This window comes from Tenrec ecaudatus, chromosome 11, assembly GCF_050624435.1.
Source record: "Tenrec ecaudatus isolate mTenEca1 chromosome 11, mTenEca1.hap1, whole genome shotgun sequence".
Taxonomy (NCBI): Eukaryota; Metazoa; Chordata; class Mammalia; order Afrosoricida; family Tenrecidae; genus Tenrec; species Tenrec ecaudatus.
In genome coordinates, this window is record NC_134540.1 from 314,314 (window position 1) to 588,041 (window position 273,728).

General features: G+C 43.9%; 2 protein-coding genes, 2 long non-coding RNA genes and 2 pseudogenes across 8 annotated transcripts; 3 read left to right on the plus strand and 3 right to left on the minus strand.

Moving 5' to 3' along the window:
* Window positions 1-4,895: 4,895 nt before the first annotated feature.
* LOC142461574 (uncharacterized) lies at window positions 4,896-46,883 on the minus strand. The gene is given in 12 exon segments (XM_075563553.1): window positions 4,896-6,364; window positions 6,367-7,583; window positions 8,618-8,774; window positions 9,746-9,872; window positions 14,408-14,434; window positions 18,180-18,671; window positions 22,223-22,230; window positions 33,669-35,059; window positions 37,154-37,304; window positions 38,456-38,582; window positions 43,900-44,143; window positions 46,401-46,883. Coding segments are annotated over 11 exon segments (3,792 nt in total). The 5' UTR covers window positions 43,903-44,143; window positions 46,401-46,883; the 3' UTR covers window positions 4,896-6,272.
* A 14,978-nt stretch (window positions 46,884-61,861) lies between these two features.
* Window positions 61,862-73,183, minus strand: LOC142461129 (uncharacterized). Its single transcript, XR_012786852.1, has 3 exons — window positions 73,052-73,183; window positions 70,845-70,971; window positions 61,862-62,008 (listed from the first exon to the last, which is right to left on the minus strand). It is a non-coding gene; the product is annotated as an uncharacterized LOC142461129 (long non-coding RNA).
* Window positions 73,184-90,802: 17,619 nt separating this feature from the next.
* On the minus strand, window positions 90,803-98,459 carry LOC142461128 (uncharacterized). The gene is made up of 3 exons (XR_012786851.1): window positions 98,200-98,459; window positions 95,661-95,745; window positions 90,803-92,476 (listed from the first exon to the last, which is right to left on the minus strand). It is a non-coding gene; the product is annotated as an uncharacterized LOC142461128 (long non-coding RNA).
* An 82-nt stretch (window positions 98,460-98,541) lies between these two features.
* LOC142461117 (uncharacterized) lies at window positions 98,542-220,295 on the plus strand. Of its 5 annotated transcripts, XM_075562725.1 has the most exons (8): window positions 98,613-98,817; window positions 101,470-101,700; window positions 107,768-107,894; window positions 108,869-109,019; window positions 110,916-112,318; window positions 158,597-158,619; window positions 165,289-165,641; window positions 218,780-220,240. In XM_075562725.1, exons 2-8 carry the CDS (start codon window positions 101,698-101,700, stop codon window positions 219,885-219,887), a joined length of 3,168 nt encoding a protein of 1,055 aa, XP_075418840.1. In that variant the 5' UTR covers window positions 98,613-98,817; window positions 101,470-101,697; the 3' UTR covers window positions 219,888-220,240. The 5 variants fall into 5 exon arrangements, with proteins under 5 accessions (XP_075418836.1, XP_075418840.1, XP_075418837.1 ...); XM_075562722.1 differs by lacking the exons at window positions 98,613-98,817; window positions 101,470-101,700; window positions 107,768-107,894; ... (2 more) ...; window positions 158,597-158,619; window positions 165,289-165,641 and adding exons at window positions 185,346-185,482; window positions 186,062-186,172; window positions 195,190-195,430; window positions 216,281-216,448; window positions 217,903-218,044 and having other exon boundaries at window positions 218,510-220,295; XM_075562723.1 differs by lacking the exons at window positions 98,613-98,817; window positions 101,470-101,700; window positions 107,768-107,894; ... (2 more) ...; window positions 158,597-158,619; window positions 165,289-165,641 and adding exons at window positions 185,346-185,482; window positions 186,062-186,172; window positions 195,190-195,430; window positions 216,322-216,448; window positions 217,903-218,044 and having other exon boundaries at window positions 218,510-220,291.
* On the plus strand, window positions 139,745-140,177 carry LOC142461125 (dolichyl-diphosphooligosaccharide--protein glycosyltransferase subunit TMEM258 pseudogene; annotated as a pseudogene).
* On the plus strand, window positions 193,032-193,464 carry LOC142461126 (dolichyl-diphosphooligosaccharide--protein glycosyltransferase subunit TMEM258 pseudogene; annotated as a pseudogene).
* Window positions 220,296-273,728: the final 53,433 nt, after the last annotated feature.

A 273,728-nucleotide genomic window follows, 5' to 3' on the forward strand; every position in this document is an offset into this window, starting at 1 on the left:
ATGCACTTGAATCATGGTGTTGAAGAATATTGAAAGTATCAGACTGCCAGAAGAACAGGTCTGTCTTCGAAGAAACACAGCAATTGTACTCCTTAGAAAGGAGGCTAGAGAGATTTTATTTCACATTAGGCATTTTTCTCGGAGATACCAGTCCCTAGAGAAGGCCATACTGCTTGGTAGTGAGTATGAGGAAGGCCCTCAACGTGATGCATTGACGGTCAGTGACTGCAACAGGCTTAAGCATAACAGTGGTGAGGAAGTTGCAGGACTGGCAGTGTTTCCGTCTGTTATCCATCAGTTTACTGTGAGTCTGAACTGATTTATCAGCAGAGAGACAGAAATACTCAACCTCAAAACCTCACTGCCACTCAGTTGATTCCAATTCATAGTGACGACATATGGCAGGGTAGAACTGCCCTTGTGGGTTTCTAGCCTCATCTCTCCTGCGAAGGTGGGTGGCTTCAAACCCTTGACCTTACAGTTATCAGTTACACTACACCACCAGACGCGTGGGCAGATCATTATACATACATACATACATACATACATACATACATACATACATACATACATACATACATACATACATAGAGAAAGCTGCTACTGTCCTCTCAAGCCTGTGCTGCTACACTTCAAGTGTGGGCTGCGCCAGCAGGCAGACTGCTTTGTGCATGTGGGTGAGGTCAGCATGTATTATGCCTACAACTGCCATGTGATTGTTGTAACAGCTGGAGCATCAGCTTTGGCTTTGGCAGGAGTCGGGCACAGGTTCTAGCTGGCTTTAAAAAGAAATATTTACCTCTGGAATCTAGGTGGCCTTGCCTGCGCTCTCAGTCTGAACAGATACCAAACTTTGAGCAGAGAAAGTCTGTCCCAAGTCTTAAGAAATTCATGAGGAGGTGGGGGAACCAGAGCATATGCCCCCGAGGCAGCCTCCCTGTTGGCTGGCCCCCTGCATATTGAGAATCTCTCTCCTTTGGCTAGTCCCCTGCAGATAGAGAATCTCCTTGCTGACTTGTGGGATGTTGGATGTTCTGTTCTGAGCCACCTGGGTGCTGATTGGGGGTTGTTCCAGAACCCTGTTGTTTATGCAAACGCATCTTTATGGCAGCTCTTTCTGTTTCTCCTGGTGTACATCTGGGTGGACTAGAGAAACAAATCCAGGGACATGCATATGTGTGTAAGAAAAAGAGCTTTATATATATCAAAGAGTAATTGGATATTAAGAAAACACCTCAGCCTAGTCCAGATCAAGTCCATAAGTCTGATATTAGTCCATATGTCTGATATCAGTCTATAAATTTCTCTTCAGACTTATGCAACACATACAATGATGCCAAATGCAGGAAAATCACAGGCCAGTAGGTGAAAAGTCTTCTGGATCCAGTGGTGGTGGAAGCATCTCCAGGGCTCAGCATGGCTCTATGTGGCTTGTCAGCAGTAAGATGAAGCAGAGAGAGTGTGTCCCACCTTAGGTTATATGTAACGACTGGAGAAAAATAGTTTTCATACCATCAATGTGTAAAAGCCTGTTTCTATGTCTCTTTGAGAAATCTGAAAGTTCACACAGAGGAAAAACCATCAGGGAACTAAACCTGGTAAGCACTTAGAGGCCTCTTCCTGAAGGGGCAGCATAGGGACGTGTGAAGGTGCCTCCAGTCGTAGCACGCTTAGCAAGCAAGATTCCAGGAGACATGTCTCTGAAGGTAGTGACCACAGGGAAAGGGGTCTTCTGTTTCCTTGACCCCAGGCCCACCCCCTCCAGATAACTGCACGTTCTGGTACTCAGGTCAAACACTCGCTCCTCAGCAGGTATAGAGCAGACAAACGAGTTTGCGAGGTAAATCAGAAAGGTAGAATCTGTGTTCACTAATGTGAGGAAGTAGGGAAGGCCAGGACTTGGTATCCAGGTGCATGCCCTCAATGGATGCCAGCCAGCGGCTACCTTGCGCCAGCTCTGCTGAAATTCCCATTGGCAGCAGTTTGTGAAACATCTGTGTCACATTAATACAGCAATGTCACTCATCCAAAAGCCCTAGAAGCAAGATGCTGTGTCACATTTCCTCACTTATCTACTAGTGGTGTGACACTACACTTAACAAACTGTAGGGGTGATGAAGAAAATTGGCGGGGTGGGGTGGGGTGGGGCAGAATCCAGAGAAACAGCAACCTTCTTTGTTTGAACCTGACAGATAATGCTTAAGCTGCATGGGACTTGGTTCTTAACAGGCTCAAATGAAGTACTCAAGCTAACTAATTTAATGTGATGGACATAAACATGAAATTAAATAAAACTAGCACAAATTAATGTCTTTTAGACTCTTCATTCTGAGGGCCAATTAGAAGGTGAGTTTTCCTGGGGCCAAATGTCATAGGCCCCGCCCCACCCAATGTTTTCCAAATGGAGCATTCCCTTATGAAGGGCTGTGCCTGTGTCTTGATGGTTCATTACAGTCAAGAGGCCTGCATCCTGGTGTGCCTGAGGGATCTGAAGAAGAAAACACTGATGGAAGCAACGGAGAGAAACGGTTAGTCCTGTGCAAGGGAACAGCTGAGAAGGGTCACCAACTTCTACCAGGGGAGCCAGGATTCCAAGAATGTGGAATGGGAAAGAAACGGGGATGAAATCCTGAGATGCTCAAGCTACCTGGTCAAGGTGTGAAAGGCACCAGCTGTTTTCCAATCAGTCAATGTGGACGTTTGTAAAACAGGTAGGAACATCAACCAGCTACTTCTGACTTCACATAGGGGAAGGGGAAATCACAAGGTCTGGGCCTACACAATCAACAGAGATTCATGTCACTTTCAGCCTCTGTCTAGCAGTTGAAACATGAAACCTCTCCCCAGGTCATTGGAAGTGAGTCTGCTTAAAATATGTTTCAGCCCCATCTTCCCTGCAATAGAGTTCTTTATTTTTTTAATCATTTTATTAAGGGCTCATACAACTCTTATCACAATCCATACCTACATCAATCAGTCGTGTAAAGCACTTTTGTACATTCATTTCCCTGATCATTCTCAAAACACTTGCTCTCCACCTAAGCCCCTGGCATCAGCTCCTCATTTCCCCCCTCCCTCCCTCCCCGGCCCCCCTCGCTGTAAAAAAGGGAACCTCTGGACTGTCCTTCAAAAGTCAGCAGTGAGGGGTTTCCATTAGTGAATGCTGCCCAGCAGGGAAACGGGGTTCAAATGTGCTTCGAGCCACACCCAATGGCCCTGGAGAGCCCACTTCCAGTCCAACTGGACTGTCTTACCAGTCTACTCACTCAGACCCACCACCAGAAGGAACACAGCGCTAAAGCTAACCAACCGAGAAGTTGTTCAGCTGGTCCCAGGGAGACCCTCAGCAACCATTAAGCCCAGTGTCTGGGGACCCCTACCAGAGGGAACAGTAGGACTGTTAGAAAGAGCAAACGTAAGTTCTCAAGGTGTTCAAATTGCTACTAGCGTTACCGATCAAAATTATGAAGAAGTTAGTCAGGAAAAGTATGGCAGAGTGGAAAAATCCTACCCTGTATAGAGAGCCTAAAGAACAGTGCAGTTTAATTACGGATGTAGCCACACTTAACCGTATAAACATGTGGGAAAGAGATCTGCTACATAACTCAATTCAGAAAAAGCCCCAAAATGGTCACATTAAAATGACTCTCAATCTTTGGATTTAGCCTGTGTGTGTGTGTCATGATGGCTGAACTATGCCATTTGGTATCAGCCATTTCTCCGAGAGCAGAGCTTCTGAATTTGTATAACGATGTAAACTGTCTAAGAGTTTCAACTGGTTTTACATCAAACTGTTGGTAATTACTGACAGCATTTTAAAATATCAATTACTAAAACATAAGGTAGAGATGAAATGGAGGTCTACAGGAAATCTATGAGTAACAAAATTCATTCAGCTTTATTGACCCTGTTTTTTCTAACAAAAACTTTTAAAGTATCTAGAGCAAAAGTATGCTTTTCCACCACTACAGACAAAGCCAACCATGAAAAGATTTGGTGGAGGGAAGAAAATCTTTTGGGACCCATGTTTGCTAACAGCCCAAAAGGGCGGGCTGTTTGGTAGAAATGCACCACAATTAACCCTGCTGTAACCATGATGTAGCAGTCAATTTACATGTAGTCATCTTTGTAATGACTTACTGGTTGGGTATAGACAGGCTTAACTCAGTCTATGACCTTTAGTCACCTTTCCAGCCTGAGACTGAACTTACTGTCAAGTCAAAATAATCAATCATTTAAGACCAAAGGGTATGATTTACCCAAGGAAAAAGTTCAGAGGACTAGGAAAGGAGGGATAATGGCAAGAATAGGTGGTGGTACCTTGAGGAGACTGAATAGCATGAGCTCAAACAAAGCGTTTAGGAGTTGAATATAAGACTGATGATCTGCTCTGTAAATCCTCACCTAATTCAAAACAGAAAGCTAAAGAAAGTGAACCGTTCAAAATCAAAAGCCTTGGCATCTCTTTTGTTGTATGCTCAGTGTATTTTGTCAACCGACTTTCTGGGCGGACAAAGAGCGATAACATCTGCTTATTTTGAGTGTTCAGAAAGGTTACTAAAGTTTTGGCAGAAAATTTGAAGGTAAGGTTCACCATAGCCTTCTACCCCACCAAGACATTGCTCTTATTCATTCCTCTTGTCAAACGGGGAACTTTATGAGTTCCAAAGGGAAATGATTAGGTATCTACTTGATTTAGCTCTGACTTTTGTTTCTTAAATCTAAAAATAAAGAATATTAAAGGGTACCTATTTTAATTCAACTAATAATATTAAAAAGACACGACTGACAAGGTTAAATTCCCAGGACCCTCAGTTCCTTAGGGATGAATTAAATGGTGGCATCATTTACAAAAGTTTTGTGAACTCAACAGAAACTCACGACGACAAAAGAGGTTATATTTTTATTTTTATCTTTTCCACAAAAGGTTGACAAAATTGACTCAATAGCAGCAGGTTTTGCTTAGCCCTGAGGACATGTATTGCACAGACCTTGGTTTTTAAAAGGAACCAGGGATATAGAAGGAAATGGTTTATTCCATGTCTTAATGAATAGTACAAAGTGATCTAAGAACTTCTTTTGTACACACATGTGAATTGGTTAGTGCATGTGGTTAGTGCAATTATGATATGGGACTGCCTTTAATTCTAATTAACTTTTAAAAATGAATCAATCATTGCAAAAATGAGTTACAGTAATCTGGGATTGTGAATCTATTTTTTAACAAGAGTAAAGTTTATAAGATGCTGCTGTCTCTGGGTTCTGGAAGACTGAGAACACAAAGACATAACTTTAAGAAGTCCCATAACTAAATTTATACTGATTATTAACTTCATTTACATTTTTACATCAACAGTAAATAAGCATATTGGAATAAATAAGATATTTCACTGCAAATTTCCAATTTTACTTTTACTATTATTATAGTAAATTATTACTTTTACTATTATTACAAACATTTAATAACCTGTTTGATTTGCATTTATATTAGCCTGAACAGTGTACACCCAAAGTGCATCTTTTTAAAATTTCAAAAGATGAACTAAACAAAGTCATGATGAAATACATAGAGTGAAACCTGTGAGAGGGGGATTATGATGGGACTGCATATTTTTTCTTGGCCTAACACACGTTTCACTTTTGATAGGGTGCTTGTCAAGTTTAACACTCTCTTTTAAGAACCTTTCCTCATAAATACCAACTGATTTATCTTTTCTGACAAGTCTCTGACTTTATTATATTCCATCATTCACAGGTTTCACTGTTTCAAGTTGCAGAATATTTTAACGTTTTACATGAGATTAAACAGATGTAAAAATTAAAAGGCACTAAAGAAATCCTGTTTGGATGCTGCTTCAAAAACAACTATCATAGACACTTCATGGAGAATTGTTGAGCATTTATTTGTTGCACGGGACAACAAAACTATGGTTTTGCTAGAATTAACCTTAGATGTAGAAGAAACATGCTTGAAGGGTGAAGTAATAGTTCTGTAAGTAACCAGTTGTTTTGTCATAATTAACATACAGGGAAAAAACCCTTGTCCATAAAGCTCCAATCTACAGTGAATTTTCATGTTTTATGAGATCTGAGGATTCACAAAAGAATTTCCCACATCGCCTATTTGCTTCTCTCCAGGTAATTTTTAATGTACTCAGTAAATGATGAGGAATAACTCAATTCTTTGCACATTCCTTACATTCATAACATCACCCCCAGTGTGAAATTATATTCAAGAAGCACTGAACTCTAAGGTATCCCACATTACTTACCTAAAGATTTTCTCCATAGTAAATTCTTATATAAGCAGTGAGGTATGAGAAATCACGAAAGTGTTGTCAGCTATGTTTCATACATTGCGGTTCTCCACATTGTGAATTTTCATATGTATAGCAAGATGTGAGGATTGACGAAAGGCTTTCCCACATTCCTTACATTCATAAGATCTCTCGCCACTATGAGTTATCATGTGTCTAGTGAGGTCTGAGGACTGACTAAAGGCTTTGCCACATTCTTTACATTCAAAAGGTCTCTCTCCACTGTGAGTTCTTATATGTTTACTAAGGTGTGAGGAATGGCGAAAGGCTTTTCCACATTCCTTACATTCATAAGGCCTCTCTCCACTGTGAGTCCTTAAATGTGAAGTGAGGTGTGAGGGCCAACTAAAAGCTTTCCCACATTCTTTACATTTGTAAGGTCTCTCCCCACTGTGGATTCTCATATGTGTAAGGAGGTGTGAGGAATTACGAAAAGCATTACCACACTCTTGGCATTCATAAGACCTCTCTCCACTGTGAGTTCTCATATGATTAGTGAGGTGTGAGGAATGACGAAAGGCTTTGCCACACTCTTTACATTCAAAAAGTCTCTCTGCACTATGAATTTTCATATGTATAATGAGGTTTGAGAAATGAGAAAAGTCTTTACCACATTCATTACATTCATAAGATTTCTCTCCAGTATGCGTTCTCATATGTCTGGTGAGGTCTGAGGACTGGCTGAAGGCTTTCCCACATTCCTTACATTCATACGGCCGTTCCCCACTGTGAGTTCTCATGTGTATAATGAGGTGTGAGGAATGACGAAAGGCTTTCCCACACTCCTTACATTCATAAGGTCTCTCTCCACTGTGGATTCTCATATGTGTAGTGAGGTGTGAGGAATGACGAAAGGTTTTTCTGCATTCCTTACATTCATAAGGCCTCTCACCACTGTGGCTTCTTACATGAGAAGTGAGTTGGGATGGCCAAGTAAAGGATTTCCCACATTCACTGCATTCATAGGGTTTCTCTCCAGGAATAGTTCCAACAGGAGTGCAGAGGTAAGAGAAACAACTGCAGGCTTCTCCACATTCCCTATACTGGTAGGCATTGCATTCAGAATATCTGACATGATACTTAAGTGATGATTGATCCATCAAGGATTCTTTACACTTAAGGAACTCAGAAGGACATGCTTCCAGAGCTGTTCTTTTGAGCACAGAAAGATTAGGGATCCAGTTGAAGTTTTGTCCACACTGATAGTCTTCATTACTTTCACAGAGACCCTCTACTGTGTTTCTTCTCTCAAAAATAGGCAGCATGCTGTTGGATAAAAGTTTACTCTGATTACCATAAAAATTTGTTTCATAGATTAAATCACCAGGCATAGATGCTATTAAGTATGAAGAATGACATTTTTCAGTGTGCTTTCAAAAGATGAGGCTTTCTAAAGTCTACTCACACTTATGAAAATATTATTTTTGTGAAAACAATGTGAACAAATTCTTGTTCTATTACATACATATAGACATAAAAGATGGCTTCAAAAAGTTCACATAGAACTCTAATTAAAACAATGGAATTTTACATGAACTTTTTGAAGCCACCTCATAAATATACATACATACTTATAAAATACACACATACATAAACAGGGTGCTACAAAAATGTGAGAAAAAATTCCTTTACCTTTTAGCTTTTTCAAAAATATAAACACACGCACAAACACACACACACACATATATATACATACATCGATATTAAGATGTCACTTTGAAGACTAAGGTGTACCTGAGACAGACATGGTAACTTCAAACAACTCAAAGGCACGAAAAACATAGACAACAAATAAAGAAGACCAAAGAAGAGCTTATGCTTTTGAATATGGGATTGGCAAAGAATACTCAATATACCACACACTGTCAAACAATAAATAAATTTGTTTAGAAAGAAATACAGCCAGAATGGTCCTTACAAGTGAAGCTAGCAAAATGTTTTCTTTTGTACTACGAACATTTTATGAGGACAGACCACTTTCATCCTGTTCACTTTAAGTCAAAAACGGATTAAGTCAAATCAGCAACTAGCAACACCTTGTTGTTGTCAGGTGTTCCCCAGGTGGATGCAGCCCATATGGCCACTGAGTAAGACTACCTCAAGGATGCTGCCTGGTGTAGTTATTATGGAAGCATGCCCCAGAGAAGCAATAAATAGTTATGAATTGCTAATATTTTAGTTAACAGCCGAGTACTTAAACATTTGTGCCACCTAGGCACTCTCTCTGTATATAAATGTTTTAATATCATGATACCTCATGACCTAAAGCACTGCTGTCTCTTTGAGTGAATGATACTCACCTCACAACTGTTTTTTGGCTGTTATCCTGCCCTTCGATGCATTTCAACTCACAGATTTCTTCTACAATGGAGGGCCAGGTGTCATTCTTCATGATTAGAACCATTATATTTTCAGTGGACAGATTTTTTCCATCATTAAGGTTTTGAGAATCTGACCCTATTTTTGTCGAGTTTCACAATATGGAACAAAAATCCAAAAATTAATTAGCAAGTAAAGGTAGCTCTAAGTAAAAAGAATACTTGATACACTTTATTATTTCACTAGTTTGGAAATTAACAAAAAGCAATTTATTAGGAAACATTTCCATGAAGACTACGAATTAACTTGTCATAAACAGAATGCATAAGAAGAGCCCAGGTGAAAGTCACTGGGTACAATGCGCATGGAACATTGAGAGAAAGAAAGGGGGGAGTCTTCCTCCATGAACACAAGTGTGTTAGGATGGGTAGAAGTAAGGAAAAAGAATGTTCCGGTAACTGTGAAGCACCTACTACTCAACTTACAAGAAAATGTTTCTACATGACTTATGCATATAATACTCCCTCCAGGCGGGATTGGTCCTTCAAAGGATTGCTTTCTCCTGGTGCCCCCTGACATAGTCCTGGGTGAATGGTATCTGCATTCTTACCCTTTCTATTCTGGGAGAACAAATGGTGCAGCTGACATGATGATCACGGAGAGAGGACTATCATATGGGAAGATCAGAAAGAACAACGAATCCTTCCCTGACACTGAGCCAATACTGTCATGTACAAGGCATCTGGAGATGGCAGATATGAATTTAATTGCAGAAAAGTAATTATGTCAAGTATGCAATGAACACAGTAAGACTCCCATTCAAGGTCCCAGGACACAAAGTATCTCTGCATCAGAGAAACCTCGGAAGTCTACCCTCATATTTACAGTATATAAAGCATCAAAAAGCTTTTAACCAAAATTAACATTTATTATACAGCAATTTGCATTGATGAGGATACTGGAATATGTTTGTTCCAAACAGCAAATTACCATACTTGTCTTATTTTTAAAAATATATCAGTACTCATATAAAATACTAGAGTAACATCCATGAGTATAATATATTTGGTCACTAAATAATAAGCCTTACAAGATGAAGCCATCCATACCTACGGAGGCCAGGTTTCTGAAAGTTTCCATCATCACGTCTCTGTACAGTTTCCTCTGGGAAAGATCCAGCAAAGCCCACTCTTCCTGGGAAAAGTCCACAGCCACATCCTCATAGGCCAGCGAGTCCTGAAACATCCACATCTTCTGGTTCAGCAGCCACCATGTACTCAAGTATGTAAAAGGAAGGGTGAGGCTGACAGCTCTGGGAAACACAGATTTCACACAGGGTTCTGTGTTCTCTTAAGGGCTATGCTAGGCTTCAGTCATCCGCCTCATCCCTTCACTGTCTACATTCACTTCCTCACTGATTACAACTTCTCATACGTTAAACAGTTTTAACAATGAATTTATCTCTCCAGTTTGACTCAGACCAATTCCAGTCTTATTCCACCTTTTCTTTATGGTCTAGAATAATCAGAACACATAGGATAAGTTAGAGAAATGCTCTACAGATGCAGATCATACCATCCTTTGGAAAGGCAGGTAAGGGGGAGTTCTCCTGCTTGTACTGGACCCACCAGAACATTTAAGAAAGTGTGAGAACAGTATGGGATTAACAAGTGGTAAATACCACAGGGCCAGCAGTTTTCTTTTTGCCCCTCACCAGCCACGTAGGGTCAGTGCTGTTCGGTGTTTGGGAAAAGAGTGAAAAGAAAGACAACAGTGGTGTCCAGAAGAGCAGACGTTACCCTTGAGATCCTGTAGGCTTACACTGAGTGGGTACATTCTGGATCATTCCTACAAGGGGCGCATGTATACCTAGAACATGAGTATGCCAGAGCTACAAACACTATGTATGAAACGCAAAACAGATGATGGGAGAACTCAGACACAGTTAAAACTAAAGTCGCCACCACCACCGCTACTGCGTCAGTTCTGATTCACAGCAACCCTACAGGGCAGAACAGAATCGCTCCTGAGGCTGCACTGCAGACAGCCCCACAATGTGGGGTTCACACTGAACACACTGCACCACGCACGTTCTTTAATTTACAGATGCTCAAAAGAGGCAAAACGAAACAACACAGAGAATACAGACTGAGACTTGGATGTTCCATTTATGGACGCTTCTTGGTTGTAACCAAATACTCTGCAGGATTGGCTTCCTGGGTTTAAAGGGGTTAGGACCATACTGCTATTCAATGCTAGGTCAAGCAACGTACTCTGAATTCCAAACTCACTGCCATCGAGTCAGTGTTGGCTCATAGCAACCCCCCATGGATTCCTGAGGCTGTAACTGGGTGTAGAAAGCCCACTCTTTCTCCCTCAGAGCTGATCATGGACTGCAGTCCCAGGTGTTGAGCAGCTTAAGGCAGCTCGTAACGCTTGTTTTCTGCCTCCCCGAGTTATGTTTGGTGAGTAAAGGAGCCCGGTGGCATGGTGGCTTACACACTTAGCTGGCAGCCACAGAGTCAGCTTATTGAAGCCTGCCAGCTGCCCTGCAGGAGAAAATTGAGACTTTCTATACACTTAAGAAGTTACAATGTTGGAAACCCAAGGGGCAGGTGCTGCCCTGTCCTACAGGGTCGATCGCACTCGATGGCAGTGAGTGCATTTGGTGAGTTTGGTCATCTAAGACATAACTACTGTTTACTTACCTGGAGCAAAGGAGAAAGAAGAAAACCAAAGATTCAAAGGAAAAAGTAGTCTAAAGTCTGTAGGGACATTTACACAAATCAAGCCCTATCTACCCTGAGATCAGAAATAAATGAGATGATGCCTGGCTATCAATATGCCCCATTCTAATCAGGCCCACATAGATGGACCTGGTAGAATGGGAGAAAAATGTGAAGCAGAATCTTGAATTCCTTAAAAACACACAAAAAATGTATTACGGGACCAGTTGAGACTAGAGGACTCCTCAATATTGCTACCCTGAGAAACTCTTTAAAACTTGAATGGAAATTAGCCACTGAAGTCACATTTTAGCTAATAACAAACTGGTTCACAAAATAAAACTATGACGTGTGAGTACTATGCTTCATTACCATGCTTCATGGTATATAAGACCAAACGGTCAATAAATACCTTAAAGAACAGGATGCAATGGAGCAGTAAAACTAGATTGGTGGGAGCAGCCACAAAGAAATATTAAGAATTTTCACAAATTGTGAAGAATGTTACCCATGTTACCGAACAATGTGTGTAGACATTATTGAATGGGAAACTATAGGGTTAAGTATACCATCACTGAAAAATGGACCCATTCAAATCCATTACCACTGAGTCAATGCTGACTGACAGCCTCTCTACCGGACAGAGCAGAACTGCCTCTACAAGGCAGGGTTTCAAGACTGAATATGTTACAGGGCAGAGAGCTTCATTTTTCTTCCTAGGAGCAACTGGTGGGTCTGAACTGCTACTTGGCAGTTAGTAGCCCAACATATAACTCACTACACCACCAACCCCTCCCCAAAAACACTCAGGCCCACTGCCATCAAGTGGATTCTGACTCATAGCAACCATATATGGTGTTTCCAAAGCTGTATATCTTTACAGGAGCAGACAGCCTTTCTCCATTGGAGTAGCTGCTGGTGGTGACCAGTCCCACATTTACCCAACACCTTTGAAAACTGACTAGGTCTCCTTGTTACTGGGGACTTAGAGTCCTGCTTTGTTGAGTAAACATAATCAATCCACATACTCTTTGCTTATGATTAAAATTGATAATAAAAGCTTAAAGTAATGACTTAAAAGAGGAAATAAATTACTTTTTGCATAATAATTTTTTAAGGTCTAGTGTAAAAATACTTCATTTTGAATGAACTTGTCTTTGATCAAAAGGCTTATAAGTCTAAAGTTTTAATATCTGAACTTAAACATTTATATTGACTACAGCAGCGGTTCACAACCTGAGGGCCGCGACCCTTTTGGGAGTCAAACGGCTTTTCACAGGGGTCACTCTATTAATAACAGTAGCAAAATGACAGTGATGAAGTAGCAACAAAAATAATGTTATGGTTCGGGGGGGTGGTCACCACCACATGAGGAATTATATTAAAGGGTTGCGGCGTGAGGAAGGTTGAGAGCCGCTAGAGCAAGGTTTGTAAGACGAGAACACTGGGCACAATCCAAGTGTCCAGTGGTGATGATATGGTAACAGCAAACTGATCAGCCATTTACAATACTAAGGAGTCTTATCTTTCAGCTCTCTGGACTGTTAGGAGGGAGGCTGGAGGGACAGCGGGCTAAGCGCTGGGCTGCTAACTGAATGGCCGGTTGCTCCCCTGGAGAAAGAGACCTTCAGCTTCTGTAAAGATTCACAAACTCTGAAACACTATTGGGCAGTTCGACTCAGTCCTACAGAGTGACTATGAGTTGGAATTGACTCAACAGAAGTGGGTACTGAGTTACTTGTGCATGTATATTGCTATTTAAAACTCCAGGACATTTGTTCATTAAAAAGTATAAACTCCAAGGTACAATTTGCATAACAAAATATAAATGTTTTAGTTTTGATAAGCATATCAGTTAAAATAGGCATTTCTCTGCTTGAAAAGTTGATAGCCATTACACTAAACGTTCTTGGCAGAAACAATACTTGATCTGAAAACTTTCTGCCAATGGAAACACAAAACTCCAGAAATACACCATCTCCTATGTTGTATTTATCTAGCAGAAAAGACTACTTTTATTTTAGATTATATGAGATTAGATTAGTCATCCCAGACTGTGGAGAACAGTTGAAAATGACAGAAAGTTACTACAACCTCTATTCAGAGTTGGGTGGGAAGACTAATACTAGCATGGGGGGAGATATGCTTGCCACACATGTGAAAGCCTTTTAGAAAAAAGTGTCCCATCAAACCAGATGGATCTGTAGGTTGCCAGAGTGGGACAGGCAGGGGAGAGAAAATAAAGAAATGGGCTAGACTGTTGCTAGGTATTAACTTGAGAAACAGAAGACAGTAATCCACAGAAGAGAAAAGAAATCACACGATGGAGAAAGATAAAACTATTGAGAGGGTTGATTAGTAGTTTAAAATGTTGAATAAGAAGTTGATGGCCTGAAAATGTATCCCTCAACCTGCTTTACAATAAAAAAAATTGCTTAAAAACGAAACAAAAAAGCCAGATGACCCTACTCCCTTTGCATCAATTTCACACATGAATTTGTAAAAGGAACACAGCCCAACTGGGACCCCATTAACAGTCAGTCATCTGTTAATTTTCTCCCCATTTCTACCACATTACACAGTGGGAGAGGTGGAGCTGCAGTTTTAGAACTGCTGTACAGCCACGCCTGCAATGTCGAAGGGAAGCCAAGGAAACTCACTGCAAAAAACGGGACAAGAATGGCTCTGGAGGACTTGGGCATGGCCTCCTCAATTGGCGTAAATCCATCATCAGACCCTGGTAAGGAGGTTCCATGTTATGAGAACCAAGGCTCAGGATGGGGATGTCAAGACTTCAATACGCCAGCCCTGAGGGTCACATAAGGAAGGGTGACCTCCGGCATGAAATCCACGTGTGTCTTCAGTAGACACCTGGTAACAGTGGGACTGGGCCACAGGAGCCTCTTAGAGCCCAGACTCAGGACCTCCACAGCCATCTTCTGACCTCACTGAAGAACCTCAGGACTTCATGTACGTGATCCCCAAACAATGCTAGCTAGCCTTGCCTCTTAGAGTTACAATGCTCACGTCATTTGCAGCACTCACCATTTCCTGGGCCCAGCTTCTGGAAACCTAGGAGAACGTGTTCGCACACCTAAGAAGCACTTCAGGAAGAGTGCTGGGAGTGAAGTGGAGGCACAGTCACGAGGCACTTCGGAAGCAGGTGAATGATGTGTGGTCCACAGCCAAGCAGAGCAGTTAAAAATCACTGAGCTCTCATGGACGTGCAAGATGGTCTCGTTGGCCTGCAAGTGCCTAGACTGGACTAGCTCTCTGTTCACACCTGGGACCTGAAATGGAAGGATATGACGTTGAGCAAGGAAGGGGTGCCAGATTCTTGGCCTTCAGTCCTTTCCCTGGTCAGAGCCTCCCCCACTCCCAGGAAATGCTACCTCCCAGGCTAGTTGTAATTGAGGCAGATCCTGCCTACAGGTGTCACCGGTTTTTCCCTCTGGCAACAATGTCTCAGGTAGAGGGTTTCCTCATTCCATGGCATGAAGGGTCAAAGGTCAAGGCAAGGGTGGAGGCCAAGAGGTACCAAGGAAGGATTCAAGAAGCTGGGGCAAGATTAGCTGCTCCCCCACCTTACAAGAAGCCTGGGTAGAAGCCTCACAGAGGTGCTGACAGGTGGCAAACGGCCTACACAATGCTGGGGGTGGGGAAGAGGAAGGAGGGCTGGCATGAGCTCTGAAATGCCTGTCATGGCCTCCCTTTCTTAGAGTTAGGGGCAAAAGAACAGTTCCCAGCACTCATGCCCAGAAGGGAGACTTCCCCGCCTCACCTGCCCCACCCAGAGCCTGGAAATATGGGGGGACAAAGGGAATGTGGTGGGGAAAGATTGTGCTGGAGGACAGGAAGGAGGCACTGGACAGGGAAGGCTAGTTGGAGATCCTTGGCAGTGAAAGGGAGCTACAGAAGCTGGGAGGCTTGACAGAGAAGGGTGGGGAGGGGTGGACGAAGGCCCATGGAAAATTAATCTGCCAAGACCATGCTAGTACAGTGAACAACCTGTATCAGACCCTGCTCCACACATCACTATAATGTGCTTTCACCTTGTGAAGCTCGCCATGTCCCCATGCCAAGGCCCAGCTGTCAGTCCCAGGTCACTAAGGCATGCAAGGTCCAGAGGGAGTAAGACTTCCAGACTTAGCGTGTTGGCACTCTTCCTCTGAGGGCTAACTCAGTTTTAAATCCTTCCAGAAAAATGTTTAAGGAAAACTCCAGAGCAACAAAAAACTGGTAAAAGCCTTGGAGTCCACCTTTGATTCCTCAAGACATGTACAAAAGGCCACGCATGCCAGCATGCCAGCTGTATTTACAGAAATGCTGCCCAGGGTCACTGCATGGTCAACCTCTTCAGTGACATTGGCTGGAATTTAAATACAGTTCTATGAAAAAGAATGACTTTCTGTTGACTGCACTTGCAGCGCTTGTTTATTAACAAGGGGATTTCCACAGCACCAAGGAGCTCAACTCAAGAATTGCTACCACTTTCTTTGAGAAGAAGTGGAGAAAATTCTGCAGTCAGGCCATCACCCAATGTGGCAGCCCCTCTCCCAAAGTTAAACCTTGTCTGAGGGCAGTGACTTGGTATAGGGGTGAGAGACCCTCTGCCCAGTAGGAGAACAGATAGGGCAGGGCTCTGATCTACATGACACAGACTGAGGGAGAGGGCTCACGAACTGGGCGGGTACCTGGTTGCTTAGGAAGGCCCAAACCAATTGAATCATAGGTAGACTACATGGGGGACTTCCAGCAAACTAATACTAAAGGTCATAAAGTTTGATTGTGACTTGTGGTGAACCTTTAAATAGTTTCTGAGATTTAGATCTTAATGGGAGTGTATAGCCTCATCTTTCAAACATGGTGCCACTGGTGGGTTTACATCATTGACCCAGTAGTTAGCAGTCCAATGACTAACCCATAGAGCCACCAGCCTCCCCGAACAAATCATCACACAGCCTGAAGATGAACACTTCAGCAGCTGGAGAAGTCAAGTAATAAAAGTTCAGGTCAAGGGTTCAAATACAGCAATGACTGAGGGCACACTGACTCTTTGTTGAAGGCCAACACCACCATGATGCCACAAATCCCACAGAAGAGGATGGACCAATATCTCTTATGAAACTAGATGCAAAATTCCTGAAAACATACCAGTAAAGGGAGTCTAGGAGCCTGTTAAAAGGATTGTACACCATGATGAAGTATGATTTATCCCAGGAAACTCAGTCAAAAGTAAGAAAATAAAATAGGTGGATCCACAATTGCCTCAGTGTAATTCAGGTCTGGAAATGCATAGATCAGTGTGGTTATTCAGGACCTGGACTACTTTGCAGTAATTCCCTAGTGGCACTGACAGGTAAGAGTTTGACTGGTCACCACAAATCTGGAGGTTCAAACCCACCAGCCACTCCCTGAGAGGATGCTGAGGCGATCTACCCTTTAGGACTTCCTGCTGGGGGGTCGCTATGAGTGGGAAGTCAATGGCAGTAGGTGGGTCTAAGTATGAACCCAACGGCTAAGCCTCTACCCATTAAAGCCCTGTCTAAAAAGACAGGCTGTGGAATGTGCTTCCTTCCCTTCGGTTAGAAGAATGTCTCAGCAGCTGCAGTGTGCTAGGCCCCAGGGAACAAGGAGCAAACACACATCTGGATGCAAACGGTGGCAAGGATCAAAGCGGGCATTCCCTGGGACCTTTGCTGCAGCCAAACCTGTGCGTTCCAGCTGCACTGGCCCAGGAGGCAGTGTGCGCAGAGGCCTGCCCAACAACCTTCAGTGGCTCCCTTTAGCCCAGATTAAGGTCCACGCTCCCCTCAAGTCATCACTCTCTGGGCGCCAGCCCTAACCATCCAACCACCGCTAGATGCTTCCCTTGGCCTGTTGGTAGTGCGCATCCATTTTCAAGTTACAGCCAACCACGGTGAGTCAGTCCGTTCCCACTCATGGCAGCCCCACAGAAGCTTCCAAGGCTGCAGATCTTTACAGATGTGCAAAGCCTCGTTTTACTCGGAGCTACGGGTAGGTCTGAAGCACAGACTCTGCAGTTAGAAGTGGAATGCCACCTGGGTTCTTAATTTATCCTGAAAACCAAATCAAACTCGCCGCCATCGACTGATGCCCATTCATAGCGAGCGTATAGGGCCGGGTAGTACTGCCGCTGTGGGTTTCCAAGAGTGTGACTCTTTTATTATGATTAAATACTATTTGGGGCTTTTACATCTTTTACCACAACCTATACACTCATCCAGTGTGTCAAGCACATTTGCACATCATCAATTTCAAAGCATTCTCTTCCCTCTTGAGCCCTGATATCAGCTCCCCATTTCTTCCCCCTCCTCCCCTCGCCATCCCTCCCTCCCTCCCTCACGAACCCTTGATAAGTTAGAGATTTTTAAGAGTGTAACTCTTCATGGGAGTAGAAAGCCTCGTCTTTCTCGCGCAGAGCGGCGGGTGGTTTAGAACTGCTGCCCTTGTGGTGAGCTGTCAACGTGTGGCCACTGCGACACCAGGGTTCCTCCGCTGCAGTCCACCTGGATGCTCGCTCCTCTCCAAACACTGCACCTCTCACTCCGCACCTGGCCCCGCACCTGGCTGGGAGGGGAGGATCCCGGCTCCCCCACCCCTCCTGGCTGCTTCCAACCGGTCACCTCCGGCCTCGGGGAGGGGCCACTTCCTGGCCAGGGTTCTTCCCCGCAGGTCACTCCGGGACTCGGGCTCTGTTGGCACACTGGCCAAGCGCTCAACATCTGGGTGACCTCCGGACTCCAGGAGGCCTCTGGACACCCAGGGTTGGCTCCGCGCCCGCCGCTGGCCAGACCACACAGTCCCCACGCCCCGGGTCCCCTCCGGACCGCCGCCGATGAACAGCGGGGCAGACGGCGGGGGCGGGGGCCGCACTTACTAACCGGGGACGGCGTCCTGCCCGCTGGTCGCCGAGAGCCCGGGCCAGCCACGTTCGCCTCGTCCCAGCCGGGGAAGGCCGCGCGCCTCGGCACCGACGCGCGCCTGGACGCCGCAGCGGCCCAGCCGCCCAACGCCCGAACCCGGAAGCGCGGCGCGGAGGGGACACGCCCAGCCCTGCTGGGCCGCGCCCGTGCGCGTGCGCGTGCGCGCGCCCTCGGGCCCGCCCCGGAAGTGACGCATCCAGGACACCGCCCCCGGCCACGGGAGAGGCGGGGCGAATGGCGCTGGGCGGCTGCGGGGACTTCCAAGCGGCGTAGGGTTTGGGGCCCCCCTGGGAAGGCAGGGAGGGCCGAGCCGACTGCTCTTGGAGGAAGGGTACGTTTTGCAGGCCGCGGAAAGAGCGTGGCTGTGGGCCCAGACCGGACAGTTGTGTGCTGGCCCTGTGCCTTCCCGGCAGGGTCGGTATGAATGGGGAGACTTGCTGAGCTTGAGCCAGCTAGCCTTCCCGTGGACTTGCGGTGCAAGGCTGACTTGGCGTGCAAACCCAAGAAGATGGCTCTTTCAGGCATGTTTCCTTAAGGCGTGGTCCAACCACGGTGCGTGCCCGTCCACGGGATAGCTATTCAGACTGCCGTCGAGTAGATAGCAATTCATAGCAGCCCCGCAGAACACCAGCCGGGCTGCCTGGGGCGTTCCCGGACGAAAGATGTATGGGAGTAGAAAGCCTCCTCTTCCTCAGGAGGAACAGCCGGTGGTCTCAATCCACCTACCTTGAGGTTAGCAGCCCGATGTGTAACCCACTCTGCATGGGGGTCCCTAAGTCCCTGATCAAAACGTCCTTTTAGAAAACTAGGAAGCTACTAAATGAAGAGTGGAAGAGGGCGTGTGTGTGTGTGTGTGTGTGTGTGTGTGTGTGTGTGAGAGAGAGAGAGAGAGAGACAAAAAGACATTTTGCAAAAGAGAAAACAGCTAAATTCTTGACAAATTGTTCCAAGGAGCTGCAGAATTAGAGTTTGGTGCAGGCAAAATTGGTAACTCAGATGGTCCACTTAGAGTACGTCTGATTGGCTGACATGAACAAACATGCAGGTAGCAGGATTTTGATTATTCTTGCATTACTTGACATCCTTTACAAAAAGGGGGTGAGGCTTTAGATGACAAAAAATAACTATGTTTCCTGGGTCATTTTAAAATTTAGTTATTTCCAATTATAGACTAAAATAGCTTCTAACTATGTTTACTTAAGAGGCTATCAGCTTATAGCTTGTCCATTAAGGCCATGTGCCTAACAGCATGTGTAACAAACACCTGTATAGGATGAGTCTTTTTAACACCGTCCATTTCTCTTTTTGAGATTCTGATTGCTTATGTTTTATTCATCTTACACAAACAAATTAGAAGGAGTTATGTAGAATTAAACTGTCAAAATAGTTAATTAATAGAACATGTACACCCTCCTTTGTCCTCCCCCCCAACACATAAAAGGAAGACAGGTGTATGTACAATGAAGAAATTCATATAAAATTAGTAGGATAAGCTACTTTCTACAGAAATTAATTTTGACTAATGCAACATTTCTGTCCTTCATTGGCTGCTCTGGAAGTGTTGGTCAGAGACATGAGTCTGACCCTTCTTTGCATTTTAGTTTGGTCAGCTGAAAATTTACAATGAAAACTATTAAGAAAAAAAGCCTAAATCTACTCTTTTGGAAGTCTTCTACTGACAGGGCTCTTGGAATTTTTGAGTCTAAGTGGGAGGGAACCAAACACTCTACCTCTATCAGAAAGGATGATCATTTCCAACATATTGCTAAGGGAGAAACCAACATATATTGGGGTGTAGAATTAACTTCATTTCATCCCGTGGATTCTTCCTCCAGGGTAAATTAACAGAATCAGGAATGAGTCTTAAATTGGTATCTTCATCAGAGGTGCCAAAATTGGTCTGTGGATTTGTGAAGCCAGCCATTTATTAGAAGCAGACATCAGAACTAACTCCTGTCAGAGGATGAACTTGTATTCAGCTCCACAAAGGCTGAATTGCACAATTATCAAAAGTCACTGATAACTAATGGGGCTAAAGGGCAAAGTTCACCAACATATGTTAAAGGAGATTGTCCCAAATAAGAATTCAATTAAAAAAAAGATTACATGCAAAAAAAATTCAATTCCGATGGGTGAGAAAAATAAAAACAAGTCAGTATGCCAATGAGTTGTCCATTTTAGGTCAACCAATGAGAAACCACTCAGCTCCACCGGACAAGAAAAACACTATGCACAAAGCCTTGCTGGCCACTCTTGGATGTCTAAACTAAGGGCAGAATGAGGGAGCCCGTGAAGAGCTATTTGAGTAACATCTTAGTTGTCAGCACAGGAGAAACTGTTCCCAGGGACCACAGCATAGCATGCCATTAAGCACACTGAAGAAAGCATATGCATTATTCATTCTTCTTGTTTGAGAAACTTGCTTATCTTCTGTTGGGGTGCGGGGGGGGGGGTCCCAACACACAGGAGTGACCTTGTGGTTGTGGAAAATATTAGACAGACAGACAGTGAGGCACAGGGGCTCCTCGTCCCATGTCAGGACTGGGAGAGTGAATGCATTTTACAATGGGTGTATATATAATAGGGCTTAGAGATCTTTCAAAAGGTATGCATGCCATACAAGGGTTGTGGTAGTTACATCATCTGTTGTCAACTTGAGACTATTAAGAGTGAGGGTGGAGTTTAGCCTGTCAACCAGCTCACAGTTTGATGACCTCACTTGGAGGTGCTAAGGAGATAAAAGCTCACTGGAGGCAGGACACAGTCACTTCCTGTGAGATATTCCTGCTGACAAGGCACATGGAGCTCCATTAGAGCCCTGGAGCAGGAGGAGTCACTTGGAGACCCCTTTCAGCGCTGAGATGTTTCCACTACCACTGGATCCACCTACTGGCCTGTGACCTTTTTGCATTCGACGTCATTGTATGTGTGGCATGAGTGTGAAGAAGAATTTATACATTGGTATTGGACAGATAGGATAATATCGGATTTAGGAACTTGATCTGGACTCGGCTGGGATGTTTTTTCAAAATACAATTACTCTTTGATATAAAGTTCTCTATTACACATACATGAGTGTCTCTGGATTTGTTTCTCTGGTCTACCTAGATTAACCCAAGGGTATACCACCCCACAAAACTGAATGTTTTTTCAAAGCTATGTATTTATGTTTTTTACAAGTCAACCTTTTCACCCTCAAAGTATTCTCCATTACACATTTGTCAAATCTGCGATTCTATTCTTGGAAACATGTTTCAAACTCATCTGTTGGGATAGCTCACAGCACCTCCCTCATTTTGTTCTTAACCTCTTCTATGTCATCAAATCACTGCCCTTTCATGTCCCCCTTAATTTGCAGAAACCAAAAGAGGTCACACAGAGGAGGTCAGATGAGTCAGTTGATTGGGGGCAAGAAAGGCATGCTGTTTATTGTCCAAAAGTGTTGCACTGAGATGGCTTCATGTGCAGGTGCATTGTCATGGTGGCAAAACTAGTCTCCTACCTGCCACAAATCAGGCCTTTTTGGTCACACGTTGTTACACTCTTTTCAGAACCTCTAAATGGACAGCTTGGAGGGATCAGACTTCAACGTGGTACATTAAGCCTTGAGGGTAACATACAGACATGAAGCAGTGAACTAACAGGTCTGTGGGTCCAGCTCCTATCCCAGCTACATCAACCCTCCCTCCCCAGAAGAATGTACTACAGAGGGCAGCACTGAGGATACAGCCCGGGGAGAGGGGCAGGTATCTCCAGACCACACGGGAACAAACTTAGAGGGAAAATGAGAGAGAGAAATAGTGAACAGCATCCTGGCACGCCACACGTTGAGGACAACATTCCCACTTGGAGCATCCAAAGCACACAGAGGCCCATAGAGTAGGCCTCACCAGGAGACACGATGTCTCCTTACCCACAGCGCTATGGAGGCACAGGGGGAGTAGCATCAGAGACACAGTGTGGGAATTGTGCACGGTCTGACCCCCACCCACCCACCAGGATGTAACAGAAAGGGAGCTCAACAGAGCAGCAAAGCAACAAGGTCCTGAGGAATTCTGAAAATTGATTTCGGACTCAGGGGACAGGGCTTGACACTACATCAGATCCAATAGGAAAACATTTGTAAGGGTCAGCATAGAGACCATAAACTATTCATAGGCTTTTAAAATGTTTCATGTCTATTTATATAAGATAGGCAGGATAAACAGTCCCGAGGAGAAAACAATGGGACCAATAGTTATGCGGGAACGGGAGAGGAAGAGATGGGGGACAGGGAGCGGGGAGCCAACTAACCCAGAGACGTGGAGGCAACAAGAGATCTAAAATCGATGGCGAGGAGGGCATAGAATGCCTGGTAGGGTCTGATCAAGTGCAATGTAGCTGAGAGGAAGTCCAGAGTCAAATGAAGGCCGAATGTAATAGACTGGAGGAGAGTAAAAGGAGATAGAGGAAAGAACTAGGAGGCAAAAGACATTTGTAGAGGCATACACAGGCATGTGGATATGTAAATATATTAATATACAACAAAAGGGATATAAGCCTATGTACATGTTTATAGATTATTAAGGTAGCAGGCAAACATTGGGGCTCTATTCAAGTTCCCACTCAATGGAAGAACACTTTGTTCCAATAACCTGGCATTCTGTGGTGTTCGCTTTCCCAACATGATCACTGAAGACAAAATGAGTGTATAAGCAAATGTGAAGAAAGTGTATGGTGCCCGGCTATTAAAAGATATATCATCTGGGGTCTTAAAGGCTTGAAGATAAACAGCCATCTAGCTGGAAAGCAACAAAGCCCACATGGAAGAAGCACACCAGCCTGTGTGATCATGAGGTGTTGATGGGATCAGGTATCCGGCATCAAAAGAACCAAAACAAATATCAATATGAAGGGGGGATGGGGTGGGGAGGGTGGAGTGGAGACCCAAAGCCCAGCTGTAGACAATTGGCCATCCCCTCAAAGAAGGGTCACAAGGAAGGGACAAGCCAGCCAGGGTGCAGTACAGCACCAGTGAAACACACATTCCTTTTGTTCTTTAATGCTTCTCCACCCTGTACTATCATTATCCAAGTTCTACCTTACAAATCCAACTAGACCAGAGCATGTACACTGGTACAGGTCAGAGCTTTGGACAGATGGAATCCAGGACAGGTAAACCCCTCAGGACAAATAATCAGAGTAGTGATACTATGAGGGTAGGGGGAAGAGGGTGGAGGAGGAAGAGAAAGGGGAAATTGATCACAATGTTTGATGTATAACCAACAACCCCCCCACCACCACCACCACCAGGGGGATGAAGAACAGAAACATGGGCGAAGGGAGACAGCAGATGGTGTAAAATATGAAAATAAAAATAATTTATAAAATATCCAGTGTTCACAGGGTGGGAAGGTGGGGGAGGGAGGGGGAAAAAGGAGCTGATATCAAAGGCTCAAGTAGAAAGCAAATTTTGGAAATGATGATGGCAACATATGTACAAATGTGCTTGACACAATTGATGTATGGATTGTTATAAGAGCTGTAAAATCCCCTAATAAAATGATTTAATTTTTAAAATTTAAATTAATAGAAAGCTTGATTAACAGTCTGGCCCGGTGAAACAAATTCAAAATACACTACGAGTTGACATTTTCATTCGTTCAAGAAGTTGATTCATCCAAAATGAGGTTTGTCATCAATCGACATTTCACCTGTTTTAATACAAGAAAGCCACTCATAAACTTAAATTTTTTCGCTCAGAGCATCCAATCCAGAGAAGACCACATGGCTGGCCCCTCTATGAGACACAATGTCTCTCACTGACCCATAGCCCTACAGGGCACAACACTGGAGACACAGAGTGGGATTGCGACCAATCTGATCCCACCACACCGAGGCAAAACATTAAGGGCGTGCAACAGAACAGCAAGAGAAGAGAACAACAAAGTCCTCAGGGAATAGCAAAAATAGACTTTGGGGTAGGGCTTGGAACCCCATCAGACTTGACAGGAAAACACTCCTAAAGGGCAGCAAACAGTCCTTGAACTACAGGCTTTTGGTTGTTGTTTTGTTTTGCTCTGTCTTGTTTTTGTGCATGTTATTATCTCCACAGGTCTGTCTAAATAAAATAGGCTAGATGAACAATCTGGAGGAGAAAACAATGGGACCGACGGTTCTGAGGGGACATGGGAGAGGGATGGGGGTTGGGGGAAAGAAGTGGTATTAACAAACCCAGGGACAAGAGAACAAGTGATCCAAATCAGTGGTGAGGAGGGTGTAGGAGGCCTGGTAGGGCATGATCGAGGGTAATGTAACCAAGAGGAATTACTGAAACCCAAATGAAGGCTGAGCATGAGAGTGGGACAGGAGGAAAGTAAAAGAAAGGAAAGAAATAGGAGGCAAAGGGAATTTGTACAAGTCTAAATAAAGATATTGTGTTAGACAGGGTTCTCTAGAGAAACAAAACCACAATGCTAATATATATATATAATTATATAATTAATACAATTAATAGAATATATTATTAATATATATAATATATAATATATATTAGTATATATTCTTATGTATCTTATATAGCTATCTATATATACAGATAGATAGCTATATAAGATACATAAGAAATAAATAGTTAATTAAATTATAAAGCAGTACAAATTGCTCAGTGCAACTCACTCCTGTGAGATAGTTGTGAGACACTGGCAGTCCTTCAAGTCTTGAGGGCCACCAGTTAGTCCTCTGTAGAGCAATTCAGGCTATCCAGGCACAGGCAGCAAACAGCAAGGCCGCTCACCAACAGTTAGCCAGATGACAGGGTCCGACAGTTCCCAGCTCAAGAGATATAAATTCCAATGGTGTGGCGAAGCAGGTCTTGAAGGAATCTCAAATTACAGCGACACAGTCCACGGGTTAGGTGTCCCACAGGCAGTGTAGCTTGCAAATTAAGACAAAGAACAAGCAAGGCAGCCGCACACTGGTCCAATCAAAGAGCAAGAGACAAGAAAGGCGAGGCTTGCCGAGCCATTTATCTCTCTGCCCTTCAATTAATCCCAAATGTGTTTATCGGCCATTTGGCACAATAAACTAACTACGTCAGGCATGTACATATGTAAATATATTTATATATGAGGATAGGGAAATAGAGTTATGTGAATTTATTTATAGGTTTAGTATTAAGGTAGTAGATGGACATTGGGCCTCCACTCAAGTACTCCCTCAATGGAAGAATATTTTGTTCTATTAAACTGACATTGAATGATGCTCACTTTCCCAACAAAATTGCTGAAGACAAAGCGGGTGCATAAGCAAATGTGGTGAAGAAAGCTGATGGAGCCCAGCTATGAAAAGATACAGCATCTGGGGTCCTAAAGACTTGAAGGTCAACACGTGTACATCTAGCTCAGAAGCAACAAAGACCACATGGAAGAAGCACACCAGCCTGTGTGATCACAAGGTGTCAAAGGGATCAGGTATAAAGCATCAAAGAACAAAAAATCATATTGTGAATGGGGGGTAGTGCAGAGTGGGGACTCAAGGCCTATCTGTAGGGAACTGGAAATCCCCTTACAGAAGTGTCGCGGGGAGGAGATGAGCCAGTCAGGGTGAAGTGCAGCAATGACGAAACACACAACTTCTCCTCTAATTCCTAAATGCTTCCTCCTCCCCTCCCCCACTATCATTATCCCAATTCTACCTTACAAATCTGACTAAACCATTAGATGTACACTGGTACAGACAGGAACAGAAAACACAGGGAATCCAGGACAGATGATCCCTTCAGGACCAGTGAGGAGAGTGGTGATATCAGCACTAGTAGGATGGAAAGGGGGAACCGATTACAGGGATCTACATATAACCTCCTCCCTGGGGGACAGACAACAGAAAAGTGGGTGAAGGGAGACATCAAGCAGTGTAAGATATGATAAAATAATAATAATCTATAAATTATGAGGGAGAGGGGAGCGGGGAGGGAGGGGGTAAATGAGGCGCTGATACCAAGAGCTCAAGCAAATGTTTTGAGAATGATGAGGGCAACAAATGTGCTTTACCCAAGGGATGTATGTATGGATTGTGATAAGAGTTGTAGGAGCCCTAATAAAATAAATAAAACAAACCAAATGAGTTTTTCTCATAGTACTGTCCTTGTAAGCTGTGTTCAATCTCACAACAGTTTCTGCAGCATTTTCCCTGAGCAGGAAACAAAATTTCACTGCCACACGCTGTTCTCTTAAATCGGCCATCACAAAAAATGAGGTTTGAGAATGATGATGGCAACAAGTGTACAAATGTGCTTGGCACAATGAATGTATGTATGGCTTGTGATAAGAGTTGTAGGAGCCTCCAATAAAATAATTTAAAAAGAATGCAAGTTCACAGAGGGGGGAAAATGAGATTTGTGCAAAACTGCTTTTAAGAAAAAATTCAATGTGACCAGAGAGAACCTTTCCAGGCAATGCCACTGGGGGCACTAAGTAACAACGAGTTTTTTAACGATCACCTAGCAGGGAAATGCACACTGCAAAAGCTCTGATCTACCCAGCACAATTCCAGTGTTCTGGGGGTAACCCCTCGTATATTACCAAGTCAATAGGAACTATCCTAAGCAAGTAACATAGTAAACAAATGATAAGTTGAGTGCAATCATTGATGTTTTATGAAGTTTGGGGAAAGGAAATGATGCCACAAAGAAATCAGTTTAAAAGTGGTCAACTCATTTTTAGAACAGATACTATTAAAGATGAATCCCTTATCAGTTTATTTTTAAAAAAGTCAATTTTCTTGCCCTATTTGAAGAGGACCAAGATTAAGAGTAGATCCAGGAGCCAACATGATATACATCTCAATTGGTTCAGCTTACAACGTTTTCTGAAAAATTATAGTTGAGAACAAGTCCACTGAATGGATGCCAAAGCTATTGTGTCAGGATCAGCTTCAGACAAGAGAACAGCTTACAACAGAAATATTAACTATGCACGGGAGCAGATGAAGGGGCAGGAGGAGAGAGTGGAACACAGCCTGGCCCACCAGGCCATGAGGATGATGTTCCTGAGTAGAGCAGCCAGTCCACAGAGAGAACAACATGGCTGGCCCCACTATGAGAAATGATGCCCCTCAGTGACTAAGGGCGATACAGGGGACAGCACCAGAGACACAGTGTGGGAATTGACTAAGGGCGATACAGGGGACAGCACCAGAGACACAGTGTGGGAATTGCACCTGACCTGATCCAACCACACCGAGGCAAAGCACTGGGGGAGTGCAGCGGAACAGCAAGGGAATGGAGTGGCAAGGTCCCCAGGGAATGCTGAAAGTGGACTTTGGGGCCAGGGCATGGTGCCCCAACAGACTGGACTGGAAAACGCTCCTAAGGGCCAGCAAACGATCCTTGAACGAACTACAAGCTTTTCTTTTGTGAAGTGTTTAGTTTTGTTCTTTGTCAGTGGTTTGTTTTTGTTGTTTTGTTGTCTGGTTGTACACTGTTGCTTTGTTTTCCTCTCTTATTTTTGTGCATGTTAGTGTCTCCACAGGTCTGTCTGAATAGGACAGGCTGGATGAACTATCTGGAGGAAAAACAATGGGACCGACAGTTCCTGGGGGGACTTGGGGTGGGGGTGGGGTAAGGAAGTGGTGTTAACAAACACAGGGACAAGGGAACAACATGGGACCCAAAATGGTAGTGAGGGGGGAGTGGCAGGCCTGGTGGGGAATGATCAAGGGTAAGGTTGCGTAGAAAAGAGGTATAGCTGTAGACCAGGTGGGGACGGAGCATGGTAGTGGGGCAGGAGGAAAGTCAAGGGAGATGGAGGAAGGAGCTGGGAGTCAAGGGGCATTTATGGAGGTCTAGACAAAGACATGTACATGCAACTATATATATGAGGATGAGAAAATAGATCTATGTGTCTATATTTATAGCTTTAGTATTAAGGTGGCGGAAGGACCTTGGGCCTCTACTCAAGCACTCCCTCAATGCATGAATACTTTCTTTTATTAAATTGGAACTCTATGATTCTCACTCTCCCGACACAACTGCTGAAGTCAAAGCGGGTAAACAAGTAAATGTGGTGAAGAAAGCTGATGGTGCCCGGCTATCAAAAGAGATAGTGACTGGGGTCTTTAAGGCTTGAAGATAAACAAGTGGCCATCTAGCTCAGAAGCAACAAAGCCCACATGGAAGAACACACCAACCTGTGTGATTGCGTGGTCCCAAAGGGATCAGTTATCAGGCATCAAAGAACAAAAAAATCATATCATTGACTGCACACCCCCATGATAGGATCGCTGAAGACAAATGGGTGCATAAGCAAATGTGGTGAAGAAAGCTGATGGTGCCCGGCTATCGAAAGAGATAGTGTCTGGTGTCTTAAAGGCTTGAAGGTGAACAAGCGGCCATCTAGCTCAGAAGCAATAAAGCCCACATGGAAGAAGCACACTAGCCGGTGCGATCACGAGGTGCCAAAGGGACCAGGTATAAGGCATCATGCAAAAAAAAAAGAATATATATATATATATATGCGTGTGCGTGTGTGTATGTATATATATATATATATATATATATATATATATATATATATATATATATATATATATATACCATAGTGAATGAAGGGGGAACTGCAGAGTGGAGACCCGAGGCCCAAGTGTTGACCACTGGAGATCACCTCATAGAGGGGTTTAGGAGAGGAGACGGGTCAGTCAGGGGGCGATGTAGTACTGATGAAGAACACAGCTTTCCCCCAGATCCTGGATGCTTCCTCCCCCCAACTACCATGATCCGAATTCTACCTAGCAGGACTGGATAGGGCAGAGGTTGTACACTGGTGCATATGGGAGCTGGAGGCACAGGGAATCCAGGGTGGACAATACCTTCAGGACCAGGGGTGTGAGGGGCGAGGCTGGGAGAGTGGAGAGTGAGTGGGTTGGAAAGGGGGAACTGATTAAAAGGATCCACATGTGACCTCCTCCCTGGGAGATGGAAGGCAGAGAAGGAGGAGAAGGGAGACTCCGGATAGGGCAAGATATGACAAAATAACAATCTGTGGATTTTCAAGGGCTCATGAGGGAGGGGAAACGGGGAGGGAGGGGGAAAAAAAGAGGACCTGATGCAGAGGGTTTAAGTGGAAAGCAAATGCTTTGAGAGTGATTAGGGCAAAGAATGTACAGATGTGCTTTATACAAGTGATGTATGTATATGCATGGATTGTGATAAGAGTTGTATGAGTCCCTAATAAAATGTTAAAAAAAAAAAAGAAGAAATGTTAACTATGTGACGTCAAGATTGATCCTGAAGGATTTCTTGGAAGAATTGCAACAGGGTAAGAGCTGTAAATGGTTAAAAAAAGAAAGAAAGAAACCCAACCAAACAAAGAAACAAATAATTCAAAGAAGGTATATAGTGCCTTTGTGGGGGATGGGACCATGCAAATAAGGGGTGTGGGAGGAAAAAAAGGAGAATTGCAACAGGAGATCAAATATGGATTCCACGGTCTGATCCTGAAGAAGCACCACCAAAGCATTGGCCTGGGTGGGAAGCAGACAGGCCAAGTGCCAAGGGCCTGGCTTAAGACTTTGGGGATACTCAAGACATTCTGCTCAATAGCTGTCTAGAGGGCCAAAGAAAAACAATGTTTAATTAATATGAAAATTAGCCAAGGCTTTAGCATAAAAACACCCCAGAAAACTTGACTAGAGCCCTTCTCCACCAAGGCAATGCTTCTGATGCCCCTTATAAAACAAGGCCAATTTTTATGAGTTTCTGTGAGGAATCTCCACTTCACAGTCCTGACTTACAGGACTTATTTACTTTTGTTTCTTAGTCTTAAAAAAATCTTTAAAGGGCATTCATTATTCTTCAGCTAATTATGTATGTGTGTGTATATATATATAAAGATTGAATTGACAGTGATTAATACCCAGTGTGGTAGGCGGTGTTTCTGGAGAAACAAAGCCAGTGACACTCATATATATGTAAGAGCAAACTTTATATCAAGAATTAATTTTATATCAAGAAGGCATGCCAATCCAGTCTAACTCTAGTCCATGGGTCCAGTGCTAGCCAGAGTCTACTCAGACTCATGTAGCCAAAAACTGATGATGCTGAAAGGAGAAGCAACATGTAGGGAGACTACAGGCTGGTACTGTGCAGCCATGTGGATCCTAGGTAGATGGGAAAATGGTAGGGCAGTGCACACATGGGGCCACCCTTGTAGGCAGACAAATTCCTAGCAAGCAGGAAAGCCAAGGGCCAGAGAGGGGTGGGAGATGTCCCTCACTATCTTTCGTATAAAAAAGGCCATGTCCCCAAAGCATCACCAGGCTGTGACCTGATGATAGATTAGACTCCACCCCGATACTTCATATAGCCTCATATTGACAAAAATGTCATACCCAGGATCCTCTTACTTCAGAGATGGGCTCAATGGCTCATATCATCACTTACAAAAGTGTCTTCTATTTGATGGAGGTTATGTTGAGAAAGTTTATTTCTTCAATTTTTAAAATTTCAATTATACTTTCCCACTAATGACTGGGATAAAATTAACTCAATGACAACAGGTTTTGGATTACCAAAGAGGCCATGTATTAAATAGATATTTTAAAATGAGCCATATATTTGGGGGAGAAATGGTTGATTCCAGGTCTGGAACAGAAAAGCAAATGTGATCTAGGAAATTTTTCTGCATGCGAACACTAACCACGTTCTCTCATCAACTTGTAATGACTAGTAACACTAAGAAACAACCTTAATTAACTTAAACAATAAACTTGATTCCACAACTGGAAAAGTATCTTTTTGGCAATCTGGTTATAAAAATTTACTTAAAAAAATAAATCATTTTATTGGGGCTCATACAACTCTTATCGCAATCCATACATACATCAATTGAGTAAAGCACCCTTATACATTCGTTGCCCTCGTCATTCTGAAAATTCGCCTTCCATTTGGGTTCCTGGAATCAGCTCATTTTCCTTCTCTCCCTCCCCGCTGAACCCTTAATAGTTTATAAATTATTATTTTATCTTATCTTACATTGCCCAGCATCTCCCCTCACCCACCTTCCTGCTGCCCATCCCCCAGAGAGGAGGTTACACATAGATCCCCGAGATAGGTTCTCCCTTTCTATACCCCCTTCCCTCCCCGGTGTCGCCACTCTCACCACTGGTCCTGAGGGGTTAATTCATCCTAGATTCCCTGTGTTTCCAGACCCCTACTGCACCACTGTGCATCCTCTGGTCTAACCAGGTCTGAAAGACAGAATTAGGATCATGATAAGGTGGGGGGATGGGGGGGGGGAGGAAGCATTCAAGAACTAGAGGAAGGTTTTGAGTTTCATTGTTGCTACACTGAACCCTGAGTGAACCATCTCCTTCCCACTACCTCTCTGCAAGGGATGTCCAGCTGTTTACAGATGGGCACTGGGTCCCCATCACACACACCCCTCATTCACGGTGATGTGATCCCCCCCCCCGCCGCCTTTGTTGTTTAAAACCTGGTCCCCTCTGCCCTTCATGATTACACATGTTGGTGTGTTGCTTCCATGTGGCTTTGTTGCTTCTGGCCTAGATGGCCGCTTGTTTACTTTCAAGCCTTTAAGTCCCCAGACGCTATATATCTCAATAGCCGGGCACCATCAGCCTTCTTCACCACACTTACTTATGCACACTTTCGTCTTCAGGGTTTATGTGAAGAAGGTGATCACACAATGATGGTTTTTGTTCCTTGGTGTCTGCTACCTGGTCCGTTCAACACCTTATATTCACTTGGGCTGTGTGCTTCTTCTCTGTGGGCTTTGTTGCTTCTGAGCTAGATGGCTGTTTGTTTGCCTTCAGGCCTTTAAGACCCTAGATGCTATATCTTTTTGATAGCTGGGCACCATCAGCTTTCTTCACCACGTTTGCTTATGCACACATCTGTCTTCAGTGATCATGTCGGGAAGGTGGGTATCATGGAATGACTGTTTAGCTGGGCAAGGTGCTATTGTATTGAGGGAGTGTGCGTGAGGAGGCCCAATGTCCACCTGCTACCCCACTACTGAACCTATAAATAGATGCACATAGGTCTATTTCCCCCATAATCATAAATATATTTACATATGTACATGTTTGTATTTAAGCTTCTTTATCCTTTTTAATACAACATTTACTATAGTTGCTACCTTTGAATTATGCAAAACTTATGAAAGAAAAAAATGCCTCATACATAAATTTCTATTGACTAGTTTTTAATTTCATATACAATTTTTGTTAACAACTAAATATTTGGGTTTAAAGATTGATCATTTAAAATTTTCTATATAACCATTAAAACATTTAAAATCACATCTTGAACTTGCATTATGTTTGCATTACACAGCTGTGCTAGACACAATGTTAACCATAAAAATTTCATAAGAAAAACTACATAAAATTATGATGAAAAACATATAGGAAATCTGTAAGATCAAGAACATGATGGTTCCCATTTTGTTTTCCAAGGTCTTGCATATTTTCCATCTTTAATGGCATGCTTAATACATCTCTCAACTGTAAATCTCATAAGTAACAAGGAATTTTCCTTCTCTGAGAATTTTTTTGACTTTCAAAAGTTCTAATGTTCAATTGTACTGGAACTGAATGCTAAACATTTAAACTTTGCATAAGACAAGAATGAAAATGTTCTATGTATTACATATTAAACACATATAAAAAGAAAAGGGTAATGCAGAAACTCTATTTGGATCCTAGCTTTTAAAAGTGTAATATAAAGGATAATTTATGGAAAACTGTAAAAATATTAATTTTTTTATATGGGGAAAAAGATCTGAGTTTGCTTGCCACCCCACCTCCCCGGAATTGACTTTATATCTAGAAGGTATCTACTTAAAGGGTGAACTGGATGCATAAAATTGACCATTGTCTTTTTTTCCACCACAATAATTCCTTACATTTATAAAGCCTATCTCCACTTTACATTTTTACACGAGAGTTGAGGATTCACAAAAGAAATTCCCACATTCTGTATAATCAAATTGCTAATCTCCAGGGTGATGTTTCATATATTCAGTGCATTATAAGGAATAATTAAGAGCTTACCCACATTCCTTTCATTAAAAGTCTCTGCTACGGTGAGGGTATTTATGTTCAGATACTGGCAGTACAGTAGGTTATGTGTTGCACTGACAATGGTAAACTCAACAATTGGAACCCACTAACCACTTTATGAAACAGAAAGGAGAGTTTCTGCTCCCCTAAAGATTCATAGCCTCAGAATCCCAGAGAGGTTCTACTCTCCTATGGGATCACTGAGTCAGAATTGACTCCAAGCAGTGAGTTTTGTTTTCAGTTTTAAATACTGAACATGGAAAAAAGGTTTCCCATGTTCTTTTATTTCATTCTTTCACATTTTTCTCAACTGTGAGTTCTTATATGTGCATTAAGGTGCGAGGACTGATGAAAGGTTTTACCACACTCCGTACATTTATAAGACTTATCTCCAATGTGAGTTCTCACATGTCTAGTGAGATTTGAGGACTGATGAAAGGCTTTGCCACATTGCTTACATTCATATGGCCTCTCACCACTGTGTGTTCTCATGTGCTCAGTGAGGTGTGAGGACTGGCTGAAGGCTTTCCCACATTCCTTGCATCCATAAGGCCTCTCTCCACTGTGAGTTCTCATGTGTATAAGGAGGTATGAAGAATGACGAAAGGCTTTCCCACACTCCTTACATTCATAAGACCTAACTCCACTGTGGATTTTCATATGACTTGTGAGATGTGAAGAGTGACAAAAGGGTTTTCCACATTCCTTACATATGTGAGGTCTGTCTGTACTGTGAATTTTCATATGTATAGTGAGGTGCGAGGAATGACGAAAGGCTTTCCCACATTCTTTACATTCATAAGACCTATCTCGACTGTGAGTTATCATATGTCTGGTGAGGTCTGAGGACTGACTAAAGGCTTTCCCACATTCCTTACATTCATATGGCCTTTCTCCACTGTGGATCCTCATATGGATGATGAGATGTGAGGAATGACGAAATGCTTTTCCACATTCCTTACATTCATAAGGCCTCTCTGTACTGTGAGTTCTTAAATGTGAAGTGAGATGTGATGACCAGCTAAAGGTTTTCCCACATTCTTTACATTCGTAAGGCCTCTCTCCACTGTGGGTCCTCATATGTATAATGAGTTGTGAGGAGTTACGAAAACCTTTGCCACACTCTTTACATTCATAAGACCTCTCTCCACTGTGGGTTCGTATATGATTTGTGAGGTGTGAGGAATGACGAAAGGCTTTGCCACACTCCTTACATTCATAAGGCTTCTCTCCACTGTGGATTCTCATATGTGGAGTGAGTTGTGAGGAATGACGAAATGTTTTTCCACACTCCTTACATTCATAAGGCCGATCTCCACTGTGAATTCTTAAATGAGAAATGAGTTGTGATGGCCAAGTAAAGGCTTTCCCACATTCATTACATTCGTATGGTTTTTCTCCATTAGGGGTTCTTACAGGACGGCCAATAGAAGAAGGAGAACTATAGGCTTCTCCACATTCCTTACACTGACACGCATTGCATGTAGAGTCAGATGAGATATGCTTACGTGAAGAATTATCCATCAAGGATTTTTTACACTTAAGGCATTCACAAGGATATGCTTCCCCTTGAGTTCTTCTAAGGATACAAAGATTTGAAAACCAGCTGAAAGTCTGTCCATACTGAGTGTCTTCACTGTTTTCACAGAGGTTCTCTATTTTATGTCTTTGGTCGAAAACAGACAGCATGCTGTTGAATAAAAAGTTGTTAACATTTCACCAGTGTCATATACAGAAAATCTGTTTCATACAGTAAGTCACCTGGTAGAGATGCTTCCATTATTTTCAATATGGGACTTCCTGAAAATTGTATGTAAGGGAAGTATGCCTGACTCATATTTATGAAAACAGTATACTATGAAAGCTCTGTGAGCTCATATTAAAGTTGATCATACACAGATATAAGATACTTGGTTGGATAAAAAGATTTACACTTATCTACAACATAAATACTGGGGTATGACTAAATCTAGTGGCGCTGCATGAGTAGGAAAAGAATAGAGAGGTTTGACATGTGTGTGTGTGTGTGTGTGTGTGTGTGTGTGTGTGTGCTTTCCCCCTTATCAGAAAATAGAGCATTTCAGTGAAACCTTTTATACTAGAAATAGTATAAGAGGAATCTTCTGGACTAAACTACATCCTCCCAGAAAATATGCATATACTGGGTTGAGTCATGATACTCAGTTTTACAGAATTACCTTCCATTTTGTGATCTGTTGTAATTATTCTATATGTTGTAAAAATTCACCACTATGATGTTTATGGAGCAAGATTAGTTATGTGAATGAGGCAGAATGTAGGTGTAGGTAATATCTTGAATTCATCTTTTGACATATAAAGGGATTACACAATTGAGCAGAGGTCAGAGGGACCTGCTAGCACCAAGAAAGAAGAATCAGGTAGGAGCTGAGCATATTCTTTAAACCCATGGTGCCTGTATAGGGCACATCTCTTAGGCCCAGGGGAAGGTTGTTGTCAAGAGACATGGAGATTTTCAAGGAATACCAGACCCACAGATGAAGAAAGGGGTCAAGGTCCTTTCCCTAAATTGTGAGTAAATAGATAGAAAATCTCCCCACCAAGCTAGCACCCTAAATTTCAATTTCTAGCATCCTAAACTGTGATAGGATACATTTATGCTTGTTAAAGATATATGTGTCTCTTACTTCTGTTAGAGATTCATTAGGTAAACAAATGTAGCAAAGAAGCAATTGCCAATAAGTGATATAGAAAAATCTGTGAATGCTCTCCAAATCAGAAAATAACATACCAAATCACACTAACACATAAACTGCTAATATGAATACAGAGTAAAAGGGGGCATGGTAGGATAAATACAACTTCATTAACGGAAAAGTAATGTATGTACAGTGTAGTTCCCAGGGAATGAGATTGGTAACATCACTCTCACTATTCAGGGTGTTACAGTTCCCTGTATGACAAACACTGAGTTTTAGCTGTGCTTTTGCCTCTTTTTATGGAGTGGAAAACCTCTCCCAGATTTCAATTAATGAGGGAAATCAGCTATGGATATAATCCTTCTTAAAAGCCAAGTACTATAAATCACTATTTCAAAAAGTGGGGTGTACCTCCAGATGTACTGCACTGGCACTATTGGTTTCCATGCCCTGGTGCCAACCAAAAGCATGTTTGAACAAACCATGAGTTTCCATAAGATGGAACAAGTCTATCTTGGAGAAGTGCAGCTATCAGCTCCTTAGAAGGAAGGATGGTAAAAGTGCTCACATATTTTGGACATGTCAACCAATGGAACCAATTTCTGGAAATGGAGACCATGGGCGGTTATGTAAGTCATCAGAAAAAAGGGGGGAAGACTCCCAATGAGATGGACTGACATAGTGGCTGCCAACAATGGGCATAAACATAGCAACAATTAAGAAAATGGCATAGGACTGGGTGTCTTTTGTAGGATCGTTATGAGTGTGAATTGACTCAATGGCAACTAATAGCATATGTTATTGTCAAGTGCTGTTGAATCAATGCCAGCAAACAGTGACCCTATGTGATGGAGTGTAACTGCCCCATAGGGCTTTATGGCCATATTTATTATGGAAGCCGATTGCCAAGAAGTTCTCTGGAGAGTCATTAAGTAGGTTTAAAGTGTCAATCTCTTAATTAGAAGATGAGTGAATAACACTTTGTGCCACATGGACTCTCTCTGAGGGAAGGTACAACTTAGCATCATGAGACCTTTTTTTCCCTTCATGGTACCTTCCTAAGACTCCCCTGATGCACTGCTGTCTCTCAAATGAATGACACTCACCTGATATGTCCTTTCTGGTTGTTATCTGGATCTTCAATCCCATGCAGAGCACAGATTTCTTCTACCCTGGAGGACCAAGTGTCATTTTTCATGAATTGTATCATCGGGTTTTCAGTGGATAACCTTTGTCCATCATTAAGGTTTTGAGAAACTGACCCAGTAATTTTTGTTGAGGTTCCCAAATATGAAACAAAAAGGAAAGAAATTAACTGAGAAAAAAATGGGAGCTATGAGAAAATATTTGACACATTTTTCTTTTCCAGTCCTTCAAAAATGATCCACAATCAATTTAAATAAGTTTTAAAGGAAATATTTCTATGAAAACAGAGACTGGTGGTCTCAAACAGCACCTAGTAATCCGAGTAAAGCAGGAAGTTACTGGACACAATGTTCATGGGACATTAAAAGAGGAAAATGGCATGGCTGCTCATGAACACAGGTGTATTAAGATGGATGAAAGTCAAAAAAGCAAGCTCAGGCACACGTGAGGTACATACTCCCCAACTGAAACTTTTTAAACTGATTCGAATCTCATTCCCTGCAAAAACGCCTGGCCCTTCAGAGATTTAGTGTCTCCCAGTGTCTCCTGACACTGCTCCTGGATGAAAGCTGTATGTATTCTTGTTCTTGCTATTCCGGGGAAAAACAAAACAAAAAGAACAAAGAGGGGCAGGGAAGAGGAGGGAGGGGATAAAAGGGATTTGATATCAAGGAGTTCAAGAAGAAAGAAAATGTTTTGAAACTGATGGCAGCAGCAATTATACAATTACGCTTGATCTAACTGAATTATGAATAGTTACAACATCTGTAAGAGCTCCTAATTAAAAACATCCACTACCACCGAGTGTCAGTGACATGACGACCATTAAGAGAGGAATATCAAATATCATGAGGGAGAAAGGGAAGAGAACGGACATGTCCCCGACACTAAGTCAGTGCACGTGGGCGGAGATTCTGGAGATGTGCAGGTATCATGTATTGGCAGGAAAATGACATCAAATGTGTGATGAACATTTTCTAGGTCCCAGACCACAAAGGTGCTGTTTGCATCAGAGAAATCTGGGAAGGCTGTTAAACACATTTAAATGAAAAGTAAGTTAAAAATGTAGCCTTGCATTCATGGGAGCGTTAAGATATGCCTGCTCCAGAAAGGACAGGACATCCATTTCTAGTTAATATATTTTCATCTATCATTTCTTGTCTCACATACTGGTATGAGATCCCACAGGATGGCATGTTTGGTGACTGAAAAATACACACAACACACACACACACACACACACACAGTGAAGCCATCCATACCTACAGAGGCCAGGTTACTGAAGGTTTCCATCATCACGTCTCTGTAGAGTTTCCTCTGCGAAAGATCCAGCAAAGCCCACTCTTCCTGGGAGAAGTCCACAGCCACATCCTCAAGGGCCACCGAGTCCTGAAACACCCACATCTTCTGGTTCAGCAAGTTTCCAGGTACCCCCATGGTGTAAAGGAAGGGTGAGGTTGATAGTCCCCGAAACATAAGATTTCATTGGAATTTGACACAATGCTGTGTTCTTCAAAGGTTTACTCTCAAACTTAGGCATCAGCCCATCTCTTCACCGTCTACATTAACTGACTCCATATAGTCGTATAGACATGAAAACACTTCCCACACAATGAACTTGACTTCCCATACTTTGTGTGACCAACTCCATTTTCATTGCTATTTTATGATCTAGAAGAGTCCAAAGAATTATATAGCACAAATTAGCGACCCTTTCTACGCTGAATGCATTACTTTCACATTCAGATCATCTCTTACTTAGGAGGGCAGAGGGGGTAAGGGTGGAGCTCTCTTCTGTGAGCAGAACCCACCAGAATAGTTAACAAAACATGAAGCACAAGTTGAAAGCAGAGTGGGGTATTTACAAACGGGAAGCATGGCAGGAATGAGTTTTTCCTTGTTCCTCCTTCAGCAGCCTGGGGAGAGTCAGTGGTACACACTAACAAATCGCCAACCCAAGGCCCTACAGAAATGGTCAGAAGCTGACATGATCACCTGTTGAAAAGAGTATTATGTGGAACAATTATGAATAGTTATCTGTCTGTCATTACTTTTCTTTTTTGTCTATTTTAAAACTTTCTATTGTGACTTAGGTGAAAGTTTATAGAGCAGATCTGTGTTTCACAGTAAACTGTTTATACACATTTTATTTCAACTTAGCCAAGTCAGTCTCCTCAATGTAACATTGCTTATCCTGCATCCTCCCAGTATTTTTCCCTCCATTTTTCTTTCTTTCTTTCTTTTTTTACATTTAACTTTTTAATTTTTTAAAGATCATTTCATTAGGAACTCTTAACAACTCTTATAACAATCCATACATCAATTGTATCAACCATAATTGTACATATTTGACATTATTTTATAAACATTTACATTCTATTTGAGCCCTTTTTATCAGATCATTTTTTTCTCTCCGTTTCCCCTCACACTCTCATGACCCCTTGATAAATTACAAATTATTATTTTCCTATCTTACACTGACCGCTGTCTCTTTTCACCCCACGGTTTCTGTTGTTCATCCCCCTGGGGGTGAGGCGGGGCTTATGCATACTTAACTGCAATCTGTTTGCCTTTCCTCCCCTCCCGTGCCCACCTACTTCCTACCCTCCTGGTATTGCTAATCCCATTTTCTGTTCCTGAGGGGTTTATCTGACCTTGGTTCCATGTGTTGTGAACTCTGAGCTGTACCTGTGCACATGCTCCAATATAGCCTGCAGTGAAAGGCAGGACTCGGGTCATGATGGTTGGAAGTGAGGAAGCCTCAAGGAACCAGAGGAATATTGTGTGTTTCATTGGTGCTATACTGTGTCCTGGTTGACTCATCCCTTCCTTGTGACCCTTCTGTGAGGGGATGTCCCACTGTCTATAATATTCTCAACAATATTGTTGGTTTGTTTGTGGTCTTCTGATGCCTGTTGTCTGATCTTGCTGACAACTCATGATGACACAGGCTGGTGTGCTTCTTCCATTTGGCCTTGTTACTTCTCTGCCTTTTAGACCCCAGACACAATATCTTTTGGTAGCTGGGCACCATTCCTCACCACATTTGCTTGTGCACCCATTTGTCTTCAACTGTTGTGCTGGGAGGGTAAGCATCACGGAATGGCAGGTTGTTAAGACAAAGTGTTCTTGCAATGAGGGAGGGCTTGACCAGAGGCCAAAGTTTATCCACTTCCTCAATGTATTGCTATATAAATATATGTACATAGGCCAATAACTCTATTTTTAGGAATTAATGTATTTACATATGTACACACCTGTTTATACCTGTATCCATAGCTTTGCTTCCTAGATCTTTCCTGTTTCCTTTCACCTTCCTCCTGTCCCACCATCTCTGCCTCTTAGTAATTCCTCTCAGCTAGATTGCTGTTGCTCCAGCACCTCAGAATCTCTCTATCCTCCTCGTTGTTGATTTTAATTCCCTAGTTGTTCCCCTATCAATGGTGGTGTTTGCTCACTGCTCCTTCCCTTGTTTCCTCCTCCTCCCAAGACCCTGTGGAAAGGTCGGTCCCAATGCTTTCTCCTCGGGCTTGCCTCCCATGCCTATCTCTTAATTTTCTGGTCTAACCACAGGAGCGCCGAGTGGGTGGTCCACCTGGATGCCATCTTGATTCCTGACATTTGTAGTTCTTTACTACCCTTTCTCCTGGGTGTAGACTGCCCTTTTGATTGGAAATGACTGGCTATTCTAACATCCAGGTGAGTTCAGTTCCAGACATGAAGTGGGGCTAAGGGTTAAAGTTTTAGGGTCCCAATAGTCTCTGTCTGCCCAATGAAACTGGTCTCTTTTTAGAATTTTTGTCCCATTCCAGTCTTCTTCCATGCTATCTAGGACCTTTAGTGGGATCTTTGTCATAGCAATTGTGAGCGGTATCCGGGTACCCTCTAGTTCTTCTGGTTGCATCTACTTTTTGGTAGCGCTACAGTTGCACTGTCATGTGCGCTCCCCATTCATGGAGAGAGACAAGGGTATTAAAAGAAAAACAAACAGGTCAGATTAGATAAGGTCCATGTATTATCAAACTTTTCTAGTTTTGACACTTCTACCCTCAATAAATAGAAACACACACACACACACACACACACGCACACACACACACACACGCTCACACACAAGTCCAGTGTCTGGAGAAACAGAATAGCATGCTAATGTGTTGGCTGTGAAGAACAGACTAGAATTATGTTTCCTATTAAGGGCATTGATGAGCTAATACCTTAGCTGTTAAAGAGACTTACACACCCTCTAGAGCAGTAGTTCTCAACTTTCCTAAAGTTGCGAGCCTTTCATACAGTTCCTCATGTAGTGGTGACTCCCCAACCATAACATTATTTTCATTGCTACTTCATATCTGTCATTTTGCTACTATTATGAATTGGGCGACCCCTGTGAAAGGGTCGTGCAACCCCCAAAGGGGTTGTGACCCACAGGTTGAGAACCGCTGCTCTAGAGGTACCTCTATCAAAACTCCTCACATCTGCTGTCCTCAGAAGGCACGTAGGCCTGATTACATGAATCCTCACCACTGGCATCCTGTGGGCTGTAGAGCTGGTCTTTGTAAAATATCATCAACCCTTTGACTCGCACAAACAGTGAGGACTCAGAAGGTCAGCACACCGCACTCCTGGGTTAGAACTTCACTGTGCAGCCCTGCAGCTGCAGTGCGGACAGGCCAGGGATGAAGGAGCCCAAGTGTCACCCATAACGAGTCCTGGTCTCACAGTCACTGTAATCTCTGAGCTAGTGCCACATTCCAAAGGCTGTTACACAGATTTTAAAGCCATCAAAAAGCCTACCTTCCATTCCAACATTATATTCATGATAAAGTATTACAATATTTTTAGCAACTGTGATAATGGATTTGAAAAGAGCTGTCATGTCAGCACACTGGCTCATTTATTCCTCATGGCTCTCTGCAGTAGGTCACGCTGCAGACTGGCCATCAGTGTGGATAGCTAGTCATGTACATGCATGCACAATATTGCTAAAACAGGATGGTATTGGGTCAAAATATAGGTTAGCATGCCCAAGACTAAATTCTGACAACCAAGTTCTGTTCACATGCCTACAGTTTCCTGGTCATTCTGCTGTCTGTCCTCAACAACAGGGATGACACAGAGTCCTACTGTGTGCTATGGGAGGAGACAGAGGAAACTTACTGCGTTCAAACAGCCTGGACCTCCTTCTGATGGGGCCCTCGGACTCATGTGAAAGTGCTTCCTTTTAGGGTCCTACATCTGGATCTTTCATTTATTAAAATTGATTTTCCAGATGTGACACAAAGCTTACATCATATGGATAAAACAGAAATATCTGGATCCACATGAATCACAGTGTCTGATAGATAAGTAAGATAAAATGGTAAATTCTGTGAGACCCACACGTGAAGCTCTTGACTGTGACCTCAAGCACTGGCAACTCAAGGTGACCCTGCGGGATCTGATAACACTGCCTGGTGAGCTGCTCTGAGCAGTCACAGCTCTGAAAACCCTAGAGAGCAGTCCTGCTGCACATACAGCAGGGGGCTGGGGGGAGGGGGGGCGGTGTCAGAACTGACTCCACAGCATTAAACGGGGACAAAAATAGGGTGACACTTGGCATCAATTATCAGCAAGCAAGGCTGTGTCATCTATATATCACAGGTTAACAAGCCTTCCTGCAACCTCCAGGCCACATCATTCTTCATACAACCCAACTTCTCACTGCATCGGCTCTGCATGCAGACCGCATGTGGTGCGAGGATGCAACCCCGCCACACTTTCCTGATTGAGGTCCCTCAGCGTTCCCTTGCTCCACTTGAAGGACTGCCTCGTGGTCTATGTACAGGCTCCACGTGAGAGCAGTGAAGTGTTCTAGAATTCCTATTCTTCCCAAGTGTATAGCCACTACATTGAAAAAGTCTCAGAGAAACACAACCTGATCTAGAAAGTTTCTTCTAGTGGGAAAACGGGGGGAAAAAACCCACAAAAAAAACAAGAAGTTGACCACATCAGAGTAGGCTCTTTAATGAAAAAGTCCACTTTTATTACCTAAATCAACCCAAAACTGTGTGTAGCAGGTGAAAGGACAGATACTTTACACTAGCTGTAGGGAGACAGGAGGCCTGAAACTTTACTGGGAGACAAGTCTCTCACACACCTGAACGCCCCAAGAAAGGCATCTCTGCAGAACAGATGGATCTGGGAACCCCACGCATGAGTCATCTGGGCTCACTGTCCCGCAACTCATTTGACTGCTGAATTCAGTAAAGGACCAAGCCTCGTCCAGGATTCCATGAACAGCCAGTCCCTTGTACTGAGTCTCTGTTCCCTCCATTTTCTACTTATTTTAGACTGGCACAGAAATGGCTCCATTGTCTGGGGGAGCCAAGAGAACTTTGTAGGGATCTGGACTGGTCTCCTCAAACACAGCCATCCATCTTTAGACTTATCAAAAGGTCATGTCATTCGACACAGAGAACCAAGGCTCAGCGTGGGGATGAGAACACCTCGTGACGTCAGCCCTGAGGATCCTATAAGGAAGGTGATCCTGGCATCCAACCTCGAAAACCCTCACAACGGAGGGGAACAGCCAAGGGACAGTGGGACAGGGACGTAGGATGTGTCCCAGGTCATTGAGTAACCTCAGGGAGCGAAGCATATAGTCCCCAATAGTCCTTACCTAATTTACCCCTTATAGTTTCAGTACCCAAGTCTCGATAGTACTCACCATTTCCTGCCCCAGCCTCTGGTATTGTAAGAGAATGTGCTCTGTATGCCCAAGAGGTCCTTCAAGGAGACAGGTGGGTATGGAGTTGGAATCTCGAGGCAGTGTGGAAGCAGGTGAGTGTGTGGTCCAGAGCGAGCCAGAGCAATTAAAATCACCACATATAATGTCACGGATGCCCAAGAGGGTCACCCTTGTTTCCCAGCTGCCGACACTGGATCAGCTCTCTGGGCCTCACATCTGGGGTCTGAAATGGAAGAAGACAGTGCTGAGTAACGGGGGAATGCCAGGATCCTGGCCTGCCCAGAGCTCTGTCCTCCCCATCAGACACACGGCCAGGCTCCATGCTGAGGGTATCTGCAGTTATGGGAAATCCTATGAAAGATATCCCCAGTGCACTCTCAAAGTTTCCATGCAGCTTCAGGCAGCAAAAGGAGTAAACTTCTCATTCCAAAGCAGGAGAGGCATCCAGGTTGACCATGGCAGAAAACTTGCTCCAGAGATCCTGAGGCTTAAGGCTTAGGCTGAGTATTTACCTGGGAGGTTAAGGATTTACCTTTGTACAACACCCATGCTTTTATTTTTTATCAACATGGACACATTTTCCAAGTACCAGTCAACAAACTCATCCAGCATCTCTGGTTCTTACTTAGGTCCATTCACAGGTCTTCAGTTGTACTGTTTTTGAAAAACTTTTTTTTTTCATTTTTAGCATGGTAACATGATTCATATTTTTTTCTGTCAATTTTACAACTAATATTCCATTCCTTCTTTTGAATATTTCAGTTTCACTTAGTTTTTGTTTGTTTCGCTTTGCTTACTTTTCAATATCTAGTCACATCATCACCAGTCCCCAAGCTTTTTAGACATCTGGAAGGGTTCTTGAGAACATTCCTTTCCATCTCAGAACCATCAATCAACCAAATGAATCAGAGAATCGTCCAGAGCTTTCTCCGGAGATCAGCTCTCATCTATGCCCCTTTCTCTCTCCCTCTCTGCCCCACTCAGTGGAATCCCTTCTTTATTTGTTGGGCTAAGGGCAAAAAGCTCTCCTTTCTCCTTAGCTCCCCAACCTCCGACTTGTTCTGTGCTCATCACAGAAGGTAGGTGCCACCGCAGCACCCTACACAGATGGCTGGTGGGTGTAGAGAAAGGTCTGGAGTGGTGGCCCACGTGTCAACACACGGGCATCTCCTAGGTAGAGTGTGGCTTACTGACAAACTCCTCAGAGGGGCACCCTCAGACCCTGAGGAACAGGAAGTGAGTAGCCCCGTAATGGCCTTCGTCAGGGGAGGGCTCCCCTTTTCCTGCTCCTCCTAGATCATCCTATGAGGGCGTGGGGGGTGGGCGGTATGACAGGCTTCCTGAAAGGCCTGGTAGTTGCCCTCTGCATGACTAGCGATAGCCAGGGCCAGGTCACGAGTGAGTTCAAATGCCAAAGGAGGGCACAGGCGGTGAGGTAACTGGAAAGGATCTGGAAAAAGGACACTCAGCTGAGGTTGGAATTCAGAGAAGCTGTTAGGTTGCACATGGCACACTCTGGGGGACCCCTATCTTGGCTCCCCTGTCTGAGAGGGAGGGGAAGAGACCAGTGCCCTGTTCTCATGCCCAAGTTGGAGGCTGCAGACCGCACCCCACCAAAGGTCTGAAGAAAGGGGGCCAGCAAACAGAGTGTTTAGGAACACTGTGCCTGAGGACAGGAGGGGGCCACAGGGCCGGGAAGGTGGGTCGCAGATCCTGCTTTGCTGCAGAAGCTGGAAGGTGCCAGTGGCAGGAAGGGACGGGGAGGGAGGAGAGGGTGGGGCAAAGGCCCCCTAACAAGTAACCCGCAGAGGCGGGGTTACAACACAACTGCACAACCTACTCTCCCCTGCCCCCCATGCATGCATCCCATCACGCAGGTTCACTTCAGGATGCTCACTGCTCCCCACCAAGGCAAGCCTTCAGCATCAGTGCTGGGAGAGGAAGCCCCGCCTCCCCTCAGTTGGTCCTCTTGCTCTGAATTCCTCCCAGGAAAGTGTTAAGGGACAGAAGAGCCCAGAGCAATACAATGTAGTAGTGGTCATGAGGCCCCCTCTCATGACCTAAGGCATGCACCAAAAGACAGAAATGATACCCAGGTCCATCAGACAGCAAGCCTCTGGTGACATTTGCTGGAACTTAAGTAAAGCCTTTAAAAAGAAGAAATGGCTTCTGTGGTTTGTAAACTTGGAAGAAGCAAGGCAACTTCACAGCACCCAAAGAGCCCATGTCCTATGGGTTTCTACTGCTCCCCTGCTGGAGGGTGAGTGTGTGTGCGCGCAGATTCTGCAATATCACTGTGTTAGTCAAGGTAGACTAGAGAAACAAATCCAGGGAGACTCATATGTGTATAAAAAGGAGCATTACACACAGAGCAATTGAACATTGAGAAAAGATCCCAGCCCAGATCAAATCCATAAGTCCAGTATTAGCCTATATGTCCGATATCAATCTAGAAATTCATTTTCAGACTAACAAAATACCTGCAATGAGGCTGAGTGCAGGAAGATCACAGGCCGGTGAGTGGAAGGTCTTGTGGATCCAGTGGCAGTAGAGGCATCTCAGTGCTGGTGGGGGGGCTCCACGTGGCTTCTCCAGCTTCAGGGCTCTAATGTAGGTCCATGTGTCTTGTCAGCAAGCATGTCTCCCAGGGAGTGAGCATGTGTCTCCTGCCTCCAAGGAGCCTTTTATCTCCTTAGCACCTCCAAATCAAGCTGTGACCAGATGACCAACCTAAACTCCATCCCTTCCTCTCAAGTCTCAAATTGACAACAGATTATGTAACTACCAGAGACCACCCTTATTATGGCAGGAGTGGGGTACTATAGAAACAAATAAAGATGGAGACTGGATGAGTGTTTGACCTCTTCATCATGGTAGTTTTTCTTCTTTGGCTATTTGGAGGTCAGAGATGGCCATGCAGTTTACTGGACTGTTTTCTGGAAAGATATGGGAAGATAAAGTTTTGATTATTTCGTTTGGTTGTATTCTTTGGTTATTGCTGTGTGAAATATCAAAAATGAGTGTGATTAATGTATATTTTAAGCTCAGGGGACAAAATCGCCCTTGAATTTCTCTGAGCTGCTTAGCAAAAATGGCTGACAGGTCAAAATGGCTGGCCCTGGCTTGATGCTGTCAGAAACCTAATTCCATATTTTATATCAATAGAATAGTTTAGATAAGGATTAAGATAAATAAGGATTGATCCTCACTGGTTTAAGAATTGAGATTAGTATCTGATTCAACTTGCCTTGAACCATTAAAATTTGATCTTTAAATGGGTTTAGGACATGCCTACTAAGAAGGCTCTGAAAAGATAAGCCCCACCCAGTGCTTTGGAGTACTTGGGATATTTGCATCAAAGAGACTTGCTTGGGGGCAGTAGACAGATTGAAGAAAAAAGAACTCTGGCCTTTTGAATTTTGAATTAGTGGTTTGTGCCTGAGGATGGAAAAATCTAGAATCACAAAGAACACTCTTCTCTAGGACTGAACTTAAGGAAGCCCATGGGCAGGCTGAAATGTTTGCTAGGTGACCACCTGGATCCACTGGTTGAGTGGAAGTGGGAGAACTGCAGCAATAAAAAGACGGGTTGAGTCTGGACACTGATACTAGTGGATTTGGTTCACAGGGACTAGAGAAGACGAGAGCGGGGTGACTGGTTTGAAGTTCATGACCTACCACAAGAGGCTAGGGTTGTTGAGAATGTGTGATGGGCCTTGGTCTAAAGGCAAGGCAGCCAATGGGCACCCTGATGAGGCGGAAGCAGCTTACACTGAATTGACCAGAACTTGACCAGATAAAGAGAAGATTTTTAGCCTGTGAACTGGTGCATATTGCAGTTGACTTTATGGATGGCCTGTCCTGATTTGACTTTGCTGATGGATGCAGACTCACAAGGTTCTAACTGGAAAGAAGATTCTCCTCAGAACAATGTGTTGATGTCAGTGGGCAGAATAGATATTGGATACCCAAAATTTGGGGGATAAAGGCATGAAGTGGTTGGCTTACAAACTTCTATAGGTAGGGGAATATATTCATAGTTACAGGTCTGGTGTAGGTATTACTTAACTGCAATTGCTAGAGATATTTGTTTTGTCACTTATAGAATATTATTTTTAAATGGGGTGGCACATATTGAATTGTATGCATCTTAGTTTTACCCTGTTAAGTACAGATATGATTTTATTATTGTTTGTTTGAAAATTATATATGGCTAAAGAGTTATGTGAAAGCTTCAAATTGACAATGGTGGTCTAAGGTAGTTACATAATCTGTTGTCAATTTGAGACTTAAGAGTGAAAGGGAGGGTTACAGCTTGGTGAGCTAATTTGGAGGCGCTAAGGAGATAAATAGCTCGCTGACACATGCTCACTCCCTGGGAGACATGCTTGCTGAAAAGACAATGGAGTTACACTAGAACCCTGGAGCTGAAGGAGCCACGTGGAGACCCCTGCCAGCGCTGAGATGACTCTACAGCCACTGGATCCACAAGACCTTCCACCCACTGGCCTGTGATCTTCCTACATTCAGCTTCATTGCATGTGTTTTGTGTGTCTGAAGAGGAATTTCTAGATTGCTATTGGACACATGAGTTACTATAGGACTTATGGACTTGATCTGGACTGGGCTGGTATATTTTCCTCAATATTCAATTGCTCTTGTATATAAAGCTCTTTTTTATACACATGAGTCTCCCTGGATTTGTTTCTCTAGTCCAACTGGACTGACACAATCGCCCTACTTTCCCTGTGGTAGACCTTCTCCTAAGTTTGTGTCCTGGTCTGAAGGCAGTAGCTCATTTGGTAATAAAAGACTGCCTGGCATACTTCAAGTTCCTATGAAAAAAATAACTGGTGATCAACTCCCCAAATAATTATAGCTTGAAAAATCATATCAAGGATCGAGTCTGTCCTATAGCTTGACTTAATTTGTAATTGACTTAATGACAAATACAACGTGTGCAGTTAAAAAAAAAAAGACTGCCTGGCAGGAGGGTGGCAACAGGGCAGAACTCTGAGGGGATGGTCATTTCCATGAGACAGGCTAAGGGAGGAGGGGAAATGAGGGTGGCACACAGGGAGGAAGTTAATTGGGGGGTGGCAGCCTTCTCTGTGATTCAGTTTAAAGGAGAAGGAGAGTCCTGGAGCCAAAAGGACTGCATGCCCAAGATTATATAAGACTGACAGAATAGAAAAGAGAGAGAAAAAATAAAGGAGTCAGACACATTTCATGGTACCAAGCTCACCTCTGGGATGGCCATGATCTCAGCAGCCAGGTCTGCGTAGAGAGAGTCTTTACTGTCTTGGGATATTTGTAGGTAGCCATAAAACATGCATATTCAGTAGTTACATACATCACAAAATGGGTGGTAACCACAGTAAAGTCCCTGAGCTCACAGGTAAGGAAACCTAATACCTGCATTGGGAGAAGGCATGAGGGGATATAGGTGCTGCAGGAGGAAGAGATAAATGAGGGAGACAGAATCAACCATGTGCTCACTTTAAGGCAGCATAGCTGTTGGAGGAGAATCTGTGGGAATGATATTTAAAGCAGAATAATGTACTTAGACTTTATCTCTAACTTACCAAAGTGGTGGCTTTCCTGCCATGGAATACTAGCTTTCCCGATTCCCTCTGCTATAAGTTAGGGAATATAGTCCTAGTCATATTACCCTCAGTGCTAGTTTCCCACAGAGGCTGGTCCCCCACATTACTTAAGAGGGTACATTTAAATGATTCTTATGACTCAACAAAAAGAAGATAAGTCACCAAATTTTAAAGATGTGCAAAGCACATGAATCGACATTTCTCTGAAAAAGACATACAAATGGTCAATAAGCACATGAGATGATGTTCAAAGTCATTTGAAATAATGTGGAACCAGTAAAATATAGAAAGGAACTCAAATCTAAAAGAAACCAGCTAACTGCTTGTGGCAGTTACATAATCTCGTCACCTTGTGAAGGGGTGGAGTCTAGCCTGTCAATCAGGTTACAGCTTGATGACCTCATGGGGAGGCACCACAGAGATAAATAGCTCACTGGAGGCCAGATGCACGCACACTCTCTGCTTCATATTCCTATGACATGACACATGGAGCTACGCTAGAGCCCTGGAGCTAGAGGAACCATGTGGAGACCCACACCAGCACTAAGATACTTACACTACCACTGGATCCACAAGACTTTCCACCCACTGGCCTGTGATCTTCCTGCATTCGGCATCATTGCATGTGTTTTCTGGGTCGAAAGAAGAATTTCTAGATTGGTATTGAACATATGGGCTACTATCGGACTTATGGACTTGATCTGGACTGGGATGTTTTCTCAATATTCAATTGCTCTTGTATATAAAGCTCTTTCTTATACACATGAGTGTCTATGAATTTGTTTCTCTAATCCACCCAGACAACACACTAGTCTAACAGATGGGAGGAGCCCCCAGAATCTGATCCTCCATCGGCATGCTGTCCAGAACTGCACTCATTTTTCCTTTAGGACTGTCAGCCACTTCAGATCCAAAGCGCAGTGTTTGTCCAAGGACAGAGGCCAGCGGGTTAGGAAAGAGGAGATATGGGAAGAAGAGGAAGGAAGTAGGACAAGCAATGTAACATTGATACAATGATGATAAACTGTTAAACGTAGAACTATGATCTGCTCTGTAAACCTTCACCTAATCCAAAGAAAAAATTAAAAACCCCAAACCCAAAGTCATTAGTAATTAGGAAAATGCAATTCAAACAAAAATGAGATACCACTTCCCACCAAGAATGATGGCTTACTCTAATGGCAGTAATTTAAAATGGTACTGCCCTATGGCATATGTTGTGAAAACACCTCAAAGGGCTAGATGGCAGTGGGGGTCCAGGTAGACTCCCAGCTCCCAGACAAGACACTTCATGTAGTGTCACCACTTGTTTGTCACTGGGGGGGTTGGGTGGGTGATACAATGAATCAGAACAGGCCTCAATGGAGCTTCCAGATCAAGACGGACTGCGAAGAAAGGCATGGTGGCCTGTTTCTCAAAATCAGACCACAGAATTCTAAGAATCGCAACGGTCATTTCATTTCACAGTGTGAGGGGTACTGGTCACAATGAACTCAAAAACAGCTGGAAACTACCATAAAACACAGAGAAAAGTACCTTATTACTAATCTCATGGCTTTAGATTAATGGATTAATTTTTTAATGTTAAGTGAGATAATTATGCATTTATTCCTATACAACAAAAAGTATTAAACAGTGTTCAACAGTATGACAAATTGTTGAGAATGACAGGCATGCCAATCTTAGGTGTGAGTCTTGAGCGTCAACACCAGGATATTGTTGTCGGGCAATTACTGTAGAAAAATCTACAGAGTAAGGAGAAGATGAAGGGTGGGTGATCAATTCAAAATTCAATTATGAAGGGAAGGTTAGTTGGAGTACCTGACTCTCTGTGTCTCTCATCACCAATGGAAGTAATTTACCATGGTAATTCTCTAATGCACACAATTACAATAAATATCCAGATACTCTCAATACAGAATTACAATCTCATTTGTCAGGTAAGAATGTTTTTGTTTGTGAGTGACAAAACACCTGGAAAATGGAAAGAATTGTATTAGTTTATCCTCTCATATAACAGAAAGTCCAAAGGTCACACTTCAGAATGGGCCAGATGTTCTGTGCAATAAGCAGTGCCCTAGGTGTGGCTTTTCTTCCCACTCTACCTCCATTACCACACCCCCCACATCCTCATTGTGCTAAGTTGGCTGCTATATGACAAAGGAGAAGACAGGAGGATTTTCTTAGGCCTTGCATCATTTACACAGAAAGGATAACCCTCGATGACATTTCTATGCTATGAGGAAGCCCGTTGTCAGAGCATTACAATGAGAAATGGGCACTGATGTTCAATGGTAGAAGTCCAGCACTGGAGGGTCCCAGTCTTGGCCAGGGCACCACACACACACACACACACACACACACACACACCATCCATTAGTGGACCCTGCATGCTGTTATGCTGCTTTGCAGGTGTCGGTGGAGCTTCCTGATGAAGACAAGCTTAGCCACCTACTTCCAAATAGAAAAACTGGCCGAGAAACTTCAATAGCCAGTTCTCCAAAAAGATAACCAAATGTCCAATAAGCACATAAAATGATCCTCAATGTCACCTAGTCTGTGTGTGTGTGTGTTGTTCTATCTCTCAATGAGTAGAAAGCTGCATCTCTCTCCCAGGGAGCAGCTGGTGATTTTGAACTGCTGACCTTGTGATTTTCAGCTCAAGCCACTACACTACCAAGGCTTCCCATCAAGTCACTCACTCCCACGGAGTCCATGCTGACTCACAGCGAGCCTATAGGGCAGGGTAGAACTGCCCCCTGTGAGTTTCTGAGACTAACTGCTTATGAGAGGTGAAAATCCAGTCTTTCTGCCTCGTAGCTGCTGGTGATTTTGAACTGCTGACCCTGTGGATCGAAATCTAAATGTGTAACCACCAGGGCGCCTATCTAGTCACTAGGGAATTGTAAATCAAAATGGCATGAGATACTATTTCACAGCCCTGAAGATGGCTTTGTTTTAAAATGGAAAAGAACAATGTTGGTGAATACTTAGAGAAATTGGGATTCTCGTGTATATGTATATATATACCACAGTGAATGAAGGGGGAACTGCAGAGTGGAGACCCGAGGCCCAAGTGTCGACCACTGGAGATCCCCTCACAGAGGGGTTTAGGAGAGGAGACGGGTCAGTCAGGGGGCGATGTAGTACCGATGAAGAACACAGCTTTCCCCCAGATCCTGGATGCTTCCTCCCCCCCAACTACCATGATCCGAATTCTACCTAGCAGGACTGGATAGGGCAGAGATTGTATACTGGTGCATATGGGAGCTGGAGGCACAGGGAATCCAGGGTGGACGATACCTTCAGGACCAGTGGTGTAAGGGGCGAGGCTGGGAGAGTGGAGGGTGAGTGGGTTGGAAAGGGGGAACTGATTAAAAGGATCCACATGTGACCTCCTCCCTGGGAGATGGACGGCAGAGAAGGGGGGGAAGGGAGACTCCGGATAGGGCAAGATATGACAAAATAACAATCTGTGGATTTTCAAGGACTCATGAGGGAGGGGGGAGCGGAGAGGGAGGGGGAAAAAAAAGAGGACCTGATGCAGAGGGTTTAAGTGGAGAGCAAATGCTTTGAGAGTGATTAGGGCAAAGAATATACGGATGTGCTTTATACAATTGATGTATGTATATGTGTGGATTGTGGTAAGAGTTGTATGAGCCCCTAATAAAATGTAAAAAAAGAAAAGAAAAAAAAAGAAAATGATTAGGGCAAAGAATGTACAGATGTGTTTTATACAATTGATATGCATGGATTGTGATAAGAGTTGTATGAGCCCCTAATAAAATGTAAAAAAAAAAAAAAAAGAAATTGGGATTCTCTCACAGTATGGGTGAGAGTATAAAATAAGACAGAACTGAAACCCACACCAAACTCACCACCCTCGAGTCGATGCCGACTCAGAGCGACCCTCCATGGCATCACCACTGTGCAAATCATTGTACAGTTCTTCCACAAGTCAAACACTGAATTACCATATGGCCTACACATTCACTCCTAAGTTGTCAATGAGAACCCATGACCCACTCCTGTTAAACTGCTGTGTTACATGACTGAGTCAGTTCAGACTCACAGAGACCTGATGGACAACAGAACGCAGCACTGCGTGGCCCTGCCCCATCCTCACCATTGTCCTTATGTCTGAGCCCACTGTTGCTGCCACTGTGCCCACCTATCTTGTGGTGGGCCTTCCCCTTTCGGTGCCCCTCGACTTTCCCATGAAGATTACAGCCCAGAAAACTCTGGGGAGCCCTTCTCCCCATCGAATGGTGTCACCATCAGTCTGACCCAATTAGAGGGCACAGGTACAAACTGGACCTCTACTAAAAGGTTCATCAAATATGATTGTATAATGCGCCAGAAAGAACACGTCTGCTATTTTCAAATAGGGACATACCCGACCATAGGTACCCATTCTTCTACTGGATACCATGCTATCTGTGAGTAGAAATAAAATCGTGATCTAATTGCAAAACAGAGGGAGATTAAGGAAACAATAGAACTTTTGCAGTGAAATAAAAAACAAAATCAGAGAGTGGAACAAAAGTAAGCAAATTCAAAACCAAAAGATAGTTTATATGCTTACCACCCCATTCCAGGAAAAGTTTTCTATAATCATTATGACTGTTGGTAACAGCAAGTTAAATCATCATCTTCTTAACCTCCCTGGTGGTAATCCCAAGTGTGGCTTGGGGTAAATGTTGACTGTCAGAAGCCGTAACCCCGAGCCACACTCGGGATTTACACTGCAGAGAAGTCCCTTAACTGCTGGGGAAGGGGGGGACGGGGGGGGGGCAGGGGGAGCTGGGCCGGGAAATTCAAAACTGCAAGTCTAAAAGACACACACACACAAACAGTGATACAGAGAACCCTGTGAGGATTACATTGTACCAAAGCAAATCACCTCAGATTTGTCCTTAGATCAGTCTCCAGTGCCTGCCTACCCTTTTACTGTCATGTGGAAAAATTTTTGCCTGGAAATTTTTGTCCATGGCATCAAAAAAGTGTCACTTTAGCACAAAAGGAACTTTAGACTAGATAAATGACAGCAACAGTGACTTAGAATTACTCACAGAATTGAGCGATAGCGGTTCATGGGGAAATTCATCATCCGACACTGACACTGATCAGATAGTGTGTGGTTCATCTATTCTTGCAAATAATTCAAAATTAGCTGCTCTGTGGGAGGCTGTGCAGGGGGGATGAAAAGCAGACAAGCAGACGCATATTCCAAGGCAAGTGATGGCCTTCCCTGGAAGGTTTCCGCAGTCTAACTTGTGGACTCAGGGTGCACTGGCTGGTGTGGCAGCGTTCGACAACCTTCAAAGGCTCCTTGTCACCCAGAACAGGGCCCAGACCCCCAAGTCATCACCCTGAGAGGCCACCCCTACCTAACCAACCCTGCTGTAGTACAAAGTCGGCTAGGAATCCCGGAGGGTGTCAGAACGTTTGTGGAGAAATCCACGAGCTCACATTCCATTCTTCCAGCAGCACTCTCTCCTTCCCCGCTCAAGAGCCCTCCGGGGCTAGCCGCCTCCACGGCTCAAGCCCCCAGCGGAGCCCCGACTTCCTTCCAAGTCTGCCCACCACTCTCTCCTGGCCTGGCCCTTGCGCAGTGGGGAGGAGAAAGGCTCGGACCTCAGGCCGGCTCAGGGCCTCAGGGACCCGGCTCCGACCCCGGACTGGAAGGCGCCGCAGGGAACCCCGGAGGATCGGCCCACCTAGTTGCACCTTCCTGCACACGGCCCCGCCTCCAGGCTGACGCCCCTGACAGGCAACCCGCAGCGGACAGCAGACCCGAGTCCACACTTACTGAACCCCGCCGGACAGTGACCTCGCCCGCTGGTCAGTTTGGGCTGTGCCTGACTCGAACTCTGCAACTCGGGCCCTGGACCCTCACCTGGGCGCCCGCCGGACGCCCCTCCACCCCAATGCCCCAGCCCGGAACAGCTAGGAGGGCTTGCCGCGTCTGAGCGTGCGCCTCCTCCAGAATGACGTCCCGGAGGCCCCACCTCCAGAATGACGTCTCTGCGCCCCCACCTCAGAATGACGTCTCCGCGGCCCCACCCCCAGAATGACGTCTCCAGAATGCATTCTCCGCGGCCACACTCCCAGAATGACATCTCCGGAGGCCCCACCCCCAGAATGACATCTCCGCCACTCAGCCTGACGTAGGTGAACAGGCAGCACCAAACCCCACGTGAAAGGAGCACACCAGCCTGTGTGAACGGAAACAGGCTTCAAAAGTTCAAACAATCTCATCAAGGTGATGGAACGGGGTCAAAGTAGAGACCCAGAGCTATCCAGGGATAACTGGACATTCCCGCACAGACCGCTGCACAGAAAAGATACATCCCGGGGCAGTTTAACACTGAGGAAACACACAACACACCTCTAGTTCTTTCATTCTCCCCCCCCCCACGCTATTATGAGCGCAGTCCGACCTACCCAATCCCATCAGAACAATGTACATACAGCGGCATTCAGGATAGAATTCAAGATAGAGTGGCAAACCCCTCAGAAACAGTAAAGGGCGCAATGCTTCAGGGGTAGAGGAAGGGGGTGAGGGGGAACAGACAGCAATGATGGTGGGGTGACTCCCCTTGAGGGGAGCAAACACCAAGATAGTAGGTGAAGGGATAGAATGGGCAGTGTAAGATATGTATAAATAATACTACACAATATATTAAGGGTTTGTATGGGTGGAGAGAGGAGAGGAAAAGACAAGGAGCTGATATCAAAGGGCTCAAGAAGAAAGATAATGTTTAGAAATTGTTGATAACAATTGTACATGTCTGCTTGATATAATGGATGTACGGATTGCTATAATATATGTAAGAGCACCCAATAAAATGATTTATTTTTAATTTTTAAAAGATACTTTTATTGGGGACTCAACATCTCTTATCACAATCAATACATTCATCCAGTGTGCCAAGTACATTTGCACATATAAAATGATTTTTTTTTCCCGCTGCGAGTCCGGCACCCACTCATTCATGATTTATTTTTTAAATAAAATTGTTTTCAAATTTAAAGCTGGAAAGTCCCTGGAATTTAGAAACAAATTTTATCTACATGCCATTTTAGGATTTGGTATGCGCATTCAGAATTGTGGTACCAAAAGAACTCTGTACAGATTGTTCGTAATATCTCTGTACTGACTTCAAAAGAACCAATAAAGTGCCACTTACAAAAAAGAAAGTACCATGGACTGCCAAAAGAGCAAACAAATCTGTCTTGGAAGAAGTACAGCCAGAATGCTCCGTAGAAACAAGCATGGCTTGACTTCTTCTTACGTACTTTGGACACTGCAGGAAAGACAAGTCCCTAGAGAAGAACATTGTGATTAGTAAAGTGGAGGGACCGCAAAAAAGAGACCCTTAAGGAGACAGATTGACACTGTGGCTACAAAGGGTTCATGCATTGGAACAATTGTGAGGGTAGTGCAGGACCGTGCATTGTCCAAAATGAAGCCCTTATGAGGAAAGGTCTCCATTACAAAGTCGTCTATATGAGACTAAGCAGTGAACTCTTACTGAAAAACAGAGAGGGGATGTAAGGGTTCAAATTCTAAGCCTCTTGCCTTACCACTCTAATCATAATCATCTAAACTTCACTAAAACCTGAACCAATAAACCCTAACATGAATCCCTTCACCCAAATCCTTTAAGCCTCATTCTAACCCTAATCTGGAACTTAACCCTAACATTTGAACTATAACCATAACCAGAACCCAAATGCTAACCCTCAACCCCAATCATAACTCCTAAATCCTAACCTTCAAACTATAACCCTCTATGCATAGTCCTCTCACCCTAACCCTAGCCCTTTCATCCTAACCTCGTAATCCTAACCCTAACCCACAGGGGAAAACACTGCTTAACATTATTTATATAGAACCCAAGGGGAGCATGTACCCAGAACTATGCGTATAATAAGGTTTTTTTAAAAATCCATCCTTGGTGACCCAGGCCTTGTGCTAGAGACTCCTGGGACTGTAGACTCTGACCTTGAGGCACACATTCTTCATCTGACACACTTGAAGGCTTTGATGTGGAAATCCCATGCTAGCTGGGCGCTACCTGTCTCACTTGTAGATTTAAGGAACTGACAATATTCCCTTGGATTTCAGGCTGAAATGTCTTAGTGTGAGGAGCAGATGACTACCATCCCAAGTTTACGGAGCTGATGGTCATTGGACTTTGGTTCAAATCTCTTGCTTTGAGGGTGCCCAATGAATGGTGGCCTGGGATTATTAAGTATTTACTATTGTAATGCTCTCCTTGCTGTCTGACACTGAGTCTGGAAGACACAGTTCTCCCACTAACCTCCACTGTTCATGTAAATAGCGTCCAACTACTTCAGGGTTTAATCTATACAAGTCAAAAATTCATATTTTGGTACGAAAAGCCAATCTATACACGCATCATTTCCTTTTCACATCATTTTCTTTTAAAATCTATACTACTGGCTAAATTAATGACACTCTCAATAGGTTTATGTCCCAGAGAAATGATTTATGTTATAAAGTTCTCTATCAGAATTATGTTCTCTATCATAAAATGATAATGTCTCTAAAGGAAACCAGAGACATATATAAACCATAGATATGTAAATGGTTTTGGACACACTTAATTACAACCCCAGTCAAAAAAACAATTATTTTGACATGGCACTACTTAATACTCACCTTCAGGAAGGAATCACTGAAGATACGGGTAAAGTCTGTGCTGAAGAAACCAGACGGTGCCTGGTTACCAGAAAGAACACAGTCCGGAGTCTTAAAAAAAGGATTGTCCTTTTTTTATTTAACAGTTTTATTGGGGCAAAATCCACATTTCATACAATTCAATTGTTCAATCATATCAAGAAGAGTTGTACAATCATCACCACAATCAATTTTAGTTTCTTCTTTTTTGTACTCGTTACTGGCTCTCCATTTCCTCCCGATCTCCCCACCATATTCCACAAAGCTGCTAACCCAGTTACTGTCTCTTTAGAGCCAACCACCCTGCATTTCATTTGTCGAAGGCTAACAACACCAGGGTGTCAAACATGTCAAAGGAATACGGACCAAAATCTCTTACTAAGCTAGCTCTAAATACTCAAAACATACCGGTCAACTGAGTCCAGCAGCACATTCAAAGGAGTGGACACCATGATGAAGGGTAGTTTACCCCAGGAAATTCAGTTCAAAGTAAGAAAATTAAACAAGGAGAGCCACACTTTTCTGGGAGCAGGTTCGGATCTGGTTGCTTTCAGGACCTGGACTACTTTGCAGTAATTTGTGTTTGACCTTTGGTCACCAGTGAACAAAGAGATCCCACGATTATAGTAAATGCACAGGTGCTCCTACAGCAGTCCCAGATCTAATTAATCCTCTGCTGCTTTCAAGAATCAGAAGGGCAGACAGTTGTCATTTGGGATCCTTGATTCGGTTCTGATGTACAGTGACCCTGGTACAATGACAGTAAACACCACCTAATTCTGCACCACCCTCATAATCTTGGCTACCGCACTGCCAGGGGATCACTCCATCTCCTTTGACTGGTCACCACAAATCTGCAGGTTCAAACCCACCAGCCACTCCCTGAGAGGATGCTGAGGCGATCTACCCTTTAGGACTTCCTGCTGTGGGGTCGCTATGAGTGGGAAGTCAATGGCAGTAGGTGGGTCTAAGTATGAACCCAATGGCTAAGCCTCTACCCATTAAAGCCCTGTCTAAAAAGACAGGCTGTGGAATGTGCTTCCTTCCCTTCAGTCAGAAGAATGTCTCAGCAGCTGCAGTGTGCTAGGCCCCAGGGAACAAGGAGCAAACACACATCTGGATGCAAACGGTGGCAAGGATCAAAGCGGGCACTCCCTGGGACCTTTGCTGCAGCCAAACCTGTGCGTTCCAGCTGCACTGGCCCAGGAGGCAGTGTGCGCAGAGGCCTGCCCAACAACCTTCAGTGGCTCCCTTTAGCCCAGATTAAGGTCCACGCTCCCCTCAAGTCATCACTCTCTGGGCGCCAGCCCTAACCATCCAACCACCGCTAGATGCTTCCCTTGGCCTGTTGGTAGTGCGCATCCATTTTCAAGTTACAGCCAACCACGGTGAGTCAGTCCGTTCCCACTCATGGCAGCCCCACAGAAGCTTCCAAGGCTGCAGATCTTTACAGATGTGCAAAGCCTCGTTTTACTCGGAGCTACGGGTAGGTCTGAAGCACAGACTCTGCAGTTAGAAGTGGAATGCCACCTGGGTTCTTAATTTATCCTGAAAACCAAATCAAACTCGCCGCCATCGACTGATGCCCATTCATAGCGAGCGTATAGGGCCGGGTAGTACTGCCGCTGTGGGTTTCCAAGAGTGTGACTCTTTTATTATGATTAAATACTATTTGGGGCTTTTACATCTTTTACCACAACCTATACACTCATCCAGTGTGTCAAGCACATTTGCACATCATCAATTTCAAAGCATTCTCTTCCCTCTTGAGCCCTGATATCAGCTCCCCATTTCTTCCCCCTCCTCCCCTCGCCATCCCTCCCTCCCTCCCTCACGAACCCTTGATAAGTTAGAGATTTTTAAGAGTGTAACTCTTCATGGGAGTAGAAAGCCTCGTCTTTCTCGCGCAGAGCGGCGGGTGGTTTAGAACTGCTGCCCTTGTGGTGAGCTGTCAACGTGTGGCCACTGCGACACCAGGGTTCCTCCGCTGCAGTCCACCTGGATGCTCGCTCCTCTCCAAACACTGCACCTCTCACTCCGCACCTGGCCCCGCACCTGGCTGGGAGGGGAGGATCCCGGCTCCCCCACCCCTCCTGGCTGCTTCCAACCGGTCACCTCCGGCCTCGGGGAGGGGCCACTTCCTGGCCAGGGTTCTTCCCCGCAGGTCACTCCGGGACTCGGGCTCTGTTGGCACACTGGCCAAGCGCTCAACATCTGGGTGACCTCCGGACTCCAGGAGGCCTCTGGACACCCAGGGTTGGCTCCGCGCCCGCCGCTGGCCAGACCACACAGTCCCCACGCCCCGGGTCCCCTCCGGACCGCCGCCGATGAACAGCGGGGCAGACGGCGGGGGCGGGGGCCGCACTTACTAACCGGGGACGGCGTCCTGCCCGCTGGTCGCCGAGAGCCCGGGCCAGCCACGTTCGCCTCGTCCCAGCCGGGGAAGGCCGCGCGCCTCGGCACCGACGCGCGCCTGGACGCCGCAGCGGCCCAGCCGCCCAACGCCCGAACCCGGAAGCGCGGCGCGGAGGGGACACGCCCAGCCCTGCTGGGCCGCGCCCGTGCGCGTGCGCGTGCGCGCGCCCTCGGGCCCGCCCCGGAAGTGACGCATCCAGGACACCGCCCCCGGCCACGGGAGAGGCGGGGCGAATGGCGCTGGGCGGCTGCGGGGACTTCCAAGCGGCGTAGGGTTTGGGGCCCCCCTGGGAAGGCAGGGAGGGCCGAGCCGACTGCTCTTGGAGGAAGGGTACGTTTTGCAGGCCGCGGAAAGAGCGTGGCTGTGGGCCCAGACCGGACAGTTGTGTGCTGGCCCTGTGCCTTCCCGGCAGGGTCGGTATGAATGGGGAGACTTGCTGAGCTTGAGCCAGCTAGCCTTCCCGTGGACTTGCGGTGCAAGGCTGACTTGGCGTGCAAACCCAAGAAGATGGCTCTTTCAGGCATGTTTCCTTAAGGCGTGGTCCAACCACGGTGCGTGCCCGTCCACGGGATAGCTATTCAGACTGCCGTCGAGTAGATAGCAATTCATAGCAGCCCCGCAGAACACCAGCCGGGCTGCCTGGGGCGTTCCCGGACGAAAGATGTATGGGAGTAGAAAGCCTCCTCTTCCTCAGGAGGAACAGCCGGTGGTCTCAATCCACCTACCTTGAGGTTAGCAGCCCGATGTGTAACCCACTCTGCATGGGGGTCCCTAAGTCCCTGATCAAAACGTCCTTTTAGAAAACTAGGAAGCTACTAAATGAAGAGTGGAAGAGGGCGTGTGTGTGTGTGTGTGTGTGAGAGAGAGAGAGAGAGAGAGAGACAAAAAGACATTTTGCAAAAGAGAAAACAGCTAAATTCTTGACAAATTGTTCCAAGGAGCTGCAGAATTAGAGTTTGGTGTAGGCAAAACTGGTAACTTGGATGGTCCACTTAACGTGCGCACGTGTGATTGGCTGACATGAAGAAGTTTACAAGTAGCTGGATTTTGACCATTCTTGCATTACTTGACATCCTTTACAAAAAGGGGGCTTTAAAAAAAGGGGGGGCTTTAGGTGAAAAAATATAAATGCCGCTAAATTTCCTGGGCCATTTAAAAATATTCTTATTTTTAACTACAGAGTAAAATAGCTTTTAACTGTTTATTTAAGGGGCTACCAGCGTATAGCTTGTCCATTAAGGCCATGTGCCTAACAGCATGTGTAACACCTGTATAAGAGGAATAATCTTCTGAACATTGTGCATTTCTTTTTCATTCTTCTTTTTTTTGAGATTCCAACTGTTTGTTTTATTCCTCCTACACAAAAGAAAGTAGGAGTAATACAGAATTAAACTGTCAAAGTAGTTCATCAATAGAACATGTTCACCTTTCCTTGCTCTCTCCCAACCTCCCCCCGCCACAAAAGGATGACAAGTATATTTACAATGAGGTAACTCATGGAAAACTAAAGTAATTTTCTATGAAATAAAAAAAACTACACGGTTAAAAAACACTACACGGGCACTGCTGTCTGCAGTAAAATAGAAGGGACAGATATACTACAAAGTCCAAGTTTTACAGTATCAGTGCAATAAATTTACAGAACTCTATGACACCTATTTAACCAGAATTTTAAGAGTTGTTGCCAAATATGTCAACATTTTTAGCCCTCAGAGAATCACTATTACAGATTTCAACTGCTCTATAAATTTCTAGCTACTGACAACTAAGAGATTGATTCCATGAAGCTTTCTATGAAGTTAAAAAATCTATTTAGGCCAGAGGACAATAATCATTGTCATGAGCCAGCTCTTACGCATAGTTCTTGTGTTCTTCAGAGAAGGAACTGGGCAGGAGCGGGGGTGGGTGGGAGGTTGCGGCATCAGCTAGGCATGACAACCAAACTTGAGGAGAAAGCAATGGGACAGATGGTCCCAGAGGGACTTTGGGGGAGAAGGATGCCGGGAAGGGAGATGTGAGCAAACAATGCCATAAACAGGGGAATGACTAGGGGATTAAAATCAACAACGAAGAAGATCTTGGGGGTTTGGGAGCAACAGCAATCTAGTTGAGAGAATAACTGAGCAGAAGAAGGGCGAGCATGATGTGATGGTGGGGCAGGAGGAAGGTAAAAGGAAACAAAGGAACGATCTAGGAAGCAAAGCTATGGATACAGGTATAAACATAGGTGTGAATATATGTATATATATCAATTCCTAAAAATAGAGGTATTAGCCTATGTAGTTATTTATAAGGCAATACACTGAGGTAGTGGGTGGACTGTGGCCTCTGCTCATGCCCTCCCTCAATGCAAGAACTCTCTGTTCTAACAACCTGGTATTATGGGATGCTCACCTTCCAAGCACAACCGCTGAAGACAAAATGGGTGCATAAGCAAATGTGGTGAAAAAAAAGCTATGGGTGGCCAGTTATCAAAAGATACAATGTCTAGCATCTTAAAAGCTTGATGTTAAACAAGCCTCCATCCAGCAGAAAAGTAACAAGCCCACATGGAGGAAGCATACCAGCCTGTGTGATCATGAGGTGTCAACTGGATTGGGTAACAGGCACCAGAAGACCCCAAACAAACAACAGCAAAAAACATTGTTAAGAATGAGGGGAGTTGGAGCAGAGCTCAAAACCTATCTGTAGACAATAGGACATTCCCTCACAGAAGGGTCACAAGGACGGGATGAGTCCACTAGGGTGCAGTATAGAACCAATGAAATACTCAATATTCCTCTGGTTCTTTGGCTTCCTCACCCCCCACTATCATGACCCAAGTCCTGTCTTCCACTGGAAACATGTACACAGGTACAGATAAGAAATAAGAGCTTAGGACACACAGAATCCAGGAACAGGCATGGGAGTACAGGAGGGTAGGGGGAAGGAGGGGAGAGGAGAAATAGGGGACGGATTGCAATGATCAACATATAACCACCTACCCCTTCCCAGGGGGACAAACAACAGAAACCATGGGGGAAGGGAGACAGTGGTAATTGTGAGATATGAAAATTATAATTTATAATTTATGAAGGTCATGGGGGAGGGGGCGACAAGCTGATACTAAGGACTTAATAGAGAGTAAATGTTTAAAAAATGATGATGGCAACATATGTACAAATATTCTTGATACAATTGATGTATGGATTGTTATAAGAGCTGTAAGTGACCCCAATAAAATGATCTTTCAATTAAAAAGAGCGAGAGAACAGATGTATTATTCATTATTTTTGTTTGAGAAACTTGCTTATCTCCTGTTAGGGTGAGGGGCATCCCCAACACTCGAATGGGTTCTCAAGAGCGATTTTGCGATTGTGGAAAATATTAAAGATAGATTGACAGTGGGGCACAGTGGCTCCTCGTCCCATGTCAGGACTGAGAGTGAATGTATTTTCCAATGGGTATATATAACAGGGCTTACAGATCTTTCAAAAGGTATCCATGTCATACAGCTAACATATTACAAAGTCAATGGGTAATATCATATGGGGGAAACATAATAAGCGATGAGGTGAGCCATCGTTACGACCTAGTGCTAGCTGACCTCTAATGTTCCCAAGCCCTCCCCAAGGGTTTGCTCTGTTTTACAGTGGGATGGCTGTAGAACCTGATTGCGCTCACCTACAGACAACCTTCAGGCAAAGTGAAGTCGCCATACACAGAAATGGTTCATCCCTTATGGTAGTTCCTCTGACAGTTCCTTTATGGGGGTTATTGGCGGGACTGTTCAGTCATGAGAATGTATAGCAAGAACTATTTATATCTTATAACCATGAGGGTCTTCCCCCACTGGCGTCAGCTCTTCAGACCTGTAATAATGAGTATGGCAGACTTAGCTGCATTACATTCTCATCCAGCCCAATTCACCACAGTCTCCCTGTGCCCAGTCCAGGGTACTTTGAATATTCCATGTTGATTTCGTCCAGGAAGCAACAGTGCAAAGCACTGATCAGGTAGGTGAGGACAAGGTTGTGGATTTGCTGTCCTGCCTCAGCAACCTCAGCAGAGCAACGACCATGGCCATCACGTACATTGAGGCTTGCCGTCCTTTAACCTGAAGAGGTGTTAAGTACGCACAAAAACATAACAAAGTGGAACACACTGGACAGAACTGACTGATTTAGCGAGCAGACCGTCAGGAGTACCAGAGGCACCGTGACTCAGGCCGGTGGAAACCAGGCTCTCTCCCGCGGGGGACTTTGTCTGCCCTCAGCACCACTCCTCCCCATGCTCGCAGCTGTCCTTCCAGATTGCAGTGGCTGCAGTTAGCAGGCGGTGCTGCATGGTCACCCTGACGCTGCCTCTACAGGCTTAGGTCACCCTGGGAGCTAACCTCCCTGCCTCGAGTCCCGAGGCCACCCTGGCTGCATAGTCCATTTCTAACCACTAACCAGCGATAACCAGATCGAGGCGGACAAAACTGCCTTTATCTCTAGGAATTATTTGTTTCTAGATCAAAGTTGTCATGGAAGAAATTTAAACTTCTATTACCTGATGCTAATTTTTTTCATTTAAGAATTTATCAACCTTCCCGATAGCTTGCCTGTCCCTGCCCTGCCATTCCCTTCTCTCTCTTACAGTATGTTATCTTCACCTTCGCCAAGTCAACATCTGTCTTCTCCCAACTACTTGTACCTTCCCTTCCTGCGTAAGTAACCTTCAAAGCCTGCGTCTTTTGGGATGAACATCTTTATCTTAAATCTCTTTGTAACAGTGGTCTCCAGTCTTTGGCGTGGGCTGCGGAGGGGCGAGGCGGCACACAGGCAGCAGGAGCCCTGGCACCTCTTCCAGAATTGCTCTGCCCAGACCGAGTGTCGGCACCAGGACTTTCTCTCCGCATTCTCTTCCACCGGCCACCAACCTCGGTGCCAAGGAAGCGTGGAGACCTATCAGCAGGGTTTTGATATTGGCATTCAGATTGGCTATCAGCAACGCAATCAGGATGTGTTGGGACGGGTTAAAAACCGCAGAAGAACTCTCTGCAGGGAAGATTTGATAGCTTCTTGCACAGGAAAGTTCTCCACACGGAACTCTAGCGCTCCCCCAAGACTGACTGCAGTGTCCCCTAACGGAGCAACGCCAACGGACGCGAGCTCGTCCGTACAGACCGACTGGCAACCCTTCCTGGAAGCTATAGCTCTGCGTGGTAAAGCTGTGTACACCCACTTCTTTGGAAAATGGTTAAGAGTGTGCCGGTGGGCCCATTTTTCACAGGTAGGCTTAGGACCAGACATAATATTGTCCGTGTTGTTTTGGTTCTTGTCAATTAGACACTCAAGCTAGAAATGTTTAAATGGCATGTAAGGTAAGAATGTGACATGGACTCTGGCCTATCAGCCAACCCATCCTAACTGCTGATGTCTTTAGGAAGTGAGTTTGAGCTTCTCGGTATTGCAAATAACAATTTTTCTGCAATAGCTATCGGAATTTACTGCTTTGAATTTTGTACATTGCACATTTTCTCACTCATTGCTGAGTTAAAAGGGACATTGCATCAGAAGAATTTGGTTACAGCTGTAATTGCCTGGCCTTTCAGGCAGGCAAGTCAACCTTGAGCTAGTTCCCATGAGAGCGCCTTTTTCACCCTGTTAGCCGCTGTACATTGGTGACCCACAGAAGAGCAGGTAGTGGCAGCTGGTGATTTTCTTTAGACTTTTTATCCCTTAGGTTCTTCTAGTTTTGATTGTCATTGATCAGGTCGGGCCTGTCCTCAAAAGGTATTGTAGGTTAAACAAGACATGGCCATTGAAGTCCGTGATAAGGCTGTGGTCACTTGTTGCTGCCCGTCACAGACTGAGGGCAGTGGGGGGAGAGTCGTCCCTTCTCTTTGGGGGCTGCATTGAGTATGCATTGTCTGGCCACAGACCAAAGAAGACAACACAGTTCTGAGGGATGCAGCAGACAAGGACCTCTCATACCAAAAAGCCTGATAATTAAAGTTGTGGGAAACTTTAAAAAACAAAACAAAACAGTGGTCTCACCTGATATTAGTCCTTTTGTGATCGACTAACTTGACCCAGCATAATGTCTTCTAAATCCATTCTTGTTATGAGGAATCTCACAGCTTCATCATCGTTATACTTTAGCACTGCATAATATTCCATCGTGTGCATGTGCAAGAGTTTATTTATCCATTCCCTCACTGGTGGCCATTTAGCTGTTTCCACCCTCAGGCGGTTGTGAATAGTGGTCCTGCTTTCCTCCTTATTTCTTCAGGATGTATTTGGAGTAGGCAGGCTGTGGAGTTGGATGGTGCTTCTATTCCCGGTTGTTTACGAAGCTCCACATCACTTTCCACAGGGGTTGTCAGTCTCACCGCCAGGTCTCTGCTTGCCCGCCCACATGTGCTGTTTTCTTTTTCAAACATTGGTATCAGTGCTTGTTTGGGTAGTATCTCAGTGTCATTTTCATTTGCATCTCTCAAAAAGCAAGTCATTATGAGAATTTCTTCATGTTTGTTAACCACCTTGATGTTTCTACATATCCTCTGCCCATTTTAGTTTATTTGTCTTGTTGAAATGTTGCTGTTTTCTATAGATTTTAGACATTAGTACCTTGTCCAATATATTACTGCCAAACTAGACTCTCTTTTCACTCTTTAAAATTTTTTTAATTAAAAATTTAAATACTTTTCATTTAAATAAAATTTATTTTTATTTAATTAAAATTTAAGTTTAATCATTTTATTGGGGGCTCGTACAACTCTTATCACAATCCATACAGACATCCATTGTGTCAAGTATATTTGTACATTTGTTGCCATTATCATTCTCAAAACATTCTACTTGAGCTCTTGGTATCAGTTCCTCATTTTCCCCTACCTCCCCCCTCTCCCACCCTAGTGATCCTTTGATAATTTATAAATTATTTTTATTTTCATATTTTACACTATCCGCTGCCTCCCTTGACCCACGTTTCTGCTTGTCTTTTTACTCTTTTGATGAAGTCTTTTTAAATACATCAATGTCTTATTTTAAAGCACTCTCCATCATGAGATTGGAGCATGGCCCTGCACAGGCTCTTGGTCTCTTGGTCCCTGGGGATTCTCCAGTTTTGAACATGTGGGTGTTATTTTCCATGTGGTATTTCATGCCCAGTTGTGAACCCTGCATGGCTTCTGGGTGGTTTGGCACACTTTCCAGAGCTAGTATATACCCTTTTGAGACGGTAAAACCTGAAACGTTTCCATTCCTTCATAAAAACTCACTTGGATTACAAAAGTGCTTCTGCGATGTGAATTCTTTCAGCGCCATGTAGCAAGACTCGAGGTATATCCCACTCCAGAAGCCTAACATATTTGGTACCGTGACTCAGGTAAAGACCTTTGGACTCCAACTTTAAGGTAAGCCCAGCCCGGGACAGCCTTCTGTCCCTGGCACAGGCACAGCTCTCTGCCTAGCTGACTCACTTTCAGTGCACTCTTTGTTTTGAACTTCACCTCACCGAGAAGCTTGGTGGCACAGAACATTCTAAGTGTCGGACTGAAACTGCCAGGCTCGCAGTCTAGAACCTCCATCCTCTGTGAGAGAGAGGGGGTGCCTCCTCGCATACTCATCTTCGGACCTTACTGGACCCAACCCTACCATTTGAAGCTGCTGCCAGCAAAAGCTGACCTGCAGCCCAGGTCACTGAGGACACATGTAATTGTCAGTAAACATGCTCTGATAAGATGGCTGTGGGAACTCCTTACCCCATTCCCCTGCATGTCTGCCTTTCTGCTATCCTGTGCCATTTCTGCCTCCATGCTTCCTTAAGCCTCCCTGCCAGTGATGCCGCCAGGACAAGGGAGTTGTCATCTGGCCAGACATAGTACAACCCTCTTGAAGTAGCACTCAGCTAAGACAGTAGCTTGGCACATCAGTGCTGGCAGTGAGGAAGGTGGGATCCTTCCTTGTTTCCCAAACCCTCCTGGTGACCTGTCCCCATCCTCACCCACCCAACATTCAGCACAGTCTCTGCTTTGCCTCAGGTTGGAGGCAAGCCCTCCTGGATCCATCTCGGTGCCTCACTGCCATGGTGGGAAGCATGTGGACTCTGTCTTATCAGACCTGCAGAACACACTGTGCTGGGTCTCTGGCCAATACCACTCCTCTTCAACATACTACTGGCTTTTTAGTGCACTGTAAAGCAAGAAAGGCAAATTAAATGCATCCAAATGGGCAAAGAAGAAGTAAAACTCTATTTTCAGATGATACGATCCTATACATAGAAAATACCAAAGACGGTATGAAAATCATTGGAACTAAAAAGATTCAGGAAAGTGCCAGGGAGCAAAATCTGGATACAAAAAATCACTCATATTTCTTTATACAAACAAAGAGAAAAGGAAACCAGAAAAATACCACTTACAGTAGTCACCCAAAAGATGAAGTACTTAGGAATAAATGTAGCAAGAGAAACAAAAGATGGTTACAAGAAACGGAATTATTAATAACACCAGGGACAAAGAAAGGAAGAGACCACTGCTTCCAGAAATCAAGAGATCCACAATAATGTAATTCTGAACTACATTCCAGCATCATTCTTTAAATAGATGAAAAATAATCACCTATTTTATATGGAAAGGTAGGGACCCTAGATAAACAAAGCAATACTTCTGAAAAACAAATAGGAGGCCTCTCACTTCCCAATCTCAAAACCTGCTACACTGCCAAGGTTGTCAAAACAGCCTGGTACTGGTACATTATTGAATGCACACACCAATGGAATACAGTTGAGAACCCAGAAGAAAATCCATTCACCTACAGAAAATGAATTTTTGATAAAGGCATTAAATGGCAAGTGAATTAAATAGCAAAACTCGACATCCATTTGCATATGGAAAGGGCTCATATCTTATACATTAAAAGGAACTCAAGATGGATCAACTACGTACATGTGAAACCTAGAGTTAAAAAACATTATCAATGAAGAAAAGAGGGGCAAGCAGGAATTGTCCTACATGCCATACATACACCATCAAACATAATGTATACAATGTATGCATTGTGTATACAGAGTATACAAATAACAACAAACGGAAAGCCAGATGAGGAGCCCTCTGAAAAATGAGAATGGACTGTGTAAGAAGATGGCATTTCAGTCACGATTTCAGTGCGAAACTGAACTCCCTCTCCCACTATTTGAGATTATTCAGCCATTTAAGATGAAAAAGGACAAAGTCCAGAGGGGGAGGAAAGCAGGCGTGTTGAAAACAGGAAGCCAGGAGGAGGTGGGGTACGTGATGATACAATGAGGGGATGGCCATGGATAATTTGAGACAAAATGTGTATGGATTATTGAATGTAAACTGATGATCTACTCATTAAACCTCCACTGGATTCACAACAAGATGGTTTTTTAAATAAAAAAAGGAAAACAAACAATTCTGGGTGGTACTGGCAGAGTCAGAACAAGGGAGATAGATGCACAGGTTGCCCTCAAAGGAGTCAGAGGGCATGCCAGCGTTCCTTGTGGTGTGTCTGTTTGCTTGTCTTTTAGTGGCTTCATTCCACTTATGGTTTGTTGCCTTGGCCTATTAAATTGCAGGTGCAATAAAGAAATTGTGGGGGAAAGTCCAAGAACGAGCAAGACCTGTCTGTGTGAACCATACAGAGATGAGGCTTCAACTACTTGCTATGACCTGGGTATGAGGATTTGCATATTCACAGGGAGTAACATGCTCAAGCAAAGCACTCAATGGAATTAAATGTAACACGAGGGAGATAGAATTAAACAAACTAGCAAAAATGTGTCTCTTCTTTTAGCCTTCATTCTTAGGGCTGCTAAGAAGAAAGTGGTTCTGCTTCTCTTGGGGCTGAACACCATAAAGCATGCCCAATTCATTCTCCCCCAGCCCCAAAGGAGCATTCATTTAAGCAGGCCTTGGTTTTGATGTGGCAGCGCATTGAAGTCTGTGAGCTTACCAGCCTCCCGTTTCAATCAGTGGAAGAGTCCCTCTTGTGACTGAGGGATCTGCGGATAATAGCACAGAGAGAAGCTAAAGAGGAAATAATGCGCTCTGTGCATGGGAAGAGATCAAAGAGACACAATTCTGGGAGCCTTGGTGATTTCAAGACCCTTGAGCAACGTGAGCAAAAGGACACCAGCTGCTCTTCCAATCAATGGCTTTGGAAGTGTCTCCTTGTGCCCACACCGATTCATCCCTCACCTTCGGGATGCCAGGTGTCTGAGTCATCACTGTGCTGAGTCCGCACATTGGAAGTCGGTGGCTTTCCGAAGTAGGTGCCAACGCCAAGTGTGTCCTTGGGGCAATATGGGAACTTGACCTGGGAATTCTGATGGACAGAACATGACTTTAAAACTTGAGTATCCAGCATTACATACCGAGATAAGATCCTGCAGAGGATGGTGGGAACCGTGTCATTGGGCAAGTGATGGAATTCAAACAATTTAATAACTGGTCTATTGCCCAAATTACCATTTTAAGTATAAATTACCATCTATACTTAAATTATACATGTTAAGTATAAAAAGTATGATATACCAAAAGGTAGGCATTGTTTCATACACTCATACTTAACCAATGTAAAAGAGGTACACAAAACCAGATGCTTTTCTCAGAGTTTTAAAATATTAAGGAAAAATATTCAGCAAAACCTGAAAATAACCCAGTAAAATTGTTATTTAAGATATTTCCATTTTCCTTCTAGATTGGCATCCTCGTGTGCAGTATTCTTCGTGTTGATCTGAGGAGAATTATTGGCTGTGTGATTTATCCTTGACCATCCTTGCCCTGTAGGAGTAGGACCCTAGGTAACCATTTGGACAATCGTCATTGTGTTTGATATACTAGAAGCAGGCGCCTTCTCTTCTCTGTACATGTTATGTTCATCTTTGAAAAACCCTTTCCATTTCTGTGGAACTTACAGCAATTTTTCATTCTTTGAACACTTTCAAGTATTACATAATTCACTCAATATCGTGCAGGGATTGGGGGCATAAAACAAAGCGGAGACGAATCACAGCGTGTCACCTTCTTATTGGACACCTTTTCTCTTTACCTTATGTTTGTTATGTGAAGTAACAAATGAAAGGGAATAAAAATGTAGTATTTCATCAGAAGCATAAAGAGTTTGATGAAATGCATAGTTGTATAATTCCTATACCGAGGGACGGAGTGAACATTGCTAAAAGCACTCAGGATATGTTGTTGCACAGATGAAAGTTAACAGAGAGTAAGGATGGAACTTAGTGATTTCCACATAGGCGACTGCCCAGGCACCCACCACAGAGGGAATGCTAAGGACAAGTGCTCGTATAACAACTGGTTTGCCCAAACCAAGAGTTCTGCCAACCCAGCATGCCTCAGCCAAATCCTGCCACGGGCCGCACAGCCAGGGAAAGGAGCTGCTATAGGAATAGAACTGTGAGTGCACATAGGTGGTGTTTGCCTGATCGGGACCATTTCGGGTCTGGTTTGCTCAGTCTGAGAATTTCCACGTTTCCCCTGAAAAGGAATGGAATTCTGGCAGTACCTATATTTGAAATACCTTGGTATTCACAGTACTTCGTGGAAAATGAAGGGTAAGTCCTGTTTGGGTATTTTAAATTTCCCACTTGCAATATACATTTAAAAACTGTAACCCTGGGCAACAGAAAGTTCAATGTCCAGACCCCTGAGAAGAGGATAAAGCTATTTTACGCTGGTGGTCCCCACGCCATGCATTCTGCCCCAGTGACACTGCCCAGGCAGTCATCTCTGGCCTTCTGCAAAACCCTGTGGAGAGTGGTCTGGTGTATAGGTCAGGCTGCAAATCTTGAAGGAGTTCCAGGACTCACTTTGAATAGAAGTCATAGAGGTAAGAACTTCTTGGGATTTTTGTGGTTCAACTTTATGTTCTCCACCACTTGTCTGTCAGTTTGTCTTACTGTGGTGGCTTCTGGGTTGCTGTCATGCTGATGACTATGTCACTAGTATTTCAAATACAGCAAGGTCATCCAAAGTGATCAGGTTTCAGCAGAGTTTACAGACTATGAAGAAGGAACAGCCTGCCCTCTTCTGAGGAATTAGTCACTAAAAACCCTCTGGATAGCATCAAAACATTGCCAGATCCTGCACATCTTAGTAATATAAGCAAAACATTGCTAAAGACAGTGCCAGAAGATGAGCCTCTTGTGAAAGCCACTCAAAATATGACTGAGGAGGAACTGCCACCTTGAAGTAGAGCCTCTGTATTAGCTGCGGCAGACTAGGGAGATGCATCCCGAGACACTTATATATGTGTACGAGAGAGCTTTATAGCAAAGAGTAATTGTATATTAAGAAAAAATCCCAACCTAGTCCAGATCACGTCCTTGAGTACCATACTAGGCCATATGTCTGATACCAGTCAATCAATTTCTCGTCAGACTCACCTAACACAATGCAATGGAAGATCACAGGCCAGTGGGTGGAAAGTCTTGTGGATCCAGTGGTGGTGGAAGCATCTCAGTGCTGGGTTTCCACGTGTCTCCTCCAGCTCTCCATCAGCATAGCTCCATGTGGTCTGTCAGCAAGAAGATGAAGCAGAGAGAGGGTGTGTGTCCTGCCTTCAGGGAGGAAGACAGAAGTTCCCAGAATCCTCAGGAGAAGGCCATGCCCATGCAGAGGCCTCATTGGCTATGACCTGATTGACAGGCTAGACTCCACCCCTTCCTCAAGTTGACAGTAGATTAGGTCACTGCCACAGCCACCATAATGAGTTGGACGGAGCAACGCCTATGGGACCTTCATTTGCTGATGGGGCTTGTTTCTTCCTTCTCAAAATGAGAAGAAACAGCTGCAAGCATAGGAAAGTTGGAAGTGGTCAAACATTAAATGGAATGTATGAATATTGACCTTTGAAGTATTAGTGAACTGAACTGGGTTGGTATTGGCCATTTTCAACCAAATTCATATGGATTTCCATGCCACATGTGGCAGATTTGAGAGGCAGGCGGGTACTTTCATGTCCAAAGAGACAATTCAAGATCTGTCTTGAAGTACAATGCTGTCTATGATAGGATAATATCTATCTGAATAGAATGAAACCTAGTCAAACAACTATTACTTAAATGTTTACACCAACCACTTAAGTTGGTGATACAGACATTGAAGAATTCTACCAGTGTCTTCAGTCTGAAATTTATCAAATATGAAATGAAGATGGATTGAAATTATTAGTGATTGGAATGCAAAAGTTGGACACAAAGAGAAAATCACTATAGTTGGAAACTATGTTCTTGGTGACAGAAATGAAGGTGGGGATCAACTGAAGGAATTTAGCAAGAGCAACAATATCTTCATTGCAAATATCCTTTTTTCCAACAACACAAATGACAACAATATGCAAGGACTCCTCCAGATAGAATACACAGCAATCAAGTTGAGTATATCTGTAGGAAGACACAATAGAGAATGTTGATATCAACAGCTAAAACTAGACTGAAAGCCAACTGTGAAACACCATCAATTGTTCATATGTAACTTCAGAATGAGCTATGGGAGGACATCAAGACCATCGTTCATGAAGAAAGCAACAGGTCATTAAAAAAGACAAGAAAAAAGAGATCAAAGTAGACATCCCAAGAGTCTCTGAATCTTGCCATTAATTAAAGAGTACCTAAAGCAAGTTGTAGAAAGATGAAATCAAGGAGCTGAAAAGAAAATTTCCAAGTATAGCTTAAGAAGAGAAATTCAGATGTTATAACGAAATGGGCAAGGATATAAAATTAGAAAATCAAAAGGGAAGAACATGCCCAGCATATCTGAAACTAAGAGAACTCAAAAAATAAAAATCATGCTTCAAATTTCAATTTTGCAACATTCTCTAGGCAAAATATTGAATGATGGAGGGAGTATCTAGAGAAGTGGAAGAGTGCAGTCACTGTACGAAAACGAACTAGTCTATAGTCACCATGTCAGGAGGGAAGACATGAGCAAGAACAAATGGCACTGAAGAAAGTTATTCAAGTTTCACTGAAAGCATTCACCACAAACAAGGCTCCAGGAATTGAGGGCATACCCGTTGAAATGTTTCAGAAAGCTGAGGTAGCATTGAAAACACTGACTCATCTATGTCAGGACATTTGGAAGACAGTTACCTGGCCAATTGCCTAGAAGAGATCCATATTTGTGCCCATTCCAGACAAAGGTGACTCAACAGAATGCTCAAACTATATAATGATAGACTTGACATAACACATTCAACAATGTTTCATCCAACAACGGGTGTAGCAGTCTATTGACAGGGAGCTGCCAGACTTTCAGGCAGGATTCAGAAGAGGAGATAGAATCAAGGATATCATTGCTGATGTCAGATGGATCTTGGCTCACAGCAGAAAGATGTTTACTTGTGTTTCGTTGACTATGCCAAGGCAATCGACTGTGTGGATCACAACAAACTATGGATAGAATTGAAAAGAATGGGAATTCTGGAACATTTCTTTGTGCTCATTCAGACCTTGTACATGGATCAAGAAGCAGTAGTGGGAACTGAACGAGGGAATACTACATGGTTTAAAATCAGGAAAGGTGTGTGTCAGGGTTGTATCCTATCGCTATACTTGTTCAATCCATATGCTGAGTAAAACCATCAGAGAAGCTGACTTATATGAAGATGAGTATGGCATGAGGATTTCAAGAAGGCTTGTTAACAACTTGCAGTACGCACATGCCACAACCTTGCTTGTGAAAGTGGGGAAGAATTGAAGAACTTGCTGATGAAGAGCAAGGATCTTAGCCTTCAGTATGGATTACAACTCAAGGTAAGGAAGACAAAAATTCTCACAATTGAACCAATGGATTACATCATGACAAATAGAGAAAAGCTGAAGCTGTCAAGGATTTTGTCTTGTTTGCATCCACAATCAATTCTCATGGAAGCAACCATCCAAAGATCAAAAATCCTATTGCATTAGGTAAATCCACTGCGCAATACTCTCTAGAGTACTGAATCACAAGGATGTTTCTTTGAGGACTAAGGTGCTTGACCCAAGCCATGGTGCTGCCCATGGCATCATATGCATGTGAGAGTTGGATATTGAATAAGGAAGACTGAAGGAGAAGCGATGCATTTGAATTGTGGTGCTGGAGAGGAATATTGAAAGCATCATGGATGGCTAACAGGACCAACCAATCGGTATTGGAATAAGTAAGGCCAAAGTGCTCATTAGAAGCAAGGACAGCAAGACTTCATCTTACATACTTTGGGCGTATTGTCAGGAGCGATCAGTTGCTGGAGACAGACATCATGTTTGGTAAAGTGGAGGGGCGGTGTGGGGTCCAGCCCCACAGTTGAACAAGGTCCTGAGGAGCAAAGTGCACAAACATGGAAGGAAAAGGGAGACAGAAAAGCAGAGTATGGGAGGAGGGATCTCCAATGTCGGAAGAGGAGTCTAGAGTTTATTGAACAATTGGTCTTATAGCAATGAGGCCTACAAGTGTCTTGTTAATACCTACACAATAGAATGGGCAATGTGTTAATCTTGGATATCCTGAGCACCCCAAGGGAACACTTCAGGGAAGTGTTCAGGGAAGTACCAGGTATTCAGGAAACAAAATATGTAAATAGCTCCTTAAAAATAAGGGGCAAAGGAAGTGTGTGTTCTTAAAGATAAGTAAACATCCTTCAACAGTTAAAGTTTAACTGCCTTCATGAGAAGCCAGGTGCTTGTGGGAGACAGCTTTATATTAGCATTTTAATATATGGTGAGAACACCCTTCCTGGAGAATATGTGTATTTTGGGCGCTATGGAATGTCTTGGGACTTGGAGGTGTGCCTCATCCCAAGTGCTGATATGCCAAGCCCTGTGGCCAGATTATAAGGAACAAGCCACACATGCTTTCCTTCATGCCCCCAGTTTACCCGTTTCCTCCTTTTGTTTTATGTTTTAAATTCAAAAGTGTTCCCTACGTGACATGGCTGCTCTCTGTATCCTGAATCCTTCTGCAAAAACACCAGGAGATAAAAACAATGACAGTAAGTAATACAGCTAAACCACAACCTTGTGGCTTGTGACTCAACCTAGGCCTGGGGCTCACGCCCCTCTAGCCCATCCACCATTTGTTTAATTATGAAAGTGCAAGGAGATGTATTTAACCCATCCCTAAACACGTGGAAAGCTTCCTTCTTTAGCTGTTGAATATCTAATGAGATGTTCCCCTTAAGTCCCTGCAGATGGTGTCTAATTAAGGCCACTCATATGTCATTAAACAGAATAGAGGTGACACAAAAATCTTTAATATTCGAGTCACATCAATCAGTGCTGTGATTCCATGATCTGGCCTCCCAACCACTGAACAGTCTGCAGTAGCTCCGTCACTTTCCCTTCTACTTATCGACTACTTTTCCCTGAGGGGTCCAGAGCTGGTGGGCGTTGGCTTGCCAATTCTGCACAAAATGCTCAGCGTCGATGGGTTCCTGGAGTGTCATCCAGCAACAGCAGTGGTGGTAGCAATGGCTGTAAGTTCCCAGGATGGCAACCAGTACCGTCCCTACAAACTGGAGAGGTCTCTTGAACACTTCTGATACTATCTGCAACACAGAAGGTGTTTCTGGGCTGTCCATGGCACCAGAACCCACATCCCCAGTCGACTTTTCAAATGAGAATGCTGTCTTTAGAAAGTTAACTTGCAAAGAAAGCGTAAGACATGCTTAAGATGTCTTAAACAGGTGGCACTAAAGGCAGTTTCATTTATCGTGATGTTTCTGACAGCAAATACATAAGGCAATTTTACACAAGAAACTGCACACCACATCTCCTTTCTAGAATAAGCATATGTGGAACTAGACTGGCTGGTACCTGTATAATTCCCTATATATCCTGGCATAGGTTTTGTGGCTAGAAGTATTTTCCATAAATCCCATTGTTCAGGTCCTATTCTTGGTTTTAATGACCAGGGACAAGGTGGCATTAGGCCTCCCTCTTGCTGTGCCATTGGTTAGGGCCATTAGTGGTTTTATACCACTTACTATTACTAACATAGTCACATGAGGAAGAATTGAATTCTTCAGAACATTTGGTTAAAAACTTTCCCCGGGGCCCCCAGTAAAAATGACATTTCTCAACACCTTCTCATGTGGTCCCTGACGCCTGAGCCTGGCGGCTTAAATACATAGGTAGCTCATAACCACAGAGGTATCTACTTCTCCCCTGCCCTCCATGGTGATGGAATTTTCATATTCTGCAATTGTTTCTCCCACTATTATTTAAACACATGTCAGTGAATAACTTTCAGCCAGATATTCCAAGCTTGTAATTTGGTAGTTAAATAGTTGGAGCTGGCACCCACACATAATGGTAGTACCTCAAAACCTCGGGTGATATTAAAACTCCTTCTTCCATTGGGTGCCTAGATAACGCATTTCCCCAAGAACCTGCTGTACATCCAGACTCATGTACAAGTATGACAGACTCCACAACTTCTAATGGGAGATGAGGGACTGTCAGAGTAATCACCCTGATAATATGGGGGGTGGGGGGGTTTTGGTGTGATTGTACCGTGATGATAATATATAAAGACCATAGTAAATTCACAGAAAATAGGAGAGGTGGGAGAGAAAATAAAATGAAGGACTCAGACACATTTTATGGTAGCATGCTCACCTCAGCCCCTCTTGGTGGCCCACGTGGAGGTGGGAGAATATATTTCTAACCAAGGCTTATATATACTTAGGGGCATGCTAGTCCCCCTGATTACAAGTCACCACATATGTCACAGGAAGGGGTTGTACTATAGGCAGTACAGCAATGTGATGGATCGATCTAGGGGTGTACATGCAATAGGAAGAGGAGAGATTAGGGGTTCACATGTGATAAGATGGGTGGATCCTAGATTCAAGATGGCAGCCTAACCTTGGTCCTCCTGGAGTGGACTTGACCTTTTTTCTCTGGGGTCCCCAGGGAAACATCACTATCCTTATCAGTAGGGTGTAAGCCTATTGATACATAGTCTGATTGCTCTATATGGCTGAATGCCTATATAGGGAGAATCCCTAGCAAGCAGGTGACAACCCTGGTGGAAAATCTTTTTTTGTCCCATAGGGAACATAAGCCCAACATGTATGGTTGTCATCTACCGCAGAGACTGCAGAAATAACAAATAAATTCTCTGGGGTTATATGCTTGCTAGTGTTTGTTAACAGCTGTCTGTCTGCTGTGTCATCCGTATCACCTGTCCCCAAGTAGTGGGGGACAGCTTATGAACATCTGACATTTTTTTCCTCTTGGTGGGCTCTCTTTTATGAATAGGGTTGCTATTTCCATGGTGGGGACGGAATCACGGTCAAAAGAACTGGGCGGTTTCTTTGCCTCCTTCTTTTCCATCTCTTTTCCACATGGGGCGCCACTGAGGATCAGCTTTCTCTGTGGGGGTGAAAAAGTGGCATTCTTCTCTGTATACATCAGAGGCTTTAGGTAGAGAGGGAAAAAAGAATTAAGGCTAAATGAAGTTTGTCATATACAGAGCTACTCATCATATCCTCCTTCTGTGCTAATAATTGAGATTTTAGAGTGGCATGTGCTTGTTCAAAGAGAGCTTGACCTTGGGGATTATAAGAAATGTCAGGGATGTGATGAATGTTCTCTTGACAAAAATTGCGAAACTGCTTGCTAGTGTGAGTGGGGCTGTTGTCTGTTTTCAAATGTGCAGGAGTACCCATCACAGGGAAGCAGGACAGCAAATGGTTAATAGCAAGTTTGTAGATTCACCAGCCATGGCTGACACACACAAGAAGCCTGAGAATGTATCTATAGTAATGTCACTTGTCAGAGTGCATTGGATTGATCCTCGAGTGGATAGGCCCCATGGGTGTCCTCTTTTAGAGTCAGTTGCTGACAAGGTATGCAATCTGGGATGATTTGTCTGACCTTAATAGAAATTAGGGACTGCAACGGAAAGCCAGTATTCATTAGAGACGCCACCAGCAAGGCCTTTCCGGAACAAAAGGAAGATCGGGGTGAAAGGTTAGAGTAGCCAAGTGAAAGGAGCAGGAGGGGGCGAGGCAAGCAGGAGTGGACCTGAGGGAGAGAGAAGCAAATGAGCCGGCCAGAGAGTAGGAGCCAGCGAAAGAAACCATGCATGCGTGTACCCTCTGGGGGCCGTGGCTAGTAATTGTGTTTGGGAGAGCACCGTGTATATTCCTGGCTGGCAAACGTGAAAGTGGGGCGGGGAGGTGAAGTAAACTCTGACACACAGCGGGAAGGTGGAGGCGGATAGAGTCCGTGAGCAAAATCATGGAAGGGAGATGTAATAACCCAGTGCTGTTTCACACTCCCTGGACGAATCAGGCCTGAGACCAGGTCAGATGGTGTCTATGCCTCACACTGGCTGCACTAATAAGCTCGCCTTTCGCTCGCAGGTGGGGGGGGGGGGGAGACAGGGGAAACTGCCCGCTGAGTTAGCTTATCAGCATTTGCATTTCCCTTGCTAGGCAACAGGCCCAGGCAGCACACACTGTGCGCTGTGGGTGTCTGAAAAGAACGGATTGCTGAGGCAATCTTATTTGAACCTGTACGGTGAGAAATGACTTACCAATATCTCAGCATCGGTCTGTCTTCATCTTTGCATGAAATTCAGCTTCAATGAAAGAGCATATTTGCACCGCATTTGCAGAATCACTAATTAAATGGATGGGTGGCTTCACATTTTTTAGCAATAAAATGAGATAAAATATTTCTGTTTTCTGAGCAGAAGCATACCAAGCTTGAATGGGTTGAGAGGAGAGGTCCTAGTAGCCACCCAGCTGTTGCTAGAACTGTCTGTAAAACACATAGGAGACCCGTCGAGTGGAGTGACTGAGGTGAGGAGATTGGGTTAATGTCCCATGAGTTTCAGGAACTCCCAGTTCCCCAGAGGGTAATGACAACCTATTTCCCATGTAAATCAGCTGACACTATTTTAAATCTGCAGAAAATTCCAGAAGAGTTTTTTTTTTTTTTACCTTAGCTGGGGCCTAAGGTCAAATGATGATTGATGGATCACACCCACTCAGTTGTGGACTGTGATGCTGGCCCTGAGCAATCAGGGGAGCTATTTGTTCCCACAAGAAGGACAAATGACTTTAGGGCCTGTACTGCCAGAGGCTTTTCCTCTTTGCCAGTAATAGGCATGTGAAGAATAACAGGGAGAATGTTTTGAGCTGCATCCCAGGCGGTAAATCTTACCCTGACTGATGTATTCTTCCACAAACTGTAATCAGGGTTTAGCTCCCTAGGACTATTCAGCTGGGGCCCACCTTTAAATGTGTTAAACAGATGCTAGAGTCAACATGTGTGAATGCCTAACAAAGACTGCATCCAATTAATGTCCTCTAATAATTTTAGAAAACCATCTAATGTGTTTAGATGATCTTTAGAATTTGAAGTTTCTGTGGCCTAATTAATGGTGATCCTGACCACTGTTCCCACGTATGTATAAGGGCTGGCTGTATGGATCTTATCAGGAGCAGTTACTAATCCTGCTGGAGAGATAGCTTCACTGATGTCAGGTGCTGCTGTTAGGATATCATCCATTTGGTGGACAATAGAAGCTCTGGGGAAAAGCTTTGATTCTAAAACTTTTCCCATGAAAAACTGACACATGTGGCAGTTGTTGACCATACCCTGAACCAACATTCTCATCTGGTGCCTTTAGTTGGGGCTTGATTGTTAAAACGGGGACTGTGAAACCAAATGGTCACAGCTGGCAGGATCCAAGGGGATAGTATCCAATTTTTGAGATCAAGGACCACCAAGGGACATTCCTTTGAAACCATCCCTTGGGAGGGGAGGCCTGGCTGAAGGGCCCCATGGGCTGTCTGAGTGAATTAACTGCCCCTGAATCTATGCGCCTATGTAATTTTCCAGATTTCTTTTTAATTACAAACACAGGGGAATTCCAAGGACTGAGAGTCTTCTCAATATGGCCTTCTTTTGGCTGTTCCTAAAATAAATCATGTAATGCCTGCAATTTTTCTGTATTAAGGAACCATTTTTTATACCCAATCTATTGGGTTGGTGGACTTCCAAGATAGTCAACAGAAGCAGGCTTACAAGAGCTGCCTCCACTAAAAAGGCAAATCCCCTAAACCATGCCAGGTGATTTAGGAGAGGCCTCAATTGGAAAAGGGTTCCTTGTTCCCTCAAGGCCTCCCCCTTTATAGCCCATATTCCTCATGTTTTGAGCGGTAGAATTTTGGGGAGATTTATATAGCTAGGTACCCAGTTGTTGTAACAGATTTCTTCCCCAGAGATTTATAGGGGTGATGGTGACAACAGATTTAATTAAGCTGGACTGCCCTTCTGGCCCTGTACAATGTAGGATTTACCACTTTGCCATACACTTTCCTGACTACTCCTTGTGATAGTTAGGGGTGGTTCTTTTTGTGTGTGCCAACATGGCTTGAATAGGAATGTGTGGGTGGGGTTTAGCCCATCAGTCAGGTTGCAGTTTGATTAGAGGGCAATTGAGATAAATGGCTCTTCAAGGCTGGCCTCCGATACCTGAGTTAGCTGCTCTGCCTAAACCATGTGCTGTGCCACCCGTGTGCCAAGCCAGCCTGTGGATGCTGGTGATCTGTGCCCTGTGCTGTGTATTGCTACGCCTTGAGACTTCATCACAACAAACTTTGCTTCTCTGCTGCACTACCGGCCTCTGCTCCGCCTCAACATCTCATCTTCCTGCTGTCACTGCCCCACCTTGTCCTGTCTGCTATCTGCGGGCAGACTGCACCTCTGCCAGCCACTTTGCTCCCTGCTTCCTTGGCCATGGTCCAGTGGCTGGTATGAGTTGCGCTGAGCTCTCTATACTGCTGTGTGGACTAATTAACTGTTGTATTCTTTCTTACTACATAAACCCCTTCACATATATATAATCATAAGTAGATTGGTTTTGTTTCTTTAGAGAACCCTGCCAAACACAATTGGTACCAGGAGAGGTTCTGAGAAATAACCTCATAAACATGGGTTTCCTGAATTGGCTCTCCAGCCTGATTACCCTAGCGGTACTGAGAATGCTGCTTCTACCCCTGAAAGCATGGACAAGTCCGCCATTATTACTAGAGAGGATGGTGTTAATCCAGGGTGTTAAGTGGCAAAGCTAATATCCATGATATCACCACCAATAGATGCAGTGCTGGTGAGAGGAGAGGCTCTGGGTGATTGTGTTTCATATTTCCCAGCAGTTTTGTCAGGATGAGAAGTATAGGGAAGCTGGGTGGCTGGTCCTTCTTACAACAGAAAATGTGATCAAGGAAAGGGATCATCTCAGAACCATGTCTCCAGTACCAAATAAAAGACCTAAAAGCGTCTGCATGTGCTACAAAGGAGAGCTTTCTCTCCTCTAGTGTGGCAATTACATAACCTCCTGTCAACTTGCACAAAGGGGTGGAGTCTAGCCTGTCAATCAGATCATAGCCAATTGAGGTAGTTTATTGTGCCAACCTGGCCGATAAACACATGTGGGGTTAATTGAAGGGCGGAGGGATAAATAGCTCAGTGAACCTCACCTTTCTAGTTCTTGGATCTCTTGCTTTGTGATGGTCGGACCAGGGTGCAGCTGCCTTACCCAGTTCCCTGCTTCATTTGGCAAGGCTCACTTCCTACAAGACATTACTGAGGAGAAGCCACATGGACTTATCCCAATGCAGCCCTGGGTACTGGAGCACCTGTGTGGAGACCCCTGCCAGCGCTGAGATGCTTACACACACATTCACTGATTGGGCTTTCCTCCTGCAGTCGGCATCATTGCGTGTGTTTTGTCAGGTGCTGGAGGACTTTGTGGATTGGGGTTGGACATATGGGCTAATGTTGGACTTGTGGGCTTGGGCAGCACTGGGTTTGGATGTTTTTCTTGATGTGCACTTAACCTTTATGTAAAACTCTTAGTTTCTGTGGATTTGTTTCTCTAAAGCACCCAGACTATCACCAGTGGTGCCTCTGTGTGGGCTTGGTCTTCTCCCGAAGATTCTGGGAATTCCTGTCTTCTTCCCTGGAGGTGGGACCCATACTCTCCCTGGGAGACATTCCTATTGACAAGCCATGTGGAGCTATGGTGATGGAGCCAGAGCCCTGGAGCTGGAGGATGCACGTGGAGACTCACACCCGTGCTGAGATGCTTCCATGGCCACTGGATCCACAAGACTTTCCACCCACTGGCCTATGATCTTCCTGTATTCATTGTCATTGTATGTGTTGTGTACGTCTGAAGAGGACTGTATAGACTTTTATTGGACATATGGGCTGATATCGGACTCATGGACTTCATATAGATTGTGCTGGGATGTTTTCTCAAGATACAATTGCTCTTTTATATAAAGCTCTTTCTTATACATATGAAGTGTCTATGAACTTGTTTATCTAGTCTACCCTGACTAACATATCTAGTAATCAAGCTGACATTAGTGAAATCAAATCCAGAGTTTCATCATATAAGTAGCTGAATTATAGACCTACAACAGTGACTGATGTTAAAGGGCATTAATCGGGTTGAAATGGGACCCTGAAAAATGGGATCAGATCATATGGACTGATGATCCAGAAGAGGATATTGAGCTCCTAGAGCAGTGGTTCTCAACCTTCCTAATGCCGCAACCCTTTAATACAGTTCCTCATATTGTGGTGACCAGCCCCCAACCATAAAAATATTTTCGTGGCTACTTCTTAACTTTAATTTTGCTATTGTTATGAATTGGGTAACCCCTGTGAAAGGGTTGTTTGACTCCCAAAGGGGTCGCAACCCACGGTTGAGAACCGATGCCCTAGCATCTATTGAACAACCCCAGTCAATAGCTCTCCCCCTCACACCTACAGGGATTAATCCACTATCAGTAAAACTACTCACACTGGAGCAAACTAACCAAACTCTGCATGCTGGAATGCCACATTGAGCTGCATCTGGAGCATTGTCTGGGGGAGATGCCTTATCAGATATTGCTAGAATCCCCAGGAAACACCCTACCACCCGTTATTTCCTCTAGACCTGTAACTAGAATTAAGTCTCAGAAAGTTCCTAAAGGTGAAGCTCAGATGATAACTTAGGAAGAAGTGTGATATATTCATAAATACCTGTTTGTGTTTTCTAGTAAGTACAAAACAGAAGCCTGGGGAAGATGCATGGGGATGGTTACTAAGGGTGTGGGACACTGGGACAAGGAATATAAGATTAGACCAGTCTGAGTTTCTTGATATGGCCCCTAAACATAGATACTTCTTTCAGTGTCTAAGGTTAAGAGAGGATCCAATAGTTTATTTGGTTGGTTCACTGAAGCATGGTCTACCAAATGGCCTAGATTAGACCAAAGATTTATGATGTTAGTCTTTCTTCTAGCCTTCCCCAAGGGGATCTGTCACTTAGTACAAGAGTCACTGGTTCCCTGGGGTAAAGGAAATAAACTTTGGGGGGGGGGGATTACTGGATACTGGCTCTAAACTGACACTAATTCCAGGAGACCCAAAATATTTTGAAGCCCCACCAAAGTGGGAGCATATGGAGGTCAAGGTATTAATGGAGTTTGATCTCATGGTGGAACCAGTGGACTCCGCAAACCATTCTGTTGCTATTTCCCCAGTTCCAGAATACATCATTGGAAAAGACACATCTTGAAATGGGCAGAACCCTCATAATGGATCCCTTGTGATAGTTAGGTTTACTGTGCCAACTAGGCCAAAAGAAACATGTGGGTGGAGATTAATCATATGACCACTTGATTGGAGGGCAATGAGATAAATGGCTCTGCAAGGCCTGTCCTCTCTCTCATGCTCCTGGTGATTGGACCAGCATGCTGCCACTTTGGCTAGTTCTCTGCCTCAACCTGTATGCTACACTACCTGTGGTTGAAGCCAACCCATGGATCGTGTCACCAGAGCTTGAGGCTCCTTTGAGACTTGCTTCACCATGCTGCTGGTGCATACATTGCTTGAGCTTGAGGCTGGTCAATCATGTCACTGTGCTTGAGTTCGAGATTCCATCAGGGCCTGCTTTGCTAAGCTCCTGAACTATGGACTGTTGCTGACCTGCCCTGCTGTCTACTGTCTGCAGGCAGACTCTGCCTGCCTTACCTGAGAGAAGACACTGCTGTCTCCCTTCCTTGACCTTGGACTCAGCAGCCCATGTGCGTTGAAGGACTTCTAGTATATTAACGGTTCCATAAAAATGAAGTGAACTGAGCCCTCTGTACTACTGTGTGGATTGTTATATTCCTTCTGGTTGTATAAACCTATTTCTCTCTCTCTCTCTCTCTCATCAAAGACTTGAAAGACGCAGGGGTGGTGACTCCTACCTTATCCCTGTTTAACTTACCAATTTGGCCTGTGCAAAAAAACCCAGCTGTATCTTGGAGAATGACAGTGGGTTAACATAAACTTAACCAGGTGTTGACTCCAACTGCAGCTGCTGTTCCAGATATGGTTTCATTGCTTGAGCAAATTAATACTTCTGAAACCTGGTATGCAACTAATGATCTGGCCAATGATGCCTTCTCAATTGCAGTTTTGAAAAACCATCAGAAGCAGTTTTCCTTCAGCTGGCAGGAGCAACAATACACTTTCATAAGTCCCTCAGGGGTACATCAATTCTTCCATCCTGTGCATAATTTAGTCTGAAGGGAACTTGATTGCTATCTCTTCCACAGACTGTCACACTGGTCCATTATATTGATGACATTATGCTGATTGGAACCCCTAAGGAAGATGTTCAAAGACTTTAGGTTCATTGGTACAACATCTGTGTGCAAGAGGGTGGTAAGCCAACTCAATGAAGGTTCAGGAAACCCCCACCTCAGTGGAGGGTCCAGTGGTGTGGGGCATATTGATATATTCCTAATTAAGGATAAGGTATTGCATTTCCAGTCTGGGGGGCCAGCCCCAATCCCAACTCTAAAGTGGACACCTGCCCCACCCCCCCCATGAAGAATTTATTTCAAAAGACAGCATTGAATCTGCAGCTCCAGGAGAGGGACATATCTGATCGGAGAATACGGGAGCAGATGAAGGGGGAGGAGGAGAGAGTGGAGCACATCCTGGCCCACCAGACCTTGAGGACAATAATCTCAATTAGAGCAGCCAGTTCACAGAGAGGACCACACGGCCAGCCCCATTATGAGACATGACGTCCCTCACTGATCCATAGCCCTACAGGGGACAACACTGGAGACAGTGTGGAAATCTAATCCCACCACACTGAGGCAAAAGACTAAGGGGTGCAACAGAACAACAAGGGGATGGAACAGTGAGGTCCCCAGGGAATGCTGAAGGTGGACTTTGGGGATAGGGCATGGTGCCCCAACAGACTGGACTGGAAAACATTCCTAAAGGCCAACAAACAGTCCTTGAACTAACTACAAGCTTTTCTTTCTTGTTGTGTTTTGTTTTGTCATTGGTTTCTTGTTGTTTTGTTGTCTATTGTTGCTTGGTTTTGCTCTGTCTTGTTTTTGTGCATGTTATTTCTCTGCAGGTCTGTCTAAATAAGATAGGCTGAACGAACAATCTGGAGGAGAAAACAACGGCACAGTTCTGGGGGTACATGGGAGAGAGGAAGGGTGCGGGGAAGGAAGTGGTGTTAACAAACCCAGGGACAAGGGAACAAGTGATCCAAATTGGTGGTGAGGAGGGTGTGATGCCTGGTAGGGCATGATCAAGGGTAACGTAACTGAGAGGAATTGCTGAAATCCTGGTGGGGACTAAGCATGATAGTGGGACAGGAGGAAGGTCAAGGGAACTAGAGGAAAGAGGTGAGAGGCAAAGGGCATTTACAGAGTTCTAGCTAAAGACAGGTACATAAGCAAATATATTTATGTATGAGGATGAGGAAATAGATCTATGCGCCTATATTTATAGGTTTAATATTAAGGTAGCAGAAGGACATTGGGCCTCGACTCAAGTATTCCCTCAATGCAAGAATGCTTTCTTCTATTAATTTGGCATTCTATGATGCTCACCTTCCCGACACAACTGCTGAAGACAAAGAGGGTGAATAAGCAAATGTGGTGAAGAAAGCTGATGGTGCCTGGCTAGTAAAATATATAGCATCTGGGGTTTTAAAGGCTTGAAGGTAAACAAGAAGCAACAAAGCCCACATGGAAGAAGCACATCAGCCTGTGTGATCATGAGGTGCCAAAAGGATCAGTTATCAGGCATCAAAGAAAGAAAAATAATATGATTATGTGCGTACCTCTAAGATACGATTGCTGAAGACAAATGGGTGCATAAGCAAATGTGGCGAAGAAAGCTGATGGTACCCAGCTATCAAAAGAAATAGCATCTGGTGTCTTAAAGGTTTGAAGGTAAACAAGCAGCCATCTAGCTCAGAAGCAACAAAGCCCACATGGAAGAAGCACACCAGCCTGTGTGATCACGAGGTATCAAAGGGATCAGGCATCAACATCATCAGAACACAAAATCTTACCATAGTGAATGAGCGGGGGAGTGCGGAGTAGAGACCCAAAGCCCATTTGTCGGCCACTGGAGATCCCTTGGCAGAGGGGTCTCATGGAGGAGATGAGCCAGTCAGGGTGTGATGTGGCAACGATGAAAAATACAACTTTCCTCTACTTCATAAATGCTTCTCCCCCCTCCCCCCATCATGATCCGAATTCTCCCTTGCAAGTCTGGCTAGACCAGAGGATGTACACTGGTACAGTTAGGAACTGGAAACACAGGGAATCCATGGTGGATGATCCCTTCAGGACCAGTGGTGTAGGTGGCAATACTGGGAGGGTAGAGGGTGAGTGGGTTGGAAAGGGAGAACGGATCACAAGGATCTACATGTGACCTCTTCCCTGGGGGACAACAGAAAAGTGGGTGAAGGGAGACGTCGGACAGGGCATGACAGAATAATAATTTATAAATTATCAAGGGTTCATGAGGAAGGGGGGAGCAGGGAGGGAGGGGGGAAAAATGAGAAGCTGACGCCAAGGGCTTAGGTGGAGAGCAAATGTTTTGAGATTGATGAGGGCAATCAATGTACAAATGTGCTTTACACAATTGATGTATGGATTGTGATAAGAGTTGTATGAGCCCCTAATAAAACGATTTAAAAAAAAGGGGAAAAAGACATTGTATTTCCTCCTCCCAAGCCCCGCAACACACACCAAAAACTAAACAGGAGGCATAATGCTTAGTGGGTCTCTTTGGAATTTGGAGGCAACATATCCCTCACTTGCGTGTTCTAATTTGACCTATTTATCAAGGAAAGGCCTCCAATTTTGAGTGGGGCCCAGAACAAGAAAGACTCTGCAACAGGTTCAGGCTGCTGCGCAAGCTGCTTTGCCACTGGGATCGTATAACCCAGCTGACCCCATGGTGCTAGAGGTGTCAGTTGTAGACAAAGATGCAGTGTGGAGTCTTTGTCAGGCCCCTATTTGTGAATCAAACAGAGCCTTGGAATTTGGGAGCAAAGTTCTGCAACCCTCTGCAGACAACTACTGCCCTTCTGAGAAACAACATTGGGCCTGTTAGTGGAGACTGAATGACTCACCATGGGCCACCAAGTCACCATGAGGTCTTGCTGCCCATTATGATCTGGGTATTGTCTGACTCACAGTCATAAAGTTTGACATGCACAACACTCCATTGTTAAATGGACGTTGTATATATATATATACAAGTTGGGGCTAGCACAGGACCTGAAAGTACATGAAGTGGCCCAAATGCCTAGTCTCCACTCCTGTCACAGTATCTTCCTTCTCCAGGTCTGGTATGGCTTCCTGGGGAGTTCCTTAGGCTAAGTTGGCTGAGGAACAGAACAGCCCTTCTTGGTTTATGGATGGCTCTGTCCTACATGCAGGTGCCCCTCATAAGCAGACAGCAGCAGCACTCCAGCTTCTTTCTGGGATTTCCCTGAAGGGCAATGAGGAAAGGAAATGCTCCCAAAAGAAAGAACTTCAATCGGTGAACCTGATTGTTTAGTTTGCTTGGAAGGAGGAATGGCCAAGTGTGCAACTTATATCAATTCATGAGCTGTGGCCAATGTTTTGGCTGGATGGTCAGGAAATTGGAAGGAACATTGGAAAATTCGAGTATGGGGGGAGGTCAGATACTTGCAGACATCCTCCCTGAGGGCAATCAGTTGCCAGACTGCAGAGGGCCCCTGCTCCCTGCTGTTAAGGACAATGGACAGGCCTGCAGTCATTGATTTGGTTCCTGTAGGTGTTTACACCCTACTGATAAGGAGTCTTATGGAGATCCAGAGAACAGTTAGGCTGCCATCCTGAATCCAGGATCCGCCCATCTTGTCATATGTATACCCCCCAACCGCTCCTCTTCCTATTATATGTCCCTAGATTGTCCCCCAGTCATTGCTGTTTAACCTGTAGTGCAACCCCTTCTTGTGACATATGTCTTTATCTGTAATCACTGGGCTTGCACACCTCCAAAGGTATATAGGCCTGGGTTATCAAGAGGTATCTTTCTCTCGGATCCTCCCTTGGCCCCTTGTTGGCTTCCTCTCCTCCCGTTCCCTTCCCCTTGTCCTCCTTCCCTTTTCTCTCTCCACGTGGACCACCAAGTGGGGCTGAAGGTGAATGTATCTGACTCCATTATTTTAATCTCTCTTTCTTCTATCTCTCATGCTATGGCTTTACTATAATCTTTACTTATTATCGCTGTACAATTGCGCCTACCAAACCCATGATGTGCTAGAGGCAGGTACCCTGGCATTGGAGGTGTGGGGAAGAGGTATGTAGGTAGACCTCTGTGAATAGGCCAAGAAAGTAACAATAATTGTGTCTCATGTGAATGCTCACCAAAGTGTTACTTACCTCTGAAGAGAAGGAATTCAACAATCAAGTGGATAAGACAACATGCACTACGGAGACTAGTCCTACTCTTTCCTCCACCACTCCTGTCATTGCCCAGTGGGCACAAGAACAAAGTGGACATGACAGGGATGGAGGTTATGCATGGGCTTCCAGTCACCAAGGCTGACTTGGCCACTGCCACTGCTGAGTACCCCTCTGTGGGAAAAAGGCCAGCCCCACAACTAATTGCAGGTTCGATAGGTGCAATTGTACAGTTATATATATATCTTAACTGTACAATTGCACCTATTTTTTATATAAAGATTATAATATTTATATAAAGATTATAATAAAGTCAGAGAAATGGGAGAGTCAAATAAATAAATCAGACACATTTCATGGTAGCATGCTCACCTCCTGTACTGCCATGATCTGATCAGCTAGGTCTATGCACAGCGTGGGCCGAGGGCAGGAGAGCGAAGCGAGGTGGGTGGGAGAGAGCTGGCAGGAGGGACCTTTATTGCTAACCAAGGCTTACATCAACTTAGGGGGCGTGATTACAGGTAACCACACGTCACAGGAAGGGGCTTCACAATAGGCAATACAAGCAATAGGAGGGGGATATACAATGGGCATAAGCGTACCAGGAAGGGGATGCGCTAGGGGTGTACACGATAGGAAGGGGAGGGACTAAGGGACTACACGTGACAAGAAGGGCAGACCCTAGATTCATGAGGACGGCATAACTTTGGTCACTCTTGAGTGGACTTGACCTCCCTGGGCTCTCCTTCAGGGAAATAATCTACTACTATCCTTATTAGAAAGGGCTGTGGGATAAAACAGTGGTGTCTGCTTGCTCTAGATGGCTGATAACCCTTAGGGAGAATAACCCCTGACAAACTTTGGTTGACCTCCAAGTGTAGTCATTTACCACGTGTAGCAAGCAGCTAAGTTTGGCATATATTTGGGGGAGACAACTTGGGAGAAATCTTTGTTTCCCACCCCATCTGCCAACAGCAAAAGCCAGTAAGTCCAAGTGTAACAGTTACCTAATCTCTTATCAACATGTGAAGTTCAGCTTGTCAATCAGGTCGCTTGATGACCTCATTTGGAGGTGCTAAAGAGATAAGTAGCTCACTGGAGGCAGGACACAGATACTCTCCCTACGAGACATTCTTGTTGACAAGTCACAGAGTCACGCTGATGGAGCCAGAGCTCTGGAGATGGAGGAGTCACATGGAGACCCACACCAGCACTGAGATGCTTCTGTTGCCACTGGATCCACAAGACTTTCCACCCTCTGGCCTGTGATCTTCCTGCATTTGGCATCATTGCATGTGTTGTCTGAGTCTGAAGATGAACTTATAGATTGATATCAGACATATGGGCTAATATCCGACTTATGGACTTAGTTGGGCTGTTTTCTCAATATATAATTGCTCTTTTAGATAAAGTTCTTTCTTATACACATGAATATCTATGAATTTGTTTCTCTAGTTAACCCTGACTAACACACCAAGATATGGAAGCATTTATCAGGGACATGAATCAGAAACCTGGTGGCAGGTTGATTACAAAGAACCACTTGGAGGTGGCAGCATTTTGTTCTTAAACCTACTCTGGATATGGATTTGCCTTTCCTATATGTAATGCTTCTGCCAAAACTGCCATTCGTGGACTTACAGAATGCCTCATCCATCGGCATGGCATCCCACACAGCATTGCCTCAGATCAAGGAATTCATTTCACAGCAAATGCAGTACGGCAATGGGCCCATGCCCATGGAATCCACTGGTGATATCAAGTTCCACCTCATCCTGGAGCAGCTGGCTTGATAGAACGATGGACTGGCCTCCTAAAGACACAATTATGGCACCAACTAGGTGGCAAAACCTTGCAGGGATTGGGCAATGTTCTCGAGAAGGCTGTGTACGCTCTACACCAGCAGCCAATATATGGTGCTGTGTCTCCAATAGCCAGGATTCATGGGCCCGAGAACAAAAGGATGGAAGCCAGAGGAGCACCACTCACTATTACTGCTAGTGATCCACTTGCAGCATTTTTGCTTCTTGTCCCAGCAACTCTATGCTCTTCAGCTGTAGAGGTCCTAGTTCCGAGGAAGAAACATTCCCATCAGGGACACAGCATTGAGTATATTGAACTGGCAGCTAAAAATGCACCCCCCCCCCGGCCATTTGGGGCTCCTCATGCCTTTGGATCAACAGGCAAAGAAGGGTGTCACTATACTGAGTGGTGTGACTGATCCTGATTACAGAGGGGAAGTTGGACTGGTGTTACATAATGGAGGTAAAGAATATATCTGAAATCCAGGAGATTCCTTAAGTCATCTTATTATTAAATAAATGCTCTCTCATTAAATAAATGGTAAATGACAACAATCCAATCCTGACAGTACTGCTAATGACCCAGACCCGTCAGGAATGATGGTCTGGGTCACCCTCCAGGCTAAGAACCACGCCCAGCTGAGGTGCTTGCTGAGGGCAAAGGGAATATAGAATGGGTAGTGGAGAAATGCAGTTCTTCCTATCAGTTACAACTATGTGATCAATTCAAAAGGTGAGGTTTGTGACTGTATTTCTTCATCTCTGCTTACCTAATATCTGTCCCTTGTTCATGTACAATATACCACATACAAATAGGGTCACTGTTTTTCATTTATATGTATTCTAGCTAAATGATGTTATGTGTATGATTTCATCGATATCTGGAAATTATATACGGCTAAAGAATTGTGGACAAGTGCCAAGTTGGCAAGGGGTGGACTGTGATAGGCAGGGTTTTTTGCTGTGTGTGCCAACAGAGCTCCCATACAAACATGTGAGCAGAGCTTAGCCTATCAGGTCACAGCTTGTTTCGAGGGCCACCAAAATAAATAGGTATTTGAGACTGGCCTCTTTATCTTCCTCCGTGGTGATTTGACTAGTGCACTGCTGCCTGAATGAGCTGCTCTGCATTGTACGTGTGGGCTGAGCAAACCCATGGACCATGGTGGACCATGTCACTGTGCTGTGCATTGCTATATTAACCATATATATATATAAACTTGGAACAAGCAAGGTGACTTCACAGCACCAAAAGTTCCCATGTCCTATGGGTTTCTACTGCTCTTCTACAAAGGGGGGAGGGGAGGGAAAGGAATTCTGCAATATCCCCTAGCTTTCCCTGTGGTAGACCTTCTCCTAACATGTCCTGATCTGAAGGCAGTGGTTCATTTAGGAATAAAAGACTGTCTAGCAGGAGGATGGCAACAGGGCAGGACTCTGAGAGGACGGTCTTTTCTATGAGATAGGCTACAGGAGTAGGGAGGAGGGTGGCAGGCAGGGAGGAAGCTAATTGCAGGGGGCCGGCCTTCTCTGTGAGGCAGCCTAAGGGAGGGGGGTTCTGGAGCCAGAAGGATTTCTAGTAGCTCAGGGGCCCTAAAATGATGACATCAAAATTAGGCTTCAGGGGGATTTCCAGTCAAACTGCAAGACTGCTTAGAGCTGAAGACCTGGAGAAGGCAGGTGGTAGAAACACATTTCCCCGTAGCTGTTCTTTTAAATTCCATTCAATGGGCTTAACCACAGGAATGTCTGAGGGAACACTAACTTGTGTCGTCATAAGGGCAGTGATGCCCTGATCCTGAAGGCAAAGAAAGATATCACAGGACGAGGTTGGGAAAATATTCCCTTGTGAATTTAGATGCCAAAATCCTCAACTAAATAAATACTCACTGAGTGTAGTAGCACATCAAAAGGATTACACACCACAGGATCATTCAGAATAAGAAAATGACACAGTGTAATATAGCTCATTAATGAGACAGAGAAAAAGAAAAAACAGTATTTTCCAAACAACACAGAAAAGGCATTTGACAAAATCTAACACCCTTTCACGATTAAAACACTCAACAAACTAGACAGAAAACTAATTTCTTTAATGTGCTAAAAGAAATGTCTGAACACCCCAAAGCTACGGTCATATTCATTAAACAGCTACTGAAGGAACCCTCCCTAAGGACTGGAAGCAGCAGCCAAGATAGGAAACATCTTGCATCGGGGAAATCTGCTTCAAAGGCCTCTCTAAAGTGGGTGAAAACAAAGACGTGCATTCGAGGACTTAGGTGTGCCTCATCCAAGGCTGGGCGTTTTCAGTCACCTCATACGCATGCCACAGCTGGAAAAGGACTAAGAACGGCCATACAGACCTTACATAATTTGAACCACGGTGCTGCCTTACAGTGTTAAATACACCACCAGTGCCAGAGTAAGGGAGTACAGGGGCAAAGTGAGGGGATGGTGCGTCCCTTTCACTCTGGACATGGCTCAGGAGGCAGGAGGCCCTGCAGGACCTCGTGCTTGGTAGAGGGTCATTGAAAAAATGGAAGGCCCTGAACTGGATAGACTGACACGGTGGTTCCAACAATGGGATTGTGCGGATGTTACAGCACTAGGCAGTGTTTCCGTCCGTCATACATAAAAGCACACGGAGTCCCCACCCAGTTGATGGCACCTAACATCAGCCACACAAGAGGGCAGCCCAGCGTTTCCATTTTCACCACTGCTCAAAATCCAAGCACACCAACCAACATCCTCACTGCCATCAATTGGATTTCAACGATAGCAACCCTACAGGACTGAGAAGAATGGCCCAGATAGGGGCTGATGAGTTTGAACCTTGTGGTTAGCAGCCTTACAAGTAACCCAGGGCAATGAGGTAAGAAAAAGAAATAGAAACTACACAAATGGAAGAGAAAGAAGTAGAATTATCTCTAGTCATGGATGATAAAATTCTCCGCATGTGGGTATAAGGAAAGAAATACTGCTATGTCAAACAGTGAAGTATTGTTTCCTGATACAATCTCCTTCTAGCTCAATAGCTTCTGAATGCAGAGTCTCCATCTCTCTCACTCTTCCGCAGAGAACTCCCAACTCTTCATTACACCAAAGCAGCAGTGTCAGCATCCTCAGAAACCCCAAACCATATTCCTTTGAGATATTCTTTAAGTTTGGGGACACAAAGAAGCCTGAGGGGAAAAATCAAGGCTTCAGGGTAGAAGGGAAAGGTTTTTCCAATCACATTCTCAGCCGGCCCTGGCTACCCTCCTAGAATGAACTGGTGCAATGTTGTCGTGGAGAAAATTTCCTCAGCACAACTTTCCTGGCCTGGTCCTCACCAATGTGGTTTATAGTTTTCTTAAGACCTCCTCATGCAAAGCACCTATGATGATCCTGTGCCTGCTGGTTAGTGACTCCCTGGGATCCCAAAAGTCATCATCGTGTCCTCCTGACCTGATCACTTTGTCTTCAGTTTAACAGCGCAGCAGGTCCCCTTGGCAACCACGGGTCTCACTGGCCCATTTTGGGTAAAGGCATCCTAATGAGATTAAGACAACAGTGTTAGAGAGAACTTATTGACAGCCATCCACCAATGCAGAGGCATGTTCGGACATGTTTTGTTTGAATCAATTCTTGCAAGTATGAACTGGCGGCCTGTGGCAAAGCGAGAACCGGGAAGAGAGTGTCTGTGGACACATTCTCTACGCTCACACCGAAGGAGTCTGGGAGGCTGAGACGCTGGTGGAGGGAGGCCTTTGCTCTCGTGAGTTGGAGGAATTCCAGTCACTCTCTCCTAACTACAAATGATTCCTCAATGTCCCCCTGTATAATGCCAACTTTAATAGTGCCACCAAATGGAGCTGCTACACGTTTGAAGCAAACTGAGGTCAAAGGACTTTAAAATTTCAATTATTAAAATAGGGGGAGGCAAAAGGCAATCCTGCATATAAAAACTTCATTTAACTCGAAATGTTTTCTTTCTCCTAAAAACTTCTAACATCAGGGTAGAAAAACACACTTCTACCCTTACAGAGACTTGATTGATCCAGAGAAGACCAGGTGGAAGGGTGACAGTGGCGAGTGGGATCCCAGTGTGCTCACTGCTCTTGGGCCATTTGCTTTGTAGTTTTTCAGGTGAAGGAGAGAATACGTGGATTCCTCCTTGGTGGGCAAGTTCAGCCCAGGTCCAGGAAAGAAGTTACAGCTGAAGGCATGACATGGAGGATGCAAAGAAAACCGAGACCTCGCTTCCTGTGCTGGCGGTACCCAGACCATCAAGCAGACCTCGCAAACTCATGAGAATGGCAACAGTTGCCTTCCTGATACTTAAATCATTTCGGCCATTACTGACATTACCAAAGAGTCACTCTAGGAATCTAACTGAACATTTTTATGAAAAAATGATTGTACTACTACAACAGACTGTTCATTTTCTAGAAAATCAGATCATGGACTTCCAATATCATGTGATGCTAAATGGATTAGAATGTTGCAGGTTTTGTGTAACCCCTACCCATATAATGTAACCTTAAGGGACTGAGCTTTAATTAGAAGCCATTGGCAGGGATTTGTGGGAAACATCTATTTAGATGTCAAACATATATAAAAAAAGGAAATTTTCAGAGTCTTTTGCAAAGCTTAGGTAAGGGAAACATCCCATTAAATATCAGACAGTTAAAATGGAGATTTTTGATACATTCAGATTTTCAATCTTCCCCTAGTGTTGGCACAATCACGCAATTGGTAGAGGGGCTGAAGGAGCTTAGCTCCTTGCGCCTGGATTCAAAGTGTTGATCCTGCCATCGGAAGAGGTGAACACTTGCATGTCTTGTTTGAAGTTTCTTTAATGTACCTTCAATTACACAACTGCCACTTAGGACCCATTGGGCTGTGGAGACTGGTCCCCGCCAGAGGCCTCGTAGCAATGCTTTTTAATTTACCCTCGGTGAGAAGATGCCAAAGTATCCTCAATTACTGCCAAGGAAACTCAATGCAGATTCAAAGTGATTCTATAGGGCAGGTTAGAACTGCCCCATGAGTTTCTGAGGCTCTAAGTGCTTATGGGAGTCGAAAGGCCCAGATATTCTCCAGAAGCAGTTGGTGGTTTTGAACGGCTGCCTTCCAGACTGTGCCTGACTCATGAGCACTAGGCCAGCAGGCTCCACAGTGCCTAGAGATTAAGAAAAGGACTCAGTAATGTTGTAGATACAGTTCAACACGGAAGTATCAGCTGTGAGCCTATAAATCAGCAATAAACAACTTAAAAAGGAAATGAAGAAAAGTCCCATAGATAAGACAATCTTTTTTAAAAAGCACCTGGGGATAAATTTAACCAGGGAGGTAAAATATTTATGTAAAACATGTAGAAAGACATTAAAAAGACTTAAGGAAACAGAATTCACCACAAAAGAAGGCCCGGAGCACTACTTCCCCAAAGCCCCTGGGTAAGGCCAGCCCTAGAGCGTGCAGGCCTGCTCGGGAACAGAGGTCACCATCAGTCAGAACCAACTCGGAGACAAGTGTTGTGTTTCAGATGAAAGGATGGGGATTTAACTGGGAGGCTATAGCACCCAAAGCCATCTACAGATTCATTGCAATTCCTATCAGAAGTCTAACAGCCACTTTTTGACAAATGAAAAAGCACATCTTGAAATTCCTATGAAATTGCAAGAGACAGCAATCTCAAAGAGGAAGAAGTAAGGCAACTCACGTGTCAGTAGTGCAAAGCTACAATGACCCAGTCTGGGTCTGATGTAAGGATCGTATTGATAACTCAGAACAAACGGCGTTAACTCCGAGCAGCCACCTAGCCCTCAGGCTCCACGCCTTGCCTGGGGGGGAAAACGTTGAAATCACCACCACCTCCCTTTTTCTGATTCTCGCCACGAGCTTAATACCAATCAGCACCTGTTCCCAGTCTCCTTTCACTGTAGCGTACGAGCCCTCTGTAAAATAGCACGCGGGGGTCCGAGGGGGCTAGGCTATAACTGACCCCCCGGCCTGAGAAGTCTCCTGTTCGCGCCGAACACCACAGCCAGCCTCAGGTCTGCAAACCTAACCAGCAGGGCAAACTCCCGCGCAGAGTCCGCGGGAAGGCCAGTCGTTCGCTTGGCAACTCCCGCCGGCAACTCAGGGCCTCCCGCAAGCGGAGGCAGGCAGCTCCGGCACCCTTCACGCCTTAGGCGCCCCCAGACGAAGGGCACCCGCAGGCGCACACCTCGCTTCCTTCGCACTTCGAGCGGCGACCCGCCCACTCCGGGGGCGCAGGTGCCGCCCCCGTCCCCCACCGCCCGACCGGAAGGCCGCGGCCGCGCAGGTGACGTAACTTCCGGGGCGGGCTCTCGGCTGGGACCTTCAGCGGCGAGGACGGCCACGACCGCGCCTGGTTGCTCGGCTTGGGTGAGTGCCCGGCTGGCCGCGGTTCGGGTTCGGGGCGCCGGCAGGCCGCGGCTGCGCGCTAGCAGGGTCCGCCCCCGGTGCACGCAGGCCCGCGCGCCGCCCCCGGCCGCCCCTCCCAGTCCCGGATGCGGCCAGTCTGAGTGGCCCCCTCGGATGGTGCGGGGCTCCCGGCGAGCGCGGCGGCGACCTGCGGGCCTGGACACCGTCTGGGGTCAGTAAGTGCGGCCTCGCGCCTCGCCGCCCGCCTCGCTGTGCGCGGCCCTCTAGGCCAGCGGCGCGGACTCGGCTCTCGGGGCCCAGCGGCGTCCTCGAGTCCGGGTCGCCCGAGGTTGGGCGCCGGGCCACTCCCAGCGGAGCCCGGGGCCGGGGGGCAGGAGGTAGGGGCGTTCTGACCGGAACGTGGACCGGGCATCGCACTCCTTAGGAGCGGCCGGCGCTCTCGATGGCGCCCCGGGGCGACCGGCAGAAACGTCTCTGCGTTGTACTGCGTTTGCGTGTCTGCAGCACGACGTTTGCCCCGTCGCCCGGGTGGAGCGGGGCGTGTGTGCGCAGCCTTCCGCAGAGACCTTTGCCCCCGTGCGTGTCGACTCCGGGATCCGTAAGATAAAGAGTCGCAGTGCCTCAGAGGCTCTCTAAGGCTCTGAGTATCTCATCACCGTTAACTCGTAGCCACCTTGTGAATCCGAATCGACCCCGTGGCAGTGCATTTGGTTCGGAACCGTTCCAACTTCTTCAGCGGAGAGAGGCTGATGGGTTTGAACCGCACACTTCTGGGTTAGCAGTCGCTCGAGCCCTTACCGGCAGAGCTCCTTAGCCACCAATTTGCAAGCCACGGTTTTCTTTATACCCACGGAGAGCTTGTCATGCTGTGGACAGCCAGGGGCGTGTGTGCATTCCCCCGCCCCCCATCCTGGTCTGCGGCGCCAGGTGAACTTCTGTTTTCTCCCTGTCCCCGCCCGGGCACTTTGAGAACAAATCTACCAATGAATGGCCCAGTGAGGGAGCTGAGGACACAGCAGCCATCTAGTGACTTGACCTTCAGAGGTGGCCTCCTAATAAGTGTACACCGGAAAGATCTGCCACTTGGGGAGGACAAGGTTCCAGACCGAGGGTGCCTGCTCAGAGTCCTGCGAGACTGCAGAGGGCAAAATTAGGGGCCGGAGATTGCTTGGGAGGGACATGGGTGGGACCAAGACCATGGGTCTGCAGGTGGTGGGGATGTCAGGCAGTCTTGTGACAAGCCACTGGCAGCATGAAAGGTATCTGAAAGTAATAGGTGTATTTAATTGTCTACATCTAGTTTGTGACCCCATGATAATACCCTTGCAGGGGGCTTCGTCTGTGGTTAAATTTAGTCGAGGGTACTGGAGCACATGGACTGGCCCCCTGTCTATGCCTTTCTATGCATATACTGGCTAGCCTGCTCAAGCTAAGGGGCTTTGAGAGGGCTCAGGTGGCACCCACCTTCTGTGATGAGCCCAGTAGGTGCTGAAGGCTAGGAGGTGAACAAGGCCCAGCTGGATCCCTGAAGCCAGCTGGGTACTGTGGAGCTTGCACTTAGTTGGTTAGCTGGCCAGGACAGGACATTGGAGACAATGTTTCTTCTTTTACCTTATAGAGCACCAAGTGGGTGCATGTGGATACACCAAGGGATTTGTGAAAATTGGGGGTTTTGTCCCAAGTGGGACTTGAGATTCACTGTATATCCTAAATCCCGGCTTATGCGGAAAATAGCAGTTCTGGAAGAGGATGGGAAGTAAAAGTAGAGAATACTATTCATTATTTACACAAAGACCAAGAAGGTTTCCATGTAGGAACTGACTGTGTGGCCTAGTGGGGGGGGCAGAAATGAGAAACACGTGGATGAGATGGCTCCTTCGAGGTAAATGATTGGCTTACTTACTCCTTGCTGATGATGTGTTTGACTGTGTTCAGGAATTCTCCCTGATTTCTGGAGAGCTTGAGGACTGAGCAGGTGTCATGGACAGAGAGTAAAGAAAAGGGCCGGAAGGAAGAAGGGAAAAAACTAAAGAGCTTAAATGAAAGCAAGAAAAGCAACAGCCTTCGCTTGTCTTGGGTCCCTTGCTGTGAAGAGGGTGCCAGGTACACCGTGGCGGCCTGGGCAGGCCTGCCTGCCTCATGATCTGAGCCGTGGCGGCCAGAGCAGGGGGGCCATGGAGCTGGTGTGCTGGCAGCTGGAGCCCGTCTTGCCTCAAATGCCAGTGCCATCCTAGTGTGTGCAAAGCAGGACCAGGAAGACCATGTATGTAGACAACTATTTTCATTTTAAGACCCATAGGAGGTTAGGTTTCTGGGTGGAGGGAGGCTTAGAGATTAGTCCCAATCACAGTCTCCTAATTAAGATTAATCCCCACAGTGTGATTGCTGTTCGGCCGGCAGCTTTATCTACAGGAGCAGACCTGTTGCAATTGCTCTCCCTGCTCGGGCGTTCATGCCCCCTTAGCTGCCCCCAGCACTGGCATTAGTTTACTCCTCCAGTGAGCTCAGGGACCTTAGGGTTGAGGTACAGCTCACTTTGTTACAGAGGTGGTTACTTGTAATTAAGGGGGCTTGCATGCCCCAAGACTATATAAGCCAATATAAGAATATATTTTCTCTCTCTCCTGGACCTGGTTCCTGATGACATGGAGGAGGTGAGCACCCTAGAACTTGGTCTGTCTCTAAATTTCTTCCCTTCAATTGCACAACCATCCCTTAGGACCCATCTGAGTGTGGGCTGGAACCCACACTAGTAGGGCCTGACCTTGGGTCTGGAGGAAATTCTGCCCAGGGCCAGGGCTGAAGGCTGCAACCTGTCACTCCCTCCTTACTCAACAGTGTTTCCTTCCATTTCTGGTCCCAGGTGTGGTGGATGGAGAGCTAGTCTAGTCTGGGCAGATGGAGACCAAGAGTGAGCATCTTACACTTCCCTGACTTCACTGGTAAGAGTTTTAAACTGCTCTGCCTGCCTGCGGACCGCACACATCATACACCTGCCTGCAAACTGCCTCCTCTCCCAGCTCTCTTCCTGAAGTGCTTCTTGGACTTAGAGAACACATTCTCCTAGACTTCCAGAAGCCGGAGTCAGGAAATGGTGAGTACTCCAGAGAACAGGGCATTGTAACTGGGGGTGCTGGATGGCATTGTTGGGGGTCTGTGTACTCTGGGTCTTCAGGCTCCTGCATGAGGTTAAAAAAGCACTGAGAAGTGTGCTCTCAGTGGATCATGAGGCCCTGTCCCATTGTCACTGACCCTTCCTGTACACATCTGTGTGTTTTCAAGCCTTGGATGTCTGTGATCACCTTCCTAAGGTGACTCCCAGGGCTGGCATCATCCAGGTGTTCACGTCCCCATCCAGGCCTTGGTTCTCTGTTGGCTGGCAGAGCTCTGTGACCAGAGTCTGCAAATGGCTTAGCTGTATTTCAGGAGGCTGTGTCCTGGATTCTTCATTGCTCTCTTTGTTTCATGTATGCTAACTAGTCTCTTGGTGAGGCAGTTACATAATTTCATGTCAACTTGAAGATATATAAAACTCTGTAGGGGTGGAGTTCGTCTGTCAAATCAGGCCTGACACTTGGCACTTCAGCCTTTGTATGCAGTCCTAAAACCACAGTTCATCTTCTCCACTGTGTGATGAGGAGGAACTGTGAGATGGTTGCCACAGACAGTAGTGGGGTCCTGGGTGAGGCTTAGTTTTTCCTAAGTCCTCCAATGAGGACTGCTGGGGTACAGTGAGTCCAGCTGGGGCAGGAGTGGGATCCCCAAACCCATCTGTCTGTGAGCCTTGCTTTTTGCCGGAGAATTTCAAGCATGTGGGAATGTAAGTATCTCTGCTGACAGGTCCCGTGTTTTCAACTGCTCAGAGTCTAGAATGAGAATATAAAATAATAGTTTAGTTTTCTGATAGATGAACTCAACATAGGAGATGGTGTATTTTTCTTGGGCTTACAGTTTCTGGTGGAAAAACATTTCCAGATCAGTTTGTGTTTCTACTGAGACAATCTCCACCAATGGCTATACATTTCTCAAACACAGAGGAATGCTTATTTGAACAGACTAAAAGGATAAAGACAAGCACACCGGTGTCATCTGCATGTGGCAGGTTGTTGATAAGCCTTCCTCCAATCCTGATGCCACATTCTTCCTAGAAGCCAGCTCCCCTGATGATTTGCTCAGCACACAGATGGAACAAGGACACAGCCCTGTCACACACCTTTCACACACCTGTCACACACCTTTCCTGATTTTAAGCCATGCAGTATTCCCTAGTGCTCTTCAAACAACTGCCTTTTGATCCAAGTCCAGGTTCTGCCTGAGCACAATGAAGTGTTCTGAATTCCCGTTCTTCTCAAGACTGTGCGAAGTCCGTGCCTTTGGTCAGGTTAAAATGGAATGCCTCCGTGATGGTAGTTGTTTGTCAGGGCTGCTCATTAAAACGTCTTGTTCTGTGATGGAAGAATTCAGTCCCATTCCTTCCACAACTTGTGAAATCTCTTCTTTTTAGTATTATCTGCTACTTCCACAGCAAGTAGAGACAAGTTCATTCTATCACAGGGTAAACATCCATCTCACAGTTTATCTTGTTTGCATCGTGCTTTACTTCAAGTATGTCCTGTGATGTGGGACACAGGCCATCTTCTCCCACGCCGTTCCTGTTGTCAGGAAGATCTGAAGGCAAAGTCTTAACATGTTCTTCTTTGGTACACTGGGACTCAGAATGTTCCAGTGTTGTAGTTTGTCTTGGAAGGTTCTTAGCCCTGCTTTGAGACACCGCTTTGCCGACAGACTCAGGTGTTCTAAGTCTTTGAGAACGACGTTCAGCAGACTCAATTCTGAAAGACCCAGCATCACACATGATCTGATCAACTTCCTTTGGTGTCACAGAGTGCTGCCGCTGCACGCACACACGCACGCAGACTCTCAGTCTTGCGCCATTCCCTCTCGCATCGCATTCCTTACGGCAGCTAAGCAGAGTCTAGTGGCAATTCCTGACAAACAACTACCATCACAGAGTAACATCTCACAGGAAGAAGAAACTCGAATTCCTTTAGGTCAGTCAGTATAATTGATAATAAAGGTATCACGGTGGAATGCCCTCTTCTTGATTCAGCTTAAATGGCAGGAAACTTTTGACTCCGAGGGAGAGAGAGACCGAGACATCTCCTTCTGTGGCACCCTGGTTGCCTTTTCACCGCTGCCGCCCCTCTGTGGAGAACAGCCAGAGGAATTTAAAAGTAAATCCAACACTTTTTCTTCATATTAGCAATGGCTGTGACATAGTCTTAAAAATACTGAACTTTTGGAGCATATAGATTTGTATTCACTTCTTTTCATTTATATATTCTCATGTAATGTTTGGGGAATATTATGTGTGGATTAAAATGTGCTAAGTCTAATACTGTTTCTTATGGGAGCCTGGGATGTTTTGTACATTATTAACCCCTCTGCGTTCTTCAGAGCTGTCTCTGGTCAGAGATGTAAACTTGCTCTGCCTTTCTCCAAGAAAAGCTGGAGTCTTTTCAGAAGCCACCATGTTCCCCGGGACACGTGTCCTTCTTGCCCGACTGTGACTCTTCAGGCTTCTAATGTCATGCTGTGGTTCGGTGCTCCCACTGCTGCCCGTGTTCTGGTGTCTCCTCCTGGAACAGACTTTTCTCCGCTGTCCTTTGGTTAATTCCCTCACATCCTTCAAATATTAGCTTTGGCCATTCTTTTCCACATTTTATTGTGAATTAGGTGGAGGGTTGCCTTTCAGAAAATTATTTTGGCAATGAACAACTTAAACAACTCAAACCTCCCAATTGCGGGCCCTGTCCACTCGCCTCCTTGTTTTGTCCCCATCCTTCCCCTCTAATAGGATATTCTGTATCCAAATTGTCACCTATGAATCTTCTAGCCTAGTGTCTGGTGTCACTCCCCTCTGCTCCCCTCCCCTCCCCTCGCTATTAACCATCAAAGTCTTTTTCTTTAAAAAAAAATCATTTTATTAGGGGTTCTTTTTTTTTTTTTTTTTAAGCAAAAGGAAAGAAATTTATTGGAGCCCATACGGGAAACCCTAGGGGGGGCCAGCATACCCTACTGTGTAGGCATGCCCAGCAAAGAGTCATACCATTCACTGTACCCCCATGTCCCAGAAGGACTCGCCTTGAGCCAAGCCCCAGGACTGGCTGGGGGTGGGGACGTTTATTAGGGGTTCTTACAACTCTTATCACAATCCGTCCATGCATCCATTGTGTCAAGCACATTTGTATATTTGTTGCTATCATCATTTTCAAAACATTTTCTTTCTATTTGAGCTCTAGGCATCAGCTCCTCATTTTTTTCCCCTCCCTCCCTCATGAACCCTTGATAACTTGTAAATTACTATTTTTTTACATGTCTTAACACTGCTGTCTCCCTTCATCCACTTTTCTGTTCATCCCCCTGGCTGGTAGTGGTGATGGTGGTGGTTATATGTCCATCATGGTGATCGGTTCCCCCCTTTTTCCCCCACCAAAGTCTTTTTCTTTTGGTATAAAACTCTTTTTCTTTTATAACTGGTCTCATAAAATATTTATACTTTCGTGATTGACAAACTTAGCAGAATGTGCTCCAAATGCATCCATGTCATGAGCTGTTTCTGGGTTTCATCAGTATTCTTTAGGGATACATAGTCAGATATTGTGTGAAGGTACCAGGTTGTCCATTTTTCACTACAGGGGATTCCGCTGTTTGCATCCTGGTGCTGCACCTAGCATGGCCGTGGGCGGGTGTTTATCTGCTTGCACTTTTCTTCTTTTTCTAAGTTACGGGGTTTATTAGGGCAGGTACCAGGTTACAAGTCTGGATCAAAAGACATTAAGGATACTGCCTGAATCTCCACTTCTCCATCATGCCAATAGTCACATCTCTGCCTGGTCCTCAGCCTCTCTGCCACTTGGTCTCTTGGTCTCTCCATGCTCTTTCTTTCTTTTTTTTTTTTTCCATGTTCTTTATTTCTTTAGCATACCTACTGAGTAGCTAGATTGCTGGGTCATATTGTATTTCTATTCTCAGTTGTTTGAAGAAGTGCCAGTCCGATTTTCCACAATAAACACACCGTTTCACCATCCCATCACCAGTATATGAGGGATTCACTCTCAGCAGCTTTTGTTATTTTCTGTTTGTTTGTTTAAGTAGATACTTTGCTGTTAATGCTGGGATGAGTTGGTATTTCTTCATTGTTTTGATTAGTATTTCAAATGATTAATGATCTTCAGCATTTCTTCATGAGCTTGTTGGCTGCCTGAATATCTTCATTGGTCAAATGACTGTTGATGTCCTTTGCCCGTGTTATTTTTTTTCCCAATTGAAATACGTGTGTTGTTGAGGTGTTTCACTTTTCTGTAGATTTTAACCAGTCCCTTATCCAATGTATAATTGTCACAAACGCTTTCCTGCTCGGGGGTTCCTTTCTTACTCTTTGGATGAAGTCTTTTGATGAATACAAATGTCTTATTTTTAGAAGGCCCCAATCATCTATTTTGTCTTCTGTTTATATTTTTTCTTTCACTTTTTGACAGTGCATTTATGCCATATCTTAGGACCCTTACGTTTGGCCTCATTTCTGCCTTGATGATCTAGGAAATTTTTCCCACGTCACTTTTTATTCTCCTTTGTCAAACGTCCCCACTTCCTTTCCAACTTCTGTGCCAAACCAGGGCCCCTCAGATTGCCCCGGAAGGAAGCCTCACCTAATTAGGTGAGCCTGTCCTCCCACCACTGTGGGAGGGGCCACCTGGAGGCGGACCCACTGGAGGAGCAGCCCTACCCATGCTGCCCTCCCCCCGACAGCCCAGCCCAGGGAGGGCGATGACCTAGGATTTATATTAGGTCTTTTATCCATCCGAGTTAACTTTTGTGCAGAGTGAGATGTGAGCCTGTATTCATGCTTTTGTAAATAGACATCCAATTTTTACAGCACCATTTTTCAATTTTTCCAGTACTTTCTTTCAGACTTTCTGTCAGTGTTCAACTTACATATTTATTTCCTCAGAGTTTCAGGGTTTTCTTCTATACCTCTTGAGTTCATATATTTGTTGCAGAGGTTTGGTATGGCGGATCTGTCTAGACCGCCATCTTTTTCCAGAAGTCTCTCAGGTAATTCTTTTCCATTAATTTATATAATTAGACTAGTGAGGTCACTGGGCAAATGACTGCCCCAGAACTGAGGGGACATATAGGCAGAGATACAGAATCATTTCAGAGTAGAAAGCAAAGGCCAAAGTGGCTATGTACTCTTCCAATTTTGGGGTTGGCATTTGTCCGGTCACCTCAGTAGCCTAATTCATTGAATGCAGTATAAAGAAGACCCTTGTTATTGTTAGGTGCCATTGGAACGAAATACTGCCCATTCCTGTGTCATCCTCAGACTTGTTACGTTTGATCCCAGTGTCACAGCCACTGTTGTCAGTCCACTCACCAAGGGTCAAACCACTCCCCAATCCTCTACTTTACCAGACTGGCCTCTTGTGAAAACATACCCTTAGTTCCAAGAAGCATTCTGACAGTACTTCCTCCATGAAAGATTTCTTGGTTCTTTTGGAAGGCCACCGCACATTCAGTATTCTTTGCCAACACCGTAATTCAGAGACATCCATTCTTCTCCGTCCTCCCTCACTTATGGTCCAGCTTTCCCATGCATAGGAAGCGTAACTGAAAATGGCACGGCTTTAGTCAGGCGCTCTGTTGCCCTTTGTGTAAGCTTAAACATATTCATTGCCCCGTTACCTCCGAATATCCTAATGAATACCACCATTTGCTTCATCAGCACTGTCAGTACACTCCAATAATCATGTGGCAATAATCTTTTAGTGATGAGTTCAGGGCCTTGGAGATCCACATTATTTGTACAAAGCACGGGTCCTCCCACGACTGGTGAGTGCTGTGACATTTGCTCCTTGTTCTCACCCTGCGCGTCACACTTGGGCATTCTGGTTGGTCTGTGCATGTAGACCAGGGGGAAATGAATCTAGACGGTGAAGCGATGAGACTGATGGCTAACCCTTAGGGTAGATGTTAGGAAAACACAGACTACCCTGTAAAATCTGCATGAAAACTGTTCCAAGGACTCACCCTCACCTCCACTTTCACACTCTGTACCAGCGATACCTTTCTGAACCAGAGTATGTGATTTGTTTCAGGACTCGATGGCTATTGAAGATTTGACTGTGGACTTCTCCCAGGAAGAGTGGGCGCTGCTGGATCTTTCTCAGAGGGAACTCTACAGAGACGTGATGACGGAAACCTTTAAAAACCTGACCTCAGTAGGTATGGATGGCTTCTTTTTTAAAAAAATGTGTTCTATAGTGACTGAATATGTCACCTTAATTAATGCTACTCTAGTATGTGGACCAAGTAATGGGGATACATTGTTAAATAAGACAAGTGTTGTCATTTACTCTCTGGAGTATGCACATCATCAATTTCTCATGAATATAAAGTTATTTGTATTGAGTGGATTTCTTTTTCAATTGTGTCTAAAAGCCTTAAGCTTCTTAAGATATTGTAAACATAAGCATAGATTTTCTTTGGTGCACAGATAAAACATTAGTGCTCTAGTCCATATAAAGATTTTTACTGTATTTATGACAAGTTTGATATGACAATTTTGCGACAAGTAAATTACACTTTACCATACTCCAGAGACCTTGAACCTTTAAGTACTGGCTCAGTGTCAAGGATGTGTTCATTGTCCTTTCCCGTCTCTGCTCTTGTCGTGCTTTTCTCTGTGCGCTGCATATCAGCTACTCCCATCTGTTCTCCCGGAGTAATGAGAGCAAGACCTGAGGAGAGTGCAGGCTGGAACTCACTCATGAGGCAAACCTCCTTTGGAAAACTGGGCCCACATGTAGTGAAGGGGATTTGAATAAATCTGAAGGTGTCTCTTTTGTTGAGGCAGCTGTAATTCACAGATACCTGTGAAGCTTGCTTTTCTGACTTGTTCAATCCTAACACAGTTGTGTTCGTGGACAAATAGTGCTCTCTGTCCCTCCTGTGATGTTTGCATGTGTATTGTGCGCAGCACCTATCTGATTCATTCTTCTCAGGAAGCCCTAGAGGTGTCACGGTCACTGTCAATCATGCTAGTTTTTCCTAGTAAATTGCTTGCAGATTATTGCCAGATTATTTAAATAGAAAAATGTATACAAATTCTTTTCTCATAGACAACTTTGCTTCCAGAGTAATGCCTTTTCTCTTTTTACTTTCTACTCTGTGAACTGCTACAAAAATGATGTGATCAGTTTCACGAAATCTTGATGATGGAGAAAAGCTATCCACTGAAGACTCCATGGTACAGTTTATGAAAAATGACATCTGGTGCTCCATGGTTGGCCAGATCTGTGAACTGAATGTCATTGAGGACGTGGAGAACAATCAGGACACATGTGTGAGGTGAGTGTCATTCATTTGAGCGAGAGCAGTGCTGCAGGAGAGAATCTGAAGACCGTGTCATGGCATAAAATTTTTAGCCAAGGACCTTTCAGAAAGCTAGTGGAAAATGAAATTAAAGGATAACATAATTTTGCATTAACTTCTTAAAGCCCCTAATTATACGTGTGTACATAAACTCAAACTGTACCATTGTGTTAATTCTGAATCATTGAGATGGTATAACACAAATTAGACCTGGCCCTTTGGATTTCTGAAGCTGTAAATCTTTAAAAAAAAATTACAATTTTATTGACATATAATCCACACATTGACCATATTAAAAAAGTTATACAAAGATCACCATAATTGATTTTAGAACATTTTTTTCTTTCTTGTATTCATTATTAATAGTTTCCTATCCCCCACCCCAACTTCCCCTGCCAAAATTCAAAGACACCATTAATCCAGTTATTGTCTCTCTAAATTTACTTATCTTCTGTCTTTATGCACTAAGGCTTCCCATATACTGTTTATTCAGCTTCTCCAATTATTAATATCTTACACATTTGTTTTATTAATTATTCTTTCTCTGCACATTCTTTCATAATCATTTGAGAATGAGTTATTCCTACTTAGCAATAAAGAAGATCACTCTTTCACCTAACCATAATAGAGTTATCAAACCAGGAAGTTGGCATAATAAATACTATAATGTTATAAACCTTATTCATATTTTGCTGGTTGTTCAATACTATTATTTAATAAAAGCAACAATAAATCTAAACTCACTGCCACTGAGTCACTTCCCACCCAGAGTGACGCTATTGAACAGGTAGAACTGCTGGGACTGACTTCTCACGGAAACAGAAAGTCTCTTTCTCCTGCATAGCAGTTGGTGGTTTCAAACTACTGATGTTGAGGTTATCAGCCCAAGGCTGCAAACTTTTTTATGAGCAGAAAGCCTCCTCTTTCCCATACAGAGTAGCAGATAGTTTCGCACTACTGATCTTGATATTCAAAGAGCAGTGCATAACCCACGACAGCACTAGAACTCCGTGTGTGTGTGGATACACACATAAGTACATGCATCCATGTTTGTATAGATACGTAGATGGTACATGTATACACAGAAAATAATGGATAGATACATAATAGCCTGGTCGCATAATGGTTTATGCATTGGGCTGCTAACCACAAGGTCAGTAGTTTGAAACTATCAGCTGCTTTGTACAATAAAGAGAAGACTTTCTGTTTTGTAAATGTTTTTAGTCTCAAATCCACAGCAACAGTTTTGCTCTTTCCTACAGGGGCCCCTGTGAGTCAGAACCGACACCATGGCAGTGAATTTTGAGGATACGTCCACCTAGACCACATTTACATAGATAGGAGCCCTCAAACCAAAGTTGTGCAGCTTAATAGCGATTTTGTTGGAGAGAATAGAGTTGCCCTTGTGGGTTGCTGAGATTGTACATCTTTGTGGTAGCAGATAGCCTCGTCTCCACGCACCGTCGGAATCCTGGCGGTGCGTTTATCTGAAACCCCTTACTGTTGAGTCTGTCTTGACTCATGGCAGTGCCACTGGATGGTCCAAACCAATTAACCACCAACCTGTAGGTTTTAGTTGAGCATAATGTTTTTCTGCCCTCAAGGTAACATATATGGGTAGAAAATCTGCTCTAAAATGATATGTTCACAGAAATTTTGTACTACAATAATTTTAAAAATATTTGAAATATTTCATTGATTTAGAATTAGAAAGCCCTATATTTAAGAAACAGTTGAAAATGGCAGCATCTCTCAGATAAATTAATATATGAACTATAAGACAATTCAAAGTAAAAATAAAAATACATGTCTATGGTAATAGTAAAATAATAACGAACATATAGCTAACTATTTGCTGTCTATTTTTAACAGAAAATATATGGTAGCGAATGTCTGTGAAAGTAATGAAGACAATCAGTTTGAAAAGATCTTCAACTGGATTCCAAACCTTTCCGTTCTCGGGAGAACAACCATGGATGCATACCCTGCATACCTTCAGTGTGAGGAATCCTCCACAGAACGGTCCTCACTGAATCGGCATGCTGGCTCTGGTTCTGAATGCAGTGTCTATCAGTGTAAGGATTATGGAGATGCCTGTGGTTACCCTTTTGACCTCAGCACTCCTGTGAGCACCCTCCCTGGAAAGAAACCCTTTGAGTGTAAGGAGTGTGGCAAATCGTTTCGTCATTCATCAAACCTCATTATACATTTTAGAAGTCACAGTGGAGAGAGGCCTTACATATGTAAGGAATGTGGCAAAGCCTTTAGTCAGTCTTCATATCTCACTACCCATATCAGAATTCACAGTGGAGAGAGGCCTTATGTATGTAAAGAATGTGGCAAAACTTTTAATCGATCCTCACACCTAACTGCGCACATAAGAATCCACAGTGGAGAGAGACCTTATGAATGTAAGGAGTGTGGGAAAGCCTTTCATCATTCTTCAAGCTTCACTAGACATATGAGAACTCACAGTGGAGAGAGGCCTTATGTGTGTAACCAGTGTGATAGAGCCTTTCGTTACTCTGCACACCTTACTAGACATCTTAGAATGCACAGTGGAGAGAGGCCTTATGAATGTAAAATATGTAGGAAAGCTTTTCGTCAGTCTTCATACCTTACTAAACATCTACGAACTCACAGTGGTGAGAAGCCTTATAAATGTAAGGAATGTGGCAAAGCCTTTGGTTGGTCCTCAAACTTCGCTAAGCATATTAGTACTCACAGTGGAGAGAGACCTTATGAATGTAATGAATGTGGGAAAACCTTCAGTCACCCCTCCAACCTCACTGTACATCTAAGAAGGCACAGTAGAGAAAGGCCTTACGAATGTCCAGAATGTGGCAAAGCCTTCAGTTGGCTGTCACACCTCACCACACATCTACGAACTCACAGTGGAGAGAGACCTTACGAATGTAAGGAGTGTGGGAAAGCCTTTAGTTGGTCCTCAAACTTCACGAAGCATATGCGTACTCACGCTGAAAAGAAACCATATGTATGTAAGGAATGTGGGAAACCCTTTCATCATTCCTCACACCTGATTAGACACATGAGAACACACAGTGGAGAGAGGCCCTATGAATGTAAGGAATGTGGGAAATGCTTCCGGCAGTCTTCATATCTCACTACACATATCAGAAGTCACAATGGAGAGAGGCCTTATGTATGTAGGGAATGTGGGAAAGCCTTTTGTCATTCTTCAGTCCTCACTAGACACATGAGGATTCACAGCGGAGAGAAGCCCTATGAATGTAAAGAATGTGGGAAAGCCTTTCGTTGGTCCTCACGCTTCATGAAGCATATGCAAACGCACAGGGAAAAGCAGCCTTAAGGAAAGATTGCTGCATATATACATATATAGTACTATAATTTCAAACACACATTACTGAACCTCTCAAGGGTACAAAATATCCCAGGAAGTAAAACAACAGACCTGAAAAGAAGGTGTTAATTGGAGCTAGTTTGTGCCTTTGGAGAAAGAACAGTGTATGATAACTGTTCATTTGTCAGCACTGATTTCTTCTGGTTTTTGAGCAGTGGGACAGATGTTTATTTTTCAGGCCAGGCTAAATTTTATCTTCTTTCTGCATCCTCTGCCACCATAGCATTTGTGAAAAAGCCTGTGGTGAAGGGGAGCAACGAAAAATCAGGTCTGAAGTTCACCCTTGGTTGCACCCACCCTGTTAAAAAAGAGTCGTGGATACTGCTGATTCTGAGCAGTTTCTTCCAGAAAGAAGCGAGGTGAATGGGAAAGCCGGTTATCTCAGGGGAGGGGTTGTAACCAATGAAAGAAGCAAGAGCAAGATTACTTCTGTAATTTCCCAGGTACCTTTCCCAAAAGGTATTTGAAATATCCCCAAAATATTTGAAGATTAATCTATGTGATTGGTTGAATGTGGTGACCACATTCAGGAGTTAGGAATTACATTACTTCCAACTTAACCAGGATGAAGAAGGGGAAGAAGATGAGGATTAAAATTTACTTCTTGGGGAAATTTTCTATGAGTGTTTGAATAAAACTTGGGGACCAAACAGGTAGCTCCTCTTGTATATCTGCAGCATGGAAGACAAGACACTAGGAGACCCAGGCCCCAGATGACTTCCACTCCTGTAACTTGGGAAAATGGCAGTTCTCAGTGTAGTGATTCCAAACTAGATAGATGTACTTTGTGACACTGATGGTAGGACACTGATGGGGAGATGTGGACAGGGAGCTACAGTTAATCACGATTATGAAAAAATGTTGACCATTTTATCTGGTGCTTTTCTCCAAGAAAGAGAGGAACTTCTCATTAATTTAGAGTAAAACAAGTGGCTGCTTCTGAGGGGTGCTTTTTGTGGGACAATGTCAAGTGTAGATAAAGATGCAGCTTTCTGGGGCATTTGTATTATTAACACTTTATGAAAACTAACTATAAAACTTGGTGTGTTTCCCTTTTCCCTTTTTCTCCCTATAGAAATGTGATCCAATAGAAGTTTTTTTTCCTTAAAATCTTTGAGCATTAACAGTTAGGCTTCCTTGTATAACACTGAGTATATATGATGTTTTTAAATTTTTAAAATCTTAATTTGCATGCAATAAAGTTTACTGATCTTGCATTTGCATTGAGGTTGATTTTTGCAAGTTTTATTGGCACTTCCACGTCATAAAATTCAATAATTCAATTATATAAAGAGTTACACAGTCATTACTGCAATTAATTTTAGAACATTTGCTTCTTCCTTCGTACTCATTGTTATTAGTGTAATTATTGTTTTTAATTGTGACAAAAATATACACAAGTCTCCAGTTCAACAATTATACTTCTACATGTATAATTTAGTGCCGTTGATTATACACTTCATGTTGTACTGCCTTTATTGATATCTTTGTACAAATTACTCAACCACCATGAACATAAACTCAGTGCTTCCTAAGCCAAATTCCCTCCTTCACCCATGGTAACCGTTGCTCAACTTTGGTTTCTCTTTTTTAGTAGTTTTCTTGATATAAACTTCACATATCATACACGTTCATAGGTAAACCAGTTTTAGTGCTTCCTCTCCCCACATTATTTGCTCCCCAATTTTTCTAACCTCATACCTGTCCCTGATAACCCATTACATGTCTCTATGCATCCAATATTGTGGTATGTTTTCTGGGTTCAAGATTCCAGATTGACTTTTTTCACCTCCAGAACTCTATCTGTCATTCTGTTGTCTTCTTGCCTGCATGGTTTCTGCTGAGAAATCAGGTTATTCTAATTGCTGACCCTTTGTATGTAAATCTCACCCCTGCCCATCTGGCTGCGCTTAAAGCATTTTTTCCTTGTTGATGTCAGACATCTTGACTACCACATGCCTTTTGAGATTGCTCCTGATTGGGTTATTTTGGCTTTGAGGATAATTGTCTTTCCATCATTAAGGCACTGAGAAAAGTTTTCCTGTAGGTCTTCTTGGACGGTTCTCTCTGGATTTCTGTTTCTTCCTCTTCTGGAATCCCTATACAACATAGGTTGTACCTCTTGTTTGTGTCCCACACTGTAAGTTTTTCTCAGTTCCATTTGCATTTTTTCTTTTAGATTGGAGTCGACAGATTTATCTTCAAGCTCACTCATCCAGATTTTTCTCTCCAGTTTTGTTTCTGTGTTCTTTTATAGTATTGTGTAAATCTGCGATTGTAATGTGTGACTTTTGTATTTCTGTTTGGAGTTTTTCTTGAAGTCGTGAAGTTTCTACCTTAAAAAAAATTTTTTTTTTACTTTTCAGGTTCTTCCTTCATCTGTTGTATGAGGTCAAACTTTTTTTTTAGTCTAAACATTCTTTTATGTTCTTTTTCTAGTAATTCCATAGCCTATTCAATTTCAGGCAATTCATTTAGGTCTGGTTGGTGTTTGGTTATTTGTGTCTGTTTCTCCATCACAGTCACTGTATCTTTGTGTGTGTGTGTGTGAACTCATATCTTTTGTGGTTTCCTTGACATATTGGTGTGTCTAATAGGGGTGTAGGGAGGTGGAGTTATGTAGGAGTAGTCAACTCTGTTATATGCTACACTAGAGTTTTGGTTAGATTAAGTGTTGGGGGGAGATCAAAGACTAGAAAAAGGTACAAGAGGAAAGGAGAAAAAGGGATCAGGTAGTGTTAATTGGCAGGTTAAAAGGCCAATTACACAAATTTCCTTGTTTCGCAATGATGCAGGAATGATTAAAAATATTTGAGAGAGAGAAATAGTAATAGTGTCAGTTTTTGGTTTCATGAGGATGAGAAGGAAGGGAAAGTAATGAAATAAGTTTGATATTAAAATTAAGGAAAGGGCAAGAGAAAAAATTTTTAAATAGTAAAAATAAAAAATACTAGAGTAAGGCGTAGAAGAGCTGTCAATGTGTGGGCTCTACGCCTTCCCTAGAACTTTGTGATGTGGGTACTAACTTTTAGATTGATGGTTTAGGGGCTAGAAAAAAAATTGAGAGCAAGAATGTTAAATTTTTTTTGTCCTTAAGTAAACCAACAAGAGGAAGTCCAGATTAAAGATGAATTGTAAGAACAGTGTGTAACTTGTTTTAAAGAGGGGCAGGGTACAGGAGTGAAGGAATATACTGCAACAACAACACCAACTGAAGAACAGCTGTGGATTAGACCTTGTCCTGGGGAAAAGTCAGGAGCACAGGTCGTCTGGCAGTGTTACTTTACTCTCTTGTGGTCTTTTAGGAGGCAGGGTAGGGTTGAGATCAAGGCTAGGGGAATGGTTTGGTGTCTGGTAGAGCTGTGAATCCTATAATATGATTCAGGTTAAAGAAATAGGCCTCTGGTGGATCAGGTCGGAAGGGTCAGTGTCCACTTTTCAGATGATGGGGGTGGGTGAGTGGGGTCTATAACTGCCATCTACCTAGGTAGACTAGAAGGGGAGGGATGAATGCCAGGAGCAAACTCAGGGCAGGTGCTTATCCGAACAGCTTGGGGTGTTGACAAGCTGGTCTTGTGGGAGCCCTGGCATATTGCTCAGTCTATCCAGTACTTCCGCCAGGAGCAGCCTCAGCCTTGGGATTTATTAGGGTCCCTGTCTTACACACAGACAAGCTGCCTGTGTGTTCAACTGCCACTGCAGTTTCTACTTCCAGTGTTACGCTTCCCTGGCTGTGTGGGGAGCTCGCTCAGTCACTATACGCACCCTCTCCAGGTTGCCCTGTAGAGTGATTCCCATGTTGCTCCATAGGCTGTACTATCCCTGTTACCCGGGGGAGGTAGAACTGCAAGGGGGTTGGGATAGAGCTCCCTTGGCTTGGACTGAGAGTCAAGCCAATTTGTGTTTATATTGGCCCAGGCTGTTCACGCAGAACTATGTCCCTGCAGCCTGGCTAGTCAGCTACCAACCCAGATGTTAACACCCACAATAGAGACAAAGGTCCTGAACAGAGCTTAGAGCCCAAACAAACAGTGACAGCTGTCCTGCATCTTACTCTAGTATTTTTCCTAGTGTTATTTTTAAACTTTCACCTCTCACCCTTTCCTTTAATTTTCCTCTCTTTAATCAAAATATCTAATTTTTTTCATAGCACTAGTAACCTTTTAGTTTCTATTTCCTTGTCATACATTGTGTTCCTTCTCATCCTCAAAAACTCAATAGCTGACACTATTTTTACATTTAAAAAGTATTTTTCTATCAAATGCCAGTACCTATTCCTCTATCATTGCAAATGCATTTTTATAACCATATTCCTATCTTTTAACAAATAACATTACCCAGTCCATCCCCTTTTTTCCTTTTTCTTTTGCCTATTGTTCCTTTCTCCCTCTGCTAAGACTCCCTCTCCCTTTCTGACAGCTCCCCTAATACCTAATCTAATACTTAACCCAGTACCAGAAGGACTAGGAGAAACGGCCTGGTGATCAATTCTGAGAAAACACCCAATGAAAACCTTTCGGATCATAACAATACAGTCCGATGGGACTCAAAATGCCAAGGATTGTGATGATAATCCAGGAATGTTAATTACAGGGATTTTTGGGGGTTTTGTTCTGTTTTTTGCTCTTTCCTCTTCTGGGATCCTTAAACTGTGAAGACCGTTCCTCTCAACAGGGGCCCACATTCTGAAGCTTTTCTCGGACTCTTGCATTCTATGTTATTCTTTTGGAATCTGTAGATTTGTCTTTTAGTGCAAAAATTCGGGTTTCCATCTCTTCAATTTTTTCTCCGTTTTTAGCCGCGTGCTGCTCCTTTGTAGTATTGTTGAATTCTACTACTGCAGTGTTTGATTTTTGTTTTTCTGGTTGAAGTTTTTCTTCAGCATGTTGTGAGGTTACTAGCTTTTCTATTATTTCACTTTTACTCAGACTATTCCTTCAACTGTTGCACGAGTGCAATCGTTTTTAAAGTCCTTTTTCTTGTAAACCCATAGCGCATTGAATTTCAGGCATTGCATTTGGTCTGTTGGCATTCAGTTATTTGTTTCTGTTTCTCCTTTTGTGTGTTTGCAGTGATATCTTCTGTTGTCTTGACATCTTGGAGTCACTATTACGGGTGACTGTTAGTCCAGGGAGACTAGAGAAACAAAGTCACTTGTGTATAAGAAAGCTTTATGTACAAGAGCAATTGAATATTGAGAAAACATCCCAGTCCATGCCAGATCAATAGTCCATAAGTTCGATAGTAGCCCATATGTCTGATACCAACTTCTAAAGTCTACTTAAGACTCATGTAATACATGCAATGAAGCTGAATGCAGGAAGATCACAGGCTAGGGGGTGGAAATTCCTGTGGATTGAGTGGCAGTGGAAGCATCTTAGTGCTGACAGGAGTTTCCACGTGGCTCCTTCAGCTACAGGGCTCTAGCATAGCTCCATGTGTCTTCTCAACAGGAATGTCTCACAAAGAGTGTGCATGTATTTCGCCTCCAGCAAGCTATCTCCAAATGAGGTCATCAAGCCACTACCTGATTGACAGGCTAAACTGTACCCCTTCACTCTTAAGTCTCAAATTGACAACAGATTATGTAATTATCACAGTGTTAGGTGGTGTTATGTGGGAGTGGTTAACTCTGTTAGGTTATGCTGTTGAGGGGTGGTGGATAGTTTGTATTTAGGATGGGGGGGGGCTGGGGGCAGGGGACTGTGGAGAGGGAGTATTAGATTAGGTGTTAGGAGAATGGTCAGAAACGTCCTGCTCAGTCACTTCTGTGGTCAGTCCAGTGAGTACTGGGGGATGGACAGCCATCTACAGAAGGGAGCCTTAGCAGATGTTGCTGCTCTCTGAATTTCAGTAAATTGTATCTATTTAAATTTATACTGATAATCCTGTGGTCTGGGCGTGTAGGATATCCCTCTCAGTGGCTCTTGTCTGCTGATCTCTGCGGAGTCTTCCCAGTGTGGGCTACCTGGTCCCCATCTTGCACTCTCTTTAGAAAGTTAAGATTTTTATCCTTTGTAATTAATAAATTCTCATAGGGAGATAAATTTGAAACTGAAAATACTCTGAATTTTATCTATACTATCTTTAGATCAATTGATAACTATTACCTGAAATTATTAATGTGATTTTCACAAATGGTAATTTTCTGTTCCAAGCATTCATTCTATAGTTAGTAACTGTTTTACTATAAAGAAAGCTTTCTCTTCTCAACACTTTATTTACTTATTAAATTGTATATATCAGTTTGTGCTAATGGATATTATTAATTGTTTTCTTGCTAAAAATGTGATAGATTTCTTTTTAGAAGCTGCCTTAAATAACTTCAGTTCAGAAACGGGAGCAAAATTGCTGCTTCTACTCGTGTGTATTTTCTCCTACCTAGAAACCACTGGTTTCTCAATCACCCATTTATTCCTCGTTTCCTGAAACCCCATTTTACAGTGCGCCAGAGCTGTTGCAATGAGTCCACCATTCTGACCACAATTGAAGGAACAATATATTTCTTGAAAACCGACATAAAACTGGCCCCAAGAAGGTAGAGGTTAAATAGATCGAAAGGACCCCCCTTTCCACTCCATCACTTCTGACATCAGCTACCACCTTTTCCCCTTGGTGTACCCTTGGTGTTCCAGGCTTTTGCAATGCACTGGAGTGACTGCTCAGCACTCAACAGCAGCTGGTGATGCGGGCCTGCTGCCCTTGCCCTCAGCAGCTCAGGGCATAGCTGTGCCTCCAGGTTCTAGGCTGACCACAGACTTTTCCTGTCCGAGCCTCCTGAAATAAATGTACCCCAAATACGTATGCATCTGTCATGTATAGGCACACCTGTGGGTGGTCTTGTGAGCGTGAGACTTGAGTTAGGAGGCAGCATTGTTTGCTGTCACCAAGCATGAACAGAGAAGAGCGGTTTGGAGAGGAGATGTGCCATTGCCATAACTGATGAGACGTTTGGTTCTGACTCTGGAGCTCGTCTCCACCACCGCTTTTTAAATGGGGTCAGTGAGCACTCCATTCTAGGCTGACCTCCAGCGAGCAGCAGCCGGTCCTCTGCACCCACAAGCTTACGGTGTTGTCATTTCCTTGGGAATCAGAGGCTCTCGAGTTCTCACGTGTGTGACTAGAAGGAGCTGCACCCTGCGCAGACCTGCACCATCTGTCTGGAAGAAGCAACTTAACTTAGCCGCAATACGTTAAAAATTTCCCAAACTTGAGGAGACGCAGGGGCCCCCTCATCTGGAGAAACTGGTGGGTTTTGGAGGAGAGCTGAGTGCAATACAAAGGAGATATTGCTGAAGGAAGAAACCGTTATATAGCCCAAGACACGCTGTCTCTTGACCCTTTTTCATATTCCGCAAGCACTCGTGCATATGTGCATGGGGTTTCTCTTCGCTGATTCCTACCACCTTTGATGAGCTTCTGGGGTACCAAGCCAGCCCTTCCCGTCCTCGTGCTCACAGTGCTTCTGTCTTGGTCCTCTTTGAAATGTGCCAACGCTCTTTCACTCGGCCGAGCTTCTTCAGAGACACTTTCCACCCAGGCACTGTCAGAAAGAAGGGTTTCCCATTACTGTACACACCCAAATACCCAGCCCAAGGGGAAGGAGGACGACTCTGAGGCCAACAGGTGAAGCGAACTTCTGAGAAATAAAAACGGGACCAAGTCCAGTGCAAAAACACACAACAAAACTAACATACAGACTGGCACTAGATACGTACCTCGGTGGTACAGCTGGTGGATGCTTCACCTCTGGCTCAAAATATCATGAGTTTGGTCAGCTGTCACTGTTCGGTCAACTTGATGCTTCACTGAGTAGTCCCTTGTTAGGCTCTGTCAAGTGGTGAAGAACCAAGCTAATTAGACTCTCTTGTCTCATAAGAGAGAGGTAGAGAGATGGAGAATTTTCAGTTTTAAGCATATTGTTACAATGTTTAAATCTAATGTCACCTACAGAGATCCTAGCACCTTAAGGCCCTTTTATTAATGGGCACTTAATTTAATGAAGCCTAAGTCTTAGTGGGAGGAGCTCTGCTGGTGCAGTGGTGAAGTAGTTGGCCATTTACCAGATGGTTTCTCCTCAGTGGGAGAGGGATGAAGCAGTCAGGTTCCATAGATATTACAGTCTTCGGAACACTACTAGCCAGTTCTACACTGTCCTGTATGTCCACTGTGAGATGTCCATCCACTATTGGGATGGACTCAACAGCAACTGGGTTGGTTTTAGTCTCTGTAAGTAAGCGTTTGTTGGTGTGCATATTGTTATGATGCCAGGTCAATGTCACCAGTATTTCCAAACCAGCAGAATCTTCCAGGTGAATAGGTTTCACTAGAGCTTCCAGAGAGAGTAGGAGGAGATCTCTTCTGAGAAACCAGCCGTTGAAAGCCTTATGGATCATAACAACACTGTCTGACAGGACTCAAAATGCCAAGGATTGTGACAACGACTCAGGCAGGGGTGTGTTTTTATTCCATTGTGCATAGGGTCACTAGGAGCTGGAGCAGTTAACAACGAAGTTCCTGTAAGAGGTACAGATTTACGAAATCAGTTAACCACAGACCTCCAACGCCGCAGCACCATTAAATGATGTTAATGATTCTCTTAACATTTTAGTTCTATTTCTACAGCGGACAGGTTGTCTGCAGAGGACACAAATTAGGCATATTGAGAGCTGTGAATGCTTAGCTGTAGTAATAACAACAAACCCACAGTGTTCTAAAATGAGACATTACTACCAGTGTGTGGTTCACACTTTAAATCCCAGGTTGCAAACACGCAGATATAAGAAACAAACCCCACCCGATCCTGACAGGACCCCAATTCTAAGGTGTGTGATTGAAAATATTGCAGACACCTTCAGTTTCTCACACGTACCTAGATTTGATTATTTAAATTGGTGTCTAGACAAAGGGTCCCTGACCTCAGGTGGTGCTCAGGTATTTGTATTTAGGGGTGGGGCAGGACGAGGACCCACAAGAATGTCCTTAGTTGGTGAGATGTGAATGAACCTTGGCTTCCTTTTCCCTCATGGTTTCTCAGTCCCTTTGCCAGGAAACTCCTGCGTTCCCCGTGGTGAAGGCCCTGTGGAGAGCATTTCCTACAAACCCCTTTAGCTTTTTGACTAAGCAAGTCATTGGACTGTACTTCCAGTCCTAGTTCTTAAAAAAGGAACCAATCATGGATCTTAAACATGCCCCTATTAAAGACAGTTGCCTGGCCTCAGCTCTCTGCCCTTTCAGCTAGCCCACTTTGCCAGCCTGTTTTTCCACGTAGAGGCCTCCCCACCTTTCTGATCGTCCTGTAGGGTCAAGCAATCTCAAACACCAAGTCTACGAGGTGTTCACTTGCACTAGGTGCTGTGACGTCGGCTGAGGAAGGAGGGCCAGTGATTGCCAGGGAATACTTGGGGTCACAAAGTATGTTAGCAGGTCCCCTTTGCATCTGAGTAAGTCATAAAAAATGCCATCCTCTAATCCCTGTACTTTACCTGGGACCGCAGCTTCTGAATCTATGACTAGCTCCATAGCAATGCAGTTTTTGTAAAGAGCTAGAAGACGAGGGACTCCTTGATAAATAGAGAGATGATCAAGCTGTCTCAACACAGTTTAAGCATGGAGAAAATTAATAGAGGCACAAAGAAAGAATTTTGCTCAATGAACTTGGCGAACAAATTACAGGCCGAGAATTTCATAAGGGAAGTAATGGCAGATGTCTAATTGCAGCAGGATTTGCAACTTCCATGATGCACAACGAGGGACCCAGGCCGTGTTCAACCCACCCGAGTGCTTAGGTGTTGACCCTTCCTCTAGTGTCTTTGTGGATTCCAGGGCCATTGAAGGTCTCGACTTGTAGTGCCCATCCCTCCTAGAATGGACAGGGAAAGTCACAGAAAGGTGGTAAGAAATTGGGACACTTCTCCCAGACCCTGCTCTGCCCGTCCACTAGGGAGTGGTATGCATTGATATTAGAAGATCGGGAAACTAACCCAAGCCCACAATCATGGAGGAGTTGATTCCACTCACAGTGACCCTAAGCACAGAGCAGAGCTACCCTTTGCTGTTTCCAGGGATGTCAGTGTTCATGGGAACAGACAGCCTCATCTTTCTCAAGCAGAGTAGTCGTGGTTTTGAACCACTGTCGTTGCAGGTAGCAGTCCACCATGTACTCCACTATGTCCTTAGGGCTCCTTAGATTGTGAAAATAGCTGCCCTTCATGATCATGAATCTTCTTTCTATGATAAAATAATGAGTGTATTTTCCCAGTTATTAACAAAGTGGATAGAAATACTGCATAATTCCCCTTTTGGAGATGTAAACAAAAGGGGTTTCTGCATGTGAAAATCATTGATATTTTAGCCAGTAGGCTTGCTGAGGAAAGACTCAGACCCTCACAGGTACAGGGCATGATGCTCCACCAGATGATTCTTTGCCTGAGATCAGAGCTGTGTGTGTCGCCCATGGGGAGTCTTTCCAGTGCTCTACAGTGACCTTCAGACCAGCCCTATTACAGGGGCTTTACTCAAAGTCCTTGACATGGGGAGGGAACTGGTGAACAAGTGTAAGCCTCTAACACAGGTACCCAATACTCTCTAAATAATCTCCTCCAGGCTCATGGAAACACTGATTTGGATTATAACCTTAAACTCTACTATGCAGTTAGATCACGAGCTTTAAAGAGCCATGGCACTAAATCCTGCCCTGCTCCACCTGCTTCTCTAGCAGATGGATGGCCTGATATCTTCTGGAGTCTTCAATGCAGATGTCTCTGCACGAACATAGCTGATATAGCACAGTGGGATGAGAACCCAAGGAGGATCGGTCCATGTGTTTGGCTGGGCCTAGTATTGTCTTACTTATTGTATGTGTTCCCACCGCACCTCAAACCCCCAATGCTGAGGGAATTGTTTTTTCTATAAGTGATTGATAGAAAAGAAGAATCATCCATTATCACAGGTGGCAGAAGGTGGGATCATTGTCACACAGTCAAGCTTCAGTTCTGGCAGGTGCAGGCATAGGGTTCCTCAGGGGAACAATAAATAATCCACCATTATCTGATGGGAACTCCTCACTAGGAATCTGGGTGCTGAGGGCATGTATTCCAGACCAGAGTTCTAGACCTGATTCACAGAGACCCAGAGAGCATGGAGAGACCCCTTCTCCACACAAATACTGGGCCCAATCCACCCTTTCATGCCATCTTCCCATTATTTCTGCATCTTGTCCTGTCCTGAAACCGAGAAGATCACGCTGTATTCAGCATGCGTTCTGCTTCTCGGTTTGAACAGAAGACCCATAGTCTCATGTAGGATCATGAGACTTCCCCCCTCTCCCAAGGCTTGGAAAGTCATAATGGGATAGGGATGTCAAGGAATAAAAATCATCTTTCTCATCATCGTCATCATGAAGAATAACCGATTTCAGAATTGCATGGAAGGGCAGAAACACTCTGGGCTGTTCGGTTCCACTCGCCAGTGTATGTCTGTGCCAGCACTGGACCACCATCAGGCTATGGAGAAGGAGCTCTCCTGTGTCGGAACGTGAGTACTTTATGAAAGAGCCACATCCTCGTGATGGAAAACCCCAAGGATAACCCACTTCCTGACTTCCTAGATGTTTCTTCCTAAGCAAGATGGCTATATCCCTGAAGGACTTTCATGGGAAATCCACAACTCTCAAGAAAGTCTCACAGGAAATGATCCTCCAAGAAAAGTACCAGACGGGACAAAGAGTCTGCTCATACTTTGGCAGTTGGTCTTAGTTTTCCACAGGTGCCACCTTCATATTCTTAGGAATGCCCTACTGACCAAGGGCAGCGTCTAGAAGGAGTCATGGAAAAGTACAGATTAGGGCATGTGTCAAACATCCATGTATACAGTCAACTCCCCACCCCAACTGCTGCATACTTACACATGAATACATCCCAACTCAAATATCCAGACAGAAACACAATTACTCACAAACACATCTTTACAGGCACTCGCTCACATACAGAGACATTCCAGGATTCAGATTTTGGAGAGCTAAAGACCCATGTATCTCCTCAACACCAACTCCATTCCACTGTGGGTCATTGTTCTTGTACGGTCCCATCAAATCTGTTGTAATGCATAGCAACCCTATGTACAAAAGAACTAAACAAAAACACCTGGATCCTGTGCCAGCTTCACAACTGTTGTGTTTGAGCACACTGGTACAACCACTGTGTCAATCCATCTCTTTGATAGTCTTGGCTTTCCCCTGCTCCTCTACTTTACCAAACATAATGTCCTTTCCCAGGCTTGAGCTTCTCCTGATAACATGTCCAATGAACATGAGACAAAGTCTCGCCCATATAGCTTCTAAGGAGCATTGTGGCTTTACTTCTAACAATACAGATTTGTTTGTTTTTCTGGAAGTCCCTGGTACTTTCAGTATTCTTCACCAGCATCATAAATCAAATGTGTCTTCCTCATTCACGTCCATCTTTTACACACATAGAAGACAATTGAGAATACTGTGGCTTGGGTAAGATCCCCCTTAGTCTCTCAGCTAACGTCCTTGCTTTTCAATACTCTAAAGCAGTGGTTCTCAACCTCCTAATGCCATGACCCTTTCATATAGTTCCTCATTTGGTGACCCCCCCAACCATAATATTATTTTGTTGCTACTTCATAGCTATAATTTTGCTAGTGTCATGAACCAGGTGGCCCCTGTGAAAGGGTCGCACAACCCCCAAAGGGATCTCGACCCACAGGTTGAGAACTGCTGTTCTAAAGAGATCTTGTGCAGATTTGTCCCTTTCCTGACTACTGCTTCCATAAGCAATGATCGTACATGTAAGATGATAATCTGGACTTTTCACCTCTCTCCGTTTATCATGTTGTTATCTGTTGATCCAGTGGTGAGGATTCTAGTGTTCTTCCATTGAGTTGCACTCTGTACCGAAGGATGCGGTCCTTCATCTTCATCAGCAAGTTGTTCAAGTCTGCATCACTTTCAACAAGCACGGTTGTATCATCTGAATATTGAAGATTTTTAATAGTCTTTCCTGATGCTGTGTTCTTCTTTACATGCTGCAGCTTCTTTGTTTATTTGCTCAGCATGCAGGCCGAAGAGATATGGCAAAAGGATACGATCCTGACACATGCCTTTATTTATTTTAAACCATTCAGTATTTCTTTGTTCGGTTCCAAGGGCTGCCTCTTGGTCCATTTTCAGATTTGCAGGAGCAAAATAAATGGTTCTAGATGTCCTTTCTTAATGCTACCTATAGTTTGTTGTGATCTACATTAGAAAAATCTAATGCCTTTTCATAATCAATAAAGCAAAATAACTTCTTTCTGCAATTCTATGTTTTTAGCCAAGATCCACCTGCCACCAGCAATTCTAACTCGTGTGTCTTGTCCTCTTCACGAATTTAGATACAAATTTTAGCAGCTCCGTGAAAATGTATTGCAACCATTTTAAATCATTTTTGGCAAATCGTTACTTTCCTTATACGCTACAGCTTGTACGTCAATGTGCTGTGTTGCGGTGAGTTGTGTGTTGGTGATGCTGGAACCAAGTCATTGCTGCAAAATCAGAGACACCTGTGTGAAACAAAGTATCAGAAGTTTGAAGGTCTTTCTTGGCATGGCCTCCGCCAGGCCCTAACTACTTCTCAAGGCAGGGTTTTCATCACTCTAACCCTTCCCCAAAGAAATCTGTATCACATCAGAAGGGAAATTTTGGCATGCTTGATGGACTAAAATTGTGTTCCTTTTCATTGATCTTTAAGTCCTGGAACAATAAGAAATCTGAAATGGCAAGATCAGGAGTGTAGGGTGCCTACATCAGGTTTATTAATGAAATCTTCCAAAGACAGCCCTGACTGCCTTGAAAGAATGAAAAGGTGCACGGTCTGGATGAGAAAAGAACGGAATATAGAAAGAATGAATGAGATCCCATGACCCAATATTCCTGGTCTTTTCCCACCAATACAGCTTTCAGTTTCATTTATCATATTCCTAACTCTCTGTGCTGATGGTTATGTGTTCTTCAGAAATCTCCATCAGGCCTAACCCTCTGGAATACTAAAATAACAATCCCCATAATGTTATGAGCGGACCTCTCAGACCACAGTTCAACTGGCCCAGTATATTACATAGAGACGGCTGCTTTGATTGGACCTTATTTTATTGAAGACACCGTAGCAAGGCAAGTGTATTCCTGGGAGACTTGTTCTCTCTAATAAACTCATCACAGGAACATTTTACAACATATCATCCTTGTTTGTGTGCACTAAACCCCTTGAAACAATGTTTGCCTATCCTTGTTTCTGAAGTGTACAAGCAAGTGTTTTCTCAGGTGTATTTTGCCACCATTAAAATGAAACACAGAACAATCTCAGCCCAGTTATCTCTAAATATTACATAAGGAAGGCATTGAGGCACGCAGGAAGGCAGAGCTGGGAAAAGGTCCCCAGCAGACTGAGGGAGAGGAGCTAGAGGCTAGGTGAGGTGGCTTGGGGGTAGCACTTCATGGAGCCTGTTGGGGACACTGTCCCAAGTCTAACATGGAGCAGCTCCAATCCACCATGGCAACTTGGGTCCATCTCACTGAGGACTGGAAGTTTCCAGAGGCAGTTGAAGGTCCGAGGGAGATCAACAGAGCCGCAAGCCATCCAAAGGAGAACAACCTAGACCATCATGTGAAGGCGTTGTTTTTTGGCTCTCAGGATGACTCAGACATGCGGGTTCCCCAGGGCTGGAGGGCATTCTCCAGCAGCTCCCCTGTACGTGTATGCTTGCTGTCTAGTTCTTCAGAGCAGGGCTGTGGCAAGGTGAAGATGGGCAATGGGGCTGGGACAGGTGCTGGAAGGCTGAGGACTTGATAAACTTCCCAGGTACCTTTGTATGTGAGCTTAGTTGGGTGGTGGGACCAAGGAAATAAAGAACACCCCCTGTCATCAACTTCATTACATGGAACACACTCTATTGAATGGTGTGCAAGGGAAAATCATCCCAAGATACAAACATGTTATCTGGAGACCCCTTTATTAAGCCTTAAACATGACGAAGACAAAAAGAAATCATCCTGTGAGGGAAACCAGCTGCATGTACACAGACAGACAGAGGCCACTGGAACCTATTGAATTACAGACATGGTTTTCTTTTTTTTTTTTTAATTATTTTTTTAAAAAATAATTTTATTGGGGGCTCATACAACTCTTATCACAATCCATACATCCATTCATTGTGTAAGGCACATTTGTACATTTGTTGCCATCATTTTCAAAACATTTTCTTTCTACTTGAGCCCTTGGTATCAGCTCCTCATTTCCCCCACCTTCCCTCCCTCTCAAACCCTTGATAATTTATAAACTGTTATTATTTCATATCTTACACTGACCAATGTCTCCCTTCATCCACTTTTCTATTGTCTGTCCCCTAGGGAGGGGGTTTTATGTAGATCATTGTGATTGTTTCCCCTTTCTCTTCCCACCTTTCCCTTACCCTCCAGGTATCACTACTCTCAATATTGGTCCTGAGGGGTTTATCTGTCCTGGATTCCCTGTGTTTCCAGCTCTTAGACCCATGTACATACTCTGGTCTGGCCAGATTTGTAAGGTAGAATTGGGATCATGATAGTGGGGGGAGGGGGGAGGAAGCATTAAAGAACTAGAGGAACGTTGTATGTTTCATCAGTGCTATACTGCACCCTGACTGGCTGACGGGCTCATCTCCTCCTTGCAACCCTTTTGTAAGGGAATGTTTAATTGCCTATGGATGGGCTTTGGGTCTCCACTCCACAATCCCCCTCATTCACAATGATATGATCTTTTTTTTATGGGTTTTTGATGTCTGATACCTGATCCTATCGACACCTCATGATCACACAGGCTGGTGTGTTTCTTCCATGTGGGCTTTGTTGCCTTTCAGCTAGATGGCCACTTGTTTATCTTCAAGCTGGCCCAAGATCCATCTGCTACCTTAATACTAAACCCATAAATATATGTCCATAGATCTATCCCCCATCGTCAGATATAAATGTATTTACATATGTACCTGACTGTATTTAGACCTCTATAAATGTCCTTTGCCTCCTAGTTCTTTCCTCTATTTCCCTTTACTTTCCTCTTGTCCCATTATCATGTTCAGCCTTCATTTGGGTTTCAGTAATTCCTCTGTTACATTGCCCTTGATAAAGCCCTACCAGGCTTCCTTCACCGTCCTTGCCATTGATTTTAGATCACTTGTTGTTCCCTTGTCGCTGGGTTTGTTAACACCCACTTCCTTTCCCCTGCTTCCTCCTCTTCCGTGTCCCCCTGGAACCATCAGTCCTGTTGTTTTCTCCTCCAGATTGTTTATTCTGCCTCTCTTATCTAGATAGAAATGCAGAGATAATAATATGGACAAGGACAAGACAAAACAAAACAAGCAATGAAAGAAAACAATAAAACAACCAATGACAAAAAGAAAAGAAAAAAAAGCCCATAACTATTTCAAGGTCTGTTTGTTAACCTTTAAGAGTGTTTACCAGTCTGATGGGTGCCATGACCTGGACCCACAGTCTGTTTTTGGTATTCCCAGGGAACTTCATTGCTCTGCTTCCCTTGCTGTTCTGTTACACACCCTTAGTGTTTTGTCTTCAGTTTGGTGGGGTCAGATTGGGCACAATTCTTGCACTGTCTCCAGTGTTGTCCCCCATAGTGGAATGGGTCAGTGAGGGATGTCTTGTCTTGTGGTGGGGCTGTGTCAGGGGAAGCTAGCCTCTAACACATCATTACAGGTCTGGTAAGTGCAATTGTACAGCGATAATAAGTAAAGATCATAGTAAACTTATAGAGAGCATGAGAGATAGAAGTATTGAAATAAATGGAGTCAGACACAGTTCATGGTAACATGCTCACCTCAGTCCCGCTTTGTGGTCCACGTGGAAGGAGAGAAAGATTTAATGCTAGCACAGGCTTTTATCTTCTCTTGGGACATGCAGGCCCCTAATTACAGGTGAGGACATACGTCACAGGAAGGGGCTGTGCTATTAGGTATTACAGTAATGAGAGGGGGTGGTCTAGGGACATACACACAATAGGAAGAGGAGGGATTGGGGGTATACATGTGATAAGATGGGCGGATCCTAGATTTGGAATGGGAGCTTAACCTTGGATGTCACAGATCCGGTTTGGTCTGTTCCCTGGCTCAACTGATAGAGACCATTATTGGTGGGGTGTGAACTCCACCTACAGGAACCAAGCTAATGGTCAGAGGCCCCCACCCTTGTGGTGTGGGGAGACAGCAGTCTGGCAGGGATTACCTTCAGGGAAGATGCCTGTGAGCATGTGACCTCCCCCCACAGGGCTGGTGCCTCGGACCTCTCTATTGGTTCCCTGCTTCATGCTGGTAAGTTGCATTCACCGGATTGAAGTGTGGTTCCTCTTTCCCTATGGAGATATCGGTGGCTCTTAGACAGTTCTTATCACAATCCATACATAACAAACATGGTTTTCATGGTACAGCTCATTCTGTTCAACATGGCTGTGACAAGGACGGGTCTAATTCATCCTAAACCCATTGCTATTGAGTCAGTTCTGCCTCAGACTGAAGCAGAATTTGTATATCAGTTCACTGCCTTATATCTCTCCAGCAGGGAAGCTGGTAGATTTGAAGTAGTGCTGACCGTGAGGTAGTAAACAATGACAACACAAAGAGGGCAGCAGCAATCCTAGAAGATTGGGCAAAGGCTATAGGATATGCTTTGTCCTGCAAAAGCAATGTCTTTTCTCTGAATTAAATATCCCATTATGTTGCTGTTGGTGTTTGGTGGTGAGTCTGTTCTGATAGTGACCCTATGTAGAACACAATGAAACATTACTCAGTACTGCACCATCCTCAAACGGTTGTATTTGAACCCATTGTTGAAGCTACTAAGCCAATCCATCTCCTTGATGGTCTTCCTCTTTTTCATTTGGTGGAAAAGCATGCTACTTCCAATAATCTTCAGCAACACCAACTTAAAATGCATCCAATGATCTTCAGTCCTTATTTATTGTGCATGAGGCAATTGAAAATACCCTGGTGTGGTTCAGGTTCACCTTAGTCCTCAAAGTGATGTTATTCTTCAATATTTTATAGAGGACTTGTGCATCAGATGCTCAACGTGATATGTCATGTGATTTCTTATGAGAGTTGATTATGGACCAAGCAAAATGAAATTCTTAACAACTTCAAACACTTCTCCATTTATCAATTCTTGGAGATTTGTTTATCTTTAATGCCTTCAGTGAAGTTTAGACTCTTCAGTCTCACCAGTTCTTCATCCCAAGTATAGGACTGTGTTCTCTCCATTGCCTCTTGGTGCTTCCTGCATCATTTCATATTCTGTGCATATAATCATTTAATATCCTAATTCTGGGCTTAGCATTTTTCTTCAGTTCTATAGCTTGAGATATGCTGCATATATTTTCCCTTTCTGACTTTCTAACTCTATGTCTTTGCATATTTCATTGCAATCCTCAACTCGTACATCTTGAGCTGCCTTTTGAAATTTTCCAGTCAGCCTTTTTCTTCATCATTTTTTAATTTAGCTATTCTATGTTTAAGAACAAATTTCAGAGTCTCTTCTGATAACCACTTTGGTCTTTTCTTTCTTTCCTGCATCCCTCAATTCATTAAAACTTCTGTCATTCATATTCAATGAGTCTAACCTGTTCTTGAGATGGTCTCTAAATTCAGGTGGCATATATTTGAATTTTCATGTTGTTTCTCATAGGCTTGCTGCAATTGCCTTCAGCTTGAATGTGAACTTGAACTTCCCTTTGAGGAATTGGTGGTCTGTTCCCAAAGTCCTATTTTGGCTGTTGATAGGGAGCTTCTCCGCCATGCCTTCCTAGAGAAATAATCAATTTTATTTTCGCGTATTTTACCTAAATCCAGGGCATGCAGAGTCACTGTCCATGCTGTTGAAAAGGTCTGCGATGAAGAAATGGTTGGTCTTGCCAAAAGCTAGGCCATCGTCAGCTTCTTTCTATCAACAAGCCATTGTCGAATCGAAGACCCCAAGTCAAGCGACTGCTATGGGCTCACAAGCTGGGCTGGATTGGTTTTGCGATGGTTCCAGCGTTCACCTACTCAATGTGCCTCTTTTCCTGGCCGTGATAAACGCTGTAATGAAAGGGTCCCGTTACACAGACATTGCTGGCTACAACATAAACACGTTTTCAAAAGACATATCTGATTTATCACCTCGACTTCCTCCCAGGGTCAGAGACGACAGGGAAGCAGAGTGATTTGATTCACAAGAGCACGCATATAGACTCAGAGGGCGGTGCCACCGAGCCCACTCCAGTCCTCTTTAAAACGGCCGACGGGAGGCGAACCAAGTGGCCTGGGGAGGCCGAAGGGCAGGCACTCCGCTAGGCTCGGGCCAGCTCGCGCGCCGCTCCGCCACTCCCTTCTTCAGGTCCGCCGCCTCCGCGCCGCCCAGCCGGCTTCCAGCCCCGCCCCTTCCCGCAGACACCCCGCCCCCGCCCCGCCCACCCGGCTCGCCGCTCCAGCCCCCTTCCCGCAGACGCCCCGCCCCAACCCCGCCCAGCCTGCTCGCAGGCGCTCCAGCCCCGCCCCATTCCGCAGACGCCCCGCCCCAGCCCCACCCAGCCGGCTCGCCGCCGCCGCCGCCGCTCCAGTCCGCCCCAGCCCCGCCCCTTCCCGCGGACGCCCCGCCCCGATGGAGTGACGCGTTATCTGGGGACGCCGTTCTGGTGACGCCACTGTCTGCCGACGCGGAAGAGTCCCCATAGCGACGTCCCTACGGTGCTAAGTGAGTCTCTCTGTCTAGTGCGCGTCCCTGCGGTCCCTGTGGCCGCAGTTAGGTCCCGGGGCCCCAGCGGACGAGCGCCCGCGCAAACCTGGCGTCCTCGCTTCCCTCGAGCGTTTCCGGTGCCGACCCGTGCCGACCCGGGCGCCAGCCGTTCCGCATTCGGGCCTGGGAATCCCGACCCCCTTTCCCTGCTCACAGCCCCTCGCGGACCCTCTCCACCGGGCCGCCCCCGAATGGCCCAGCGGGGGGTAGGTTCTGGCCTGGGGCGTGCTCTGTTGGGTCGCGGGCCTGGAGCACCGGTTCCCTGAGGCGTTTTAGTGATCCCGGTCCTGAGATCACCGTGTGACAACACTCCCTGATTTTCCTGCCCAGCCCCGGAAAGCCAGACTCGTGCGTGCCACGGGGTCGATTCCCGTTCAGAGAATCACAGCTTCCCCGTGGCGGTTCTTGGTCTCAAGCTGTCGCCATGATTTTGTACTGACAAGGACTTTACATTGGGCTTTTACCAGTTACATAGAAATGGACAACACCTGGAACCAAATTCTCACTGTGCAAACCTTTTTTTTTTTTTTGGCTTAGGTTTATTAGTCTTCTTTGCAAGAACTGTGGTCTACTAGCTCTCTGTGTCTTGAGATTGTGTCACAAGCTGTGAAGACAACACAGTATACTTTAATAGAATTACTCACTAAGGTAAGATACCATCACGTTAACTGGCATTTTCCCTGGGACGCAGTACACAGTCGTATGTGGTGAGTGCTCCATCTGTGTCTCCAAGTGTCTCTGACAAAGGCGCAGTTTTTGGTCACTGAGCTTTGGCTGGTGGTGTACACTCCCTCCACTCTCAAGGTTAGGATGCCATGTGAGCTCAGAACTGAGTTCTGAGGGTCTCTGGCTGCCCTCTGTGTGCCCTCAAGGCCAGGTCTTGGGCTCCAACTGCTTAGGGATCCTGTAGCAGCTGGTCAGTTGTTCAACCTGGGTCCTAGTCGAGCTGCTTGCGCCCTCAGTGTGGGTATGTTTCCATGCAGTATAGACCTGGAGATTTTCAGTGAGGGTTGTTTTGATTTTTCCTATGTAATTGTTGTCTGTATATAGATATAGATATGCTATGTTGACGTTTCCCTCTGCTTGCTGCAATTGGTTAATTGTATTTGATAGCAGCTCCATTTGTTACAATGTAGGGCTCTTCCAAAGGGATTTCTGGGCTAACTGCTAGGTCAGCAATTTGGGAGAAAGATGAGGCTGCCTGCTCCTGTAGAGTCACAGCTCAGAAACCCAGAGGCAGATCTGCCCTGTCCCAAGGTTTCAGTTGGAATTGACACCATCGTAGTGAGGTTGTTTTTGTTCTTAATTTAATCTTAGTGGAGTTGATCTCCAGGTCATTTTTTCCCAGGGCAATGCAGTGTGCATTTGAACAGCCAACTCTTAGTTTACTAGTCCAGTGCAAACTGTCGGGTGGCACTGGGGAACCTTCATTTTCCCTCTCCCCGCAAAACACTGCCACTGCCATCAAAGCATTCTGATTCAAAGCATTCCTATATTTGATTTCTGCAATTGTAAATGTTTATGCCAGCAGACAGCCTACTTTCTCCTATGGAGAACTGCTTAGCTGTTGATCTAGAGGTTAGCAGTCTAGCTCATAGCAGCAGCTGGTCTCCTTTGCTCCCTAGGTATAGACAAACCAGTCACATAGTTGCCATCTCTTTCACCGCAGCTCATGGAGAGTCCCCGTGTGTGTCAGTGCAGCGGGCTTTACAGGGTTTCAGTGGCTCATTCTCAGCTGGGCATCACCAGGCTTTCTTCCCTGGACACTTTGAGGAGACTCACACTTCTGATCTTTGTATTCACAGCGGCTGGTGCTAACCATTCAAATTCTGTAGGGTCACCAAAAAAACCAAATTACTCTAAAGAGAAAAGTGAGCTACACACATACACACACATACACACACTCATATTTACAAACACACACATTCAAGTACATTCTAAAGGCAGAACCTGTGTAAGGTGGAAATCTCACAGACAGAAACCTCAATAATGTAACATGAGGTAGGATTCTTAACGGGGCTTTCTGTAGAATGAAAATATTAGCAACCTTATTAGCTATTCAAGAGACATGCAATTTACAAAATGCTCACCATTCTTTGAGTTATCATGCAAGATTAATAGCCCCATCCTAAATGTTTTTAAATGTATAATGTTTAAGAAACATTTAAATAAATTAGGAATAGCTGTCTGGTAGCTTCTAGAAATTCATGGAAAACTCTTATCTTTTAATTACATTTCCCCACAAACTTTTTGAAGTTCCTTTGTACATGTATAGCACAAAGGATTTGCTATCAGTGCATCCTTTTATCTCCTTCAGGGTGCATGATGTGCAAGGAGCTGACTTTCATGAAAACTGGGTGTAAAAAAAAAATTTTTTTTTTAAGAACAAAAAAGAAAACTGCGTGTAGTTTATCTGAGATAGGACTGAAATATAAACATCCTATGTATCTGTTGTTGCTTCTAATTGCAACAGGGGTTCACTAATGAGCATCCTGTTGATTTCCTCTGTAATCTGCTTGAATTTCCAGATTCTCTCCTTATTCTTACTTCCTTTTACTGTGAAGAAGATTAGGTTATGTACTATTGAAGCTAAAATAATAACACAGGTAGCCAAACAAGATTAAGGGCATTGACTCCAGACTGCCCAAACTGTCCAAGTCTTCTGAAACAAACCACAAGTTAAGGAGTTTGCCATACCCACCTCCAGTTCCACATAGAAATATTCTCAGAACTTATTCGAAACTGTTATACTTAAGAGCACATTTTATAGGGAAAACATATTAAAAACTATCCAAAGAAGGGACATATAGTGCTAAATACAACTGGAAACCCAAAGTCACTGCCATTGAGTCAATGTCAACTCATAGTGATCCTTTAGGACAGGGTAGAACTGCCTCTGAGTTTCTGAGACTGTAACTCTACAGACGTAGACAGCCCGCTGTTCTTCTGCAGAGCTGAGCAGAGCTGGTGGTGAAGGATTGCAGCCCAGTTCATAACCACTATGCTACCAGAGCTCCCATAGTGCAGAAATAGGGTGCCAGATACCAGGCTTCCTTCTCACGGCGTGATCGATGGCCTTGATGGTTACAGTGTTGTCGTTCGGTGCCCTCAAGTCAGTTCTTACTAGTTGCCAAGGGCCATTAAGTTGGTTCCAACTCATGGTAACCCAATGTACAGCAGAGCGAAACACCACCTTGTTCTGCACACATCCTCACACGTGTTCTTATCTCTGAGCCCTTTGTTGCACCCACTGTGTCAATCCAGCATGGTGAGGGTCTTCCTGTCTTTTGCTGCCCCTCTACTTTATCAAGCAGATGTCCTCCTCTAGGAACTGGTCTCTCCTGGTTCAAAGTATGTAAGATAAAGTCTCACCATCCTTGCTTTAAAGAAACCTTCTGGCTATACTTTTAGGGCAGATTTTTTGACGATCTATGGGACTTTTCAAATTCTTCACCCATACCTTAATTCAAATACATCTATTGTTGGTTTTTTTTTGTCTTCTTTATTCCATTCCCAGCTTTCACATCCATATGAAGCAATCTAAAATACCATCTCTGAGTCAGGCACACCTTAGCCCTTAAAGTCACATCCTTGCTTTTCAACGCTTTAAAGAGGCCTCATGTAGCACATTTACCCAATGCAGTGCATTACTTGATCTCTTTATTGCTACTGTGTGAGCAGTGATTGTGGATCCAAGAGAGAGGAAGTGCTTGACAGCTTCAGTGTTTTCTTCACCTATCATGATGTCACCAGTTGGTCCAGTTGTTGGGATTTCTGTTTGTTTGTTTTAACTCTAGTTGTAGTTCATATTCAAAGCTTCTGCCCTTGATCACCAGTGAGTACTTTGTGTGAGTACTTTCAGCTAGCAAAGTTGTGTCATTTGCATATCAAAAGTTGTTAATAAAATGCTGTCCAATCCTGAGGCTGCATTCCTCTTCATGTAGCCCAACTTCTCTGATTATTTGCTCAGCAGACAGGCCGAATAAGTTTGGTATGTGTGTCAGATAGAATCCGACGCACACCTCTCCTGATTTTAAACCCCGCTGTAGCCCCCTGTTCTGGTCCCACAACTGCCTCTTGATCCATGTACAAATTCCACAGGGGTACAATGAAGTGTTCTTCTCAAGGCTGTCCATAGTTTGTTATGATCCACATGGTTGATTACCTTGGCATCGTCAATAAAACACAAGTAAACATCTGGTATTCTCTGCTTTCAGCCAAGGTCCGTCTCACACTAGCAGGGATATTCCTTGTTGCAGATCCTCTTCTGACCCCAGCCTGACTTTTTGGTAACTCCCTATCAATATATTGCTGAAGATGTTAATGATCTTCAGTAAAAATTTACTTGCATGGTATTGTTCTGTCATTTGCCATCCAAGGTGCGCTCTATGCACTAATGGATGACTACCAGGTGTATGCACACTACCTGCTGGCCACCTTCCTGCACAGTGCGCTGGTGCTGCCCACCTGCGGCTTCCATTGTATACCTTGCTGGCTTTAATGATGTGTTCTTGATGTCAACCCACAGCTTACTAGGACTGTTGTCCCTAATGCTTAATGTGTCAGATACTTTCTTGAGATGGTTTCAAAATTCTTTCTCAGAGGGACTCTATTTACAACAGACGACATGCTGCCCAGCCTGGGCCGGGTTTTCAGGTCTGTGTGCGCCTTTTGCAGCCACTGTGTCAGACCTCTCATGTGTGCCCTCTTGTGGTTGGCCATTCTCCTTTAGCACATTCATGTCATGAGGCGTCATTGTGTGACAGTGATGCATTCATCATATTCCATTTTGTGGATGTGCCAAATACACACCATGTTCATACCACCATTGTTCACAATCCCCCCCAAAGATGGAACCAACCTAAGTGCCCACCCCTGGAAGAATGTTTAACAGAGCTTCAGTTAGTGTGTTTTGAGGGACTTGCATCAGTTTCACATGAGGTTAGTGTGGCTATTTTGTGTCCGCTCCCGTCACTCATTACGCAGTGCCCTCCTGGTCTCTCATGGTGCATTGTATAGTCTTCTTGATCAGAGGTTAACATTGCCTCCTCTGCTCTTTCAGCTTGCCATTTGCTTGATGTATATGTCCATACATTTTATTTTTAGTCTATGTTTGTCTTGGTGTCTAAGGTGTGCTATTGTAAGCAGCATGTTGCTGGGTTTTGTCTTCTTATCCATTCTGCTACTCTGTGTCTTTTGTTTGTTTGAGAGTAGCCCAGATGCCACTGAAGCACTGACCATCCTCGCGGTGCTCCTGCGCTTCCTTTCCCAGCCACGAGGACCATTGCTTTATCTGCTTCTCGACAGTCAGCATCATTGATGTGGCAGAATTGATTGATTGGGACCCTTTGCTGTTATTTTGGTCATTTTGTGTTCTTCCTTCCTTATACATTTATGTGCTAAGTTCCTTTTTTGGATTTTCTTCCCAATTTTTAATTATTACTGTTCTATTGCTAGTAAGTTTTGTGAGTTACCTCTTTTTATCTTTATGAGTTTTAATTCTTTTTACCATATCATTAATTATTAATTCCTTCTCGTTTAAGACAGCTTGTTCTCTCTTGTGAATGATTTGACTGCTCCATTTGATTGTTATGCATGGATACTTTTTATGTATTTACTTTGTAATTGTTTTGTTGTGAAATGTCCTCTCTGGCTTCCTATTTTGAGTATTGTAGGTTTGTTATATTTTGCATCTGTCTAACTGGCTTGATTTCTCGTGGCAACATTTTGTATGTTGATTTTAGGTTGATACCTGCTGTTGTTGATTCTCTGTCCAAAGAAACCACTTTAGTATTTTTGTAAGCTGTGTGTTGCTTTCATAAATTCCTTTAATTTCTTCTGATCTGAAAATGCCCTTATTTCTTCTTCCACTTTGAGGGATAGTTTTGTTGGACACAAGAGTCTGGTTGGCAGTTCTCTTTCAGAGTATTGTGCACGTCATCCCATTGCACTCCTGCCTGTATGGTTTTTGCTGAAAAACCAGAGCTTATTTGTAGTCGTTCTCCTTTGTAGGTAGTGCTTGCCCGCCCCAGCTGCTTGCTGTCAGAAGCATTCCTTTTCTTTGATGTTAGGAAGCTTGATGATAGTATGTTGTGGTGATTGTGTGTGTGTGTGTGTGTGTGTGTGTGCGAGAGAGAGAGAGAGAGAGAGAGAGAGAGAGAGAGAGAGAGAGAGAGAGAGAGAGTGTTCAGGGCTCTTTCAGCTTCTTGAGCGGCTGTTTTCTTTACATTCATGAGGGTACAGAGTTTTTTCCTAGTAGTGTTTAGGCTATTTTCTTGTGGACATTTTTTTCTTCTTCCTTGTCTGGAACACCAGTGAAGCTGAATTGTTGCTTCTGATAGTATCCCTGTAGTTCTTACATTTTCTCAGACGGTTTTGCTCTTTATTGAGTGATATTCTCAAAGATTGGAACCCAGAGATTTGTGTTCACGTTCACCAATTTGGCCTTCCCATGCTTCAGTTGTACAGCTTGTTCTTTTATTTATTTTAATCATCTTATTGGGGGTGCGTACAACTCTTATCACAATTCACCCACCCATCCATCCATCCATCCATTATGTCAAGCACATTTGTACATTTGTTGCCCTCATCATTCTCAAAACATTTGCTTTGTACTTGAGCCCTGGGTATCAACTCCTCATTTTTAACCCTCCCTCTCTGCCCCTACCTCCCTCATGAACCCTTGCTAATTTATGGGTCACGACCCCTTTTGGGGTCAAATGACCCTTTAATAGGGGTCACCCAATTCATAACAGTAGCAAAATTACAGTTATGAAGTAGCAACAAAAGTAATTTTGTGATTGGGAGGCTGGTCACCACAATATGAGGAACTGCATTAAAGGATTGTGGCATTAGGAAGGTTGGAAACCATGGTTTTAAAGTGTTGTATAATTCTATTATCTAATTAGTAGTTTTCTGTTTCTATTTGATTTTTTTATGGTATGGTTTCTAATTTTTCATTTATGTTTTCCATAGTGCTCTCCATATTTTTCCTGTATCTTCTGAAAGCACCTGAAAATCATTCTTCTGAATTCCTTTTCTGGTAGTTCTGATGTCTTTTCATCCTAAAGAAAGGCTATTAACCCTGTAAAACGGATGGGCACTTGAGTATGGCAGCTTCGCTTGCTTCTAAGGAGCCCTGGTAGTGTAGTGGTTTTGTGTTGGGCTGTCCACCATAAGGTTGCGCACTGGAGGACATTTTGCTGAATGAGAGTGGTCAATCAGAAGAGGACAAACACATGTGATCGCTCTTCTAAGAGTTACATCCTCAGAACCCCAGAGGGGCAGTTCTCTCCACTCTTAGGAGGTCGCTGTGAGTTGGCATTGACTTGGTGACAGTGAGTTTGGTTTTGAGTCGCCTGTTTCTTGTGACTGGAAATTGCTGTCTGAGAGATGTGGTGAAGTTTGAGAGGACAGCTGACTCTGTCAGATGGTATGAAAGCAAATGATAGCAACAATCACACACACTGAAGGTTGTAAAAAAAACCAAATTTATCGGTGTTCTTCCGGTGGCGAAGCGGCGGCGGATCCAGTGCCTGGCAAAATGGAGCTCGAGGCCATGAGCAGGTATACCAACCCGGTGAACCCGGCTGTCTTCCCCCATCTGACTGTGGTGCTCCTGGCCATTGGCATGTTCTTCACCGCCTGGTTCTTCGTTTACGAGGTGACCTCCACCAAGTACACTCGGGACATCTACAAAGAGCTCCTCATCTCTCTGGTGGCCTCGCTCTTTATGGGCTTTGGGGTCCTCTTCCTGCTGCTCTGGGTCGGCATCTACGTTTGACAACCCCCAGCCCCTCGGGGCACCAACCAGCAGCTTCACTGGATCCCTCCTTTTGTAAATTACACTTTGGGTCTTTTTTTACCCTTTCTGAAAGAGTTGTCCCTATGCTCACAATAAAGGCAGAGGTGTGAAAAAAAAAACAAAAAAAACAAATTTATCTTTGCAACCAACCACACGAACAAGAAGCCCCTGCACACTTATAACCAACAACTACCTTCACTTTCTCACTCAATAGTGTGTGCTAATCAAAGTATTCCTAAGAATGTACAGTTAGCTTGTGTTCATCTGCATGAGGGTAGGACTTGGCATCTTTACTGTCCTGCTGTGTTTTGTGTGACGTTATTCCCCTTCCCTTCTGTGCCCTGTGTGTCTCACTGGCGGTTTCTCAAAACATCAGAAGAGAACCACAGGAAACAAAAACTGGCTGCAATTTCTCCCAGATAGATGAACCAGTCTGTTTAAGTTATTATAGCTCTATAGTATGTTTCCTCATAAGGATGCTTGAGTCATTGTCAATATGATCCCGTATGTGATGTAGTCTAGTACTGGACTCTATGCCTGTGGCTGAAATCCCATTTGGAGAGAGTTCTCTGTTATATTAATGTACTGGATTAGAGTGGGATTAATACCTGAATACAATAGAGCATGTGAACCAAATCATGTCTTTGATTCTTCAGGGGACGTATTTAGTCTCTACTACAGGGTGTGACTTCAGACACTATCCTTTGTTTTCTAAGGGGCATGGTCTTTTAAAGACCAAAAAAAAAAAAATACCTCCATCAAAGCCATTCCTCTGTTTTCTAATGACTGAGCTTTGGTAGAAGCAAGAAGACCTGCTTTGACTTTTGGACATTTTTGGCTTCTGGTTTGCCCTCTCCCTGACCTTCAGATTTGGGGTTTACCAGCACCTACAGCATGTATTCTTAAAGTTCCATGAGTTTTTGTGGTACATTGCATTGAATCACAGAATCCAGGCACATGAGACAATGTACTCAAGGGAAGAGGGTGGGTGGATGGAATGGAATAGCATCTCGGAAGAGCTGGACATTTGGGACATCTTTAATTTCCAACTCCTTGGGACTAGTCTGGCATTAATTCTTCTAAAACAAGTTATTACCACAGCATTGTCCTACTTTGTTCCTTCTTTTCATATTGCTTTGGTTTTATTTGTTTATTCTTGCAGTCACATAAATTTCAGGATTTACTTTTCTGTTTCTTCAAAAATAGCTGCTAGAGTTTTATTAGGGATGTCAGTTGGGCTATTGACACTCATGTTCAGTGTTCTAATCTATGAACCCAGAATGTATTCCAGTTTAGATTAAAAACAAAACAGAAAACAGTTGGCGTTGAGTTGATTCTGACCCATGAGAACGTTTTAGTCAATCTCTCCGGGCCATGGGGTCAGTTCTGACTCTGGACAGAGTAGAAGTGTTCCTTTGGGTTTCTGGAGCTGAAATTCTTTTCTGGAGCAGAAAGCTTCCTGTTTCTTTTACAAAGTGGCTGGTGACTTTGGACTGCTGATCTTTGGGTTAGTGTAACCCACTGTGTCCCCAGGCTGCCTTTCAATAGCAGGTATCTTTTGGAAGGAATCTCCAGGCCTTTCTTCGGAGATGACATCCATCCAGTCTATTGTCTAAATTTCTCTGCATAATGAATTTCTTATAGTTCTTCAAGTACAAAACTTCACCTCCCTGGTTAAATTTATTCCCTGGTGTTTTTCCTTTTTAGATACTGTTGTCAGTGGAAAGCTTTCTTTAAGCTCTCTGTAAAGTTCACTGTTGGTTTGTGGAACTGCAGTTGATTTTTGAGTGTTGCACTGTTTGGAGACCTTTTCTTCCCTCCTTACTCACCAAGCTCTCCTTCCGTTTCTGCTCCCAGGTGTGGTGAACAAAGAGCTAGTCTAGTCTGGGTCAGGAGACCAAGGACAACCAGCTTGCACATCCCTGACATCACTGGTAAGAGTTTAAACTGCTCTGCCTGGCTGTGGACCACACACATCATTCACCTGCCTGCAAACTGCTCAGTGGCTCTGCCTCCTCTCCCAGCTCTACTCCTGAAGTGCTTCTTCGGCTTAGAGAGCACATTTTCTTAGACTTCCAGAAGCCGGAGCCAGGAAATGGTGAGTACTCCAGAGACCCAGGCATTGTAACTGGCTGTGGGGAGGCTGATGGCATTGTTGGGGGCTGTGTACTCTGGGCCCTCAGAGGAAAGAAGCGCGCTCTCAGTGGATCATGAGGCCCGGTCCCATTGTCACTGACCCTTCCTGTACACATCTGAAATTTCAAGCCCTTCCTGTACACATCTGTGAGTTTTCAAGGTCTTCCTGTCCACATCTGTGAGTTTTCAAGCCCTTCCGGTACACATCTGAGTTTTCAAACCTTGGATGCCGGTGATCACCTTCCTTAGATGACTCCCAGGGCTGGCATCATGAGGTGTTCACGTTCCCATCGGGGTCTTGGTTCTCTGTGTTGACTGGCAGCACCTGTGTCCAGAGACTGCTTATGAGATGGCTCTCATAGAGGAGGCCGAGACCAGGTCCTCCAGAGTCATACTCATCCCACTTCTGCAAGTAGTTCACAGGGCTCTTCTAAAGCTGGGGTTCCACCTCTCCCACTGTGCCAGGGGGCAGAAAAGAGGAGAGAGAGTTAATACCTGAAAATGTTAATTGTTTATCGGCATCTACTTGGAACTTGGTTCTCTCATGAATTCTCCAATGAAGTGAGTTTCCAGGGACAGTGAGTCCAGGTGGATCATGCGAAAGGTCTCCAGATCTGTTTTACAGGATACTTTTGCTTTGAGGATTTCAAATGTGTGAGAAACTTGCTTTTCCAGTGTGGTTGTTATACCTCCCACCCATCTCTACTTATAACTGATATTAAGGCACTATATTTTTCAACTCTGCACATTCTGGAGTGGGAATGTGTAATAAAGTCATCTTTTCTGTGAGGTCGGCTCAACATTTGAGATGGAGTATTTAACTTTTTGGGTTTATAGTTTTTGTTGGAAGAAATCTTCTAGATCAGCTTGTGTTTCTATTTAGAAGCTTTCAGTGTAATGGATATTGTATTAGTCTGGGTTGACTAGACAAGTAAATCTAGGGAGATACTCATGTGTGTCAGAGAGAACTTTATATCAAAGAGCAATTGTACATTAAGAAAACATCCCAGCCCAGTCCAGATCAAGCCCATTAGTGTGATATTAGCCCGTATGTCCAATGCCAACCTATAAGTTCCTCTTCAGACTCATGCAAAACATGCAATGACGCAGAATACAGGAAGATCACAGGCCAGTGGGTGGAAAGTCTTGTGGATCCAGGGTGGTGGAAGTATTTTAGTGCTCCATATGGCTCCTCCAGCTCCAAGGGTCTGACTGCATCAGTGTTGCCATCAGGCTCGTCATCAGTAGCAATGTGTCGCAGGGAGTGATCCTGTGTCTGCCTCCGGTGAGCTATTTTTCTCCTTAGTGCCTCCAAATGTGAGGTCATCAAGCTGCGACCCGATTGACAGGCTAAACTGCCCTTCACTCTTTTTTTTTGTTTTTGTTTTAAATGTTTTATTAGGGGCTCATACAACTCTTTTCACAGTCCATACACATACATACATCAATTGTATAAAGCACATCTGTACATTCTTTGCCCTAATCATTTTCTTTTCTTTCTTTCTTTTTTTTTCCTTTTCTTTTTTACATTTTATTAGGGACTCGTACAACTCTTATCACAATCCATACATATACATACATCAATTATATAAAGCATATCCATACATTCCCTGCCCCAATCATTCTCAAAGAATTTGCTCTCCACTTAAGCCCTTTGCATTAGGTCCTTTTTTTTCCCCCTCCCTCCCCGCTCCCCCCTCCCTCATGTGCCCTTGGTAATTTATACATTGTTATTTTGTCATATCTTGCTCTATCCGGAGTCCCCCTTCCCCCCCTTCTCTGCTGTCCCTCTCCCAGGGAGGAGGTCACATGTAGATCCCTGTAATCAGTTCCCCCTTTCCAACCCACTCACCCTACACTCTCCCAGCATCGCCCCTCACACCCTTGGTCCTGAAGGTATCATCCATTCTGGATTCCCTGTGCCTCCAGCCCTCATATGTACCAGTGTACAGCCTCTGCCCTATCCAGCCCTGCAAGGTAGAATTCGAATCATGGTAGTTGGGGGGAGGAAGCATCCAGGATCTGGGGGAAAGCTGTGTTCTTCATCGGTACTACCTCGCACCCTGACTGACCCATCTCCTCTCCTAAACCCCTCTATGAGGGGCTCTCCAGTGGCTGACACTTGGGCCTTGGGTCTCCACTCTGCACTTCCCCCTTCATTCAATATGATATATATTCTTTTTTTTTTTTTGCATGATGCCTTATACCTGGTCCCTTGGACACCTCGTGATCGCACTGGCTGGTGTGCTTCTTCCATGTGGGCTTTTTTGCTTCTGAGCTAGATGGCCGCTTGTTTATCTTCAAGCCTTTAAGACCCCAGACACTATCTCTTTTGATAGCCGGGCACCATCAGCTTTCTTCACCACATTTGCTTATGCACCCATTTGTCTTCAGCAGTTGTGTCGGGAGAGTGAGCATCATAGAGTACCAATTTAATAAACGAAAGTATTCATGCATTGAGGGAGTGCTTGAGTAGAGGCCCAAGGTCCTTCCGCCACCTTAATATTAAACCTATAAATGTAGACAATTAGATCTATTTCCCCATCCTCCTATATATATTTGCATGTACATGTCTTTGTCTAGACCTCCATAAATGTCCCTTGACTCCCAGCTCCTTCCTCCATCTCCCTTGACTTTCCTCCTGCCCCACCACCATGCTCCGTCCCCACCTGGGCTACAGCTATACCTCTTCTCTAAGCAACCTTACCCTTGATCGTTCCCCATCAGGCCTGTCACTCCCCCCTCACTACCATTTTGGGTCCCATGTTGTTCCCTTGTCCCTGTGTTTATTAACACCACTTCCTTACCCTCCTCCCCCTCCCCCACCCGGAACTGTCTGTCCCCCCAGAACTGTCTGTCCTATTGTTTTTCCTCCAGATAGTTCATCCAGCCTGTCCTAGTCAGACAGATCTGTGGAGACACTAACATGCACGAAAACAAGACAGAGGAAAACAAAGCAACAGTATACAACCAGACAATAAAACAAAAACAAACCACTGACAAAGAACAAAACAAAACACTTCACAAAAGAAAGGCTTATAGTTCGTTCAAGGATCGTTTGCTGGCCCTTAGGAGCGTTTTCCAGTCCAGTCTGTTGGGGCACCACGCCCTGGCCCCAAAGTCCACTTTCAGCATTCCCTGGGGACCTTGCCACTCCATTCCCTTGCTGTTCCGCTGCACTCCCCCAGTGCTTTGCCTCGGTGTGGTGGGATCAGGTCAGGTGCAATTCCCACACTGTGTCTCCTGTGCAGTCCCCTGTATCGCCCTTAGTCACTGATTGGCATCATTTCTCATAGTGGGGCCAGCCATGTTGTTCTCTCTGTGGACTGGCTGCTCTACTCAGGAACATCATCCTCACGGCCTCGTGGGCCAGGCTGTGTTCCACTGTCTCCTGCCCCTTCATCTGCTCCCGTGTGCTCTGATCAGATATTTCCATCACCCGGAGCTGCAGAATCAATGTCATCCTTTGAAACAAATTCTTTTCAGGGGAGGGGCAGGAATCCACTTAAATTTTGGTGCTGGGGCCAGCCTCCCAGACCTCTGCACTGGTTCCCTACTCCACGCAGGGATATTGCATTCACACCTTGCGGCACTGGGTTGAAGTCTGGTCCCACTTTCCCTGTGGAGATATAAACAATACCCTCCCCTTGGGTGGATTAGTGCTCCATGCCCCCACTTCCCTTTTCTTCCTTATATTCATCCTTTTATTTTCCTTTCCCCACCTCCTCCACCATTGTCTACCATGTGCATTCTTGGTTTTGATCTGGTCTCTGCCATACTACACAGTCTTCACCCCAGACATGTTTGTATACAGTAGCTTTTTCCCCTATGCCACTTTTGCCTTAAAAAAATTTTTTTTTTAAATACTTACCTCAGCGGGTTCATGTTGTACTTGTCCTTTTGTGCCTGACTTACTTTGCTTAGCATGATTTCCTCCAGTTCTTGCCATGCCGCTATGTGCCTCATACGTTCATCACTGCTTTTTAGTGATGCGTAGTACTCCATTGTATGCATATACCACAGTTTTTTAATCCAGTCGTCAGTTGATGGAAATTTGGGTTGCTTCCAACTCCTTGCAATGTGCTGCAGTGAACATTGGAGCACAGATGTCTGGTCTTGGTTTGTTCCTTGCCTCTTCTGGGTATATGCCCAATAGGGGGAATGCTGGGTCATATGGTAACTCTATTTCCATCTGTTTTAGGTATCGCCAAATTGATTTCCATAGTGGCTGTACATACTTACAGGCCCACCAGCAGTGGATGAGAGTTCCTGTCTCCCCACAGCCCCTCCAACACTTGTTGCTTTCTGATTTTTTGAATTGGGCTACCTTTGAGGGTGTCAGGTGGTACCTCATTGTTGTTTTAATTTGCATTTCTCTTATGGCTAAAGATCGGTAACATTTTCTCATATGTTTGTTGGCCATTCAGATTTCTGTCCCTGTAAAATTTCTGTTCAAGTCCTTTGCCCACCTTTCAAGTGGGCTATTGGTTTTTTTCTTTTTGGAAGCTATCAGAGTATTGTAGATTTTAGTAATAAGACCTTTGTCTGATGTGTCATTGCTAAAGATGTTTTCCCAGTATGTGGACTCTCTTATTACTCTCTTGGTGAATTCTTTAGATGTACACAAGTGTTTTATCTTCAGTATCTCCCATTTGTCAATTTGTGCCTCCTCTGTGTTTGTGTCCTTCCCTATTTCTGATAGCCTGTGTATTCCCTGCGCCAAAGTTCTCAAGTTGGTCCCAATTCCCTCATTGATGGCCCTAATAGTTTGGGGTTTAACTTCAAGGTCTGTGATCCACCTTGAGTTTATTCTTGTGCATGGAGTGAGATAAGGGTCTTGCTTCATTTTTCTGCATGTGGATATCCATTTTTTCCAGCACCACTTGTTAAAGAGGGCATCTGCTTCCCATTTGATATATTTGGGGCCCTTATCAAAGATCAGCTGTGTGCATGCTGATGCTTTTATTTCTGGGTTTTCAGTTCTTTTCCATTGGTCTGAGTATCTGTCATTGTACCAATACCATGCAGTTTTGAGAACTGTGGCTGCATAGTATGTGCCAAAGTCAGGTAAAGCAAGCCCTCCCACGGTGTCCTTCTTGTGGAGTTCTCTGCTAATTCTGGGTTTCTTCCCCCTCCATATGAAGTTGGTAATCAGTTTTTCCATTTCTTTGAAGAAAGATGATGGTAATTGTATCAGAATGGCATTAAACTTATATAGTGCTTTTGGCAGAACTGACATCTTAACTATATTAAGTCTCCCAATCCAAGAGCATGGAATATTCTTCCATTTGTTGAGGTCGCTCTTGGTTTCTTGTAATAGTGTTCTATAGTTTTCCCTATAGATCTTTTGTTTTTTCAGTCAGGTGTATCCCTAGATATTTCAATTTGTGTTTGGCTATTGTGAAGGGTACCACCTTTTTGATCTCTTCTTCTGTGGTCTTATCTGATGTGTATAACAGTCCGATGGACTTGTTTGTTGATCTTGTATCCTGCCACTCTGCCAAACTCCTCTATTGCTTCCAGTACTCCCCTTGTGGAACTTTTGGGATTTTCCATATATAGAATCATATCATCTGCAAATAACGATAGTTTCACCTCTTCCTTCCCCAGACGAATACTTTTGATGTCACTTCTTTGCCTTATGCTGTTAGCTAAAACCTCCAGCACGATATTAAATAGGAGTGGGGACAAGGGGCATCCTTGTCTGGTCCCCTTTTTCAGTGGGATTGTGTTAGTCTTTTCTCCATTGACTATGACTTTGGCTGTTGGTTTTTCATATATAGCTTGTATTGTCTTGAGGAACTTTCCTTCCATTCCTATCTTCGCTAGTGTCTTAAACAGGAATTGGTGATGGATGTTGTCGAATGCTATTTCTGCGTCTATTGATATAATCATGTGATTCTTAAACTTTTTCATGTCAATGTGACGAATAATACTAATGGTATTTCGTATGTTGAACCATCCCTGCATCCCTGGTATGAATCCCACTTGGTCATGGTGAATTATTTGTTTTATATACTTTTGTATTCTGTTGGCTAGTATTTTGTTAAGGATTTTTGCATCAATGTTCATTAGGGATATTGGTCTGTAGTTCTCGATTCTTGTGGGATCCTTGCCCGGTTTGGGTATCAGAGTTATACTAGCTTCATAGAAGCAGTTTGGGAGTTTGCCATCTTTTTCTATGTTCTGGAAAAGTTTGTGTAGGATTGGTATTAGTTCTTCCCTGAATGCTTGGTAGAATTCTCCAGTGTAGCCATCTGGTCCAGGGGATTTTTTTGTTGGTAATCCCTTGATAACCTTTTCTATTTCTTCTATTGCTATGGGTCTGTTGAGATTCTTGATGTCCGCCGAGGATAGTCTAGGGAGGGATTGTTTTTCCAGGAATTTGTCCATGTCTTCCAAATTGTTGAATTCATTGGAGTACAATCCTTCATAGTACTGTGTAACTATCCTTTTGATTTCATTAGGGTCTGTTGTAATGACCCCTCTTTCATCCCTTATTCTTGCTATTGAGATTTGTTCCCTCCTTTCTTTGGTTAGGTTTGCCAATGGTCTATCGATCTTGTTTATCCTTTCAAAGAACCAACTTTTAGCGATATTAATTTTTCCATAGTTTTTTTTATTTTCCCTCTCCTGAATCTCAGCCCTGATTTTTATAATTTCTTTTCTTTTGCTATTAGTAGGGTTGTCCTGCTGACTCTGCTCTAGTTTTTGTAAATTTTGTGTCAGCGTATCCTTCATGAGTCTCTCTTCCTTTCTTAGGTGTGCTTGTATTACTATGAACCTTCCTCTGATGACTGCCTTTGCTGTGTCCCATAAGTTTTGGTACGTCGTGTGCTCATTTTCGTTGGTTTCTAGAAATTTCCTGATTTTGTCTCTGATCTGCACCAGTATGCACTCCTTTTGCAGTAGAGAGTTATTCATCCTCCAATTATTTGCTCTTATTTTCTTTGTCTTCTTTTTGTTGATTTCCAGTCTTATGGCACAGTGGTCAGAGAGAGGTCTGTATTATTTCAATGTGCTTAAATTTATGTAGATTTGCCTTATGCCCCAGCATGTGGTCTATCTTCGAATATGTGCCATGGGGACTTGAAAAGAATGTGAAATTTTTTGTATTTGGATGAAAAGCTCTGTAAATATCTATTAGGTCAAATTGTCTAATTGTGGAGATTAGCTCCCTAGTCTCCTTGTTGAGTTTCTTTCCCTGTGATCTATCTTTCTCAGTGAGTGGTGTGTTGAAGTTGCCCACTATAATTGTCGAGTCTGTGATTTCTTTCTTAATCTTTTGGAGTGTTTGGTTGATGTATTGAGCTGGTCTCTCATTCGGGGAATATATGTTTACAATGCTTAGTGGTTCATTGTCTATGATTCCCTTGAGCATTATATAGTGTCCCTCCTTATCTCTTTTTATGGTTTGCACTTTGAGGTCAATTTTATCTGAGATAAGGATTGCAACCCCTGCTTTTTTTGTATTGCTGTTTGCTTGGTAGGTCCTTCTCCAGCCTTTGATTCTCAGCCTATTTTTGTCTGTAGCCTTGAGATGTGTCTCCTGTAGGCAGCAAATTGATGGGTTGTGTTTTCTAAGCCATTCTGCTAGTCTCAGTCTTTTAATGCCTGAGTTCAGGCCATTGATATTCAGGGTTATTATCTCAATGTGCAGACTCTGATACCTTTTGTGTTGGGAGTTTTCCTACTTTCCTTTATCATTAGTATGTGTTTTGTGTGTGTTTCATTCTTGACTTCTTTCCATCCTTAAGCCGTTGCTATCTTGGGGCCTGTTTTCTCTTTGTTGTGCTCTGGGTGAAGTTGTTCTATGTGTTGGTCTCTTATTTGTGCTTGGTGAGTGTTGTTCTTCTGCCCATACTGAGTCGGCGAGGATCTTTTGTAAGGCTGGGTTTGTTGTAACGTATTTTTTGAGTTTTTCCTTGTCTGGGAAGACTTTTACTTCTCCATCGATCTTGATAGATAATTTGGCTGGGTAGAGTATTCTTGGATTTGCGTTATTTTCCTTCAACTTTTGGAATATGTTACTCCACTCTCTCCTTTTTTTCATAGTTTCTGCTGATAGGTCTGAACATATCCTTATGTGGTGACCTTTAGCTCTTCACTCTTAAGTGTCAAATTGACCACAGGTTATGTAACTACCACAGATATTCACTAATGTAAGAATAAAAATTCAAAAGTAAAACACAAAGTAGGTCAGAATTTACACTTGGTTTATAATTAATGTGTATTCTTGGAGTTTTTGTAACATTACATAGAAAGTTTAAATTCTTATAGTTCTGCCGATAATTAATTTTTGTAATTTTGACCATTTTGTCAAAAGTGGACACTTTTATTTCGTCCAGCTTTGCTCTTGCAAAGCTCACTCTGGTGGATACAAATGTGATACTAAGATTAACTGTCATCATTTTATATATATAAGCCTTCTGAAGTAAGACAAGTTAAACCAAAATGAAGGGGTTGTTTTATGACTTTCTAAATTTATTATTTGGAAATTGTACATTTCTTACGTTTTATGTCATTACTTAAAGCCATTACTGTCAACTATATCATAAACAAGTGCTCAAACTGTCCATGTGTGGTTTAAATAACAGGAATCTAAGTCTCTGATAATAGGTAGATAGCATTAGTTTTTATGACCTCCCAGTGTGTTCTACCCTGACCTCATCTCCTTTCTGCTTGGAGATTATTGACTGTGTGCGTCTGAGGAGTTTATTACTGTTGTAATTATTCTCGTTCTTAGTGTAGGTTGACCCCCAAGTTTTTTCTCATTTTTCCTGAATGTCTAAAGGCATCATAAGTGCCCCCTTGGCAGTTCTCCAGGTTGTTCTGTGGCACTGACCGTGCTCTTCATGATCATGGACTGCCCCAGTGTTTCCTTTCTACTTACTTCCTTTTCATTGGTCTAGCTTCCCTTCTCCATTACATCTTTACCTTCTGATTTAAAATTAATTAATGATTATTTGGGCTCGTACAGTTAATTTTTTAATGGAGCACAGTACTCAGAGGTGATCTTATTTATTTTGTGAACCACAGTGCTCTTTGGATAAAAGGTGCCATCATGGGCTAGTCTCTGTTAGTTCAGAGTATCTCAGAGAAGTTGTTGAGTGAACGCCTCAAGTCTCAAGTGATAGAGTACCTTTGATTTTTGTTTTTCTCATTTGTGTGTGTGTATTTCCGTTCCACATTTTCAACCATCCTGTCGAGGCCCATCTGCCGTGATCCTCCTCGGAATGGTCTGTTGCAGCCAGCACCATCTCCTCCTGCTCTCCTGGTCTCGGGGTCGATGGAGTCAGTATCCGGTAGACAGCTGGTCTCTGTGTGCTGTGCTCTGTGTACTCATCTCTGAGTCCTTGGTTCCCTTTTTTTATGTTTAGCTCCAGATGCGTAAAGACCAGTAGTTGTGTCATAAATGGCCACTGAGAGGTTTCTAAGAGCCCACCTACTCCTCATTAAATTGGGTATAGAACATAAAAAATTTTAAACTATATGATGACTGTTGATGAAGATGTTCCACAAAACTGTGGTCCTAGTTCTTCAAACTGAGAAAAGCAATCCCAAGAGGTATTAGTCGCAGCTTTAATGGAAAAACGCTGGCCATATTGAACTCAGAGTACTGAGGTCACATGGTAGAGTGTCCTCACAGAGGAGAACGACATGTCCATCTGCGGGGTCAGGAAGACTTCATCTGGGCGTGGTTTGTACAAGTTCAGGGTCCAGCACAGTCTTTTAAGTTTGAACTCCGTGAATCCTGCCTTGGTGGGAAGATCAGCAACACATTTCCATGGGCTGCCTGTAGTGGCCATGAGAAAAGCAGCTATGGAACAAAATCTTTTTGGGGGAGGGGCAGGAATCCACTTAATTTATGGTGCTGGGGCCAGCCTCCCAGACCTCTCCACTGGTTCCCTACTCCACGCCGGGATATTGCATTCACACCTTGCGACACTGGGTTGAAGTCTGGTCCCACTGACATTGACTCTGCAGCTCCGGGAGATGAACATATCTGATGAGAGCACACGGGAGCAGATGAAGGGGCAAGAGGAGAGAGTGGGGCACAGCCTGGCCCACCAGGCCATGATGATGATGTTCCTGAGTAGAGCAGCCAGTCCACAGAGAGAACAACATGGCTGGCCCCACTATGAGAAATGATGCCAATCAGTGACTAAGGGCGATACAGGGGACTGCACAGGAGACACTGTGGGAATTGCACCTGACCTGATCCCACCACATCGAGGCAAATCACTGGGGGAGTGCAGCGGAACAGCAAGGGAATGGAGTGGCAAGGTCCCCAGGGAATGCTGAAAGTGGACTTTGGGGCCAGGGCGTGGTGCCCCAATAGACTGGACTGGAAAACGCTCCTAAGGGCCAGCAAACGATCCCTGAACTAACTACAAGCTTTTCTCTTGTGAACTGTTTTGTTCTGTTCTTTGTCAGTGGTTTGTTTTTGTTGTTTTGTTGTCTGGTTGTATACTGTTGCTTTGTTTTCCTCTGTCTTGTTTTCGTGCATGTTAGTGTCTCCACAGGTCTGTCTGACTAGGACAGGCTGGATGAACTATCTGGAGGAAAAACAACGGGACCGACAGTTCCGGGGGGACTTGGGGTGGGGGGTAGGGGGGTAAGGAGGTGGTGTTAACAAACACAAGGACAAGGGAAAAACATGGGACCCCAAATGGTAGAGAGGGGGGAGTGGCAGGCCTGGTGGGAAATGATCAAGGGTAAGGTTGCTTAGAGAAGAGGTATACTCTAGCCCAGGTGGCGACGGAGCATGGTAGTAGGGCAGGAGGAAAGTCAAGGGAGATGGAGGAAAGAGCTAGGAGTCAAAGGGCATTTATGGAGGTCTAGACAAAGACATGTACATGCAAATATATATAGGAGGATAGGGAAATAGATCTATGTGTCTATATTTATAGGTTAAGTATTACAGTGGCGGAAGGACCTTGGGCCTCTACTCAAACACTCCCTCAATGCATGAATACCTTCTTTTATTAAATTGGAACTCTATGATGCTCACTCTCCCGCCACAACGGCTGGAGCCAAAGTGGGTGAACAAGTAAATGTGGTGAAGAAAGCTGATGGTGCCCGGCTATCAAAAGAGATAGTGACTGGGGTCTTAAAGGCTTGAAGATAGATAAACAAGTGGCCATCTAGCTCAGAAGCAACAAAGTCCACATGGAAGAACACAACAGCCTGTGTGATCGAGTGGTCCCGAAGGGATCAGTTACCAGGCATCAAAGAACAAAAAATCATATAATTGACTGCACACCTCCATGATAGGATCGCTGAAGACAAATGGGTGCATAAGCAAATGTGGTGAAGAAAGCTGATGGTGCCCGGCTATCAAAAGAGATAGTGTCTGTGGTCTTAAAGGCTTGAAGGTGAACAAGTGGCCATCTAGCTCAGAAGCAAAAAAGCCCACATGGATGAAGCACACCGGCCAGTGTGATCACGAGGTGCCAAGGGACCAGGTATAAGGCATCATGCAAAAAAAAAAAAGAAAAGATATAAGTGTGTGTATGTATGTGTATATGTGTGTATATGTATATATGTATATGTATATATATACCATATTAAATGAAGGGGGAAGTGCAGAGTGGAGACCCAAGGCCCAAGTGTCGGCCAATGGAGATCGCCTCATAGAGGGGTTTAGGAGATGAGATTGGTTAATTAGGGTGCGAGGTAGTACCGATGAAGAACACAGCTTTCCCCCAGATCCTGGATGCTTCCTCCCCCCAACTACCATGATTCGAATTCTACCTTGCAGGGCTAGATAGGGCAGAGGCTGTACACTGGTACATATGAGGGCTGGAGGTACAGGGAATCCAGGGTGGATGATACCTTCAGGACCAAGGGTGTGAGGGACGATGCTGGGAGAGTGGAGGGTGAGTGGGTTGGAAAGGGGGAACTGATTACAAGGATCCACATGTGACCTCTTCCCTGGGAGAGGGACAGCAGAGAAGCGGGGGAAGGGAGACTCCGGATAGGGCAAGATATGACAAAATAACGATGTATAAATTACCAAGGGCACATGAGGGAGGGGGGAGTGGGGAGGGAGGGGAAAAAAAAAAGGACCTAATGCAAAGGGCTTAAGTGGAGAGCAAATGCTTTGAGAATGATTGGGGCAGGGAATGTATGGATGTGCTTTCTACAATTGATGTATGTATATGTATGGATTGTGAGCAGAGTTGTATGAGTCCCTAATAAAATGTGAAAAAAGAAAAAAAATAGTTCTTTAATATATTGAAAAAGATAAAACATAACTCTAAACATGTTAATGAATAGGCTGCTTTGGTAACTTACATGACAACGAACATCGATTTTCAGTTAACCTAAATAAGCATGGAAAATAAAATGTATCAGTGCTCTAAAAAATAAAAATAAATAAAAAGCAAAGCTGAATGGAAAACAACAACAAAAAAGAGAAAAGCAGCTATTTTGAAACTCAAGAGAATTATATTCTCCTTTACAAAGCTTTCTTCAAAAGAAACTTTCACCCAAATCTTATCAGACCTGGATTAGTGACATGTACAATCCAACTCCATCCAGATTTTAGGGGATTATCTCAGGGGAAAGGTTGGGGATTAGAGAGGCACTGGTGAAAGGCACTTCCAATGTACACTGGCTCATGGAAAGGGTGAGTCCTGACTGGGAATGCAGCATGCCACCAGTACTGACAATCCAAGTAGCAGTATTTATGGGAATATTCAGAGGTTTATATATATATATATATATATATATATATATATATATATATATATATATATATATAATTTTATTAGGACCTCATACAATTCTTATCACAATCCATACTTAACATTAATTGTGTTAAAGGACACTTGTGCATTCATTGCCCTCTTCATTCTCTAAACATCCACTCTCCACTTAAGCCCCTGGCATCAGCTCCTCATTTTCCCCCTCCCTCCCTGCTCCCCTCTCCCTCATGAACCCTTGATAATTTATAAATCATTATTTTGTCACATTACCACACTGACCGACGTCTCCCCTCATCCACTCCTCTGCTGTCTGTCCCCCAGAGAGGAGGTTAGATGTAGATCCTTGCATTTGGTTCCCCCTTTCCACCCCACCCTCCCTCCACCCTCTCAGTATCGCCACTCTCACCACTGGTTCTGACGGGATCATCTGCCGTGGATTCCCTGTATTTCCAGTTCCTCTCTGTACCAGTGTACATCCTCTGACCTAGCCAGACCCGCAAGGTAGAATTGGGATCATGATAGTGTGGGGGGAAGGAAGCATTTAGGAGCTAGAGGAAAGTTGTATGTTTCATCGTTGCTACCCTGCACCCTGACTGGCTCGTCTCTTTGCGGCCCTTCTGTAAGGGCTGCACTCGTCTCCGCACTCCCTCTCGCTCACAATGATAAGATTTTTTGTTCTTTGATGCCAGATAATTGATCCCTTTGGCACCTCGTGAGCACGCAGGTTGGTGTGCTTCTTCCATGTGGGATTTGTTGCTTCTGAGCTAGATAGCTGCTTGTTAACCTTCAAACCTTTAAGACCCCAGATGCTGTATCTTTTGATAGCCGGGCACCATCAGCTTTCTTCGCCCCATTTGCTTATGCACCTGCTTTGTCTTCAGCAATTATGTTGGGAAGGTGAGCATCATGGAATGCCAATTTAATAGAACAGAGTATTCTTACATTGAGGGAGTATTTGATTGGAGGCCCAATGTCCATCTGCTACCTTAATACTAAATCTATACATATATGCACATAGATCTATTTCCCCATCCTCATATATAAACATATTTACATATGTACATGCCTTTCTTTAGACCTCTATAAATGCCCTTTGACTCCTAGCTCTTTCCTCTATTTCCTTTGACTTTCCTCTTGTCCCACTGTCATGTATAGCCTTCATTAGGGTTTCAGTAATTCCTCTTGGTTACATTACCCTTGGTCACGCCCTACCAGAGCCTCCTTACACCGTCCTCACTACCGATTTGGGTCACTTCTTCCCTTGGCCCTGGGTTTGTTAACACCACTTCCTTTCCCCCCGCCTCCCGTTCTCCCATGTCCTCCGGAACTGTGGGTCCTGTTGTTTTCCCCTCCAGATTGTTCATCCAGTCTATCTTATTTAGACAGACCTGCGGAGATAATAACATGCACAATAACAAGACAGAGCAAAACCAAGCAACAAAATAATACAAAACACCACCAACAACACCAACAAGCCACTGACAAAAAACAAAACAACACCAAACAAGAAAAACTTGTAGTTCAAGGACTGTTTGTTGGCCTTTAGGAGTCTGTTGTGGTGCCAAGCCCTGGTCCCAAAGTTTATTTTTGGTATTCCTTGGGGACTTCGTTGCTCTGTTCTCCTTGCTGTTCTGTTCCACACCCTTAGTGTTTTGCCTCTGTGTGGTGGGATCAGATTGGGTGGATTTCCCACACTGTGTCTCCAGTGTTGTACCCTCTAGGGTATGGGTCGGTCAGTGAGGTATGTCGTGTATCATAGTGGGACTGGCCATGTGATCTCTGTGGATTGGCTGCTCTGAGAGGGAATATTGTCCTCAACGCTTAGTGGGCCAGGATGTGCTCCACTCTCTCTTCTTCCCTCTTCATTTGCTCCCATGTGCTCTGATCATACATATCCCTCTCCCAGAGCTGCAGATTCAATGCTGTCCTCTGAAATTCTTCTTGAAGGAGGGGCAGGTGTTCATGTAGATTGGGATTGGGGCCGGCCTCTCATGTTGTATTCACATCTTGGAGCACTGGGTTGAAGTCTGGTCCCTCTTTCCCTTTGGAGATGTAAACAATATGGTCCCCTTGTGTGGGTTAGTGCCCTGTTCCCCCACTACTCGTTTCTTTTTTATTTTATTTTTCCTTTTCCCCCCACTCCTTTTTAGTTGGCTAGCAGATATATCCCTGGATTTGGTCTGGCCCCTGCCATACTACCTGTTCCTCACCCCAGGAATTTTGGATACATTTTTTTTCCCTATGCCCCTTTTGCATTTATTTTTTTTTTAAGCTTACCTCAGCGGACTCATGTTGTACTTGTCCTTTTGTGCTTGGCTTACTTCGCATAGCATAATTTCCTCCAGTTCTTCCCATGCAGCAATGTGCTTCATACTTTCATCACTGCTTTTTAGTGATGTGTAGTGCTCCATTGTATGTATGTACCACAGTTTTTAATCCAATCGTCAGTGAATGGAAATTTGGGTTGTTTCCAACTCCTTGCAATTGTGAACTGTACTGCTATGAACATTGGAGCACAAATGTCTGGTCTTGGTTTGTTTCTTGCCTCTTCTGGGTATATGCCCAGTAGGGAGATTGCTGGGTCATATGGTAGCTCAAATCCATCTGTTTTAGATTTCATCAGATTGATTTCCATAGTGGCTGTACATACTTACACGCCCACCAGCAGTGGATGACAGTTCCTGTCTCCCCACAGCCCCTTCAACACTTGTTGCTTTCTGATTTTTTGAATAGGGCTATATTTGAGGATGTTAGGTAGTACCTTGTTTTAATTTGCATTTCTCTTATGGCTAAAGATCAGGAACATTTCCTCATATGTATATTGGCCATTCAGATTTCTGCCCCTGTGAAACTTCTGTTCAGGTCCTTTGCCCGCCTCCTCAGTGGGCAATTAGGTTTTTTCTTTTTGGAAGTGAGCAGAGTATTGTAGATTTTAGTAATCAGGCCTTTGTCTGATGTGTCATTGCTAAAGATGTTTTCCCAGTCCGTGGACTCTCTTATTACTCTCTTGCTCAATTCTTTCCATGTACACAAGTGTTTTATCTTCAGTATATCCCATTTGTCACTTTGTGCCTCCTCTATGTTTATGTCCTTTCCTATTTCTGATAGTCTCTATATTTGTTGTGCCAAAGTTCTCAAGTTGGTCCCAATTCCCTCATTGATGGCCCTAATAGTTTGGGGTTTAACTTCAAGGTCTGTGATCCACCTTGAGTTAATTTTTGTGCATGGAGTGAGATAAGGGTCTTGCTTCATTTTTCTGCAGGTAGTTATCCATTTTTTCCAGCACCACTTGTTAAAGAGGAAATCTGTTTCCCATTGGACCTTTTTTGGGCCCTTATTAAAGATCATTTGTCTGTGTGCTAATGATTTTATTTCTGTGTTTTCAGTTCTTTTCCTTTGGTCTGAGTATCTGTCCTTGTACCCATACCATACAGTTTTGACAACTGTGTCTGTATAGTATGTGTTAAAGTCAGGTAAGGCAAGCCCTCCACTCTGTCCTTCTTCTTGAGGAGTTCTCTGCTAATTTTGGGCTTCTTCCCTCCATATGAAGTTGGTAATCAGTTTTTCCAGTTATTTGAAGAAAGAAAGGGGTAATTGTATTGGGATTACATTAAATTTATATAGTGCCTTAGGCAGAACTGACATCTTTACTACATTGACTCTTCCAATTTACAAGCATGGGATAGTCTTCCATTTGTTGAGGTCACTCTTGTTTTCTTGTAATAGTGTTCTGGAGTCTTCCTCACATAGAACTTCTTGTGGGATCCTTGTCCGGTTTTGGTATCAGAGTTATACTAGCTTCATAGAAGGAGTTCAGGAGTTTTCCATCTTTTTCGATGTTCTGGAAGAGTTTGTGTAGGATTGGTGTTAGTTCTTCCCTAAATGCTTGGTAGAATTCTCCAGTGAAGCCATCTGGTCCAGGGGATTTTTTGTTGGCAATCCCTTGATAACCTTGTCTGTTTCTTCTATTGCTATGGGTCTGTTGAGATTCTTGACGTCTTTTGGGGATAGTCTAGGGAGAGATAGTTTTTCTAAGAATTTGTCCATTTTGTTGAATTTATTGGAATACAATCCTTCGTAGTACTGTGTGATTATCCTTTTGGTTTCATTAGGATCTGTTGTAATGTCCCCTCTTTCATCCCTCATTTTTGCTATTGAAATTTGTTTCCTCCTTTTTTTGGGTTATGTTTGCCAGTGGTCTATCAATTTTGTTTATCCTTTCAAAGAACCAACTATTAGCAGCTGTTTTTCCATAGTTTCTTATTTTCCCTCTCCTGAATCTCAGCTCTGATTTTTATTATTTCTTTTTTTTGCTTTTAGTGGGATTGTCCTGCTGACTCTGCTCTAGTTGTTGTAAATTTTGTGCTAGCATATCAATCACGAGCCTCTCTTCCTTTTTCATGTGTGCATGTATTTCTATTAAACTTCCTCTGATGACTGCCATTGCTGTGTCTCATAAGTTTTGGTATGTCGTGTTCTCATTCTCATTGGTTTCTAGAAATTTCCTAATATCATCTCTGGTCCGTGCCAGTACGCACTCCTTTTCCAATAGAGAGTTAATCATTCTTCAGTTGCTTGCTCTTGTTTTCTTCGTCTTCCTTTTGTTGATTTCCAGCCTTATGGCACAGTGGTCAGAGAGAGGGGTCTGTATGAGATCAATGTGCTTAAATTTATGTAGATTTGTCTTATGCCCCAGCATGTGGTTTATCTTCGAATATGTGCCATGAGGGCTTGCAAAGAATGTGAATTTTTTTGATGAAAAGTTCTGTAAATATCAGGTCAAATTGTCTAATTGTAATATTTAGATTTCTAGCCTCCTTGTTGAGTTTCTTTTCCTGTGATCTATTTTTCTTAGAGTGTGGTGTATTAAAGTCACCCACTATAATTGTTGAGGCTATGGTTTCTTTTTCATCTTTTGGAGTGTTTGGTTGACGTATTAAGTGGGTCTCTCATACATGGAATATATGTTTACAATGCTAAGTGGTACTTTGTCTACCTTGAGCATTATATAGTGTCCCTCTTTATCTCTTTTTATGGTTTGCACTTTGAGATCAATTTTATCCGAGATTAGGATAGCAACATCTGCATTTTTGAGTTGCTGTCTGCTTAGTATGCCTTTCTACAGTCTTTGATACTCAGCCTATTTTTGTCTGTAGCCTTGAGATGTCTCCTGTAGATAGCAGATTGATGGGTTGTGTTTCTAAGCCAGTCTGCTAGCCTCAGTCTTTCAATGCCTGAATTCAGGCCATTGATATTCAGGGTTATTATCTCCATCTGCAGACTCAGTGATGCCATCTTACACCTTTTGTGTTAGCTGTTTTCCTACCTTTCTTTCTTATTAGTTTGTTGTGCATGTGTGTGTGTGTATCATTCTTGACTTCTTTCCATCCTTAAGCCAATGCTATTTTGGGGTCTATTTTCTCTTTGTTGCCCTCTGTGGCGGTCTTTTATTTATGCTTGATGAGTGTTGTTCTTCTATCCATACTGGGTCAACAAGGATCTTTTGTAGGGCTGCGTTTCTTCTAGCATATTCTTTGAGTTTTTCCTTGTCTGGGAAGACTCTTCTCCATCTAATTTGATTGATAATTTGGCTAGATAGTGTATTCTTGGGTTTGCGTTGTTTTCCTTCAATTTTTGGAATATGTTACACCACTCTCTCCTCCTCTTCATAGTTTCTGCTGATAGAGCTGAGCATATTCTTATTTGGGAACCTTTATATGTGTTTGCTTGTTTTTCCCTAGCTGCTCTCATAATTTTCTCCTTTTCCTCAAAGTTGAATAGTTTAACTATTATGTGCCTTGGTGAATTCTTCTTAGCATTTAGTCTAGCTGGTGTTCTTTCAGCCTCCCGAATGGTTGCCTGGTTTTCATTCATTAAGATGGGGGAGTTTTCCTCTAAGAATTCTCTTATTATTGTTGTAGATGACTTCTTTGTTGTGTCTTCCTCTGGTAATCCAATAATTCTAATGTTGCTCCTCTTTATAGCAGCTGACATAGCTCTTAGGTTTTCTTCAGTTTCTCTGATGATCTTATTAGATTTTTGTTCATGTTTGTTAAAGTCTGCTTAGCTGTCCTCCAAGTCACTGGTGCGGTTCTCTGCCTCTTCCAGTTGATTCTCGAGGTCCGTGTGTCTGCTACCGGTTTTTGTTATCCTTTCCCTAAGTGCTTGTATTTCCCTTTGGTATATGGACTTTATCTTCTTTATCATTTCATCCTTTATCTGTATTGTTTCCCTCAGATCCTGTATGACTCCAAGTAGCGTTCTGAAAATTTCTTTTTGTGGCAGCTCAATGTCTGCTTCTTCTATGCATGACTTTATGTTCAGAAGATCTTCTGGCATTGCCTTTTGTTTCTTCTGTTTTTTTCATTGAGGTCATTGGGGCTGATGGCTGTTTGCGTTGCGTTGTTTTAGAGGAGCCGGTGCCATTTTCCAGGGAGTGGAAGAGCATTGGCTCTCTCTGGAAGACTTGTCGGAATGCTTCTTCGAACTGCCTACAGCTAATTTCACTATGATATTAGCCTACCACTTTATCCTCTTGTCGCTTCCCTCTCAGGGAAGTGCCCCAGAAGGCTGATGGGTTGCCTACTTTGGTGTAGAACACTGAATGGTGGGCAGAATTGCCTTGGCTTGGTAGATCACTGCTGAGGTTGGGCATCGGTTCCTGCAGCAGCGTGAAACGTTGGTGAGTGTTGGCCGAGCTGCCTTAGGCCATGTGAGGTACTAAGGTAGACGGGAGGAAGTTCCCTTAGTCACATGGGACAATAGAGATAAAATAGGAGCTCCTCCAGCCACACAGGCAGGAATTCCCCGGTAAGAAGCTGGGCAGGGTATTCCCTGGTGGAGGTTGGCCAGGATTTCCACAGCCTCGGGCTATGCTGCACAGGGTGGTGCTCACCTAACTGGGTATGGGGCAGGCATAAATACCCTAGACTAAGGGGAGTGATCTAGCAGTGGTGTGTGAGAGAATAGGGAAGAGACAAAGACAGGGAAAATTAATCCTGCTGAGGCTTTGGGGGGATAGAGAGAAGAGAAGGAAAGAAAAGTAACAACATAGCTGAGCCCCAATCCCTGCCCATTGGGGCTGCAAGGGTTTTAATCCCTGCCCTGAACTGGTGGCAAGCTGTGGCTGTGTCGAGATAAAGCCCCTGTGCTGGCTCTAAATACTCCTGGCTCCGGCTGAGACAGTGGCAGGGCTGAGGTAAAACCCTAGCTGAGGTAAGCCAAAAGCCCCAGCTCCTCAAAACCTTGCCAATCTGTGCCTACTTATAATTATGATGCTCCTCCTGCGATCCAGCAGTGTGGAATTTCCCTCTTAGTAACTCTCCTGGCTGATTTCTGTGGAGTCCTTCTGGTATGTGTTCTTCAGTAAGCATCTTCCCGGAAGTCAGTTGTAGGTTATATTTTTGAGCTACCACTAAAATCAAGATTATGGTATAGCTGACCCAAACCATGCTACTTTCAGTTGTCTTTCATATGCATGGGGAAACTGGACAATGAATAAGGAAGAACCTGAGAAGAATGGATACCTTTGGATTATGGTGTTGCTGCTAAGTATTGGATATATCATGTACTGCCAGAAGAACTAGTAAATCTGTGCTGGAAAAAGTATTATCAGGAAGTATTAATTCCCTGGAAGTGAGGATTGCAGGACTTTGTTTCATGTACTTTGAACATGTCATCAGAAAAGACCAGTTCATGCTGGGTTGGAAAAAGATGAAGGCTTTCAATGAGAAGGATTGGCACAGTGATGGCAGCATAATAATTGTGAGGATGAGGAGGGCCCAGTAGTGTTTTGTTCTGTTGTACATTGGGTTGATATATGTTAGTCACCTTCGTGGCCCTTCACAACAAAGCAGCAGAAGGAAATTTGTCAACGGTTTCACAGCAAGGTAGGACCTTGTCCTGAGTATACTATAGTATGTGAGCCTTGCTGGTTCTGACCATAAGCTTGGTGATACAAACATACCAGCCACTCCATGGGAGAAGAATTCAGAGACTGACTACTGCAGCTTAGAATAGACCATAGGAGAACACAGAACCCTGTGTGAAATGAATATTTTCCAAGCTGTCAGCCTTACCCTTCCTTTTACACATTTGAGTACATGGTGGCTGCTGAACCAGAAGATGTGGGATGTTTCAGGACTCAGTGGCTGTTGAAGATGTGGCTGTGGACTTTTCCCAGGAAGAGTGGGCTTTGCTGGATCTTTCCCAGAGGAGACTCTACAGAGATGTGATGATGGAAACTTTCAGGAACCTGACTTCAGTAGGTATGGGTGACTTATTTATTTAAATTAGGTTGGGGTTGAGTTACGTCATTAAATAATAATAATAATAATAATGATAATTTATTTCTACTCCTTTATACTACCCCCCTCCTCTATATCCAGCTTTTCCATAACAATCAGAACCTGTTCCTTTTAGTATGGAAACAAATGTTCTTTTCAACTTTTTCTTTTACAGTAGTCATCTTGTACTGTATGTTGCTTTATGTGATTGACAAGTTTTACTCAGGTTAATGTCTTCCAAATTTATCCATGTCATGAAGTACTTCACAATCTCATCATTCTTCTTTTCTTTAATGCACTGTTCAGTGGGAATTCTGTTTGTCTTGTAAACATCATCAAAATAATAATAAAATTAAAAATAAAAGTTTATACTATTATTTTGTTTCTATTTTCCTTCCACTTGAAAAAATATATCAAGATGAGTAAATTAAAATTTTTTTCACTGTGTAATTCTTTTATTATCTGTATATTAGTGCTTTACCAATACTACAACCATAAAGAACACAATTCTAAGAACTGTATGTTGAATTTGGGAGATCGCTTTACCAGACTCTTGTTAGACAAGGTTAACCTTATTCAAAACTTAGCCGTTTATAAATTCATATAAATACAGAGGTTGATGCAATTAAACAAAAGCTTCGTCCTTTTTTTAAGTTCTTAGATTATAATTTTTGTCTGCAGGCTATAGTCAGCCTGCCCCATGATCACCAATAGTTATGGTTCGATTTAACGACATCAGTTATGAGCCTTTTTTTATCCTTAAAATATGGGAATTACAATTTCTTACTAAAGGACTTGGGTTTTCCAATAAGAAGATGAAACTTTTGAGGTTTTCTTTTTGGCTAACAGGTTTCAGAGATTCATCTATAGTTTTCTTTAAAAGAAAATTATTATATTGGGGGCTCCTAACAGGTTTTAAAACATTCCATACATCAGTTGTATCAAGCATATTTGTACATGTTACTGACATCATTTTCTAAATATTATTTTCTATTTGAACACTTGGCTTTAGCTTTTCCTTTTTTCCCCCTTCCCCTCCTTCCACCCTTTTGGGCCCTTTGATATCTTACACTGACCACAGTCTCCCTTCCCCTGTGGTTTCTGTTGTTCGTCCTCCTGGCAATTTGTGGGTGGGTGTGTTTATACTCTTCCCCTCTTCTCCCCACCTTTTCGTTAGTCCAATTTCTTTTCCCGAGGGGCTTATCTGACCTGGATTGCCTGTGTCTTGAGTGCTTACCTGTACCAGTGTACATGCCCAGGTATAGCCAGAACTTAAAGACAGGACTGGGGTCATGATAGTGGGGAGTGAGGAAGCCTCAAAGAACCAGAGGAACCCAGGAACTGAAACAACAAAATGTGTCAAAATCTCTTTCTTTTAAGTAATGCCTTTCCTTTTTGTTTTACTTTGTGAACGTCAATTTCAACCATGGGGTCAGTTGCTGGAAACCTAGATAATGGAGAAAAACTATCCACTGGAAATACAATACTAGGATTCATGAAAAATGGTACCATGGTAGGAGAAAGCTGTGAATTACATGCCATTGAAGATCAGAATAACAATCAGAACACATATGAGAGGTAAGTGTCATTTACTACGTTAGATGAGAATCTGAACATTATGTAATGGCATTAAAATATATCCAAAGATGCATCAAAAGTGGAAAATTAAAATTAAATAAAAATGCCCATGAGCTTTTAAAAACCCCCGTGCACAGGCAGATGTATGTACTCAGTACTGCTGAGTTTCTTTTGATTCATAGTAGTGCTGCTGCCTAGGTGTGAAACACCATAATGTGTAGGATTTTATTTATCACAACCTTTTCTGCACATTCAGGTATCATTTCATAAATGTGTTTCCAATATTGAATATTGAAAATATTTTTCAATTTTGTATAATTATAAAGTGAATGTAATGGTAGCATCTCTGCCAAGTAATTTAATCTTTGAAACACTAAGCAATTCACGGTGTAAAAATTATGTCTACTGTGCATTGTAGGGGTGAATTAGTAACAGATCTAACTTCTTGCTGCCTATGTTTAACAGAGGACACGTAGAGGAGAATGTAAGGAGTGTGGGAAAGCCTTTAGTTGGTCCTCAAACTTCACGAAGCATATGCGTACTCACGCTGAAAAGAAACCATATGTATGTAAGGAATGTGGGAAACCCTTTCATCATTCCTCACACCTGATTAGACACATGAGAACACACAGTGGAGAGAGGCCCTATGAATGTAAGGAATGTGGGAAATGCTTCCGGCAGTCTTCATATCTCACTACACATATCAGAAGTCACAATGGAGAGAGGCCTTATGTATGTAGGGAATGTGGGAAAGCCTTTTGTCATTCTTCAGTCCTCACTAGACACATGAGGATTCACAGCGGAGAGAAGCCCTATGAATGTAAAGAATGTGGGAAAGCCTTTCGTTGGTCCTCACGCTTCATGAAGCATATGCAAACGCACAGGGAAAAGCAGCCTTAAGGAAAGATTGCTGCATATATACATATATAGTACTATAATTTCAAACACACATTACTGAACCTCTCAAGGGTACAAAATATCCCAGGAAGTAAAACAACAGACCTGAAAAGAAGGTGTTAATTGGAGCTAGTTTGTGCCTTTGGAGAAAGAACAGTGTATGATAACTGTTCATTTGTCAGCACTGATTTCTTCTGGTTTTTGAGCAGTGGGACAGATGTTTATTTTTCAGGCCAGGCTAAATTTTATCTTCTTTCTGCATCCTCTGCCACCATAGCATTTGTGAAAAAGCCTGTGGTGAAGGGGAGCAACGAAAAATCAGGTCTGAAGTTCACCCTTGGTTGCACCCACCCTGTTAAAAAAGAGTCGTGGATACTGCTGATTCTGAGCAGTTTCTTCCAGAAAGAAGCGAGGTGAATGGGAAAGCCGGTTATCTCAGGGGAGGGGTTGTAACCAATGAAAGAAGCAAGAGCAAGATTACTTCTGTAATTTCCCAGGTACCTTTCCCAAAAGGTATTTGAAATATCCCCAAAATATTTGAAGATTAATCTATGTGATTGGTTGAATGTGGTGACCACATTCAGGAGTTAGGAATTACATTACTTCCAACTTAACCAGGATGAAGAAGGGGAAGAAGATGAGGATTAAAATTTACTTCTTGGGGAAATTTTCTATGAGTGTTTGAATAAAACTTGGGGACCAAACAGGTAGCTCCTCTTGTATATCTGCAGCATGGAAGACAAGACACTAGGAGACCCAGGCCCCAGATGACTTCCACTCCTGTAACTTGGGAAAATGGCAGTTCTCAGTGTAGTGATTCCAAACTAGATAGATGTACTTTGTGACACTGATGGTAGGACACTGATGGGGAGATGTGGACAGGGAGCTACAGTTAATCACGATTATGAAAAAATGTTGACCATTTTATCTGGTGCTTTTCTCCAAGAAAGAGAGGAACTTCTCATTAATTTAGAGTAAAACAAGTGGCTGCTTCTGAGGGGTGCTTTTTGTGGGACAATGTCAAGTGTAGATAAAGATGCAGCTTTCTGGGGCATTTGTATTATTAACACTTTATGAAAACTAACTATAAAACTTGGTGTGTTTCCCTTTTCCCTTTTTCTCCCTATAGAAATGTGATCCAATAGAAGTTTTTTTTCCTTAAAATCTTTGAGCATTAACAGTTAGGCTTCCTTGTATAACACTGAGTATATATGATGTTTTTAAATTTTTAAAATCTTAATTTGCATGCAATAAAGTTTACTGATCTTGCATTTGCATTGAGGTTGATTTTTGCAAGTTTTATTGGCACTTCCACGTCATAAAATTCAATAATTCAATTATATAAAGAGTTACACAGTCATTACTGCAATTAATTTTAGAACATTTGCTTCTTCCTTCGTACTCATTGTTATTAGTGTAATTATTGTTTTTAATTGTGACAAAAATATACACAAGTCTCCAGTTCAACAATTATACTTCTACATGTATAATTTAGTGCCGTTGATTATACACTTCATGTTGTACTGCCTTTATTGATATCTTTGTACAAATTACTCAACCACCATGAACATAAACTCAGTGCTTCCTAAGCCAAATTCCCTCCTTCACCCATGGTAACCGTTGCTCAACTTTGGTTTCTCTTTTTTAGTAGTTTTCTTGATATAAACTTCACATATCATACACGTTCATAGGTAAACCAGTTTTAGTGCTTCCTCTCCCCACATTATTTGCTCCCCAATTTTTCTAACCTCATACCTGTCCCTGATAACCCATTACATGTCTCTATGCATCCAATATTGTGGTATGTTTTCTGGGTTCAAGATTCCAGATTGACTTTTTTCACCTCCAGAACTCTATCTGTCATTCTGTTGTCTTCTTGCCTGCATGGTTTCTGCTGAGAAATCAGGTTATTCTAATTGCTGACCCTTTGTATGTAAATCTCACCCCTGCCCATCTGGCTGCGCTTAAAGCATTTTTTCCTTGTTGATGTCAGACATCTTGACTACCACATGCCTTTTGAGATTGCTCCTGATTGGGTTATTTTGGCTTTGAGGATAATTGTCTTTCCATCATTAAGGCACTGAGAAAAGTTTTCCTGTAGGTCTTCTTGGACGGTTCTCTCTGGATTTCTGTTTCTTCCTCTTCTGGAATCCCTATACAACATAGGTTGTACCTCTTGTTTGTGTCCCACACTGTAAGTTTTTCTCAGTTCCATTTGCATTTTTTCTTTTAGATTGGAGTCGACAGATTTATCTTCAAGCTCACTCATCCAGATTTTTCTCTCCAGTTTTGTTTCTGTGTTCTTTTATAGTATTGTGTAAATCTGCGATTGTAATGTGTGACTTTTGTATTTCTGTTTGGAGTTTTTCTTGAAGTCGTGAAGTTTCTACCTTAAAAAAAATTTTTTTTTTACTTTTCAGGTTCTTCCTTCATCTGTTGTATGAGGTCAAACTTTTTTTTTAGTCTAAACATTCTTTTATGTTCTTTTTCTAGTAATTCCATAGCCTATTCAATTTCAGGCAATTCATTTAGGTCTGGTTGGTGTTTGGTTATTTGTGTCTGTTTCTCCATCACAGTCACTGTATCTTTGTGTGTGTGTGTGTGAACTCATATCTTTTGTGGTTTCCTTGACATATTGGTGTGTCTAATAGGGGTGTAGGGAGGTGGAGTTATGTAGGAGTAGTCAACTCTGTTATATGCTACACTAGAGTTTTGGTTAGATTAAGTGTTGGGGGGAGATCAAAGACTAGAAAAAGGTACAAGAGGAAAGGAGAAAAAGGGATCAGGTAGTGTTAATTGGCAGGTTAAAAGGCCAATTACACAAATTTCCTTGTTTCGCAATGATGCAGGAATGATTAAAAATATTTGAGAGAGAGAAATAGTAATAGTGTCAGTTTTTGGTTTCATGAGGATGAGAAGGAAGGGAAAGTAATGAAATAAGTTTGATATTAAAATTAAGGAAAGGGCAAGAGAAAAAATTTTTAAATAGTAAAAATAAAAAATACTAGAGTAAGGCGTAGAAGAGCTGTCAATGTGTGGGCTCTACGCCTTCCCTAGAACTTTGTGATGTGGGTACTAACTTTTAGATTGATGGTTTAGGGGCTAGAAAAAAAATTGAGAGCAAGAATGTTAAATTTTTTTTGTCCTTAAGTAAACCAACAAGAGGAAGTCCAGATTAAAGATGAATTGTAAGAACAGTGTGTAACTTGTTTTAAAGAGGGGCAGGGTACAGGAGTGAAGGAATATACTGCAACAACAACACCAACTGAAGAACAGCTGTGGATTAGACCTTGTCCTGGGGAAAAGTCAGGAGCACAGGTCGTCTGGCAGTGTTACTTTACTCTCTTGTGGTCTTTTAGGAGGCAGGGTAGGGTTGAGATCAAGGCTAGGGGAATGGTTTGGTGTCTGGTAGAGCTGTGAATCCTATAATATGATTCAGGTTAAAGAAATAGGCCTCTGGTGGATCAGGTCGGAAGGGTCAGTGTCCACTTTTCAGATGATGGGGGTGGGTGAGTGGGGTCTATAACTGCCATCTACCTAGGTAGACTAGAAGGGGAGGGATGAATGCCAGGAGCAAACTCAGGGCAGGTGCTTATCCGAACAGCTTGGGGTGTTGACAAGCTGGTCTTGTGGGAGCCCTGGCATATTGCTCAGTCTATCCAGTACTTCCGCCAGGAGCAGCCTCAGCCTTGGGATTTATTAGGGTCCCTGTCTTACACACAGACAAGCTGCCTGTGTGTTCAACTGCCACTGCAGTTTCTACTTCCAGTGTTACGCTTCCCTGGCTGTGTGGGGAGCTCGCTCAGTCACTATACGCACCCTCTCCAGGTTGCCCTGTAGAGTGATTCCCATGTTGCTCCATAGGCTGTACTATCCCTGTTACCCGGGGGAGGTAGAACTGCAAGGGGGTTGGGATAGAGCTCCCTTGGCTTGGACTGAGAGTCAAGCCAATTTGTGTTTATATTGGCCCAGGCTGTTCACGCAGAACTATGTCCCTGCAGCCTGGCTAGTCAGCTACCAACCCAGATGTTAACACCCACAATAGAGACAAAGGTCCTGAACAGAGCTTAGAGCCCAAACAAACAGTGACAGCTGTCCTGCATCTTACTCTAGTATTTTTCCTAGTGTTATTTTTAAACTTTCACCTCTCACCCTTTCCTTTAATTTTCCTCTCTTTAATCAAAATATCTAATTTTTTTCATAGCACTAGTAACCTTTTAGTTTCTATTTCCTTGTCATACATTGTGTTCCTTCTCATCCTCAAAAACTCAATAGCTGACACTATTTTTACATTTAAAAAGTATTTTTCTATCAAATGCCAGTACCTATTCCTCTATCATTGCAAATGCATTTTTATAACCATATTCCTATCTTTTAACAAATAACATTACCCAGTCCATCCCCTTTTTTCCTTTTTCTTTTGCCTATTGTTCCTTTCTCCCTCTGCTAAGACTCCCTCTCCCTTTCTGACAGCTCCCCTAATACCTAATCTAATACTTAACCCAGTACCAGAAGGACTAGGAGAAACGGCCTGGTGATCAATTCTGAGAAAACACCCAATGAAAACCTTTCGGATCATAACAATACAGTCCGATGGGACTCAAAATGCCAAGGATTGTGATGATAATCCAGGAATGTTAATTACAGGGATTTTTGGGGGTTTTGTTCTGTTTTTTGCTCTTTCCTCTTCTGGGATCCTTAAACTGTGAAGACCGTTCCTCTCAACAGGGGCCCACATTCTGAAGCTTTTCTCGGACTCTTGCATTCTATGTTATTCTTTTGGAATCTGTAGATTTGTCTTTTAGTGCAAAAATTCGGGTTTCCATCTCTTCAATTTTTTCTCCGTTTTTAGCCGCGTGCTGCTCCTTTGTAGTATTGTTGAATTCTACTACTGCAGTGTTTGATTTTTGTTTTTCTGGTTGAAGTTTTTCTTCAGCATGTTGTGAGGTTACTAGCTTTTCTATTATTTCACTTTTACTCAGACTATTCCTTCAACTGTTGCACGAGTGCAATCGTTTTTAAAGTCCTTTTTCTTGTAAACCCATAGCGCATTGAATTTCAGGCATTGCATTTGGTCTGTTGGCATTCAGTTATTTGTTTCTGTTTCTCCTTTTGTGTGTTTGCAGTGATATCTTCTGTTGTCTTGACATCTTGGAGTCACTATTACGGGTGACTGTTAGTCCAGGGAGACTAGAGAAACAAAGTCACTTGTGTATAAGAAAGCTTTATGTACAAGAGCAATTGAATATTGAGAAAACATCCCAGTCCATGCCAGATCAATAGTCCATAAGTTCGATAGTAGCCCATATGTCTGATACCAACTTCTAAAGTCTACTTAAGACTCATGTAATACATGCAATGAAGCTGAATGCAGGAAGATCACAGGCTAGGGGGTGGAAATTCCTGTGGATTGAGTGGCAGTGGAAGCATCTTAGTGCTGACAGGAGTTTCCACGTGGCTCCTTCAGCTACAGGGCTCTAGCATAGCTCCATGTGTCTTCTCAACAGGAATGTCTCACAAAGAGTGTGCATGTATTTCGCCTCCAGCAAGCTATCTCCAAATGAGGTCATCAAGCCACTACCTGATTGACAGGCTAAACTGTACCCCTTCACTCTTAAGTCTCAAATTGACAACAGATTATGTAATTATCACAGTGTTAGGTGGTGTTATGTGGGAGTGGTTAACTCTGTTAGGTTATGCTGTTGAGGGGTGGTGGATAGTTTGTATTTAGGATGGGGGGGGGCTGGGGGCAGGGGACTGTGGAGAGGGAGTATTAGATTAGGTGTTAGGAGAATGGTCAGAAACGTCCTGCTCAGTCACTTCTGTGGTCAGTCCAGTGAGTACTGGGGGATGGACAGCCATCTACAGAAGGGAGCCTTAGCAGATGTTGCTGCTCTCTGAATTTCAGTAAATTGTATCTATTTAAATTTATACTGATAATCCTGTGGTCTGGGCGTGTAGGATATCCCTCTCAGTGGCTCTTGTCTGCTGATCTCTGCGGAGTCTTCCCAGTGTGGGCTACCTGGTCCCCATCTTGCACTCTCTTTAGAAAGTTAAGATTTTTATCCTTTGTAATTAATAAATTCTCATAGGGAGATAAATTTGAAACTGAAAATACTCTGAATTTTATCTATACTATCTTTAGATCAATTGATAACTATTACCTGAAATTATTAATGTGATTTTCACAAATGGTAATTTTCTGTTCCAAGCATTCATTCTATAGTTAGTAACTGTTTTACTATAAAGAAAGCTTTCTCTTCTCAACACTTTATTTACTTATTAAATTGTATATATCAGTTTGTGCTAATGGATATTATTAATTGTTTTCTTGCTAAAAATGTGATAGATTTCTTTTTAGAAGCTGCCTTAAATAACTTCAGTTCAGAAACGGGAGCAAAATTGCTGCTTCTACTCGTGTGTATTTTCTCCTACCTAGAAACCACTGGTTTCTCAATCACCCATTTATTCCTCGTTTCCTGAAACCCCATTTTACAGTGCGCCAGAGCTGTTGCAATGAGTCCACCATTCTGACCACAATTGAAGGAACAATATATTTCTTGAAAACCGACATAAAACTGGCCCCAAGAAGGTAGAGGTTAAATAGATCGAAAGGACCCCCCTTTCCACTCCATCACTTCTGACATCAGCTACCACCTTTTCCCCTTGGTGTACCCTTGGTGTTCCAGGCTTTTGCAATGCACTGGAGTGACTGCTCAGCACTCAACAGCAGCTGGTGATGCGGGCCTGCTGCCCTTGCCCTCAGCAGCTCAGGGCATAGCTGTGCCTCCAGGTTCTAGGCTGACCACAGACTTTTCCTGTCCGAGCCTCCTGAAATAAATGTACCCCAAATACGTATGCATCTGTCATGTATAGGCACACCTGTGGGTGGTCTTGTGAGCGTGAGACTTGAGTTAGGAGGCAGCATTGTTTGCTGTCACCAAGCATGAACAGAGAAGAGCGGTTTGGAGAGGAGATGTGCCATTGCCATAACTGATGAGACGTTTGGTTCTGACTCTGGAGCTCGTCTCCACCACCGCTTTTTAAATGGGGTCAGTGAGCACTCCATTCTAGGCTGACCTCCAGCGAGCAGCAGCCGGTCCTCTGCACCCACAAGCTTACGGTGTTGTCATTTCCTTGGGAATCAGAGGCTCTCGAGTTCTCACGTGTGTGACTAGAAGGAGCTGCACCCTGCGCAGACCTGCACCATCTGTCTGGAAGAAGCAACTTAACTTAGCCGCAATACGTTAAAAATTTCCCAAACTTGAGGAGACGCAGGGGCCCCCTCATCTGGAGAAACTGGTGGGTTTTGGAGGAGAGCTGAGTGCAATACAAAGGAGATATTGCTGAAGGAAGAAACCGTTATATAGCCCAAGACACGCTGTCTCTTGACCCTTTTTCATATTCCGCAAGCACTCGTGCATATGTGCATGGGGTTTCTCTTCGCTGATTCCTACCACCTTTGATGAGCTTCTGGGGTACCAAGCCAGCCCTTCCCGTCCTCGTGCTCACAGTGCTTCTGTCTTGGTCCTCTTTGAAATGTGCCAACGCTCTTTCACTCGGCCGAGCTTCTTCAGAGACACTTTCCACCCAGGCACTGTCAGAAAGAAGGGTTTCCCATTACTGTACACACCCAAATACCCAGCCCAAGGGGAAGGAGGACGACTCTGAGGCCAACAGGTGAAGCGAACTTCTGAGAAATAAAAACGGGACCAAGTCCAGTGCAAAAACACACAACAAAACTAACATACAGACTGGCACTAGATACGTACCTCGGTGGTACAGCTGGTGGATGCTTCACCTCTGGCTCAAAATATCATGAGTTTGGTCAGCTGTCACTGTTCGGTCAACTTGATGCTTCACTGAGTAGTCCCTTGTTAGGCTCTGTCAAGTGGTGAAGAACCAAGCTAATTAGACTCTCTTGTCTCATAAGAGAGAGGTAGAGAGATGGAGAATTTTCAGTTTTAAGCATATTGTTACAATGTTTAAATCTAATGTCACCTACAGAGATCCTAGCACCTTAAGGCCCTTTTATTAATGGGCACTTAATTTAATGAAGCCTAAGTCTTAGTGGGAGGAGCTCTGCTGGTGCAGTGGTGAAGTAGTTGGCCATTTACCAGATGGTTTCTCCTCAGTGGGAGAGGGATGAAGCAGTCAGGTTCCATAGATATTACAGTCTTCGGAACACTACTAGCCAGTTCTACACTGTCCTGTATGTCCACTGTGAGATGTCCATCCACTATTGGGATGGACTCAACAGCAACTGGGTTGGTTTTAGTCTCTGTAAGTAAGCGTTTGTTGGTGTGCATATTGTTATGATGCCAGGTCAATGTCACCAGTATTTCCAAACCAGCAGAATCTTCCAGGTGAATAGGTTTCACTAGAGCTTCCAGAGAGAGTAGGAGGAGATCTCTTCTGAGAAACCAGCCGTTGAAAGCCTTATGGATCATAACAACACTGTCTGACAGGACTCAAAATGCCAAGGATTGTGACAACGACTCAGGCAGGGGTGTGTTTTTATTCCATTGTGCATAGGGTCACTAGGAGCTGGAGCAGTTAACAACGAAGTTCCTGTAAGAGGTACAGATTTACGAAATCAGTTAACCACAGACCTCCAACGCCGCAGCACCATTAAATGATGTTAATGATTCTCTTAACATTTTAGTTCTATTTCTACAGCGGACAGGTTGTCTGCAGAGGACACAAATTAGGCATATTGAGAGCTGTGAATGCTTAGCTGTAGTAATAACAACAAACCCACAGTGTTCTAAAATGAGACATTACTACCAGTGTGTGGTTCACACTTTAAATCCCAGGTTGCAAACACGCAGATATAAGAAACAAACCCCACCCGATCCTGACAGGACCCCAATTCTAAGGTGTGTGATTGAAAATATTGCAGACACCTTCAGTTTCTCACACGTACCTAGATTTGATTATTTAAATTGGTGTCTAGACAAAGGGTCCCTGACCTCAGGTGGTGCTCAGGTATTTGTATTTAGGGGTGGGGCAGGACGAGGACCCACAAGAATGTCCTTAGTTGGTGAGATGTGAATGAACCTTGGCTTCCTTTTCCCTCATGGTTTCTCAGTCCCTTTGCCAGGAAACTCCTGCGTTCCCCGTGGTGAAGGCCCTGTGGAGAGCATTTCCTACAAACCCCTTTAGCTTTTTGACTAAGCAAGTCATTGGACTGTACTTCCAGTCCTAGTTCTTAAAAAAGGAACCAATCATGGATCTTAAACATGCCCCTATTAAAGACAGTTGCCTGGCCTCAGCTCTCTGCCCTTTCAGCTAGCCCACTTTGCCAGCCTGTTTTTCCACGTAGAGGCCTCCCCACCTTTCTGATCGTCCTGTAGGGTCAAGCAATCTCAAACACCAAGTCTACGAGGTGTTCACTTGCACTAGGTGCTGTGACGTCGGCTGAGGAAGGAGGGCCAGTGATTGCCAGGGAATACTTGGGGTCACAAAGTATGTTAGCAGGTCCCCTTTGCATCTGAGTAAGTCATAAAAAATGCCATCCTCTAATCCCTGTACTTTACCTGGGACCGCAGCTTCTGAATCTATGACTAGCTCCATAGCAATGCAGTTTTTGTAAAGAGCTAGAAGACGAGGGACTCCTTGATAAATAGAGAGATGATCAAGCTGTCTCAACACAGTTTAAGCATGGAGAAAATTAATAGAGGCACAAAGAAAGAATTTTGCTCAATGAACTTGGCGAACAAATTACAGGCCGAGAATTTCATAAGGGAAGTAATGGCAGATGTCTAATTGCAGCAGGATTTGCAACTTCCATGATGCACAACGAGGGACCCAGGCCGTGTTCAACCCACCCGAGTGCTTAGGTGTTGACCCTTCCTCTAGTGTCTTTGTGGATTCCAGGGCCATTGAAGGTCTCGACTTGTAGTGCCCATCCCTCCTAGAATGGACAGGGAAAGTCACAGAAAGGTGGTAAGAAATTGGGACACTTCTCCCAGACCCTGCTCTGCCCGTCCACTAGGGAGTGGTATGCATTGATATTAGAAGATCGGGAAACTAACCCAAGCCCACAATCATGGAGGAGTTGATTCCACTCACAGTGACCCTAAGCACAGAGCAGAGCTACCCTTTGCTGTTTCCAGGGATGTCAGTGTTCATGGGAACAGACAGCCTCATCTTTCTCAAGCAGAGTAGTCGTGGTTTTGAACCACTGTCGTTGCAGGTAGCAGTCCACCATGTACTCCACTATGTCCTTAGGGCTCCTTAGATTGTGAAAATAGCTGCCCTTCATGATCATGAATCTTCTTTCTATGATAAAATAATGAGTGTATTTTCCCAGTTATTAACAAAGTGGATAGAAATACTGCATAATTCCCCTTTTGGAGATGTAAACAAAAGGGGTTTCTGCATGTGAAAATCATTGATATTTTAGCCAGTAGGCTTGCTGAGGAAAGACTCAGACCCTCACAGGTACAGGGCATGATGCTCCACCAGATGATTCTTTGCCTGAGATCAGAGCTGTGTGTGTCGCCCATGGGGAGTCTTTCCAGTGCTCTACAGTGACCTTCAGACCAGCCCTATTACAGGGGCTTTACTCAAAGTCCTTGACATGGGGAGGGAACTGGTGAACAAGTGTAAGCCTCTAACACAGGTACCCAATACTCTCTAAATAATCTCCTCCAGGCTCATGGAAACACTGATTTGGATTATAACCTTAAACTCTACTATGCAGTTAGATCACGAGCTTTAAAGAGCCATGGCACTAAATCCTGCCCTGCTCCACCTGCTTCTCTAGCAGATGGATGGCCTGATATCTTCTGGAGTCTTCAATGCAGATGTCTCTGCACGAACATAGCTGATATAGCACAGTGGGATGAGAACCCAAGGAGGATCGGTCCATGTGTTTGGCTGGGCCTAGTATTGTCTTACTTATTGTATGTGTTCCCACCGCACCTCAAACCCCCAATGCTGAGGGAATTGTTTTTTCTATAAGTGATTGATAGAAAAGAAGAATCATCCATTATCACAGGTGGCAGAAGGTGGGATCATTGTCACACAGTCAAGCTTCAGTTCTGGCAGGTGCAGGCATAGGGTTCCTCAGGGGAACAATAAATAATCCACCATTATCTGATGGGAACTCCTCACTAGGAATCTGGGTGCTGAGGGCATGTATTCCAGACCAGAGTTCTAGACCTGATTCACAGAGACCCAGAGAGCATGGAGAGACCCCTTCTCCACACAAATACTGGGCCCAATCCACCCTTTCATGCCATCTTCCCATTATTTCTGCATCTTGTCCTGTCCTGAAACCGAGAAGATCACGCTGTATTCAGCATGCGTTCTGCTTCTCGGTTTGAACAGAAGACCCATAGTCTCATGTAGGATCATGAGACTTCCCCCCTCTCCCAAGGCTTGGAAAGTCATAATGGGATAGGGATGTCAAGGAATAAAAATCATCTTTCTCATCATCGTCATCATGAAGAATAACCGATTTCAGAATTGCATGGAAGGGCAGAAACACTCTGGGCTGTTCGGTTCCACTCGCCAGTGTATGTCTGTGCCAGCACTGGACCACCATCAGGCTATGGAGAAGGAGCTCTCCTGTGTCGGAACGTGAGTACTTTATGAAAGAGCCACATCCTCGTGATGGAAAACCCCAAGGATAACCCACTTCCTGACTTCCTAGATGTTTCTTCCTAAGCAAGATGGCTATATCCCTGAAGGACTTTCATGGGAAATCCACAACTCTCAAGAAAGTCTCACAGGAAATGATCCTCCAAGAAAAGTACCAGACGGGACAAAGAGTCTGCTCATACTTTGGCAGTTGGTCTTAGTTTTCCACAGGTGCCACCTTCATATTCTTAGGAATGCCCTACTGACCAAGGGCAGCGTCTAGAAGGAGTCATGGAAAAGTACAGATTAGGGCATGTGTCAAACATCCATGTATACAGTCAACTCCCCACCCCAACTGCTGCATACTTACACATGAATACATCCCAACTCAAATATCCAGACAGAAACACAATTACTCACAAACACATCTTTACAGGCACTCGCTCACATACAGAGACATTCCAGGATTCAGATTTTGGAGAGCTAAAGACCCATGTATCTCCTCAACACCAACTCCATTCCACTGTGGGTCATTGTTCTTGTACGGTCCCATCAAATCTGTTGTAATGCATAGCAACCCTATGTACAAAAGAACTAAACAAAAACACCTGGATCCTGTGCCAGCTTCACAACTGTTGTGTTTGAGCACACTGGTACAACCACTGTGTCAATCCATCTCTTTGATAGTCTTGGCTTTCCCCTGCTCCTCTACTTTACCAAACATAATGTCCTTTCCCAGGCTTGAGCTTCTCCTGATAACATGTCCAATGAACATGAGACAAAGTCTCGCCCATATAGCTTCTAAGGAGCATTGTGGCTTTACTTCTAACAATACAGATTTGTTTGTTTTTCTGGAAGTCCCTGGTACTTTCAGTATTCTTCACCAGCATCATAAATCAAATGTGTCTTCCTCATTCACGTCCATCTTTTACACACATAGAAGACAATTGAGAATACTGTGGCTTGGGTAAGATCCCCCTTAGTCTCTCAGCTAACGTCCTTGCTTTTCAATACTCTAAAGCAGTGGTTCTCAACCTCCTAATGCCATGACCCTTTCATATAGTTCCTCATTTGGTGACCCCCCCAACCATAATATTATTTTGTTGCTACTTCATAGCTATAATTTTGCTAGTGTCATGAACCAGGTGGCCCCTGTGAAAGGGTCGCACAACCCCCAAAGGGATCTCGACCCACAGGTTGAGAACTGCTGTTCTAAAGAGATCTTGTGCAGATTTGTCCCTTTCCTGACTACTGCTTCCATAAGCAATGATCGTACATGTAAGATGATAATCTGGACTTTTCACCTCTCTCCGTTTATCATGTTGTTATCTGTTGATCCAGTGGTGAGGATTCTAGTGTTCTTCCATTGAGTTGCACTCTGTACCGAAGGATGCGGTCCTTCATCTTCATCAGCAAGTTGTTCAAGTCTGCATCACTTTCAACAAGCACGGTTGTATCATCTGAATATTGAAGATTTTTAATAGTCTTTCCTGATGCTGTGTTCTTCTTTACATGCTGCAGCTTCTTTGTTTATTTGCTCAGCATGCAGGCCGAAGAGATATGGCAAAAGGATACGATCCTGACACATGCCTTTATTTATTTTAAACCATTCAGTATTTCTTTGTTCGGTTCCAAGGGCTGCCTCTTGGTCCATTTTCAGATTTGCAGGAGCAAAATAAATGGTTCTAGATGTCCTTTCTTAATGCTACCTATAGTTTGTTGTGATCTACATTAGAAAAATCTAATGCCTTTTCATAATCAATAAAGCAAAATAACTTCTTTCTGCAATTCTATGTTTTTAGCCAAGATCCACCTGCCACCAGCAATTCTAACTCGTGTGTCTTGTCCTCTTCACGAATTTAGATACAAATTTTAGCAGCTCCGTGAAAATGTATTGCAACCATTTTAAATCATTTTTGGCAAATCGTTACTTTCCTTATACGCTACAGCTTGTACGTCAATGTGCTGTGTTGCGGTGAGTTGTGTGTTGGTGATGCTGGAACCAAGTCATTGCTGCAAAATCAGAGACACCTGTGTGAAACAAAGTATCAGAAGTTTGAAGGTCTTTCTTGGCATGGCCTCCGCCAGGCCCTAACTACTTCTCAAGGCAGGGTTTTCATCACTCTAACCCTTCCCCAAAGAAATCTGTATCACATCAGAAGGGAAATTTTGGCATGCTTGATGGACTAAAATTGTGTTCCTTTTCATTGATCTTTAAGTCCTGGAACAATAAGAAATCTGAAATGGCAAGATCAGGAGTGTAGGGTGCCTACATCAGGTTTATTAATGAAATCTTCCAAAGACAGCCCTGACTGCCTTGAAAGAATGAAAAGGTGCACGGTCTGGATGAGAAAAGAACGGAATATAGAAAGAATGAATGAGATCCCATGACCCAATATTCCTGGTCTTTTCCCACCAATACAGCTTTCAGTTTCATTTATCATATTCCTAACTCTCTGTGCTGATGGTTATGTGTTCTTCAGAAATCTCCATCAGGCCTAACCCTCTGGAATACTAAAATAACAATCCCCATAATGTTATGAGCGGACCTCTCAGACCACAGTTCAACTGGCCCAGTATATTACATAGAGACGGCTGCTTTGATTGGACCTTATTTTATTGAAGACACCGTAGCAAGGCAAGTGTATTCCTGGGAGACTTGTTCTCTCTAATAAACTCATCACAGGAACATTTTACAACATATCATCCTTGTTTGTGTGCACTAAACCCCTTGAAACAATGTTTGCCTATCCTTGTTTCTGAAGTGTACAAGCAAGTGTTTTCTCAGGTGTATTTTGCCACCATTAAAATGAAACACAGAACAATCTCAGCCCAGTTATCTCTAAATATTACATAAGGAAGGCATTGAGGCACGCAGGAAGGCAGAGCTGGGAAAAGGTCCCCAGCAGACTGAGGGAGAGGAGCTAGAGGCTAGGTGAGGTGGCTTGGGGGTAGCACTTCATGGAGCCTGTTGGGGACACTGTCCCAAGTCTAACATGGAGCAGCTCCAATCCACCATGGCAACTTGGGTCCATCTCACTGAGGACTGGAAGTTTCCAGAGGCAGTTGAAGGTCCGAGGGAGATCAACAGAGCCGCAAGCCATCCAAAGGAGAACAACCTAGACCATCATGTGAAGGCGTTGTTTTTTGGCTCTCAGGATGACTCAGACATGCGGGTTCCCCAGGGCTGGAGGGCATTCTCCAGCAGCTCCCCTGTACGTGTATGCTTGCTGTCTAGTTCTTCAGAGCAGGGCTGTGGCAAGGTGAAGATGGGCAATGGGGCTGGGACAGGTGCTGGAAGGCTGAGGACTTGATAAACTTCCCAGGTACCTTTGTATGTGAGCTTAGTTGGGTGGTGGGACCAAGGAAATAAAGAACACCCCCTGTCATCAACTTCATTACATGGAACACACTCTATTGAATGGTGTGCAAGGGAAAATCATCCCAAGATACAAACATGTTATCTGGAGACCCCTTTATTAAGCCTTAAACATGACGAAGACAAAAAGAAATCATCCTGTGAGGGAAACCAGCTGCATGTACACAGACAGACAGAGGCCACTGGAACCTATTGAATTACAGACATGGTTTTCTTTTTTTTTTTTTAATTATTTTTTTAAAAAATAATTTTATTGGGGGCTCATACAACTCTTATCACAATCCATACATCCATTCATTGTGTAAGGCACATTTGTACATTTGTTGCCATCATTTTCAAAACATTTTCTTTCTACTTGAGCCCTTGGTATCAGCTCCTCATTTCCCCCACCTTCCCTCCCTCTCAAACCCTTGATAATTTATAAACTGTTATTATTTCATATCTTACACTGACCAATGTCTCCCTTCATCCACTTTTCTATTGTCTGTCCCCTAGGGAGGGGGTTTTATGTAGATCATTGTGATTGTTTCCCCTTTCTCTTCCCACCTTTCCCTTACCCTCCAGGTATCACTACTCTCAATATTGGTCCTGAGGGGTTTATCTGTCCTGGATTCCCTGTGTTTCCAGCTCTTAGACCCATGTACATACTCTGGTCTGGCCAGATTTGTAAGGTAGAATTGGGATCATGATAGTGGGGGGAGGGGGGAGGAAGCATTAAAGAACTAGAGGAACGTTGTATGTTTCATCAGTGCTATACTGCACCCTGACTGGCTGACGGGCTCATCTCCTCCTTGCAACCCTTTTGTAAGGGAATGTTTAATTGCCTATGGATGGGCTTTGGGTCTCCACTCCACAATCCCCCTCATTCACAATGATATGATCTTTTTTTTATGGGTTTTTGATGTCTGATACCTGATCCTATCGACACCTCATGATCACACAGGCTGGTGTGTTTCTTCCATGTGGGCTTTGTTGCCTTTCAGCTAGATGGCCACTTGTTTATCTTCAAGCTGGCCCAAGATCCATCTGCTACCTTAATACTAAACCCATAAATATATGTCCATAGATCTATCCCCCATCGTCAGATATAAATGTATTTACATATGTACCTGACTGTATTTAGACCTCTATAAATGTCCTTTGCCTCCTAGTTCTTTCCTCTATTTCCCTTTACTTTCCTCTTGTCCCATTATCATGTTCAGCCTTCATTTGGGTTTCAGTAATTCCTCTGTTACATTGCCCTTGATAAAGCCCTACCAGGCTTCCTTCACCGTCCTTGCCATTGATTTTAGATCACTTGTTGTTCCCTTGTCGCTGGGTTTGTTAACACCCACTTCCTTTCCCCTGCTTCCTCCTCTTCCGTGTCCCCCTGGAACCATCAGTCCTGTTGTTTTCTCCTCCAGATTGTTTATTCTGCCTCTCTTATCTAGATAGAAATGCAGAGATAATAATATGGACAAGGACAAGACAAAACAAAACAAGCAATGAAAGAAAACAATAAAACAACCAATGACAAAAAGAAAAGAAAAAAAAGCCCATAACTATTTCAAGGTCTGTTTGTTAACCTTTAAGAGTGTTTACCAGTCTGATGGGTGCCATGACCTGGACCCACAGTCTGTTTTTGGTATTCCCAGGGAACTTCATTGCTCTGCTTCCCTTGCTGTTCTGTTACACACCCTTAGTGTTTTGTCTTCAGTTTGGTGGGGTCAGATTGGGCACAATTCTTGCACTGTCTCCAGTGTTGTCCCCCATAGTGGAATGGGTCAGTGAGGGATGTCTTGTCTTGTGGTGGGGCTGTGTCAGGGGAAGCTAGCCTCTAACACATCATTACAGGTCTGGTAAGTGCAATTGTACAGCGATAATAAGTAAAGATCATAGTAAACTTATAGAGAGCATGAGAGATAGAAGTATTGAAATAAATGGAGTCAGACACAGTTCATGGTAACATGCTCACCTCAGTCCCGCTTTGTGGTCCACGTGGAAGGAGAGAAAGATTTAATGCTAGCACAGGCTTTTATCTTCTCTTGGGACATGCAGGCCCCTAATTACAGGTGAGGACATACGTCACAGGAAGGGGCTGTGCTATTAGGTATTACAGTAATGAGAGGGGGTGGTCTAGGGACATACACACAATAGGAAGAGGAGGGATTGGGGGTATACATGTGATAAGATGGGCGGATCCTAGATTTGGAATGGGAGCTTAACCTTGGATGTCACAGATCCGGTTTGGTCTGTTCCCTGGCTCAACTGATAGAGACCATTATTGGTGGGGTGTGAACTCCACCTACAGGAACCAAGCTAATGGTCAGAGGCCCCCACCCTTGTGGTGTGGGGAGACAGCAGTCTGGCAGGGATTACCTTCAGGGAAGATGCCTGTGAGCATGTGACCTCCCCCCACAGGGCTGGTGCCTCGGACCTCTCTATTGGTTCCCTGCTTCATGCTGGTAAGTTGCATTCACCGGATTGAAGTGTGGTTCCTCTTTCCCTATGGAGATATCGGTGGCTCTTAGACAGTTCTTATCACAATCCATACATAACAAACATGGTTTTCATGGTACAGCTCATTCTGTTCAACATGGCTGTGACAAGGACGGGTCTAATTCATCCTAAACCCATTGCTATTGAGTCAGTTCTGCCTCAGACTGAAGCAGAATTTGTATATCAGTTCACTGCCTTATATCTCTCCAGCAGGGAAGCTGGTAGATTTGAAGTAGTGCTGACCGTGAGGTAGTAAACAATGACAACACAAAGAGGGCAGCAGCAATCCTAGAAGATTGGGCAAAGGCTATAGGATATGCTTTGTCCTGCAAAAGCAATGTCTTTTCTCTGAATTAAATATCCCATTATGTTGCTGTTGGTGTTTGGTGGTGAGTCTGTTCTGATAGTGACCCTATGTAGAACACAATGAAACATTACTCAGTACTGCACCATCCTCAAACGGTTGTATTTGAACCCATTGTTGAAGCTACTAAGCCAATCCATCTCCTTGATGGTCTTCCTCTTTTTCATTTGGTGGAAAAGCATGCTACTTCCAATAATCTTCAGCAACACCAACTTAAAATGCATCCAATGATCTTCAGTCCTTATTTATTGTGCATGAGGCAATTGAAAATACCCTGGTGTGGTTCAGGTTCACCTTAGTCCTCAAAGTGATGTTATTCTTCAATATTTTATAGAGGACTTGTGCATCAGATGCTCAACGTGATATGTCATGTGATTTCTTATGAGAGTTGATTATGGACCAAGCAAAATGAAATTCTTAACAACTTCAAACACTTCTCCATTTATCAATTCTTGGAGATTTGTTTATCTTTAATGCCTTCAGTGAAGTTTAGACTCTTCAGTCTCACCAGTTCTTCATCCCAAGTATAGGACTGTGTTCTCTCCATTGCCTCTTGGTGCTTCCTGCATCATTTCATATTCTGTGCATATAATCATTTAATATCCTAATTCTGGGCTTAGCATTTTTCTTCAGTTCTATAGCTTGAGATATGCTGCATATATTTTCCCTTTCTGACTTTCTAACTCTATGTCTTTGCATATTTCATTGCAATCCTCAACTCGTACATCTTGAGCTGCCTTTTGAAATTTTCCAGTCAGCCTTTTTCTTCATCATTTTTTAATTTAGCTATTCTATGTTTAAGAACAAATTTCAGAGTCTCTTCTGATAACCACTTTGGTCTTTTCTTTCTTTCCTGCATCCCTCAATTCATTAAAACTTCTGTCATTCATATTCAATGAGTCTAACCTGTTCTTGAGATGGTCTCTAAATTCAGGTGGCATATATTTGAATTTTCATGTTGTTTCTCATAGGCTTGCTGCAATTGCCTTCAGCTTGAATGTGAACTTGAACTTCCCTTTGAGGAATTGGTGGTCTGTTCCCAAAGTCCTATTTTGGCTGTTGATAGGGAGCTTCTCCGCCATGCCTTCCTAGAGAAATAATCAATTTTATTTTCGCGTATTTTACCTAAATCCAGGGCATGCAGAGTCACTGTCCATGCTGTTGAAAAGGTCTGCGATGAAGAAATGGTTGGTCTTGCCAAAAGCTAGGCCATCGTCAGCTTCTTTCTATCAACAAGCCATTGTCGAATCGAAGACCCCAAGTCAAGCGACTGCTATGGGCTCACAAGCTGGGCTGGATTGGTTTTGCGATGGTTCCAGCGTTCACCTACTCAATGTGCCTCTTTTCCTGGCCGTGATAAACGCTGTAATGAAAGGGTCCCGTTACACAGACATTGCTGGCTACAACATAAACACGTTTTCAAAAGACATATCTGATTTATCACCTCGACTTCCTCCCAGGGTCAGAGACGACAGGGAAGCAGAGTGATTTGATTCACAAGAGCACGCATATAGACTCAGAGGGCGGTGCCACCGAGCCCACTCCAGTCCTCTTTAAAACGGCCGACGGGAGGCGAACCAAGTGGCCTGGGGAGGCCGAAGGGCAGGCACTCCGCTAGGCTCGGGCCAGCTCGCGCGCCGCTCCGCCACTCCCTTCTTCAGGTCCGCCGCCTCCGCGCCGCCCAGCCGGCTTCCAGCCCCGCCCCTTCCCGCAGACACCCCGCCCCCGCCCCGCCCACCCGGCTCGCCGCTCCAGCCCCCTTCCCGCAGACGCCCCGCCCCAACCCCGCCCAGCCTGCTCGCAGGCGCTCCAGCCCCGCCCCATTCCGCAGACGCCCCGCCCCAGCCCCACCCAGCCGGCTCGCCGCCGCCGCCGCCGCTCCAGTCCGCCCCAGCCCCGCCCCTTCCCGCGGACGCCCCGCCCCGATGGAGTGACGCGTTATCTGGGGACGCCGTTCTGGTGACGCCACTGTCTGCCGACGCGGAAGAGTCCCCATAGCGACGTCCCTACGGTGCTAAGTGAGTCTCTCTGTCTAGTGCGCGTCCCTGCGGTCCCTGTGGCCGCAGTTAGGTCCCGGGGCCCCAGCGGACGAGCGCCCGCGCAAACCTGGCGTCCTCGCTTCCCTCGAGCGTTTCCGGTGCCGACCCGTGCCGACCCGGGCGCCAGCCGTTCCGCATTCGGGCCTGGGAATCCCGACCCCCTTTCCCTGCTCACAGCCCCTCGCGGACCCTCTCCACCGGGCCGCCCCCGAATGGCCCAGCGGGGGGTAGGTTCTGGCCTGGGGCGTGCTCTGTTGGGTCGCGGGCCTGGAGCACCGGTTCCCTGAGGCGTTTTAGTGATCCCGGTCCTGAGATCACCGTGTGACAACACTCCCTGATTTTCCTGCCCAGCCCCGGAAAGCCAGACTCGTGCGTGCCACGGGGTCGATTCCCGTTCAGAGAATCACAGCTTCCCCGTGGCGGTTCTTGGTCTCAAGCTGTCGCCATGATTTTGTACTGACAAGGACTTTACATTGGGCTTTTACCAGTTACATAGAAATGGACAACACCTGGAACCAAATTCTCACTGTGCAAACCTTTTTTTTTTTTTTGGCTTAGGTTTATTAGTCTTCTTTGCAAGAACTGTGGTCTACTAGCTCTCTGTGTCTTGAGATTGTGTCACAAGCTGTGAAGACAACACAGTATACTTTAATAGAATTACTCACTAAGGTAAGATACCATCACGTTAACTGGCATTTTCCCTGGGACGCAGTACACAGTCGTATGTGGTGAGTGCTCCATCTGTGTCTCCAAGTGTCTCTGACAAAGGCGCAGTTTTTGGTCACTGAGCTTTGGCTGGTGGTGTACACTCCCTCCACTCTCAAGGTTAGGATGCCATGTGAGCTCAGAACTGAGTTCTGAGGGTCTCTGGCTGCCCTCTGTGTGCCCTCAAGGCCAGGTCTTGGGCTCCAACTGCTTAGGGATCCTGTAGCAGCTGGTCAGTTGTTCAACCTGGGTCCTAGTCGAGCTGCTTGCGCCCTCAGTGTGGGTATGTTTCCATGCAGTATAGACCTGGAGATTTTCAGTGAGGGTTGTTTTGATTTTTCCTATGTAATTGTTGTCTGTATATAGATATAGATATGCTATGTTGACGTTTCCCTCTGCTTGCTGCAATTGGTTAATTGTATTTGATAGCAGCTCCATTTGTTACAATGTAGGGCTCTTCCAAAGGGATTTCTGGGCTAACTGCTAGGTCAGCAATTTGGGAGAAAGATGAGGCTGCCTGCTCCTGTAGAGTCACAGCTCAGAAACCCAGAGGCAGATCTGCCCTGTCCCAAGGTTTCAGTTGGAATTGACACCATCGTAGTGAGGTTGTTTTTGTTCTTAATTTAATCTTAGTGGAGTTGATCTCCAGGTCATTTTTTCCCAGGGCAATGCAGTGTGCATTTGAACAGCCAACTCTTAGTTTACTAGTCCAGTGCAAACTGTCGGGTGGCACTGGGGAACCTTCATTTTCCCTCTCCCCGCAAAACACTGCCACTGCCATCAAAGCATTCTGATTCAAAGCATTCCTATATTTGATTTCTGCAATTGTAAATGTTTATGCCAGCAGACAGCCTACTTTCTCCTATGGAGAACTGCTTAGCTGTTGATCTAGAGGTTAGCAGTCTAGCTCATAGCAGCAGCTGGTCTCCTTTGCTCCCTAGGTATAGACAAACCAGTCACATAGTTGCCATCTCTTTCACCGCAGCTCATGGAGAGTCCCCGTGTGTGTCAGTGCAGCGGGCTTTACAGGGTTTCAGTGGCTCATTCTCAGCTGGGCATCACCAGGCTTTCTTCCCTGGACACTTTGAGGAGACTCACACTTCTGATCTTTGTATTCACAGCGGCTGGTGCTAACCATTCAAATTCTGTAGGGTCACCAAAAAAACCAAATTACTCTAAAGAGAAAAGTGAGCTACACACATACACACACATACACACACTCATATTTACAAACACACACATTCAAGTACATTCTAAAGGCAGAACCTGTGTAAGGTGGAAATCTCACAGACAGAAACCTCAATAATGTAACATGAGGTAGGATTCTTAACGGGGCTTTCTGTAGAATGAAAATATTAGCAACCTTATTAGCTATTCAAGAGACATGCAATTTACAAAATGCTCACCATTCTTTGAGTTATCATGCAAGATTAATAGCCCCATCCTAAATGTTTTTAAATGTATAATGTTTAAGAAACATTTAAATAAATTAGGAATAGCTGTCTGGTAGCTTCTAGAAATTCATGGAAAACTCTTATCTTTTAATTACATTTCCCCACAAACTTTTTGAAGTTCCTTTGTACATGTATAGCACAAAGGATTTGCTATCAGTGCATCCTTTTATCTCCTTCAGGGTGCATGATGTGCAAGGAGCTGACTTTCATGAAAACTGGGTGTAAAAAAAAAATTTTTTTTTTAAGAAAAAAAAAGAAAACTGCGTGTAGTTTATCTGAGATAGGACTGAAATATAAACATCCTATGTATCTGTTGTTGCTTCTAATTGCAACAGGGGTTCACTAATGAGCATCCTGTTGATTTCCTCTGTAATCTGCTTGAATTTCCAGATTCTCTCCTTATTCTTACTTCCTTTTACTGTGAAGAAGATTAGGTTATGTACTATTGAAGCTAAAATAATAACACAGGTAGCCAAACAAGATTAAGGGCATTGACTCCAGACTGCCCAAACTGTCCAAGTCTTCTGAAACAAACCACAAGTTAAGGAGTTTGCCATACCCACCTCCAGTTCCACATAGAAATATTCTCAGAACTTATTCGAAACTGTTATACTTAAGAGCACATTTTATAGGGAAAACATATTAAAAACTATCCAAAGAAGGGACATATAGTGCTAAATACAACTGGAAACCCAAAGTCACTGCCATTGAGTCAATGTCAACTCATAGTGATCCTTTAGGACAGGGTAGAACTGCCTCTGAGTTTCTGAGACTGTAACTCTACAGACGTAGACAGCCCGCTGTTCTTCTGCAGAGCTGAGCAGAGCTGGTGGTGAAGGATTGCAGCCCAGTTCATAACCACTATGCTACCAGAGCTCCCATAGTGCAGAAATAGGGTGCCAGATACCAGGCTTCCTTCTCACGGCGTGATCGATGGCCTTGATGGTTACAGTGTTGTCGTTCGGTGCCCTCAAGTCAGTTCTTACTAGTTGCCAAGGGCCATTAAGTTGGTTCCAACTCATGGTAACCCAATGTACAGCAGAGCGAAACACCACCTTGTTCTGCACACATCCTCACACGTGTTCTTATCTCTGAGCCCTTTGTTGCACCCACTGTGTCAATCCAGCATGGTGAGGGTCTTCCTGTCTTTTGCTGCCCCTCTACTTTATCAAGCAGATGTCCTCCTCTAGGAACTGGTCTCTCCTGGTTCAAAGTATGTAAGATAAAGTCTCACCATCCTTGCTTTAAAGAAACCTTCTGGCTATACTTTTAGGGCAGATTTTTTGACGATCTATGGGACTTTTCAAATTCTTCACCCATACCTTAATTCAAATACATCTATTGTTGGTTTTTTTTTGTCTTCTTTATTCCATTCCCAGCTTTCACATCCATATGAAGCAATCTAAAATACCATCTCTGAGTCAGGCACACCTTAGCCCTTAAAGTCACATCCTTGCTTTTCAACGCTTTAAAGAGGCCTCATGTAGCACATTTACCCAATGCAGTGCATTACTTGATCTCTTTATTGCTACTGTGTGAGCAGTGATTGTGGATCCAAGAGAGAGGAAGTGCTTGACAGCTTCAGTGTTTTCTTCACCTATCATGATGTCACCAGTTGGTCCAGTTGTTGGGATTTCTGTTTGTTTGTTTTAACTCTAGTTGTAGTTCATATTCAAAGCTTCTGCCCTTGATCACCAGTGAGTACTTTGTGTGAGTACTTTCAGCTAGCAAAGTTGTGTCATTTGCATATCAAAAGTTGTTAATAAAATGCTGTCCAATCCTGAGGCTGCATTCCTCTTCATGTAGCCCAACTTCTCTGATTATTTGCTCAGCAGACAGGCCGAATAAGTTTGGTATGTGTGTCAGATAGAATCCGACGCACACCTCTCCTGATTTTAAACCCCGCTGTAGCCCCCTGTTCTGGTCCCACAACTGCCTCTTGATCCATGTACAAATTCCACAGGGGTACAATGAAGTGTTCTTCTCAAGGCTGTCCATAGTTTGTTATGATCCACATGGTTGATTACCTTGGCATCGTCAATAAAACACAAGTAAACATCTGGTATTCTCTGCTTTCAGCCAAGGTCCGTCTCACACTAGCAGGGATATTCCTTGTTGCAGATCCTCTTCTGACCCCAGCCTGACTTTTTGGTAACTCCCTATCAATATATTGCTGAAGATGTTAATGATCTTCAGTAAAAATTTACTTGCATGGTATTGTTCTGTCATTTGCCATCCAAGGTGCGCTCTATGCACTAATGGATGACTACCAGGTGTATGCACACTACCTGCTGGCCACCTTCCTGCACAGTGCGCTGGTGCTGCCCACCTGCGGCTTCCATTGTATACCTTGCTGGCTTTAATGATGTGTTCTTGATGTCAACCCACAGCTTACTAGGACTGTTGTCCCTAATGCTTAATGTGTCAGATACTTTCTTGAGATGGTTTCAAAATTCTTTCTCAGAGGGACTCTATTTACAACAGACGACATGCTGCCCAGCCTGGGCCGGGTTTTCAGGTCTGTGTGCGCCTTTTGCAGCCACTGTGTCAGACCTCTCATGTGTGCCCTCTTGTGGTTGGCCATTCTCCTTTAGCACATTCATGTCATGAGGCGTCATTGTGTGACAGTGATGCATTCATCATATTCCATTTTGTGGATGTGCCAAATACACACCATGTTCATACCACCATTGTTCACAATCCCCCCCAAAGATGGAACCAACCTAAGTGCCCACCCCTGGAAGAATGTTTAACAGAGCTTCAGTTAGTGTGTTTTGAGGGACTTGCATCAGTTTCACATGAGGTTAGTGTGGCTATTTTGTGTCCGCTCCCGTCACTCATTACGCAGTGCCCTCCTGGTCTCTCATGGTGCATTGTATAGTCTTCTTGATCAGAGGTTAACATTGCCTCCTCTGCTCTTTCAGCTTGCCATTTGCTTGATGTATATGTCCATACATTTTATTTTTAGTCTATGTTTGTCTTGGTGTCTAAGGTGTGCTATTGTAAGCAGCATGTTGCTGGGTTTTGTCTTCTTATCCATTCTGCTACTCTGTGTCTTTTGTTTGTTTGAGAGTAGCCCAGATGCCACTGAAGCACTGACCATCCTCGCGGTGCTCCTGCGCTTCCTTTCCCAGCCACGAGGACCATTGCTTTATCTGCTTCTCGACAGTCAGCATCATTGATGTGGCAGAATTGATTGATTGGGACCCTTTGCTGTTATTTTGGTCATTTTGTGTTCTTCCTTCCTTATACATTTATGTGCTAAGTTCCTTTTTTGGATTTTCTTCCCAATTTTTAATTATTACTGTTCTATTGCTAGTAAGTTTTGTGAGTTACCTCTTTTTATCTTTATGAGTTTTAATTCTTTTTACCATATCATTAATTATTAATTCCTTCTCGTTTAAGACAGCTTGTTCTCTCTTGTGAATGATTTGACTGCTCCATTTGATTGTTATGCATGGATACTTTTTATGTATTTACTTTGTAATTGTTTTGTTGTGAAATGTCCTCTCTGGCTTCCTATTTTGAGTATTGTAGGTTTGTTATATTTTGCATCTGTCTAACTGGCTTGATTTCTCGTGGCAACATTTTGTATGTTGATTTTAGGTTGATACCTGCTGTTGTTGATTCTCTGTCCAAAGAAACCACTTTAGTATTTTTGTAAGCTGTGTGTTGCTTTCATAAATTCCTTTAATTTCTTCTGATCTGAAAATGCCCTTATTTCTTCTTCCACTTTGAGGGATAGTTTTGTTGGACACAAGAGTCTGGTTGGCAGTTCTCTTTCAGAGTATTGTGCACGTCATCCCATTGCACTCCTGCCTGTATGGTTTTTGCTGAAAAACCAGAGCTTATTTGTAGTCGTTCTCCTTTGTAGGTAGTGCTTGCCCGCCCCAGCTGCTTGCTGTCAGAAGCATTCCTTTTCTTTGATGTTAGGAAGCTTGATGATAGTATGTTGTGGTGATTGTGTGTGTGTGTGTGTGTGTGTGTGTGCGAGAGAGAGAGAGAGAGAGAGAGAGAGAGAGAGAGAGAGAGAGAGAGAGAGAGAGAGAGTGTTCAGGGCTCTTTCAGCTTCTTGAGCGGCTGTTTTCTTTACATTCATGAGGGTACAGAGTTTTTTCCTAGTAGTGTTTAGGCTATTTTCTTGTGGACATTTTTTTCTTCTTCCTTGTCTGGAACACCAGTGAAGCTGAATTGTTGCTTCTGATAGTATCCCTGTAGTTCTTACATTTTCTCAGACGGTTTTGCTCTTTATTGAGTGATATTCTCAAAGATTGGAACCCAGAGATTTGTGTTCACGTTCACCAATTTGGCCTTCCCATGCTTCAGTTGTACAGCTTGTTCTTTTATTTATTTTAATCATCTTATTGGGGGTGCGTACAACTCTTATCACAATTCACCCACCCATCCATCCATCCATCCATTATGTCAAGCACATTTGTACATTTGTTGCCCTCATCATTCTCAAAACATTTGCTTTGTACTTGAGCCCTGGGTATCAACTCCTCATTTTTAACCCTCCCTCTCTGCCCCTACCTCCCTCATGAACCCTTGCTAATTTATGGGTCACGACCCCTTTTGGGGTCAAATGACCCTTTAATAGGGGTCACCCAATTCATAACAGTAGCAAAATTACAGTTATGAAGTAGCAACAAAAGTAATTTTGTGATTGGGAGGCTGGTCACCACAATATGAGGAACTGCATTAAAGGATTGTGGCATTAGGAAGGTTGGAAACCATGGTTTTAAAGTGTTGTATAATTCTATTATCTAATTAGTAGTTTTCTGTTTCTATTTGATTTTTTTATGGTATGGTTTCTAATTTTTCATTTATGTTTTCCATAGTGCTCTCCATATTTTTCCTGTATCTTCTGAAAGCACCTGAAAATCATTCTTCTGAATTCCTTTTCTGGTAGTTCTGATGTCTTTTCATCCTAAAGAAAGGCTATTAACCCTGTAAAACGGATGGGCACTTGAGTATGGCAGCTTCGCTTGCTTCTAAGGAGCCCTGGTAGTGTAGTGGTTTTGTGTTGGGCTGTCCACCATAAGGTTGCGCACTGGAGGACATTTTGCTGAATGAGAGTGGTCAATCAGAAGAGGACAAACACATGTGATCGCTCTTCTAAGAGTTACATCCTCAGAACCCCAGAGGGGCAGTTCTCTCCACTCTTAGGAGGTCGCTGTGAGTTGGCATTGACTTGGTGACAGTGAGTTTGGTTTTGAGTCGCCTGTTTCTTGTGACTGGAAATTGCTGTCTGAGAGATGTGGTGAAGTTTGAGAGGACAGCTGACTCTGTCAGATGGTATGAAAGCAAATGATAGCAACAATCACACACACTGAAGGTTGTAAAAAAAACCAAATTTATCGGTGTTCTTCCGGTGGCGAAGCGGCGGCGGATCCAGTGCCTGGCAAAATGGAGCTCGAGGCCATGAGCAGGTATACCAACCCGGTGAACCCGGCTGTCTTCCCCCATCTGACTGTGGTGCTCCTGGCCATTGGCATGTTCTTCACCGCCTGGTTCTTCGTTTACGAGGTGACCTCCACCAAGTACACTCGGGACATCTACAAAGAGCTCCTCATCTCTCTGGTGGCCTCGCTCTTTATGGGCTTTGGGGTCCTCTTCCTGCTGCTCTGGGTCGGCATCTACGTTTGACAACCCCCAGCCCCTCGGGGCACCAACCAGCAGCTTCACTGGATCCCTCCTTTTGTAAATTACACTTTGGGTCTTTTTTTACCCTTTCTGAAAGAGTTGTCCCTATGCTCACAATAAAGGCAGAGGTGTGAAAAAAAAAACAAAAAAAACAAATTTATCTTTGCAACCAACCACACGAACAAGAAGCCCCTGCACACTTATAACCAACAACTACCTTCACTTTCTCACTCAATAGTGTGTGCTAATCAAAGTATTCCTAAGAATGTACAGTTAGCTTGTGTTCATCTGCATGAGGGTAGGACTTGGCATCTTTACTGTCCTGCTGTGTTTTGTGTGACGTTATTCCCCTTCCCTTCTGTGCCCTGTGTGTCTCACTGGCGGTTTCTCAAAACATCAGAAGAGAACCACAGGAAACAAAAACTGGCTGCAATTTCTCCCAGATAGATGAACCAGTCTGTTTAAGTTATTATAGCTCTATAGTATGTTTCCTCATAAGGATGCTTGAGTCATTGTCAATATGATCCCGTATGTGATGTAGTCTAGTACTGGACTCTATGCCTGTGGCTGAAATCCCATTTGGAGAGAGTTCTCTGTTATATTAATGTACTGGATTAGAGTGGGATTAATACCTGAATACAATAGAGCATGTGAACCAAATCATGTCTTTGATTCTTCAGGGGACGTATTTAGTCTCTACTACAGGGTGTGACTTCAGACACTATCCTTTGTTTTCTAAGGGGCATGGTCTTTTAAAGACCAAAAAAAAAAAAATACCTCCATCAAAGCCATTCCTCTGTTTTCTAATGACTGAGCTTTGGTAGAAGCAAGAAGACCTGCTTTGACTTTTGGACATTTTTGGCTTCTGGTTTGCCCTCTCCCTGACCTTCAGATTTGGGGTTTACCAGCACCTACAGCATGTATTCTTAAAGTTCCATGAGTTTTTGTGGTACATTGCATTGAATCACAGAATCCAGGCACATGAGACAATGTACTCAAGGGAAGAGGGTGGGTGGATGGAATGGAATAGCATCTCGGAAGAGCTGGACATTTGGGACATCTTTAATTTCCAACTCCTTGGGACTAGTCTGGCATTAATTCTTCTAAAACAAGTTATTACCACAGCATTGTCCTACTTTGTTCCTTCTTTTCATATTGCTTTGGTTTTATTTGTTTATTCTTGCAGTCACATAAATTTCAGGATTTACTTTTCTGTTTCTTCAAAAATAGCTGCTAGAGTTTTATTAGGGATGTCAGTTGGGCTATTGACACTCATGTTCAGTGTTCTAATCTATGAACCCAGAATGTATTCCAGTTTAGATTAAAAACAAAACAGAAAACAGTTGGCGTTGAGTTGATTCTGACCCATGAGAACGTTTTAGTCAATCTCTCCGGGCCATGGGGTCAGTTCTGACTCTGGACAGAGTAGAAGTGTTCCTTTGGGTTTCTGGAGCTGAAATTCTTTTCTGGAGCAGAAAGCTTCCTGTTTCTTTTACAAAGTGGCTGGTGACTTTGGACTGCTGATCTTTGGGTTAGTGTAACCCACTGTGTCCCCAGGCTGCCTTTCAATAGCAGGTATCTTTTGGAAGGAATCTCCAGGCCTTTCTTCGGAGATGACATCCATCCAGTCTATTGTCTAAATTTCTCTGCATAATGAATTTCTTATAGTTCTTCAAGTACAAAACTTCACCTCCCTGGTTAAATTTATTCCCTGGTGTTTTTCCTTTTTAGATACTGTTGTCAGTGGAAAGCTTTCTTTAAGCTCTCTGTAAAGTTCACTGTTGGTTTGTGGAACTGCAGTTGATTTTTGAGTGTTGCACTGTTTGGAGACCTTTTCTTCCCTCCTTACTCACCAAGCTCTCCTTCCGTTTCTGCTCCCAGGTGTGGTGAACAAAGAGCTAGTCTAGTCTGGGTCAGGAGACCAAGGACAACCAGCTTGCACATCCCTGACATCACTGGTAAGAGTTTAAACTGCTCTGCCTGGCTGTGGACCACACACATCATTCACCTGCCTGCAAACTGCTCAGTGGCTCTGCCTCCTCTCCCAGCTCTACTCCTGAAGTGCTTCTTCGGCTTAGAGAGCACATTTTCTTAGACTTCCAGAAGCCGGAGCCAGGAAATGGTGAGTACTCCAGAGACCCAGGCATTGTAACTGGCTGTGGGGAGGCTGATGGCATTGTTGGGGGCTGTGTACTCTGGGCCCTCAGAGGAAAGAAGCGCGCTCTCAGTGGATCATGAGGCCCGGTCCCATTGTCACTGACCCTTCCTGTACACATCTGAAATTTCAAGCCCTTCCTGTACACATCTGTGAGTTTTCAAGGTCTTCCTGTCCACATCTGTGAGTTTTCAAGCCCTTCCGGTACACATCTGAGTTTTCAAACCTTGGATGCCGGTGATCACCTTCCTTAGATGACTCCCAGGGCTGGCATCATGAGGTGTTCACGTTCCCATCGGGGTCTTGGTTCTCTGTGTTGACTGGCAGCACCTGTGTCCAGAGACTGCTTATGAGATGGCTCTCATAGAGGAGGCCGAGACCAGGTCCTCCAGAGTCATACTCATCCCACTTCTGCAAGTAGTTCACAGGGCTCTTCTAAAGCTGGGGTTCCACCTCTCCCACTGTGCCAGGGGGCAGAAAAGAGGAGAGAGAGTTAATACCTGAAAATGTTAATTGTTTATCGGCATCTACTTGGAACTTGGTTCTCTCATGAATTCTCCAATGAAGTGAGTTTCCAGGGACAGTGAGTCCAGGTGGATCATGCGAAAGGTCTCCAGATCTGTTTTACAGGATACTTTTGCTTTGAGGATTTCAAATGTGTGAGAAACTTGCTTTTCCAGTGTGGTTGTTATACCTCCCACCCATCTCTACTTATAACTGATATTAAGGCACTATATTTTTCAACTCTGCACATTCTGGAGTGGGAATGTGTAATAAAGTCATCTTTTCTGTGAGGTCGGCTCAACATTTGAGATGGAGTATTTAACTTTTTGGGTTTATAGTTTTTGTTGGAAGAAATCTTCTAGATCAGCTTGTGTTTCTATTTAGAAGCTTTCAGTGTAATGGATATTGTATTAGTCTGGGTTGACTAGACAAGTAAATCTAGGGAGATACTCATGTGTGTCAGAGAGAACTTTATATCAAAGAGCAATTGTACATTAAGAAAACATCCCAGCCCAGTCCAGATCAAGCCCATTAGTGTGATATTAGCCCGTATGTCCAATGCCAACCTATAAGTTCCTCTTCAGACTCATGCAAAACATGCAATGACGCAGAATACAGGAAGATCACAGGCCAGTGGGTGGAAAGTCTTGTGGATCCAGGGTGGTGGAAGTATTTTAGTGCTCCATATGGCTCCTCCAGCTCCAAGGGTCTGACTGCATCAGTGTTGCCATCAGGCTCGTCATCAGTAGCAATGTGTCGCAGGGAGTGATCCTGTGTCTGCCTCCGGTGAGCTATTTTTCTCCTTAGTGCCTCCAAATGTGAGGTCATCAAGCTGCGACCCGATTGACAGGCTAAACTGCCCTTCACTCTTTTTTTTTGTTTTTGTTTTAAATGTTTTATTAGGGGCTCATACAACTCTTTTCACAGTCCATACACATACATACATCAATTGTATAAAGCACATCTGTACATTCTTTGCCCTAATCATTTTCTTTTCTTTCTTTCTTTTTTTTTCCTTTTCTTTTTTACATTTTATTAGGGACTCGTACAACTCTTATCACAATCCATACATATACATACATCAATTATATAAAGCATATCCATACATTCCCTGCCCCAATCATTCTCAAAGAATTTGCTCTCCACTTAAGCCCTTTGCATTAGGTCCTTTTTTTTCCCCCTCCCTCCCCGCTCCCCCCTCCCTCATGTGCCCTTGGTAATTTATACATTGTTATTTTGTCATATCTTGCTCTATCCGGAGTCCCCCTTCCCCCCCTTCTCTGCTGTCCCTCTCCCAGGGAGGAGGTCACATGTAGATCCCTGTAATCAGTTCCCCCTTTCCAACCCACTCACCCTACACTCTCCCAGCATCGCCCCTCACACCCTTGGTCCTGAAGGTATCATCCATTCTGGATTCCCTGTGCCTCCAGCCCTCATATGTACCAGTGTACAGCCTCTGCCCTATCCAGCCCTGCAAGGTAGAATTCGAATCATGGTAGTTGGGGGGAGGAAGCATCCAGGATCTGGGGGAAAGCTGTGTTCTTCATCGGTACTACCTCGCACCCTGACTGACCCATCTCCTCTCCTAAACCCCTCTATGAGGGGCTCTCCAGTGGCTGACACTTGGGCCTTGGGTCTCCACTCTGCACTTCCCCCTTCATTCAATATGATATATATTCTTTTTTTTTTTTTGCATGATGCCTTATACCTGGTCCCTTGGACACCTCGTGATCGCACTGGCTGGTGTGCTTCTTCCATGTGGGCTTTTTTGCTTCTGAGCTAGATGGCCGCTTGTTTATCTTCAAGCCTTTAAGACCCCAGACACTATCTCTTTTGATAGCCGGGCACCATCAGCTTTCTTCACCACATTTGCTTATGCACCCATTTGTCTTCAGCAGTTGTGTCGGGAGAGTGAGCATCATAGAGTACCAATTTAATAAACGAAAGTATTCATGCATTGAGGGAGTGCTTGAGTAGAGGCCCAAGGTCCTTCCGCCACCTTAATATTAAACCTATAAATGTAGACAATTAGATCTATTTCCCCATCCTCCTATATATATTTGCATGTACATGTCTTTGTCTAGACCTCCATAAATGTCCCTTGACTCCCAGCTCCTTCCTCCATCTCCCTTGACTTTCCTCCTGCCCCACCACCATGCTCCGTCCCCACCTGGGCTACAGCTATACCTCTTCTCTAAGCAACCTTACCCTTGATCGTTCCCCATCAGGCCTGTCACTCCCCCCTCACTACCATTTTGGGTCCCATGTTGTTCCCTTGTCCCTGTGTTTATTAACACCACTTCCTTACCCTCCTCCCCCTCCCCCACCCGGAACTGTCTGTCCCCCCAGAACTGTCTGTCCTATTGTTTTTCCTCCAGATAGTTCATCCAGCCTGTCCTAGTCAGACAGATCTGTGGAGACACTAACATGCACGAAAACAAGACAGAGGAAAACAAAGCAACAGTATACAACCAGACAATAAAACAAAAACAAACCACTGACAAAGAACAAAACAAAACACTTCACAAAAGAAAGGCTTATAGTTCGTTCAAGGATCGTTTGCTGGCCCTTAGGAGCGTTTTCCAGTCCAGTCTGTTGGGGCACCACGCCCTGGCCCCAAAGTCCACTTTCAGCATTCCCTGGGGACCTTGCCACTCCATTCCCTTGCTGTTCCGCTGCACTCCCCCAGTGCTTTGCCTCGGTGTGGTGGGATCAGGTCAGGTGCAATTCCCACACTGTGTCTCCTGTGCAGTCCCCTGTATCGCCCTTAGTCACTGATTGGCATCATTTCTCATAGTGGGGCCAGCCATGTTGTTCTCTCTGTGGACTGGCTGCTCTACTCAGGAACATCATCCTCACGGCCTCGTGGGCCAGGCTGTGTTCCACTGTCTCCTGCCCCTTCATCTGCTCCCGTGTGCTCTGATCAGATATTTCCATCACCCGGAGCTGCAGAATCAATGTCATCCTTTGAAACAAATTCTTTTCAGGGGAGGGGCAGGAATCCACTTAAATTTTGGTGCTGGGGCCAGCCTCCCAGACCTCTGCACTGGTTCCCTACTCCACGCAGGGATATTGCATTCACACCTTGCGGCACTGGGTTGAAGTCTGGTCCCACTTTCCCTGTGGAGATATAAACAATACCCTCCCCTTGGGTGGATTAGTGCTCCATGCCCCCACTTCCCTTTTCTTCCTTATATTCATCCTTTTATTTTCCTTTCCCCACCTCCTCCACCATTGTCTACCATGTGCATTCTTGGTTTTGATCTGGTCTCTGCCATACTACACAGTCTTCACCCCAGACATGTTTGTATACAGTAGCTTTTTCCCCTATGCCACTTTTGCCTTAAAAAAATTTTTTTTTTAAATACTTACCTCAGCGGGTTCATGTTGTACTTGTCCTTTTGTGCCTGACTTACTTTGCTTAGCATGATTTCCTCCAGTTCTTGCCATGCCGCTATGTGCCTCATACGTTCATCACTGCTTTTTAGTGATGCGTAGTACTCCATTGTATGCATATACCACAGTTTTTTAATCCAGTCGTCAGTTGATGGAAATTTGGGTTGCTTCCAACTCCTTGCAATGTGCTGCAGTGAACATTGGAGCACAGATGTCTGGTCTTGGTTTGTTCCTTGCCTCTTCTGGGTATATGCCCAATAGGGGGAATGCTGGGTCATATGGTAACTCTATTTCCATCTGTTTTAGGTATCGCCAAATTGATTTCCATAGTGGCTGTACATACTTACAGGCCCACCAGCAGTGGATGAGAGTTCCTGTCTCCCCACAGCCCCTCCAACACTTGTTGCTTTCTGATTTTTTGAATTGGGCTACCTTTGAGGGTGTCAGGTGGTACCTCATTGTTGTTTTAATTTGCATTTCTCTTATGGCTAAAGATCGGTAACATTTTCTCATATGTTTGTTGGCCATTCAGATTTCTGTCCCTGTAAAATTTCTGTTCAAGTCCTTTGCCCACCTTTCAAGTGGGCTATTGGTTTTTTTCTTTTTGGAAGCTATCAGAGTATTGTAGATTTTAGTAATAAGACCTTTGTCTGATGTGTCATTGCTAAAGATGTTTTCCCAGTATGTGGACTCTCTTATTACTCTCTTGGTGAATTCTTTAGATGTACACAAGTGTTTTATCTTCAGTATCTCCCATTTGTCAATTTGTGCCTCCTCTGTGTTTGTGTCCTTCCCTATTTCTGATAGCCTGTGTATTCCCTGCGCCAAAGTTCTCAAGTTGGTCCCAATTCCCTCATTGATGGCCCTAATAGTTTGGGGTTTAACTTCAAGGTCTGTGATCCACCTTGAGTTTATTCTTGTGCATGGAGTGAGATAAGGGTCTTGCTTCATTTTTCTGCATGTGGATATCCATTTTTTCCAGCACCACTTGTTAAAGAGGGCATCTGCTTCCCATTTGATATATTTGGGGCCCTTATCAAAGATCAGCTGTGTGCATGCTGATGCTTTTATTTCTGGGTTTTCAGTTCTTTTCCATTGGTCTGAGTATCTGTCATTGTACCAATACCATGCAGTTTTGAGAACTGTGGCTGCATAGTATGTGCCAAAGTCAGGTAAAGCAAGCCCTCCCACGGTGTCCTTCTTGTGGAGTTCTCTGCTAATTCTGGGTTTCTTCCCCCTCCATATGAAGTTGGTAATCAGTTTTTCCATTTCTTTGAAGAAAGATGATGGTAATTGTATCAGAATGGCATTAAACTTATATAGTGCTTTTGGCAGAACTGACATCTTAACTATATTAAGTCTCCCAATCCAAGAGCATGGAATATTCTTCCATTTGTTGAGGTCGCTCTTGGTTTCTTGTAATAGTGTTCTATAGTTTTCCCTATAGATCTTTTGTTTTTTCAGTCAGGTGTATCCCTAGATATTTCAATTTGTGTTTGGCTATTGTGAAGGGTACCACCTTTTTGATCTCTTCTTCTGTGGTCTTATCTGATGTGTATAACAGTCCGATGGACTTGTTTGTTGATCTTGTATCCTGCCACTCTGCCAAACTCCTCTATTGCTTCCAGTACTCCCCTTGTGGAACTTTTGGGATTTTCCATATATAGAATCATATCATCTGCAAATAACGATAGTTTCACCTCTTCCTTCCCCAGACGAATACTTTTGATGTCACTTCTTTGCCTTATGCTGTTAGCTAAAACCTCCAGCACGATATTAAATAGGAGTGGGGACAAGGGGCATCCTTGTCTGGTCCCCTTTTTCAGTGGGATTGTGTTAGTCTTTTCTCCATTGACTATGACTTTGGCTGTTGGTTTTTCATATATAGCTTGTATTGTCTTGAGGAACTTTCCTTCCATTCCTATCTTCGCTAGTGTCTTAAACAGGAATTGGTGATGGATGTTGTCGAATGCTATTTCTGCGTCTATTGATATAATCATGTGATTCTTAAACTTTTTCATGTCAATGTGACGAATAATACTAATGGTATTTCGTATGTTGAACCATCCCTGCATCCCTGGTATGAATCCCACTTGGTCATGGTGAATTATTTGTTTTATATACTTTTGTATTCTGTTGGCTAGTATTTTGTTAAGGATTTTTGCATCAATGTTCATTAGGGATATTGGTCTGTAGTTCTCGATTCTTGTGGGATCCTTGCCCGGTTTGGGTATCAGAGTTATACTAGCTTCATAGAAGCAGTTTGGGAGTTTGCCATCTTTTTCTATGTTCTGGAAAAGTTTGTGTAGGATTGGTATTAGTTCTTCCCTGAATGCTTGGTAGAATTCTCCAGTGTAGCCATCTGGTCCAGGGGATTTTTTTGTTGGTAATCCCTTGATAACCTTTTCTATTTCTTCTATTGCTATGGGTCTGTTGAGATTCTTGATGTCCGCCGAGGATAGTCTAGGGAGGGATTGTTTTTCCAGGAATTTGTCCATGTCTTCCAAATTGTTGAATTCATTGGAGTACAATCCTTCATAGTACTGTGTAACTATCCTTTTGATTTCATTAGGGTCTGTTGTAATGACCCCTCTTTCATCCCTTATTCTTGCTATTGAGATTTGTTCCCTCCTTTCTTTGGTTAGGTTTGCCAATGGTCTATCGATCTTGTTTATCCTTTCAAAGAACCAACTTTTAGCGATATTAATTTTTCCATAGTTTTTTTTATTTTCCCTCTCCTGAATCTCAGCCCTGATTTTTATAATTTCTTTTCTTTTGCTATTAGTAGGGTTGTCCTGCTGACTCTGCTCTAGTTTTTGTAAATTTTGTGTCAGCGTATCCTTCATGAGTCTCTCTTCCTTTCTTAGGTGTGCTTGTATTACTATGAACCTTCCTCTGATGACTGCCTTTGCTGTGTCCCATAAGTTTTGGTACGTCGTGTGCTCATTTTCGTTGGTTTCTAGAAATTTCCTGATTTTGTCTCTGATCTGCACCAGTATGCACTCCTTTTGCAGTAGAGAGTTATTCATCCTCCAATTATTTGCTCTTATTTTCTTTGTCTTCTTTTTGTTGATTTCCAGTCTTATGGCACAGTGGTCAGAGAGAGGTCTGTATTATTTCAATGTGCTTAAATTTATGTAGATTTGCCTTATGCCCCAGCATGTGGTCTATCTTCGAATATGTGCCATGGGGACTTGAAAAGAATGTGAAATTTTTTGTATTTGGATGAAAAGCTCTGTAAATATCTATTAGGTCAAATTGTCTAATTGTGGAGATTAGCTCCCTAGTCTCCTTGTTGAGTTTCTTTCCCTGTGATCTATCTTTCTCAGTGAGTGGTGTGTTGAAGTTGCCCACTATAATTGTCGAGTCTGTGATTTCTTTCTTAATCTTTTGGAGTGTTTGGTTGATGTATTGAGCTGGTCTCTCATTCGGGGAATATATGTTTACAATGCTTAGTGGTTCATTGTCTATGATTCCCTTGAGCATTATATAGTGTCCCTCCTTATCTCTTTTTATGGTTTGCACTTTGAGGTCAATTTTATCTGAGATAAGGATTGCAACCCCTGCTTTTTTTGTATTGCTGTTTGCTTGGTAGGTCCTTCTCCAGCCTTTGATTCTCAGCCTATTTTTGTCTGTAGCCTTGAGATGTGTCTCCTGTAGGCAGCAAATTGATGGGTTGTGTTTTCTAAGCCATTCTGCTAGTCTCAGTCTTTTAATGCCTGAGTTCAGGCCATTGATATTCAGGGTTATTATCTCAATGTGCAGACTCTGATACCTTTTGTGTTGGGAGTTTTCCTACTTTCCTTTATCATTAGTATGTGTTTTGTGTGTGTTTCATTCTTGACTTCTTTCCATCCTTAAGCCGTTGCTATCTTGGGGCCTGTTTTCTCTTTGTTGTGCTCTGGGTGAAGTTGTTCTATGTGTTGGTCTCTTATTTGTGCTTGGTGAGTGTTGTTCTTCTGCCCATACTGAGTCGGCGAGGATCTTTTGTAAGGCTGGGTTTGTTGTAACGTATTTTTTGAGTTTTTCCTTGTCTGGGAAGACTTTTACTTCTCCATCGATCTTGATAGATAATTTGGCTGGGTAGAGTATTCTTGGATTTGCGTTATTTTCCTTCAACTTTTGGAATATGTTACTCCACTCTCTCCTTTTTTTCATAGTTTCTGCTGATAGGTCTGAACATATCCTTATGTGGTGACCTTTAGCTCTTCACTCTTAAGTGTCAAATTGACCACAGGTTATGTAACTACCACAGATATTCACTAATGTAAGAATAAAAATTCAAAAGTAAAACACAAAGTAGGTCAGAATTTACACTTGGTTTATAATTAATGTGTATTCTTGGAGTTTTTGTAACATTACATAGAAAGTTTAAATTCTTATAGTTCTGCCGATAATTAATTTTTGTAATTTTGACCATTTTGTCAAAAGTGGACACTTTTATTTCGTCCAGCTTTGCTCTTGCAAAGCTCACTCTGGTGGATACAAATGTGATACTAAGATTAACTGTCATCATTTTATATATATAAGCCTTCTGAAGTAAGACAAGTTAAACCAAAATGAAGGGGTTGTTTTATGACTTTCTAAATTTATTATTTGGAAATTGTACATTTCTTACGTTTTATGTCATTACTTAAAGCCATTACTGTCAACTATATCATAAACAAGTGCTCAAACTGTCCATGTGTGGTTTAAATAACAGGAATCTAAGTCTCTGATAATAGGTAGATAGCATTAGTTTTTATGACCTCCCAGTGTGTTCTACCCTGACCTCATCTCCTTTCTGCTTGGAGATTATTGACTGTGTGCGTCTGAGGAGTTTATTACTGTTGTAATTATTCTCGTTCTTAGTGTAGGTTGACCCCCAAGTTTTTTCTCATTTTTCCTGAATGTCTAAAGGCATCATAAGTGCCCCCTTGGCAGTTCTCCAGGTTGTTCTGTGGCACTGACCGTGCTCTTCATGATCATGGACTGCCCCAGTGTTTCCTTTCTACTTACTTCCTTTTCATTGGTCTAGCTTCCCTTCTCCATTACATCTTTACCTTCTGATTTAAAATTAATTAATGATTATTTGGGCTCGTACAGTTAATTTTTTAATGGAGCACAGTACTCAGAGGTGATCTTATTTATTTTGTGAACCACAGTGCTCTTTGGATAAAAGGTGCCATCATGGGCTAGTCTCTGTTAGTTCAGAGTATCTCAGAGAAGTTGTTGAGTGAACGCCTCAAGTCTCAAGTGATAGAGTACCTTTGATTTTTGTTTTTCTCATTTGTGTGTGTGTATTTCCGTTCCACATTTTCAACCATCCTGTCGAGGCCCATCTGCCGTGATCCTCCTCGGAATGGTCTGTTGCAGCCAGCACCATCTCCTCCTGCTCTCCTGGTCTCGGGGTCGATGGAGTCAGTATCCGGTAGACAGCTGGTCTCTGTGTGCTGTGCTCTGTGTACTCATCTCTGAGTCCTTGGTTCCCTTTTTTTATGTTTAGCTCCAGATGCGTAAAGACCAGTAGTTGTGTCATAAATGGCCACTGAGAGGTTTCTAAGAGCCCACCTACTCCTCATTAAATTGGGTATAGAACATAAAAAATTTTAAACTATATGATGACTGTTGATGAAGATGTTCCACAAAACTGTGGTCCTAGTTCTTCAAACTGAGAAAAGCAATCCCAAGAGGTATTAGTCGCAGCTTTAATGGAAAAACGCTGGCCATATTGAACTCAGAGTACTGAGGTCACATGGTAGAGTGTCCTCACAGAGGAGAACGACATGTCCATCTGCGGGGTCAGGAAGACTTCATCTGGGCGTGGTTTGTACAAGTTCAGGGTCCAGCACAGTCTTTTAAGTTTGAACTCCGTGAATCCTGCCTTGGTGGGAAGATCAGCAACACATTTCCATGGGCTGCCTGTAGTGGCCATGAGAAAAGCAGCTATGGAACAAAATCTTTTTGGGGGAGGGGCAGGAATCCACTTAATTTATGGTGCTGGGGCCAGCCTCCCAGACCTCTCCACTGGTTCCCTACTCCACGCCGGGATATTGCATTCACACCTTGCGACACTGGGTTGAAGTCTGGTCCCACTGACATTGACTCTGCAGCTCCGGGAGATGAACATATCTGATGAGAGCACACGGGAGCAGATGAAGGGGCAAGAGGAGAGAGTGGGGCACAGCCTGGCCCACCAGGCCATGATGATGATGTTCCTGAGTAGAGCAGCCAGTCCACAGAGAGAACAACATGGCTGGCCCCACTATGAGAAATGATGCCAATCAGTGACTAAGGGCGATACAGGGGACTGCACAGGAGACACTGTGGGAATTGCACCTGACCTGATCCCACCACATCGAGGCAAATCACTGGGGGAGTGCAGCGGAACAGCAAGGGAATGGAGTGGCAAGGTCCCCAGGGAATGCTGAAAGTGGACTTTGGGGCCAGGGCGTGGTGCCCCAATAGACTGGACTGGAAAACGCTCCTAAGGGCCAGCAAACGATCCCTGAACTAACTACAAGCTTTTCTCTTGTGAACTGTTTTGTTCTGTTCTTTGTCAGTGGTTTGTTTTTGTTGTTTTGTTGTCTGGTTGTATACTGTTGCTTTGTTTTCCTCTGTCTTGTTTTCGTGCATGTTAGTGTCTCCACAGGTCTGTCTGACTAGGACAGGCTGGATGAACTATCTGGAGGAAAAACAACGGGACCGACAGTTCCGGGGGGACTTGGGGTGGGGGGTAGGGGGGTAAGGAGGTGGTGTTAACAAACACAAGGACAAGGGAAAAACATGGGACCCCAAATGGTAGAGAGGGGGGAGTGGCAGGCCTGGTGGGAAATGATCAAGGGTAAGGTTGCTTAGAGAAGAGGTATACTCTAGCCCAGGTGGCGACGGAGCATGGTAGTAGGGCAGGAGGAAAGTCAAGGGAGATGGAGGAAAGAGCTAGGAGTCAAAGGGCATTTATGGAGGTCTAGACAAAGACATGTACATGCAAATATATATAGGAGGATAGGGAAATAGATCTATGTGTCTATATTTATAGGTTAAGTATTACAGTGGCGGAAGGACCTTGGGCCTCTACTCAAACACTCCCTCAATGCATGAATACCTTCTTTTATTAAATTGGAACTCTATGATGCTCACTCTCCCGCCACAACGGCTGGAGCCAAAGTGGGTGAACAAGTAAATGTGGTGAAGAAAGCTGATGGTGCCCGGCTATCAAAAGAGATAGTGACTGGGGTCTTAAAGGCTTGAAGATAGATAAACAAGTGGCCATCTAGCTCAGAAGCAACAAAGTCCACATGGAAGAACACAACAGCCTGTGTGATCGAGTGGTCCCGAAGGGATCAGTTACCAGGCATCAAAGAACAAAAAATCATATAATTGACTGCACACCTCCATGATAGGATCGCTGAAGACAAATGGGTGCATAAGCAAATGTGGTGAAGAAAGCTGATGGTGCCCGGCTATCAAAAGAGATAGTGTCTGTGGTCTTAAAGGCTTGAAGGTGAACAAGTGGCCATCTAGCTCAGAAGCAAAAAAGCCCACATGGATGAAGCACACCGGCCAGTGTGATCACGAGGTGCCAAGGGACCAGGTATAAGGCATCATGCAAAAAAAAAAAAGAAAAGATATAAGTGTGTGTATGTATGTGTATATGTGTGTATATGTATATATGTATATGTATATATATACCATATTAAATGAAGGGGGAAGTGCAGAGTGGAGACCCAAGGCCCAAGTGTCGGCCAATGGAGATCGCCTCATAGAGGGGTTTAGGAGATGAGATTGGTTAATTAGGGTGCGAGGTAGTACCGATGAAGAACACAGCTTTCCCCCAGATCCTGGATGCTTCCTCCCCCCAACTACCATGATTCGAATTCTACCTTGCAGGGCTAGATAGGGCAGAGGCTGTACACTGGTACATATGAGGGCTGGAGGTACAGGGAATCCAGGGTGGATGATACCTTCAGGACCAAGGGTGTGAGGGACGATGCTGGGAGAGTGGAGGGTGAGTGGGTTGGAAAGGGGGAACTGATTACAAGGATCCACATGTGACCTCTTCCCTGGGAGAGGGACAGCAGAGAAGCGGGGGAAGGGAGACTCCGGATAGGGCAAGATATGACAAAATAACGATGTATAAATTACCAAGGGCACATGAGGGAGGGGGGAGTGGGGAGGGAGGGGAAAAAAAAAAGGACCTAATGCAAAGGGCTTAAGTGGAGAGCAAATGCTTTGAGAATGATTGGGGCAGGGAATGTATGGATGTGCTTTCTACAATTGATGTATGTATATGTATGGATTGTGAGCAGAGTTGTATGAGTCCCTAATAAAATGTGAAAAAAGAAAAAAAATAGTTCTTTAATATATTGAAAAAGATAAAACATAACTCTAAACATGTTAATGAATAGGCTGCTTTGGTAACTTACATGACAACGAACATCGATTTTCAGTTAACCTAAATAAGCATGGAAAATAAAATGTATCAGTGCTCTAAAAAATAAAAATAAATAAAAAGCAAAGCTGAATGGAAAACAACAACAAAAAAGAGAAAAGCAGCTATTTTGAAACTCAAGAGAATTATATTCTCCTTTACAAAGCTTTCTTCAAAAGAAACTTTCACCCAAATCTTATCAGACCTGGATTAGTGACATGTACAATCCAACTCCATCCAGATTTTAGGGGATTATCTCAGGGGAAAGGTTGGGGATTAGAGAGGCACTGGTGAAAGGCACTTCCAATGTACACTGGCTCATGGAAAGGGTGAGTCCTGACTGGGAATGCAGCATGCCACCAGTACTGACAATCCAAGTAGCAGTATTTATGGGAATATTCAGAGGTTTATATATATATATATATATATATATATATATATATATATATATATATATATATATAATTTTATTAGGACCTCATACAATTCTTATCACAATCCATACTTAACATTAATTGTGTTAAAGGACACTTGTGCATTCATTGCCCTCTTCATTCTCTAAACATCCACTCTCCACTTAAGCCCCTGGCATCAGCTCCTCATTTTCCCCCTCCCTCCCTGCTCCCCTCTCCCTCATGAACCCTTGATAATTTATAAATCATTATTTTGTCACATTACCACACTGACCGACGTCTCCCCTCATCCACTCCTCTGCTGTCTGTCCCCCAGAGAGGAGGTTAGATGTAGATCCTTGCATTTGGTTCCCCCTTTCCACCCCACCCTCCCTCCACCCTCTCAGTATCGCCACTCTCACCACTGGTTCTGACGGGATCATCTGCCGTGGATTCCCTGTATTTCCAGTTCCTCTCTGTACCAGTGTACATCCTCTGACCTAGCCAGACCCGCAAGGTAGAATTGGGATCATGATAGTGTGGGGGGAAGGAAGCATTTAGGAGCTAGAGGAAAGTTGTATGTTTCATCGTTGCTACCCTGCACCCTGACTGGCTCGTCTCTTTGCGGCCCTTCTGTAAGGGCTGCACTCGTCTCCGCACTCCCTCTCGCTCACAATGATAAGATTTTTTGTTCTTTGATGCCAGATAATTGATCCCTTTGGCACCTCGTGAGCACGCAGGTTGGTGTGCTTCTTCCATGTGGGATTTGTTGCTTCTGAGCTAGATAGCTGCTTGTTAACCTTCAAACCTTTAAGACCCCAGATGCTGTATCTTTTGATAGCCGGGCACCATCAGCTTTCTTCGCCCCATTTGCTTATGCACCTGCTTTGTCTTCAGCAATTATGTTGGGAAGGTGAGCATCATGGAATGCCAATTTAATAGAACAGAGTATTCTTACATTGAGGGAGTATTTGATTGGAGGCCCAATGTCCATCTGCTACCTTAATACTAAATCTATACATATATGCACATAGATCTATTTCCCCATCCTCATATATAAACATATTTACATATGTACATGCCTTTCTTTAGACCTCTATAAATGCCCTTTGACTCCTAGCTCTTTCCTCTATTTCCTTTGACTTTCCTCTTGTCCCACTGTCATGTATAGCCTTCATTAGGGTTTCAGTAATTCCTCTTGGTTACATTACCCTTGGTCACGCCCTACCAGAGCCTCCTTACACCGTCCTCACTACCGATTTGGGTCACTTCTTCCCTTGGCCCTGGGTTTGTTAACACCACTTCCTTTCCCCCCGCCTCCCGTTCTCCCATGTCCTCCGGAACTGTGGGTCCTGTTGTTTTCCCCTCCAGATTGTTCATCCAGTCTATCTTATTTAGACAGACCTGCGGAGATAATAACATGCACAATAACAAGACAGAGCAAAACCAAGCAACAAAATAATACAAAACACCACCAACAACACCAACAAGCCACTGACAAAAAACAAAACAACACCAAACAAGAAAAACTTGTAGTTCAAGGACTGTTTGTTGGCCTTTAGGAGTCTGTTGTGGTGCCAAGCCCTGGTCCCAAAGTTTATTTTTGGTATTCCTTGGGGACTTCGTTGCTCTGTTCTCCTTGCTGTTCTGTTCCACACCCTTAGTGTTTTGCCTCTGTGTGGTGGGATCAGATTGGGTGGATTTCCCACACTGTGTCTCCAGTGTTGTACCCTCTAGGGTATGGGTCGGTCAGTGAGGTATGTCGTGTATCATAGTGGGACTGGCCATGTGATCTCTGTGGATTGGCTGCTCTGAGAGGGAATATTGTCCTCAACGCTTAGTGGGCCAGGATGTGCTCCACTCTCTCTTCTTCCCTCTTCATTTGCTCCCATGTGCTCTGATCATACATATCCCTCTCCCAGAGCTGCAGATTCAATGCTGTCCTCTGAAATTCTTCTTGAAGGAGGGGCAGGTGTTCATGTAGATTGGGATTGGGGCCGGCCTCTCATGTTGTATTCACATCTTGGAGCACTGGGTTGAAGTCTGGTCCCTCTTTCCCTTTGGAGATGTAAACAATATGGTCCCCTTGTGTGGGTTAGTGCCCTGTTCCCCCACTACTCGTTTCTTTTTTATTTTATTTTTCCTTTTCCCCCCACTCCTTTTTAGTTGGCTAGCAGATATATCCCTGGATTTGGTCTGGCCCCTGCCATACTACCTGTTCCTCACCCCAGGAATTTTGGATACATTTTTTTTCCCTATGCCCCTTTTGCATTTATTTTTTTTTTAAGCTTACCTCAGCGGACTCATGTTGTACTTGTCCTTTTGTGCTTGGCTTACTTCGCATAGCATAATTTCCTCCAGTTCTTCCCATGCAGCAATGTGCTTCATACTTTCATCACTGCTTTTTAGTGATGTGTAGTGCTCCATTGTATGTATGTACCACAGTTTTTAATCCAATCGTCAGTGAATGGAAATTTGGGTTGTTTCCAACTCCTTGCAATTGTGAACTGTACTGCTATGAACATTGGAGCACAAATGTCTGGTCTTGGTTTGTTTCTTGCCTCTTCTGGGTATATGCCCAGTAGGGAGATTGCTGGGTCATATGGTAGCTCAAATCCATCTGTTTTAGATTTCATCAGATTGATTTCCATAGTGGCTGTACATACTTACACGCCCACCAGCAGTGGATGACAGTTCCTGTCTCCCCACAGCCCCTTCAACACTTGTTGCTTTCTGATTTTTTGAATAGGGCTATATTTGAGGATGTTAGGTAGTACCTTGTTTTAATTTGCATTTCTCTTATGGCTAAAGATCAGGAACATTTCCTCATATGTATATTGGCCATTCAGATTTCTGCCCCTGTGAAACTTCTGTTCAGGTCCTTTGCCCGCCTCCTCAGTGGGCAATTAGGTTTTTTCTTTTTGGAAGTGAGCAGAGTATTGTAGATTTTAGTAATCAGGCCTTTGTCTGATGTGTCATTGCTAAAGATGTTTTCCCAGTCCGTGGACTCTCTTATTACTCTCTTGCTCAATTCTTTCCATGTACACAAGTGTTTTATCTTCAGTATATCCCATTTGTCACTTTGTGCCTCCTCTATGTTTATGTCCTTTCCTATTTCTGATAGTCTCTATATTTGTTGTGCCAAAGTTCTCAAGTTGGTCCCAATTCCCTCATTGATGGCCCTAATAGTTTGGGGTTTAACTTCAAGGTCTGTGATCCACCTTGAGTTAATTTTTGTGCATGGAGTGAGATAAGGGTCTTGCTTCATTTTTCTGCAGGTAGTTATCCATTTTTTCCAGCACCACTTGTTAAAGAGGAAATCTGTTTCCCATTGGACCTTTTTTGGGCCCTTATTAAAGATCATTTGTCTGTGTGCTAATGATTTTATTTCTGTGTTTTCAGTTCTTTTCCTTTGGTCTGAGTATCTGTCCTTGTACCCATACCATACAGTTTTGACAACTGTGTCTGTATAGTATGTGTTAAAGTCAGGTAAGGCAAGCCCTCCACTCTGTCCTTCTTCTTGAGGAGTTCTCTGCTAATTTTGGGCTTCTTCCCTCCATATGAAGTTGGTAATCAGTTTTTCCAGTTATTTGAAGAAAGAAAGGGGTAATTGTATTGGGATTACATTAAATTTATATAGTGCCTTAGGCAGAACTGACATCTTTACTACATTGACTCTTCCAATTTACAAGCATGGGATAGTCTTCCATTTGTTGAGGTCACTCTTGTTTTCTTGTAATAGTGTTCTGGAGTCTTCCTCACATAGAACTTCTTGTGGGATCCTTGTCCGGTTTTGGTATCAGAGTTATACTAGCTTCATAGAAGGAGTTCAGGAGTTTTCCATCTTTTTCGATGTTCTGGAAGAGTTTGTGTAGGATTGGTGTTAGTTCTTCCCTAAATGCTTGGTAGAATTCTCCAGTGAAGCCATCTGGTCCAGGGGATTTTTTGTTGGCAATCCCTTGATAACCTTGTCTGTTTCTTCTATTGCTATGGGTCTGTTGAGATTCTTGACGTCTTTTGGGGATAGTCTAGGGAGAGATAGTTTTTCTAAGAATTTGTCCATTTTGTTGAATTTATTGGAATACAATCCTTCGTAGTACTGTGTGATTATCCTTTTGGTTTCATTAGGATCTGTTGTAATGTCCCCTCTTTCATCCCTCATTTTTGCTATTGAAATTTGTTTCCTCCTTTTTTTGGGTTATGTTTGCCAGTGGTCTATCAATTTTGTTTATCCTTTCAAAGAACCAACTATTAGCAGCTGTTTTTCCATAGTTTCTTATTTTCCCTCTCCTGAATCTCAGCTCTGATTTTTATTATTTCTTTTTTTTGCTTTTAGTGGGATTGTCCTGCTGACTCTGCTCTAGTTGTTGTAAATTTTGTGCTAGCATATCAATCACGAGCCTCTCTTCCTTTTTCATGTGTGCATGTATTTCTATTAAACTTCCTCTGATGACTGCCATTGCTGTGTCTCATAAGTTTTGGTATGTCGTGTTCTCATTCTCATTGGTTTCTAGAAATTTCCTAATATCATCTCTGGTCCGTGCCAGTACGCACTCCTTTTCCAATAGAGAGTTAATCATTCTTCAGTTGCTTGCTCTTGTTTTCTTCGTCTTCCTTTTGTTGATTTCCAGCCTTATGGCACAGTGGTCAGAGAGAGGGGTCTGTATGAGATCAATGTGCTTAAATTTATGTAGATTTGTCTTATGCCCCAGCATGTGGTTTATCTTCGAATATGTGCCATGAGGGCTTGCAAAGAATGTGAATTTTTTTGATGAAAAGTTCTGTAAATATCAGGTCAAATTGTCTAATTGTAATATTTAGATTTCTAGCCTCCTTGTTGAGTTTCTTTTCCTGTGATCTATTTTTCTTAGAGTGTGGTGTATTAAAGTCACCCACTATAATTGTTGAGGCTATGGTTTCTTTTTCATCTTTTGGAGTGTTTGGTTGACGTATTAAGTGGGTCTCTCATACATGGAATATATGTTTACAATGCTAAGTGGTACTTTGTCTACCTTGAGCATTATATAGTGTCCCTCTTTATCTCTTTTTATGGTTTGCACTTTGAGATCAATTTTATCCGAGATTAGGATAGCAACATCTGCATTTTTGAGTTGCTGTCTGCTTAGTATGCCTTTCTACAGTCTTTGATACTCAGCCTATTTTTGTCTGTAGCCTTGAGATGTCTCCTGTAGATAGCAGATTGATGGGTTGTGTTTCTAAGCCAGTCTGCTAGCCTCAGTCTTTCAATGCCTGAATTCAGGCCATTGATATTCAGGGTTATTATCTCCATCTGCAGACTCAGTGATGCCATCTTACACCTTTTGTGTTAGCTGTTTTCCTACCTTTCTTTCTTATTAGTTTGTTGTGCATGTGTGTGTGTGTATCATTCTTGACTTCTTTCCATCCTTAAGCCAATGCTATTTTGGGGTCTATTTTCTCTTTGTTGCCCTCTGTGGCGGTCTTTTATTTATGCTTGATGAGTGTTGTTCTTCTATCCATACTGGGTCAACAAGGATCTTTTGTAGGGCTGCGTTTCTTCTAGCATATTCTTTGAGTTTTTCCTTGTCTGGGAAGACTCTTCTCCATCTAATTTGATTGATAATTTGGCTAGATAGTGTATTCTTGGGTTTGCGTTGTTTTCCTTCAATTTTTGGAATATGTTACACCACTCTCTCCTCCTCTTCATAGTTTCTGCTGATAGAGCTGAGCATATTCTTATTTGGGAACCTTTATATGTGTTTGCTTGTTTTTCCCTAGCTGCTCTCATAATTTTCTCCTTTTCCTCAAAGTTGAATAGTTTAACTATTATGTGCCTTGGTGAATTCTTCTTAGCATTTAGTCTAGCTGGTGTTCTTTCAGCCTCCCGAATGGTTGCCTGGTTTTCATTCATTAAGATGGGGGAGTTTTCCTCTAAGAATTCTCTTATTATTGTTGTAGATGACTTCTTTGTTGTGTCTTCCTCTGGTAATCCAATAATTCTAATGTTGCTCCTCTTTATAGCAGCTGACATAGCTCTTAGGTTTTCTTCAGTTTCTCTGATGATCTTATTAGATTTTTGTTCATGTTTGTTAAAGTCTGCTTAGCTGTCCTCCAAGTCACTGGTGCGGTTCTCTGCCTCTTCCAGTTGATTCTCGAGGTCCGTGTGTCTGCTACCGGTTTTTGTTATCCTTTCCCTAAGTGCTTGTATTTCCCTTTGGTATATGGACTTTATCTTCTTTATCATTTCATCCTTTATCTGTATTGTTTCCCTCAGATCCTGTATGACTCCAAGTAGCGTTCTGAAAATTTCTTTTTGTGGCAGCTCAATGTCTGCTTCTTCTATGCATGACTTTATGTTCAGAAGATCTTCTGGCATTGCCTTTTGTTTCTTCTGTTTTTTTCATTGAGGTCATTGGGGCTGATGGCTGTTTGCGTTGCGTTGTTTTAGAGGAGCCGGTGCCATTTTCCAGGGAGTGGAAGAGCATTGGCTCTCTCTGGAAGACTTGTCGGAATGCTTCTTCGAACTGCCTACAGCTAATTTCACTATGATATTAGCCTACCACTTTATCCTCTTGTCGCTTCCCTCTCAGGGAAGTGCCCCAGAAGGCTGATGGGTTGCCTACTTTGGTGTAGAACACTGAATGGTGGGCAGAATTGCCTTGGCTTGGTAGATCACTGCTGAGGTTGGGCATCGGTTCCTGCAGCAGCGTGAAACGTTGGTGAGTGTTGGCCGAGCTGCCTTAGGCCATGTGAGGTACTAAGGTAGACGGGAGGAAGTTCCCTTAGTCACATGGGACAATAGAGATAAAATAGGAGCTCCTCCAGCCACACAGGCAGGAATTCCCCGGTAAGAAGCTGGGCAGGGTATTCCCTGGTGGAGGTTGGCCAGGATTTCCACAGCCTCGGGCTATGCTGCACAGGGTGGTGCTCACCTAACTGGGTATGGGGCAGGCATAAATACCCTAGACTAAGGGGAGTGATCTAGCAGTGGTGTGTGAGAGAATAGGGAAGAGACAAAGACAGGGAAAATTAATCCTGCTGAGGCTTTGGGGGGATAGAGAGAAGAGAAGGAAAGAAAAGTAACAACATAGCTGAGCCCCAATCCCTGCCCATTGGGGCTGCAAGGGTTTTAATCCCTGCCCTGAACTGGTGGCAAGCTGTGGCTGTGTCGAGATAAAGCCCCTGTGCTGGCTCTAAATACTCCTGGCTCCGGCTGAGACAGTGGCAGGGCTGAGGTAAAACCCTAGCTGAGGTAAGCCAAAAGCCCCAGCTCCTCAAAACCTTGCCAATCTGTGCCTACTTATAATTATGATGCTCCTCCTGCGATCCAGCAGTGTGGAATTTCCCTCTTAGTAACTCTCCTGGCTGATTTCTGTGGAGTCCTTCTGGTATGTGTTCTTCAGTAAGCATCTTCCCGGAAGTCAGTTGTAGGTTATATTTTTGAGCTACCACTAAAATCAAGATTATGGTATAGCTGACCCAAACCATGCTACTTTCAGTTGTCTTTCATATGCATGGGGAAACTGGACAATGAATAAGGAAGAACCTGAGAAGAATGGATACCTTTGGATTATGGTGTTGCTGCTAAGTATTGGATATATCATGTACTGCCAGAAGAACTAGTAAATCTGTGCTGGAAAAAGTATTATCAGGAAGTATTAATTCCCTGGAAGTGAGGATTGCAGGACTTTGTTTCATGTACTTTGAACATGTCATCAGAAAAGACCAGTTCATGCTGGGTTGGAAAAAGATGAAGGCTTTCAATGAGAAGGATTGGCACAGTGATGGCAGCATAATAATTGTGAGGATGAGGAGGGCCCAGTAGTGTTTTGTTCTGTTGTACATTGGGTTGATATATGTTAGTCACCTTCGTGGCCCTTCACAACAAAGCAGCAGAAGGAAATTTGTCAACGGTTTCACAGCAAGGTAGGACCTTGTCCTGAGTATACTATAGTATGTGAGCCTTGCTGGTTCTGACCATAAGCTTGGTGATACAAACATACCAGCCACTCCATGGGAGAAGAATTCAGAGACTGACTACTGCAGCTTAGAATAGACCATAGGAGAACACAGAACCCTGTGTGAAATGAATATTTTCCAAGCTGTCAGCCTTACCCTTCCTTTTACACATTTGAGTACATGGTGGCTGCTGAACCAGAAGATGTGGGATGTTTCAGGACTCAGTGGCTGTTGAAGATGTGGCTGTGGACTTTTCCCAGGAAGAGTGGGCTTTGCTGGATCTTTCCCAGAGGAGACTCTACAGAGATGTGATGATGGAAACTTTCAGGAACCTGACTTCAGTAGGTATGGGTGACTTATTTATTTAAATTAGGTTGGGGTTGAGTTACGTCATTAAATAATAATAATAATAATAATGATAATTTATTTCTACTCCTTTATACTACCCCCCTCCTCTATATCCAGCTTTTCCATAACAATCAGAACCTGTTCCTTTTAGTATGGAAACAAATGTTCTTTTCAACTTTTTCTTTTACAGTAGTCATCTTGTACTGTATGTTGCTTTATGTGATTGACAAGTTTTACTCAGGTTAATGTCTTCCAAATTTATCCATGTCATGAAGTACTTCACAATCTCATCATTCTTCTTTTCTTTAATGCACTGTTCAGTGGGAATTCTGTTTGTCTTGTAAACATCATCAAAATAATAATAAAATTAAAAATAAAAGTTTATACTATTATTTTGTTTCTATTTTCCTTCCACTTGAAAAAATATATCAAGATGAGTAAATTAAAATTTTTTTCACTGTGTAATTCTTTTATTATCTGTATATTAGTGCTTTACCAATACTACAACCATAAAGAACACAATTCTAAGAACTGTATGTTGAATTTGGGAGATCGCTTTACCAGACTCTTGTTAGACAAGGTTAACCTTATTCAAAACTTAGCCGTTTATAAATTCATATAAATACAGAGGTTGATGCAATTAAACAAAAGCTTCGTCCTTTTTTTAAGTTCTTAGATTATAATTTTTGTCTGCAGGCTATAGTCAGCCTGCCCCATGATCACCAATAGTTATGGTTCGATTTAACGACATCAGTTATGAGCCTTTTTTTATCCTTAAAATATGGGAATTACAATTTCTTACTAAAGGACTTGGGTTTTCCAATAAGAAGATGAAACTTTTGAGGTTTTCTTTTTGGCTAACAGGTTTCAGAGATTCATCTATAGTTTTCTTTAAAAGAAAATTATTATATTGGGGGCTCCTAACAGGTTTTAAAACATTCCATACATCAGTTGTATCAAGCATATTTGTACATGTTACTGACATCATTTTCTAAATATTATTTTCTATTTGAACACTTGGCTTTAGCTTTTCCTTTTTTCCCCCTTCCCCTCCTTCCACCCTTTTGGGCCCTTTGATATCTTACACTGACCACAGTCTCCCTTCCCCTGTGGTTTCTGTTGTTCGTCCTCCTGGCAATTTGTGGGTGGGTGTGTTTATACTCTTCCCCTCTTCTCCCCACCTTTTCGTTAGTCCAATTTCTTTTCCCGAGGGGCTTATCTGACCTGGATTGCCTGTGTCTTGAGTGCTTACCTGTACCAGTGTACATGCCCAGGTATAGCCAGAACTTAAAGACAGGACTGGGGTCATGATAGTGGGGAGTGAGGAAGCCTCAAAGAACCAGAGGAACCCAGGAACTGAAACAACAAAATGTGTCAAAATCTCTTTCTTTTAAGTAATGCCTTTCCTTTTTGTTTTACTTTGTGAACGTCAATTTCAACCATGGGGTCAGTTGCTGGAAACCTAGATAATGGAGAAAAACTATCCACTGGAAATACAATACTAGGATTCATGAAAAATGGTACCATGGTAGGAGAAAGCTGTGAATTACATGCCATTGAAGATCAGAATAACAATCAGAACACATATGAGAGGTAAGTGTCATTTACTACGTTAGATGAGAATCTGAACATTATGTAATGGCATTAAAATATATCCAAAGATGCATCAAAAGTGGAAAATTAAAATTAAATAAAAATGCCCATGAGCTTTTAAAAACCCCCGTGCACAGGCAGATGTATGTACTCAGTACTGCTGAGTTTCTTTTGATTCATAGTAGTGCTGCTGCCTAGGTGTGAAACACCATAATGTGTAGGATTTTATTTATCACAACCTTTTCTGCACATTCAGGTATCATTTCATAAATGTGTTTCCAATATTGAATATTGAAAATATTTTTCAATTTTGTATAATTATAAAGTGAATGTAATGGTAGCATCTCTGCCAAGTAATTTAATCTTTGAAACACTAAGCAATTCACGGTGTAAAAATTATGTCTACTGTGCATTGTAGGGGTGAATTAGTAACAGATCTAACTTCTTGCTGCCTATGTTTAACAGAGGACACGTAGAGGAGAATGTCTTTGAAAATAATGATGACAATCAGTGCGGACAGACCCTCAACTGGATTCCAGATCTTTCTGTACTCAAAAGAACTCTTATGGAAGTGTATCCTTCAGTATGCCTGCGGTGTGGAAAATCCTCCATGAATCATTCATTACTTAGGCGTCATATCAGTTCATACTCTTTGTGCAATGCCTACCAGTACACAGATTTCAGAGGAGTCTGCAGTTGTCCTCCTTACCCCAGGACTCCTGTGAGAACTCTTACTGGAGAGAAAGCCTATGAATGTAAGGAATGTGGCAAAGCCTTTCGCCATTCTTCAAACCTCACGACACATATGAGGATTCACAGTGGAGAAAGACCTTATGAGTGTAAGGAATGTGGGAAAACCTTTGGTTGGTCCTCAAACTTAACCAAACATATGAGTACTCACACTGGAGAGAAGCCTTATGAATGTAAGCAGTGTGGGAAAGCTTTTAGTCACTCCTCACAGCTTACAATACATTTAAGAAGTCACAGTGGAGAGAGGCCACATGAATGTAAGGAATGTGGGAAAACCTTCAATTGGCCATCAGAGCTCAGTACACATATCAGAATTCACAGTGGGGAGAGGCCTTATCAATGTAGGGAATGTGGGAAAGCCTTCACTTGGCCTTCAAGCTTAAATAAACATATGAGTATTCACACTGGAGAGAGGCCTTATGAATGTAAGGAATGTGGGAAAGCCTTTAGTCGCTCCTCAGAGCTCACTTTACATATAAGAAGTCACAGTGGAGAGAGGCCTTATGAATGTAAGGAATGTGGGAAAACCTTTAATAGGCCATCGCACCTCACTACACATATCAGAATTCACAGTGGAGAGAGGCCTTATGAATGTAGGGAATGTGGCAAAGCCTTTTCTCATTCCTCAATCCTGACAAGACATATGAGGATTCACAGTGGAGAAAGGCCCTATGAATGTAATGAGTGTGGCAAAGCCTTTACTCACGCTTCAACCCTCAATCAACATAGGAGAATTCATAGTGGGGAGAAGCCTTATGTGTGTAAGGAATGTGGCAAAGCCTTTACTCACTCCACAACTCTCACACAACATAGGAGAACACACAGTGGGGAGAGGCCTTATGAATGTAAGATGTGTGGAAAAACCTTTAGTTGGCCATCACACCTCACTACACATATGAGAAGTCACAGCGGAGCAAGGCCATATGAATGTAGGGAATGTGGCAAAGCCTTTTCTCATTCTTCTTCTCTCATTAAACACATGAGAATTCACAGTGGAGATAGGCCTTTAGAATATAAGGAATGTAGCAAAGTCTTTCCTTGGTCCTCACTCTTCACTAAACATATGCAAACTCACCATGGAGAGGAGCCTTAAGTAAGGATTGTTGGACACAAAGGGTTATTATTACAAATAGAAAATTCCTGAAAATGATAACAGGATAAAGTATTTCAGCTGAGTGTGAAAGCAGCGAAATGCAGCAGGGGCTATATTAGAGTTACAACAGCATCGTGGTAATTGTGCAGCAGCCATTATCACTGATTCATCCAGCTTCATAAACGGTATGTAGGGATACACTCTCTCTGTCCACCCTAAGGACTTTTTTAGTATTACAAATAAGGCTGCCATGAGCATATAGGGACTCATATTTTTCAGTTTTGTATTGATGTGAATTTGCATGCAATAAAATGCACCAATCTTGTATTTGGGTTGAGATTTCATTATTTTGTGATATTTTCATATTTCAGGTGTTTTCCTTCAGTTTTTCTACTTAAATATTTTACCCTGTGTAATTAATAAGTTTTTATGGGGAGATAATTTTGAGATTATGCAAATAACTTGTTTATGATCCCTCCCCCCCCCTCCATTATACCTACTTTATTTATTTTGGTCTTTAATATTTTTTTAACTTTGTATTGTGAATTAGGCAAAAGTTTACAAAGCAGATCATCGATTTGACATTAAGTAGCTCATCAAACCTTCCAATGTGTCATCCTGTGTCTTTCATGTTTTCCCACCTCCCTTTTGTTGATAATGTATGTCCCTTTACCAAGCCTACACCTGTCTATCCTCTACTCTGTGACTTTCCACCAATTAACCATCGAAGTATGTTTCTTGTAGGGAAGCCTTTTCTTGACTCTCTATAATAGTAGTTTCATAAATGATTTTTTCTTTCGTGCCTGTTACATTTTTTCTTTTAATTTTAACATGTCTTATTGACATATTATACACATTCTATACAATTCAGTAATTCAAGCACATTAAGAAGGATTGTGTAATCATCACTAAAATAAGTTTTAAAATATTCAGTATTATTAGTACCCTATTTTCACCCAAACTCCCCTGCCATAACCCTAAGAAACTGCTAATCCAGTTACTGTCTCCGTGGATTTACCTATTCTAGATTTCATAAAAAGAAAAATGCTTTTCACAAAAACTGAACAACAATAGGATAGCATAAAATCCTCAGTGGAATAGCAGAAAATAATAAAAACCAGAAGAAATTTAAAATTAGTCAAAAGAGAGAACAAGTTAAGTTGATAAATTTTATCCTAACTACATCTCTATTAACCTACTTTCCAATGTACTCTGTGCCTCCTAACATCATCATCCTTTTCTTAAACTATAAATCCATTGATAATCATTACTTGAAATTATTACTCTGGTTTTTAAAATGCTGATTTCTTGTTTCAAGCATTCATTCTATATTTATTGTAATTCTAGGATAAGAGATCATTCAAAGCTGTGCATAAGGTTTTCAATATGCTGCTTCCTCTGAAGTTAGGAGCCAAGCTCCATATAAACTTTTGGAAAATTAAAACAAATCCACAAGAAAACAAAATTCAACCTTGAATCTTTCCCACCTGAGTTTTGAGAACGTCTCAAGAACAGATTTGATGTACTGAACAATAATGATAGAAGACTTTTGATGAGCTATGGGAAGACATTAGGACCATCATTCATGAAAAGAGTACTAGGTCGTTAAAATGACATGAGGGAAAGAAAAGAGCATGGATGTCAGGAGAAACTCTGAAACTTGCTCTTCATTGTAGAGTAGATAAGGCAAATGGAAGAAAGGATGAAGTCAACAAGCTGAATAGAAAATTTCAAGGGGAAGCTTGAGAAGTCAAAGCCAAATATAATGAAATGTGTAAAGACTTAGAATTAGAAAACCAACAGAGAAGAACGCTCTGCATATTTGAAACTGAAAGAGCTTGTGTTCGGCAGAGTTCTTGGGAGAAACACAACCAGGACGCTTATGATTGTGTGTGTGTTTGTGTGTGTGTGTGGGTTTGTACAGCGAGAAGGAATATAACAGCTAATTGGTCCACACAGTAATACAGAGGGTTCAGTTCAACTCACTTTCATGGAAGGTAATATACTGAAGGTTCTTCAACTCACAGGCGTCTGGTCCAAGATCAAAGAAGCAGACAGCAGAATTTTCCTCAGGCGACACAGGTCAAGTCTGGCAGACAGCAGGATGGGGCAGCAACAGTAGTAGTGCTGGGAGCTTAGCAAAGCAGGCCCGGATGGGATCTTGAACTCAAGCGATGTATTCATGGCAATAGGATTCACCAGAGATAATGGGTTTTGTAGGGTACTTGGCTACTTTGCATAAATGTCCACGCATGTTCCCTAGTTCTTTAACAATTTTCTGCACATTGTTGTTCGGTGGCATTGAGTCAGTTCGCACCTAGAGCCACCCTGTGCAGAATGAAACCGCATCCTCACAGTTGTTTCTATGCCCGAGCCCATTGTTGCAGACACAGTGTCTATCCATCTCCTTGAGATCTTTCCGCTTTTCCTCTGCCCCTCTACTTACCCACATACAATGTCCTTCTCCAGGGACTGATCTCACCTGACAATATGTCCAAAGTAGGTAAGATGAAGTCTTGTCATCCTTACCTCTCATCTGGTATTACTTCTTCTAAGACAGATTGAGCTATCCTTTGAGCAGGCCTTGGGACTTCTAATACTGTTCTCCAGAACTACAATTCAAGTGCATTAATTTTTCTTTGGTCTTTATTGTTCAATGTCCAACTTTCACATGCATAATCTTAAACCATTGGTTCTCAACCTGTGGGTCGCAACCCCTTAGGGGGGTTTGTTAAACAACTCTTTCACAGGGGTTGCTCTGATTCATAACAGTAGCAAAATTAGAGTTATGAAGTGGCAACAAAAGTAATTTTATGGTTGGGGCGTCACCATCACATGAGGAACTGTATTAAAGGGTCGCAGCATTAGGGAGGTTGAGAACCATGCCTTCAACTATACTCTTCCTGTGGGTAGAGAAACTCTATCAGCTTGCCCTGGGATCTCAGAACAGCCACTTCATTTCATTCAAATCGTCTGTAAGCAATGGAAAAGTCAGTGGCATCCAAACATCACCACTCATGTAATTATGGCTTCTTCCCACTGTGGACCACAGGCTTTCCCCAACCAAAAGATTCAGAATTTAATCTCAAACAATGAGAAACTTTGTTTAGTGTTTAGGAGCACCGCCACAATACACATCATAATGGCAGATCAGGAGTACGTACTCCTGCACAACTTGTTTCTGTGACAAGATGACCTTGGGAACAATTGTAAAAGTCTCTCGATTCAGGCTTCGAACTTCCAAGATCTATTGATGGCATGCCTTTCGTGGGAAAGCAGGTGTTTCTGGGATTATCATAGTGTTAATAGCCTACCGAGAATGTTAGTATAATACCTTTCTTTCACCGTGGATGGAATTTATGAAGATCAAGAAGTCCTGGTGGTGCATTGGGCTGCTAACCACAGTGTCAGCTGTTCAAGCCCACCAGCCAACCTGCAGGAGAAAGATGAGGCTTTCTACTCCTGTAAAGAGTTACAGTCTCAGAAACTCAGAGTCAATTCTACTCTTTCTTATGGGATTACTGAGTTGGAAATGATTTGATGGCAGAGAGTTTATCCTTGGAAACATTTCAACAAAAATTCTGCAGGATGATGATGTTGCAGTTTCTTCACTCAGCTTCATAACACTGAATAGCCTTGCACAAAAGTTAGTCTGCATTTGCAGATAACAGTTGAAAATGCTCAGATCTGCATAAAGTATAAAATCCTATTTCAGAAAGTAGAATAACAGTTGCCAAATCTCTAACCTGACTCTATTTGAACTGATGACTCAACTCCCCCTCCTAGTGGTGTCCTGTGTCTTTAATATTGAGTGAAGTGATGTAATAGAAGATAATTTAAGAAATGGGTCTTGGGACCACCTTCTTGCTTTGAAAAGCATTCTGGCTCTGGATGAGTGCAGGGCTTACTTGGACACAGCGCTCCATGTGGTCCAGTTGACTGGGGTGGGCGTGGATTTGAACAGCTCTTCCAGTTGCTCCCAGTTAACACTCATTGTTATTGAGTCAATGCTGACTCTTAGTGACCCCTGTGGGTTTCTGAGGCTCTAACTGTAGAAAGCCTAGTCTTTCTCATGGGAGCTGCTGGTGGTTTCGAACTGCTGATCATGCAGACCACAGCCCAGAGTTTAACCACTATATCATCAGGGCTCCAAGGCTGAAGAAAAAAGGATGGCTTTTAACTATGTAATTAGTTTTCTGGAAAGCATCGCTTAAGAGAACATCCACCTGGTGTAAAAGTCAGAGAGGAACTTGCTGACAAAGTGAGCATTCCTGAGGATAGATGTCAGTCTTTGTTTCCAACCCCAGAAGACTGACACCAAAGGAAGAGTGGATTGGATTCTGGATATGACAGAACAAGAGGTATTCCTGGAACAGGGTTCAACTAAGTCTTGGGAAAGTTTCCCTAAAACTCTTAGAGGAAAACCTCTCAAATTGGTCTCCTAGTTGCAGCATGTAAGAAGACCTGGCTCTGCTATGGCAGACAGGGAAGAACCAGCTAATGAACAGGCCTCCCCACATCTAGACTTTACATATAATTATCCAGAACCAGAGGTCTCAGAACACATGGCAGGACACAAGTGTGCGAGGGAGTCACCTGGTAGACAGCCTGGCTCCAAGGTCTCCTGTTAGGATTCAACTAAGCCAAAGCAACCTGTGTGCTGCCTCAAACACATCTTTTATTTTCTTTTGAGTTATTTTTTTTAATAAGCTAAAAGGACATGTAAACACTGAAATCTCAAAAGACCTTGGAATGCACATTAACCTGGTTAGATGTTTTCTTACATGTCTTTTTTCCTTAAGAATTTCCCCCAAACATTTAAAACCCATATTTTTTACTGTGTATAAAGTCTAACCATTGCAATCTGATCTTGTCATTTTACACTATGCAAAATTCTCAATAGTGGTAGAGTAGAACAACAACAACAAAAATCAGTAATACATATTCATTGTAAGGCATTCATATAATTTGGCCCTCTAAATCAGGTGTGTCACACTGGTGGCCCAAGGGCCGCATGCGGGCCACGATGCTCTGAAATAAAATGCAACAGAATTGTGTGTACGGTCTTGCCTCGATCTCCCCTAAAAGCTTCTCTTCATAAAAATTTTTGTATTTTCATTTTATTTCAGAGCATTGTGGGCCACAAAAAATTACCTTGGGGGCCACCAGTTTGACACCCTGTGCTAAAGTAAGCTAATTTATAACAGATACAGTCTTTTAAAATTCTTCCAATTAAGTTCTAACAACGACCCATACCGTACAACAAATGAGCAACTGAAGGAAGTGCCTTCTCAGACCTCATGCAGCAATGACAGGCTGAAGAGATTAAAAAAGCCCCCACCCAACCCCAATGGCAAGAAAAATCAGACCTTCAGTAAACTTACCACACACAAATTTAAAAAGGAAAAAGTCAAATAGGGACGTTGGAACTTACTGATAATAACAAAAACTTTAAGAGAGGTGATGAAAAATTAAAAGGACTCTCAATACAACCTGAAAAAACTGATGGGATTTCACAGACCGTGGAGAGTTGAGTTTTTAATTTTCTTTTTTTTTTTAATTTCAAAATTTTTGTAAGAAGGATGCCACAAAGAGAGAAATGTATACACCATAGCAACACACACAAAAAAATCCTCAAAAATGTTCACTCCTGGTTACTTACATTTTTTTGAATATAAATTTAGGGCTTCAATGTGTTAAGAAATACATATTGCTATGTGTACCTCTCGTGTGGCTTACCAATAAACCAGCTGAGCTTGAGTTTTGTTTTGTTTGTTTAATTAGAGCAGGTAGTTTTGATGGAAGAATGGAGAGGAAAAGAAAACCAATGGAAACTGCCCAGTCCACACAGGCTGGGTTCTCAGTCTGTCTTCTGGGAGCTCATGGGAGAAGTAGGCGGGAACATCAACACCTTGGCATTCATGAACGTTAACTCAGGAAGGCTGGTGATCACCTGGATGGCTTCTTCACTCAAGTGCTCTAATCCTGTAGGTTTCCTGGTCCCAGCCGTATCATATCATTGCCAATTCTCCAACATTCACATCAAGAATGAAGCCTTTCTACCTATTTTTGTTTGGAGACACATAATCTGTATTCCTGGGATGCCACCCAGGACAGTGGTTGTTAGGCACCAGGTGTCTTGATGGTCCAAGCTGTGCAGACAAGAGAGAACTTCCCAGGTGACACATGTGAACCAATTGCTAACAGAGCCAGCTCTGGCGAGGAAGCTGTCAGATACTTAGACTCCAGGCTGTCACCAGTTTTCAGGGGAAATCCAGATTGGCAACCAACACACTAGCACAGCAGGATTGCAGGATCAAGTCTCTTCTCATCATGAGAATTCAATCAAGCAAGGGCAGCAACCAGCCCAGCAGCACACAGGATACTGCATGCGATTGGGGCCTCTGGTGGACCAGGGTGTGATTGCTAAGTGGGAACCTATCCAAGAGACTCTCTGGCTGCTTAGACACTTAGAGACATACCCGTGACAGCTGCAAGCACAGTCATTTCAATGTAATCACCACTTGACCAGCACTCTCTAGGAAGTCAATGTATTTTTGATGAACTCCACTCAAATTGGGTTTTTAGGGAAAGACAAAATATTTCTGAACCCAAATCTACGAAGGGAGGACAACTCCAGCACTTCAAATCCCCATCAACAACAACACATTTCAGGGTTGGCTTCAAATGCTACAAGTCACCAGGCAAGGAGGTGGGGAAAAGGGAGTGGGGAGCTAACAAACCCAGGGACAAGGGATCAGCAAGAGATCTAAAATTGATGGTGAGGAGGGTGTAGAATGTGTGGTAGGGTTTGATCAAGTGCAATGTAGCCAAGAGGAATTACTGAGAGCTGAATGAAGGTTGAACATGATAGTGGAATAGGAGGAAAGTAAAAGGAAATAGAGGAAAGAACTAGGAGGCAAAAGACATTTATAGAAGTATAAATAGAGGCATGTATATATGTAATTATATTAACAATGATAGGGATATAGGTCTATGTACATATATTTATATGTTAAGTATTAAGGTACCGGACAGACATTGGGCCTCTACTCAAGTCCTCACTCAACTCAAGAACACTTTGTTCTAATAACCTGGCATTCAGTGATGCTCTCCTTCCAAACCCCATCACTGAAGACAAAATGGGTGCATAAGCAAATGTGAAGAAAGCTGATGGTGCCTGGCTATTACAGGGTATTTTATCTGGGGTCTTAAAAGCTTGAAATTAATCAAGTGGCCTCCTAGCAAGGAAGCAACAAAGCCCACATGGAAGAAGCATCCAGCCTTGTGTGATTACGAGTTGTCTATGGAATCAGGTATCAGGCACTAGAAGACCCAAAACAAGCAATCATATCTATGCAAATGAGGGGAGTCAGATTGGAGACCCAAAGCTCATCTGTAGACAATTGGACATCCCCTTAAAGAATGGTCACAAGGAAGGGACCATTCAGCCAGGGTACAGTACAGCACTGACGAAACACAAACATTCCTCTAGTTCTGTGGTTCTCAACCCTCAGAATGCCATGGCCCTTTCATACAGCCATAACATTTCGTTGCTACTTCATAACTGAAATTTTGCTACTGTTATGAATAGGGTGACCCCTGTGAAAGGGTCGTTCGACCTCCAAAGGGGTCACCACCCACAGGTTGAGAGCCGCTGCTCTAGTTCTTTAATGCTTTTCCCACATCCCCACTATCATGACCCCAACTTTACCTTAAAAATCCAGCTAGACCAGAGCATGACACAGATAAGAGCTCTCAACACACGGACTCCAGGACAGATAGACCCCTCAGGAACAGTAATGGGAATAATGATGCCATGAGGGTAGAGGAAAGGTGTGAGGAGAAAGGGAGAACTAAATGCAATGATAGATATATAACCCCTCCACCCCCAGGGGGAATGAACAACAGAAATGTGGGTGAAGGGAGAAAGTGGACGGTATAAGATATAAAAATAACTATAATTTATAAAGGGTTCTCGAGGATGGGAAGGTGGAGGAGGGAGGGAAAAGGCTGATACCAACGGCTCAAGTAGAAAATGTTTTGAGAATGATGATGGCAACAAATGTACAAATATGCTTGACACGAGGGATGCATGAATTGAAAGAGTTGTATGAGCCCCCAATAAAATGATATAAAAAATAAAAATCTGATAATTAAAACAAAAATATGATGGCCACATATGTACAAATGTGCTTGATACAATTGATGTATGTATTGTTATAAGAGCTGTAAAAGCCTATATATACGCCAGACAACAGATTTAAGAAGCAATTGTCTTGGGGTAGTGGAAAGGCATCAAAAAGATCTCTGGTCTTCCTTTCCCATGAGGTGGAATCAATATGATTTTAAAAATGGTAAAGAACAAAGTCCTTGGGACTAGGAGCAAGTTGTATGCAGCAAAAAAGTCTGGGAAACTATGTAGCTGAAAAATATGTCATTTCTATGACATGTTGCTTCATGACTTTCTATGAGGATTCCAGGGTCATGAGGCAGTGGACCATGGAGTGTCCTTGGCAGTCAGGGGGGTCAGAGGAATGTAACAGAATCCAGGCAGAATGTAACAGAACAGTGAGATAGAGCCTGGACAAGGCGAATCTGTCGACACATCTGAAATTCTTCCCTTTCTGACATGGTGAAAAGTCAAATATGAAATTTTTATGTGTAGAAAATGAAGGGTACAGTAAATGAGATTAAAAAAATAAGGTCAGATTTTCTCCCTTCAACTTGTTATATTTCTTTAAAATTTTTAAAGCCTTTTATTAGGAGCTCTTACAGATATTGTAGCAATCCATAGTTCACCGTTGTTGATTCCCCTTGAGTGGGGTTATACATCCATCATTGCTATCAGTTCCCCTTGCCTCCTCTTTTCTCAGTGCCCTCGGGATCATTACTCTCATTACTATTTCTGAGGGGCTTATCTTGGATGTTGTGGACAGAAAGATCTTAATTGTATAAGGGTACATATGCAGGTCTAACAAGATTAGTGAGGAAAAACTAAGGCCATAATAGTTGGGGGAGGAAATATTAAAGAACTAGAGGATAGTTATATGTTTCATCGGTGCTGTGCTGCATCCTGGATATATCATTCCTTCCGTGTGGCTCTACTGTAAGTGACTGTTCAATTAGCTTACAGGTGGGTTTTGGGTCTCCACTTTGTCTATGCTCCTTTACATCAATTTGATTGCTTGTTTTTGAACTTCTGAAATTTGTTCCTGTTGACACCTCATGATCACAGAGGCTGGTGTGCTTCTTCCATATGGGCTTTGTTGTTTTCCTGGTAGATGGCTGCTTGTTTAACTTCAACCCTTTAAGACCCCAAGTGCTAGATCTTTAAATGGCTGCACACCATCAGCTATCTTCACCACATTTGCTTCTGTACCCATTTTGTCTTCAGCGATCATGTGTGTGTTGGGGTGAATATTGTGCCTTGTCACAATATTAGAACAAATCATTCTTGTACTGAGGTAAGATTTAAGTAAAGGCCCAAAGTCCATTTGCTTCCTTATTGTTGTATTTACACACACACACACACACACACACACACACACACACACACACTACACCCATCTTTATATTTTTGCATATATGCATATCTATATAACTATATATAATTTATACTTCCTAGTTCTTTCCTCTATTTCTTTTTTCCTCCTTCCCCACTATCAAGTTCACCCATGTGTTTGTTTGTTTTTTTGTATTTGGGGTTTTCGTTTTCCTCCTTTTCTCTTTATTGTGAGAATGGGAATTGGGGAATGGAAGCTAGTTCCCTAACAATCAGTGAAGAAAGAGTACCACATTTTATATTCCAATAATCTGAGTAGTTGACTATTAATGAAAGTTTCCATTGGCAATAATATAGAAAATTAACAGAAATGTGTCATGGCAACAACATGCCATCATTGAACAGCATCTTAATGTGATTTTTGTGATATCGTTTTTGTTTTTTATTTATTTACAGTAAACCTCTCCCTAAGCTTGTCTGTTTTAATAAAAACACCTTCTGGTAGTTTGCCCTGAAGTCAGTGGAGGCAGAGAAAGTAGAAGCTGACATCAAGCTGGGAGGCCCTAGTATGGAATTCCCCCCTTAAGAGTGCGTATTGCAGCTCTCGGCCACTCTACTGGAAAACTTGTCCATACTGTCTCCATGGAGTATGAGTGAGAAGGCTGGAAACCTTCCTTTTCTTTCACCATGAAACATTCCCATATGCTGCCTCTCCTTGGAGCCTCAGGCAAACGCAATAAATTATGTGTGATGCCCCTGTTAGAGGAAACTTGATGAAGTCACACCATAGGGGAGATTATGCTGAGTACACATGGCTGACGTTTCTATCGGGCACATCCTAGGGGAAACTAGTTTTGCCTGGACCTCCTTTCACCAGCTCAACTGAAGCCAGGAAGGCACGGAGGACTGCTGGTCTGGTGTGCTGCATTTTATATAGATACTCTCTGTGGAGTGCAGCCCAGGGTCTGGTTGGATTGCACCAGTGAGAACTTGGATCCATTCTGCACGAAAATGAAGGCTTTGGAGATTGGGCCAGGAGCAGAATCTCTGAAGGACTCTCACAAATAGACTGTTTTTGCTGTTCTAGATGATGAGGTGGCCATGCATAGTCTCTAGATATGGTCATTCGTACTCTGATCTGTGCTGTTGGAGAACTCCTTGACTGGGTTTGTCTTCTCCAACTCTAGGTTAAACAGAAGCTAGAAATTTGAACTCTGGCCCATCAGTGAGTCCCAGACCTCTTCCTAGAAGTAGCCCACAGATATACAAAGTGGTACCCCAAAATACTGGGAAAAATTTCCCCAAAGGTATGTATTTAATTTTTTTTACTGGAACAGCTAATTTAGTCCCCAATGATGCAGAGGGGTGCGGCTCAGTTTGTATCACTTCCATGAAATAGTTAATAGCCTAGAAATCCTTCATCTTACAAGGGCTGCTCCGTCCATAGTCAAGGAAGGAGACAGCTGAGTCTTCCAGAGAGCTGATGACTCAATCCAGCCAGAGGCAGCAGGCAGCCAGCTGGGTCCCCCGTGCTCAGCCAGATCATCGATCCGACCGTCCCGAGCTCAAGCGGTGTGTACTATACAACAGCAGCATTGCAATTCACCTAAATTATTTTTACAAAACAACCTTATCACTTTCAAAGTAATCTCCATTATGTACAGGGTTTCTGAGGCTACAGGTGTTTTGGGGAGAAGAAAACCTCCTTTTACTTCCTCAGGGGAGCTGGTGAGTTTGAACACCTGACTTTGTCCACATAAAGTATTAAATAATGTAAAAGCTTGCGGACTCCTGTTCCTAAGAGGACAACAATATTAGTAGATGGAACAAAGGGCAGGGAACACTTTGCTCAGCCTGGAAACATAATGTGTTTCCCTGCTTCAAGGATGCAGTGTTATGGATGTTGTTATTAGGTGCTACCAAGTCTATTCCAACTCCTAGTGACTCGATGTATAACAGAAGCAAACACTTTCCAGCCCTGCACCGTCCTCACAAATATTTTGAGCCCATGTTGCAGCCACTACATCAGTCTGTCTTCCTGACTGTTTTCTCTTTTTTGTTGAGCCTCTACTTTCTCAGGGACTGTCTTTCCTGGTAACATGTACAAAATACGTGAGCTAAAGCCTGGCCATACTTCTAAAAAGTTTTCTGACAATACTTCTTCCAAGAGAGATTTGTTTATTTTTCTGACAGCCCATGGTACTTTCAATTTTCTTCATCAATGCCATAAGGCAAATGCATCCAGTCCTCCCTACTCTTTCTTATTCACAGTCCAAGTTTCTCACGTAAATGGGTGACTACAAAAATCATGCCTTGAGCAAGGTCTGCCTTGGCCCTCAACGTGACATTGTCCTTCAGTACTTTAAAGGAGCCTTGTGCAGGCAGATTTGTCAATGCAATATGCCCTTTGATTTCTTGACTACTATTTCCATGAGCATTAATTGTGGATGCAAGCAAAACGAAATCCTTAACAATCTCCAACTTTTCTGCATTTGTCATGATGTTGTCCATTGGTCCATTTGTGAGGATGTTTTTCTTTACATTGAGTTGTAATCCATACTGAAGGCTGCAGTCTTTGATTTTCATGAGGAACGCTTCAATTTCTCCTTCTACCAAGCAAAATGTGTCGCCTGCATGTTGCAGGTTGCTATGAAGCCTTACTCTATTCTTGGTGCTGTGTGCGGGTTCTCAGATCTGTTTAGCAAACAGATTGAACAAGTATCAGTAAAGTTATGACCCTGAAGGAAACTTCTGATTTTAGACTTCTGTTCAAGTAGCTGTGTCTTGGTCCTTGGACTGATTCCATATGAGCAAAATGAAGTGTTCTAGGACTCCCGTTCCTCTCAGGCTTATTCAGTCTGTTGTGATCCACACAGCTAAAAACCATTGCACAGTAAAATGAACAAATAAAAACAACAATACACACAAGTAAAAATACCTCTCTTTGGTATTTTTCTGAGTTTAGATATGATACATCTAACCTCAGCAATGGTATCCTCTGTGCCACTTACAGAATTATATCAACTCCCATTTGATGTGATCCCATCCTGATTACATACTGTTATCTCTCCTGTTCTGTTTGACATGTGAGTGGCATAGACGCCAACAACATGCAAGCACAGCACCCTAGGGGGGTGGGAACAAATAATACTCAGCCTGAAAGACCTTGTCACGTATTTAAAGTCTGAGCATCACTTGTTATTGTAGGTTAAAAGTTAAGGTCACATTACTTATTTTAATGAACAAAGTAAAACCACAGTGTATCATTAATGTTAAAAATAATAGGGAACATTTTCCCCCAATAAGTTTATTGATGTGAAATTCACATATACACTTCCATAGTTCAGTAATGTTTAATAAGAGTGTATATACAACATCACAATTGGTTCTAGTGCACACCCTCTGAATTTACTTAGTTCCCAAATCCTCTCAACCTCCTACCCAACTTCCAGATGGACTCTTAAATCAGTTATTGTCTATGCATTCCTTCCTTTGTGTGCCTCATAAACTTAGAAACCTTACAGAAACAATTAAAAAAGAAAAGAAAAACAAAACCAGGAGCAAAAGAAGAAAGAAAAGACCACTCATGTGGTAGTTACATAATCTCCCATCTACTTGAGGGTATAAAGAGTGAAGGGGCATAGCTTATCTTATCAATCAGGTCGCAGCGCGATGGCCTCACTTGGAGGCACGGCTGAGATAAACAGCTCACTGGAAGCTGGATCAGACTCTCTGTCTTCCCCTTCCTGCTGCTGCTGAGACACATTGAGAGAGCTGGAGGGGCCACGTGGAAACCCCAACCAGAGTTGAGATGCTTCCACCACAACTGGATCCACAGTTTGTTGCACCACTGGCCTGTGGTCTTCCTGTATTCGGCATCATTGCAAGTGGCAATGCGAATCTGAAGAGGAGTTCTTGGGCTAATATCAGACTTGTGTACTTGATCTGGACTGGGCTGGGATGTTTTCTTAATGTACAACGACTCTTTGATATAAAGCTCTCTCTTACACAAACATATGAGTGTCTCTGGATTTGTTTCTCCAGTCAACCCTCAATATTAAAATAAGCCAGAGAAAAATTTCTGTTGTGGAACAAGTGAGCAAATTCAGGATGGGTCAAGAAGGGGGTCAATTGACCAGCTGTCATACTACACCATAGTTCCATCTACCATAATTAAGTTTACAATGATCTCTGTCTAATAGCAAGACTGTTCTGGTCCCTGAGCTGTGGCCAGAGGGGATTCAGTATAGTGGAGGTGATTATGTTACATCATAACTGACAAGCCACTGAGAATCTTGACCCAGTGGAGCCATATTATCAGAAACAGTTTATTCCACAACATTCCACCCTTTAGGCCTCCAAATTGCATGTCCTGTGTGAAGTGTAAAACATATTCACTCCAGTGTTTCATCTCAAACATCTTAGATCAACTCCAAGTCCAAAGTCTTCTGGGGACAATTCCTCTTCTCTAAGAACCTGTGAAATCTAGAAAGAATTTGTATGCTTCCTAAGTACAGTGGTGGGAAAGGCACAGGCAGACAAGGCTATTAAAAGTGAGAGGTACAAGAAGCAGTAAGAGTGCACTTTCTCGGACGTTTCCTGGTCAACCTCACTACTCATGTCATTCTGGGCTCTCAATGGAGGTCCTCTAGTCCTGCCTTCAGCTCTGCCTACCAAGTCCCTCGCAGCAGCAACTGGGACCCCTGAGTGGCCCCTTTTGCACGTCCATTTGAGTGGCAAACGGACCCACTCAAAGCCAGACGGTCCTGGTTTTCACCCTTGGATTCAGGTTTTCCTACCCACTCAGCTTTGGACAGTGTGTCTAGCTCCATTTCATTGACAATCAAGAGTGAAATCAGCAAAGATGTGATTCTTTGAACCAGGAGGCAGTGCCCCCACTTTAGCCACCCAGGAGTCAAGGCGTCACATTTGCAGAGCCAGAGTTCAAAGATCAGGGCCCCACCATCTGAGACCCAGGTGGATTTGCCTCCCCTGCTCTTCGTCTCTTCAGCTTTGCTTTTGGCCCATGACCTCTGACCTGAGGGGGTGAGTGTTACAGTCTTTTAGTTCTACAGATAACGGCCCCAGTGGTGGTTCATGTCCACATCTATCATAGATGGGAAAGAGCTCAGCTGTTTCCTTCCATGGTTAGAAAGCATATCCACAGGGAGGTTGGGCATGAACATGCTCACTGAGCTTTCTGCAGTGGGTCCCCCACAGCAGACCAATTCATGCACAGGGCTAGGACCCTATCCCAGTGGGCATTGCCTCACCCCTGCTCTCAGCAGAGCAGTGGTGGATTCTATCTGGCCTCCCCACGGGAGATATGCCACTATAGCCAGTCACAAAATGGGAGGTGACCCAGTGTGGTGAGCTGTGTCGTGAGGGTTTGAGCCCAGAGTCACATGGTTTTTGTATGATTCATTTCACCAAGCGTTTACCAATTTTAGTTCATCTTTGCATCAAACCCACATTTGACTTAGTGAATCCTCAACTTCTTACTCCCTGATCTATTTTATTTGGAGCCCTGGTGGCACAGGGAGCCAAACGTACTGCTAACTGCAAGTCAACATTCCCACTCACCAGCAGAAGATGAGGCTGTGTGCTCCTGGGTCAAAGGACCCCAAAGGGGAGTTCTGCTCTGGGCTATCGGGTTCATATAAGTTGGAATGGTTTGTGGACTTTTAGATTTCACTTCTTCTTTACTTAATGCTAACTTGAATATTAATAACAATTTCCCCCCACTTTAACCTTTCACATGCTTTAGCTAAAACATTTTAAAGAGAAAATTTCAGAGACCCTTCTGGCACCTGCTCCAGGTTTTTATTCCTGTCTTGCACCCTGAGTGACGGTCCGGAAGACTGTCTTGTCTCCATGTCATTGGGGTGGAAGCGAGAGCCCCTCCGAGTCTGAGATTGACTGCTTCCTAACCTGAGAGCCTTGTCATCTTGTCTGCATCAGACAAGGTTCCTGCTCTTCAGATGGCTTTCAGGGGCTGGTTTCTCAGAAGTGGACCACCCATTCCTTCTTCCTCACCCATTCCTATTCTGGAAGCTCCCTGAAGCCTGTTCACCAAGGGTGTCCCTGTTCATCTTTGAAGTATCTGTGGCACAGTCTCCAGCATCAGAGCAACATGCAAGCCACCTCAGTACAAAGTATGGTGGCACCCAATGACAGTACTCACCCTGAAGGACTTCCTCACATATTTAACACTCTGAAGAACCATTCGTTATTGCAGAATAAAGAAGTCACATTCACATCCCTTATGTTAACTTTAATGAAAACAAAACTACATAGTTTGTCATTTGATCCTAGAGTGTTGAAAAATGAAGGAGAAAAATACACATATCACCCACTAATGTCATAAATTTCAGGGATAGACATTTTGAAAAAGATGAAATGCATGTCAACATCACACAATGATCAATGACTATTAAGGGAACTGGTAATGAACATTCAGGCAGGAAATCCACGATCCAGCAATGCCAAGTCCTCTCCTATGGCCGAGACGCCTGGTAGGCATACAGTCCAGAGCTGGGCAGCTATCAGAGACTGACAGTTGGGGTTGAAATCCAGCCCAGGTGGGTCCAGAGAAAGTCTGGTGCTCTGCTTCTGCAAGGTCACAGGCATAAACCATCTGTGCTGTGATCCATGAGGTCAGCCAAGGGCGACGGTGTGCACTGTCTCAGGAAGCATCAGTCCGGTCTGTCTATGAGGGTGGGTGTAGAGAGTCAGGCAGAATCTGAGAAGTAGCCGGTCTTTGTTGTTGAGATGACTTGATCACGACCCATGTCTGAGGAGCAGGGTCAGAGGTGTCCCCAGCTCAAGCCGAGTTGTTGTTCCTGGGGAGAAGAAGGACCTCATCTTCTTCTGCTTGGGGCTGTGTCCCTGGTCGGGGGCCGTGGAGTCGGATCCATCCAACCCTGAGCAGGGAAGAGGTAGGCTGCCTCGCTGGACATGGTGTAGAGGGTCTGGGTGGTGGTGTAAAGTGAGTCTCGGAGCTGGGAGAGGTATGTGAGCTGCTGCGATGTCAGAGGAGTCTGTGCCTGCTGAGCCTGCACCCGGGCCACGTCCTGGTAGATGGCCTCAGACAGATACCTCACGGTGGTCACCAATTTCTTCCGAAGTGGTGGTGGCTGGTCCTCTGGGCACTGGGATCGGGGCCGCTTGGTGTGCCTCGGTGGAGCTCGGGAGCGTTTCCTGAGGTGTTCATCCTGGGTCTCCTTGTGAGTGGCTGAGCCCTGCTTTTTCTCCTCTCCCAAGGGCACTGGAGAGCCCCCTGAGGATAAAAAAGCTGGGTGAGAGGGGGCCTCGACCCAGACTCTGTGGTTCCATCATCCTAGAAGCCCACCCATCTCCAGGATCCGGGATTTCAGATGTCCACACTTCCTTCCTTTTCAGGCCAGGGAGGAGGCTCCTTCCTTTCTGCCCTACTCAGGGGGAAAGGAATGTCCCCTGTGTTGTATGTGGGCAGTAGCCCCCCAGTATCGACCTCCTCACCCATGTAGTTCTGTGTTAGAAGGTAAATCCTCAGCACCTGGCTTACAAAAGGCTGTGGATGACAGTGACAGCCCCAAATCTTCCTGTGGCAGAGACCCCACATAAAGTCTCCATCTAATGCTTTCAGATCATTAACCAAGGGTCTAGACAACCTTGCCCTCAGGTAGAGTGCCTTGGAGAGTGCACCCCCTCCAGCCTCTGAGGCAGCCCAGGGAGGAGCAGTCTCAGAGCTGTCCTGATATGTCCTTGATGGCGGTCACTGTGGGGGGGGGGGGTGGAGGGGGAAGGAACTGGGTGTGGCACAGTCAGGAGTCCTGCCCTATGGTTTTCACCTGGACTGGGTGGGTTAGGAGGCCTGGAACGATGTTGCCAACCCTTCCAATAAGCCGTGGGCCCCAATCATTGTCCCTTCCCTGTGCTCATCTGTCTTCAGTGTTGCTTTTGTGACAGTTTCCTTTGCCACCCATGCCTTTTGAAAGCTTGGTATCTCAAGGGATCCTTGGTGGCTTAAGCAATGAAAGACCCTCAGCCGGCCAGCATTAAAGCTTTGCCTCTTCTGACTACATACTGGGGTCCTCAATTCTCACACGGAAACAATGCAATTGACACCTTCAGCCAGAGCCCTATGTCTCCTGGAGGAAGAGGGTGTGGTTTCCTAAAGCCCCTTGAGGACAATCCACTATTTTCTACACTCTCACCCCAAAGAGGAGGCCCTGGATGGCACACACGTTGAAGGACTCAAGAGCTAATGCAAAGGGTGGCCTTTGAAACAGCCTGGAAGCCTCTCTTAAGTACGTATGGACTGCTATAATCCAAATCTTGACCACCACGTGGAAGGGAGTCCATTGAACACACAGCAGAGACAGCAGGGGCCGGACACATCCAATCAACAACAGGGTTTGCGTTTGCATCTACATTCTAAGCCCAGCCCCCAAATACATTTCCAACCTATCCCTTCCTCCCACCCCCCACCCATTCCTTACACACAGTTCAAGTCCTTACCTTGATTCTGGGGGCCACGTTCCCGTGACTTGGAAGAGAGGATCTTGGCCTTTTCTGAAAGTTGTTTCGCTTCCACAGCAGAGCCCCTTTCCTTGAAGGAGGTAGGTTGGAGAGTGGTCTGCTCAACAGCGGGCTTCTTGGAGAGGCCTGGGGAACCTGGGTCTTCAGATTCCATTCCCATCTTGCATCTGCTGGAGGGTTCTGCCTCTGAAGTGCAGATTCAAAGGAAGGCTGAGAAGTGTGATGGAGCTGCCTTTTATAGGCCTGCTGTTGTGGGTGGGGCTTCCTCCTACTGGCTGATAGCATCCTTACATTCACTCCCTCCTCAGAACTTTACTTTGATCCCAAGGGAAAATTTGTTTACAGTCCCTGATAGCCAGGATGTTAAAGTGCTTTAAATGAATGGGGATGGTCACAAAAAGGATTACCTGTGTTTACAGTGTACTGGATATAGATGTGATAAAATACACCTACAGAGGACAAGTAAAAACCAAGTGAAATATCTCACCAAGTATGGGGACCAGGGAGATGAACAATGTCTAGATGAATGTAGGTTTCTCATTGCTGTAGTTAGGTACTATGGAGTCATTGAGTTGGCTCCAAGTCATGTTATTTTGTGGTTAGGTGCCATCCAGTCGGTTCTAACTCAGAGAGAGCCTGTGTCTAACAGATGGAACCACTGGCAGGTCCTGTGCCAGCCTCACAATGACTCGAATGCTTTCCCCCATCAGTGCAGCCTCCCTTTCAATCCCTCTAGTCAAAGATCTTCCTCTTTTTCACGTCCCTCTACTTTACCAAGTATGTCCTCCTCCAAAGACTGCACTCTCCTGACAGTCTGTCCAAAGTCTGTGAAATGATTCCTCATGAGCTTTGTCTCAAAAGAGCATTCTGGCTGCACTTCTTCCAAGACAGAGTTCTTTGAGCTGTTGATGGGATTTTTTCAATACTCCCTCCAGCACCATAATTCAAAAGCACCCAGGCTTGTTTGGTCTTCTTTATTCAATGTCTAACTTTCACTTTCTAAGGAGGAGACTGAGAATTCCATGGCTTAAGTCAGGCTTGCCGTAGCACAGGGGAACCCCAGTACTAGACGGCCTCAGCACTCCACATAATTGGACCGCTACTCGAAATGTCGAGAAAATTTTGCATCAGAGCTCGACATTGCAATCCGTCCCAACTCATGTGATTTTTGTAAACCAAAGTAGTTCGTGTTAAGGTCACTGGGTGTTAGTTGGCATTGTTAGTACTCATTTAAACCTTTTGGGGCTGTGTTCCAAGAATTTTGCTATAATTTTCTAAGTTTTTGTGGCTTTTTGTATTGTTTTCATATAAAAACATGGGTCCTAAGAAAGATTTTTTTGAAACGAAGCATTATGATCAGGAACGGGTTAACTGTGTTGTCGATGTTTTTGATGACAATTTAGTAAGCCCTCTTAGAAAACAGTCAAGGAAACACTAGCAGCAGACCACACTAGACAGGTTTTTTTTTTGTTTTTTTTTTTTTTAAGAGAAAACTAGCCAGGTCCTAGTGAAAAAAGGAAAGAAGGGAAGAAACTCCTGAAAAGCAGCTACCAGTTGATTTTATGGAAGGGGATTCCCCTTCCAAACAATGCTCTCTCTCTCCATCCCTCCTCTCCACATCCGTGTCCTCAGATCCAGATCCTCATCCATCTCAAGGTATGGACCACACTGTAATTGTTAAAAAAAACTTTAAAAATGTGTTTCTTATTTAAATTATATTATTTAACTCTGAACTTATTTACTTTGACATTTCTGTGTAATGCTTCGTATAAAATTGCAAGATTAGGGTAATAATTTTGGGGTCTAGAATGGATTAATCCATTTTCAGTATTTCTTATGGAAAAATTGATTCAGAACTCCACTGCATGGCATCTTGACCCGCCTAGAATGGATTAGCGTCGAGGTCCGGGTTCTCCTGTACGCAATATAACATACTTGTTTCTCAACATCCTAAAAGATCTTATGCTGCAGACTTACCCAAAGCAATGCATCCTGCCTGTTGCTCCTATGAGCATTGATCCAAACAAGATGAACTTCAATAATTTCTCTGCTTATTATGACGTTTCTTTACACTGAGTTGTAATCCATACCGAAGGCCACAATCCTTGATCTTCATCAACAAATTCTCCTCACTTTCAACAAGCACGTTTGTGTCCCTTGTGTATTTTGATTGGTTTTGTTAGGTCTTCCTCCAATCCTAGTGTCACATTGTTCTTCATACAATCCAGCTTATCTGATTATTTTCTCTGAATCCGTTTGAATAAGTACCTGGAAGGGCATGGCACTGAGGCACCCTCTCCTGGTCTTAAAACATGAAGTCTGGCTGTGATCTGTTGTCATAATTGTGAATGAGCACAATGTTGTATTCTGAGGTTCCCCTTATTCTCAAGGCTGTCCATAGTTTGTTATGATACAATCAAATGCTTACGTATGAATCTAGGGGAATTGTATGTCATTAAAAAAGAAATGAAACACTTAAAGGTGAATATTTCAGGCATTACCATGCTGAAATGCACTGCTATTGCCCTCTTTGAGCCAGAAAATCATGTTTGCATGTGCTGGGAAGGATACCATCAAGAAGAATGGGGCTGAATTTATCATCAAAAAGGGCATATCAGGGTCTATCTTAAACAATGTTATCTCTGATAGGATAACATCTGTCTGCATTCAAGGAAATCCAATCAATACAACTATTCAAATTTATGCAACAACCACTGAAGCTGGTGCTGAAGAAACTGAAAATTCTATCAGTCTTCAGTCTGAAATGAACCAAACATGCTATCAAGAAAAATTGATAATGATTGGCGATTGGAATGTAAAAGTTGGAAACAAATGGGAAGGGACAATCATTAAGAGTAAGATCGTTTTCATAGGAACAAAGCTAAAGATGGCATGATATAACTTGGCAAGAGGAAGGATTTATCCACAGCAAATACCATTTTCCAGTAACACAAATGGTGAGCATGCACATTGAGTTCTCCAGATAAAATCTGTAGACATCAAATTGACTACATATTTGGAAAGAGTCGAGAAGCTCAATATCAGTAACTCAACCAGGCCAGCGCTGGCTGGGTAATGGACCATCAATTGCTCTTGGATAAGTTAGGGCGGTGCCAGCAAGAACTAGTCGACAGTCCACCATCCCAGTAGGTAGCATTTGAGCAAGAACCCATGGTGCTGAAGGAAGTAGTTCAAGTGGCATTAAATGCATTAGCCCAAAACAAGGCTCAAGGAATTGTTGAAAATATTCCAGAAAGCTGAAGAAGCACTGGAAGCACTCACTGGCATATGCCAGGACATTTGGAAGACAGCTACGTGGCCAAATGACTGGACATGAACTGTATTTGTGCCCATTTCAAAGAAAGGTGACCCAACAGAATGCTCAAAGCTATAGAGCAATGTCATTGATATCACACACACGTACAATTTTACTTAAGGTCAGAGAAGCTGGATTATATGAAGAAGACTGAGGCATCAGGGTTGCAGGAAGATTAACAACTTGTGGTGTGCAGATGATACAACTTTGTGTGGTGAAAGTGATGAAGATAGAGGATTACAGCCTTCAGTATGGATTACAACTCAATATAAAGAAGACCAAAATTCCCACAACGGTATCAATAGGTAACATCATGGTAAATGGAGAGACGATTGAGTTTGTCATGGATTTTATCTTGCTTGGATTCAAAAGCAAGGCTCATGGAAGCAGCAATGAAAAGATCAAAGATGCATTGCATTGAGTAGATAATACTGCATGATACCTCCTTACAGTGTTGAAAAGTAGCGATGTTCCTTTGAGGACTAAGGTGCCCTTGACCTAAACCTAATATCCACATGAAAGTTGGACCTTGAAGAAGGAAGACCAAAGAAGAATTGATACATTTGAGATACAGGCTAGTAGTGGGATAAGAATATTAAAGGTATTGTGGCCTGCTAAAGAACAAACACATTTGTCTTGGATGAAGTATGGCCAAAGTGCTCCTTAGAGGCAAGGATGATGAGCATTCATCTCATATACTTCGGCCATGTTGTCGGGAGAATAGTCCCTGGAGAAGGACATGATGCTTGGTAAAGGAGAGGAGCAGTGAAACAGAGGTGGATCGACACAGCGGTTGTAGCAAAGGGTTCAAACAGAGGAACAATTGTGATGATGGCTCAGGGGGAGGCAGTGGGCCATTCTGGTGTGCATGGGGTCGCTATGGGTTAGACCTGACTCTGAATCTAAGAACGTGGCCCAGGGATGTAAATGACCTTAGATATGTGCATGCATGTTGAACTTACACTTAATCGTATGCCCTAATCTAAGAAGATTTTCCCCCCTTATGATGTGGCCCTGCTTGATTCTTGTCCTTATGAAGTGGTATCAGTGCTACAGAAAAGTGTAGTGAAGGAATCAGATGGTGCCCAGATATCAGAACAAATAGTGTCTGGTGTCTTAAAGGTTTGTCTTAAAACAAGCAGCCATGGAAGTCATGTGTCAGCTAAGTCCACATGAAGGAGCACCCCCAGTGTCATTCAAGGATTGGAAATGATAAATCCACGGCCAGAGCCTGGAGTTGGATTAGAGCTGAAATTCCGAGCAGCTGATTTGCAGAAGCCTATGAATGACAATGACAGCCCTGAATGTACGTGTGGAGTCCCCGCATGGATTAAGCCCCACTGCAGTCCATAGAAGGCCTTTTTGTGTCAGTTCCAGACACTAGGTAGGGCCTGTTATTCTCATCTTAAAAAATCATTCTCAAGCCCTCTGGATATTTTCTTACATTTGTTGATAACTCTTCTCATGTTATATAGTTTAGAAGCCTGAGGAGAAGCAGATGATTCCATTGTTGGACCAGGAACTTTTCAGGATAGCAGGATCCGGTCAGACACAGCTGCTTCATTGCTAGTTCCTCCTGTTCCAGATCTCAGCCTGTCCTGTTTCCACTAGCCCAGACCCAGCCGGTCTCAGGGATCATGGAAAAGAAGAGTGTGTCACCAGCATACCGCCTGTGGGCTGCAAGGAGTGTCTTTGTGTTTCACAAACTCCTGTTTACAAGTGTCTTCCCACAGGCACAAGGGAAGATTCACTCTCAGAAATACCCACGGCCCCTTTGGAGATGCTCCCTGGAAGCTTCTAATTGTTTCTGAGGATTAGGGACTTGAAGAAAGTTCTTACAACAGAGTCTCAGGTGCTCAACTGTGAGATGTCACTGGAGTTATAGGTGAGGTGATAATCGAGGTTCTGTGGGGAGATGAGGTTGGAGAATCACCAACATTGACCTCAGGGTCTATCTCTCTTCCTGCCCACATAAGAAGGCTGGCACCATCACTAATGTCCCACAGCCTTGGCAGCAGGAGGCAGTCCTGTGTATGTCCCATCCAGGCTGAGAGACTGAGTCTGAGAGAAGGAGGGCATTCAGGAGCCCAGGTACATGCTACTGTGAGGAGAGGGATCCCGTGAGGCAGAAAGGGTGTGTGACCAAAGGACACCTTGTTCCCAGTTTCTGGAGAGCAGGTTCTGAGTAAGGTGGACTGGGGGTGTCAGAATAGGGCTGTGATTCAGGGGTTCTCCGTGGCTGATGTTTGGGAAGCACATCATGAGGCTTTATCGTATATTGAGTCTGGTCAGAACATTGCTATTGGCCGCCTCATGGCCCCTGGGTCTTCTGGTCTCCAGGTAGAAGACGCTGCTCTGTGTGTGTTGGGTTGTAAGTCCAGACACTGCTGTCCACGTGAGTCTTTGCTTTCCTACTTTCCCGGTTAATTCACTCAAGTAGAAACTAACAGTGTCATTTTAGATGGCCCCTTGCAAGCTTTTAACATCCCAGGCTTGGGTTTCTGGCAGTTCCTAGTTGATGTGATACTGCTACTGTTAGTGAATTTTCTTAAGCAGCACACACACACACACGCGCGCGCGCGCGCGCGCGCGCGCCGGGAACACCAATGTAAGTACATATGGTAGGTGAGTATTTTCCTTTTATATTAGTTTTCTTGCATGGAGTTTGTCTCAAGAAGTCATCAACTCTAATTTTCTTGCGTGTTAGGACTAATTCAGACATTAATTTGTCACTCAACCTGCTGTACAGAAATTGTGGAGAAATTCTGATGATTGCCCTAGCTATTTTAATAAAAGTGACACATATGTGCTAACAAGTTGGATTTGGTCAATTGTGCCATCTAATTCTTTGCACAAACCCAATGAATGGGTGGCAGCTGTTTTAATAGAGCTATCTGCCCTCATTATGGTTTGATGCATTTAATGGAGATGATATTTATATCTTTCTTAAAAGTATGAGAGTATGTAATCTGCCGATGGAGGAAAGTAAATTTCCTTTATGAAGTTTGGAAGCATCTCAAACCCATGATTTCAATAGCAAAAAAAATGAAGAGTCGGCATTTCTCAGGCTCAACTCTATCTTGTGACATTTTTTGCTTTAAGAAGTTCCCGTGACATTTTCAGACTCAGCATTATGTTTCTCTCATGGAACTTACACTAGCCTACAAACTATCATGTCTCAAGTTCCATTTTGCAAACTTGTACCTTGTTATTTTTTACAAATCACATATAAATGAGGGCCTCAGGTAACTTTCTATAATAATAGATAATTGCTCTTTAATGAAGAATATTTTACATTGTGCAATAAGTATATGTTGCCTGATATTTAAATGTCATGTTCCATAATTTACAGCAAAGCCCAACTGTATACACTAAGAACTGTGGTATGTGGCAATACACAAAAAAAGCAAAGGAGAAAACAACATTGTTTTTTAACCATGATAACTCTGCTTCATCCTGAGTTTCCAGTTTGGTCACGGAAACGACTCAGTTCACCTACATTTCAGTGAGGCCTTTCAATCTTCATTCACAAGGAATATTGATCTATAGAGTAAGGACTTACACAAGGATGAAGTATTGGCACCATAAGACTTGCTTTTTGAAAGTGAAAGTGCTACATTGGATGTGTCAAAAGCACAAGCCCACAGCTGTGAGGCAGAGCAAAATGGTGACAACAGATGTCATTTCGAGCCTGATGCAGCAGGATCGAGTCAGGGCCTGACAATGCCAAGAATAGACAAGTCAATGAACCTGCTTTAGCTAACCTATACTTGCCTGTCACATGCGTTTCTAGTAGCTCCTAATTTAAAGGTCGAACGGGTAGAGGATTAATAACAGCAGCCCCCACACTGTAAGTGCTACGCAAAGAAACACAGCAACCTTTGGAATTCTCTTTAAAAAAAGAGAAATCAATAGTTTAGAAACAAAATCTCATGATCAAGTAATAGTGGTAGAAGCAGCCAAGCCATGCTGTGTGCAGACTTTGGGATGCAGTTTTCCATGATGAATTGCTGAAAACTCATGTTTCCATACAGAGCCATCTTTTGGATATTGAGGTCTGGAAAATATCAGTATATTGTCCATGAACTTGACCATTGGCATCATCTTCCTCTCCCAGGTAGTCATTGGGATCTTGGGGGCTTTCCTTCTGATAGCCCATTTTATTTTTCTTTAACTGAGTGAATACAAGTTACAATCCATTGATCCGATCCCCCGGCACCTGGGCTGTAGCCAATCTGCTGGTCATTGCTTCCAGAGGAATTTCAGAGACACAGGCACCTTTTGGACCGAGATGTTTCCTCAGTGATTTGGGAGGGAAACTTGTTTTCTGCGTCTACAGAGTAGCCAGGGGTGTGACACTCCATGGGCACCACCTGCCTCCTGAGTGTCTTCCAGGCCACATCATCAATCCCAGAAATTCTAAGTGGACAGGGCTTTACGGAAAAGCTCCGAAGTACATCGGTCTTTCCAATATCCTCTGCTGGATCCTGTTCGTGCTGGTATATATCAGAATTCCTGTATATGTACCTAACAAATCAGGTGATAAAAACGTTACAGAAAAAAGAGACGTCAGAAACCGTCACAGTGTTTGCCTTGGCGCTGTCACAGACTCACGCTCTGCAGCATTCATAACCTCCCCTGATAGTTTGTGTTTGGGACACGTGTCCTGGGCCAGCAGTTCCATGGTTTTTATCTGATACAGACACAAGCTTTGGGAGAAACACCGGCATAGAAACCACCTCTCCTCCCACTCCTCCCCTGAGAACAGAGCCACCCAAAGGATCCTTGTCCTGGTGAGTTCCTTTGTATCCTTATACGCCTTGGTATCTTTTCTGTGTATTGTTGGTATTTTTCCATAAGATGAGTTCGTACCTCTGGAATGCCTGTGCCTTCATCAATGTGCATTTTCAATCTGTTAGTCCCTTTATTGTCGTGAAACATCACCCCCTTGTATGCAGGCTCTGCTGTGTGCACTGGAAGTAAAACATCTCTCATCTTGTAAAAATATTCAGATGCCCTGTGCTTCTTGTGTACAGCTACTGATGGACTCACTCAATGTTCATAGATTCTTAAGCACCATTACAAAGCAGTCTCATTACCCTTTGGTGACAGTGAAATATTTCTAGTACTAAATACCAAAAACAATAGTACATGAAATCTCTTGGAATTATTGTATACATGCCTTTATAATTATGCTGTGTTAGGGGACATATTCAGAATCCAATCCATAATAAAACATTTCATTCTGAAACAATGCATATCTACAGGGTGTGATGGTCAGGTTTATTGTGCCAACTAGGCTTCCATAGGAATATGTGGGCAGTTTAATCAGGTTGCATTTTGATTGGAGGGCGAGAGATAAATGCTTTCTGAGGCTGGTCTCCTCTTTTTCTCCCTGGTGATGAGATCGGCATGGTGCTGCTTGAGCTAATCTTTGGTCTCAACCTTGTGCTGCACAACCTTTGGGCTAAGCCAACCCATGGATCATATTGCCTTGCCTTGTGTCACGCCTTCTAGACTACTTTGCCAGGCTGATTGTGGATTGTGTCTGCATGCATGCATCACTAGAACTCGAGACTTCACTGGGGCCTGCATTGCTATGCTGCCTGCAGGCAGGCTCTGCTTGTCTTGCCTGAGGGAATTCCACTGTCTGATTCCTTGTCCTTGGGCAGGCAGAAGGCTTGAGGTGAAGGGCCTTCAGTATATCAACTGCTCCATGAAAGTGAGTTCAACTGAACCCTCGGTACTGCTGTGTGGATTAGTTATCCTTCATATCCCTTCTCATTATATAAATCTATCTATCTAATCATGTGTTATGGTTTTGTTTCTCTAGAGAATCCTGCGTAGCACACAGGTATATGTTTTGATGTGTTATTTTTAATTTTAGATATTAAATGATCCCATGATTTCAGTGAACATAATGGAACACACAAATCATCCCATGACAGAATGAGACTGGGTTGTCCCATAAGCTTCAAGTCTGGGAAACCCAAAAGACCAGTTCTATTCTGTCTTATAGGGTTGCTATGAGTTAGGACACAATTAATGGCAGTGAATGAGGGTTGTGATATCATTCAAAAAGTTGGTTGTGGAGGCAAAGGCCAATATGTTCACCTGAGTGGCCTGGGGAGAGATTGGAGGGAACATTAGACTTCATTTCTTGCTGGAGCTGAAAGCTCTTTGTGCACATTATTCTTTACATCCTGAGAGAAACATTTCAAATCTCATTTGAAATGTTATAATTCTCGTGGAGCAGGATTAACCAAATACTACTTTCCACCAAGTCAACTATGACTCCCCAAAGGGGTGCTCTCTGGTGTGCAGCCTAGTTTCCCATCGAACCTCTGATCATTTTATTTCCCCAGTCTACTGTTCTCTAAGGGTTGGCCCTCTGTGGGCTACATCCTGACGTCTGTGACCACAGCCCATATGGGGTTGTTAGAGGCCCACCGAAATTGGTAACTTTTCTTTCTTGAAAATGGCTGTGCGGCTTCAACTCAATGCACCAAAACATGAATACAACATACCGGCATGTACCAGGGAGCCAATAGAGAGGTCTGCCAGCCTGCCCCAATTCCACTATGTGGACACCCCCCTCCCCTCTCAGAAGAATGCACTTCAGAGGACAGCACTGGGGCTACAGCTTGGGGAGAGGGGCTTGTCTGATTAGAGCACACGGGAGAAATGAAAAGGGATGGAGAGGGAGGAGAGGACATCCTGGCCCACCAAGCCCTGAGGATGATGTTCCTGCTCAGAGCAGACAATGCACGGGGAGACCATAGGGCTGGCCCCACCACAGGACACAGTGTCCCTCACTGAACCATTACACTGCAGGGGACAGCACTGGAGACACAATGCAGGAATCATGCACAGTCCGGCTCCTTCATGTTGGGGCGAGGCACTGAGGGCATGCGGCAGAGCAGCAGGGGGAGCAGTGTGATGAAACCCCCGGGAAATACCAAAAATAGACTTGGGAGACAGAGTGTGGCACCCATCAGACTCCACTGGAAAACACTCGTAAAGGCCAACAAGCAGCCCTTGAACTATTTATAGGCTTTTCCATTTTTGTCAGTGGCTTTCTTTTTGTTATTATTTTTTGTTTGTTTTTTGCTGTTGGTGTTATTATTTTGTTGGTTTGGACTTCCTTTGTTGTTTTATTTGGCTTTGCCTGGTTTTTGCACTTATTAATGTATCTGCATGTCTATCTAGATCAGATAGGTAGGATAAATAATTTGGAGATGAAAAGAATGGAACCAATGGTTCCAGGGGAATATGGGAGAAGAGGAGGTGGGAGAAAGGAAGTGGGTGGGGGACCAACCCAGGGACAAGGGAACAACAAATGAACTAAAAGCAATGGAAGGACGGTCGTATAGGATGCCTAGTGGGGCTTAACCAAGGGCAATGTAACAGCGAGAAATTACTAAATCTGAATGAAGGCTGAACATGATGACGGGACAAGAGGAAAGTAAAAGGAAATAAAGTAAAGAACCAGGAGGCAAAGGAAATTTATAGAGGCCTAAATATAGCATATATATATATATATATATATATATATATATATATATATATATAATGAGAAGGGAATAGAACTATGTACTTATACCTATATGTTAAGAATTAAGGTTGCAGATGGACATTGTGCCTCAACTCAAGTACTCCCTCAACCCAAGAACACTTTGTTCTAATAATCCAACATTCTGTGATACTCACCTTCCTGACATGATCACTGAAGACAAAGTGGGTGCATAAGCAAATGTGGTGAAGAAAGCTGATGGTGGCTAGCTATCAAATGATAAAGCATCTGAGGTCTTAAAGGCTTGAAGGTAAACAAGTGGCCATGTAGCTGAGAAGCAACACAGCCCACATGGAAGAAGCACACCAGCCTGTGTGATCATGAGGTGTTGATGGGATCAGGGATCAGGCATCTAAGACCCAGAACAAAATCATACCCAATGTGAATGGGGGGAGGGGGCATGGAGTGGAGACCCAATGCCCATCTATAGACAATTGGACATCCCCTCACAAAGAAGAGATGAGTCAGTCAGGGTGCAGTATACCACTGATTAAACACACAACTTTCCTCTAGCTCTTTGGTGCTTCCTTCACCCCACTATCATGACCTCAATTCTACCTTACAAACTGGATTAGACCAGAGCATGCACACTGCTGCAGATAAGAGACCGCAACACAGGGAATCCAGGATAGATAAACCCCTCAGGGCCAACAAGGAGAGTAGAGATACCGGGAGGATTAGGGGAGGGTGGGGGAAGAAACGGGGAATCAATCACTAGGATCAAGCTACAGCCCCCTCCCAGGGGGACGAGTGGGTGAGGCGATGGAGGACGATATAAGATATGGAAAAAAGAATCTATTACTTATCAAGGGTTTGTGAGGGAGGGGGAAAATGGGGAGCTGATATCGGGCTCAAGTGGGAAGAGAATGCTTTGAAAATGATGTTGGCGGCATATGTGACACACTGGATGAGTGGATGGATTGTGATAAGAGATGTAAGAGCCCCCAGAGAAAGTATTTTAAAAAACAAAAACAAGCAAAAACCCCTAAGACAATAGCAAAGAGAAAAAAAGAAAGAATGCCTGTGCAATTGTTGGGAGAGGAACAACTGCCATCCCTACCCTCGAGTGGCAATCCACACCATGTGGGAGGCAGTGCTGGTTGATCTCCAAGGGCCCTTCCTTGGAAGGTGGCCACAGTCCAAGCTCAGTCATTTCCTTTTTTTAAGTCAGTCATTTCCTTTATTCCTTTTTTGCTCTATTTCCTTATAATTATACTAAGCTTTCAAAAGCTGCAATACACTGCCACCTTCTGGAATCAGGCTAGTTGTACCATTTTCAGGTTTATCTCATGATAGTTATTCTATCAAAGAACTCCAGGTTTTCACAGTGCAGACATAGCCGGCCTTTTCTACCTTCACAAACAGTAAAAGCAAGGGAACTGCATGGAGTCCCTGCAGCTCACGAAGGTCGGATGCAATGTCATGATGACAGCTGGTGTATGCAGTCCCCTCACATTATACAAGCATTAGGTGTGCTGTGGTGGACCTACTGTGGGAAGGCCCGTGTGATTGTTTTGGCCCACCCTCACAGTGTGTGTGTTTGCTAACTGATGGAGCCAGACAGCTGAGCACCATCACCCCTAGGTTTAGCATTAGAGTAGATTTTATCTGCAGAGCACCAAAGTTCTGTGATGCCCCATCAGGGCAGATGTCATGTCAGCCAGAGATGCCCAGGGAAAAGGACACTTGGAGCAAAAGTAGAAACTGAGGGAACAGGAGCAGAGACACCAGCGCTTCCTTGGTTGCAAAGGGCAGGCTCCTGCCTTCTGGGGTCTCGAGATGTGGCATCATGGCTCTTGGTGTTTCTAAGGATGGAAATATTGCTCCCTCAGTGTTATAGAGTCAGATCTCCATTAGCTCAATTTCCAAATGCCAGTGGAACGGGCTAGGGCTTACTTCCTGAAGCTGAGGTAGCAGGAATGTCACGCCAAGGGTCAGAAGAGCAAAGTCTGCTGGCAAGGAGGGAGTGATTTCCTCCCAAAGAAGATGGACAAGAGAATGGGCCCCCCAGAGCCAAAGGAGCAGAGCGCCATTCCCAGAGCCCGGAAGGCAGGGCCAGCGAGCCTCCCTTCAGAAACCACAGTGTGATCTACACACAGAACTCGGAGGGCAAGAGCATTGACGAGAATGTCTCAAAGATATTGTTCTTGGTGGCGTAATTTCTGGTTTTCACGGCATTGTGACCCTGGAGGACAAACTAGAACTGTCCCATAGGTTCCCGAGGCTGCAATCCTTTTTTATTGGCACATAATCCCCTTATTATAAATTCAACAGCTCAATCTACCCAGAAATAGTACAGTTATCACCGCAATCAATTCGAGATTTTCTTCTTTCTTGGACTCATTGTTATTAGTTCCGTACTTACTCCAACCTCCCCTGCCATGTCCCCAACAACGTTTGTTCAGTTAAATGTCTCTATAGATTTACCCATCCTTGATTTCACATACAGAAAAACATACAACAAAAAACCAATACAAAGTAAAAATCTTAAATGAAAATAAAGCATAAATATAAAGACCAGGGGTCACCTAAGATCATTGGAAAACACATATTTCCGATGGTCTTAGGAACCGAGACACGGCTCCTCTCTCCATCTCCAGGCGGGGTCCACCCATAGGCAGATATGCCCACATACGAGCACCCAGGCGTGAAGGCTGTTACTCAACCATGCTTCAAGACAAAATTTCATTTATTTGTCATTAGAAATAAATATTTCACAATATATAATTACATATGTTTTGTGATTGATCACTATGCTTTAATTATGTTCAATTCATAACAATGAAAATACATCCTGCATATCAGATATTGACATTAAAATTCATGACAGTAGCAAAATTACAGTGAAGAAACGAAATAATTTTATGGTTGGGGATCACCAAAGGGCCCTGGCATGAGGAAGGTTGAGAACCACTCGCCTACAACACTCCAGTTTCTCAGCGGGACCATCCAGAACCAAGATTACAATGGAAAAGCAATGGCTGCCTCCCGCATGTCTTTGACTGCTCAGTGGATCCTGGAAAAAGGTCCGGGCCCCTTGGGTTCCACAACGATGAAGGGAGGATTGCTGGAGGAATCTCCCTCCCAGCTGGGCTTTGTACTGTCACAGGCAGTGAGTACTTCCTTCCTTACCTACTCTACACATTAAATCACTTTGGGCTTGTTGTTGTTGTTGTGTTTTAATCATTTATTGGGAGCTCTGATAGATAGCATAACATTCCATAGTTCAATCACATTAAGTGGTATTGTATAATTGCTACCACATCAGTTTCAAAGCACTTTCTTTCTTCTTGTTTATCCCCTCCATCCCTTAGCCTACCCCCCCATGCTCCCCGCCAAGGAATCCTTAATTTAAAATTTTATTTTTGCCGTATCTTACACTATCCAATATATCCATTCACATACAATTCTGTTGTTTGCTCCCCTCCCCTGAGTGGGGTTATACAGCCATCAATGCTATCAGCCCCCCCCTCCCTTCCCCTCTATCCACTGCCTTCCGGTGCCCTTAGGGAACCATTACTCCTGTTGCTGTTTCTGAAGGGTTATGTAGCTTGACTTCCATATATTGAACTATCTTAACTATACAATTGAATATATGCAAGTCTGACATGATTAATGAGGTAAAATAAATAAAAACCATAATAGTGAGTGGCGGAAATATTAAAGAACTAGAGGATAGCTATGTGGTTAATCAGTGCTATACTGCACCTTGGATTTATCATCACTTCTGTGTAGCCCTTCTGAAAGGGACTGTCCAATGATCTTACAGGTGGGTTTTGGCTCTCCACTACATCCACACCCTTTCACATTGATTTGGTTGCTTATTTTTGAACTTCTGATACCTATTCACATCAATACCTTATGATTACACAGCATGGTGTGATTGTTCCACATGGGCTCTGTTGCTTCCCTGTTAGATGGCCACTTGTTTAACTACAAGTCTTTAAGACCCCAGATGCTGTATCTTTTAATAGTCGGCCACCATCAGCTTTCTTCCCCACATTTGCTTATGTACCCATTTTGTCTTTAGCAATACTGTCAGGAAGGTGAGTAGGCAGTGATTTTGGTGTGTGTGTGTGTGGTCCTTTCAAGAATACCACATAGACTTGAGGGTGAGAGGGTATGTAGTTACACAGTTTCATGACAACTTGTTAAATAGAGTGAAGGGGTGGAGTTTAACCTGTCAATCAGGTTACAGTGTGATTGTGCCTCCTGGTGGGCGTGATCTTCTCATGTGGATTCTGAGAACTTCATCTCTTCCTCCCTGGTGGCAGGATACATTCTCTTTCTGTCTTGGTCTTACTGCTGACAAGCCACATGGAGCTTTGCTAATGGCAGTCAGAGCCATGGAGATGCATCTACTGCCATTGGATCCACAGGACTTTCCACCCACCTGCTGGTTAGTTTCCTGCATTCAACGTCATTGCAGGTGCTGTGTGAGTCTGAAGAGGAATTCATGGGCTAATAGCAGACTTATGGGCTAATACTGAATTATGGAATTGATCTGGACTGGGCTGGGCTGTTTTATTGATGCATAATTACTTGTTGATATAAAATTGTCTCTTACACATGTATGAGTGTCAATGAATTTGTCTCTCTAGTCAACCCAGTGTAATGTAGAGGGCCAGTGAAGCGTCTGACAGGGAAAAATGCAATGAATTTACTTACTTGAGATATTTCATAAAATAATTGTTGGTTTTCAATTTTTTCATCTTCTGTGATCTGGGTGGTGAACACTGTGGGTACACTGAGGAAGGACCCATAGACCAGGTCCCCTGCCCCTGCCCATCCTGTGACAAGTTGATCCTTCCAGGCTTCTTGGGCTTATAATATCATATATATAAATTCAGATAAAGATAATTATTCCACATGTAGCCTGTGTATCACCTGGGTTTATACCCACCTGCAGGAAATCTTGGCTCAGACCCCATCAACTCCACAACCTTGGAAGTCAACTGGTGTTTTAGAAATGTTTGCTAATTCTGAGATTTACACTTCCATGTTTTCTCTGTCCATAGCTCAGGACTTCCTGTAAAATATATCCTTACATTGCACCTACCAGGGATATAACTTTTTGTTCCTCAAACTAATATCCTTTTAGAAAAGATCTTGTTATCCTCCCATCCTTTCCCAAAATTATTGAAAGTGTAAAATGCAGGGGGAGAGGGGCTAGTGCACCCCATGGAAAATTGCTCCATCCAACCTTATAGTAAATGTTTTCCTTCCATAGTCTTCCCCAGTCCTCCGGGACCTGTGAACATTACCAGGAATTTGCCCAAGGTCAAAGGTGATGACTCTTCTCCCTTCTTGTCACAGTCTTTCCTGATACTCACGCTGTTCCGGTGTCAGGCCCATTTCCTTCCAAACCTTAACATATTTCTCCCCTTTGTTAGAGAACCTTTTGTTTCCAAAGTCTTTTCTCCAAGCCTTCCCCTAAACCTGTCCTGCCTTGAACAAACATTGATGACCATTATTTAGCATTATTAAGACTCTTGAAACAGCAAACGCACACACGCGCGCGCGCACACACACACGCAAACACACACACACACACACACACACATTTACACCCTCTGGTAATTGTCAAGAGCTGGAAGGATCTGGAATTTTGCCCTTGTTGAAAACAAGTGGTTCAGAAAGCCATGGCTTCATAAATGGTGCTGGATGACAGGAGACTCCTGGGTCAGAGATAAAGCACTCTGTTCACACTGCGCCTCAGACTCCCTAACACTCGCTACACCTATGCAGTGGGTGGTCTAGCAGCTCAGGAATCTTCGGTTTAGAAAATCTCTATGTGACAAAAGGGGCTTCTAGAACTCCCAAAAGAGAAACTCATAACTAACTGAAATATGGACACTGGGATACCAACCGAAGATTTGTATTTTTTATTCCAAAATTAAACTGTATTGTGGTTTTGTTATGTGGCTTTAAATGGAAGTTAAAGCATCTATCATATAACTATACTTCATAGCTTATTTCATTCACAAATGAGAGTATTGTCATGTTTGGCATTTCTCGCCACCCACGAGGCTCTTACCTAATTTTTTTTCTTCTTAACTAATTTTTAAGTAAGTTCAGATGACTTAATTATATATTGCAAGACTCCATGTAACTGCTTTTGATTAAATAAACAAGCAAAAAAATTAATAAAATGAGCCTACCTAAATTCAATTTAATATCCAATTAATTGTTAAATAGAATAATTGTTAAATACAATAAAATAGAAAAGTAAATAAACCATGAAAAAGGAAATTAACTAAGTTAAGTGAAATAAAATAAATGTAAGACTAGTGAAATTAAATAAAATTTTTGTAAATATTATACAATAAAATGAAAAGTAGAAAAACCAAATTAAGTAAAATTCAATAATGAATGACACTAAATTAAGTGTAAGCACAATAAAGTAAAAGCAAAGAAGATTCAAGAAATATTTTAGTGTATAAAGTATTAAGTTATATCAAGTACTACATACAATTAAGTATGAGGAGGAGTCTAAAACCATTACTCCAAAGTTAAATATTTCTTAAACACGACTGTCAGATGTGATGGTGTTGTTTCTGAAGACGTCGTCTCTCTCGGTTTGGGCACTTCTGAAGGAGGTGGTCCAGCTCTGAGACCCTTCCCCAAAGGAGGCATGCTTCTTTGACTGACGCCCCGCCAAGCGCCAAGCGTATTGAGGACAGAGTCCAGAGGGGCAGAAACAGGGCTCGAGGGTGGATGGGCTGAGGTTTCCCAAGGAAATTCTTGTCGGCCAGTTTCTTGCTACCCTGAAAGAATGAGCAGGTGTTGTGATGCGGGGGGCGTGGGGGGTGGGGAAGGGGGGCACATCTTTGAAGCAGGATTGTTTGTTCATCAATCATATTTTCTATTTTTTCCCTCATCTATCGCATTTTCCATTTTCTTAACACTGCTTCCTAATAAACCCTCAGGATTATCCTGTGTCCTTTGAGAAAAACCTATCAGGGTGACCCATTCAGCACCCCCGAGAACAGTTGCCACAGTCCTCTGGACTGACCCCTACGCCTTGAAGTGAACTGGCCGGCAGAGACCCAGGAAGGCCACTGTCTTGATGGGACCTGCTGGCTGGACGATGGAGGGAAACACGAGACTTCACCTAGTTGCCATCCACGCTGCAGACTGTCTTCATTAGTTACTGTCGGCGTAAAAGCCTGATGGGAAGATGGGGTCTCTGACTGGCAGACCCTGCGGCAGCACCCTTCTAGGGCGCTTTCTTGGCGGCGCCCCAAGGCGACTACAGACCAGTGTGGAACTGACAAGGGTGCAAAGCCGGCTGCTGATGACAGCGTATGCTTAGACACTGTGTGTTTGGAAGAAACTCACACGTATGAATTGGGGCCCGACTAACAATACTTGTTACCTGGTCCTTGTAAAGTGTTAAATACAATTTTGTAAACATTAAGTATAAAGAAAGACAAAAAGCTAATATTGCGTCTAACAGACTTTTAATACCTGTTAAAAGTGTATTTCATACAAAGTGAGTAAACTACACTAAATATCAGATAAAATATTTTAAGATATAGAAAAACATATTAAACATTATACTAAATTAAACTGAAACTAACTATGATGTGAGCTCAATGGGCTGAAATTAAATATTGAATAAGATAAATCTATTGTTGGTATTAGGTGCCCTTGAGCGGGCTGCCGGGTGCTGCGCCAGCCTCACAATCGCTCTGAGATTTGAGCCCCCGCTGCAGGCAGGGTGTCAGTACCTGACCTGTGGGGACCAGGCCTGCGGTTGCCTGTGTGGCGGACTGCAGCTTGTTTACCATCACCATGGAGACCACCGGAAGTGGGGGCAGGTGACCAACTGAGGGCCTGAGTCATCCCAGCGCTGGCTCGGATTCTGAGCTCTTGGGAGACGGCTTGCGGACCCTCCGAGTTCCCCTTCCAGGAGAAGGGGTGTCGATCTGAAACCCGGCCGCCGGTGGGTGGGCCCGGCGTGGGCTCTCTCGCCTCTCCTGTCCTCCGTCTGATGCCGCATCTGCCCGCGGAGGTCAGGATGAGGCACACGCAGGAGGGGGGCCTGGCAGGACGCCCGAGTTGCCCGATGCAGTGTCCCCGTGGGCTGGCATCTTCAGAGATGAGTGCAGTGGAGGGTAGGGGCTGGGTTCACAGTTTCTCTGTGAGATGCTTCTTATGAGTGGCCAGGTCCGGAGGCTGGCCACCAACCCCTGACTGTGGCCAGGGAGATCACAGGGTAGAGGAGCCCTTCAGCTACTGTTCCTTTGGCTGAACGACTCCTACCAGGAATTTTATTTACTATTTAATTTAGTGCACACTCAGGATTCCCATCTCCACCTCCCCCCCCCCCCCCACCAGCAGCCTTGGATGCCATCTTCTCCTCTCAGCTCCCACAAGCCCTAGCCCTGACTTCCCTTCACCCCTCCACTGCTGTCCGCCCAGCCTGAGCCCAGCTCTCTCCCAAGTGCCCTCCGGAGAAGCTGATGCCAGGAGGGTTGCAGCCTGGAAGCCACTGCAGGTAGGGGGGTGTTGGGGGAGGTACCCCTTCCTGGATGCCAGTTTGGAGAGGGTTGTGCATGGTTCTGGAAATTCATGGTTGAGCAGGGTTCACCTAAAGGCACTAGGTTTCTAGAAGGGCTTGGTCAAGTGGAGAATGCCAGGTCTCTCTCTCTCTCTCTGTCCTATCCGCTCTTCCTCACGGGGTTTCCTGAGTACTGAGTTTTCTGTCATAGGCCATGGATTTGGGTGTTCACATGCCTTCTCTATCCCAGAAACCCCTCGTTTCCCACACAGAAAAAAATTCTTCAAAATTCTCTCCCTTCCTGCTAACTCAGTAATCCAAAGGAAGTCCTCCACTCTGTCTCAGAAGCAGATTCCCTGGTTCTGGTCCTGAGGCACAAGAGCCCAGGCCCGGTGCACTGGGTTTATATGTGCATGGGGACATCTGTGCGTGGTTAGGACGCTAAGAGAGCACTTCTTGCAGCGTGAGTTGAAACCGGCTGAAAGGCATCTCGAACTCCCTACTCATGGAAGTAGGGAAAGACACGCCCTTGACCCGATTGACCCTGGCTCGCATGCATGGGCACCTGCTACCGTCCTAGGGCCGACTTCACCAATAGCAGCTGTGAGAGTGTCTATGCAGATAGGCCCATGGACCAGCTTCATCATCATGAACATTTCACGCACGCACAACATCTATTCCCATACTGTGCATGGAACAGGGACTGCAAACTCATTCCACTATCACTTCCACTCACATCCCATGTCATTGGTCATACTGCTGGGCATCTGGGGCTATCACAACGAGGGGTCCCCACTCTGGGACTCCCACTTTGGGAAAGGGGTGGGATATGACTCACAGTCTCCAGGGAACGTTGAGAACTGTGGGCCATGATCCTCAGGACAAAAACTCCATGTTACCTGCTCAGCAATGACCTAGGGCAGTGGTCCTCAACCTTCCTCATGCCGCGACCCTTGAATACAGTTCCTCATGTGGTGGTGACCCCCAACCATAAAATTGTTGTTGTTGCTACTTCATAAATATAGCTTTGCTACTGTTATGGATCGGGCGAGCCCTGTTAAAGGGTCATTTGACCCCCAAAGGGTCGCTACCCACAGGTTGAAAATCACTAAACTAGGGAGTTCTGTGTGCCAAAGGAGCATCTGTTCCCTTACCTCTCTTTCCCCAGGATCAGAGCCCAAGCCAGGGGAGGAGAATTCCCAGGAATCCCACTTCAAAGCCCAAATCAGCTGCAGTGCCAGATCAGGTGAGATTAGATCTCCCTGAAGTTAGAGGGATCATTTTGGTCTCATGCAGGGAGTAGGAGCTGGGGGAGGAGTTTGTGGACCAGGTGTGCTGTCCTACTAGGTGGCTGGGAGTCAGCACTGACTCGATGGCAGTGAGTTCTGTTGCGTTGAGCACATCTGAGCAGGGTGACTTCAGACCACATGGACACTCCACCTTGCACTGCATTGAACTAAGATGTTCATGTTCCACTTCTCTAAAGAAAGCCATTCAGACTTTTTCTTGTCAAGGTGTTGTTATCAGAATGACAAAGAAGACAGAACCAGAATTTCAGGCCTAGAGGAGGAACTGTGCAGGGCTTGTTAACCTTGCTATCCTTGAATTACTTGGTGCACAATCTAAGCCATCCCCACTTCCCCTCATCCAGGTAAACAGTGTTCTGCATTTCAAAGACTTTAGGTTAGAGTTGCACCCACCTTCTCTTCTGTTAGCACAGTGGATTAACAGTTGGGTTATTAACCATGAGGTCAGAAGTTCCAAGCCACTCTGAGGAATAAAGATGAAGCTCTCTACTCAGGTGGGAAACCTACAGGGGCAGTTCTACTCTGTCCGAAAGGGTCACTGTGAGTCAGAATCGAGACTCGATGGCTATGAGTTTGGTTTTCTGGTTCTTCTGACCCAAATATATCAATTTTACAACCCAAGGGCTAAGACTAAAATTGACCTCCACACCATTCAATGACAAGAGTCCACGTGAAAATGTTCACATAGTGTGCTGTAAAAAAAAATGCTGTCTTCCTCAAGTTGAATCAGGTGGGAAGGAATTAATATTTTGCTAAAATCTGTTAAGAAAACGTGTGATTTTCCAACTCCTTGTACGTTTTCTTCTTTCCTCCTACACTGCTCTCTTTGGTGTGAAGGTATTTCTATTTCTTTCCTACGAAGGAGGGTTGTGTTTGCCTGTCAGACGCTGTGTGAGGTCCATTTCATGAGGTGCAGTTACTCCCTAATCAGAAGCCTGTGCTTCCATTTCTAACTCGGTGGCCTTGTTTGCTTGCCTGTCCTGTATGCTGCTTTTGTGCTGCCTCAGTGGAAACACCAGCGTGACAGCCCATCAGAGGCAGCATTCCAGGGCCCATCCTCTCCACGTTCACCTCTCAGTCTCTCACTTTCATCTTCTGACCTCCATTTCCCTCTGCATGCATTCTTTCTGCATTTTGTGGGCTTCTCATTCTACATCCCTTCAGTTTTTTTGCTTTCCCTCTCCTATCTACACCATCCGCCTCTTTTCTCTTTTATCCTCAAGTGCCACAAAAAGACACTGCAACACTGCCAGTGCAAGGCCCACGTTTATTGTTCAATGGCACTGGGTCCATTGTCTTTGCCATCCGGAAGATTCTGAGAAGTCCCAGCCGTTTGTTCTCCCGGATGCTCGCTCCAGGACTGTGATGGGGGAGCTTGCGAGCCTTTCTCAGGCTCCGTTGCCCCCACAGGGGTTGTGCAAAGAGATACAAGCAGAATCGGTCCTTTCACTTTCTGAAGCCGTACCAAGAAGCGCTGTTCTTTCATTCCTTGTTCGGTGCCCCTGAGGGGTGGTTGCCCCTGGGATGGAGAGCAGAACTGCTCCGCAGGGTTTTCCAGGAAGCGAGTGCTCTTCTGGAGTATACTGCCAGTTCTGACTTCCAAGGACCTCCTGGGTGGGTTTCAGAGAGTAGTCCGGCACTATTTGGGTCACTGTGTCTTTCTCAACATTCCTTTCTAGAACTTACAGGTCAGCGAAGGAGCCTCCTGTTTTCTGTGACTCAAGATAGTTTTATTTCTCCTGTTAAACTCTGTGCCTTTGATTTATCTTTCTTGCCTGATTGCTTTGGTGACTACTTCCAATACACTGTTTAATAGAACTGGTGAAAACCTGCATCTCTTTCTTCTTCATGATCTTTGTGGGAGATCTTTCAGCATTTCACTGTGAAACATGAGGTTACCTGATACTCCCTACCAAAACAAGAAAGTTTCTTTTTCTGAGCTAGAAGCAAATAACCAGGCACGAATGCAGGATTGTTAACATGCCTTTTCCACCAAATGAAGTGGTCTTACAACGTTTCTATTTTAGTTTGTTCTTTGATAAATTAAACGGATCACTTCTGAAAACTTAAAGCAACCTTTCTTTCTGGGATAAACCATTTGGGAGTGAGACATTGTTCTTTTAATATGTTTTTAGGGTTGATTTGCCAATATTTGCCTCTGCTACATGGGGAGGGGGCTTATGCTTGTGCACCTCACATATCTGCCCAAAGGCTCAGGGTTGTACAAATGGTTCAGTGCTCAGTTAATACGCAAGAGGTGCTAGGAGGTTGGCAGTTCAAATCCATCAGAAGTGCCTTGGAAGGAAGCTTAGCTAACTCCTTCTGCAGGACCACAACCACAAAAACCTCTTGTGTTAGGCAGGGTTTTCTATAGAAACAAAACCCAGGACATTTATGATTTTATATAGATAGATAGGTTTATACAGTGAGAAGAATGTAACAACTAATTAATCCACACAGCAGTACAGAGGGTTCAATTCAACTCACTTCCATGGACCAGTTAATATACTGGAAGTCCTTCAACTCATATTGGCTGCTGGGTCCAAGGTCAAGGAAGCAGACAGTGGAGTCCTCCCTTGGGCAAGGCAAACAGAGTCTGCCAACAGGCAGCAAGCAGCAAAGTGGGTCACGAACAATCAGCAGCTTGGGAGCTTAGCGAAGCAGGCCTGGATAGAATATCAAATGCAAGCAATGCAAGGCGACAGGGTCCACCAGCCTCAAGTTCAAGTGATGTACACACCAGCAATGCGGCAAAGTTGGTCTTGAAAGAGCCTGAAGCTCTAGCAACACACCCATGGGTTGGCTTGGCCCACAGGTAGTGTAGCTCACAGGTTGAGGCAGAGAATTAGCCAAAGCACGTTTCAGCACACTCCGATCACCAGAGAGCAAGAGAGAGATGGGGGGCGGGCCTTGCAGAGCCATTTATCTCTTTGCCCTCCAATCAAACTGCCACTTGATTAATCCCACATGTTCCTATTGACCAGGTTGGTGCAATAAACCTAACTATCACACCCTTACAGTGTGCTGGTCTACTCTGAGACACACTGGGTGGCTGTGAATTGGAGTAGACTTGACAACTTTTGATTTTTAGGTTTTTGTGTAGTTTGGATATACATGTGCCAACACTTGTAGAACTGTACAATTTTTAAGCATGTATTTAACTTCAGGTAAATTATACATAAACAATCCAGCCTTTAAGCCTTCTATATAACTTTAACTATATCCACAAAAAAGTAAACTGGTTGGTTTTCCCCAGAACTTTTCACAGGTTCTATTTGGTGTCACATCATCAGTTCTGATTCTCAGTGTTCCCAGGTCTGTCAGAACAAAGCACGGCCCGGTCCTGCGTCCTCCTCACAATTGTTGCAGTGTCTGAGCCCTTCATTGCAGCCACGTGTCCATCCATGTCCCGGGGCTCTTTCTCTCTTCTCCTGGGACTGGTCCTTCCTGATGACATGCCCAAAGCCCATCCTGGCTGTGCTTCCTACCAGAGAGATTTGTTCTTTCTTCTTGAAGGACACGGTCCTTTCCATATTCCGCACCCACACTAGCACCTAAATGCTTCCATTCTTCCCCAGCCTTTTTACTCACTGCCCTTCATTTGCATACAACTGGGAGACAACTGAAAGCAACTCTGGGTAAGCACACCTCCCTCCAAGGGACACCTTTGCTCTGTGACACTTGAAGGAGGTCCGTGCAGCACCTTTCTCCAATGCATGTGTGTTGGATTTCTTGACTGCTGCTTCCGTGAGCAGGGGTTGTGGATTCAAGAAAAATGAATGCTTTGAAAATTTCCATCTCACCTCTCTATAACGATGCCATCTACTGGTCCCGCTGTGAGAATGTGATTTTCTTTGCACCGAATTGTAACTCACACCAGACTGTATCTTTGGTCTCCATCAGTAGGGAGCGCAGGTGTTCTTCACTTTCAGCAAACAAGGTTTTTGTTGATATATCCTGGTTTATGAAAGTCAAGACACATTTTTATAAACATAAGTATATATTTTTATGTACCTTTCTGTGGATCCATGTCAGAGGAAAAATCATGTACCTGGGGTCCTATACCAGAGGACAATAAGGGTATTTGCCCGAGCTAGAAGTTGCTGCCATGCCTCAGGGTTGGAGAGACCTGGAGCCCACTGGGACCACTCGTCCTTGCTTAGCGTGGCGCTCCGATTCTCAGTTCAGCCCCTTGGTGGGCTGGTGCATCCAGATATGTTTGTCCTTCTCACATAGCTGGTGGGAGAGGCTGAAGCACTGTGGTGAGGGGCTCCCGGGGAGGGGGTCGAGGAGCACCTGGCTGAATGTGTTTGACACATTTCCACAGTTGCTAAACCAGCAGAGGGAATGGAGGGGGGGGGCCTCAGGTTCTTGTGGCCACAGCCCCCCAAGAAACTCCAGAGGGTGTTTTGTCTTGTTTTGGAAACTTGGTTGCAAGGGGAAATCCAATCCCTAGCACATCATCACGGGTCCAGTGGGCACAATCGTACAGTGAGAATAAGTAATGATTATAGTAAAGTCATAGAGAGCCTGAGAGACAGAGGAGAGATAGAAATAATGGAGTCAGACACATTTCATAGTAGCATGCTCACCTCAGCCTCACTTGGTGGTCCACGTGGAGAGAGAGAGAGATTTAATGCCAACCAAGGCTTTTATATTCTCTGGGGACATGCAAACCCCTAATTACAGGTGAAGGAAGACATACATCACAGGAAGGGGTCATAAGGTAACCAGATTTTAACATTGGTAAAGCGGGACACCATTGATAAAACTCATATCCTAGTGAAATAGCCACATGGCAGCTGAAAACCGTATACCCTAGCTTGTCGTGCATTCTTTCCAAAAATTGGGACTTTTAAAAAGTGCCACGGGACGCAGGACAAATTGTTAAAAATCGGAACTATCCCACCAAAAGCAGGACATCTGGTCACCAAGCCCTAGACCACCACATTCCATTGGTGCACAATCAATAGGAAGGGGATGGATTGGGGGCACACATGTGGCAAGATGGCCAGATCCTAGATTCAGGATGGCAGCCTAACTTTGGATGTCATTGAGCCCGTGACCTGTTCACTTGCTCAACTAGAGACCATTATCAGTAGGGTATGAACTCCACCTACGGGAGCCAAATTGATGACCGCAAGCCTCTCGGGAGAAGTAGCCCATTGTCCTTAACAGCAGGGAGGGAGGGGGCGGGGGTGTCTGGCGACTGATTGCCTTCAGGGAGGATGTCTCTAAGTAGCTGATCTACCCCCATATGCTAGCAAAAAGCCCCGAATGTTTGGCATGTCTTTGGGGGAGACGAAGCTGGGGAAAGTCTCTTTATAATCACACGCTGGGTGAGCACAAACAGTTTGTTTACTTGTAGGATCACTAGAAAGACTTTGGGCAAAGATTGGTGTCCTGGGTATTTCATGGTGGGTGGTCTCTAATCCTAAGGATCTGGGGCCACTGACTGTGGGTTACCTGCAGCAGGGAGGAGCAGCGTGGCCGTGATGGCGACAGTGGCAGCAGCATCTTCTGCAGCTCCGGGGGCCATGGGGACAGCCAGGCAGCCTCTGCAGCCAAGGGCCACATGTGGAGCAGAGGGCCACCCCTGCCGATGGGCTGCACCCCGCGAACTGCAGGCCGAGCCCCACGAGGACGTGTCCCTGGAGCCCACGCACAGTGCAGCCAGCCCGGGGCGGGCGCAGCGCTGTGTCCTGTGCCCCACAGAGGTCCTGCTCCACGGCCTGATCCTCGTTTGTCTCTTGTTGCTGCTGATCCTGACGTTTTACCTGAATTGCTTTCGCTTTGAATACTGCTGATGGTTTGTTGGGTCTGCTGGGGTCGTGCATGCATGCATGTGTGTGTGTATGTGAGAGAGATTGTGCTCCCTGCTAGGACCGTCCCCCAACCCTGGCATCTCTCCACTTAGGATTTTCTCTCGTGACATCCTTCCTTTCTGGATATTAAAAGCTGTCCCCGCAGCCACAGCCTCTGTGAGTGCGCATCCCCACAGCAAGTGTGGTGGGGGAGGGCCCAGGCACAGCACAGAGGTGATGCCTGCAGAGGTCAACGTCGAGGGCGATCTAAAAACCAGTGCACCACCAAAGTTTACACAGCATTTTAATATTCAATCAGAGCTACCTGGGAAGTCATCTGTGGAGGTCACGAAGTAGGTAAAACACCATGTTTTAAAATAAGCTTCTCTTTATGTACAACAGCAAGACAAAAGCTGGGTAAAGTTAGATCGAGGCATATATCTGTCCCAGGGGACGTGTGGGGCACATGGAAAGGGGCGCTCATCCCTCAGGGAACACTGGATTCTGCTAAGGATGGTGCCCAGATGGAGACACGGGCCACGGTGATTGTCCTACAGCATAATGGACACAAGGCCATCAACTTACACACATGAAATGTGGAAATGGAAAATGTGAATCTATGTTTATTTATTTACCACAATAAAAAAATCTACCTGGATAAGAAATGGAAATGTGAAAGCACTTGGAGTTATGGATTGATTTCTTCATAAGTTGAGAGAGTATAAGTGAGCCTAATTCTGATATAAATCCAAAGAATGGATTTCACTATATAAAATTAAGAACAAAAGGCAGGGGCTGTCATAAGCAGAGGTAAGCACATTACCCAAACAGGCATGCTCTGAGACCTCTGAAGAGCATTGGATTGGGAGGATGACCTGTGTATCTCATGGGTACGCTGAGAATTCCTGTTAATCTTTCTTGACTGTGGGGGTCCCTGTGCCTGGGATCGAACCAGGTGGAGCCCCTCCCTCTCAGAAAAGAGCTCTCACAAGGAGGGCACAGAAAGGGAATCTGAAGCTAGGCCACACACCCCAGTCCTGCCTCAGTGCTGGCACCCGGGCAGGGCACCATGCTGCTCAGAGTTAGGGTGTAGCTTCAGACTGGTTTCCAAAGCTGGGTCTTACTTGGTATGACAGAGTAAAGTGCCCCCACCCCAAAAGTTCCACTTTTTAATAGGAGCAGATTACCAGGCATTTTCTCCCATGGTGCATTGAGTGTGTGCAAATGTATTCTTGTTGCTGACCTTTGAGACAACACCGAATGCTTATTCAAGGACACTGATAAAGTCAGGCATTTGGGAATACAACTTCTTCCCATAATAAAGGAGTCCCCTTCTCTTTCAGTCATTGACAAAATGGATGACCATACTGCTTACGTTTCTTCTTGCAGGAATATACGAGCAAAAACAAGTGTTTATATATAGGTACCTCAATTGGCCTTTTAGTTAGTAGTTCTCTTCTAAAGAAGGATACAGTGCTTTGGATCCTGGGTCAGGGTACTCGACCAGAGAAAGTACTCTCCCTGGGGCTAGAGCTTTGTCTTTTACCTGGATGAGTGGATTTCAGAGGCTCCACCTGTCTTTTCAGATCAACCCTATCGCAGAGGCTGGCTCAGACACCCAGAAGTTGAGCAGGGGGATGTTGTGACTGATGAACAGGTGTGATGGGACTTTTTCTAATACGGTGATCCATCATTCCCTTGATAATATTCCCTAGGATCAGACGATCAGTCTTCTGGGGTGCACTTCTGAGTCCTCTGCCGTACACAGATCGTGAGCTCTGGCTAGACGCATTGGTCCCCACTCCTGCCTGGCCTCGCTCTGGTTCTCAGGAAGGATGAAGCGCTCATCCTCCTGTGGGTGCTCACCCCCGATGCGTCTCGGCACTCTCGTACCTTCCTTTGTTAAAAGAAATGAGGAAAGGAACAGACCACTCCAGGGGCTGGGCCTAAGAGTCCCCAGAGACTGATAACACGACTCCCTCTGTGGTGGTTGAGGAGCAGCAGGGAGTAGAGAGTGGAATCAAGATCGCACCAGCAGTCCAGTGGTGCTCCGCCATGATCAGACGTAAGAGTCCTTGGAGAAAGGGAATCAGGTCTCCATTTTCTGACACGAACTATTGTCTCCTCAGGAATTTGGGCCTTGGGAATCTCTCTTCCGGACTAGAGTTCCAGGACCCCAATACAGAACAGTGGAACAAGGAGGGACCCGTTCCATTCCCAAACTGGGATAAATTCCTTGCCCCATTCTACTTCATCTTGCCATCATTTCATACATATAACTTTGGATGATTCTAATTATTCCACAGGTAAAGCATTGCCTAATTCTATATTCACCTGAAGAAAATTTCAGGTTTGACTTCACCAGTTTCACAACCTTGGGAGTCAGTTAATTTCTTAGAACTGTTTGTAAGTTGGGAGATTTATCTTTTCTTGATTTTCTCTGCCCAGAGTCCAGGATTTCCTATGCAAACAGATAGGGAGGGAACCCTTTGAAGCTGGGGCTCACCGAGCTCCCTCCTCCATCCCCCAGTAAAATGCTATGTCTCTCCAGGCCCCATCTTTAAAGGTGCTAATCCATGTATTATATTTCATTCATACACTTGACAGCCCTGATCAATTACAAATGAGTATTACTATGATAGACACTCTATTGGGGCCCAGTGAAGATCCTAAATGATTTTAATATAACCCCGTGTTACTAAAATACATATTTTAAGGCTCCACATGACTTTTTTGATTAAACAAACAAATGAAATTAACTGAGTAGAAACTTAATTTAATAGAAAATTAAATATTAACTATAATAACATAAAGACCAAATACTAAAGGAAATTCAAGAAAATAAACTGAAATATAAATGAAACATCTAAATTTAATAACATTAAATATTAAATAAATTTAAATACAATATTAAATATAAACAAATAAAATGATATTAGCAATGCTATAAGACTGAAAAACAGACAACTAAATTACATAAATTTAAATGTTAAGAATTCTGGTAAAATGGAAAACTACTTAGGCCCGCTACAAAAAAGATACTGGAGACCTTCTGAATTAGATAGAGGTGAAGATCGCGGAACTCTGAGCTTCAAAGGAAAGGACAGCACCAGATTGAATAGGGGAAAAAGCTGAGTAGAAAAGGCCAGAGAGGCTCAGAGGGGCTAGCCTGTGGCTAGCCTGCACTCAGCACGACTGTCTTGAACTTTTGCAGACAGCATTCCGTGTGGTCAGTCGGCCGGCACACTGGTGGTGACTGATGAGGAAGGTGCGGCCCTTCCTTGTTCCTCACACCGTCCTACTGAGCAGCAGCATGGCCAGATCCACCCTCTCCAACCCAGCCGCCGATGACACCCCTGCCACCCACGAATCCCTGCTCTTCCTAAGCTTGGAGACTGTGCTGCTCGTGGACTGGGCCCCAGTGCATCTGGGGACACGAGCTCCCTCTTGTGAGACCAGCAGAGCATGAAGTATCAGTCCTTGTCCACCCCGATGGATGGGCACACCTCGCACAGCCAACAGGAAATGTGCCCTAACCAATTCCTTCTGGGAACACGCCCCCTGGCTTCAGTAACCATCTGAGCGGCACGAAGTACTTCTGGATCAGGTGCCCTGGCCCCAGGTCACACAGGGGTTGGCAGGACTGGTGGACCACCCTTCAGACTCTGCCTCAGGGGTTTGTGGCTGTCAGGGAGTGCTGACAAGCCCTCCATGCGGGCCCTTTGGGGCTTGGTTTTTCTTCCTTTCCCTTCAGTTTTAAAATCATTTCCTTCTCTGCTTTCTTTCTGACCTTGCCTTGTTTTCCTTCTTCCTCTTCTTTCTGTTGTCTTAGCTTTGTTCTTTACTGTTCTCTCTCCCTTCCCAGTCTTACTTGTTGTAAACTTCTTCTTCCCTCTTTTATGTTTCTTTACCTGATTTCACTTCCCTTTTATCTTTTCATTATTACATTACCTTCATTGCTGCTGTTTATGTAATTTATCCTGCCCTCCCCCTTAAAAGAGACCTTTTTACCATACTCTGATTTACTTCTCTCTTGGCTGCTTGCTTGTCTTTTGTTTATCTCTCTGTTTTCTGTGTGTTCCACGGGATGAGAAACAGCAGCCATGCTCATGCCCACTGTGGTAGTTACATCATCCGGTGTCAATCTGACGATTCAGAGTGAAGGGATGGGGTCTAACCTGTCAATCAGATCACAGCCAATGAGGCCTCTGGGTGGGCATGGTCTTCTCCTGAGGATTCTGGGAACTCTGGTATTCCTCCTTGGAGGCAGGATATGCTCTCTCTTTCTCAGCTCACTCCCAGCGAGACATCCCTGTGGAGAAGACACATGGAGAGAGGCTGATGGAGCCAGAACTCTGGAGCTGGAAAAGTCATGTAGAGACCCCTGCCAGCACTGAGATGCTCACAACGCCACTGGATCCACAAGACCCCACCCACTGACCTGTTATCTTCCTGCATTCGGCACCATTGCATGTGTTTCATGAGTCTGAAGAGGATTTTATAGATTGCTATCAGACATATGGGCTAGTATCGAACTTATGAACTTGATCTGGACTGGGCTGGGATGTTTTCTCAATATTCAATTGTTCTTGTCTATAAAGCTCTTTCTTATACACATATGAGTGTCTATGAATTTGTTTCTCTGGTCTACCTGGACTAACACGCCCAGTCACAATAATACCATCTGCAGCCATACTGAGAGAGGCCCACTCCATGTTCAGATCAGTAGATAGCTGGAAACACCAGGTGAACCTTCCCTCAACTGTGCATGTGAGCAGCTAACAGAGGGCTGCACACATACCCACATCCTCCCTCACCCCCAGCAGAGGGCAGGTGGGGAGAGGCTGAGGTCTAACCAACATACACTCACTCACTAAATGCAAACCAATACACAGAACTACTGCCCTTCCTCGGCAGGAAAATGCATCGGAAATACCTGGAAGGGAATTTCAAAGAATGATATTTAGATTCTCAATGATTTGAGAGATCAAGAAAGCTACACACAAAATCAAGTCAAAAACAGAAAGAAACTTGTTCTAGAATAACTCATGAAAATACTAGAAGGCCACCGCCGCTCCGCCATCATGGCCACCAGCCGTGTGTAGCCCATCAAGCTGGCCAGAGTCACCAAAGTGCTGGGCTGGCCCGGCTCCCAGGGACAGTGCACGCAGGTGCGCATGGAGTTCATGGACGACACAAGCTGCTCCGTCATCCGCAACGTGAAAGGCCCTGTGCGCGAGGGCAACACGCTCACCCTGTTGGAGTCGGAGCTCAGAGGCTGCCGGGTCTCGATGTCTTGGTCAACGGGATGAGCTGCGGCTATTAATAAAGCATTTGTATTGTATGTAAAGAAAAAAAAAGATAAAATACTAGAAGAAAAAGCTGCCAAAAAAAAAGGAAACTTTAGAAATCAAGGTTCATACAAGGATTTCAGAAATAAACAATACATTGATGTACGAGCTCCCAATAAAATAATTATTAAAAAAACAAACAAAAAACAATACATTGAAAGAGCAGAGACTCCAACATGGCTATGTCATCGAAGCATGTAAAACCCTCTGCAGAGGAGCTTTGGGGGTAAAAAGAATACATTTCAGCAGCCTGGATTATGGATCTCCTCTGAGGAATGGAAACTTCTGCTAGTTACACCTTGGCATCTCAGAGGGAGGAACTGGTGGCAAAAATCCTTCCAAAAGCCCCGGTTTCTGTGCTGCCTGGCAGTACACTGTGGAATCACCTGTCCCCCCAGCTCTCAGGATTTTGCTGGTGAGCTGGGAACCTACCTCTTTCTCACACCCTGTTAACATCTTGGGGAGCACTAGCACTTCTCCCCAGTACAATTGAGGGAGGGTGAACCTGAACTTGGAGGGAAGACTTACAGGGGCTAAGAGCATCGCAACCTACCCACTGGAGTCCAGCTGGATAGAAGAGATTTAGGTTGGCTATAAACTGGCTTCCAAAGGCCAGGTGAGGCTCTCCACTACTGGACTGTGGAAGAACTTCCCATGGGCTCTGGGGGCACAGGTTGACTCAGGGTAGGTACAGGATGAGGTGGACCTGTGTTAGGGGAGGCAGAAGTCCTGATTGTTTAGTGGTTACGTGTTGGGCTGCTAACCACAAGGACAGCAGTTCAAAACCACTAACATATTAGAACTGGATGACACTTTAAAATAACAAAGCATGTGGGCTTGTTGCTTTTCTGCTAGATGGCCGCTTGTTTAACTTCAAGCCTTTAAGACCGCAGGCATGCTCTTTTGATAGCCAGCCACCATCAGCTTTCTTCACCACATTTGCTTATGCACCCATTATGTCTTCAGCAATCATGGTGGGATGCCATGTTGCCAGGTTGCTAGAACAAAGTGTTCTTGCATTGAGCGAAGGCTTGAGCAGAGGCCCAAAGTCTGTCCACTTCCCCAGTGTATTGCCATATAAATCTATGTACCTAGGCCAATATCTCTACTTTTATGAATTAATATATTCACATAAGTGCACACCTGTGTTTATACCTGTTTCCATAGCTTTGCTTCCTAGATCTTTCCTTTGTTTCCTTTTACCTTCCTCCTGCCTCACCATTACACATGGAAGAAGCACACCAACCTGTGTGATCACGAGATGTCGACAGAATCAGGTAGCAGGCATCAGAAAATCACAAACAAACAAATTGTTAAGAATGAGGGGGCAAGAGAAGAGACCCCAAACTCTTCTGTAGATAACAGAACACCCCCTCAGAGAAGGTCACAAAGAGCCAACCAGGGTGCAGTATAGCACCAATGAAACACACAATACTCCCCCTGTTTCCTTGAGGTTTCCCTAACTCCTACTATCATGTCATCCAGTTCTGGCTAGACCGGAGCATGTGCACTGGTACAGATAAGAGTTCATGACACATGGAATCCAGGTCAGATAAACCCCTCTGGAACAGAATTGGGAGTATCGATACCAGAAGGGTAGGGAGAAGGTGAGGGGAGGAAGGGAGAAAGGGGGAACTTATCTCAATAATTGATGATAAGCCCCCCACCCACCCAGGGGTGGTGAACAACAGAAATGTGGGTGAAGGGAGACAGCGGTCAGTGTAAAACATGAAAACAATAATTTATAAGTTATCAAGGGCTTACTAGGGTGGGAGGTAGGGAGGGAGAGAAAAGAGTAACTGATAGTAAAGGCTCAAATAGAAAAGAAATGTTTAGATAATGATGATAGCAACATATGTACAAATATGCTCGAAATCATTGCTGTATGGAATGTTATAAGAGCTGTAAGAGCCCAATAAAAAGAACAAAACAGAAGGATTGAAATAATGAAATCAAGAATCAATTATCTCAAAGTCAAATCTCTCAAGACCAAAATATAAGAAGATCAAGCTATAAAAAGACACAAAAGGCTGCAGAAAATCTAAGAAAACCCAAAATTCTAAGGGATGCTATCAGGTGGAACAACATCTGTTTGGTCAATGTGCCAGAAAAGAGAGAAAGCTTAACTACAGAGAAAAGAACTGAGGACATCAAAGGAGAATCTCCCTAATATTATGATAGAACACGAGTAACTGTTCAAGAACCCATGAACACCAAACAAAGTCGATCCCCAAAGAAAATCACCACGGCACGTTGTAGTCAGCTTCCTAACCTTTCCATTCAAGAAAAACCACGAGAACAGCACAGGCAAAGATAAGTCACGTATAATGGCCAACCAGCCAGGATAAGCTTGGATTTCTCTATTGAAACCATGCAGGCAAGAAAGCAATGGATCGAAATATCCACAGCTTTGAAAGAATAAAACTAACAACCAAGATCCTCAACTCCATCAAAATATTCCCTTAAATATGAGGGAGATAACAGAAATGAAAGGCATTTGTTAAAACAAGACCACCCTTACAAAAAATACTAAACAGAGTTCTTTGGGCAGAGAATCAACAGAGGCCACCTGAAACATTATTACAGAGAAGTCACCCGAGTTAAGTAACAGAAACACAAAGTGAAACAGAACTATACAAACCACTGGAAGGAATCACAGATAACATTTCTGCAACGAAGACAACAGCAAATATATACACATGTATAGAGAGGAATCATAAGTAATAGTCAAAGAATATATTTAGTAGTTTGCAAAAGACAAACTGTTCTGAATTTGGAAAAAAATTTAAATACAAACACAAACACAAATAAATGATTCTCAAAGCAAAAGTTAAAGCTTTAACAAAACAAAAAGGGAGAAATCATATAAACATGTTAAGCAGTAAAATAAAAGCAAAAAGGCAAAGAAAGCACTGGCAAGAAAATATAGAAGCAAAAAGAATGCAGCACAAAATTGATAAAACTGAGAGGTTCATTTTTTCTTGCTAAGAAGTGATTTTATGTTCTTGTCTCTTAAAATTGCAACATTTTATTTATTGTGGATTTTTTCCTGTAATAAAAAAAATGGGGTCAAAGCTTCATAAATCCTGGCCGCCAAGACTCTTGGTCCCTCTTACCCCTGGTTCACTCACCACGTGGGTTCTTGGTGGGAATGTAGGGTGTGGAGCTCCAGGACAGCAGACCCACCTTTCTCCCTCTCAGAGCCCTTGGTTGTCTGCCTTCTGGTTCCTAGCCTTCGGAGGGTTTTTAAAAATGGAATTCCTACTTTACTTCTTGCTACGCCCACTTCTCAGTTGCTTGGTATTGCTACAACGGGAATGCCATAAAAGGGTGACTTCAACAAACAAAATTTATTTTCCACAGTTTAGGAGGCTGGAGGTCCAAGTTCGGAGTGCCAGCTCCTGGGGAAGTCTTTCCACTTCCCTAGCATCTGGGGGAAGATCCTTGTCTCTGTGCAGCATCTGAGGGCCTGGCAGTCTTTGGAGAGCTCCATGTCTCTTGTCATCAGCATCCCCTGGGTCTAAGAGGTTCTTAGCACAAGAATCCTTGGTCCAAAGGATGCACTCCTCTCCTGCTCTTCCTTCTTGGTGGTACTGCCCCAAACCCAAACCCACTGAGTCATAGTGACTCTACAGGACGGAGAAATGTTGCTTTTGAATTATGGTGCTGGCGAAAAACATCCAAAGTACCATGGACTGCCAAAAGCACAGATAGATCTGTCTTGAAAGAAGTGCAGCTGGAGTGCCCCTTAGAAGCAAGGATGGTGATATTTGCCTCGTTTACTTTAGGCATGCTATCGGGAGAGACCAGTCCCTGGGAAAGGACATGCTTGGTAAAGTGAAGGGGCAGCAAACAAGAAGACCCTTAAGAAGATGCGTTGTCACAGTGGCTGCAGCGGTGGGCTCAAAGGGAACAGCTGTGAGGCTGGGACAGGAGCTGGGGGTGTTTGGTTCTGT

Coding starts and splice junctions, on each gene's coding strand:
- LOC142461117 (XM_075562725.1), top strand. Junction 107,895..108,868: donor TAAAAACCTGACCTCAGTAG/GTATGGATGGCT, acceptor TGATGTGATCAG/TTTCACGAAATCTTGATGAT. Junction 165,642..218,779: donor AAGCATATGCAAACGCACAG/GGAAAAGCAGCC, acceptor GAGAACTCTTAC/TGGAGAGAAAGCCTATGAAT.